At 50.2% G+C, this 249,060-nt stretch overlaps 9 protein-coding genes across 19 annotated transcripts in view; 4 read left to right on the forward strand and 5 right to left on the reverse strand.

The window, feature by feature from the left end:
- Window positions 1-3,695: 3,695 nt before the first annotated feature.
- On the forward strand, window positions 3,696-21,909 carry CNNM3 (cyclin and CBS domain divalent metal cation transport mediator 3). Of its 2 annotated transcripts, XR_006792569.3 has the most exons (9): window positions 3,696-5,079; window positions 12,785-12,928; window positions 13,902-14,051; window positions 14,439-14,608; window positions 14,812-14,908; window positions 15,267-15,400; window positions 15,846-15,984; window positions 18,846-18,945; window positions 19,496-21,909. XR_006792569.3 is itself a non-coding variant. In XM_045885125.3 (8 exons), the coding sequence occupies exons 1-8, from the start codon at window positions 3,723-3,725 to the stop codon at window positions 19,558-19,560; spliced, it is 2,256 nt and encodes a 751-aa protein (XP_045741081.1). In that variant the 5' UTR covers window positions 3,696-3,722; the 3' UTR covers window positions 19,561-21,909. The 2 variants fall into 2 exon arrangements, 1 of the variants encoding a protein (XP_045741081.1); XM_045885125.3 differs by lacking the exon at window positions 18,846-18,945.
- A 744-nt stretch (window positions 21,910-22,653) lies between these two features.
- On the reverse strand, window positions 22,654-29,256 carry ANKRD23 (ankyrin repeat domain 23). The gene is given in 10 exon segments (XM_064573534.1): window positions 22,654-25,644; window positions 25,723-25,974; window positions 26,091-26,189; window positions 26,274-26,369; window positions 26,608-26,736; window positions 27,483-27,519; window positions 27,521-27,571; window positions 27,573-27,607; window positions 27,795-27,938; window positions 29,230-29,256. Coding segments are annotated over 10 exon segments (1,146 nt in total). The 3' UTR covers window positions 22,654-25,368.
- A 2,283-nt stretch (window positions 29,257-31,539) lies between these two features.
- Window positions 31,540-42,137, reverse strand: ANKRD39 (ankyrin repeat domain 39). Of its 3 annotated transcripts, XM_064572571.1 has the most exons (5): window positions 41,982-42,137; window positions 37,064-37,167; window positions 36,433-36,636; window positions 35,577-35,754; window positions 31,790-31,933 (listed from the first exon to the last, which is right to left on the reverse strand). In XM_064572571.1, exons 1-5 carry the CDS (start codon window positions 42,079-42,081, stop codon window positions 31,926-31,928), a joined length of 594 nt encoding a protein of 197 aa, XP_064428641.1. In that variant the 5' UTR covers window positions 42,082-42,137; the 3' UTR covers window positions 31,790-31,925. The 3 variants fall into 3 exon arrangements, with proteins under 3 accessions (XP_045741083.1, XP_064428641.1, XP_064428642.1); XM_045885127.3 differs by lacking the exon at window positions 35,577-35,754 and having other exon boundaries at window positions 31,540-31,933; XM_064572572.1 differs by lacking the exon at window positions 31,790-31,933 and having other exon boundaries at window positions 35,662-35,808.
- A 1,344-nt stretch (window positions 42,138-43,481) lies between these two features.
- Window positions 43,482-53,743, reverse strand: SEMA4C (semaphorin 4C). 6 transcript variants are annotated; one of them, XM_054509914.2, is made up of 15 exons: window positions 53,553-53,743; window positions 50,871-51,016; window positions 49,256-49,404; window positions 48,839-48,901; window positions 48,555-48,653; window positions 48,362-48,458; window positions 48,119-48,235; window positions 47,872-48,023; window positions 47,609-47,784; window positions 47,148-47,292; window positions 46,825-47,047; window positions 46,577-46,689; window positions 45,492-45,649; window positions 45,344-45,414; window positions 43,482-45,215 (listed from the first exon to the last, which is right to left on the reverse strand). In XM_054509914.2, the coding sequence occupies exons 2-15, from the start codon at window positions 50,977-50,979 to the stop codon at window positions 44,386-44,388; spliced, it is 2,502 nt and encodes an 833-aa protein (XP_054365889.1). In that variant the 5' UTR covers window positions 50,980-51,016; window positions 53,553-53,743; the 3' UTR covers window positions 43,482-44,385. The 6 variants fall into 6 exon arrangements, with proteins under 6 accessions (XP_054365889.1, XP_045741086.1, XP_045741085.1 ...); XM_045885130.3 differs by lacking the exon at window positions 53,553-53,743 and adding an exon at window positions 53,069-53,521; XM_045885129.3 differs by lacking the exon at window positions 53,553-53,743 and adding an exon at window positions 53,069-53,521 and having other exon boundaries at window positions 50,871-51,019.
- A 672-nt stretch (window positions 53,744-54,415) lies between these two features.
- FAM178B (family with sequence similarity 178 member B) lies at window positions 54,416-175,613 on the reverse strand. Its single transcript, XM_045885133.3, has 17 exons — window positions 175,441-175,613; window positions 146,248-146,317; window positions 145,605-146,044; window positions 144,270-144,331; window positions 141,854-141,958; window positions 136,155-136,307; window positions 129,506-129,611; window positions 125,668-125,752; window positions 102,941-103,055; window positions 96,309-96,402; window positions 95,842-96,018; window positions 95,439-95,536; window positions 81,355-81,442; window positions 74,649-74,774; window positions 60,424-60,501; window positions 59,963-60,115; window positions 54,416-58,650 (listed from the first exon to the last, which is right to left on the reverse strand). The coding sequence occupies exons 2-17, from the start codon at window positions 146,291-146,293 to the stop codon at window positions 58,621-58,623; spliced, it is 1,956 nt and encodes a 651-aa protein (XP_045741089.1). The 5' UTR covers window positions 146,294-146,317; window positions 175,441-175,613; the 3' UTR covers window positions 54,416-58,620.
- Window positions 175,611-177,448, forward strand: LOC123851387 (cytochrome c oxidase subunit 5B, mitochondrial). The gene is made up of 4 exons (XM_045885134.3): window positions 175,611-175,767; window positions 176,314-176,387; window positions 176,560-176,659; window positions 177,250-177,448. The coding sequence occupies exons 1-4, from the start codon at window positions 175,665-175,667 to the stop codon at window positions 177,360-177,362; spliced, it is 390 nt and encodes a 129-aa protein (XP_045741090.1). The 5' UTR covers window positions 175,611-175,664; the 3' UTR covers window positions 177,363-177,448.
- Window positions 177,449-184,233: 6,785 nt separating this feature from the next.
- Window positions 184,234-193,478, reverse strand: ACTR1B (actin related protein 1B). 2 transcript variants are annotated; one of them, XM_045885135.3, is made up of 11 exons: window positions 193,265-193,477; window positions 191,181-191,245; window positions 189,836-189,911; window positions 188,381-188,506; window positions 187,916-188,040; window positions 187,466-187,682; window positions 187,237-187,329; window positions 186,975-187,149; window positions 185,722-185,783; window positions 185,426-185,466; window positions 184,234-185,258 (listed from the first exon to the last, which is right to left on the reverse strand). In XM_045885135.3, the coding sequence occupies exons 1-11, from the start codon at window positions 193,310-193,312 to the stop codon at window positions 185,156-185,158; spliced, it is 1,131 nt and encodes a 376-aa protein (XP_045741091.1). In that variant the 5' UTR covers window positions 193,313-193,477; the 3' UTR covers window positions 184,234-185,155. The 2 variants fall into 2 exon arrangements, with proteins under 2 accessions (XP_045741091.1, XP_064428644.1); XM_064572574.1 differs by lacking the exon at window positions 189,836-189,911 and having other exon boundaries at window positions 193,265-193,478.
- Window positions 193,479-206,462: 12,984 nt separating this feature from the next.
- Window positions 206,463-239,499, forward strand: CUNH2orf92 (chromosome unknown C2orf92 homolog). Of its 2 annotated transcripts, XM_064572575.1 has the most exons (8): window positions 206,463-206,574; window positions 209,474-209,536; window positions 218,330-218,392; window positions 223,223-223,327; window positions 224,274-224,357; window positions 235,475-235,582; window positions 236,901-237,051; window positions 239,078-239,499. In XM_064572575.1, the coding sequence occupies exons 1-8, from the start codon at window positions 206,514-206,516 to the stop codon at window positions 239,211-239,213; spliced, it is 771 nt and encodes a 256-aa protein (XP_064428645.1). In that variant the 5' UTR covers window positions 206,463-206,513; the 3' UTR covers window positions 239,214-239,499. The 2 variants fall into 2 exon arrangements, with proteins under 2 accessions (XP_064428645.1, XP_064428646.1); XM_064572576.1 differs by lacking the exon at window positions 235,475-235,582.
- A 7,636-nt stretch (window positions 239,500-247,135) lies between these two features.
- Window positions 247,136-249,060, forward strand: part of LOC123851389 (tyrosine-protein kinase ZAP-70) — a 20,424-nt gene continuing 18,499 nt past the window's right edge. The window contains exon 1 of the mRNA XM_045885136.3: window positions 247,136-247,207. The gene's annotated coding sequence lies outside the window, so the exon portion shown is untranslated. The remainder of the gene's footprint in view (window positions 247,208-249,060) is intronic.

The following is a 249,060-nucleotide window of genomic DNA, read 5'->3' on the forward strand; positions in this document are numbered from 1 at the left end:
AGTCGCCCAACCAACTGAGCCACCCAGGCGCCCTGGGACTGTTTTAACAGTAAAAAGGAAGCAGAAATGAAATTTACAAAATATATATAATCAAGGCTATTGTCCCAGGAGCTAGAGAGTAGCAGCTGCTGTGAGATGGATGGGGCAAGTGTGCTCAGCTGCCACACTTAGGAATTTGTAAAAATGGACACCATAGTTTTCTGCCTGCAGGTACCAGACGGGGTGGTTAGAGGGGACAGATAGCCTCTCCTCTCCCCCCTGGGGGCTGAAGGAGAAAGGAGCCTGATCCAACAGGATGATCGCCTTGCTTCATAACATGCAGCTGCCTCTTTGTCCTTGCTCATGAGCTGGTGGTGGTCTCAAAGTTGGACAGCTCAACCCCTGAAGAGCCTACCTGAGAGTCACTTCACTGCGACACTCCTGAGGTTTCTGTGTGTGGACTCGTGCGGTGCCCATAGGTACTGTGGCTATGGTGTGTAACAGAGTGTGCTGGGGCCAGGGGCCCAAGCAAGCCAGGCTTACCAAAGCAGACAAACTGGGGCTAATGTTTATCTATTTTTTTTTTTTTTTTTTTTTTTTTTAAAGATTTTATTTATTTATTTGACAGAGAGAGAGACAGCTAGAGAGGGAACACAAGCAGGGGGAGGGGAGAGGGAGAAGCAGGCCTCCCGCCGAGCAGGAAGCCCGATGCGGGGCTCGATCCCAGGACCCTGGGATCATGACCTGAGCCGAAGGCAGACGCTCAACGACTGAGCCACCCAAGCGCCCCTGGGGCTAATGTTTAAAAAAAGGGATGCACTTAGGGAGAAAAAAGGACATTGTAGATAAAATAACAGATGCAAAAGCAGGTGGACACAAGAATAAATTTCATCTGACTGTATGTTCCACACATGGGTAAGCCCCTGCTACATGCCAGGTGCCATCAACCCCTCTGAGTGTAGTGAGGAAGAGTCTCTGAGGGAGACAGGCACACCACGACCTTTTGATTTCCTTTCTCCTCCACATGGAACACTTCTCCCAAGTCTTTGTGAGGCTCACCCCCTCACTTCATCTAAGCTTCCATTCAAATGTCACCTCCTTAGAGAAGACTTCCCTGGTCAGCGCATCTAAAACAGCATGGCCCCAATCCCTCTATCCATTTCCTTATCTTGCTTTGTTTTTCTCCATAGCGCTTATTGCCAGATATTAAAATGAGGATTTGTATATTGTCTGTTGTTCCCATGCTAGAACCTAAGCTCTGGCAGGGCAGGGCCTTTCTCATTCCCGCATAGTCCCAGCACTAGAATGGTACCTGGTACATTGCAGGAAATACTTGTTGAATGAATGAATGAACGGGTCTTACAAAAAGGTGAATACTGGATGCTATTAGGGAAGAGCACATAGCTCCCATAACCTTGACCCAACCTAGTCAAGATGGTCGAGGAAGACCAGCTGGAGTAAGTGACACTTGCAGACTTGAGAAATAAGCAAAAATTAGCCAGTGAAGTCACAATAGTTATGAGTTTAAAACTCACGAATAAGTATTTAGGTGAAACATGGAAATGTCTTGAACCAAATGAGCAGTAAGGAAAATCGCCAAGGGAGGGTCAATGAGGGACCTGAAGGTCAAGTGGCATGTGTCTCCATTGACGCAATGACAACCCAGGGGATGGGGTTAAAGAATGGTGCAGAGACATTGAAGAAAAAGAAGCTGGAGAAGTACTGTTGAGGCCTCTATTGTTTGTTTGTTTGTTTTTTTTTTTTGAGGCCTCTATTGTTAACAGAAAATCCCTCCTTGAGCAGCTTTGCCCTACTGGATTCTTTGGCTTTGGGTATCCACAGTTTAAATGACCATTTGTGTTTCCAAGTGCGATCCAGTTGTCCTACCCAAAGATTTTCTCCAAAATATGGATTACTGGTTGTTTTCCAAGGGCACCTGAGACCAGATCCATATGGAGTTTTTCCTGTCTTTGCTCTGGAACTGTTCTTTGCTAATTAATAACTTTTCCAGGCATATAACTTTCAAGGATGTCATCCATTCTATTTCTTTTTTTTTTTTAAGATTTTATTTATTTGACAGAGAGAGACACAGCGAGAGAGGGAACACAAGCAGGGGGAGTGGGAGAGGGAGAAGCAGGCTCCCCGCAGAGCAGGGAGCCCGATGCGGGACTCGATCCCAGGACCCTGGGATCATGACCGGAGCTGAAGGCAGTCGCTTAACCAACTGAGCCACCCAGGCGCCCCATCCATTCTATTTCAATGTCAGCATTTTATCTGGACTTGGAGACAAAAGAGTGAACTAAAGGGGCTGAATCCATAGTTTTTTTTTTTTCTTCAAAGGAGGCATGCTGATCCAGTGGAAAGGCTCAGTAGTGTCATTGCTTCTGCTGGTGGCTTATTCTGTAATCTGCAAGTGAGGTGTAGCACCCTCTAGATAATAAAAACTGCAAACATGGAGACGTGGTTGGCCTAGTCACAGCGCTGAATTTACAATGTTGAAGAGACATTCTTAGCATCCTTTGAAGAGTTTTTCCACAAAGTATTTTTTCTTTTGGTCATTTGCCATGGATTTGCTCATTTTTGCACATTGCGTTCCACACATTTTACTTAATTGTGGCCACAGTGCCTATACTTTTTATTATTTTCATGACCTAGCAAATGTATTTCCGTAGACTCTTTATGAAGATTTTAAATGACATGAATATGAACACCCTTATCAAAAGTCTACTTTTGTTAGGAAATTTGAAAATACATAAAAACGTAAAGAAAATACAAAAACAATCTGGATCCCTGTAGAAAAAAACCTTGTTAAGTTTGTTTCCTTCCAATCATACAGAGATCATACACAATGGGTGAAAAACATTCCATCCTGTCAAGACCGCCTCCCGGGCCGGTCTTGTCTTCTAAATAACTCTCTAGTAAGGATCCTCTTGAACAGTTCTTGTTGTTCCTGAGCAAGTATTTTCCCAAGGATTATCTGCTAGAAGTGGCGTGACCAGGTAACAGTAATTTCTGACAGCGCTGCCCTCTGCTAACGTGGCTAGGATGATGACCAGGCAGGTCGTGTTGGAATCCTGCATCCGTGCTAAGTCATGCCTCACTTTTCTCCTGTAAAAGTGGCTCTGAGGGTCCAATGAGGTAGTGATTTCGTGTGTTTACATAATTACCATCATTCTCCCTGACAGGAATGCAAGTTCCTTGAAGGCAAAGGGCTGTGTCTCACGTGCCCAGACCTATAGCACAGTCGGGCACAATCTCCAAGAAACTTGAGCTTCCCAACGTCCGGTCACCGGTTCTTTCAGCTCTCCTTGCCCCTAGGCCAGTGGTTCACGGGGCCCTTTCCAAAGAAACGGTACATCTGCCACACACTTGAAATCTCTGCCTGCAAGCCGCTCCGCTCCGCGCCCCGAGTCAGGGACTTCCCAGAGCACAAGTGCGGCATCGGGCGTGCCGGCACGGCCTGTGGGAACCGGACGCCCAGCTCGCCGCTCCGCGCGTCCGGGCGCGGGCCACCTCTCGCCCTGGGAGTCACGGCCGAGCCCCGCAGGGCCGAGAGCCCCACGCCCCCGGCCCGCCCCGGGATCGCGCCGCCGCTTGTTTACTCCCCGGCGCAGCCTAGTCCGACCCTGGGGCCCGCCCTCGTCCGCTGGCTATTGGCGGAGGAGGCGCCAAGGCTAGAGACGATTGGTCCAGGGGAGGCGGAGGGGTAGGCTGCGCGGGAGGCCGAGAGGGGGCAGCAGGCGATGGCGGCGGCAGCGGCGGCGGGTCGTCTAGGCTGGTTGCTCGCCGCGCTGTGCCTGGGAAACGCCGCCGGGGAGGCGGCGTCGGGCCCGCGAGTGTTGGGCGTCTGTCTGGAGAAGGACGGAGCCGCGGACGCGGGGTGGGAGCGCGGAGGAGAGGTGCGGGCCGCACCGGAGGCCACCTTCCGCCTGCGCCTCTTCGGCTCCGGCTTGGCCAACAGCTCCTGGTCCTGGGTGGCCCCCGAGGGGGCGGGCTGCCCCGAGGGCGGGCCGGCCGCGTCTCCTGAGGAGGCGGCGGCCCCCACAGGCGAGTGGCGCGCACTGCTGCGCCTGCGCGCCGAGGCCGCGCGCCCGCACTCGGCGCTGCTGGCGGTGCGCGGGGAGCCGGACGGCTCGGCGGCCCGGGAGGCGGCGGCCCCAGCGGGCGAGTGGAGCGCGCTGCTGCGCCTGCGCGCCGAGGCCGTGCGCCCGCATTCGGCGCTGCTGGCCTTGCGCGTGGAGCCAGGCGGCTCGGCAGCCGAGGAGGCGGCGCCGCCCTGGGCGCTGGGCCTGGGGGCGGCGGGGCTGCTGGCGCTGGCGGCGCTGGCGCGGGGCCTGCAGCTGAGCGCGCTGGCGCTGGCGCCCGCCGAGGTGCAGGTGCTGCGCGAGAGCGGCTCGGAGGCCGAGCGCGCGGCGGCGCGGCGCCTAGAGCCCGTGCGGCGCTGGGCCGGCTGCGCCCTGGGCGCGCTGTTGCTACTGGCCAGCCTGGCGCAGGCGGCGCTGGCGGTGCTGCTGTACCGCGCGGCCGGCCAGCGCGCCGTGCCCGCCGTGCTGGGCAGCGCGGGGCTCGTGTTCCTGGTGGGCGAGGTGGTGCCGGCTGCCGTGAGCGGGCGCTGGGCGTTGGCGCTGGCGCCGCGCGCGCTGCTGCTCAGCCGCCTGGCCGTGCTGCTGACCCTGCCGGTGGCGCTGCCCGTGGGCCAGTTGCTGGAGCTGGCGGCGCGGCCCGGGCGGCTGCGCGAGCGCGTGCTAGAGCTGGCCCGCGGTGGCGGCGACCCCTACAGCGATCTCAGCAAGGGCGTGCTGCGCTGCCGGACCGTGGAGGACGTGCTCACGCCGCTCGAGGACTGCTTCATGCTGGATGCCAGCGCCGTGCTGGACTTCGGCGTCCTGGCCAGCATCATGCAGAGCGGCCACACGCGCATCCCAGTGTACGAGGAGGAGCGCTCCAACATCGTGGACATGCTCTACCTCAAGGACTTGGCCTTCGTGGATCCCGAAGACTGCACGCCGCTCAGCACCATCACCCGCTTCTACAACCATCCGCTCCACTTCGTCTTCAACGACACCAAGCTGGACGCTGTCCTGGAGGAGTTCAAACGAGGTAACGGGACATCGGGGAGGGGACACGAATGCCAGCGCTGTCCGCTGGAAAAAGGGTGGGGGTTTATGGAAGCCTTGAGGAAAGGGTCCCATCCTTACGGAGGTCTCTCCGAGTACCCTTTTAGATGATGGCCTCACAGCTCTCAGTGACCTTTTGAAATACTCAAAGGCTGTCGTTCAGAGCGCTGTGGAAAGCAAAATCCCCCTTTTCCTGGTAGGCCTAATTTGGGGAGCTGTGTCCACTTGACTCTAATCCACCAGCTTTTTCCTTCATTTTTGTGGGCTTTGGTTTTGTAACAGGTCTAAATTCTTAAATAGAAACTAGAAGAACAGAAGAGGATAGTCTTCAGACACCTGGTGGCTTTCACCTGCACACATATCATCAAATTAGCAGGGCCTGTGAGGTTTCAAGGGATCATTGTTAAGGTCTTTCATGGGCTGCTGCCATGCTGATAACAGAAGAAGGAATGATACCTGATTTTCTGCAGGTGTGGGAGACACTTCCACTTAGATTTCATCAGAAGCAACTTTATGGATACTGATTTAATCTCCCCTTTTGTCTTGTCTTTTTTTTTTTTTTCTTAACTTCCCCTTTTCTGATCATGAATAAGGTCTGTCAGGGTCTCACTTAACTCCACAGTTCACCCTCTTCTTTTTTTTTTTTTTTTTTAAAGATTTTATTTATTTATTTGACAGAGGGAGACACAGCGAGAGGAGGAACTCAAGCAGGGGGAGTGGGAGAGGGAGAAGCAGGCCTCCCGCAGAGCAGGGAGCCCGATGTGGGGCTCGATCCCAGGACCCTGGGATCATGACCTGAGCTGAAGGCAGTCGCCTAACCAACTGAGCCACCCAGGCGCCCCACAGTTCACCCTCTTCTTTCACCTTGGTTTATCTGAGCAACTCCAAGGTTGCAGGTAAAAATGGAGCCCAGCCTCCAAGTGTGAAGGTGTGGGTTCCTCTGCAGTCCTCTCATTGTCAGGCTTGGATGTGCTCCCTAGAACTTGGCTGCTCCTTGTCCGCCAGCCATGCTTCTCACCCCTGAATTCCTGCAGGGAATTCCTCCAGGGGACACCCCAGGACTTTGGATGGGTTTGACCCGAAAGGCTGCATAATGTGAGGCTGGGAAGAGAGTGGAGCCCCCGATCTTCCTGGCAGCTGTGAAGTGTCCTGGCCCCAGGGCGCATGGATGTTGAGTAATTAGTCGTGGCTTGGGTGTTGAATAGTTAGGCAGTTACTGTCCTTACGGTACCTGAGGATTGGGTGGGAGACTTTGCTGTGCAGCTTTGACTGCTCTGCTGGAGCATCTCTTGGGTGCTCTTGGCTGTTTCCCCCAGAAAGTGGCTATGCAGTCCCTCTCAGGGGAGAGGAGCCCGGGGTGGGGGCCAGACCTCTGCTGGTGAGTACTCCATCTGGGCCTCTGTAGTTTTCGAGGCAGTGGAGGTTCTGGTGGCCTGGAGTGCGCCAAGGAGGGTTCCATCCTGCCCCTGCCACCTCCCAGCTTGAGACCCTGGGAAGGCTGGACTTGATCTCCGGGGCGTTGACTTTGAGCCCTGACTGGTACGGAGACCAGTGGGTAGGGGGTCCAGCTAAGAAACGGTGGTAGCTGAATAAAGGTGGGCAGCGGGCCTGGAGAGGACATCCAGAAGGGCATCGGGAGGTGGAATTGAGGGGGCTTTGTGGTTAGCTGAGGAGCTAAAGGTGAGGCCTGGGTTTCTGGCTTCGGAATGCTCTTGCCCTTCCCTGAGGCAGAGCACTTACAGAGAAGGGAGGTCATCGTGGTGGGGGTGGGGTGGGGGGGTGGCACAGGTGAATTTGTTCTGGACACTGGAATGTCTGTGCAGTGGCCCAAGAGGCCGACTCAACCAGTTGATGAGAAATACGAGTTAAAGACCCAAGCAGGAGATAAAGATTTGGTTGTTGGTAAAGAAGTGGTTGCTCCAGCCGTAGGTGTGGCACAGAAAGCCTAAACCCCTGAGGGCGCAAGCATATGAGGGGTGGAGGGTAGCAGAGGAGAGCTGCTGAGGAGACCCAGAAGTTCAGAATGCCCTAGAAGAGACCACTTACCGAGGGAAGGCGAATGATCAGGAGAGGCCAGCATCGTGTCATTTGGATCCAACAACCAGGATACTCGTGACCGCTGCAAGAGCAGATTTGGCGCTCCAGCCTGGGTGATGGGGAATGAATGGGACATGACAGCTGAGGTAGATGGGCCTGCCATGAGGTATGGCTGCAGAGCAGAAGCCAGAGCAGTGGCTGGGAGAGGGCTGGCACGGGAGGGGGCCCTCTGCTCTTCAGTCGAAGATGGGCAAGTTGAGTGGCTTTGGGTTGAAATGTTGACAGAAGGGAGCCAGTCGGGAGAGAAGGCCCACAGTCTAGGCTGCTGCTCTTCTGGGATGGTGGGTGGCCTTGGAGCAGCTCTGGGGAGCCCGGAGGTTGAATGGGGAGCTCCTCAGTTGTCCTCACCTTCCTCCTCCCCTGACAAGTGAGGGCCATTCTCAGGGGCAAATTGGCTTCGTCTTGCCTCTGACTCCTGGAGCCTTTCTCTGCTTCTCTTTGCAGGGCACTCCTTTGGCAGATATCCGTTTTTCCTCATTGAGATCCATTTTTAGCCTAACCCCTTTCTTCATTCTGCTTATGAACAAAGGGCATATTGCAGCCCTTGTGGCGCCTGAGGTTTTAGAAATCAATTCCCTTCCCGTCTCTCTGCCAAGTGTGTGAGGTGGTGGTGCCCTCTGAATTTCCTGAAGCTGGAGTCCTTGGCGTCTTGGCAGCTACCATTCCAGGCCCTGTTCCTTTCATCCCTCAGGGCACTGTCTGTTTGGGAACTTTATAGTCTGGGAGAGGCACCTTTTCTGGTGAGGCGGTCCTTAGTTAGTGTGCAGACTTAAGATGATACTGAGTATTTTGGGCAAACATTACCAGGAAGAGAGTGTACTCTGGACCTGCAGTAAAGTGTATTTTCTTTAAAGCTATTAATCCCACCATCTTTGTCAATCCTCCAGTGAGAATATTCAAGGACAGTCAACCAAAGGAGGAATTAGGATGCATGCTTTTCACAATCTCTGCTTTAAACCAACCGAGTTCTGGCTCATTGTCAGAAGCCAAAGGATCCCCAGGATTCTGAAAAGAGTCAGACCTGCTGTGAGGAATGTTAGCCTAGCACTTTTCTCCTAGGATATGTTCTGACAGTTGCTTTAAAAAATAAAGGAAGGGGTGCCTGGGTGGCTCAGTTGGTTGAGCGACTGCCTTCGGCTCAGGTCATGATCCTGGAGTCCCTGGATTGAGTCCCGCATCGGGCTCCCTGCTTGGCGGGGAGCCTGCTTCTCCCTCTGACCCTCCCCCATCTCATGTGCTCTCTCTCTCTCATTCTGTCTCAAATAAATAAATAAAATCTTTTAAAAATAAATAAATAAAAATAAAGGAAGTGGGGGGGGCGGCGCCTGGGTGGCTCAGTCAGTGAATATCTGCCTTCTGTTTAGGTCAGGATCTTGGGGTCCTGGGATCAAGCCCTGCATCAGGCTCCCTGCTCCGTGGGGAGTCTGCTTCTCCCTCTGCCCCTCCCCCTGCTTGTGCTCTCTCTCACTCACTCTTTTTAATAAATAAATATAAAAAAAATAAAACGGAGGCAGAGGAATTTAAACTCCATCTGCATTTTTACAGATATCCTAGAAATGAGGCATTATGGAAGAGTTCTCTAGCATCCATATAATTTATGAGTACATTTGGGCCTGCTAACTAAAATGAAAACTGTGTAGAGCTTTTTCAGGGCTTTTTGGTTGATTCTGGTAAATGCGTCATCTGCCCCTTACCTGAGGCTCTTTGCTCAGGGAGAACCTGTAGGCACTTGTCCTGGGGCCTGTTAGTGTTTCTAGTCAGCCAGCCAGGGGCCTGTGTGTTTTCAGAGCATTTTGTCCTATCAGATGAGAAATAAACTTTAATCCCTCCAGCTGCCTGTTCTCTCTGTACCCCTACTGCTTTTTCGTGGTTGCCGTCTGGACCCCTCAGACATTCTGTCTTGAGATGAAATCCCATGGCCACTGTGTCGGGGGATCTTTCAGGGGCTCTGCTTTCGTCTGTTTGTTATCCAGTCATGCCATGTGGTGGGTCACTGAGAAACTTGTGCCTGTTTTACAAAAGTTTGAAGGCAAGGGAGAGGCTAGTCCATTCTAAGGGTAACCTACCTATAGGGCTGGCATTCTGGAAGAATGCAGCTGAAATGGGTTCTCTCTGCTCTTACATGGTCATCTAGAACCTGGGCTTTGGTTCCTAGAATCTGACCAGAATTGTATGTCGAGCTTCGGCCTTCCTCATCTGGGCTGAGAGGTTAGTATCATATGGCGGGGTCGGCATGGCCCTCATGGAAATGATGCCCGTCTGCTGGTGTGAGCCATTCCCAGCACAGATACCCAGGGGTGGGCAGCATCTGGAAATGCTGCTATTCCTCATTCAGTACTTCTGTCTCAGCAGGAATGATCAGGTAGTTCTCGGGGACCCCTGGCCTTTTTCTCCTGGAAAGGGGGAAGACAGTGTAGTCATCCCTGCCTGTAATTTTTGTCTGAAGATATTAGAGCATCCTGAAGAACAACACTTTGTTTTCTTTAGAAGGACCCCTGTGCTGGAGACAGTACCTTGGCCCAGTGTAACTCACCCAGAGGGGAGGGTCTCTTAAGATTTGGTCTCCTGTTCTCCAGTGAAAACGAGATGAGTATGGTGGTTAAGAGAATGGATTCAGGGGTGCCTGCATGGCTCAGTCGATTAACGTCTGCCTTCGGCTCAGGTCATGATCCTGGGGTCCTGGGATCGAGTCCTGCATCGGGCTCCCTGCTCCACGGGGAGTCTGCTTCTCCCTCTCCCCTTGCCCCCCCCCCCCCCCCCGCTCATGGTCTCTCTCTCTCTCTGTGTCAAATAAATAAAATCTTAAAAGAAAAAGGAAAGGAAAAAAGAACAGATTAAGAAGCTAGCTGCCTGGGTTCACATCTCGGTTTTGCACTTGGGTGAGTCACTGAAGCTCTTTGAGCCTTGAGCCTGTTTTCTCTGCAGACTGTAAATGGGAATAATCCTCTGTTCCCAGTAACTTAATAAATGAATACGGCACTTAGTGGCCAGCACACAGTGAGCACTATGTGCCGCATTCCTTCAGTTCACAGGTGCATTGTTTTTTGTATTTCAACATCTTTGCAATCAGGATGTGTCTCAGAATTGATGGCGTCTTCAATTTGATGAAATACAGTAAATGTTTTCTTTTTCTTTTCTACAGCCTCATTCCCTTTTTTTGTTTAAAGATTTTATTTTTAAGGCATCCCTACACCCAACATGGGGCTCGAACTCCCAACCCTGAGATCAAGAGTTGTACGCTCCACCGACTGAGCCAGCCAGGTGCCCCTGCCTCATTCCTTTCTTGATCATTTGGCCAGTGGTCTACTAATAATAATAGCTTTTGGTTGACTAGACATTTTCTTTTTATCTAAATTTGGAGCAGGGGCGCCTGGGTGGCCCAGTCAATTAAGTGTCTGCCTTCGGCTTAGGTCATGATCCCAGGGTCCTGGGATCGAGCCCCACATCGGGCTCCCTGCTCGGCAGGAAGCCTGCTTCTCCCTCTCCCTCTGCCTCTCCCCCTGCTCATACTGTCTCTCTCTTTCTCAAATGAATAAATAAAATCTTTAAAAAAAATAAAATAAATTTGGAGCAGAGGTCTTCCTGCACCTGATGCGGGAGGGGGGGTGGGGGGACATGGATGCTGAAAGAATGAGGAGGCAGAGCATGCCAGATAGACTTCGAGAGAGTGTGTTTCTTTTTCTTTTTTTTTTTTTTTTAAGATTTTTTATTTTATTTTATTTTATTTGAGAGAGAATGAGAGAGAGCACATGAGAGGGGGGAGGGTCAGAGGGAGAAGCAGACTCCCTGCCGAGCAGGGAGCCCGATGCGGGACTCGATCCCGGGACTCCAGGATCATGACCTGAGCTGAAGGCAGTCGCTTAACCAACTGAGCCACCCAGGCGCCCGAGAGAGTGTGTTTCTGAACTCAAGTTCACTACACTGTAACTAAACCCAAGATATGTAAAGTATGATTGACACAAAGAAGTGAACTTGACTTTTTGCTTTACCAAAAGATTCTTGAAGCAAATACCCCCTTACATGGATCCAGGCTTGCTTTTACCCAAAACTTTTTTCACTAGTAATGAAGGGCATGGCTGAGATGAGTTTCTCTGAGTTCATATCCTAGACCTGCACAACCCCGTCCAGCAGCTAGTGCCCACATGTGGTCGAAAGACAGCTGGGCTGAACTGAGATGTGCTGGAAGTGCCTCACCCACACCAGACTTCACAGACAGTACAAAAAAGGAAAATACGTTTTAATTTAAAAATTTTTTTAGGGACGCCTGGGTGGCTCAGTCGGTTAAGCGTTTGCCTTTGGCTCAGGTCATGATCCCAGGGTCCTGGGATCAAGTCCCGCATTGGGCTCCCTGCTCCGTGGGGAGCCTGCTTCTCCCTCTGCCTCTGACTCTCTCTCTGTCTCTCATGAATAAATAAATAAAATCTTTAAAAAAAAATTTTAATAATTTTTTTTAAAGATTTTATTTTTAAGTAATCTCTACATCCAACATGGGGCTTGAACTTAAAACCCCAAGATCAAGAGTCCCATGCTTTACCGACTGAGCCAGCCAGGTGCTCCTGTTTTAATATTTTTTATTATTTTTTTAAATTTTATTTATTTATTTGAAAGTGAATGAGTGCTGGAGGGGGAGGGGTAGAGGGAGAGAGAATCTCAAGCAGACTCCACACTGAGTGCGGAGCCTGATGTGGGGCTCGATCTTGTGACCCTGAGATCATAACCTGAGCCGAAATCAAGAGTTGGATGCTTAACGACTAAGCCACCCAGGTGCCCCTGTTTTAATATTTTTATGTTGATTGCATGTCAAAGTGATACTGAGGGCTATATTGTGTTAATTACAATATGTTACCACTTAATTTCACCTGTGTTTTTTTCCTTAATGTGGCTACTCAGAAATTTAAAGTTACATATATGGTTTGCGTTCTGTTTCTTTTGGACAGGTTTCATAAAGTTTCATAGATGAAAAGCAGAGTCAGTTCTTGAAGTTTCCTCAACAGTCCCCAGCACTCTGAAGCTTGGGCTTTGTTCAAGCTTCCATTTCTTTATCAGACAAACAAACCAATAGGAAGCTCAGCTGAAGGAGGGGAAGGTGAACAGTTCCAGGCTGCTGCCCTTCCTCCCGCACAGTCTGGGCTCTGACTGGCCACTCACCGTGTATCTTCCCCCTGGATGACGTGCATAGACCTTGGCTTCTGGAAATAAAGGACAGCTTTCAGAATGGGGATGCTTCCCCAGGAGAGTCACTGGTGGCCCTTCTGTGCTCCCCCATGTAGACTGTCCCTGGGGAGCCCATGCTTCTGGAGTTGGTGCCCTTGTGTGTGCAGCCCTAGCATCTGTCCCGGCCTGACGCAGCCTTATCTAAACCACGTTTCTGTGGACCCGAGGCTGCCCGCTCTGCCCCTGCCTGGGTGGCCTTGTGCGGCTGACCATAGTGCCTGAGATTTAGGGTCCCGTGTGTAAAGGGAGGCTCGTCCTCACGAGCGTGTTGAGAGCCTTAAGTAAGAACTTAGGAAGAGTCTCACTGGTGCCCGGTACATTGTGGGAACACAGACGTCACCTCAGATGGGATGTAACCTGAGCGTCCCCTCCCCCAGGGAAGTCCCACCTGGCCATCGTGCAGAAGGTGAACAACGAGGGTGAAGGTGACCCCTTCTACGAGGTGCTGGGCCTGGTCACCCTGGAGGACGTCATTGAGGAGATCATCAAGTCTGAGATCCTGGACGAGTCTGAGGACTACCGTGAGTCTTGACTCCTGGCAGCGTTCCATCTCAGCCGGTCTTTCAAGCCTCCTGAGATGTGTGGTGTGCCTCAGAGGACAGCGGGTCTCTGTGCCGCTGAAACGAGGCTGGATCTCCAGTCAGAGCTGTTGGCTAGCTGGGCCCGCGGCTGTGCCTGGATGCGACGCCGCGGTGGCCCGGCGGGGCCTTTGCAGCCCCACTGCCTGCCTGGGGCTCTGGCTGCAGCAGCAGTTTGGTTTCTCCGGCACAGACAGGGGCTCTGCCCTTCAGGGGCCTTTCCCAGGCTCCCGTCTTCCATGGCCCTTTGGCTTTCTCGGGTTCTTTTCTACGTTACAGAAGCCTTGCCTCAGAGAATCCCGTTCTTTACAGCAGAGAGGGTCTTTCCAAAACCAAAGATCCGGGGGCCCGTGATCATGCCTTAGGGGTGTCTGGCTCTTAGGAAGATGGCTGAGGTCTGCAGGGCAGACACAGAGCCTGGACCTGATGGCCCAGGGCCTCACGTGCACGCTTGGGACACTGAGGCCCCCCCCCAGCTCCATTTGCTATCAAGTGAATCGCTTTGCCCCCGCGTCTGTCCCCAAAATGCAGCCTCTTTAGTTTGGTTCTTCAGGCCGCCATAGGCATGGGGACATCAGGTTAGCTGCTGCCATGTCGCGCCTGTAATCTGCAGACGTGCTTTCTGGTGAGGGGTCTCTGACCGTCCTGTCAGTATTCTGCCTTTCCAGCTCCGAGGACAGGAGCAGGCCCTGTCCGTGCTTCCTCAGGACATGGCTGGAGTACGGGACTAACCCCCTCCGCCCTGCCAGGTTTGCTGTGTGTGGGGAGCGGCCACCAGGCCCCAGCAGGGCTGTGTCCCCGGGGCTCTGGTGCTGCCTCCCCCACCTGAGAGCCCCCAGGCCGCGCAGTGGGCCTCGGTTTGCTCGTACTGACTGGAGGACTACTGTTGCCTCAGTGGGTCTTCTCGCCATCCTAGGAGATGCTGCTGTGCGGAAGAAGCCTGCTCCTCTGAGTGCCCCCCTCAGGCCGAAAGAGGAATTCTCCTTGTTCAAGGTGTCTGACGATGAACATAAAGTGAAAATCTCGCCTCAGCTGCTCTTGGCCACCCAGCGCTTCCTGTCCCGAGGTGAGGGTGAAGGGTGGGCCTTTGCTCTCTGGCCCACCGTCCGGTGGGTCACGCGGCCCCCAGGGCAGACACCGAGTGCCCTCAGTCCCGGGAAGGAGGAGCGTACCCAGGAGCCCTTCGGCGCTTCTCTCCAGCCCTGCCAGCACTTCAGGGCCCCTGAGGGACGGCTCCTCTCTGCCGACGGCTGAGAGCTGCAGCCAGGCAGGCGCCACCTCTGGCGAGCCACGGCGGGGGGCCTTGGCGGGGCGGGGTGGGGGGCTGTGCGGCCTGCCCAGTTCCCTCGTGTTGGGGAGGTGACTTGGCTCGGGGGGAAAGCAGAAGGCCTTGTGGTCGTGCAGGCCACTCTGGGCCCGGTGGACACTGTCCCTTTTTCCCACCACGGGGCAGAGGTGGATGTATTCAGCCCCCTGCGAGTCTCCGAGAAGGTCCTGATGCACCTGCTGAAGCATCCCAGCGTCAACCAGGAAGTGAGGTTTGACGAGAGCAACCGTCTGGCCGCACACCATTATCTGTACCAGCGCAGCCAGCCAGTGGACTATTTCATTCTCATCCTGCAGGTAACCGGGAGCCCGGGCTGGAGCCTCCCACTTGCTCAGAAAGGAGGGAAGGGCCTGAGAGAGGGAGGATCATGCACATCCACGCCCCCTCAATAATTGGGGTTGGTGCTTTCTCCTTGTGCTCTCGTCTGGCGGGGAAGGTAATCTGTCCACATCTCTTTCTCTCCCTGCCCCTCCTCCCTCCCTCTCCCTCCACCTCCCAGGGCAGGGTTGAGGTGGAGATCGGGAAAGAGGGCCTGAAGTTTGAGAATGGGGCCTTCACCTACTATGGAGTGTCTGCCCTGACAGCACCATCCTCAGGTAAGCGCCAGCCCCTCCTGGAGCGGAAGGCTGGGCTCAGCTGCTGGTTGTGCGGCTCTCCGGGGCCCAGGGTCTGGCCTCCCCTTCCTCCAGAGCCCACGCGTCCTGTCGGGTGCTCCACTTGAGGAGGGGCTGGCTTTCCTCTTCTCTGGGCTGTGTCGAGGGAGGGGCAGCGTTTCTCTGGGGCTCGTCACTGTTGCTCGCTCCTGCCCCCGCCAAGCCTTTCCCGCGAGGAAGTGTGCTTGCCGTTCTTCTCTGTTCGTAGCTGTGGTCACATCATAGAGTGGTCTGTGGGGTGGATCTCCGAGGCGGTGCAGTTGTCCCCACCAGAGACGTCACTGATTGTTCCTTCTGATAGTTCACCAGTCCCCGGTGTCCTCGCTCCAGTCCATCCGCCACGACCTGCAGCCCGAGCCAGCCGACGGTGCCCGCTTGTGTGCGTACTGTCCTGACTACACCGTGAGGGCCCTCTCGGACCTGCAGCTCATTAAGGTGACTGTCTGGGCTGCTCATTGGTACTGGCTGTTAGGCAGCTCTGTGTCCCCCAGGGGCTAAACCAGCTGGCCGCAAGTTTGTATGGATTAAGAGTAAATTCTTCTTGAGTCTCTCTCAGACTCGCTGGAACAGGACCGTGTTAATTGCTCTGAAGGACAGACGGCCTTGGCTCCTGGAGGTCCCTCTGACTGCCGGCAGTCTAGTCCCGTCGCTGGGACTGTGCGCCCAGTTTCCTTTTGAGATCTTAAAGACACTGCTTGACTGCTCTCCTCTGCCCTTAGCTGGCTTAAAGCTCTTCATTTTCTTGGTCCTGCTGAGTGTGACTCTCCCACCTAGTTCTGGTGCTTGTGGGCAGGAGGGAGACGTGCGACCTTCTTGGAACTTGCTTTCTCCGTCTGGCTTCACAAGTGGCACCTGCCTGGGGGTGCTTTCTGTCCTCCAGGTCACGCGGCTGCAGTACCTCAATGCACTCCTGGCTACTCGAGCCCAGAACCTGCCACAGTCCCCGGAGAACGCAGACCTCCAGGTCATCCCAGGCAGCCAGACCAGGCTCCTCGGTGACAAGACAGCCACGGCAGCAGGTGAGCCCCACAGGGCCACATCCCCCAGTGTGGCAGCCCGGAGGGCGTGCACGTCCTGTGCTGGTCCTTGCTGCTCCCACACACACTCACTCTCTCTGCCTCACTCTGCCTTGTATTCCTCTTCCCTTGTCCCCTTTTCTGCCCATTCTTTCCTTTTCCTCTTTTCACTGTCTGACTAGCTATGATGACATTGTGCTGCAGGCCAGGTCGCGTGCAAAGTACGTGCGGTCAGCATTTTCTCTGGACGACCTGTCCACATGGGTTGCCTTCATTAGAGAAGAGTTGCTAAATGGGAATAAGATCAAGTCCAGACACTCTTGGTCAGTTAGGATTAGGGTTAGGTCACCTGGAAAATGAAGACCCAGTCACCAGTGGGCCCAGCTCAGAAGGTGGCTGGCTGGTGGGCACCATGCCAGGAGCTGAGAAGGGCACCAGTTGAGATGTTTGGTCGGGTCAAGCTAATATTTAAGTCCTGCCCTTCACATCTAGGGTCCCACTGGGAGTCGCCGGAAGATCGCGTTGGATGAAATAGATGGGGCATGGGCTAGCAAACCCTGCCTTGTAGATAAAAAGGAGACTGTGGAGAGTGGGCTTTGGGTGGGAGTGCTTAAAAAGTTAGGGAACTTTCTTGGTTTGGTACTCAGGAAGGTACTTTCATTCTGATTGAGCTCCTATGTTGGGGTCAGAGATACACTCGGGGGCTGGGTGGTCCTGGGGGAGTGGGTGGGGCTTCCAGCGAGGCCGTGGCAGAAGCTGCGGGCTGCCGGACGCCCTGGGCACTCTAAGGTGGGGACACCAAGCGCTCTTGAACACTGGCTCTGCCTGGCACTGTGCTGGGAGCTTTGCTCATCCTTATTCATCTAAGAACATGTCTCCATTCTCAGAGGTAGCAGTCATTAGGCCCATTTTACAGATGAAGAATCAGAAGAGATTCTGAGAGAGAGAAGAGATTCTGAGAGAGAGGCCGAGGCGCTCTGGTCTGGAGCCTGTGCATGCCCTTGGCCTCTGGGCAGTGGTGTCCCACAGGGAACAGCTCTAGTTATTTAGACCCGCGCTTGCGAACACGAACGTGTTTTTATGATGGATACTTCCTGAGAGGTGATGTGCAGGTGCAAGGGACAGAAAGCCCCGGCCTGGGCCTGTGAGTGGCTCAGCCCCTGGGCGCTCCATCTCTGTGCGTTGGTAAAAAGGGTCCCAGCGTGAGGCGTGGTGCTCCAGCCCTGGATCCGGGCCTTCCGGGCCTTCCTTGGTGCGTGTGTACTGAGAAGTGGTGCTCTACCTGTTAGGGCTGGTCGCGGTTCTGTATTTACCCACTGTGATGTTCTCTGTTCTTTTGTGAGAGGCCGCTTGTTCACACCATCACCTTAGACTGGGGTCTCAAAAGCCAGTATGTTTTTGTTTTTTCAAAATGTGAGCGTTTGGTGTTGGTTTTTTCAATGTGAACCTTTTCTGGCCTCACCTGCTTACTGAGACGGCACATGTTCTATTCAAGGCATAGACTTAAATCTAAGAACCATGGTTTTTCCTTCATTTCATTCTTTATTATACATGCAGAGTTTTTTGGGTTTTTTTTTTTTAGATTTTATTTATTCATAAGAGACAGAGAGGCAGAGGGAGAAGCAGGCTTCCCGCCGAGCAGGGAGCCCGATGCGGGGCTCGATCCCAGGACTCTGAGATCATGACCTGAGCCGAAGGCAGACATTCAACCATCTGAGCCACCCAGGCACCCTATACATGTGGAGTTTTTTAAAGTCCTTTTGGGGCTTCAGCCGTTCATTGGGCCATCCTCTGAGGAAATACAGGTGTCCCCTGAAAGTTCGCTTCGCGCCACTTTGCTTTTACAAAGGACTTAGGTCGTGCCCGTTTTCATTAACTGAAAGAACTCCGAAGAGGGGTTTTGCTTCTTGGAATGGTAATTGTTTCTTGGCTTTATGCCACGCTGGCTTACAAAAGATTTCATGGGAGTGCTCTGCTTTCAGAAAGCGGGGAAGCCCGTGACCTGCCGTGGCTCTGTAGGTCCTTTGCCCCTCAGTGACTGCTTACCCGCTTTGCGCGGGGGCTGGGGCAGTGTCGTAGCCAGAGAGGTCTACCCGAGGCGCCACCGTGCTGATCGTAGTGGATTCCCCTCCTGTTCTATTGCCATGATGTGGGTTTTCCCTGAGACGTGGCCGGACGTTTGTCCACAGTGAGGCTCGCCTGCTGTCTTCCTGCTCCCTGCCTCAGCTCTCTGAGGTCGTACCGCGGCTCATCCCTGCTAGGTGGCCCTCCACTGCCCCCCAAGAGAGCTTAGTGAAGCTGCACACGTGGAGATGTCGCTGGGGACGTTGCTTAAATAGCACAGGTCAGAACCATCCCCCGATTGACTTTGGCACTGGATTCGCTGGCAGAAAAACGCCTTATTGAGATGCTTGGGAAATTAGTAACTGCCTGAGGCAGGATCGGCAGACTGGCTGGCTGCTGGGCTGGTAAATAAAGTCCTATTGGACTCTGCCTGCTTGTCTCTGGATTGTGAGTGAGTGCCTTTGGCTGCGACAGTGGAGCTGAGCTGTTGCCACAGGGTCTATGACCTGCAAAACCTAAAAATACTGGTCCTTTACAGAAAGTTTCCTGACCCCAGGCCCGTCACGTCAGACTCGGGGTAACCCCCGCACAGTGGCCGTTCCCAGAGCTGATTTCCAAGGGAGAGTCCACTCCAGACGCCGCGCTTCCTGCTCCCTCTGGTTCTGAGCCGCGGGCCGTCAGGGGCACCCCCCCCCCCCCCGCCCCGCAGCATGCCCGCAGGGTGGCCCAAGCCGAGCAGTCCTGCCGGCGCAGCTGCACAGCTGGTCTCCTCTTGTCTCTCTCCCCTCTGCTCTCTCCAGCCTTCCCCATAGACCTTTCCCTCTTTGGCACATTTGGAAACTGCAGTTGATAATTGACTGTGGACTAGTGAGCATTTTTTGTTTTCAGAAAACACCCAAGGTAAATATCTTCCCTTTCACTTTCTCTTTGCTTTCCTTCCCCAGCCCTCTAGCTGCCGGGAGGAGCCCTGGACACGGCCGCCCCCAGGCAGGGAGGTGTTTCTCCAGGGGTGGGTGGTGAGGGGGCCCTTCCTGTCCTTCGTTGCCACTTTTCATTTCATTATTCTGGAAGACTGGTGGGGTCACGAAATAGCCCACTCGGTGGTGGAAACTTAAAGCTTCCTTCCGGCGCAGGGGCTTTCGTGTCCAGGCAGGCTCCTCTCGCCCAGCCTTATGGCCTTGGCCTCCTGTGAGCAGAAACCCCCTGCCCTGCTTTCCTGCCTCTCAGTGACGCAGCCCTCCTCCCAGTGGTTTTCTCTTGGGCGGCAGAGTCAGCCTGACTGTTTTCCTGACTGCCCACTCCCGGCTCTGCCTTGACGCTGAGGTGTCCTGAGGCCCCTCTGCCTTGCCAGCCCTGTCCTGTCCTAAAGAGGACTTTGATACTTGGCTTTGATGGGACCTGCTTCCTTCACCAGCTTTGATGCTAACTCTCCTTTTCCTCTCTCCTCTAGGGCCCAACCACAGCAGACCCGGCCTCCCAGCGGAGGAGAGCCCTGGGCGGAACCCAGGGGTTTAACTGCTTGCCAGGCAGCCCCAGCTCTGGGGAATGGACAAGCACGTGGGGAACTGGAGAGCCGAGGAGTAGCTTGTCAGCCTGTCCCCATCCCCTGCAGGCCACGTTTTAGATGGCCCTTATAGATGTGGGTCCTGGGCTGTCCTCAGAACCAGACCTCAGTGCCGGGAGCCTTCAGCGGGTCCTGCCCCCCTTTAGGAAATGGGGGTCAGTTGGGGCACAGCCCTCCAGGCCTGCTTCTGAAGGGAATGAAAAGACACTGTCATCTGTGGTCCCCAGGACCCAGCCTTCTCCCTGTGACAGTGCAGTGTATTTATACCTCTTTGGGCCAAGCCATGATGTGAGTGCACGATTACTGCCTTTACGTGGCCGTGACCTGTACTCGCTTCGCTTTTAATTTGCCAACCTGCTGCTGCTGGCGGCACTTTGAGCAAACCGGGAGCACTAGTTGGGGCTGGGGGGTTCACATCCTTGGCCGTAGCCACAGTGAACGATTTGGCTTCCCTTACAGTGCCGTGTTTCAGAGCACGCGCCCCAGCCTGCCCCATGTGCCAGACCTCAAACTCGATGACCCACCGGTATGCGCCACTGTCCTGCTCCCTCCTGTGGAGGTCGCTTCTCTGAGCCCTGTGCTCAGAGCCCTGCGCGAGAGTTGGCCCCCAGTGGCACTGAGGAGGCCTGCTCCTTCTGCTTCTCTGCCTGTCTTGCCTAGGTGCTTCTAATGGTATCATCACTTAGTGTGTTTGAAGAAGAGAGGTCACCCGTGGGAGGAAGGGCTGTGCTGCCCCTAACCCTTTCTCAGTTGCTGGATCCCAGGGAGAGGATCCCCTCGTTAGATCTACTTTGTACCTTCTTCCTAGGCCTCCATGGAGAGCTGGCTGGCTGTCATTTGCACAGAGAGAGGCAGGGGAGGGAAGAGTTGGTTATGGAGCAGGTAGAACCTCATCCCCTTCCTTTAAAAAAACCAAAACCCGTCAGTTTTTCTTGTATCTCTGAAACATTTCAGCTCTTTGCTTTTTTGCTGTTCTTAGCTATGGGGTTTTAGAGAATTGGGAACAAGAAGGCATTTATGTTTTTCTTCTGACTTACCCATTTTTACCTTCTACAGTTCTTCAACTATGCAGAAACGGGCGTCCCAGACACGTAGGATTGCAGATTGGATAGGGAGGGAGGAGGATTTCTGGAACCTTTCTCAAAGGAATTTGGGTCCCTTACCTGGGACCGGTGGGGATGAAGGCCAAAGAACAATGGCATGCTTGCTTAGAAACTTCTCAAGGAATTCTAAGAGCAAACCCGGGTGGGAAGCATACTTTATAATCATCTCTCTCCAGAACAGTGGTTCTTAACCTTGGCTGCAGGTTAGAATCACCTGGCAAATTGAAAAATACTGATACCTGATACTTGGGGCCTCCTCTTCTGGGGAGCCTGATTTAATTGATCTGGGCATGAGGATTTTATTTTTTGAAACAATTTTAATTAAAAAAAAAAAAAATTTTTTTTTTTTTTTTTTTTTTTTAAGTAAGCTCCACACCCAACATGGGGCTTGAACTCCCGACCCTGAGATCAAGAGTCGCATGCTCTACTGAGTCAGGCAGGCTCCCCTTAAACAATTTTAGAGTTACGTAAGAGTGAAGGGTTATATCCATATACCCTTCACCCAGCTTCCCCTAATGTTACCATCTTACATATAACCTGGTACATCTATCAGAACTAAAAAAATTAACATTGGTACAAATCTGTTAAGTAAATTACTGACTTTATTTGGATCTTAACGGTTTCTCCAGTAATGACCTTTTTCTGTTGCAGGATCCAACTCTGGATACCAAGTTGCATTTAGAGTTACTGCTTTTTTCTAAGTCTTTATTTTGATCCATAGGAAGTTGCAAGCTAGAGGGACCCTTCACCCAGTTTTCCACAGTGGTTACTCGTACATAGTTAGAACACAGTATCAAAACCACGAAGCTGACACTGGCACAATGTGGGTGATCATTCTCTGCCCTCCCAAGTAGATCTGGGTGGCTGCCACTGCCCTCTCGACAGAGCCATCCCACCACCATGGGGACCTCCTTCCTGTTAGAGCCACCCCAGCCCCTCGGCCTCCATCCCTAATCCCTGGCAACCACTGATCTAAGATTTTGTCATTTCAAGAATCATACAGTACGTGACCATTTGGGATTGGCTTTTTTCACTCAGCAGAATATTCCGGAGATGCATCCAGGTTGTTGTGTGTGTCAGTAGTTCATTCCTTTTGATTGCTGTGTAGTATTCCTCGATATGTTCACTGTCCCGATGAAGGACATCTGGGTGGTTTCCAGTTTTCGGCTATTCCAAATAAAGCTGCTATGAACATTCCTTCCAGGTTTTTGTGTTAACGTTGGTTTTCTGAGGTAAATGTCCAGTAATACGGTTGCGAGGTTGTGTGGCCATTGCATGGTTGGTTTTTTTAAAGAAACTGCCACATGCCTTTAGAGTAGCTGTACAATTTTACGTTCCCACCCTTGACGTGTGAGTGATCCAGTTTCTCCAAATCCTCGCCAGCATTTGGTGGTGTCACCATTTTTTATTTTTAGCCATTCTGGTAGGTGTGTAGTGAGATCTCATTGTGGTTTCCAGTTGTATTAACATAATGGCTGATGTATAGCTTTTCATGTGCTGCTTTTGTGAAGTATCTGTTCTTGTTTTTCACCATTTCTAGTTGGATTGTTTGGTCTTTTACTGTTGTTTTGAGAGTTCTTTATTTTAAATACTAGTCCTTTGTTGGGTTTTTGGTTTGCAAATATTTTCTCCCAGTCTCTAGCTTATTTTTTCATCCTCTTAACAGGATCCTTTGTAGAGCAAAAGTTGTTAATTTTCATGAAGTGCAGTTTACCAGTTTTCTTTTACGGATTGTGCTTTTGGTATCATGTGTAAGAATTCTTTACCTAGTCCTAGATCCCAAAGATTGTCTCCTAGGTTTTTTTTCCTAAAATTTTTATAGTTTTATGCTTTACCTATGTGATCCATTTTGCGTTAACTTTTGTATAAGATTTAGGTCAAGGGTTTTTGTTTTTTGTTTTCTGTTTTTTAGCCTGTAGATGTCCAGTTGCTCCAGCACCATTTGTCGAAATGCTTTTTCCTCTATTGAATTTTTTTTTTTTTTAAGATTTTATTTGAGAGTGAGAGTGAGCAGGGGAAGGAGCAGAGGGAGAGGGAGAAGCAGACTCCCTGCTGAGCTGGGACCCCAGTGTGGGGCTTGATCCCCAGACTCTGGGATCATGACCTGAACCGAAGGCAGACGCTTAACCTACTGAGCCACCCAGGTGCCCCAGTTACTATAGCTTTATAGTAAGTCTTAAAATTGGGTAGACTGGCTCGTCCCACTTTATTTTTCAAAATTGTTTTAGCTATGTTTCTATTTTTTTATTTTTTTATTTATTTGAGGGGCCCCTGGGTGGCTCAGTCGTTAAGCATCTGCCTTCGGCTCAGGTCATGATCCCAGGGTCCTGGGATCGAGCCCCACGTCGGGCTCACTGCTCTGTGGGAAGCCTGCTTCTCCCTCTCCCACTCCCCCGCTTGTGTTCCTTCTCTCGCTATGTCTCTGTCAAATAAATATAATCTTTAAAAAATATGTATTTATTTGAGATAAGAGTGAGAGAGCACGGGGGGGGTGGGGGGGACAAAGGGAGAGGGAGAAGCAGACTCCCCACTGAGCAGGGAGCCCGATGTGGGGTTTGATCCCAAGACCCTGAGATCATGACCTGAGCCAAAATCAAGAGTTGGATGCTTAACCAACTGAGCTACTCCGGCGTCCCTTAGCTGAGTTTTTAAATCATCTTATTAACTATATCTACAAAAAAAATCTTGCTGGGATATTTGGTAGGAGCTGCATTAAAGCTGTGTATCAATTTGGGGAGAACTGACATCTTTACTAGATCTCATCTTCCAGTCCACGAACAAGGTATGTCTCTCATTTGTCGTCTTTGATTTCATTCATCAGTGTGTTGTAGTTTTCAACATACAAGTTCTTAAGTGTTAGATTTACATCTAAGTATTTTGTTTTTAAAGGCAACTTTAAGTGGTACTGTGCTTTTAATTTTTGTGTTCATGTAGTCATTGCTAATACGTAGAAATAACGTCTTTGTAGGTTTATCTTATATTCTGAGATCTTGCTGAACTCCCTTATTCTAGGTGTTTTTTGTAGATTCCTAAGGATTTCCTACATAGGTATGTCGTCTGCATGATGATGGGGATACCTGGGTCCCACCCCCAGAGACGCTGATTTAATTAGCTTGCACATCAGGTCTTTTAAAACCTTCCTTGTGATTGTGATAAGCAGCCAAGGCTGAGAACCACTGCTCTTTGAACTTGGCCATCAACGAGCGGAGAGATGCCTTGAGCACAAGAGCCAAGTGCCTGGATGCCCCACTCTGCACTTGGGGGCCTGTCTTGCTGTCAGGCCCATACAGTTAACAGGTTGAGCTTTTGCTGCTGAGGAAGACCAGGTCCTGGGCCTAATGAGCTGCCCCCACCCTCCAGCCCAGAACAACTAGGCTGTGATGGATAGTCAACAGTTTTAATGAACAAAAAACGAAGTGTATAAAAGGGTCCCCATCTTCTAGATGGGGAGAGTCGTCTTCTCCATGAACTTGAACACCTGCTTCTCCTATTGGCTCCAGCACCTGGTTGAACTGTCACCACAGTTCCCTGCAGGGCTGGAGCTGCCTGTGGCAAGAGAAGGTGCGTGAGGGCTGTAGTCACTTTTTCACATAGTGAGAATAGCCTTGTGCTTGGCCCAAGAAGGCCGCCGCGTTAGACTAGAGAGAACTGCAAAAGGGATGTCCATCCAGGTACTTTACGTACATAAGGGAGCCTGACTCTTCATCAGCCGGTCCCTCCGCCTGTGGTTCTCCATTTAGGGCAGAGTTCCTTAAAACTCACTTTGTGCCAGTTCAGGGCCCAGCCCCGCCAGCAGCATGGGTCTCCACCAGCGCGGCGTGAAAGAGAAAAGGCAGGGAGGGGAAGGAAGTGTGAGAACTTGTGTGCAGCTGGGTCCTGACCCTGCCCCCACGCAGAGATGGGGGAGCAGGAGGGGTGCTGCTCACTCTCTGCTTCCCCTTCAGGGCCGAGCAGGTGCGGCCACGCGGCCCAGGCCAGGGCTCAGGCTCTAGTGCTAGAGTGACGTTGCCTGGGGCAAAGGAGGGTTGCGGGCTGCCACCCCGAAAGTTGGGTGGGCCACGAGCAATCCCCAGCTCCCAGGCATGTCACCCCGGCACGGGGCGCCATCAGCTGGCCAGCTAGAGAGCAGCAGGCAGGTGGACCAAGGCCTGCAGATGTGGGCACGAGGTTTCCTGAAAATAAACGTGAGCTCTGGCTTGTGTGTCGGGGCTTCTGAGGCAACCAGGCTGGTACTGGGCGGGTGCGGCAGTGGGGTCTTGACCCCGTCAGGCACCCCCTCCAGCCTGCCACACCCAGCTCCAGGAGCCAGAAGGCCTGAGCTGGCTGGAGCTGGGGGCAGTGGAGTCCCCAGAGAAAGCCCTGCCCCAAGGGCCTTGGCCAGCTGCGTGGTGCCCCACAGCGGTGTGGCCTGGATGGTGGCTGGGCGGGACACTGGCCCTTGTGGAGGGAGGGGCCCAGGCGGAGGATGGGGGGACATCGAGCGCCCAGCCCTGGGCAGCTCGAGGCTTAGGACTCTTCAGTGTTGCTCCAACCTGGGCCACTGAGGACCCGCTTTGTGTCCGGCTTCCCCGGGGTTCCCCGTGTCCGCCCTTCCTGGCGACAGCGCAGCAGGGAGCAAGTCCTTGCCAACCCTTGGAGCCAGGGAAGCCGGCTCTGTCACCTGCTGGGCGGGGCTGGCCAGAGGGACGAAGACCACAGAGGGGTGCGGACGACTGTGAAGGGTGGAATGGTGGCTGAGAAGTGACCGTGCGGGGCTGTGGGCGGCAGGACCGGGTGCGAGGGTGCCCCGCGGGGGGCCTGCAGTGCTTCCCGGATGCCCCGCTGCCCATCTCGCGCCAGCTGCCCCGAGGTCACCGAAGCCTGGGAACAAGGGCCCAGGATCAGTCCTTTTCTCCTGCGAAGGAGCCCCCCACCCTCCTCAGACCAGGGGGCCTAGTACATTACGTAGCCTGGCCCCCCCAGAGCAGCGGCACCGATGTGGCTTTGTAGTGGCCGTGCCACGCAGCCTCATGCACAGCCATGTCCCCTTCCTTTGGGGAAAGGGGGCTCATCCTCCTGACACCCCCCCCCCGCAGTGTCCAGTGGGCATGAGCAGTCCCCGAACTCAGGCTCCCTGAGTCCCCATCCCCTGGTGGAGCAGACCCAAACCAAACAGCAAGCACCTGCCTTGTCCTGGGCATCAGTGTGGGTCCACATGCGACGATGCTCCAGGCAGTCACAGTGTCTCGTGTGCACGGCTACGTGCAGGGGGGTGCTCCAGATCTAAGGGGTGAGAATTCCTGTCACTGCCCCCCCAGGGGGAGGCTGCCTTATAACACCGAGGGGCTGTGCTTTCTCTTCCCTGGGAACAGGCCGCCCCGCAGCAGCGCACCCCTCACCCTGTCCCGGGCGTTGACCTGGACTCCCTGGCTAAGCAGCTGTTTGAGGATGTCCAGGTGTCCTCCACAGCAGGCCCAGAACACCGGCGTCCTGTCCAGCTACCAAACAAAAGCACCGATGCACAGACACGCTCTGGTGCGGGACGGGGTCTGCCGTGACGGTGGCCCCTCCCCAGTTCTCACCAAGTCGCGAGTGTCCACAGCACTTGCCTCCATCAGCTTGGTCGCGAGCTGGCCATGACCCTTCGGACAGGCCCAGTGCAAGGCGGCGTGGTGCAGCTGGGGGTGGAGACGGGACATCAGGCAGAGGGAGCACGGCCGCCCCCTAGAGGCCCGGCCCTGGGCCCTAGTCCCAGGACTAGGTTCCCCAGAAGGACGCACCAGCTCCTGCTCACACCGAGGGCCCCTCCCTCCCGGCTCCGGAAAGGCCCGCAGTTTCCCAGGCCAGGACTGGAACACACGGAGGATGGCACCCCTGCAGCTCTGACACTGTAGTCCGAGTTCCCCCACTTGCTACCTTGTCATGGGCACTGGGGTCCCCTCCATCTACCAGGTACTTGCCAGTCAGGGCCTCCCGGCTCTCGGCAGCTGCCTTCAGGAGCATCTCCAGGTCCTCCACAGACTCCGGCTGGGCCTGGGGCTGCGGCTGGGTAGGTTACAGGGCGAGACCAAATCACTTTGGCAAACCGCAGTCTTCACCAGTCTAGCCGAGCAGCTCCTGAGAGCCAGCTGAGGACTACATGTTGGTTGGTGGCTGGTACAAACCGTAATTCTTAACTCCCTTCCTCCCCCAGATTCGGACCGATGAGACCTATTACGCCCATTATCGGTTGCCATGCCCCCTGGCCCCAAGTTTGTATGTTGAAGTCCCAACCCCAGGACCTCAAAATGTGGCCTTATTTGGAAATAGGGTCATTGAGGCTGTAATTAAGATAAAGTCACACTGGACTAAAGTGGGCCCTAATCCAATGACTGGTGTCCTTAATGAAAGGGGACACGTGGGCACAGCGGGCACAGTGTGAGTGCCTTGTGAACTCAGGAGAGATTGGGGTGAGGCACCCACAAGCCGAGGAACACCAAAGCTAGCCACCAAGCACCAAAAGCTAGCAGACTGGCAGGGACAGATTCTCCCCCACAGCCTTCAGAAGGAACCAGCCCTGCCGGTACTTTGATCTCAGACTTCCAGCCTCCAGAACTGGGAGAATAAATCTCTGCTGCTGAAGCCACTGTGCGTGTGGCCCCAGCAAACAGACAGGAGGGCTGTGGGGCCTCCAGAACGGAGTCTGTCCAGCTCAGCAGGCCCTGGCGGTGTCCGCTCTTCCCCAAGCCCTCCCGCGGCGACAGGAAGTGCTTCCTCACAAACTCAAGCCCCCCCCCACCCCGACTTCTCACCTTAACCACGGGCTCACGTGCCCTAGGGGGGACTGCATTTCAGTCGCCTCTCTCCCCATCTTTGAACCAAGTTTTTCAAGTCAGCCAGTCTCCAGATTCCGTCTGGAGCTGTTAAATCTCTCAAGCTGGGGCACAAGAGCAGGCCAGCGGTCAGCCACAGGGCGCCAAGGCCTCGGGGGCAGGCTCCGGGTTGGTCTGGCCCTCGCCTCTCCCACCTGCAGGAGGGACCCCAGCCACCCGAGGTCCTCGGGGCTCAGAGCCTGCCCACCTTGGGGTTGGCACTCGCCACCCCCCATCCCCAGCACTGCTCACTTTCTTCTTCTCTTCTCCCAGTTTCCACCGCTCCCGGGCCACAGCCTCTTCAGCTCCCAGCCTCCAGGCCCCAGGCCCGCCTCCGGGATCAGGAACTCCATGTCCACATCCTGACACTTTCCTTCCAACTCTGTCTCCACGTACCTGTAGGAGCGGGATAAGGAGAAAGACTCAGAAAAATGAGGAAGCTTTAGGAAACAGCTGTGCAGTACAGGGATCCTGACAAGAGGTGACCTACAGAGAGAGCATTGTGGATGTCATAGTGGCCTGACCCTTGGCGAAGCTTCCTGGCGCTCTGCTGGCATGCTCCCTGATGCCCATGGCTCTTGGCTCTCACCCACTGTAGTGTTGCCCGGGGCCCAGGAGGATAACTACCGCCTACCATGTCCTGTCGCAGGACACAGGGTCAGGGGCATGACACCGTGTCTATTTATACTGCTGGGCTGGTGTCCAGGCACGCTTGGGACAGGTGACACCTCAGCTTCCCTCCTGGGCTGTCGTCCTTACATTCCTATCAGATCACGCCATACTGCCACCTGACCCTGAGCTCAGAGGAACAGAGATGCCTCCTGGGTAAAATTCTGAATTCCTGGGTTCAAATCTTGGCTCTTGTGAAACTCTGTTTCTTCATCACTAGAATGGGGTAAAAGTAGCACCCAGCTCAAGGGGCTGTGAGGAGGAAACCGGGCCAGAACCCACCGTACAGTGATCTGCTCTTCCTTCCTGCCCCCACCGGGCGTTCAGGAGCTGGGGAGCACTGAGGAATAAGCGTTCTAGGGGAGAGGGAAAAGGTTGGGATGATAGGATGGCAGAGCACAGGGCTTCCAGCCACAGAGAACAAACTGTATTCTCTTCCAAAGCCAACGCTGGTGGCAACCTAACACTCCTCTGGGCCTGCAAGCTGCACCGGGCAGGGTCGCAATGGGGCTTGCTGGGCAGCGTGACTCCTGGGCCTCCCGGGCCCACCTCACCAAAGCAGACACCCCAGAGCGTCACCAGTGTGACCGTTCCTCTCACCGCCCAGGGAACTCAGAGCACCCTTCTTCCTCCCCGACCAAGGCAGCCAGACCCCCTGGACCATTTCCAGAGCAATGGCTATGGCAGCAGCTGAGCTCAATCCCCGCAGCTATGCTCGTGTCTTCTGAGTAGCCTGCTGTTTCCTGTTTTGCCATCACAGTCCAGGGCAAGACTCCCTGAACTCGAGGGCTGCCATGTCTACACCATCACCGGGTATCTTCCCGTTGCTTCGTCTGTCACTGCCTCACAGAACTGGACAGACAGAAAACAACTGCGTGTTTCTGCTCCTACACCTCTCCTCCGACCACAGGAAGCAGCCGCCTGCCCCCCTCCAGCTGGGCCCCCTCGTTCTGCTGGGCAGGCCTGGGGACGTCTAGACCATGACCTGCCTCCTACCCCCACCGCTGTATGTCCGTACCAACTGCTGGATGCTGATGACGTCCATGGTCCCCCCCCTGCTCTTCACGCCCCCAGTGAGAGGAGCTGAGCTGCTCAGCCCTCTTACAGGAGAGCTGGCTCCTGGGGGCAGGGCAGGCCAGGGGCTTGTGCCCGGGCCAGAGAGCTCAGTGGTTCTGTGACGCTGACCAGAATACCAATGTGGGTGTGCAGCCCGCTGAAGGCAGGAGCCGCTCTGAGCTGCGTCGGGTGCAGCGTCAGGCACCCACTCTCCTGCACCTGTGCCATCCCCTACACCTGCTCAGGAGTAATTCGACCAATAAACGTGTGGCCGGGGGTGCCTGGGCCACTAGAAAAATGTTGAGCGTGAGCCTCCATGTTGCCACAGGTCTAGGTGCCTGAGACCCTGAAAGACCCCGTCAGCCTGTTCTGAGCAAAAGGAAGCCAGAATCCTAGAGAGGACCCCGGAAAGGAAAGGCCCAAGAGGCTGACGTCTGCGGCAGGAATCTGCATGGCACCTCCAGGAGATCAGACTTCAAGCAACTGCCCCACTCCCAGTTTCAAGGCTGCCCTCCATACTTCTGCTTTCCTTCCCCAGGCGCCCCCCGCTTCTCCCTCACCACTCCGAGAGCCAGCGTATTAAACTACACCACGGCCAGGAGCCAAGTCCAGTCTGTCATCAGCAGCCCCTGCCTCTTGAAAAGCCTTCCACGCCCCACACATGCAGGTCCCTTCCTGCTCTCCTGGGCAGGGAGCACGCCATCCCACAGGGAAGCTGGACTGAGATGTTAGCCATTAATCTAGTCACCAATCAACCTGTCTCAAGCCACCAAAGTCAAACTTCCTCATTTAAGATGCCCAGCATGCCCTTCACCCAGCTGGGCCTTGAATTCTGCCTTGACCTTTGAAAGGAAATCTGATCGTAAGTAAGACTCCAGAACTGGAGCTATATGAGCAGGGATGACCAGAACGAGAGGGAGAACTACAGGTCAAGGACAGCCCAAGGCCCCATAGGGCTGGGAATGGTTCCACCCATGGCTGGCTTCTCAGTAAATACATCCAAGTTCTGAGACTTAGGGAACCCAGAGCTTTTAAAAGAAACTCAGTCCCTATGCATCAGGGGTTTTTGTCAAAGGTGATTTCTTGCCTTTGGTTATGAAAAGGGAGAGCTGCCTAGACTAGAGTGAGGGTAAGACAAGACAGACTTTGGCTTTGGTCTCTACTATCTGCCGACTCTAAAACTCCTCTCCTTCAACATTCAAGGACAAGGGCATCTTACACCAACACCCTTCATCTGAAATTCTCACCAGAAAACTAGTTTCTTCCACAGGAAACTGACTGGTATTAATTCTTACAAAAAAGTTATTCCTTGTAAAAAACAAACAGAATAAAGCTCAAGACGCACTTGACAAACCACTTTCACCACAGCAGACCAGGAGACACCCCAGGTGCCAGTGTAATATATATCCTCGACTTTTTTCCTGTAATTTTGTGTACGTACATGCAGGTTTCCATAGACGGGTCTTAAGAGGCATCATACTGTGACTGCAGCTTAGCACACTTTCCCTGTTAGTCTTACACTGCACTCCAGTGACCCATGTACCAGAATTTAATCCTTTCCCTAGCAGGGAACACTGAGCTTACCTCCTTTCTTCCTTACATTATAGCACAACTCTGTAGATGTCTCTGTAAGTAAATTATCTTTGTATACGTGGGTATTTCTCTAGGTAGCTACAGAGAAATTATTGGCCCTCATCTAAATTTTAATAGATATTCCCAAACTCCCGTCTATGGTGGGTGTACCGAATTCCATGAACAGATACCAACAAAGTGATGGTTAAAAAAAAAAAATATATATATATATATATATATATAAAAAACAAGATTAATATCCAGAATACGTAACTCCTTATGAATCAATAAAAGGAAGAAAATCTTTAAACAGGCCGTAGTTATGGACAGGAAGTTCAGCGAAGACAGGCGGTCATTAGCAATGCACAACGAAGCAACAGCACTTGTTAGTCTATTCGGTTGTTAAAAGGAAAGGTGAGGAAGTGTGCGCTCGGACAGCGTGCAGCATGCCTGGCACACTCTGGTGCCCTCCACATATTCGCTCATTTGACCTCCGCAAGGCCACCGAAGCAGGCCCTGTTATAATCATCCTCACCTCACAGATGAGGAAGCAGGGACAGATGGGCAAAGTGACCTTTCCCAAGGACATTCAGCTAGAAAGCAGCTTTTGTCATATGTCCCAGTTTCTTCTAATACTTACGTAGTTCTGTTTTTATACTTAGGTCTTTAATCTACTTGAAATTTATTTTTGTGCATGGGATGAGGTAAGGATACAACTTTATTTTTTCCAAACGGATAGTGTTTCCACGTGAACTAATTTAGAATATGATCATCTGTCCAGGCTTAAGCACTTACAGCCCCGCATCTACTCCCTCGCTCCCCGAGTGGCCAGAATAGGGCTCTTCAGGCCTCAGGTTCCCACCCTGCAGCACGGATGCTGGCCAAGGCAGGGGCTAGGAGGGCTAGTCTGGGTCCTCTTGCACGGCAGCCTGAGACAGAAAGGTGGCGGCTCAGGTGGCCAGCAGGTCCCACAGGTCACTGTCGCAGGGCAGCAGGTCACATGCTAGTCGTGCCTTCCGATCCCGGACAGCCTTCAGGGCTGGGCTGTGTTCCAACAGCAGGGAGCAAATGTCCACATGACCCTTCTCAGCAGCCTGTGGAGAAAGATGCATGAATCAAAAGCCATATCCCCACTGGGCTCTACCCTTTCTTGCTCCACTTCGGGGAATCTCTTGGTCCTAAAACAGGTCTTATGGAAATGGGAGACACCGGCTATTTGAGTAGATTTACCCTACTTCCTACCAAATCCCAACGACTTGCATAAAGGTTGGTGGAATTCTCTAGTGCCATTCCTGGCAGTTAGCTTGAGTTTTTCTTTCTGGTGTCCTCTGCTCAGTAGCCATTCTTCTCTGTCCGGCCTGCACATTAAAAATAAATATAGACGGGCACCTGGCTGGCTCAGTTGATGGAGCATGCGACTCTTGGTCTCAGGATTGTGAGTTCAAGTCCCACGTTGGGTATAGAGATTACTTAAAAATAAAATCTTGAACAAACAAAAACAAATACAGAACCTTGGATCTCTAAGTGTCCCTTATAAATGTTCAGTCATCTATCAGCTGGGCACCGTAGGCACAAGATACACCAGACACGGCCTCCGCCCTCTGGGAACGTACAGATGAGCAGAGAAAAATGGGTCCAGGTTCCCGGCTTTCTCCTCTTCCTTTGAAATAGACGATCCCAACCTGGACATCAATTTTCAACCTACCTCCTCCAGAAAAGAGAGTTAAGGTGATTTACACAGATCAGCTTATATAACTTTCATAATAACCATCAGAGGTAGGAACTATCATCATTCCCATTTTACAGATGAAGAAACTGAGGCTCATACAAGGTAAGTGACTTGTCCAATGTCACAGTGCTGGTGTGGCAGCCTGGGGATCCTAAACCAGGTCTGTCTGACTGCCAAGTCTCAACTCTTTTAACAACCGTGTTATAGCACTCGATTCCCTGCTCCTCCCAATAGTCACTGATGTACCACGGAGCTTTTGAGAGGTGTCAAAATTAATATTAGTAGCAAATACCACCTCAAATTTGAATCCAGATCTTTATTTAGCAGGTCCTCTTGTTGAGTACAGACCTAAGGTTCTCAGTTTTGTTGCCTCAATTCAGGCAGTGGTATGTTGTGAGTAGTTCTGGGGTGCATTCTGGGGAGATGTGAGATGCATTCCAAAGAATTTTGTAGAAAAAAAAAAGTACCAGAGTTTGCAAGTAGCTTATTTGTTAAAAAAAGAAAGAACAATTCCACTCTTCCCATATCTGCATCCCCTGAATGAAAGGCCAGAGAGGCACTGAAAAGGCCTCAGGCCGTAAGACCAGCCAGCACCATGCGCGCGCTCGCGTGCAGTGTCTTGCCCGTACACACCCTCCAAGGGAGTTAGACCGTCCGAGCAACACCACTGTAGACCGTCAAGGAATAAGCAGTCTGCCTCTTCAACTGGCAAGGATCTTAAGAGAAAATAAAACGTCACCCAGGTGTTCACTCAGCAGATATTCACTGGGCACCTGTGCCAAGAGCTGGGGCTATGACAGTAAACAAGATCAAGTCTTCGCTGTCTCTGGGGACAGAGAGCTCAGACGGAATTTAAGAGGGAGAAAAGGTATGAGGAGTCAAGTGCAGGGTGCTTTTGCACACACAGTTGGGGGAACTACCCACGTCTGAGAACAGGAAAGCTCTCTGAGTGTGAGGTAGAAGCTAAGATCCAGAAGGAAGGACAGAAACAAGCCAGATGAAAACTGGGAGAGGAGAGGCATTGAGCCGGGGACAGCTTGACAGGTAAGGTCCTGGAGTGTCACCATGACGGGGTCAAGAGAGGGGGCCTGAGTGTAAGTGACAAGGGGATGAGAGCTCAAGATAGTGGCACCTGGCTGGTTCAATCGGGAGAGCATGACAGTCGTGATCTCGAGTGGTGAGTTTGAGCCTCACGCTGGGCATAGAGATGACTTAGATTAAAGAAAAAAAAAAGAAAGAAAGAAAAGAAAAAAGAAACTGGAGGAGGGAAATGTTGACATCTTCCCTTGAGTGGACGCAAGGGTAATATATCTGCAAATCCTTGGACAATGAAATACATCTGGCTTCCTAAAAATTAAGTTGGTCCTTGAAACAGACCCCCACCCAATTTTTTATTATGGTAAGAACACTTCACATGAGATCTGACTTCTTAACAAATCTATTTTTTTATAGTTTTTTGGTAATTGTTTTTTGTTTGTTTTGTTTTTGTTAAATGATAGCCACCACCCCCCTATCCACGCCCAACGTAGGGCTGAGATCACGAGTCCCACGCTCTACCGACTGAGCCAGTCAGGCGCGCCCCCTTCTTAACAAACTTAAAGCTTATTAAGCACGGTCACCTACTGACACAGCGCAGATCCGCTGCGCTTCATCAGCTCCCCTCAGTGATGCTGCGCCAGCTCAACAGCACCCCCCACCCCCCTCCCCACTGCCCCGGCAACCACCACCCCACTCTGCTTCTGTGTCTGACTGTCTTCTACACGGGCACACCTCATTTGGTTGCACTTTGCTTTACCGCGCTATGCAGATACTGTGTTTTTACCAAGTGAAGATCTGTGGCAACCCCGCACCGGGCAGGTCTTTTGGTGCCATTTTCCAACAGCATTTGCTCACTTCGTATCTCTGTGCCACATTTTTGTAATTCCTGAACTGCTTCAAACTTTTTTTTTTTTTTTTTTTTAAGATTTTATTTATTTGACAGAGAGAGACACAGCGAGAGAGGGAACACAAGCAGGGGGAGTGGGAGAGGGAGAAGCAGGCTTCCCGTGGAGCAGGGAGCCCGATGCGGGGCTCAGTCCCAGGACCCTGGGATCATGACCTGAGTCGAAGGCAGACGCTTAACGACTGAGCCACTCAGGCGCCCCTCAAACTTTTTCATGATTATTATATCTGTTATCTGTGATCACTGATCTCTGATGTTACTACTCTAGTCATTTTGGGATGCCTAAACCGCACCAATATAAGACAGAGGAGCTAATCTATAAATGTATGGGTTCTGACTGCTCCCCCAGTCTCTCTCTCTCTCTTCCTCGTGCCTCCCTACTCCCTGAACGACAATATTTAAAGTAAGCCAATTAATAGCCCTGCAATGGCCTCTCAGCGCTCCAGTGAAAGGAAGAGTCAGTCAATGTGGCAAAGTCCACTGCTGTCTTATTTCAAGAATCGGTGAGCCACAGCAGTTTCTTAAACCTTCAGCAACTCCTACCCTGACCTCCCTGATACGCTGAGCAGTTATCCACATCAAGCTAAGACCCTCTACCAGTTAAAAGATTACAACTTGCTGAAAGGTCAGATGATGGTTAGCATTTGTTAGCAATAAAGTATTTTTAAACTAACTTTCATACATGATTTTTTTTTGGACATAATGCTAGTGTACACTAAATAGACTACAGTGTAGTATAAACGTAACTTTTGTGTGTCCTGGGAAACCAAGACTCACCCGACTTGCTTTATTACGGAGGTCTGCATGTCTCTGAGGTGCGCCTGTGCCTCACGGAAGGTGTGTCATGAAGCATAAAAAACAAAAACAAAACTTGCTACGTGTATTTTTTTAATATATCTACTAGTGTCTCTACCAAAGTGTTACTCCATTCCCATCATACATTAAAAAATAATGGTAATAACGTGTTATTCAACAGCCAGGTGTACAAAATAAAAACAAGACCTCTATCTTTGTGGCCGTCACATTTCAAGGCTGCTGTCGCTAAGCAGGCACCTTTCTGTCCTACCATGTTTCTGAAGTCCAGGTTGCTTGCTGGGGATCTGCCAACCCCTAGGTGTCTCAGCTACGGGCTGGGGCGACGGAGTAGAGTGTGCGGAGTAGGAACACTGGCTCCTAAAAGCTCTCCTCCTGGAAAAAAAGCTCGTCGGTGCGTCTTGTCTTCTGGTGGCTGAGAACTCGCCACGCTAGGGAGCGGAACGTAGTCTGAGACTGTAGAGCCCCGTCTGAGGGACAGGTCTCTAATACGAAAGAGTGAGCACAAATTTTTGGTGGACAGCAAAAAGTGTCTGCCACAGGCTCTCATGGTAAGTCATGCAGTCAACTTACGTTTTTCTGTTTTAAAGTTCATAAGAGAATACGTTTACACACGCACACCATAAATTTGCACAAACCGCTTCTCTAAAATGCATAAGCAATCAGTAAAAGGGATGCCTTGAGCAGGGTGTCCCGGAAGACTGAGGGACCAGGGGTCAGGGTGGAAGGGAGACATTTTCACACTGCACTGTTTTGTACTCCTCAAACTCTTCACCACGTGCAGGTATTTCTGGTCAGCAGAAAGTTAATGAAGTGGTCACCCTGGCTACCGTACGGCGAGCAGGCTACAGGGGTAGGCGAGAGTAGATGTGAGCTTCGGAAAACTAACTTCACGGAAAAGCATTCATGACATATCATGAAAGCAAAGAAAAAAAAATGACGCCGTACGTGTAATTCTAATTTACACGCCCAAGGAAACTGCTGGCACATTGTACATTAACCCTCAAGGGATGACTGGTAAGCACGGACATTGCAAGTGCTTCTCTGCTTTCCCCGTGTTTTCTCCACTGAACAAAAGCCAAGATCATGAAGGGGGAAGGGCGGCATACCTTGTGCAGACTGGTCATGCCATCGTCGTCCACCAACCTAGGGTTGGACCCGTGAGACAGCAGGAGCCGTGCGATTTCGGTGTGCCCACAGTAGCTGGCCCGGTGCAGAGCGGTGGCGCCCCCGTGCGTTTGGGCATCACACTTAGCCCCGCTTTCCAGCAGGAGCTGGCACACGGCATAGTGCCCGTTGCGGCTGGCATAGTGCTGCAGGGGACGGAGAGCGAGGTCAGACAGCAGAGCCCAGGCAGGCGGCAGGACGGTGGGCGGGGGAGAGCACGGGCTCTGGAGCAGGCTACAGGGTAGGCGAGAGGACGGTAACGACCTCAGAGGCCACGTCCGCCAGCCATGTGACCCAGACAAGCCGCTTCATTTCTAGCATCAGCTTCCTCATCAGCAAAGTGGGGATAATAATCATTCCTACCTCACAGGATTGTTAGGTAAATGAAATTAAATAAATGATGTAAAGCACTTAACACTAAGGAAAAAAACAAACAAACCTAGAACAAGGTTCACACAATGCTTAAAACTCAAAACCTGCTGGGAGAGAAGAACAGGGGGCAGCACGGGCAACATCACCCCCTCCGCCAGAGAGGGCAGGTATCCCGAGTGCAGGTTTCCCTCCCCAGCTCACCAGAGCCGTGTAGCCAGCCGAGTCGGGCTGGCTAGGGTCTGCTGCCTTCTGGATGAAATATTTCACTCGGCCTAGGTCTCCATTCAGGGCTGCCGACCAGATTCCTGTGGAAAGACAGCCAAAGTGCTGAATAATGCTGAATGACTGGAGACTTTCAGTGCTTGACTTCTTGACCACCATTTTCTCATCTATAAAATGGGGGGATTTACGGGCGCCTGGGTGGCTCAGTTGGTTAAGCGACTGCCTTCGGCTCAGGTCATGATCCTGGAGTCCCGGGATCGAGTCCCGCATCGGGCTCCCTGCTCAGCAGGGAGTCTGCTTCTCCCTCTGACCCTCCCCCCTCATGTGCTCTCTCTCATTCTCTCTCTAATAAATAAATAAAATCTTTAAAAAAAAAGGGGGGGATTTACTCATTCAACAAACATTAACTGAGGGGCGCCTGGGTGGCTCAGTCAGTTGCGTGCCTGACCCTTGGTTTGGACGCAGATCATGATCTCAGGGTCCTGGGATCAAACCCCGAGTCAGACTCTGTGCTCAGTTTGAGATTCTCTCTCCCTCTGTCCCTCCAATCAATCAATCAATTAAACAAAAATCTTTTAAAAAATTTAACTGAAATCTCTGTGCTAAGGACTGTCCTAGGTGCTGGTGAGAGAGCTGTGAGCAAGACAGACAAGGAGCTTTATCTAATCAAGACAGTAGGGTTAGACAGGCGCAAATCCCTTCTTCCCACTTCAAACACATAAATATTAAATAAAGTAATGTATAAAATGTCTGAATACATAGGCAAATTCAAAAGCAAGATAAGGACAGGGCCAGTTGCCAGAGAAGATGAAAACCATAGCCAAAGTGGTGAGCAGGTACTCCATCTGCAGAATCCTAAAAGTCCTTGTAAACAGACACACATCCTAGAGGCTCCGGCTTGAACAACTAGGCAGGGTCTGGAGCAAAGGCCGCAGGGCACGTGCATGGCCAGGAACAGACACAACAAAGTTCCGTGCACAAAGCTGAGAGACAGGAAGTACCACCTCATGGGTGAACTGGGACTAGAAAATCTCTACTTTCCTGAACAGCAGCAGAAAGCAAGCTACCAGGCCCAGGCAGTTCACTCATTCAGCAAATATTTACTGAATACCTATCATGTATCTGGCACTGTTCTGAGCACTAGAGGCCAGCCAAGAATTAAAGGTCCCCAATCCCCAGGGCTGCCCCCAAAGCTTTGGTCTTATGGAGGTTACTTTCTAATTAAAGGAAGCAGATGAGAAAAAAAAAGAGAGAGAAATCAGGTGGTGCTAAGGACTATGAAGAAAAAGAAAACAGAAGGGATACAAGCGGTGGTCGGGGATGGCATCTCTGATAAGGTGACATCTGAAGAGAAAAAGGAAATGAGAAAGGCACCGTTTCAATAGGTGTGAGAAGACAGCAGGGGCAGAAGAAACCTAAAAAATCAGATACCATGACCCATTCAACTTGGAGGTGTTATATGTATACATATATATCTGTATATTTATTTACTTTTGCATTTTTCCCATCATGTAAACTTCATTAACTGTATGATCTCTTTTCCAGCTTTATAGAGAAATAGTTGACATACATCACTGTATAAGGGGACCTATATCTATTTATAGCCTTAGGGAGCAAAACCCCCACACTAAGGATCTGTCATAAAAATGGATCCAGACAAGTGAATGCTATAAGGGCTGCACAGAGGCAACTTTTAAAAAAATGTCCCATAAGGATACTCCCACAAGCCAACAAAGGTGTGGCTCTGTTGTGGATAACCTCTAACAAGAGAAGACACCCCCCCCCCCCCCCGCCACCAGTGAGCTCAAAAATTAAAAGCTGCAAAACAAGAAGTAATCCACTGCCACATGAGATAGTCAGCAAATACAACAAATGGAAAAATGCGTACTTCAAAAATGAGCCATAATAGCACAATCTAAAAGACTTTAAAACAACATTTAGTGTGTTCACAGAGATGAAGGAATACAATCCACAAATCAGCAGAACATTAGGGAGAAAAAAAAGAACAAGGAGATCTGAAACAAAGTCAGGGCTGCCTGGCTGGCTCAGCCAGTAGAGCATGTGACTCTTGATCTCAGGGTCATGAGTTCAAGCCCCAGGCTGGGTGTACAGATTGCTTTTAAAAAAAAGTCAGTAGGGGGACGCCTGGGTGGCTCAGTTGGTTAAGCGGCTGCCTTCGGCCCGGGTCATGATCCCAGGGTCCTGGGATCGAGTCCCGCATTGGGCTCCTTGCTTGGCAGGGAGCCTGCTTCTCCCTCTCTCTCCTTCTGCTTGTGCTCTCTCTGTCAAATAAATAAAATCTTTAAAAAAAAAAAATTAAAAAAAAAAAGTCAGTAGGGGCACCTGGGTCAGTCACTGAATGTCTGCCTTCAGCTCAGGTCGTGATCCCAGGGTCCTGGGATCGAGCCCCACATCGGGCTCCCTACTCGGTGGGAAGCCTGCTTCTCCCTCTCCCACTCCCCCTGCTTGTATTCCTGCTCTCATGGTCTCTCTCTCTCTCAAATAAATAAAATCTTTAAAAAATTAATTAATTAAAAGTCAGTAAATTAAAAAATAGAATCATTGAACTAAAACAACAACAGATGGCTGGACAGTACTGCAGACCCACCCGGGAGGGAATGAGTGACTTGGAAATCACCCAGAATGCAGAATGGTAAAGAGAAAAATATTAAAGAGAGGTAAGGAAACATGAAAGGCAGAATGTACCAACATATGTCTAACAGGAGTTTCAAACAAAAAAAAAGAGAAAAACTGGACAGAATGGGAGAGAGGAAATGCCTGAAGAGATAACGTCTGAGAATTATTCTGAAGTAAAGACAACAATGAGTTCTCAGATGAAAACCACATTAAATCCCAAGGAGAATTAATCAAAACATATCTACCCTGGTAAAATGACATCAAGAATAAAGAGAACATTTAAATTACCAAAAAGAAAAGATCATTAGTCACTGAAGAATTATAATCAGATTATCAGGACTTTTTTAAAGTTTATTTATTTATTTTTTAGTAATCTCTACACCCAACGTGGGGCTTGAACTAATGACCTCGAGATCACGAGTCACTCGCTCTTCTGACTGAACCACCCAGGTGCTCCCAGCAGAATTTTTAACAGCAGTAACAGAAAAAGAAGATAAATATATTTTCAAAGGTTTGAGGGGGGTAAAATAATTGTCAGTCTAGAATTTTATACCCGGCTAAGCTACCAGTCAAGACAGAGAAAGAGGGGGAGAGAGATGAAGAATCATACTCACTGAACAAACTTTTAAAAGCTATACTTCAGGAAAAGGGATAATGAACCCAGAGAGGAGATATGAAAAAAAAAACAACGACCCACACAAGGATCTTTCCCACGTGTGGGAAATAATGAGTAAGCAAACAAAATAATACCAGGTTGTAAAAACTGCTTTGATGAAAGCAAGGTGATATATCAGAGTAACCTGGAGGGGAAGGGACCCTACTTTGGACAGGGCAAGGTTTCTTTCTTAACAGCTGCACAACTCGGCCAGTTAATTCTTGGTTATGAGGAACAGTCCTGTGCATTGTGGGATGTAGACTAGCATCCTTGGCCTCTACCTACTAGATGACTGACTGTAGCATCCTCCCAGCTGTAACATCTGAAATTATTTCTAGACATTGCCAAACACCCTTAAGGGTCAGAACTGCAACTGCCCCCATCCAGTTGAGAACTACTAGAATGGGGTGTTGCCCAACCCCCCCAGTTGAAAACTACCAGAATGCAGTGTTCAGGGTGAGTCTCTCTGAGGAGGTGACATTTGAGCCAAGACCAGAAGAAAAGCATTAGCTAGCCTAATGCTGCAGAAAGTTCATTCCAAGGAGCTGGGACAGCAAGTACCACGGCTTTAAGTCAGAAAGAGATCTTGCATGTCTGTGAAACCAAAACGAGCCCAGTGTGGCTGAAGCATAGAGTGGGGAAAGAAAAGGATGAGAAATAAAGTGGGGGCGGAGAAGTAGTATAGGCAAGATCAGGTCACACAGTTTTGTAGGCCATGAAGGGAATTTGAACTTATTCTAAAAGCAATGAAATTATCTGATTTAATATATTCAAACGGTTACTCTGGCTTCTGTGTGGAGTAGAAAGCTTTGTAGGAGGGCAGGAGTGGAAGCAGGAAGGCCCATGAAGGAATTGCTTCAGAAGCCCAGAGGGTGGCGACGTGGAGGGAGGTAAGCAGGTGCAAGAGCCACTTAACAGTAAGTTAAATCAGAATGCATAAAAAGCCGTAGCATCCACCCAGCAGCTGATGAGAATGTTATCACCGCATAAGCTGCCTCTGCACTGACAGGTGATGCACGGCCTCCGAGTAGGAGCGGCCTTGTTTTTCAGCTTTACTCTGTTCCTTACAGACGATATAATCTCCTTACAGTGTGGGGTAAAAGAGTTACCCCTCTGGGCCCCAAAGGTGGGGATAACATCACCTGCGTCGAGGGCCATGTGTGCCGTATCTAAACCATACAGGGCCTGACACATCGGAGGTCAGAACGTCAGTTCCCTTCGCAGCGCAGCCCGCCCTCTGAAGCTGCCCTCAAGGTGGCTGCAATAATCCGACTGCAGATTCTGCTTCCCGACAACCCCCCCCCACACACTCACACCCCCGCCCGACCACCGAGAGGGCCCGAGCCTCCCGCGGGCACACCAGCTAAGGAGCCGGGCCGACCACTTGGGAAAGTTACCAAAACGAGGGCCTCCGTTTCCCAATCTGCGCGCGAGACGAAGTTTCTAGAGGCCGAGCTCGTGCCGGGTCCCTGGCGGGATCTCAGTGACGCGGGGGCTGTAAGCCCGCCGTCCGCCCATGCTCCCACCAGGCCCGCTGCGGCCCTCGGGGCCCCGCTTCTCGGCCATCTCCTTGTTCCGCGATCTGGAGAAAGCCGGGAGTCTCACCCCTGTCGAAGTCCATCTCGTCCAGCGTTTGCTGCACGCTGGACGCCGAACCTGGCCAGGAGCAGCAAGGGCCGTCCGCGCAGGGTCGCGGCGCCGCCATGTCGACCCCAGAGCCCGCTCCGCCCCCGCTGTTGTGCGCACGCGCGGCCGCGACGGGTGGGTGGGGCGGGCCGGGGCGGGGCGGACGCAGCAGCGCCAGTACCAGAGCCCAGCCGCGCCAGTAGCTCGGGAACCAATCGAGGCGGCGGGGCGGGGTTTGCGGCGCTGCACCGCGCTCCGAGGGGGCCGCGCGAGGGCGTCCCAGGCCAAGCAGAGTGCCGAGGGCGCCGCGCAGGATGCCCAGACCCGGACTGCCGGCGGATGGCGCCCGGGCCGCCGGCCGCGTAGGGCGTGTGGAGCCCTGTAGGGTGTGGGGACGCAGCGGGCGGCTTGGCCGCCCGCCAGAGCCCAGCCCTCCAAGGTTCCCTGCGTCCCACCGGTTTCCCTAAGGCAGGGAGTCGCCGGGCGCGCCCCAAGGTCCTCCGCCCCGCCTTTCCGCACCACCCCAGGCCCAGTGACCTCGCTTCCCCTTTCCTCCTCCAGCGCCTCCTGCCCATTTCCCGAAAACCCGTGGGAGGCAGGTGGCCACAACTTTTGCACTAGGAGCACATAAGCCCCAAGGGCAAGCATAGGGCCTTGGGTTGTGCGGAACTCCCCAACTCCAGTGGGAGCCTACTTCACCGGATCAATCTTCATATAGCAAGACATCCTAGGGCCTGAGGTTTACTGACCATGATGGAAGCTTAGCGTACCCAGAAGTCGGCAGATCACAGCCCTTTCCTACAGCTAAGGACACGCAGGGCAGCAGCCCCTTCCAGCCACCGCAGGCCCTCCAGACCAGTCAAATGTAGGGAGCCCATTTCACGACTGCCTCCGTCTGTGGACATGAATTACAGAATCCAGTCTGGGCCCTCCCTGTGCCCACTCCTCTAATAGGACAGTGGCTTGGTGCACACTGGGTGGGGGGGGGGGCAAGTTCCATGTTCCACATTGCTGAAGCATCCAAGACGAACATTCCTGGAGCGTAGGCAGAAGGCTGGAAGTAAACTTTCCTCCCTAGGCTAGTTGGGAACATCCTCACACAAGCCAGTCCATACAACCTGAAGCTTTCTAGGAAGTTCCCCTCCTTTAGCTCCTCACTCCCACTTCCCCTTCCCAGAGCTCTGGGAAGGCAGGCCCCTCCTCTCAGGCCTTCCTCCCAATGCCCTAACTTCTCCTTTTGGCCAGAACCCAAAGCTGCCAGCTGCCTCCCAAGAGCCTGTGGCCCTGGTCTGGTTCCCAGCCCCACAGCTACCACTGTGGGGAAACGCTGGAGCCTGGGCTATCCCCCCTCTGGAGAGGGGCACAAGCACGCAGGGATAACATTAGGGGCAGCTGCCCCAGAACTACGGGGAGGTGAGGCTAGTCCTGCCCAGAAGGTTTTAGCCCAAATGCCTTATCCCTAGCACAGTAACACTTAACTGTTTTCTTGATTTTTATTTGTCAATATAAAAATACTCAAATATTTACAACAAATAAATACGCGGGGACACAATAAGTTACACTGTTAGGAGCCCTCCTCCTAGGGCTGGGAGAGGATATGCAATATCCACAGCATGCCCACCCTCTCTCCTCCTCCCTCCCCCACCCCCACACAACCTTTCCCAGCCCCTAAGGGAGGACAAGTATAAAATACCACTGAACCCCAGGGCCAAGTGGGAGGCCCCTCCCACCCCTGCCCCAAACACACAGGAGAATCCATCTCCCTCCCCCCACCCTGAAAACATTCACAGCCCTAGGAGCAGGACCAGGCCCACCCCAGAGCCCCAGACTCCCCGAAAGGGGCACAGCACCCTGCCCAGCCCACCCCCATATGTACATTGCTGACCCACGCTGGGGACTGGCGGGGGGGTAGGAGAGGCCAAGTGATACGACCCCCTTCCCCTTCATAGCTCCAATGACTCACCAGGAGGACCCCAGGCCAAGGGAAGACTTGACAGAAACAGACAGACCTCTCTCTCTCTCACATTCACACACACACACATGACTAGGTCACACACATGCACACACAGACACATAGATACAAACACACCCACATCTCCAACTTCTGCCTTGGAAAGTTTTGGCTGCTGGGGTCCCACGTGTCCGTGATTCACAGCCCCTCACAGAGAGGAGGAAGAGGCCTTCCGGGAGGCTGGTGTCCTGGGGAGCAGTGCCCGTGCTGAGCAGAGCAGGTCCTCATGGCCGGGCGGGTGGCGGCCAGGCTCCGTCCCAGGCCGAGCCGGTGCCCGCGCCATGTCCCTGAGGTAGCTGGTGTGTGTGCAAAAGGAGGAGCGGCGCCTCGCACCCTGCCCCTGCGAGGCGGGGGCGCGGGGTGGGGGTCCCCTCATACGGAGGACTCCTCGGGATTGGAGTCCGGCAGCGGCTGGCGCTGCTGCAGCTTGCGCCTCAGTTCGTCGGCCAGCTCGGGCAGGGGGTGCCCGAGCCCGCCGCGGTCCTCCGCTCCCAGCTGTAGGCGCACGTAGCCGTTGGCGTTAGAGTTCCGCCCGCCCCCCAGGTGAAGCCGGGTCGGAGAAGGCAGGGGCTGGCCGGGGATGCCAGGAGCTGGGGAAGGGGGCCCGCCCCCGGGCTGGCACCGCGCGTGTCCAGGCACGATCTTGAGGGAGCCGTCCGAGTAGTAGTAGCCGACGGGGTCCCAGAGCTTCTCATCAGTCTCTGGGCCGGGCCTGAAGGGGGGACTGGTGGGCTCCTTGGGCAGCTCCAGGGGGTACACCAAGGTCCTCTCCGCCGCCTTGGCACCTTTCTCCAGCTCCTCCCGCAGCCGCCGGCGCAGTGACAGAACCAGCAGCAGCAGGACCAGGCACACGGCCCCCAGGGCCACCACAGCCAGCCACACCAGCCCCAGATTTTCCAAGGGCGCCCGAGCCTCCAGGGTCACCGACGGGCCCGCCACCACGGCCACCAGGTAGCCTTCGGCAGCCAGCCGCGCCCCCTGCTCCTCCGAAAAGCAGTGGTAGGCCCCGGCATGGCGGGGCTGGGCAGCCATCACGACCAGGGCCTGCAGGCGAGCGTCATAGAGGAAGGAGCCGGGCTGTTCCGCGGGCAGGTCCCGGCCGCCGAAGGTCCAGCGGGCGTGGGCCAAGTTGGAAGAGAGGCGGCAGGGCAGCACCAGGTCCGTGCCCGCCACCACGGTGATGTTTTTGGGTGTGAGCCTGACTGCAGCAGTAGAAAAACAGGAGAGCCGAGTTAGCATGGGAAACCCAGGGCCCCGCGGAGATGCAGCTAGTCCAGCTCTGGCCCAGGGCCCATCCTACCGGGGAAGAGGGAGAGAAAAGACAGCTCACCTTTTTTATTGCCACGGAGGTTACAAATGCCTGAGGTGTCTGAGACTGTCACGTGCTGGATCAGCGAGGACCTGGTTGGGGAAGCAGGGTCCATGGGCACTGGGCCTCCAAACACCCTGCCCTCACCCTTGTGCTGAGCCCCACTCACCCCGAGGAGCCATCCACGGCCACACAGCGGCTGGCGTTGACACTCCAGGCACAGTAGGGGTCCCGAGCGAGGACGCAGTCTGCACAGGAGCGGTACTTTGCGCAGTCGGCCAGGGGCAGCTGAACCAGCTGAGAGTGGGAGCCTGCAAAGAGCAGCTTCTGCAAGAGAAGCGGGGCACAGGAGGCTCAGCCAGACTGGGACACAGACTGCGGCATGGGCGCGCGAGGGCAAGGGTGCCAGAGGAGGAAGAGGGCAGTGCTCAACTCCAAGGAGGGAAATCGAAGGACCGAAGAACGCACAGAGGGCTTACTACAAGCCAGACGCAATCCTAAGCACCTTATAGATGTGACCTTCTCAGACAGGGAACAGTGCAACCAAGAGGCTGAGAAGTATAATCACACACACACACACACACACACACACTCCCGTAAATAGTGCAGGAAATGTGTTTTCCGCTAGGCCCGTCAGCCCTCACAATAGCACGAGCAGAGCATAAGGTGTTTTCCTCTGTTTGAATGGTGACTGCCAATCTGTGTTTCTTCGACCACGGACTGACTTTCTGCCATTATTCCATGTTCTGGGCAACAATCTGAGCCACAATAGTTGGTCAAGGGCCAGCACATGAAAGTTCAGGGGAGTCACAGACAGGCCAGAAGAAGGGTAGGATGCAAGCGGCACCTCAGGCAAACAGAAGGGAGTGCAGGCCAGGACTGGACTGCACTGGGCCGGACTAGGGGGCCGGTGGGAAAGCCGGCATCATGAGGGCAGCTGAGCAAACGTAGCCCGAGAGGCCTGGTCCACCGTGGCACCACCCGAGGGGCTGTACGTCACAGAGGAACAGCACAACCTCGAGGGGTCTGAAGGAAGTGTGGAGAGCGGCTGCCAAGGCCCAATTCTGGGAACACAGCCCCGTGGGGACCTGGCTATATATAACGCCTGCCGAGCACAGAGTCCGTCCGCACGCGTGTTTCCTGGAACGCTCCCCAAGCTAAGTGTGGTGTGTTCGAGTGCCTCCCCACCCGTCCTGGCCAAGCAAAAGACTGGGGAAGGTGTAGGGACAGCGGTGGGTGGGGCCTGACTACTACCTTGCTCCGGGATAGGACCAAGCTTTCCACAGGCTCCTGGTCAAACACCTGCAGCTCCTCGATCAGGTGGACCCAGGGGCCCAGGCTCACGGCCTTGAGCAGCCAGCCGTCTCCTGTGGGGGTTGGGGGAGGACAGGCATAAACGAGAGGGCACGGGGGCCCCTGGGGCATCTCTAGATCTCGCTGCCCCGGACACACAGGCCTTTACCCAGCTTCCGGCAGCCACACCCACCTCCCCAGGTGCCTACCTGTACCAATGAACAGCACTGTATAGGTGGCTCCATCAAGACCTGTGACCCGGTCAGCCACCAGGTGGGTGAAGTTGGTGTCCTTCTTCACAAGCAGGGGCCGGCCCCACCGGGGCCCTACCTGCTCCTCCATCAGTGGGTGCTTCTTGATGAAGTTGAGGGTGTTATCAGGCAGCTCCAGAGAACTGGTGTAGCCATGGCGTCGGTGCCAGTTGTTGATGCACTAGGGGCGAGGGGGGGGTGAAGACGGGGGAGAGCTGTCAGCACGTGGGAGAGCTACTGTGGCGGCGGGCAGGAGCCCATCCCCGCCCCGGAGGACTCACTGAGCCGGGCCGTGGGCTGGGTACGGGGTCGGTATAGCGGCCCCACTTCTGGGCTTGCTCACGGTACTCCTTGTAGGGCCCCTCGAATACCCTCTGGATCTCTTCCAGCTGGTACTCGCAGACCGCTGACAAGTCCACATCGCCCCTGTCACAGCAAAGGAGGGACCCCAAGGGTGAGGCACGTGCCCACTTTACCCCAGCTCGCGGCATGGACCGGGAAGGCGGGGCCCCCCACAAAGCAGTCCTGGGCGTGTGCGATGTCATGTTGGCTCTGAAGTACCACTGGGGGAAGGGCCCTGCACACCTCCCCTGGGGGGGCTTTGGAAAGGGGCAGATGCCCAACACCGTCCTTGCCTTCTGGTCTACCGACCACTTAAGACTTTACTCAGACGCCTGCACCCACCAACCATCCCTACCCCGCAAACCTCCTCCCTACCCCCAAGTATTCCTGGCCAACTCACCACCGCGCCCGGAAAACCCCGAAGAAGGTAGTGTTGTGCCAAGAGGCGTCGCGCAGGGTGTGCAGGGCCTGCAGCTGGTTGAAGTAGAGCTGCCGGTCGGGGGCCGAGCACACCAGCCTCGCCTTCAGGAACGTGGTCCACTTCCTCTGCAGGGTCCGCGCACCCCCCATGTCCCCCTGGCGGATGGCAAGGGGACACTGCCGGTCAGGCCTGCCGAGCCCCCAGGACTCCCAGGGCTCCCCACTCACTGTAGGACTCCATACCTTGCAGACACGGGCTACACGGGCCACCACCTGTTCCGCGTAGCAGTCATACTCCACTGCCCGCTCGCTGAAGAAGAAGTAGACCTTGTCATCGTCCCCTGTGAAGCTGCCCACGCTCTCTGGGATGTAGGCAGAGCCTACAAAATGAGGTTCTACAGGAAGGGGAGGAGGGTTAGCGGCGGGGGGTGCTGCAGGGCCCCTCACCCATGGCTCCCCCCGGGCTCCACACCAGCTCCTCGGGGCTCACCGTTGAGCCAGAAGGCCAGGTATTCTGTCTTCATGGAGTGGTGAGGCCCCATGTTACGCAGGATTACAGGCTCTGTTCCTAGGAAGTTGTTGAGCGTGGCCGAGTACAGCTCGCCGTCTGTGGGAGACAGAGGATCAGGCAGGCCAGAAGTGACATGAAGACACATTCAGGCCACGCAGACCCACAGTGAGAACAAGTTCTGGGGGCAGACTCCTCCAGCCTGCCACGGGGACAGCCACTCACCCACAAGGAGGCCAGTGTGGCCCTTGGCCGGGTCATAGGGACATTTCCCCTTCCCATCCTCAAATTCTCCACGCTCCAAAGTGAAGGTGAGCATGTCCTGGGGCAGGGAAGAGACAATGAGGAGGAGATGCAGAAAGGCCCGGGAGTCCAGAGAAGGAAGAGGAGGGGACTGAGTGGGGAAACCAGCACTCACGATGTAGGTGCACTTGGGCTGGAAGGCGTAGGTACCACAGACGTACAGGTGGGATGTGTTGTAGGGCTGCAGGAAGCGGATGAAGTTGAAACACTCCGTCTGGGGAGAGAAAGGCATTCACTTAAGAGTACGGGGACATGGGACACAAGGACCAAGAACGGGTCTGGGACAAAGAGAGAGGGTGGGGGTGGGGGGAGACAGCAGGTGCCATGAGGCCTGGCCAGCGGAAGTACAGGGTGGAGCGGGGGGGCTCTGGCTCTCCTGGCCGTATCCTGAGCACCCACCTGGTTGCTCTTCCCTTTCTGGATACACTCGGCTTTCTTCTCAGCTGGTGCCTCCCATGCGATCTGGGGGGAGGGGGGCATGTCAATCACAAGTACACACTGAGCATGTGCCCGGAGTATCTGCCACATGCATGGCCTGTGGCAGCCACGTGGGGACACCACAAGTGAGCACACATAGTCCCCATTCTCTGGGAGTTTAACAGAGGACGGAAGCCCCAAACTGCCCCCAAGCTGCAGATGAGGGAAAGCAGCGTGTCCACTCTGCTAGGAGGATGGGCCTGGAGACTGCGCAAGATTTCCACAGGGAAGAACAGGGTGGGGGAGGCAGGGCTGAGGGGACAGTTTCGTCAAGCTAAGCCCCTCTGGGTCTTGCCACTCTCCCCACACCTGTGTGCCTCCCACTCCCCCACCTCTCACCGCTCCTTGCAGCTCCAGAGCCTCCACGCTGAAGGCAAACAGGGCCTCCCGGGCCCCCACGTATAGAAGCCCTGTCTGCTCAGTCAGGGTCAACGTCAGGAAGTCCTGGATGCCCGTTTGGGAGAACCGCCGCACCACTGTGGCCAACTCTGCAGGGACAAGGTGGGAGTGAGCAGGGTGGTGAATGGGCAGAGGGCTTCCTGGGGCTCCAGGTATCCTCCTCCCCCCAGAATCAGCCTTCCTCTATACAGTGGTCTTCGGGGCCTAAGCACCCCTGCTGCCGGCCAGCACCCCACAAGCAGATGCCAGCTAAGCACCCTGACTGGCAATAAAGGGCCTTCTCTAATAGCCTTTTGGCTCTGACAGCTCCCCTCAAGCCTCCCTGGCCTTTCCCAGCCTGGGAGGCGGCGAATCTGGGCTGGTGAGGAGGAAGGAAGGATATCTCAGCCACAGCTTCCGGCCAGAGGAAGCCATCAGACTGATGGCCCTCACTCTCAGGGTCAACAGCGCCTCTGGCTGCAGAGCTGGGCTCTTCCCCCTCCCAGCTTCCTCCGCTGCTTCCTTCTTTGCTGCCTGCTACCCACATCAGGCTCTGGCCAGGCCCCAGCCCGTGATCCGGCAAAGCAGTTATGTACTGAAGTTGTAAGCTCTGCTTGCCTGAGGAAACTCTTCACTGCAGCGGGACCCAAATCCAGGCGGCCAGAGATCCAAGCACGGCCGGCCACTGGGACAGTCGGGGACATGGGAGACTGCGTTGGGGCTGGGAGGCCAGGCCAGCGTGGTCAGGGGGAACCAGGGGCTAGGGACCAGAGAAGGCACTGAAGCCTCGGAGCTGGGAAGCCTTGTTGCTGTTCACCATGCAAGGTACAACGACACTGATGTAGTCACAGAATTCTTAAGTCAGCCCCCAAAATAGCTGCTGACCTATCCTCAGAGTCCCCCTAAACCAGCCTTAGTCTTTGGCGCCACACACAGGCGGGCAAGGGAGGGCTTCATTAGCACCCGAGTGGAATCTGCGGGAGGTGAGCTCATCCTAGGTCCCCAGGGTGCACTGATGAGACAAACACCTGACATCACCTCTTAATACAGGTGTGCGCGCACAGAGGGCTGTCGGGTCTGCTGTCCCCCGACAGGAGCACGTGTGTAAACACATCCAGGGCCAACAGAGGGCACAAGGGTAGCAGAGGGGGCCTATTACGGTTGATAAAGGGGCTCCTGGGGGCAAAGAGCTAGAAAGACTTTGGGGAGGGGGGTGATAACACTCTGCCTTATGCCTACCCGGGCTCCATTTTCTCTCTGTGGGCTCTCAGTGCAGGTGCTAGTTCCAGAAGTAAGGCATGGGGAGAATGATACAGAACGGTCTCTCTTCCTTACATTACAGTGGCAGACAGGTCCTAACCATCTAAAGAAGGGCCATCCCAAGACTATGAGCTCTGGGTCCCTGGGGCCACTCTGGGGCCACTCATTCTCATTTCTTAGAAAGCTGTCATATACATCGGTGGGCTTTGAGCCCGAGAGCAGGATAAAGCCGGCACGATCTAGGGGCAATCGCTCCTCTCCCCCTACCTCCCCATAGTCCCTCCTGGCCTCCCCCCTTGGGACTTCAGGCACTCACCCCCAGAAGATACGGTCTTCCGGGGCACCAGGTTCCACCACATCTCAGCCCCAATGCCCAGGCCCCACAGCCCCACTACCAGCAGCCAGACAGCCCAGTGTGGGGCCATGGCAAATGCCCCAGCTCGAAGCTCCAGGCCAGCTGCCCTGCTGGGGGAAAAGAAAGGGTCAGAATCACAGCCAGAGAAAACAGACCGGAAGGGGGCCCACACAAGCCCATGCCGAGAGGCACTGACAGAACATATGACCTGATCAGCCTCCCCAGGAGCCTCCTGGATTCCCCCCCACTTACCCAGTCCTTGGAGCAGAACCAGGTGTCCCCCCCACACACACACACCTGGCCTCGGCCCCCACAGATTCCAAAGGAGGTGGGGACCCCAGAGGAGAGGGGAGGAGCTGAGTCAGCTGGAGGGGTGGACACTCCAAGAAACCTTCTCTGGCCTCCAGGCCCTCACCCACTCCCTCTCAACAGGAAGTTGTTTAAGAAATTAAAAGGGGACCCCTTCCCCCCACACTCAAGCCTGACAGATTTGAGGATTTCTTAAAATAACCTCTGGAAGCAGGACCTGCCCCCACTGGGGCTCCAGCCAGCCCCAAGATATACTTCTGGCACGCAAACCCCTTGGCAGGGTGAAGGGGCATACGGTGGGTGGGCGGTTCCAGAAGCCCCTCCACCCCCCGGAAGGGGACTTGATGGAGCCAGCCGTGCGGGGGTCCTGGCCCCAGCCTCTCCCCTCCCCCAGCGCAGACAATAGCCAGGCAAAGCCCCAAACCCCGGTTCCACATCAGCAGGGCTGAAGTGGGGCCGGGAGCCGAAGGGGCCCAGCTTCCCGAGGCCCCTTTGTTGCCCAAGACGGGAGGCAGGAAGTGGGTGGGATGGGCGTGGAAATGACCAGGGCCTCATCCTGTTCCTCGCACAGCCTCCTAGGAGACACTAGCTTTCGGGCTTTGGGGCGGCGGGACAACAGGGCTGGCTCCGGTCTAATCAGGGATCTCCCGGCGAGCAGCTCTCAGGCGGGGGCGGGGGGAGCTGAGGGGCGGGTGGGGAGCGCGAGAGGGATTCCTCTCGGACCGCGGGGGACGCCCTGTGCAGGGCCGGCGCCTGCTGCGCTCCCCCCGGGTCTGACGAATCTTCCCAACTCAGGGATTGCGCCCCGGGACCCCGGCCTGGGCAAGCCATCTGGATTAATTGCACTGCCCCAGAACTCCAGTGCCGGGTACGGAGACACAGAAGCTGGGGACCTGCTCACCCCAAAACAAAGGGTCCCCGCCAAGACCGTCCTTGGTCACCCCCCCAATTCTCCCCTCCCCCCAGCTCCCGGGATTTGAATGCAAACAAAGCGGCGGCGCTGGGAGCGTGGCGAGCCCGGCCGGCGGACGCCCCCTGTCGGCCCAATACCCCAGCACTGGAAGGGCGGGGGGGGCGCTGGGGATACGTTCACCCCTCCCTCCCCCACAACACACCCCCAGCCCTCCCTCTGCCCCTTACCCTAGACCCCGGCCGGACCCCGCGGCGCGCTCCGAGAATCGGCCAGCACGGCGATGCCCCCACCCCCAGCTCCTCCCAGGGCGGGGAAGCAGGGGCAGCCGGAGGGGTGGGGGCTGGAGGAGCGCGGGGCCCCGGAGGTGCGCCCCCCACCCTCGCCCACCGCGAGCGGCGGGGCGCGAACGGCGCTTCCGCGGCTGCAGGGCGGGCGCTCCCGCCAGGGACTGCGCGGCCAGGCTCGGGTCGGGAGCCTGGCTTTCCAGGACAACCCGCCTCCCCGGCGGAGCGGGCGGGCGGGGGCCCGCGGCAGGGAAATCCGATCCCACAACATCGGCCTCAGTCCAAGCCCGCCCCAAACTTTCCGTCGGGGGTGGGGGAGCCGGGGGCAGTTCGGGGGCCTGGAGAGGATCCTGGCCGCCGACCCGACAGCACGGGGGACCCCCCGCCCCCCTCGGCCCCGCTCTTCCAGACCAGTCCGCGCCTCCGGACGCTATGGCTGCGGGCACTGCTTGCCCGGCTCAGGAGCCCCCGCCAGGCAGCCCGCGGGGGGCGCAGGAAGGATCTCGGACGAACTGCTGTCCCCGCCGCTAGCCCTCCCTGCACCCCCAGACCCTGTCCCTCGAGCGTGCGGCGGCCCCTGCCCGGGTCGGGGGACAAAGCGGCGGCCCCGGAGCCCTGGTGCTCCCGCCCCGCGCAACCCTGGCCTCACTCACCTCTTCTTCGCGGCTTGAATCCCTGGGCGCCGCCCTCGCGTTCGGCTCGGATCACGGTCCGCCCCTACCCGCGCGCCGCCGACGGCCTGCGCGCGCCCGCCCGCCCTCCTTCGCTGTCCCCTCTGCCACCGCCCCTCGGTCCCGGCTCGGCTCGGCGCCCCTGGGCTCGGGCTCCCCGCGCCACCGCGCCGGGTGCCGGCTCTTTCTCCAGCGCTGCCGCCGCTCTCCGCCCCCTCCCCCCTGACGTCAGGCGGGGGGGGGGTCGAGCGGAGGCCGGGGGCGGGACGCGAAGGCCGGCCCAGGAGGGGGCTGCGACCCGCCGCGACCCGCCGGCCCCCCAGCTCCCCGCCGGCGGGCTCGGACCCCCGCCCCTCCCCGCGCCCTGCCGCCCCGTGCCTCTGAGTCGCGGTCTGCGCCACAGCGCCGGGAGGTGGGGCGGGGGAGGGACTCCGGGCATTGCCTTGGCGGGGGGGATCGGACTCACCCGGTCTTTCCGAAATGTCCCCCAAGGCCAACCTCGGGCTGGGCGGCTGGGCTCGGGAATGGGGCTGAGGAGCTCCCCACGCTGCAATTACTGGAACCAACGCGGGCAAACCACCTCGGGGCGAGTGTCCGAGGGAGGGGTGCCGGGGAAACCGAGGCTCCTTTTCGGGGCGGACCAGAGTGGGTCTATCTTTTGGCCCGAAATTCTGCTTCGTTTCTTGGCCGCAACGCCCACTGCCCCCCCCCACCCCCCCCCCGCCCCGCAGTCATACTGGAACGGGTCTTACCAGCCAGGAAGACCCACTAATCTCCGGAGAGTCTGCTCCTTGTTTTTCATGCTCCACACGGAGGAACAGCAGCGCCCTTGCCCAACTCCCGGTGAAGACAACCCTCCGGGAGACTCCTGTTGCACAGAGCCTGCCCCCAAGAAATGACTCCTTCTGATGCCACTGGAAGGCTGAATAACAAGTGACATGAGCCCTAATGTTCAGATGAAAGCGGCTGAGGGGAAGCCTCGGTGGAGAACTACCACCTTTTAGAACCGCCTGCCTCCGCCCACAGCAGCTCCTAGAAGTCAAGTGTAGCTCTGGCCTCCTGCGCTGGGGCCGTGCTGGGGTGGACCTTGCCAGCTGGTCCTTGGAGCTGGGGCAGGTGGACAAACCCCAGGGAAGCCGCCCCATCAGCACCCAGATACGGATGCCTCCTCTTGGCTAGGGGCAAATGACAGAGATAAAGAGACTGGAGCCCCGAGGCTTTGGTGGTAACTTTAAGCGGGTGCAGTCCTGGAGGGGAGGAACAGTGGAGGGCCCCCATCAGCAGATCTGGATTATAAATCAGTCCCGACAGGAGCTTTTGTTCTGAGTTAAAACTTGGCATCTGAAAATGGAGACCAGAAGAGTAGTGGAGATAATTGGGAAAAGCAGCCCAGTTTGGATTCAGTAACAATTGGGTCTTTGCTGGTACACATAAAGGCCCCTTCTCCCGCACTGGCCAAAGCCACATTTCCCAGCTCCTTTCCACCAGAGGGGGGGAAAAAAAAAAGCTGTGGTCTTGGAGATGCTGGAGATAGAGGGCAAGACAGTTAACAGCATGGGGTGGGCAGGGAAGGCTCTGTGCTTCAGCGGGCTGGGAGGGAGATGGGTGTAACCCCCCTCCTCCAGGTTAGACCCTGCGTCTTTTTAAGTGGAGGTAAACGGATGCTCAATATTTGTTCTTTGCTTTAGACTTTGCAACCTGCCTTCACATACATTTCCTCACATATTCCTCATGACGACTGTTCAAAAGGCAGGTATGGGGTGCCTGAGTGGCTCAGTGGGTTAAGCATCTGCCTTTGGCTCAGGTCATAATCCCAGGGTCCTGGGATCAGCGGGAAGCCTGCTTCTCCCTCTCCCTCTGAGGCTCCCTCTGCCTGTGCTCTCTGTCAAATAAATAAATAAAACCTTAAAAAAAAAAAAAAAGGGCAGGTATTGTGTCTCTGATTTTAGAGATAAAATGCGTCTCAGAAGGATGAAGCAACCTGCTCAAAGGCACGTAGATAATTAGCAAGGTCAGAATGTTAAATCAGGTCTTGGGACTCCCAATTCTGTCTTTGCACCAAGTCAGAGTGCATCTGGACAACCTTTAAGCCCTAAACAGCTCGTTTCCTGCTGTTTTTCCTCACCTCCGCTCCCACCCCCACCAGGCAGAGACTTGAGCTCCTGGCTCCACCTGCAAGATGGCCCCAGTGGAAAGTTTCAAAAGGTGGTTTGGTTTCACTGGCAGGGACAGTCTTCTGTACGTTATGGCAGGCTTCTCTGTTCCTGCTAACAGACTCCGGGAGCCCTTCCCTCTCAAATGCTCCTCCAAGATAAGGCTGCAGCTCCCCCCACCCCTCCTCCCCTTTTCTACCTTCACTCATTTCCTGCTGTGTTCTGTTCATTTCCAGCACTGGCCTTTTCCATGGGTGGGTGGGCAGAGGATAAAGTTTCCTGCATGACTACTTGCTCATGATTCATACTTTTTAATAAAAGCACAACCGGTCAAAAATGAGGATTCCTGGGTTTTAAATTAAGAAAAAAAAAAAAGAAGAAGAAGAAGAAGAAGAAAAGTCTCCTGTACCTGTCATGTCTCTCTAGGGCCTGTCTGGCATATTCTATTTAAGGTACCCATGCTTCAGGCCTTAGGCCCTAACAGGCCCTCCTGCTCACCTGCTTGTGGCCAAGTCAAGGAAAGACCCAGATATGCTAAATGCCTTCTGAGGTTCTCCAAGAGTCCACTGGCAGCTCAGCTCAGGCCAGTCCCTACAGATGGGCCCAGGAGTCTTATTTGAAAGGCAAGCCCCCGCTCCCTCCCCCATGACATTGGTCATGTGCCATGGTGTCCCTGATTTGAGCTCCTCACCCCTAGTTCTTGCAAGGCAGCTTTCGGACCAGAGTGGAGCCCAGGGTTCACCCTGGGATTCTCCAGCTAGCACTGCCTGGCCAACTTCCCAAAGGATCCGGGAGCTGTTGTCAGCCCACAGCGGGGGAAATGAGAAAGCCTGGGTCAGCCACCCTTCAGGGATCTTTCTGAGGGCCTGGGGACCGAGGTGAGCGGGGCATAGGAAAAGGACTTCCTCTACTTCCTCCTAAAGGAGAGTTATCAAAGCTGTCCACCTGGGAAGCCTTTCCCTTCCCAGCCCCTCCCTGCCACCATCACCAAAAGGAAGCAGGAAAACATCCGTCATCCCAGCCCCGGATGCTGCGTTTCCAGTGGCTTCAGTGAGGATAGCCCTCAGCCTTTTCCCAGGAGCTTAAGGATCTGGAAAGGGCAAGTGGTGCAGCTGCCAGGACCATTGTGGAATTCGTGGCCTAGAGGAGACTGAGTCTTTAACTGGTCCCAGACCAGTTTGCCATCTGGTCAGCTCCCAGCCAGTTCCAGAGAGGGCCCATTACATGTCCCAGGGGATAGGGGACGCCCTTGGGTGACCTCGAAGCGCACCCCTCTGCTCAGGTTACAGCTAGGTCTCTGGAGGGACTGAGAGTCACCAACACCTCCTTTCTCCTTGGTATCGATTTCCCTCTTGGGGATGAGTGTGTTTGGGGCACAGGGGAGGAGGGGTCAGTGCACAAGGACCAGGACTGGGGAGAAGGGCCCCAGATGTCTATGGTGATAGACCGCATGGATCTCTTTCTCAGAGCCATGAAGGGGCAGCTTCGAGAACTGGAAACTCCCCAGTTTGGCCTCTTAGGCCTCCCTACTCCCTCTCTGCCCTTGGCAGTGAGAACAAAGAGGGGAAATTTCAAAGGTGATTTCCAGGTTTCCAGAGCAAACTGAAGAGCTGAGGATTAACTGTCAGGATGTGCAGTGTCAGAAGCAGGAGCTGCCTGGAGGGAGGTGAAGAAGGCTGGCTCACCAGAGCCTTCGCTCTTTTATCAGACGATCTCAGGCCTACCTGATGCCACTGGGGCCTCAGTGGTGCCCCAGCCAGGAGGCCCTGTGATGTGGCCAGGAACAGAAACCAGAACTCTCGGTCAAGTCACCTGGGCATCCAAGTCACCCTGGCCTAGGACTTCTTCCACCTCTCACTTGGCAAAGGGAGCACGGCAGGGCAAAAACCCGTATGGCACCCAGCACTCTGCCGTGTGCTCATGCCCTCTGAATTATAGATGCCCTCAGCTCCCAGACTTCTGGGCGAGGGAGGCAGCTGTGTCTAAAACAGCTCCAGGGGGCACCTGGGTGGCTCAATCGATTAAGCGTCCAACTCTTGATCTCGGCTCGGGTCTTGATCTCAGGGTCATGAGTTCAAGCCCTGCGTTGGGCTCCATGTGTGGAGCCTACTTAAATAAAACAAAACAAACAAACAAACAAATAAATAAGACAGGCCCAGGAAGTGATGGGCTAACCTTCAGTTCTGCAAATTGAGCCACTTGTCCTGAAGGTCCTTTATTTGGGGGGAGTCTCTCTCCTAGTTAGCCTGCCTTACCCTACCCCTGTGGCATGAGAGCAAAGGAGAGGGGCACGTAAACACAGAAAGTCGTAAGCACCAGCCATGGTGAAGCTCCGTCGGCAGACACGGCTTGAGCTGAGGAGTGGGCCCGGGCCAAGGGTGTAGGGTCATCCTCTGCTACTTCCACCTCTTACGGCCCCTGCAAAACCCTCTTCCAACCCAGAGTTAGGAGAAGCCTGACGCTAAAATGGATTCTTGGGATTGGAGAAGTAGACAGAGAATGGGGATACCCAGGGATCTCCCCAGTGATGCACAGGGCCCACACGCTTCTCAAGGGGGGGCAGGTCAAAGATACCCAGCACTTCATTAAGGATCAGGGCCCACCAAACCAATCCTGAGCAAGGCTGAGGGAAAGCATCCAGAACTGTCTTTTGGCACCCCACCCCACTTCTAAGTCTGGGGAGTTGATTTCAGAACTCAGTGATACACCGAACTAAGTGTAATTACAGCCCTAACCCACCAGCTCACTCTGGATCCTCCCCAGTGAGGGCAGTGAGTGGCGGGGGCGTAGTTCCAGACCGGGTCCAAACAAATGCTCCCTATTGGTGCTCCCCGGTTTCTGACAGCTCTCAGGCCACAGGAGTAACTACTCCTCCCTCAGGATTTACAAACAGCCTTCTGGGGCAGGGGGTGGGGCCTAAGAGGCCCAGGTCACATGACTGTCCGAGGTGGGAACTCAGCCCAGCACCAGCAGAGATGTCAGGAAACTGGACGCTGGGCAGGAGCCCTCAGGATAGGCATTGAAGGAAATCTTCTAAACCACCGATGCTGAAATAAGACTTTAGTGTGCACAAAGAAAGCTCGCATTAGCGCCAGAGAGGAAGGAGGGTTGGGAGGGCCCAGGAGGCCCCGGGAAAACAGAGAGTGGGTACAAAGGCCTTGGGGCAGAGGAGACGACTGGGAGGACTGGGAGGGAAGGAGGGCTGAGGGGTGGGCCAGGGAGACACATCTGTTGCCTGGTGGGGGTCAGGGGGAGGCAGGCTCTTGCTTCATCACACCAGTCCTCCTCTGGCCTCTGTTCTTCGCTCCCTCCTGTTCCTTGAAGCCTGTTTGCTTCCTGCCAGAGCCAAGAGCTGGGGACCAGCAGCCGTGCCCTGCTCCTTTAGTCTTTCCAGGGGCTGAAGTACTGGGCCTGTGGCAAGGAGAAAAACAGGGCGATGGCCCCGGGCCGGGTGGTGCCCACTGTCCTGATGGTGACTCTCCAGCGTCAACATCCACTACAGGCCTCCTCGTGCCCGGTGCTGAGCTGCAAGAGTCCTGTGGCTTCCCGTCCAGGAGAGGACACGGCAGGTCAACAGGCCACTTGAGCACAGCGCAGGAGTGCTCTGTCCGGGTTCCCTCTACTCGCGGCTCGAAGGCCCAGGGCAGTGTGACAGGAAGGTGGGGCCTGCCCCCTGACTTGGCCAGGCCACAGATCACTTTTCCTGACAAACACGCTGTTTCCCACCAGAGACTAGTGCGATCTAGTTCCTGGGGGATTGAGGGTGAGGTCTGCTCTCCAGCTTTCTCAGAGACTTGCGAAATCTGAGACCCAAGCCACAGCCTGTGGCCAATGTGTCAGCCCCAAGTCAGAGGTTACAGGAGGAAGGACGAGCAGAGAGAAGGCCGAGGCTAGACACGTTGGGAGCCGAGGGGCACTGGGAGGATGGGAGGAGAAATGCTCACCAGACCCAGCCTATGTCCATCAAGGGTTCTGGACTAGGGGAGGGAAGAGCCCCCAAGGCAGCTGGTGCTGTTTGTCAGAGGGACAGAGACCAGAAAAGAGGCTGCCAGAGCAGGGGTTAGGAGTCAGCCTGGATCTCTGCCCTGGTTCTGACATTTACACGCTGCCTTCATGATGGGGCAAGCTATTTAACCTCTCAGCAACTCTGGTTAGCTTGCTCATCTGTAGAATGGGGTGGTAACAGGACCTGTCTCATGAGGATAGCTATCTGGATTCGTGAAGAAAGGTGGTCTCTGTTCAATACGTATTAGCTATGACTATTATTCCCTAAGAGAGCTTGAGAGAATCAGGGGCGTGGAGGTTGTCGCTCCAGACATTGCAGGGACCAGGGCAGGCTGAGAGGGTCCCTCCCAACAGAGTAGGAAGCCAGCCTCAGACCTGCAGGACAAGTGGGCAGAGGGGAGACAGCTGGTCCCTCTGGTACCCCTTCCTGGCACTGCTCACTGCTCCTCCTCTCTAGGGCGAAGTTTTTCTTTGCATTTGGCCAGGAGTTGGCCTCTCTGTCTCCCCCTTATGACACCCCCGCACCGGGCATCGGATTCTTGGCGAGCATGATGTGAAGGTCCTGCGTGGCACTCCACCCCCCCACACTGCCTTCTCCACCCATGGGCCAGTCAGGAGCTCAGTAGCTGCAGTCGGAGCGGACGTGCTGCCGGCTCTGGTCAGCCCACCTGACCGCTTCCCTCCCCTGCCAAGTCTCGGGCCCAGAGGGAGGCACCACCTGGGGCTGGCAATGGGCCAGCAGCTCCTGCCAACGGATGTAGGTCTGGGCAGCTAGGTCCTTGAGTCTGGTCCGGTGCATGGCCTGCGGGCTCTCCCGGATATGGGTGCTGATGTGACGGTCCAACTGCACACAGAGCAGCTGCAGTTCTCCCTGGGGGGTGTGGGTGTGGGGGGAGGTGTGGCGTGGGCCAGGCCCCTCCGCAGAAGGGGAGGAGGGGGAAAGAAATCAGAGCAAGAGAGGGATGGATTTGAATGACTGCTCAGAAGTCGGGCAGGAAAGGGAGGAGAGGAACAGGGCAGCCGCTGGGAGGTCGGGTCAGGATCCCTTGGGAATGCCTCGCGGGACACTGGGAGAAGGAGGGAGCCTGGCTCCCCTAGGCCCACGTCTTTCAGAGCCTCCCACTCTTTGCAGCTCCTGACAGCAGGCTGGCCTCCATCTCTGCCTCTTGGGAGACTCACCCACTGGTCTGGAGTAATGTCCTGGCAGCTGACCACCACCCCGGCCAGCGTCAGCAAGCTGTGGCACAGGTAGCAGGCCTGGAGGGAACACGGAGAGACAGGCTCCCCTAAGTCCGTCACCTCCAGCCTCCGTGCTCACAGGCCCGGCGGCCCGGGACAGGGACTCAGCCCACCGCTGGGCTTCCAGGCACAGTTTCTAGGGAGGTGTCCTAATGGAGGGCTGTGGACCCCCTCACTCAGAACCCTCCCTCTGATGGATGACTGTCCTCTCTTCGTTCAGAAAAAGAAGAAAACTCTGCCATCCAGAAACCCATCCTGTCACTTAGGCCTGTCCCGGAGGCCCAGCAGAGAAAGCCTGCTGCGGAGAAGGGCCTGTCCACTCTCACCTCTGCATGGTGTCTGTGGTCCCGCTCTGTTCCCTGAGGCACCCGTAGCAGGTGCCACGATTCTCGGGGGGGGGGGGGGGGCGGGTGGGACATGGCCCCCGGGTGCCCAGCTTGCTCCTCGGCAGGAAACCCCTTGCACAGACAGATGTGCAGCCCTGTGTGGACAGTCAAACCGTGTTGACGCAAGGAGGCCAGTGAAGAGAGGAGAGGCTTCGGTTAAGCATCTGCACGCTTACCCTCCAACTCATACCCTTGCTCTGCCGCCTTGACATTCTGAGGGGTACAGACAGGACAAAGGCCAATTCCATCTGCTCAGGGAATGGTTGGATCCCAGGGTGCCCTGGAACTCTGTTGGCACCCATTCTTTTTTTTTTTTTTGGCACCCATTCTTTGATGGGACTATCCAGACAAAGCGAGGCACGGGGAGGGGAGCACCCTCAAAGACAGGCGTGGCGTCTGCCGTGAAAGGCAGCCTGCTCCCGGCACTCTGAACTCCTCCACTTAGACGTGCCTGCCGCCTTGTCCCCTTCAGACTCCTACGTCTAAGATAGGGAGGGTGGCAGGAAACACCCCACCGCTGTGCCCGTTGCAGATAACTAGCTCTGAGGCCGCGCTGGGATGGGAGAGGCGAGCTCCAGAGAAGGCCAGCAGGGCTGATGCATGGTAGTAACAGGGCTGGAGCTCAGAACCGGCCCAGGACTCCCCCGTGCCCCTACCATCCAGAAACAGCAGCAGCCCCTCTGCACAGACCCAGGAGCCTCCTGAGGGCAGAAGCCAGAACCGTTTTTGAGGGCATCAGACATGCTACTCTGGAATACGATCTTCCTGAACTCAAAATACCTCGGTGCAAAATCCTGAGACGGGAAGAACCGCACCCCCCCGCCCCCGCCCCCGGCAGCACCTGTCTTGCCCAGGACCCAGCCTGCTCTTCAGCACCACAGCCGAGGCCACAGGCGGCCTGACCCCATAGTCTGGCCAGGATGGGCTGGCGGAAGACGCAGGGCAGGAAGCCTAGGGGACCACCGGCGTGCCTCCAAGCAGTGCCGCCCCAGGTTGGGCAAGAGCCTGTTCCTGAGCCAGCAGCACCTGTCGGATCCTGCAGCTGCCTAGGCCTGAGTCCCCCAGCTGGGCTGGCTTGTCAGTGAGCTGGCTTGCTGGCAACCTGCTGCTTCCCCCAGGCTCCCCTTCCCCAGCCTGGCCTTGCCTTAAGGAGGTCCACAGCACTCAGAACCCCTTCTCACTCTGCAGTCCTGGCAAAAAGCTGCTACCGCCCAGCCCGCCCCCGCCCCCCCCCGCCCCCCGCCCTCATAAAGCAGGCACAGGCCTGTGAGCCAGACGCCGTTCTGTCCTAAGACACAGCCACAAACACTTAGACGTTCGAAGATACTTCAGAAAGGCAGTCATTTGGTCAACGAGTACTGAATCTCAACTTCCCCATGGACCAAAAAGAGAAAGGGTCCTTCTAGGGTTTTTTTTTTTTTTGGTGGGGGAGGGGGTGAAGTGCAGCTCTGAAGGCTTCAGGGAGGAAGTGACTAAGCCCAGCCCGGCCTCAAAGGAACAGCAGGATCTGAGGTGAAGATGGCCCTGTGGGGGTGGGGGCAGGGCCAAGATTACACCATCAGACAGATCCTAGGGCTGATGCAAGAAACAGGCAGGGCACCTTGGGGGATTGACCACCAGGTAGCTGGCTAAGCTGGGGCAGGGGGGAGGGAGGGGGCCCCCTGAGGACCGGGCTGGCCCCAGAGGGCCTGGACAGTGGGCTGTGGAGATCGTTCAGGGCTCTTGAGCAGAGAGACTGGGGTGTGGGGGACAGACCTCCCCCCACCCCCCCGGAAGGAGGCCCCTAGAATCAGTTGGGATGGAATACCACCAGAATGAAAATGTGGCTGTCTCTGACAGAAGGGACTATAGGACATCCTTCATCTTTTCTAAGCTTATTTTTCTACAACGTGTGTGCTTTACTCGTATAATCTGAATACAATTAAAGTTTTTTAAAAAGTTAATTTAAAGCGGGACAATACTAGTTATAATTGACTGAACCTCTTGGGTTTGGGGTGGGTGCGGGAGCAAGGGAGAGAGACGTGACCCTGAAAAGGAGCGGCACTCTTAGGACCCAGGCCCCTGTTTGAGAGGGCCCTGAGCAAGCCGCTATCAAGAGGTGATGGTGGCAAGAGACGCCCAAGAACATATCTAGGGGCCATAGAGCGGGTGGGTCAGAGGAAGGCCCGGAGAGGCACCTGAGAGATTTCTGCATTTCAGAGACCCCTGTGCTGTGTACAAAGCCAGGGGCTAAAAGGGACTTCGGAGCCACCCTGGGATTGGTACAGAGGCCAATCTCTGTCCCTGGGGGTCTCAGGCACCACCGCCCCTTCGCCCCCCACCCCCACCCCGGGGCAGAATCTATCTTCCTAAATGGGAGGCGTGGGGAAGATGCGCCCAGGATCTGAGGAATGCCCTGGAGGAAAATTTGTGCAGTGGGGATTTACTGAGAAAAAAAGCAGCAGGCCCAGGGACTACGGGACTGCGGGTTTCACAACTTCATTCTTAACGCTGATTCCCATCATTGAGTCCAGGGGGAAAATCCCAGGGAAACTATTCTGAATGTGTGTTTTGGGGGGCAGGGGGGCGGGAATAGCAAGAAGGAAATGATCGTTCTGAAGAAAATCCCTGTGAACCGCGTTACCAGCTGTATTTCCCCAAGGGGGAAGAAAACCTTGCCCACTACCTACAAGGAAGGCTGAGGGCACTTTTTTTCCTTGCCCTCAAGGGTGATCCCTGGAGTTGGGCCTAAGTGAGGGGAGGCCCTTAGTAGGCCTCCCAGAGAGGCCTAATGATTCTCTCTTTAAGGAAGACTTTGATCCAACTTAGGGGGATATAGTTCCATCTGTGCACAGAAATCCCCACAAAAACAGCAGTCTTTACAGTAGTACTTTTGGGGGGGAAAAAAAGGTTCCGTACTACATGGGAAGCGCCCAGCCCATGTGGTCCTCTCGCATCCGTCCCCTAGACCCATGGCCCCAGCACTGAGGAGAGGTAAGAGAGCATCCGATCTCATCCAGACAACCGGACAGACGGTGGCACTGGGTGCCCGCAAGTCTTCTTGTGAACCCCACCCTCCCTCAGACTCCTCTCCCTTGCCCTGTTTTGTGAAGGTCCGAGAAGCAGACATTTAGCAGAACCTGGGGCTCTGGCTAGGAGGGGGCTGCACCCGAGCCTCCTTCCTCTGAGAGGCAGGCCCAGAGCACCAGGGAGAGCGGGCCACTCCCGGGGGACACAAAGTAAACAGCCAGGTTGTGGGAGCTGCGTTTCCTGCTCCAGTCGCGCTGTGGCCGGCTCCTGAGCTCAGCAAGCCCGTTCCTGTCCCAGCTGGCACCACAGAGACACGGGGCTCTGTCTTCCCTTTCAAGACGGGGAAGGGAAGCCGGGCAGAGGCCATGCAGCAGCTGGGCTGGTAGACGGAGAGGCCCAAGCCCCCTGCCTGCTCCCATTTCCTCCACAGAGGGAAGTGCAAGGTGGCCCTCTCCTCAGCCTGAGGCACCTTCCAAGTCCCCAGGGTCATGGGTGTCGGGAGGGGGTAGAAGTCAGTGTGGCTTCAGGGTTAAAGGGTAGCGCAGAGACACTCCTTGGGGTTGGGGTGCGGGGGTGCTATGCTTCTCAGGCCTTCCGGATCTTGTCTGAGAAATGGGCCCCCACCAGTGCAGGCTGCCCAACTTTTTTTTTTTTTTTAAGATTTTATTTATTTATTTAACAGAGAGAGACACAGTGAGAAAGGGAACACAAGCAGGGGGAATGGGAGAGGGAGAAGCAGGCTTCCCACTGAGCAGGGAGCCCGATGCGGGGCTCGACCCCAGGACCCTGGGATCATGACCTGAGCCGAAGGCAGATGCTTAACGACTGAGCCACCCAGGCGCCCCAGGCTGCCCAACTCTTCTCCCACTGGGTGTCAGCGGGGGCTTGGGAAGCCCCTGTGGAAAAGGGAGCCCCGGAAACCTCAGGCAGCAACTTGGGGAAAGGCAGAGTCCGAGGGTGAGGGCGAGGAGTGGGACAAGCCTGCACCCAATGCTGACAAGACGAAACCGTCCCCTGCCAGCGAGGCCTGCAGCTTTCATTTTCTGGGTCTCTCCCCAGAGTGTGGCAGGCCAACTTTTCTGGGAAGTTCTGTGCTGGATGCCTCCCTCCCGGCTCTGGAGCCTTAAAGCCCTGCCCTCCCCCTGGGGAAGGACGACGAGGATGAGAGATAGGGCTTGTCACCCTGTGAGGCGGGAGGAGGAGGGGAAGGTCAGTGTCTCCTTTTCCTGGCCCAGCTAGTTCTGACCCCAGGAACCACCAGCCAAGGCTCTGTATGCAGCACTTTCGTCATAAGAAAAAGGGAAAAAGGGTGAACATTTCCCAGACACTTCATCCTTTAGAAAATTCCCCTCTAGCTAATGCCAAGGGAGCAGGCTGTGGCCTGGGTTATTTACGCGAAAATAGGGCAGAAAGAAGGAGGCAGAGGATCTCCCAGGAAGTCACTTGCTCTGGCCGGAACACGATGGTTTCTCCCACCTCAGGTCATGACCAAGAATCCAGGCTTGCCCCAGGCAAGTCTCCAAACCAAGCCCTTTCCCTGGAAGCTGCCAGGCTGGGTGGGCATCCTGTGGGAGCAGGTTCAGCCAGGCTCTGGGGCAGCTGCTGGGGTGGGGGCTATGGGGGGTGGGGTGGGCAAAGGCTGACTCAGGAACACCTGCTGGGGAAAACCAAGACTCACCCAAAGGACATGGCCTTCCCGGCCTGGCTGCTGGACCCAAGGGGCTTCTGCTCAGGATGCTGGCCCTGCAGGCCTATAGGTGCCCACTCCCCGCCTGGGACGCCAGGACCCAAAGCAGCCGCCTTTGCTTTCACCTTTCCATGCTCACAGGCCCTGGGGGAGTGACTGCCTGGGGTTGGGGGGGGCCCTGCCTTCAATCACAATCTGGCTGGGCTGCTCTTAGCCCTGTCCAGAGGGCCTGCCGATGGACTCCAGGGGGAGAATTCTGCACGTGGGTCCGCTCAAGGGTTTTGTTTCTGTCCGACACAGATGCACGCACACATGCTGAGGGTCAGCTCTAGAGCCAGTCCGGGCCGGGGGAGACTGGAGCAGCACTGGTCTGTCTGCCTTGGCACATTTCAGACCCAAGGCTAGAGCGAGGCCTCCATGAATTCTTTTTCTTTTCTTTTTTTTTGTTAAAAATCAAATTTAAACCTACAGTACCACTTCACAGTGCGCCGACCCAGCAGGGCTCCCAGAGAGGCCTAATGATTCTCATTTAGAGCAGATGTGGAAGCTGAGCTTGGAGAGATCCCGACTGCATGACCATCTCCAATAAGGGTTAGGTCTGAAGCAGATGTCTGTACTCTCTCCCTAAGGCTTAACAAGTTCCGTGTGTGTGTGTGTGTGTGTGTATGTATTTTCCATAAAGGGCATTTAACTGGAGACACCCTCTTTCAGAAGGAACAAGCTCCGTTTGCACTGCCCAGCAGAGGCCCAAGGGCCTATCAGTGGCAGGATAGAGAGGATGAGGCTGCGCCCCTAGGAGGGCGAGTGGGGCCCCAAGCCTGAGCTCCAAGGGCATGGTACTCTGCCACAGGATGGGCAAATAACAACAACAATAATTAGTAATGAGTAATCCTGAGGTAGGGCTACTTGGAGGCCCCAGGCCAAGAGCCTCAGGCTGGTGGAGAGAGCCAGACCTCGTCCCACTGGTTATGGCCACAGAACACAAGATGAGAGGAGACCCGTCCTGGAGTGTGGCACCTGCCATCATCTCTAGGACGCTATTTCTTCCCTGTGCCCATAAAGGAGACTCTGACCAGGACGGGTCATCGGCCGGAAGTCCTTGCAAGAAGATGACAAGGATGCACGACCGATAATTAGGAAATGAGATGGTGACACAAGGCCTCTCCCTAGCCCAGGCTCCCTGAAGGCACAGAGCACAGAGGTCAGGGAGCAGATGTCACAGGCAGGGCCTGCCACACTTACCCTCCGGCTCACAAGGCCAGACACTTAATTCTGTAAATGAAAGTGCCTGTTTGGGCACGGGGGTGGGTAGAGCCCTCAACATGGACTAGGGATGAGGCCAATCGAGGGTGATGGGAGACAGGCTGGCAGAGTCTGCAAAGGAACAGGACTTCTGGCTCAGCCGCTGGCGAGGAAGTTGGTTCTTGGGTCCCATCTGGGTGGCCAGGTAGGTAGCATCCATGCAGCCTGCTGAGGGACCTCGAAGGCCCAGCACGGGCCCGCCGGCTCCCATCCTGCAGAAGGTGCGCCCTGTACCTGCACTTCCAGATGCCTGGACAAAGTGAGTTCAGAGACTCCAGACCCTGAACTCCAGACAGACAAAGAGATTTTCTTTTAAGCTTTATCTCAAACTTGGGAATGACCCCTGCGCAGCCGTGGCCCCTGCTCTTGGTACTGAGGATGAGGAGGGAACGAGGAGGCCCTGGCACAGTGGGGCGAGGATGGGAAAGAGATGGAGCTGGGACAAAGGCAGGAAGGCTGAGGGGTTTTAGTTCTGTGGATCTGCTGCAGGGAGGTTATCTCAGAGCATCTGATCCATTCCTGTGTCTGCTGGTGGGAGGAACGAGGGGTCGCAGGCAAACCTTTGCTAGAGTGCTCCCACCCAGCCCACCCTTCCTTTCTGGCTTCCTGTTGGCCGTGGGGGGTAGGGGAGATGACAAATCAGCACTCGCTGCCTCTTCCTGCTCCTCCAGCTGGGACTAGAGACCCTGACCACAGGGGGATCTGGACCGGAAGCCCAGCTTTGCCGACTACCCAGAGAGGGACCAGATTCTCAGTGCAAATGTTTGAGAATTTAGGACTGGCTGTGCATGAACACATCAGTATGTGGGTGCTGGTGCTGGACGGACCCATTGAAACTAGCCAGGGTGTGGGCATGGGCACCCTCCCGGGGCTGGAGAGCCTATGGAGAGTACTGGCTTCCTCAAAAGCCATTTCCTCAATAGCAATGGCTTCTTCTCTTTCTTATCTTTCTCACTCCCTGAACGGTCTCCTGGTGTGCTGGCATGGGAGGACCCCGGAAAGCACTGAGTCCTTATAATTCCTATAGATATCACAGCATAGGGCCATTGCCCATGGCTACAGACCAGGCTATGGGCATCCAAGGTTTCTGGGTACCCAGGATCCTGCCCCCTCCTTTGTCAAGAGTCTTGCAGCCCCCGATTCCCTATACTCCATGGTGGTGACTTCAGCCCTGACTCTGGGGGAAGACATGTGACCCGGGCCGGCCACTGTATGCCTGTCGATTTGATTGGCTTACAGATGAGCATATGATCCAAGCCAAGCCAATGAGACTCAACTCTGGGATTCTGGTTAGGACTCTAGGATAAAAGATCTTTCTTTTCCCCACTTCCCTAGGGCTGCTGAGGGAAGGACATAGCCTGGAGTTTCTCAGGACCAGCAGGGAAAGCCTGCCTGGGAATACACCAAAGGGCAGAGCTGAGAGATGCAGAGAGAGGTTTCACGCCACTGCTCAGCTCCTGGTCCAGCTGAGGCTGATGGGCTGTTCCAGGACCTTCCAGGATATGTGTCTGTGTTTCTGTTACTACAAAGTCCTGCCAAAAATGGGAGAAGGGACCAAAAAGGCAGTGAACAGAAGAGCAGTTGAGAAGGCCATGGCTTGCCTGGCAACTGCTCCTCCATCTGGGGAAGTGAGTGAGGGACCTCACACACCCTTCCTGGTCCTCCTTAGGTGCGTGGTGGGAGCTTAGCCCAAGCTGCTTAGACGCAGCATTTAGAAGGCACTGTCCCTGAGAAGGTATAGCCCGGGAAAAGAGACAAGGTGGGGCAGGGCTGGGTGCAGGACAGGTGGGCAAGGGTCCCTCCCAAAGGCTGCACCTGCCAGGGCACCCATTTCAGTGGGAGCCGTGGGACACTGCTGAGCTAGACTCTGGACCCGATCCTCAGAGACAACTCTGTTTAGGTGTGTGAAGCAACGTGTGGACAGGCCATGGGTTAAGTGAACAGACTGTAATGACCACGGGAATCCAAGGACAGGGGAGACAGGCCAGGTATTGCCAGGAAGAAGGAACAGCAGGAGCAAAGAGAATGGAGGCTTGACATCTCACATTTCCCATGACATCTGGGAAAGATGTCCGCTGCCTGGAATCAAATGGTGCCAAATGGTGTGGTTTGATGTGCGGGAGAGAAGCTGTGGGGATGAAGTAGGGCCCTCTGACAGAGGGGCTGAACGTGGATGTGATGGGCACTTAGGACTGCCTTTCCCTAAGTAAGAATGGGAGAAGACAATCACAGGGTTGTCCAGGAGGGCTCAAAGATGAAGAGAAGGACTGTCAGGCCAGCCAGTGTCAGTGTTAGGTGAGTTACCTGGCATGGAGCAAGGGCTGTGCCTGGGGGAGGTACCCCCAAGAGTCCCAGGACGACTGGGCCTGGAGCAGAGAGCTCAGAAGCTGCCTAAAGAATCCAAGCCTGCTCTCTTTGGCTCCACTCTGTCACTTCAAGCCCTGCTTGCAAAGAAGCCAGGGTTCCTGGGACCCAAACACAGCTAGTCTGGGCCTGGGCCCCATGTGGCCTTCAGCTGCTCACAAGTACCCATTCTGAAGAGGCTCGGCGGCCTACGAGGTGGGTGTGACCCGGGGCTGGTGCGTGGATCTCCCCTTGGGGTCAGCTTCCCAGAGGCCATCTCTTTGAGGTTTATTTCAAAAGATGTTTCATGTTCCTCCTTTTGGAGGAAGGAAGAAGGAACCCACCACAGACCAGGCGAGAAGGAACGCAGGATTCCTGAATATCTATTTTCTGTTTCTTCAAGCCAGTTCCTTTCTTCCCAACCCACCTAATCTTGCCCTAAGGTCTCCGGCCCTGAGGGCAGGACCCCCCTCAGGTGCAGGGAAGGGGCAGGATATAAGGATAGGCACTTGCAGGTGAGATGGCGGAGGGTACGGGGAGAGGGAGAGGCCCCCGCTCCAGCTGGGCTTCTAGCTGACACGGGGCGAGGGGCCTGTTCTCCAGCCAAGCCTGAGGGAGTATGTCCCTTGGCTGGTGTTGAGTGCCAGCGGGAGAGGGCAGAGCCAGGCACGGAGCTGCCAGGGCCTCAAGCCACCCTCCCTGCCCACTCCCCACAACCTCCCAAACCACACCCCAGTGGCTCCAGCGGCTCCTGGCAGGGTCACCAGACGCAGGAGCAGGCCAGTCCCAGCCACAGCAGGAGCAAAAGCCATCAGACTTGTCTGTCAACTCTATTAACACAAGGGCACGCCACAAACACATATAGAGATACACACAACACATGCACGCAGACACACACGCACTCATGCAGACATGTGCGCACGTGCACACACACACACACGTGCGTGCGGCGGGCCCGCAGCCTCTGCAGAAGATGTGCAGAGATCCAGGAGTGAGGGGCAAAGGAGTTTGTTCAGTGGGGCAGAGTTTGTTTACCCCAGAGCATCACCCAAGTGTGGAGTACTCACCCGCCCCCGCATAAAAATCAACTCTTTACACACGTACTTCTCCAACACACAAGCCATCCCCAAGCCTCGGAAGCACAGAGCTGGACAGCACGCGGTGTGCACAGTGAGGAAGCTGATGGGAGCCACCTGCGGTCCCCAGGCTCAGTCTGGGTGGTGGGGCCTGGAGGACCATCACAGATGCAGAGCCCTCAGTGGGTCCCACGCTGCCTGTCCCATGAGGACACTCATCAGGTTGTGTGGAGAACATGCCCTGGAAGACGGCGAGACAGGAACCCAGCTCCTGGTGCCTCAATGCAGCCCCAGCTCTGGGACATCCCCCTTTGTGGACCTCCATTTTCTTCCCACACGACACTTAACTTCCTCAAACTTCCCAGATTTAACCAAACTGGGGAAAAACGCCCCATCCCACCATAACGATCCTGGTTCTGTAGACCTTCCGAATCCCCAGGGGGAAAAAACATGGAACAAAAAAGTTCCTTCATTATAGCAAAAGGCCTGAGGAAAAGCAAGAAACAACAGGAAGGTGAGCACATAGAAACAGAACATACAATGGCGGGTCTAACAAGACCAAAACATCAAGAATCTCAATTAAGGTGAATAGGCCAAGACTCTGAGATTGGGCAGAATACAATTAGACAAAATCTGGCCCAAGACGGTTCACGCAAGCCACCGAAAAGGAGACTCCTGGTTCTGGGTTGGAAGGCTGAGGAGACAGTAGCAAACCACATCCAGTTACACGTTTGTCTGCAGAGCGGTTGAAGGACAGGCTCACACGGGGCCTGGGACAGCCCTGGTCTCTTACAGAATGGGATCCAAGGACCCAAGGAAGCACTGGGAAGCCAGCTCTGCAGCGGCCTCCTGCATTAAAACAACCTCTCCACCTCTCTCAGCTGAATGGGCACCTGCCTCCCGACAGGCTGTCTCAGACCCTGGTGCTTACTCTGACTTAGATGTTTATTCTCCTCTGGGAGAGCCCCTGCTCAAACCAGGCGAGCACAGGGCCCCCGATAACCACCAAGGGGGCTGAGCCACCATTTCTTTATCAAAAGCGCTTGAAAATGCTGAAAGTGTTCTCCTCGTCTCGCCAGGAAGCAGTCTTAGACTACATAAGCTCTGCCGTGATCTGCTAGGACACTTTGTGCTCTGACCCAGCTCGGGCGAACAGCCGGTCCAGCCCCCCTGCAGGGCTGCAGCGGGACCAGCTTGCTGCTTTTGTTGCTCTTGGTGGTTAGCTTTCCCAGGCAGGAATCTCACCAGCTTATAATTACAAACAATGTGCTGTGATTGGTTCTCTCAGGAGCAGGTAAGGCTTCTGAAGTCAAGGACCTCCAACACAAGAAGTGCAGGCCATAAACCCTCATGGCCTTCGTGAAACAAGGACTTTCAGAGACAAGGGGGCTGACACATAGAGGCTGGTCAGAGGGCATGCAGAGGGAGAGGGTTCTGGAGACGGGGTAGGAGAGTGGACGGCCCGAATGCGGTGGAAGAAGAGACTTCGGAGAGGGAGAGAGGAACTCAAATCGTATTCATTCCTTTGTTCATTCATTAACTTATCCAGCGCCCAATATACCAGGGCTGTGGAGAGGCCCCCATGCTGTGCCCACGGTCTAGCTGGGGAGACCCACCAGTAAAGGGTCAACTGCAAAGCCACAGGATCCGTGCAGAAAGAGAGTCAAGCCCTGGGCACCAGACAGCAGCTCACCCAGCCCCAAGGGAGGGCAGGCCAGGGAGGGGAAGAAGGCTGGGAGCTTCCTAGGAGAGGGAGGAGACTGGGCAAAGGAGGAGGTGGGGAGAACAGGGGGAGGGGAGCCTGGCAGAAGTGTTTATCTGCAGGGCTGGAGGAGGGCTATCACCCAGCTTCTCACAGGAAGTCTCCCAGACAGGGGTGAGCAGGGCCTGGCGGATGGGGCTCAGCACGGCCGCCCTAAGGGCTGGGAAAGCCCTATTTCCTCCAGGCCGGGCTGCCTCGGGCCAAGCTCACTCTGGCCTTAGTTTCCCCACTGCCCCTGGAGGGAAGGAAGGCAAAGACTTTGAGTCCTAGGGATGAAAGGCTCAGCCCAGGCCCAGACCACCACTCCCTGTAAAACAGGGCGGGTGACGCCGCTGCTCTTTTTGGCTGGCGAGTAGCCTGATCACCTTTGAAGATGAAACATGCTCGGGCCTAATGAGGAGTCAGTTGGCCAAGGTGGGAGCAGGGCTGGGCTGTGGGAGCCCGGCACCTGCCTCACCTGGCCCCAGCACCCGCCCAGGGGGACAGAACGCTTCCCATTTCTGTGCAGACCCCCATGCCCGCACCAGCCCCACCTCCTCCCCTTCCCCAGACCAGGGCCCTTTCCCTCCTCTTCTCCTGGCTACCTCCCTGTCAGGCTGGAACCGATCCTAGGTGGGCAAGAGGGGCAGCCAAGGCCTTGGAGAACTGCCTTGGCCTCACGTGCCCCCTTCACTGCCCTGGGCGGGGCCCACACCCTGCGCTTTTGGGGCACCCTGCCGAGACACACCGAACCCTCCATGTTTCCAGGCCACATGGGTCATTTCCAATATGGTAGCCGACCGGGGGGACACAGCTTCCTTTACATGCATGAGAACAGTGCTCAGAATAAAGGACACCCTCAGGCCACTTATTCCTCTTCTTCCTGGGCTTCCAGATGGGCTCCAAAGGCAAGGAGCCAAGCGGAAGCCTCCGGCCTGGCGGTCACCGCTCTGCTGGGTGAGGGCACAGGAATAGCCTCCAGAGTGTTTGAAGCGCACACTCTTCACTGGGCAGATCAGATGCACGCCTCTTTTCTGCCACCGCTCCCCTTCTTTCTCTTTCCGTTTTCCTTCCCTCAGTCCAGCCTGGGGCCTGCCCACTTGTGTCCTGCTCAGACAGACGCTTCCCGCCCATGGGCCAACCCCACCTCCTTTTAGAGGCCCTGGAACATCCAAACATAGCCTCTGAGACCAGCTCATTTCCCAGGAAGTCATTGGGAGAACAGAACGGGGCATGCACACAGCTCAGGCTCTCCCGGGAGGCAGGCCGGCAGTCTCGTAAATGCACTAATTTTAGGCACAACTCAGAGATAACCTTACCTACATGCTCCAGAAGAGGTGCGTCCACCTGGGATTATCATATCTTCTTAATGGTTCATTTGTGTTCATTAAGTAAATTAATTCATTTATCTGATTTGCAGAGCAATGCCCAAAGGGTGGACTTTTGGATCGTCAACATCCAACCTCCAAGTGAGCTTTTGGAATTACTACTTTCCTAAATTAGAAAGATGTCTATCTCCATTCCTCATCCTCGAGGCTCCAGGGAGAGAGGAGCTCACTGAGATCTACACCCCTCCCCCGGTCTTCCCCACCTCCCAGAGCCAAGCTTGGGGCTCCCACTTTGAAGTCCCTACATCCTACACCACTGCCCCTGCTTGACCTTCACCCCCAGGGTCCACAGGTCTCCCCATTCCAAACTGCACAACCTGCAGGCTCAGGGATACCTCTTTGTCCTTGACTCCCACCAAAGCTGGGCTTTCGGAAGAGCTGGGCAATGTCTGGAAAGTCCATTAGGAGGAACTGGGGAGGGGTGCCTGGGTGGCTCAGTCGGTTAAGTGTCTGGCTTCAGCTCAGGTCATGATCCTGGGGTCCTGGGATCAAGCCCCACGTTGGGCTCCCTGCTCAGAGGGAGTCTGCTTCTCCCTCTCCCTCTGCTCCTCCCCCCGCTTGTGTTCTCTTTCTCAAGTAAATAAATAAAATCTTTAAAAAAAAAGGGGGGGGGCGCCTGGGTGGCTCAGATGGTTAAACGTCTGCCTTCGGCTCAGGTCATGATCTCAGGGTCCTGGGATCGAGTCCCACATCGGGCTCCCTGCTCCTTGGGAGCCTGCTTCTCCCTCTGCCTTTCTCTCTCACTCTGTCTCTCACGAATAAATAAATAAAACCTTAAAAAAAAAAAAAAAAGGAAGAACTGGGGGAAAGGCCAAGGACTCGGCCTCAGTGGCAACCACGGCGAGGAACAGGGAGGAGGCGCCCAGCTCCACTCCCCTCACCAGGATTTCAGCTCCTGCATCCTCTCCAAACTGTGCTGTACGACTCCGGGAGAACTCCACGCTAACACATCCGTACCGGACCATCGAGAATGCAGCAAAACCCCGGAGCAGGGCCAGGGGGACGTGCATGTCCGTGCACACAGCGCCCCAGTGCGCCTCCGTGAGGGGCATGGGCAAGGGCACTGATTACAGGCTCTGCAGGGAGGCAGCTTGCTGGAATTTTAAGGCCCTGGGGTTTTAGGAGGACTGGCGGCAATAAGGCCCTCCCGGCTGGGCAGCGTGGCCGGCCCTGCCTTCCCCGCTAGCTGGTGGTGCTGCACCCTGGCTGGGCGGGCAGGCGCGGGGGGCTCACCTTGTGGTCGAGCTCAGCACTGGCCTTTGGCTGTTGCCCTTGGCACGGTGGCAAGGTCTCAGAGCCCAGGTGCTGCCTGAGGGATGATGGCCTCATGAGGCTCAGCAGCTGGCTGAGTGAAGACAGCTGGGGAGGAGAAGAGAGGCTGTCATACAGAGGGGCCTCGGGACACCTGGGGACTCGGCCGGCACCGGCAAGTCAGAGCATGGGCTCTGGAGCCAGACCACCAGCTTCCGTGACCTGGATCCACCTCTCCCCAGCATGCTGTGTGGCCTCTTGGGGCCCGAGTGTCCTGTAGCTGCAAGATGGAGACAGCCACACACCCTGTTCCCAGGACAGGAGAGTCGCGCGTGCACACGGGGCCTGGCACAGGCCGAGCCTTCCTTCAAAGGCGTGAACTCAGATCTCTGTAGGCCGGGGATTTGATCCACTTCCCTGGAGGGAGCACTCAGGCCTGGAAGAACCAAGGCCACCCGAGCCGCTGCTCAAGTCCCTCTCCCCGCTGAACTTGCTGTGGGCTTGGAGGGGCTCACGGGGGAGCAGAGGCTCTGTGCCCCCCGCCCCCTCTCATGCCTGCTCCCCATCACTCTGCCTGCCCCCATTTCTCCGCCCCGCCCTTTCCCTTCCAGGGGATTTTAAAGCAAATCCAAACACTGTATGATTTTACCCATAAAGAGCTTCTCACCCAAAAGGATAAGGATTTCTTTCCCCAGCATGGTCACAGTATCATTCTCTTGCCCAGCAAAATTACCAAGAATTCCTTATATGATCTAACACTGTGTTCGGGTTTCTCTGACGGGCTCAAAAAATGTCCTTACCAGTTGTGTTTTTGGAACGGGGATTCCCCACAAGGTCCGCACACTGCATATGGTTGCTATGTCCCTTAATCTGCTAGCTGCCCGCCTCCTCCATGTAAACTGCTTACCCTCTCTGAACAAATGGGAGTGCCCCCACCCCTCCCAGGAACAGGGCCTGCAGGAGTCCAGGTGTCAGCAGTGAGCCACTCCTTCGGGCCCAGCCCCTGCACCTGGTTTGGGCCGCCTGGGTTCAGCCCCAACAAGGACCATTCAGCTGCCCTGGAGCTAACTTGTGGTCAGGACAGAGGCAGGCAGTATGTGGGTCCCTGGCGCCTCTGGGCCCACCTGCAACCCTGGGAAAGGGGCAGATGCAGATTGAAGGAGCAGAGCCAGCCGAGTTCACAGAGGCACCATCTTTTTAGATGTAGCAGGTGTAGGCTGCCCTAAAGGGCTTAGGCCCGAGCCCCCAGCCCAGCATCCTGCTCGAGCCCAGCCTTGCCCGGCACACCTGGCTTCCTCTCCCTGACTCACCCGCAGACACCTGCTCAGCATCTCAGCCGGCCACAGGCTCAGACAGCCCACAAGAGCAGCTGGGCTGAGGGCTAGGAGACAGGCCTAGGGCCTCGGCTCCTGGAAGGGGGCCAGGGCTTCTCGGCCTCGTGTCTGATCCCTTTAGGAACGGAGAGGAGGCAGGAAGAGAGAGAAGGTTCTAGGCAAAGAGAGGCACCATCTGGAGCTTCCCCCAAACCAGAGCTGGGCCGTCTTGCTCAGGCCTTGCGAGGCTGGGGATGGTTTCCAAAGCGGCCCTGCCTGCTTGGGGATCACAGCTGTGCGAGCACAGGGGCCAGGCTCTGCAGCCCACGCCCCCAGAAGCCGTCCTCAGGCAGGCAGCCTCGCCCCAGCCAGCCCCTCCCGGCTCCAGGAGGCCCGGGCAGGGCCGGGCGGGGGAGTACACAGCAGCGGCTCAGCGGCTTGCCGGCTCCCATGTTTTTCCTCTCCACGAAAACGGCTTCGCCCTGCTCAGCGCAGCAAGCTGCCGCCTTCTGATTGCTTACCCTCCTTTGTTTCCAGTTCTGGCAGCCACACCCCTCTCCGGGATAAGGGCTTTTTTGGACCACGCATCCCCGCAGGGAGGGCCAGGACCTGACATCACACCTCCCCACCTCACCCGCCGCTGGGAGCTGTCTCTACAAACACTCAGCCCATTAGGACAGACACCTCCAGGCAAGAGGCAAATGATCACCCAAGCAGGCAGGCCTCCACTGGTCTTGTCCGCCCGGTGGGCAGCAGGAGGCAGGCAAGTTCCAGCCGGGCAACTGGCCACACGGCCGGGCACTCCTGTGCTCAGGCCCCGGTGGTGCTTCTATCTGCCCAGTGGAGAAGGCCAGGATCTTAAGTGTCAGTGAGGCTCGGGCAGCCCTGCTGTCCCCTGGAGCCGGCACCCTCACCGGGCCTTGCGACCAGACACGTGCAGCTGCCCCTATCCGCCTTCCAGCCCCAGCCCCCCTCCCTTGACCACTGCCGCCCACACCACCCACATCTGCCAATCCTCTCGCCCGGAACGACTTTTGCGTCCACCACATTTACCACCTCCTAACGCGTTCTGTAATTTACTTGTTTACCATGCTTCTTACCTGTCCCCCTCTCCCTCGCTAGAACATAGGGCCCACAAGGGCAATTTTGTTCCCCGCAGTGTCCCCCCGGGGTCGAGCACAGCCCCTGGCACATGTTATATGTTTCCTAAGTCTTCGTTCCCTGAAGGAATGCAGGGCAGGGCAGAACTGCCGTCAGCCTCTCCCTAGGAGATGCAGACCCTCGAACTCCTGCATTTGGGCCATTTACAGCCTGTGTCTTCCCGACTCCAAACTGGACGACGTGGCTTGACGAAAGAGGCTTGCTGTGTTGCAAGAGGTGGCCTGGGAGAAGCAGCAAACTCCCGACTGGTCTCCAAACCTGTTCCACCTGTGTCTTGCCGATCTCGGTAAAGAGCCTCTCCATCCTGCCAGTTGCATAGGTCTGGGAGCCCTCCTTGTCTCCTTCCTCTCACATCTCCTGTCCCACTGGCTGTGCTTGGGAAACACACCTAGAGTCGGACCACTTCTCACCACCTACGCCGCTATCTCCCCAGGCCAAACCATCTTCATCTCTTACCAGGATTACTGCAATTGCCTAAGCTCAACATAGCAGCCAGAGTAATTTAAAAAGATTTTATAAATTAGATTCTGTTTCTCTTATCAAAACCTTCCAATGGCTCTCCAGCCAGAGTGGCTTCTGTTTTTCCTCTAACCTAAGAGAACTCTGGCTGCCCCAGGGCCTTTGCACTGGCTGTTTCCTGTGTGGAATGCTCTTCCCCGAGAAACCTGCCTGACCTTTTCAGTTCTATGCACAAATGTCCCCATCTCCCAACATTCCCTCTTCTCTTTATCTGGCTTTATTTTTCTCCAGGGCCCTTATGACCATCTGGTATGGCAAATATTTACTTTTTTCTTGGTGCCTGTGTCCGTCTCCCTCTAGACTGTGAGTTTCACAAGGGAGGGACTGAGTTCTCTTCAGGGTTGTATCTTTAGTGTCCCGAGCAGGGTCTGGAGCACACTGTGCACGAAGCCAAAACCCTGCTGTTTCTGGGATATTCCCAAGATTCCCAAGGACAACAGGAAGCAGCCTGACCCCAAGGCTCTCCTGGAAAATGAGGCCTTGGGGGAGGGCAGGGGTGCATCCTGACCACCTACAGAAGTCCCATTCCTCAAATTCTAGTTCTTCAGCTCCTACTCCTAGGGCCTCAGACTGCAGCCTGAGACAGAGAGTCAAGCCATCCAGGGGTCAGGGACTCCTCCTGCCCAGCAGGGCCCTGAGAGCCTCTGCCCAGGCACTCACCCCAGAACTTCTCCTAGAGGAGTCAATTCTCTATCCCCCGGCTCCCCTTCAGAGTCAATCAACTGATAAGGTTTATCAAGCATTTGTACCTCAATGAAGGAAGTAGAAGCCACAGCCCTTGTTCTCCTAGCTGCCACTTAGGGATAAAGCTCAAGGGACCAGCAGGGCACCTTCAGCATGAAATGGCAGGCCTGGTCTGGGCTGTCACCACGATGACAGCCAAGGAAGGGGCTGGAGAAGCAGAGACGGCATGTTGCAGTGGTCAAGGGCAAGGACCCTGTGGCTGAATCCTAGCTCCACGGCTTTCCCCGCTGTATGGCCCTGAGAACCTTCCTAACTGCACCTGCCTCAGTTGCCCCATCTGTGAAAAATGTCTGATGGTAACAGTCCTTACAGCCGGGGGCTGCTATGAGAGGTAAGCTCTGAGAACAGACCCTGGGACACGGCCTGTGCTATGCAGAGTGTTGGCTACGGCCGTTTCAGTTGGGATGTGATGATGGAAAGGAAGGAGGGTCAGGGCACAGAGCTGTGTGCAGAGAGAGCGGGGCTGGCCCGCGAGGAGGGCTGGGAAGAACAGGTGGCGCGGTCAGGCCGCATGGAGAATCTGGGAAAGGGGGCGTTGCGGGGTTCGATGCGTGGAGGCTGTGGGGCCAAGGTGGTGACCCTTTGAAGGCAAGGATCCGTCTGACAGGCCAGACTGGAAAGGGGAGCGCCTACAGCCTGGAGACCTGGGAGGCGCCTGCAGTGGAGATGGGGGAAACAGGCAGGGGGGCCGCAGGCAGGCCCCAGCTGGTCCCTCCTCTCTGCGAGCCGCCCGGAGGCTGCGCAGCCCGCACCAGCCGCCGGCAGACTCTCCTCTCTGCAACATGAGCACTGACTCAGCCTCCTGGCCCTGGCTCAGGACACCTTCTCTGGAAGCCACTTCACGGCCCTTGGGCAGTGTTAGTCACTGCACCCTCAGCCCACCTTGCTCACACCCTGTCTTCAGAGGCTGGTTCCTGGTGCGGAGCCTGGCACGGAGCCTGGCACACAGGCGGTGCTTAGCTGGGGTCTCTGGAAGAGATGGGCACGCGGTGGGCATGCGGGTGACTGGTATGGCTGGAGAGCCCTGGAGCTGGGCGGGCCTGGGCCGGGCTTGGCCCCTGGCAGGCCCTGGGGAGCAGCTGGGGGCTCCCGGGCCCGAATGCTTGAGCCACTCTTTGGCCACTGCCAAACACTGCAGGTGGGCGACCACCCCCCACCCCCCCACAGCTGGTCCTGCCTTTCCTGAGCTGGACGCTCTGGCTTTTCCCCTCTGTTCTGCTGACACCGTGCTCTGTTCTCCTTGGGGCTCACGGACCCCCACCTGCCCTCCAGAGCCCTCTGGGTTCAGGCGGTCTTGTTTGCCTGCTGCATCTCCGCCGGCCCCCACTCCTAACCGCCTGCACCCCCGAGACACCGTTTGGTCTCTCCTCCCTCACGGAGATGCTCTGTCATCAGGCAGTCATCTGTGTGAAGGCACCCCAGTGCGGGCCACTCCCTCCCCCACCCCTCCCCAGGTCTCTGGGGAAAGGGAACTTCCGCTTGCACACTCCAGGGGCTCCACTCCAGGCTCGTTCACTCCACAAGTACACGTGGAGTCCCCGTGTGTGCCAGGCACTGTGCTGGGTGCTGACGGGCAGAAAGATTTGGTCCCTGCACTCAAGGAGCTGCTGCTGGGATGTGTGTGTGTGTGTGTGTGTGTATGTGCACGCCCGTGCGCGTACACAGACCGTGACCCAATAAATAAGAAAACGTCAGGAGGTAAATAATTTAAAACAGGGGGATGTGCCAGGGGACTTTGCATTGGGTGGTCAGGAAAGGCCTCTGAGTGGAGGTGTCATTTCAGCAGGAACTGGAATGACAATAAGCTCCAGCCAGGCTAAGTCCTCGGGAGAAAGTATTTACAGCAAAGGGGGCAGCCGGGGCAAAAGCCAGGCCAAGCCCAATCAGACAAACCAACACAACCAGTCAGCTTTCTGCGCTCCCGCCCTGCAATCCCGGCATTGCAGACTCAGCGATATTGTCCACCCTGCCCCGGGATGTGCCGGAACGTTCTCTCAGCACTCTGGGCAAGGGGTTACGCAGGCTTCCCGAGGACGCCTCTACGAACAGAGTCGCACAGCCCTTCACAGGGACTGCCTGGACCCTCTGGTGTTGCTGGGCTAGAGAGCTCAGTTGTACCCAGCAACTATTCTTGGATCCCAGGAGCTTCCAGGGGGTAAGGGTAAGGGTGTGCTCAACCTCTCGGCCACCCATCCGTGGGCTGGCTGGGACCCACGCTGCCCCCACGGCCCCGAGCTGCGGAGGCCGTGGTCAGAGCTTTCTGGGGAGAAGGGGAATGGGGAAAGAAGACAAAGCTCTACTTTTCTTTCGGCCCCAAGAATGCCTAACATTGGAAAAGGAGAGGCACTAGGCGTGAGTAGTTTTAAGGGCATAGTGTTTGTTTTCGTTTGCACTGTTTTTCTTTCCGCCTATAAAAAGTAATATAAGCAGGGGCTGGGGAAGGAGAGAATGGAAATTAGCATTGAACGGGTATGGCGTTTTTATTTGGGAGGATGAAAAAAGTTCTGGAGGTGGACGGTGGTGATGGTGCACCACTTTGTGAATGTACTCAGAGCCGCTGAATTGTACGCTTCGAAATGGCTGAACTCTGCACTTAAAATTGTCATGATGGTAAAAAAAAAAAACAAAAAAACCCAACAAAAACGTTAAAGCGGTAAATGTTATGTCATGCGTATTTTACCACGGCTAAAAAAACCCCAAACCAACAAGTAACACATGCTCCCAGCTCACTGCTCTAGCCTCAGTGCCTAGCACATAGTGGGCATACAAAACAGTCATTGCTGAATGCAAGGATATGAGGGAAAAATTCACACTCGACTTGCCTCTCCTGGCCTGAGGCTCCCAACCTTTGGGAAAAGCCACAGGAACAGGCAGGCCTCGGGGGGAGCCCTCTGCTCACCCACAGGCTTCCTGGGCCCAGGGGATGCTGCCCAGCAGAGGCCAAGACTCACCTGGGCCTTCTCTTGCCAGAGAGGGAGCGTCTCTTGCTGGTCCAGCATCTGGGCAATGACCACGAGGCTGAGCTGGCTTCGAAGTTGCCTGTGGGGAAGGAGCAAGAGGGACTGAGGGGTGGGACACTCTGAGAGCAAGTGGGCTGGAGGCACATGTCGGGGCAGCATGGGAGAGGCGTGCTGCCTGGAGTACTCTGTCCTGCTCTTCTGGTTTATAGTATTTATCATTTATTTTAGAAGCAATAAAACATGATGGCAGGGTTAAAAAATAAGCAAAAGGAAAAAAAAATTAAAGTCGGTAATTTCAGAGGCTGGCTCAGCAGTTTTTCTTCTCAGTTCGTCTTTCTGAGTATCTGTACTTACCTGCGGATACACAGTGATAAGGAACGTTCAACTGCTTTGGCACAGACCTTTGCCTTTTTTGTCCTTGGTGGCATTAGAATCTTTCATGGGGCTAAACTTTGTTTTTCTTTCACCTAGCATCAACTTTCCTTTGGAGAAGCTGCTCACCCAGAGTGGGCACATGAGCCAGGCCCGGCCCATCAGAGTCTGACTGACTGAGCCTCTTAGAGGTCGCCCCGGTGCCCTGGTTGGAATTATCAACCAGGGCATGTGCCTTGGTTGGAATTATCAAGCAGAACATGTGCCGTTCCAGCAGGGCCACTGGTCGGGCAGGAGGTGATCCTACACCTGCTGGTGACCATCATGCCTCCTTGTGGGAGAGCCTGGAGGATGAAGCAAGCAGAGACAGAGGACAGGGACAGAGCTCTGACAACACCCAGAGCCTGCTGTGCCTGAAGCCCCCAGCCCCTGGACCATTCAGTAGGTCAGTTGGTCATGTGGGCCAATAAAGTGTCTTTGGCTTCAGTCAGTTTGGGCTGGGCTTCTGAGTCAAGCACTAACTAGTCTTAACTGATGAACTCAGGGGGCTAGTATCTCTTCTCTTTGGGACTGAAGACCTCTGATGGGGATTTCAGAAGCTCATGTTCAGGGCTCTGATTTCCATGGGTCCTTGAGAACTAAAGGGAGCAGAAAGAGAAGAGAGGAGGGGCGTGGAGACCAGAGGATGAGGCTGGGGTGACAGGGGCTGAGGAGGCTGTGGGGGGGTCGAGGGCCCCTCCTCTGTCCATGCTCCTTGCCATAGCTCGTCTCCACCAAGAGGGTCACATCTCTCTTGCACCTCCATACACTCTAGGAGCAGATGTCAGCCCCTGGCACGGACCTTGATGTGGCCACAGTCCCTAGTTTCTGCAGAGAGCCACCATCAGAGGAAGCAAAGGAGAGGTCCCGAAGCTAGAGGAAACATAAGGCACATGAAAGAAGACGCTTGGGCTGGAACCAGCTCCTTAAAGGGGAAATGCCCTCAGGTCATGGCACTGCTGGGGGGACCCACACAGCCGCCCTCACCCGTATTCCTGGAATGACACCACAAGGAACTGAAGGACTGGACATCTGGAACAGCCTGCCACAGGCAGCACGGGGAAATGCAAGTACTCTGGGGAGGCAGGATCCAGTCTGGCCACTTCCGGGCTTGGTGGTCCACTCTCCGCTGCAACTTCCCCAGGGTCGGGCCTGCTGCCGCCCAGGCCTCACATGACGGAGGGAACTGGGGTAGGAATGGGGAACTGGGGTAGGAACTGGGGTAGGAATGGCTCCTCGAAGTTCCTGTGGGGCTGGGCAGGCTGGAACCGCAACCAGGGGCCTTGCTGATTTTCTTAGCACTTTGTCAAGAAAGTCAGAGGGATCGGGGCGCCTGGGTGGCTCAGTCGTTAAGCGTCTGCCTTCGGCTCAGGTCATGATTCCAGGTCCTGGAATCGAGCCCCGCATCGGGCTCCCTGCTCCGCGGGGAGCCTGCTTCTCCCTCTCCCACTCCCCCTGCATTCCCTCTCTCGCTGTGTCTCTCTCTCTGTCAAATAAGTAAATAAAATCTTTAAAAAAAAAAAAAAAAGAAAAGAAAGTCAGAGGGATCAACAAGGCAACAGGTTCTTGATGAAACGGAGAAAAAAAGCAGCCGCAAAGCAGTACCAAGATCAGTACCAGTACCACATCAGAAAGGAGAACATGAAAAAGGGGGAAATGCACAGTGCAGGGGAGGGTGCGGGCCGGCAGAGTCGCTCACACACAGCAGGTGGGAATTCAAATTGCACATCCACTTTGAGAAACTGCTTGGCAAGATCCACTAAAGATGAACACGTGCTCACCCATGACCTAGCAATCCTACGCCTAGGTACCTACGCGCGCGCACACAACGCGGAAGTGCACTTTAGGTACACCATTAGTACGCATACCCAGACTGGGCCCTATCGATCCAACTCAATCCTACTCGTAATGACAGTGAGCTGAAATGCTATCCAAAGTCCCGGATGGTCTTCACTGTGCCACGCGAAAGAAGCCAGATTCAAAAGAATACATGTGCATGATTCAGTTCCTTATAGAGTACAAAAATGGCCAAATAGCAGCTGTTGGAAGCCTGGGTAGTGGTGATGGCTGGGGGGACGGGCAGGTTCTGCTCATGTTGCATTTCTTGCTCTGAGTGCAGGTTTCCCACGGGTTCCACTTGTGGCCACTGAGCCATGCGCCTACGGTCTGTGTTCTGTTCTGTTTGTATGTTGCAGTTCAATAAAACTATTACTTAAAGAAGCAATTCAGGTGGAGGGAGAGACAGGATTGCCAGATTTAGCCAGTAAAAATAGAGGATGCCCAGTTAAATTTGAATTTCTTATTGACAAAGAGTCATTTTCTTGGCGTACGGTTCTCCTGCGCAATGTTTGTATTTTATCTGGCAACCCAGGGAGGGGCCAGCCATCCCTGGTCCATTCTGGATCAGGAAGACCTGACATTAACCAGCACGGGGCCCTCCCACACCCTGTCTCCCTTTAGCCTTGACCCCTCTCTGCGGAGCACCTCAGCGTCCCCACCTGACCTTCTGAGAGCTGTTGGAGAGGCAGCCTCTTTTAGCCGCATGGGATAGAAAACAGGAGTCCCTCATCATCCCCCACACTGGACTCCTGTGAGCGCAGCCAGACCATCGCCCCTCACTCAGCGCCCTACCCTCCCATTTTCTCCCGGAGCCCGGGCCACACGGCACACCCTGCATGGCTTCCATCTCATTGGCAGCCAGGACCTGCTCTCCGGCTGTTGCCCGGGAGCCCCAGCAGCAGCTGGCCGGGAACACAGTGGGAGGTAAATGGCCCCTCTGTGCCTTGCTCCAAAGTTAACTCGCAGCCAGAGTCAGAAGTTCTGCATCTGGGCTTCGTTAATCCAAAACCCAGGCCTCGGAGGGCGGGGAGGGGCCAACCTGGGGGCAGGCCAGTGGAGCAGAGCCGGGGTGGTTCCAGAAGGGAAGAAGCAGGCTGGGTGGGTCAGGACAGGGCTGTTGTCCAGAAAAGAAAAAAAGCACCAGAAAAAGCACCGGGTGAATGGATGAAAAGGAACCCACATCTGAGGGTGGCATGCTCCCCCTCGCTGTCCCCGCCTGCCCACTGCCTTTCATTCTGACGGCCCCCCTGCCTTTTAAACACAGTCTCCTGTGCTCTCAGTTCCCACTGGGACACAGGGAAAGGGGACAGGACCGCTTTTTAATTTTAGACTGAGACCTTATTATACGGAGGAGAAAACACAAAGACTCACCCCAAATAACACCCAAACTGTGCAGGGGGCAAGCAAAGGGGCCCCGTAGGCCCAGCCAAGGTCGGCCAGGGGCTCTTCCTCTCTCTCCTAGAAGCTGCCTGACCCCACCCGGCAAGGACTCCCCGGGACTCAAACCGGACGGATAAAGGAGGATGCAGAAGGCACTGGAGGCATCCCAGCCACTGTCATATAAGGAAACAAGCCCCAGCTCTCTGTGCTCACACCAGGCCAGGCCTCTGCCTCAGCCCTGCCCCCACCCCTGCTCCCCCCACGGGCCTCTGTAAGATCAGGACACTGGATCGGCACTCAGAGGAGCCTAAGGCACTGCAAAATCTGGAATCCACAGCAGAGCTGGGAAGTGGAATGCAGGCACTCTGCTTCCCAGCCTCCGGCCTTCCCTCCAGCTCCTGCAAGGGGCGGCCCAGCCAGGCACCGGGCACCATGCTCGAACTCGGAGGAAGGCAAAGGCGCTAACCAGTGTGGGCCGCTAGGATGTTGGGACAACCACCCTGGTCAGTGCAGCCCCCTCTGGCGCCCCTCCTCTTCACTTGTTCGGAGGGGAACGAGGCCCTGCCAAGGCTGAACTACCCTAAAAGGCCATCAGGCATCTGGCCAAAGGCGTGAGCTGCCTTTTCCATGTCTTTAGGGCAGTTCAGGAAGCAACAATAGTGGCCTGTTCCGCTGTGGAAATGCTGCCCAACACCCTGCCTCAGGGCATCTGCCCGCCTTGCCTCTCGGGGGCTGTCCATGCTGCCTCTCAGGCATCACGGCCACCCCTCATGCCACCGCCTCCGCCCACCACCCCCCCGCCTGCAGTCCTTCACTTGGAGCCTACCCTGCACGTGAGCACATACCACCCAGGCGGGAAGAACCAGGGCCTGGGCTCAGAGCTTAGGGCAACCTCCTTGGGAGTCTGCCCTGTCATCCACACACATGTTGGGACACTCGTGAGTGTGGGCATGCACAGTGCAGACAGGAAGAGACGGCCACAGATCCGTACAGGGGACCGCCACATGGCAACATGAAGGGTCCATCCACAACAGCTCACTGCTACATGGACGAATCCCACAAAGTGTTCACACTATGCCAAGATAGCCAGACACAAGAGAGAACACTGAGCACGGTCCCATTTATGCACAGGTTTAAAACCAGGCAAAAGGAAGCTATGGGATAGAAGTCGGGGAAGTGGTTTTCTTTGTAGAGGGAATGCCTAGGAGGGGCTTGAGAGGGCTTCTGGGGGGTGGGTGACGGTCTGCCCTATGATATAGCGGTAGTTACACAGACAGCTCCCTTTGCAAAGTGCACTGAGTAGCCACCTCTGATGTGTCCTTTCCTGCATGGATATTATATGAATAAAAAGGTTACTACTCTTGGGCGCCTGGGTGGCTCAGCTGGTTAAGCGACTGCCTTCGGCTCAGGTCATGATCCTGGAGTCCCTGGATCGAGTCCCGCATCGGGCTTCCTGCTCGGCGGGGAGACTGCTTCGTCCTCTGACCCTATCCCCTCTCAGGTGTTCTCTCTCTCTCAAATAAATAAATAAAATCTTTAAAAAACAAAAACAAAAACAAAAAGGTTACTACTCTTTAGTAGATAAAGTTCATATGGACAATTACAACTCAATTCCCACCCTCTTTATCATCCTACTTCCCTCTTTCTTTCTTTTCCTTTATTGTGATGAAATCCGTAGAACAGTCAGGCTTAGAACACTTCTTAAAAGTCACCCAATCTAGGCGGCGCCTGACCGGCTCAGTTGGTAGAGCATGTGACTCTTGATTTCAGGGTTGTAAGTCATGAGTTCAAGGCCCATGTTGGGCCGAGAGCTTACTTAAAACCAACCAACAAAAAATAGTCACGCCATCTAATATCCGCGTATTTGTCCATCTAATTAGGCTCTCCACATACCTGAGGGAAGTGGCCATTATTTTCCACAACTCTTTCTTCTCTGTGTATACAACATCCATACTTTTCTTTCAGAATCTTTTTGCTACTGTGGGTTGGGTCCTCTGAAGGCCCTGGGGGTTGTCAACATTCTCGTCAGTGAGGTGCTCAGAGCTGGCCCTGACGCTCCTTTTCCTGGCTGCCCCGCGATGCGATGCAGATCGCAGATTGAGCCCAAAGTCTTTCTCACATGTCTTGCTGTCAAATCCCATTTCCCAGATCCTGTTGTTAATTGTGCAGCTGGGTCTCTCTTTTCCTCTCAGACAGTCATTATGGTTTGTTGAGATCTTCTGGGATCTTCCATTCCCTGTCAGTTGTATTCAGGTCATGTGTGAGTCTGACTATTGTTCCATTAATGGCCTCATCTGAGACACCGGGTCTGCCCTGACCAACCTGTCAGTGAAGACAAGACATCAGGGGCCCCGGGGGCCTGCCCTCCAGGCGGACTCTGCTGGCCAGCAGCACCTTGTGATGAGGAGCCCCAGCTACTTGGACATCAATCGCTCAGCCCACATTTCTTACGTTGTCCTCAGGATAGGACGGTAGTCTCTACCAAGTGCCTTACAGAAACCCAGACAGTCCTCTCCAGAGTACTATTCTGGCTGGCCTGTCAAAACATAAATGAGGCTAGTCTGGTATGATTTATTCTTAGGAATCCTAGAAAGCAGAGCTTCCTTTTCTGTGTATGTGCTCACAAACCGTCCCTGGGGAATGATGTGGGGGGCGCCTCAAGCCTGCCGTGCTCCTTCTGCACCCTCCCTCCCCACCTCCGGAGGTCTCCGTGGACTCAGGGGACCCCCATCTGCTCCTCTCCCAGGACTGACCGGGGACGTCCTTGTACCACGGGGGACTTAAACCCATTCCGCACAGCGGGATGCTGCCACCCTCTCTTCTCCCGTGCTGTCTTAGGCTTCAATTCCCTTTGATCAATAGTGGAGTCCAGATGAAAAATTATGCTCCTCGACAGAGAAGAGAAGCAAAATAGGAATTATATAGTGTCGTTCTCTCTTCATCGGTGTCAATATTTCATTGCAGCCCAAAACAGCATTCCTTGCTTCAAAAACAACTACACGGAAGCCCCTCCTATGGGCCTTAGTTTTCCCCAGCGGCGCTAACATTGGTGCGTGCTGTTTATCCATCTGCCTTGTTTTTGCGTCCTACTTTCCATCTTCCATATCTTTCAAAATCCGAGATCATGCTCGAGCTCTGGGTGCAGCCCCTGCAGCCTTTAGATACTTCCTACTTTTTCCTTACTGGGTTCATTCACAGTCCACATCCGAAGTGTTACTGCACCCTGTCTCCGAGCCTGCCTGAGCCATCCTTGAGTTTGGAATTGGCTACTAAAAAACAACTCTATGTTCTTTGGGCTCTGCCCTCCAGAAGCCACCGCTCTACAAGCATGCATGCACATGAGTCCCTCCTCCATGCCAGGCTCCGAGGGCCTAGAAAGCAAAGTCATAGCTCCTCCCTCAAGATGCTCACAGCCCAAGGGATTAGCCAAAGGCACTGACGATCAGGGCCCTGTGTCAGGAGGTTTCTTGGGAGAGTTGCCTTGGTCTGAGCCTAGTCTTGAGGGTGAGGAAATGTTAACCAGGCAAAGAGGAGGAGAGGGATAAGGGAAGCTGGAACTGATGCCGAAAGGCTCCGAGACAAATCCTGAGTTGGGGTGGCTGGAGCATGGGAGCCTGCCGGGGACGCTGGGCAGGGGAAGAAGGTAGGATTGGAAAAGAAGGCACAAAGGCCTAGTATGCCACTGTTTGAATTTCATCCTGGGGACAGAAGCCCGAGAGATTTTAATGGAGCAAAGGAGTGACGCAGCCAGCTGTGCATCCAAAGGGAGGTGATGCTGCTGGACAGTGCAAGCATGGGTCAGAAGGGGGACAGCCTGGAAGGAGGCAGCATTCCAGGGGCACTGTGGTAAGAGCTGGAACTGTGTGAGGGTGATGGAAGAGGTGGCTATTGTTGGGGAGGAGGAGCTGGAGGGGACAGGAGGTGACCCTGGACTCTCAGGCTTTGGGCAGTGGGCAGGTGCTGATACCGTCATGGGGCCATGGAGGACAGGAGAAGGTGGTCCTCCTTGGAAGGTGGTGACTTCTGTTCTGCACATGCTAACCCTGAAATTCTTTTCCATGCAGATCTGGTGCTTAGCAGAAAAGTCTGGCCAAAGGTATTGACTTGTGAGCCCCTGGCATGAGCCTGGAGCTGTGGCCATGGATGAGGATGAGATGGGGTCTCAGGTCGAGTTCCCCAGGAGGTGGACTCTGAAGCGGAAGTGAGCATGCAGGGAGAAGGGGAGATGGGTGCTCTTGGGACAACCTCCTGTAGGGATGAAGGAAGCAGGTCTGGGCCAAAGGGGAAAGCCAGGCTGGAATGCAGTCACAGCAAAGCCCTTGGCTGACCCTGCAAGGACCTCTGGGGCTGGCAAGGTCCTTCAGAGAATCCCGGATCGAGGCAAAGAGGCAGGCCTTTGTGCCCCCAGCACTGGGCTGCTCCCAAGGAAGGCACCTAACCTCAGGTAAGGTAACCATGTTCAGCAAAGGCAATTCCTGGGATTTGGGCTAGCAGGGCGACACTCAGCAGCTGGGGAGGGGGTGCCAGAATCCTGAAGTGGGACCATATGGACAGAGCACCGCAGGGCCCAGCCTGGAAAGCTCCCCCAGACTGCACAGAGTGACCACAGGAGAGGGACTGGGGCAGAATCCCCAGGCAAACTGAGGCTTGAGGAGCAGCGGAGGAAGGAACTGGATGATGGCGACTGAGAAGGATGGGCCAAAGAAGGGGAGGGGAGTCGGGAGAATGATATTGTGAAGCCAAGGAAGAAAATGATAAGCTTATTCCTGAGGAAGGGCCATTAGGTCAGGGGTAATAAGGCAGTTTGGCTAGAGTGCCAGATGAGGTAGGTCTCCTCTACTCCTAGCTCTTTAGGTCTCTCCTACCACCCCTTACGTGCGCACCCACTCGTAAAGGTGAACCAGATCCTCTTCAGCCACAACCCTCACACTCCTGGCTTCACGGTGACCCACTTTTTCTCTGCTGCCCTCTTGGCTCCAGCATGGCCCCTCGACCCCTAGACATGATCTTCATCTTGCCTCCTATCCCTCCGGATTTTGAGGCCTTCTAAAATTTTGAGGGTTTTTGGACTGTGGCTGCCCCCTTCTAGAATGTTCTGGCCTTGCCCACCCCCAGAGCCTGAAATGTCTGTTTTCTCAGGTGAGAACTCCCTCCCACACTCTGAGCTCTGAAGAATCCACCATGTGTCCAGGGTGGGCAGGGTTCAGAAAGCCTGTTTCGGGTGAATGGAGTAAGGGAGAGCAGGGAAAGGGAAGCTTAGAGGTGCAGCAGTAGCTGGAGGAGGGGGGTGGCGGCAGAATTGCTGTTCTAAGGTAGGAGACACACGAGCGCAGGGACGACTGCAGAAGGTCTGGAAGGGCAGGCCCGTTGGGGTCCTGAGCATGGGAGGTGGGGTCGGGAGAAAGGCAAGGAGGTGAGATGTGGGTCCACTAGGTGTGTGGGTGGCTGGCAGTCAGACAGTAGAGAAAGAAGGGGCAGAGCTGTTTGCTGGGGTAGAGATTTCAGCAGCAGGAAGCACGGTGATGTCTGGAATCTTCTGAGGGCCCCAAGGAGGCTGGCCAGGCATTCAGAGTGGGTCCTGGTCAGCCAGAAGGGATCAGGGGCCCATGTAGGGACAGGCCATGTGTGGGGGCACACAGGAAGGGAGTGATGGTGGAGCGAGGAGCCAGGACATGAAGGCAGCAAGGCAAAAGGACTGGGAGAGAATGAACTGGATGGTCTCGGGCCTGCATCGGGCTGGGGGAGGGAGAGGGTGGGGTGCAGGGGGTGCGAGGGTGGGGCCATGACACCCCACTAAGGTGCAGCCCTTGGCCCCGCCCGGAGGGGATGAGCAGCCCCACCCCAGCAGCGTGGAACACGAAGGAAAACAAGGAGACTTGGGGAACGCTATGGGCGCCTGCATGTGCTGTGACTCTTATCCCCAGTGTGCAAAGACCTGAAGCCTCTGAAGGCCACCTTCTCCTAGGGCTCCTGCACTTGGACTTGAGCAGCCAGCTTTTCCTTGTGGGTCAGAACCTGGCGGATCCGGCAGCCTGCTCAAGCCGGTTTTATCTGCCCCTCTACTTTGGAGGCCGCAGTTAAATGGGATATTTAATAAACATTCACGGGTGGTGAAGGAGACGGGCCCTGGAGCCTGCGCACATCAGCTTTCAGTGGAGTGAAAGCAGCCCTCAGCCTCTGTCCTCCCCCTAAAAGGGCTCCTGGGAGTGGCTGCAGAGGTTCACTCAGAACATACACTGGAGACCCTGCACAGAAGCTGGAAGGGCAAGTCCCCCCCCGCCCCAGTCCCCTCGCCCCCAGCTCCCTGGAGCTAACTGAGAGGGGCCAGAGTCCCAAGACAGACTCTCCTCCAAGGGAAAGTCTTCCCATTGGCCCCATTTCAAATGGTTTGCTCTTGTATTTACTTTCATTTATCCGGGTTGAGCCCAACTGTGCCTTAAATTTACAGTGCATCCCTGAAGTCTTGGTCAACGAGGTCGGGGGCAGGGGGGGACGTGCCTCGCACAAATGTTGGTGGAAGTTCTCACTTTGTGCTTAACCAGTCAGTAGACGAAGAATGTGAGAGAATGGGCAACAGCACGCCCTCCTTCCTGGGGTCAGTCTGGGCACTGAGCCCAGTGGGGCAGCCACCAGCGAGGGCAGAACAGGCCGCCGGCAAGCTCCTCCAACCTCGCCACCACAGGGAGCGGGGGGCAGGGTCGGGGGGTGGCCGGCTAAAGACTGCAGTGAATACAGTGAAGCTGTAAGGAAGAATTAGAAGCTCTTTCTGATCCAATTTGGAATGACTGCCAACACATAACTTGAAGTGAAAAGGGCGGAGAGAATATGCACAGAAGTCCCAAAAAGAAATGGAGGCAGCCTAAGTGGCTGGTAGGGGGAGGGGCACATTTTCAAATAGGTGTTCCTGGTGCCTTTTGAATTTTGTTCTTTTTGAATGCTTTATCTATTTAGAAGAGTAAGATAAAATTTCTAAATAAATAAATAGATAATACCCATCCCACTTTCTTAGCAAAGCTTGTGGCAGGAATTATCACCCTAGTTGATGTGTCTGTTTGAAAGTGAGGGGAGGGGGCGCCTGGGTGGCTCAGGGTCAGGGAGGGGGCGCCAGGGTCCTGGGATCAGGGCCTGCGTCTGGTTCTTTGCTCAGCGGCGAGTCTGCTTCTCTCACTTTTGCTCGCTCTCTCAGATAAATAAATAAAATCTTAAAAAAAAAAAAAAAAAAGTGAGGCAAGGCTCTTCCATTATATTCACTCCTGGCATTTAAGGAACACTTAGTAAGGGTTCTGCAGTTACAAAGACACCCTGTAAAAGACACAGATCCCTGAAATCAATTTGACTCAATTAACAGATGAATATCATCATAAATTTAGGCTATGTTGAAGGTAGTCTCAAATCTGCTGGGAAAGGTGGATTATGAAGAAAGAAAGAAAGTGGGTGTTGGCCCCATTGGCTCTTCAGAGGTGGAAAATAATCCAGTTAGATCCCTGTCTCTTATCTTTGAATAAGAGATTCCAGATGGGATTAAAAACCAATAGTAACAAAGTTAATATAAGTACTGAGATAAAGAGAACATTCTATTTTTGTGATCTTGGGGTGGGGAAGGCTTTTCTTTTCAAGATAGATTCAGTAAGAATCAACTCTCTATACCATCCACATAACTTTTCTGAAAAGCTAAATCTATTCTAAAACAAAATTTCAAAAAACCCAAAACCTCAGTTCGCCAGAAGATATCATTCACAAAGGTTTAAAAAGGACGATGTGCAAAAAAAGAGAAAAAAAACGATATATAGAACTTAGGAGAAAATACAGTGCTGAAACATATATAATAAGCAATTTATCAATACGTTAATAAGATTAATTGCCCCATAGAAAAATGGGCAAGAAGCGTCAAGATGTCATTTACAATAAGAGAAACACAAAAGGCCAATAAACATATGAAAAGATTCTCAATTTCACTGGCAGTCAGAGAAAAATCAGAACCACAGGATCACACTTCTCACTTACCAGGTTGACTAATAAAGCTTAAAAACAAAACTGAGAATACACAGTGGAGAAACAGACATTTTCAGGTCCATTGGGGGTATTATTAATTGATACAGCTTTTGTTGGAGGCCAAATTTTAAATGTATATACCTTAGGACTGCAATTTCACTTCAAAGAGTTTATCCTATAGAAATATTTACATAGATGTGCAAAGCCTGTACCCTGATTGTGTGTATACCAGGGAACACTACACAGCTATGAAAATGAATGAGGTTCATCATACACATACATATACATATATATACATACACACACATGAAAGTGAGACAAACTGGGGCACCTGGCTGGCTCAGTTGGTAGAGCATGCAACTCTTTTTTTTTTTTTTTTTAAAGATTTTATTTATTTATTTGAGAGAGAGCACATGAGAGGGGGGAGGGTCGGAGGGAGAAGCAGACTCCCTGCAGAGCAGGGAGCCCGATGCGGGACTCGATCCAGGGACTCCAGGATCATGACCTGAGCCGAAGGCAGTCGCTTAACCAACTGAGCCACCCAGGCGCCCGAGCATGCAACTCTTAATCTTAGGGTCGTGAGTTCAAGCCCCACATTAGGCATGGAGCCTACTTTAAAAAAAAAAAAAGAAAGAAAAAAAGAAAAACAAGTACCAATAATGGGGCCTGTTGGGAGCAAATGGGAAATTGGGGCTGGACAACATGGGCCCTGGAGGTTTGGACTTGGCATGCGAGGTAAGGCAGAGACAAGATAATCCCATGTAGCCATAGAGCGGACAGACTTTGAGGGAGGAGGAGATGGACCATCCATCCAGGTGAGAGACAGGACATGAAAGCAGAAGCAGGTGGGACAGAGGTGGCTGAGACCCAGACAGGTACCTGTTTGCACAGAGCTGACATGACGGCAACCACAAACAAGGATTTGGGATTTGGAAGTCAGAACGGACAGGATGTAGGATGAACAGGCATAATGGGCTGGGGATGGGAGAGACCTCTAAGACTACAATTTCTGACTCTGCGACACAGAGGACTAACTGTTTGGGGCTGAGCAGGGAGCCTGGAGGCAGAGGTCAGCCTCTTCAGATCATATGCAAAGAAGTCCCATGCGTCTGGGCTTAATGCAGATGGCGCCCACTGAGGCCCTGGTTTAGCGTTCACACTTAAAGTCCTCAGACAGAGCTTCTAGAAGCCCATTCTTTTTTTTTTTAAGATTTTTTAAAAAATTTATTTATTTGACAGAGAGACACAGCGAGAGAAGGAACACAAGCAGGGGGAGTGGGAGAGAGAGAAGCAGGCTTCCCGCCAAGCAGGGAGCCCGATGCGGGGCTCAATCCCAGGACCCTGGGATCATGACCTGAGCTGAAGACAGACGCTTAACGACTGAGACACCCAGGCACCCCGAAGCCCAGTTCTTTCAAAGAAAGAGCAACAACTCTCCTTCCAGGACTGTGGAGAGGCCTTCTCTCTTTATTCACAGACAAGAGCTGAAGCTGAGCTCAGGATGACTGCACCCAGTGGGCCCTGGGATATGGGTCTGCATGGAATGCCAAGCCTGCTTCCAGAAGCTGCCTCTGGGGAGGGAGTTGCAGAGGAATGGCCCCAGTTAAGGGTTACCGCGGAGGTGCCTGTGAAGGCTGGGGGTCTTCCTGAAGGGCCCCAGGACAGGCCTGGTTGGAAGGGTGGGGAGGGCCATCATTCTAGATGGGAGGAGAGGAGAGATGAGGAATGGTCTGCTCCGGGAAGGCAAGGAATTCCCTATAGCTGTGGCCTAAAGTGGGGGAAGGAAGGAGGAGAGGAGAGACTGGGTGGGGCCAGGTCCAGTGAATGGGTCTCATCTCCCAGTGGGCTGAGTTTGGTCACCTCGTTCATTCAGTCGAAAAGAATTAACAGAGTGCAAACAGCATGTCAGGCACTGTTCTAGATGCTGGGGGATATGGCAGTGACTACTGAGGGACCTGCTCTCCTGGAGGGAACATGGAGGAGAGGCACCAAAAATAAGGAACCAACAGTAAGATAAAATTCTGGCAGAAAGCCATGCTGTGCAGAAAATAAAGCAGAATGATGAGTTGAGAGTTTGGGAGAGGGGTCCGGGAGGAGTGATTAGAGGACATAATGCCGCTGAGGTCTGAGGACAAGAAGGAACCCGCTACCAAGGACTGGGAAGCAGCAGGCAGGGGGTTGGGGAAGGGGGGTGGGTGCTGCAGTCAGAAGCTAATTGTATAAGGCAATTGTTTTGCTAATAAGACCATGTTAAGAAAATTAGGCTCTTTTCCTTTCGGAATGAACTCATTAGTGAACTGTATTTTTAGTTCTTTCTCCTGGGTTTTAGAGACTGGGCAGGAGGGGGAGGTTTGTTGGGACTGATGGGGAGGACTCTGGACCCCCACACCCCACCGTGTCCCAGGGGAAGGGATGCGTGTCAGAGGGAGGAGGCAGGGGGGAGGGGCACCCACCTGCTCCGAGAGGTCACGTCCAAGAAGCACTGCACGAGGGCCAGCAGGTTGTGGTGGTGACCTGACACCTTGCTCAGGGTGCGGCACAGCTGCTGGAGCTGTGGGGGCGGTGGGCGGCAAGGGGGGCTGCAGGAGGGCCCGTCGTCACCCTGACCTCCCCACCAGTCCACTTAGGGGGAAGCCAGAGAGTAAGAGGAGGGGGCGGTCGCAGAGCCCAGGGACTGGCGGGCATGTTCCCCAGCATCCTGGTGACCTCCAAGCCTGCCATTCCCATTGAGTGCGCTCAAGGTGCAACTTCAGTCCCAGCAACAAGGTCAAGTGGAGGAGGATCAGGACCTTACAGAGGAGGCTAGGGCTAGGGCTTGGGCTTGGGCTTGGGCTTGGGCTTCAGAGCTCATGATACCTTCCCGGGCCACTCGCGGATGTTCTCAAGGAGCAGGAGCAGAAGCTGCTGAAGATCCGTCTTGGGCAGCAGGCGGAGCCCCACGTCTAGGCCGGCTCGGCACAGCAGCTCGATCAGGTTCAAGAGCTCCCTGTCGGTGTAGGCCGTTGGCTGGGCCAGGGCACACAGTGCCAGGAACTGGAGAGCAGAGAGAGTGCTAGGGCAGGGAGGGATGGCACCCGGAGCCCTGTGGCCGGGCTGGGCAGCGGCTGAGAAAGACAAGCGGCAAGGCCTAGAGTCAAGCCCCCCATGGGGTGCTCTGGTGGCAGGCCTGGCCGCGGGGACTGTGAGCTTTCTGCAGCACCAGTCCCGGCAGCCGGCGTGGTGCCTACAGCGGCGCCGAGCCCACGGGGGGTGCTCAGTGGTACCTACCGCGTGCAACTGCTCAGCAGGTCTGGATGGTGGGCAGAAGTGGGCGTCTGACTCACCTTATAGATGTAGCTCAAGCTACTGTCCAAGGCAGTCTCTGGGGGGCTGTCCTGCCACTGACTGCAGCTCAGGCTGATGTCGTTTTTAAGCACTCTAAGGTAAGACAAAAGCAAAGGGAAGGAAATGAGAGGAGGTGGATGCAAGGGGATAACTGAGGCAGGGAGGGGGGCCTGCCGTTGCTCAAGAGCAGAGAGCCCGTGGATGGTCCATGCAGCCTGGGACACTCATGCCCTATGTGTGTTGGTCATCTACTGCTGCGTAACAAATCCCCCAACATACAGAGGCTTAAAAACAACAAATATTTATTATGTCATGCAGTTTCTGAGAGTCAAGAATCCAGGAGCTGCTTAGCTGGGTGGTTCAGGCTCAGGGTTTCTGGGGAGGTTGCCTCCAAAATATTGAGGGTGGGGCTGCTGTCACGTCAGGCCAGAATGGGCTGGAGGAACTACTTCCAAGCTCACTCGTGTGCCCACCAGCAGGCCTCCAAGTCCTTACCCCATGGCCAGCTTCCCCCAAAGTGAGCGATTCGAGAGAGGGGAGAATGCCAGAGACTGAAGCCACAGCCTTTATAACCTGGTCTTGGAAGTGACTTCATCCCATCACTTCTGCTAATGCACACAGACCATCCAGACTCCGAGTGGGGGTGAGAGCCACACAAGGGGAAGAACGCCGGGAGATGGGGATTCCTGGGGGCTGGCTCCCAACGGCTGCCATTCCAGCCAGGCCTCAGGCTTTACTTTTCTGGGACTCGAAGACCAGAAAATCATACTCCATTATCCCAAAAGAGTCTTCCTCAAGAAAGTTCTTTGTCCATACAGGTATGGTGGCTCTTTGCATGCACGGAAAAGTACACCACATGGTAGCTTACGTGGGGGCTAGTTTCCAAAGTCAGCAAGTAATATGGGGTAATTCAGAGTAAAAATGATCTTTGAGAACCCCCCCAAAGGTCACGCTAACACGCTGTCTACCGACGAAGTTAGAGCTTAGGGTCACATGAAAAAAAACCCCAAAAGACAAAACACCTCTTTAAAGACTAGAGTCGTACTCAGGGTGGCAAGATCCCTACAGTGAGGGGGGCATCAGTGGACTGCAGAGCTGTACCAGCCTTGCACAAACTTTCCAGGTGCATGCTCACTGGATAGAAAACAGAGCAGGATCGGTCTCACTAAATCATTCTCTCTCTCCGGTCACATGTATACTGTGGGTTGTCAGCTACTGTTGAGGTGAGCTTATGCCAAGGCTCCATGTGCTGTCTCATCCACTTCTCCATGCTTATTAACTCGTTTGGCGTTCCCGAGAGCAGTGGGCTCTCCATAAATGAAGGTATGGAGGACAGCAACACTGTTGCCCGCAGCATCTCCAGGGTAGCCGCCTGACCGCTGACCAAGGGGGAGCCCTCGTTCCTGCATGCTCCAGGGAAGAGTCTCTGCTCTTCTTTACTTGACCCTGGTGCTGCTTCTCAGACAGGAAGAGGGAGAAATCCATCTCTAGGCACCGGAGAATTGGTGCCCACACACTGACGTCAGGGGAAGGGGCGGGGGTTAGGACAGGGCTTGGTCATTCTTCCAGAGTTCAGCATTTATTAGGGCCAGGGAATGGGGGAGGCTGTGTGTGCACATCTGGGCACCTGCTGGGCCCGTGTCCGTACAGGAGGGCTGTTCTGGTCGGCTCCAGCCTGTGAGCAGGCACAGGGGCCGGAAGCACGAGTGGCAATGTGTTCAGACTTCCCCAAGATGGGGGCAGGCACAGAACTGTGACTCTGCTGAAGAGGAATGGGCTTTCAGACAGTTCGGTGCTGCCAGAGGCGGAGTGTGGAAAACGTGAGCTGGGGAGGGAAGCGTGTCTGTGACAAGTGGAGAGGGCCAACAGCCTCCCTGTTGTGAGCATCTCCCTGAGCCGCCTCTCCTTGGGAAGAGCGGGCAGTATGGTGGCGTCCTCTATCCCCTGCCTTTCCGAGGCTCTGAGGAACCACTTGACCGGACCGTCGGCCTCTGTGACTGCTATTCTGGGATGTGGCATCCACTGACGCCCAGGCCTCCATCTCCATGCTCCAAGCAGGAGGCCACGGAACACAGGCATCCACAGCCCAGCAACCCGGCTCCCCTCCTGGACTCAGCAGGTTAAGAGCGAGGTGACGGTCCCACCACCGGACTCCATGAACAAAGCGCTTCATCTGTCCACCCCCTGCCCCTCAGCCCTGACCCCCAGCTGGCTGGGTTAGGGCTCAGCCTGTGGCCAGCACCCAGGAGCTGGAGTTGGGTTACAACGACACTGTTCTATACTTACAAGTAATCTTTTTTTTTCTTTTTAGATTATTTATTTATTTATTTATTTATTTGACAGAGGGAGACACAGCGAGAGAGGGAACACAAGCAGGGGGAGTGGGAGAGGGAGAAGCAGGCTTCCCGCAGAGCAGGGAGCCCGATGCGGGGCTCAATCCCAGGACCCCGGGATCATGACCTGAGCCGAAGGCAGACGCTTAACGACTGAGCCACCCAGGCGCCCTACTTACATCTTTTTTTTTTTAAGTGTTTTATTTATTTATTCAAGAGAGTCAGAGAGAGAGAGGCAGAGGCAGAGGGAGAAGCAGGCTCCCCACCTAGCAGGGAGCCCGATGCAGGGCTCGATGCAGGACCCTGGGATCATGACCTGAGCCGAAGGCAGACGCTTAACCATCTGAGCCACCCAGGCGCCCCTCTTTCAAGTAATCTTAAGAGGGGCATGTCACTGACCCCTATCCCAGTTTCTAGATTTGTTTTCCCCAAGAGTTGAAAATAATACTAAAGTTACTGTCTGTACAGTGCGCAGACATTCTCAGCAGGAGGACGGTCAGAGAGGCGTATGAGCACGGCACCTCCACAACCGTGGGCCATCCTCAAGGCTCCCAGGGGTCGGGGCCCCACCATGCAGGCTACGAGGGGGGTGCTCTCCCCTAGGCTTGTACTGCTAAACCAGACGGGACCTGTTCAGGCTCTACGAGCCAAGGTCAATGAAGTAAAGGGAAACTGATGCAGAGCTGATGGGAAGGGAGAGAGAAGTACATTTTACCTGGGTCGGATTACATTGTCCTGAGATGGCCAGTGACCAGCCTCCCCTACACTGGACAGGATACCCTTTCAATGGATTAACTGTCATTTAGTTGCCCCTTTGGCCTCTGCACCAGGCTGCCCTTTCAGAGAACCAAGGGCATGAAGGTTTCTGGCACTAGGCTACGGCAGTTTGGCTGCCAGTCCTGTCTGTCTGACTGGGACTTTCCACTGGGCTTTGTAACCTGGGAGCAGCCTTGGAAGACCTGCCGTTGGGGGCCAAGGACCTGCCCTGCCTTGGCAGGTGAGACTGGGGCCCGTGATGGAGAGTATCTGCATAGTGTGGTACACTATGTGGTACAAGCCCCCTCAAGCTCTCGCTTCTGCTTCCTGGTCAGTGTTCACGCTCTGGTCCCTCTTCTGCCCTTTTGCTCCCACACATCCTCCCAATTCCTCTGTCCCAGCCTCGTCAATGGGCAGAGGGCTACTGTGTTTGCCACAAGGTGGACATGGCATGGTCCAGCGGCAGAAGGGCTACGTCTTTCTGAAAGGAGATCTTGAAGCATTCGATGAGATGGTGATGGGTTTCAACAAAATCTGAGATTAAGAACAAAACGGTGAGGGCGCCTGGGTGGCTCAGATGGTTAAGCATCTGCCTTCGGCTCAGGTCATGATCCCAGGGTCCTGGGATCGAGTCCCGCATCGGGCTCCCTGCTCCTTGGAAGTCTGTTTCTCCCTCTGCTTCTCTCTCTCTCTCTCTGTCTCTCATGAATAAATAAATAAAATCTTAAAAAAAAAAAAAAAAAGAACAAAACGGTGAAAGAAAGACCAGTCTTTCTCATAGACACTAAAAAGATAGTCCAGTTGTGGGGCCATGTGCAGAGACATCTCAACCCCTCATTTTCAACCTTGGCCAATATGAGGGCTCTGTGGGTGCCCTGGAGGAGCCCCAGAGCATCTGTTCTGTCGAGGAGCCCTAGATCAGACATCCCTGGAAGTCAACAGAGCAGTGGGTGACATGGAGCCAATTGGCATGGGATGAACTTGAGCTAGGTCAGGAACAGGACAAGGAAGACAGTGGGGAGAAGGCAGCCTGCCCCGATGTTCCTCTTGTGGTCCATGTGTCTATGAAGGATGCCATACCCCCAGTGGAGGAGATGCCAGAACCTTCACAGTGCTTCCTGAATAGTCTAGAAGAGCTCTCTTCCAACCCTATGACTCCCAGAGCCTCCCCAACTGCAGCAGCCAGCCAGCAACCCAGGTAACCCACCCAAACATCTTTGCTACCCCACAACTTGGGGAGGCCACTGGAGGGGTCTCCAGGTTGTGTTTGTTTTTCCAAAAAGAGGCTGTGTTCAGGCAGAAAAACCTCTGCAGGCTAAGTGGCTGGGCAGGTGGCCCCAGACTGTCCTTAGAGGGCCACAATAAGAAAATCAGCCCTGAAGCCATCGGCCAGCTCCTCTGGGCCAGGTCTGAGTCCTCCGTGGGGAAACGGTGCCAGCAGCATGAGGCCCAAGGGAAGAAGCAGGGTGTCCAAGCAGCACGTCTGGTGGTGTGACTACGCAGCTCTGACAACACTCTGCGACCACGTGGATTGGCCTTCCTCTTACACAGGACGACCTGCCCGGTCAGGCTGGAAGTCTGCAAGTCTGCATGCTGGGCTTGGTGTTCCCAAGTAGTCGAGGTGGCAGACTTACGCAGCCATGGTTCTAATGCCCACCTGCCCCCCTCCCCCTCGTGCCTCCAGAGAGGATGGATTTGTCCTGACGCACAAGGAGCAGGAAGCCATCAAATCTTGGGGGAAGGGAGAAGGGCGGGGGAGAAAAGTGGCGCTTTGCAGAGCACGGAATAAATGAGGTGGTTATACGCCTCTCCCTGCGGTGGTACCTCTCACTTTCCAGGTGGACACCCAGTGCTCATCGGAACAGCTAGAAATAGCTCCTCTGACCCCATAGGCCCCCCAGCCCCCCCTCCCACCTGCATTTGTTTTTCTAAGTGTAATTCTTCCCCCAACTCATTCTAGAAGGTGGTGTGATTGAAGCTCTGTGTTGGGGACGAGGCAAGTGGCTTACGACACCAGATGTGGAGTTCCGCGGGAAGGGAGAGGGGCAGGAGCGAGGCAGGCTGGCACATGCGTAGGGTATTTATAGCAGAGTGAGTGTGGTTTGGTCTGGTTTGGTTTGGCAGACAATTACTAAACACAGTCGTGGAACAGGTTCTTAAGAAAGCTTTGGCCTTCCCTGTGTAGGAACACCCGCCTGCCTACCACAGCAAGGGAAAGGGTCCCTGCACCTCCTGGAGCCAAAAGATTGTTACCGATGCAGGGGGTGGGGGAGGGGGGAGTCAGGCTCCCACATAACGGCCTGTCCAGGGCTCTAAACACTCTGTTACATCTTCTCAAAGAATTGTCAAGAAAGAGTTTGAATGTAATATAATTTGCAGAACAAGTTTATAATATGTAACACTTTTACAACCCAGACCTAATCACTGTCCACCCAACAACAGTCATTTATGTATTGTATGGCTCTGTTCCTACAGGGCAGGGACAATGGCTACGCAAATTAGTACCCCCCCACACAACCCAGCCCAGTGCACAAAGGGGACACCCACAAAACAAAACTGGCCACTGTGCAAATTACATGCAAAATTGTGCCTTGCTGGCCATGAGTTGATATTAGGAAATGGGCCAAAACTGAGGCTTGGAGGTAGACCAGAGAGATTGGGACATGTCCTGGAAGAGGAGGAGCAGTGAGGGCTCTGAGTCACCGAAGGGCAGGAACAGATGTCAGCCAAAGCAGCCAGACTCACCCGTGCCTGGTTCTTCCGTCCCCCTGAAGCTGGGAGCACGGTCATTTACCAGAACATTTGCCTTCGTGGTGTGATGCCCATAATCCATGGGTACTTGTGTGTGGTTGTTCTAGAATCCCTCAGACACTGCTTCCCCATGGGGGCTAGAGGCCGAGTTTGGGAAATCCACCCCCCCCCCCCGCCAAATGCACATAATTCCATATAATAATCAGAGAAAATCTTTCCTTTTTCTAACTTACAAATGCTTATGGAGCTGAGGATGTGGACCACAAACAATAATGGATAGTTTTGTACAATAAATGGCCCGTCACGTTGTATTACCTTTACAGAATAGGAGATACTTGATTTTTTTCTTCCCTTCCATTCCCCCTAAAATAGGAAACACTTTAATACTTTTTTTTTTTTAAGATTTTATTTATTTATTTGACAGAGAGAGACACGAGAGAGGGAACACAAGCAGGGGGAGTGGCAGGCAGAGGGAGAAGCAGGCCTCCTGCGGAGCAGGGAGCCCAACACAGGACTCGATCCCAGGACCCTGGGATCATGACCTGAGCCGAAGGCAGACGCTCAACGACCGAGCCACCCAGCTTTAATATTTCTTAGCATGAATATACGTTGAGAAGAATACATCTCTCTTTTTCAGGTAATATTTTGTCTTTTTAAAAATATTTTGACGGAGGTATAACCGATATGGAAAAACCCGCGCATACCTAAATGTATACAAGTTGACGGGCTTGAGGTGAGATCCACAGTGTTGAATGAATGAGAGAGGACAATGAGGAAGGGGAAGGACTCACCTCTCACTGGGCTGACAGGGCCCCTCTGGGCCCAGAGCAGGGCTGCAGGCTCCCAGGCTGTGAAATGTTTCCATGACCTCTTGCAGCGAGGGGCACCACCAACGCTTGTCTCCATCTGTCAAGCCAAGGGAGGGCAGAGTGTCAGCGAGGGCAGAGGGGGACAGGTGCACTACTCTCATGGGAGGGCTGGGCGTGACAGCCCCTGGCCCAAGGGGACCCGTTTCTGCCTTCTCTAGCGCCGCAGGTGTTTTCTGGAGGAATCGAGCAACCAGTGGTTTTGAGACATCTGCTGGAGCTTTGGGAACCTGGTCCTTCATTCTCTTGTCTTCAAGCTCTGGCCACCTTGAAGTGTGAGGGCCCAGGGGTGATGGCACCTTGACTGGCTCCAGCAGGCAGCCGTCGGGGTGCTGAGCTGCCCAGAGCCGAGCCAGATGAAGAGACTTAAACCAGAGGCCTCAGAACTGCAAGACGTGGAAGACATGAGTCTCAGCAGCCCCGGGCCCTTGCTGAGGGCAGCCCTGAGCCTCCTGCTGACTCGGCGCTGCCCTTGCAGCAACAGCTGGGCGGTCCCAGGTCCACCATATCCCAGCCCAGGGCACTCCCTGCAGCCTGGGACACGTCTCCACAGCCAGCTTGAGCTCAAAGTACCATTGTCTCTTGACTAGTTTGAAAAACCATGAACAGTAATCTGACCTCACCAACGATGATGGAAAACCTTATGTACTCGGGGCTTTTCCTAAGGACATTTTTCAGAACCAGGAAACTAGAAAAACAAAAACCAATGTGCAGGATCCTATTTCCCAGAGATGGCTGCAATCCAGTCAGCCTCCCACACGCTCTTTGCATTGTGACCTCTCCACACCCCACCAAGAGGTGGAGTCCATGTCTCCCCGCGGTCCTTCCTCTACAGCATCTTATTGATTGATTTACTGGCTTCTTGTCTCGGTCTCCCCATTAGAATGTAAATTCCATGAGGGCAGGGCCCACTCTGCACACCCAGGGCCTGGAGGAATGGCTGGTGTGGGGGTGGGGGAAGCTGAATAAATGAATGAATGACTGGAGAGAATCCTAACAAACCTGACTGAGTAGTACTGGAACAAGAGGGAAACTGCAGACCAGCCATAAGATAAGCTGGTAATATCAGGAATGTGGACAGACGTTGACTTTGACAGATGCGTCAGAATCATGAACTCGAAACAGGGCTAGAAGCACATTAGCAGCACGTGCTTGACCCTTTGCCGTTCTGTGGGTCAGAGTTCTCTCCGAAAGGCCCACCTCAGTGGATCCCCCCATGTGCTGGAACCATGCCAGGTGTCCAAGATAAAAAGGTGGCTGGGGGTGGGGGGGACCTTGACCTCAGGGAGCTCACAGTCTAGGAGGGAGGGGAGCCAGGCAGATAAATACAGGAGAGTGTATTCAAAAAGCAAAGCAGGTGAGGGCGCCTGGGTGGCTCAGTTGGTTAAGCGACTGCCTTCGGCTCAGGTCATGATCCTGGAGTCCCGGGATCGAGTCCCGCATCGGCTCCCTGCTCAGCGGGGAGTCTACTTCTCCCTCTGACCCTCCTCCCTCTCATGCTCTCTGTCTCTCATTCTCTCTCTCTCAAATAAATAAATACTTAAAAAAAAAAAAAAAGCAAAGCAGGTGAAAGGTGCAGAGCCTGCTCAGAGGAGGGGAAGTTCACTGGGGCGGGGTGGGGGTGGGGGCACGGCACAGGTAACGGGAAAGGTAGCACGCACCCAGCAAAGGGACAGAAATGACCGAGGCAGAGAAGCATGAAAGAGCACGGAATGCCCAGCGACTCAAGGCAAGAAACACAGCATCCTCAACTCTTTGAGAAGTTTCGGCTACAGTCTGGTATGGCTGCAGAGCCAGCCACCGATGGAATGGCCCGCAGAGGGTCTCTGAATCCCGTCCAAGGACATCTCTTCTGCTGGCATCGGGTGTCTCTCTCTTTAGAAATGTATACGGGTCGGGGCTCACCCAACAAGTAATTAGACTCTTGGAGGAGGAAAAACTTTGTTTTTTTCCCTCTCGGGCAACTTAACAAGTAAGAGTAATGATACCCCTTGCCTGCTTCACAAACGAGCGGAGAAGAATGAAGTATGCAAAACACGAGATTCCACTACAGAGAGCGAGCTGTTTACCGGGGCCCTTGGGGGACTGCGCACGTACTCACACGCATGTGTGGGCGGGCCGACGAACTTTCCAGGGAGGGAGGATGCGTGTGCAGAGAGAATCGGCCTAGGGTGAGGCCCTGGAGGCCCAGCTTGGGTGGGGGCGGGGGGGGGGGGGCAGACAGCCTGCCTGCAGTGTAGGACCCCAAAGGGTGCTGTGCACATCCACCCTCACACCCCCTCCTCAGTCCATGCAGGTGCATCAGTTGCTTTAAAACCCCTTGGGAACAGCAGCTGCAGGTGCCGCCAGCTTCCAAACCTGGAGCCCAGCATTGTCCCTCTTCGCCAACCCGCCCCGTAATGACTCCGCACCACAGCTTGACCCAGGCTGATGGGTCAGGAGAGGTTCCAGAGCAAGGGGCCTGGGCTGCCTCAGGATAAATCGGGCCCAATCAACAGCGCAGGAAATTGGTTAAGTGACGACAGGCGCCCGAAAGCCCGTAATTAACACTGCCTAGAACTAGGCCACGCACTCAGCTTTTCCTGAGCACTGTGTCCCGAGTGGGGGTTTTCCGGAGCGCTGACACAGAACCAACCTCCGATGCGAGGCTGCCAGGTCCAACACCCTCGCTCCGTTTCTCCACAGCCACACGGCAGTCGTTGGAGGCGATGCCCCCGGGCGCATCGGGGCCCGTGCCCTTCTAAACGCCAGTGCTAACAGCCCTGAGCTCCTGGGCTCTGTTTAGAGGCTAAAGTCTAGAAGCGTCCCTCTGGGTGGTTCTCCTGGGATGGAACTGATGCTTTGGGGGAAGGCAGGGGAGGAAAAGCACTGGGCCTAAAATAAAAGTGACTTTTCCATCTGTGCCTCAGAAGCAGCGTTACTTCACGTACCACCACCGCCTCCACGCTCCTGGCACCACCGTCAGGGAATGGGAAAACCACACACTTCCCCAAACCTCCTCGGCTCGACGTGCCAGTCCCAGCAGCTCCCCTCCGCAGGCCTGTGTCATCCCTTCCCACCCACCAGGTCCCATCTGGGGCCTTAGCAGTTAGATGACAGGGCACAGGGTCCACAGGACTCTAGTCTCTTTCTCCCCCTCCCCGACCCCCAAATCGAATTGCTAAAGAGTACTCTGGGGTGGCTGCCTTGGGAGGGCCAAACATCTGCCTGGGTCCTGATTCTTGACGCCATCTTAGAGACCCCACAATTCTCCAGGAGGGGGTTCCCAATCATCCTTAATGGGGGGGTGCTTGGTTCCTAAAGAAAAGTTAAGCAACCACTCCATCAGACTGAGCCCAGATCCCACTTGGGAGCGTGGGACTCAAGACATTTAGGGGAGGCTTACAATCTGTTGAACACAATCTAACCGAGTAAATACAAGGATCTAATTAGCTCTATTAAGCAATTCACCCATCAGACAGCACCTCACCTAGCAAGCAGAGGGGAGTTCCAAGGAGTTGGACAAAATGGAAGGTTTTTATAGGAAGGAGGGTGGGGCAAGAAAGTTATTATGGAAAGAAGAGAAAGGACTGTTCCATGCAAGGTCACCTTCCCTTAGGGGGAAGGGCAGGGGGTCTTATTATACACATAGATTACCTCATTGATGCCTATCAGAAAATTCCTGACAGACTTAACACTCCTGGAGGGAGGTTGAAACTGCAGTTAAGTATTAAGCCCTGGTTTAGTGACCTGGCCTAAGTGATGCCATTTTGGGCCTGTGGTTTTCTTTTCAACAAATCTTACATTTTTATTCTTTAATTTTTTTTAAAGATTGTGTTTATTTGACAGAGAGAGAGACAACGAGAGAGGGAACACAAGCAGGGAGAGAGGGAGAAGCAGGCTTCCCGCGGAGCAGGGAGCCTGATGCGGGGCTCTGTCCCAGGACCCTGGGATCATGACCTGAGCCGAAGGCAGACGCCTAACGACAGCCATCCAGGTGCCCTAAATCTTACATTTTTAAAAAAAGATTTATTGATTTATTTGAGAGAGAGAACAAGAGTGAGTGTACATGCTTGGGGGGAGGGAAGGGCAGGGAGAGACTATCCAAGCAGACTCCCCCCTGAGCGTGGAGCCAGATGGGGCTCCATCCCATAAGCTGTGAGATCAGGACCTGAGCCGAAAAAAGAGTCAGACGCTTAACCGACTGAGCCCCCCAGGCGCCCCGCTTACCATTTCTTATCCTCCCAATTGTGATTACTCAACTTCCCTCAGCACTTCTGTATTTAAATTTACTTGTCTCAATATCACTGGCTTTAGTCAACAGCTTTAGCCTGTCATTTAAACTTTTCATTCGCTCAATAAACAGTAACTGAACACCAGACATTGTTCTAAACACTGGGGGCCCAGCACTGAACAAAAGAGACAAAATCCTGGTCTCATGGAGCTGATGGTTTAGCAGGGAAACTGACAGAACACATGAAAAATAAACAGTTTACACCGAATGAAGCCAGGTGGTATAAATGGCCCGGAAGAAAGGTGGTTGGTCGGGGTGCTGTGGGGGGGCAGTTAGACACAGAAGGAGGAGCCCTGGGTGCACCCTGAGCCCAGGCTGCCATTCCTTGTCTTTTAGGCCCAGCCAGGAGCCAGGGTGCTAGAGGGGTGTGAGGCCCAGGGGTGAGAATATAGGACAGAAAGAGGGAGGGGAACCCACCTGAGACAGGGAAACGGAAGGGACCCCATGGGAAACTGCTTTTGCTCCTCTCCCTGCTTCTGTTCTTGCTGGGACCTGCAGCCCCACCTTGCACACGCCTTAGAGTACAAATAACGTATGTCCTAACTGTAAAGGTCAAGGAGTGCATGATTTCTTTGGAGTTTTCCGGCACAGTTGGTAACATCCAAGGAGGGACTGGGTGGGGTCCTCGGGTACGTATTCCAGACCCCTGACCTTAGACATCTTGACCCCAAGACCCCCTGGCTCCTGGGCATAAGTGACTTGTGGAGGATACCTGGACCCTTGTCCTTGTTCTGACCAGTTAGGACATGTGCACCATCCTCAACAAAAAGCCCAGACCCCAAGCAAAGGAGACACTCACTCTCCTCTCCTTTCTGAGTACCCCCACACACCCTGTCTGCTACACTCTATCACTGATGCTCTTCGATAAACTCTGCTTTCACTTCCTCCTGGCTCACTTTGATTTCTATCCTGTGTGAAACCAACAACCCTCTTGGCTGGTCCTGTGGGGACCCCCTCTGGGTCCTCGGGCCTCGCCTGCCCACACCACACAGACCCTGCAGCCTGGGGCAAGGAAGCAACTGGTCTCAGGAGGATGGAGTGATGTGATCAAAGGGATCCATGTATGTGGTAAAAACACAAAATTACATCAAGTGCGTATTTTAAAAACATGTACATCTCATTGCCCCAACTATAGTGTGAGCACGGGAAGGAGTCTGGAATTCTCCTGAGCCTGATGCTGCCTCTCACCATGGACAACTACATGCCCGGGACCTGGATAAGCTCTGACCCACACGCTCTTCTTGCCTCTCATCCCCATGGGTTTCTTCTCCAGACCGCTCTACCCACATTTTTTTTTTTTTTTAAAGATTTTATTTATTTTTTTGACAGAGAGAGACACAGTGAGAGAGGGAACACAAGCAGGGGGAGTGGGAGAGGGAGAAGCAGGCTTCCCGCGGAGCAAGGAGCCCGATGCGGGACTCGATCCCAGGACCCCGGGATCATGACCTGAGCCGAAGGCAGACGCTTAACCGACTGAGCCACTCAGGCGCCCTCTACCCACATTTTTTCCAGGCTTCCTTTTGTTCCTTCTCTGCCATGCAACCCATCCCACTGACCCTTCATTTTCCCTTTCCTACCTGCTCACCCTGAGCTAAGGCCCTCCCTCTGGCACCTCCACAGCCTCCTGCCTGCCTTGCTGTAATCCAGCCTATACCCCCCCACACCCTCACACACACATATGCACCCCCATACCCACCCACCACACACACATACACAGCTATACATGCACACCATATACTATAAACACATACTTCTGCACCAACACCACACCCACACTACGCACATACCACCCATCTGTACACACACCGCAGACGCAGAACCCACTCGTTCAACACAAACACACCCACACACCACACACCTACACACTGCACATACCATGACACACACAACACTCATCCACACACACTCACATATCACACACACGCATCCCATCCATACTTACCACACACAGCACCCATCCGCACCACCCCCCCCGCATAGCCCCCCCACCCCTGACACAGAGTCCTTGTCAGCCCCTGATCCTTTTATTCATGGGAGTGAGGGTATGTATAGGCTAGGTGATGCAGTCCCCAGGCCACCTCTCCTCTCTCCTGCCCTCTGTAACTGACACCACTGCCTGGTGTCACCTAATACCATTGAGCATTCCTGGCCCCCAGTGTGTAGGACAGACTTGCATTGTGCCAAACCATTGAACCACCATAGCTCCTAGAACTAGGTTTTGCTGCAAATAACAAAAAGACCAAAAACAAAACAAAAAAACCTACCTGGGCTTAGATAAGCTAGAATTTTATTTCTCTCTGATGAAAAAGTCTGGAAGCAGGTGGGCCACACTGGTGCAGGGACCTGACTGATTTGTAGGATCTTGGGTGCCCGTCTTCTGCTCTGCCCTTCTCGGCATGTGCCTCTCCTTCTCAAGATCACCTCACAGTTCAGGATGGCTGCCAGAGGCCCAGCTGTCATGTCTCGACTCCAGGCAACCACTTCCTCACTTTCCTATCTCAGGATGCACACTATTGGATTATTTTTAATAATGCAAGGCCCCCTCAGTATGACTCAGGAAGGTAGGAGCAAACCGCCCTCTCACATTTAAAAAGCAAGAATCTGAGACTGATTTAGACTCAACCAAGAGCTTCCCAGTAACGTCCCTGAATACAAGGCCCACCAGGATTTCTCTCACTTTGGATTTCTGAACCTGAGATTTCTGGAATATTCCTGATCTCTACCTAAAATGAAACAAAAGATACCAAATGCTGACAAGGATGTGGAGCAACAGGAACTCTCATTCATCGCTGGTGGGAACGCGAAAGAGCCCTTTCGGAAGACTGTGGTGGTTTGTTACAAAACTAAACATACTCTTACCACACAATCCAGCAATTGTGTTCCTTGGTATTTACCCAATGAACTGAAAATGTATGCCCACACAAAAAGCCACACATGAATGTTTACGGCAGCTTTACTTGTGATTGTCAAAAACTGGAAGCTACAGGGGCGCCTGGGTGGCTCAGCCGTTTAGCGTCTGCCTTCGGCTCAGGTCATGATCCCAGGGTCCTGGGATTGAGCCCCGCATCGGGCTCCTTGCTCAGCAGGGAAGCCTGCTTCTCCCTCTCCCTCTCCCACTCCCCCTGCTTGTGTTCCCTCTCTCACTGTCTCTGTCAAAAAATAAATAAAAATTAAAAAAAAAACCCAAAAAACTGGAAGCTACAAAATGTCCTTCAGGAGGTGAATGGCTAAACAAACTGTGGTACATCTAGGCAATGGATTACTACGGAGTGGCAAAAAGAAAGAAGCTATGAAGCCATGAAAAGGCATAGAGAAACCTCCAATACCTATTGCTAAGTGAAAGGAGCTAGCCTGAAAAGGCTACATACTGTATGATTCCAGCTAGATGACATTCTGGAAAAGGCAAACTCTAAAGACCATAAAGAGATCAGGGGTTACCAGGGGTTTGGACGGAGACGGGGAAGAATGAACAAGGGGAGCAGAGAGGATGTTCAGGGCAGCGAGACTATTCTGTACGATACAGCAATGATGGACACACGTCATACATTTACCAAAACAGAATGTACAACACAAAGAGGGAACACTACTGGGGCTGCCTTCCATGGGTTCCTCCCCACACCCATCCCACCCCAATCATGGGTCCCTGTGTGCTGTTCTTGGAGCGAGGGCCGTGGCTTTCATTAGCTCGGTGGTTTCCCAATGTGGCTGCATCTTAGAATCACTTGGGATTTCTTTTTAATTCTAGAGCCCAAGCCAGGCTAATTAAACCATAGTAGTGGGGGGATGGGGGGACAGGTGACAGTAAAGCTGCTCCCTAAGAGATTCCAGAATCTCTTGTTTTAGATTTATTTACTTATTTGAGAGAGAGAGAGCATGGGGAGGGGCAGAGGGACAAGCAGGCTCTCCGCTGAGCAGAGCCCAAAGTGCCTAGGGCTTGATCTGAGGACCCTGAGATCATGACCTAAGACGAAATGGAGAGTTAGACACTTAACCAACTGAGCCACCCAGGTACTCCAGAGTGAACCCTAATTTACACAATAGCTTTTAGTTAATGATAATGTATCAGTAGTGCTTCATCAATCCTAACAAATACACTATACAAATGCAAGATGTCAGTAGAAGAAACTAGTGTGTGTTGCGGTGGGGAGAGGGGGGGTGGCACGCCGGGGAGTAACAGGGGAACTGCTTTCTTTTTTAAGATTCTATTTATTTATTTGAGAGAGAGAATGAGATAGAGAGAGAGCATGAGAGGGGGGAGGGTCAGAGGGAGAAGCAGACTCCCCGCCGAGCAGGGAGCCCGATGCGGGACTCGATCCCGGGACTCCAGGATCATGACCTGAGCCGAAGGCAGTGGCTTAACCAACTGAGCCACCCAGGCGCCCCCAGGGGAACTGCTTTCTGATCAAATATTCTGTAAGCCTAAAACTGTTCTAAAACAACAACAACTGGGGCACCTGGGTGGTGCAGTAGGTTGAGCATCTGACTCATGGTTTCAGCTCAGGTCTGATCTCTGGGCTGTGGGATCGAACCCCGTGTTGGGCTCTGTGTTCGGCACGGAGTCTACTTGGGATTCTCCCTCTCCCTCTACTCCTCCCGCTCGTGCTCTCTCTCTTTCTCTTAAATAAATCTTTAAACAACAACAAAAAAACAAAGAACTCTGAAGAAAAGGAAACAGAGGAAAAGGTCTCCCTCCCCACACAGCAGCATGGGCAGCACATCCCAGCAGTCTAAGGGATTTGGTGTTTGCTGCATTCTGCATCAAGGACCCAGCTGAGAACCAAATGCGGTGGTTCTCAGACCTGTCTGCACATTCTGGAATCTCTTAGGGAGCAGCTTCACAAGTTACTGTCATCCTCCCATCCCCCCACTACTATGGTTTAATTAGCCTGGCTTGGGCTCTAGAATTAAAAAGAAATCCCAAGTGATTCTAAGATGCAGCCACATTGGGAAACCACCGAGCTAATGAAAGCCACGGCCCTCGCTCCAAGAACAGCACACAGGGACGCATGATTGGGGTGAGATGGGCGTGGGGAGGAACCCATGGAAGGCAGCCCCAGCTCCCCACGCACCCAACAGCTCTCAGCCTTGCTCCCGAGGTGCAGGAGCCCAGAGGCCCTCAGCCCCACTGTTTACTGGAATCATCTGGGGAGGTTTTTAAAATGCCCCTGTCGGGGCTGTACTCCAGACCAGTCTCTGGAGTCCTCAGTCCTGTTTAAAGCTCAGACACAACTGAAAACTGGTGGCTAGAGGCTGAGCTCTAGGGGAGCCACGGAGATTTCTGATCAGGGTCTGAAAGACAAACATGAAGAAGTGCTCGCCCTATGACTGCGTGAGGTTTACGCACTTGGCCAAAGCAGCAGCCACGGAGCAGCGCCACACGACCCGGCCGGGACACGAGGGGGATGCCCGCTGGGCTGGGGTATCACACACACGCCTGTCCCCCCAGGGCCAGCGGATCCCACCTTCTGACCTCGGACGGCCGCACAGCACGTCTGGAGTCTGGCCCACGCACGCAGCTCCCCAGTCGACACACTGCACAGGATCAGAGGGGCTGGTGAGAAAAGATGCTGATGTCTTGTTGCAGGCAAAGCACACATTCCCCGACACTCAGCGGCACACTGAACAAATACCGCCTGAGTCCTACTGTGTACCGGCTCCTGTAGCCGCCAGGAACTCAAGAGGGAGGTAAAACGAAGACCAGTGAAGCCACAGTCCCTGCGCTCTGGAGCACAGAGAGCGAGACAGAGAAGAAAATAAAGTGAGCTGGAACCGGGGGTCCAGCCCCCCACCTCGGAGACTGTGGGTCATACAAATCGTGTGAAGCTTGGGCTTTCCAGCCCCCTGATTATCTGCGGAAAGGGAAAATCACAGTATCTACTTGGAGGATTTTGTTGTGGTGATTAAATGAGATAGGCCTGGCCCTGTGCTCAGGGCCTGGCACCAGCTCTCTAGAAATGTGAGCTATTATTTTCAAGGAAACGACTTTTATTATCACAACAGACAATAATATGCTTTTAAAATGAGAATCAGGGCGCCTGGGTGGCTCAGTTGGTTAAGCGACTGCCTTCGGCTCAGGTTATGATCCTGGAGTCCCGGGATCGAGTCCCGCATCGGGCTCCCTGCTCGGCAGGGAGTCTGCTTCTCCCTCTGACCCTCTTCCCTCTCATGCTCTCTGTCTCTCATTCTCTCTCAAATAAATAAATAAAATCTTTAAAAAAAAAATTAAAAAAAAAATGAGAATCAATTCTGAAGTTGAATTACTGTTATTGTCGCGTTCCAACTGGAGACTTTGAAGGGGCCGGGCCTAGCAAATGACAGCTCTGAGGCGGCCAGGGGGGCTGGGCTCTCCAGGGTGGTCCTCACGGGGCTTGCCTGCTCCTTTGGGTCTGCACTGTGTTCTCACAGTACCAGTGTGAGGATTAAGAGTGCAGCTGGATGGGGCACCTGGGTGGCTCAGTTGGTTGAGCGACTGCCTTCAGCTCAGGTCATGATCCTGGAGTCCCGGGATCGAGTCCCACATCGGGCTCCCTGCTCAGCAGGGAGTCTGCTTCTCCCTCTGACCCTCCCCGCTCTCATGTGCTCTCTCTCATTCTCTCTCTCAAATAAATAAATAAAATCTTAAAAAAAAAAAAAAATTAAAAAAAAAAAAAAAAAGAGTGCAGCTGGATCCCAGCTTGCCTCCTTGGCCCGGGCAGAGAAGCACCTGCCCTGTGAAGTTGGGAGTGAAGGTCACCCCCACGTGAACAGAGGGCTGGGCTCTGGGCCCCGCACAGAAGTGCTCCTTGTATGTGGATGGCCGCCGCTACCATGGGACATGGGATCCCAGGCTGTGTGGAGCCCCCAGGGGCAGCTGTTCTCAGGCAGGGCCTCTACCCCGGGAGGCTGCAGGAGGCTCTGGACGGGTTGCTCTGACCACCCCCGCGGGAGACTCTCCCGAGCACCATGAAAGGCAGGTCAGGGGAAGTGAGGACAACTCCTAATAAGACAGTGAAGGGCAGAAAGTGTCAACTGAACAGACAGACTAAGGGATTTTTGACTGCTTAAAAGCCATCTGAGAAAAGAAAAAGAAAACCAAAAACCAATCATCTGGGTGCCTGGGTGGCTCAGTTGGTTGAGTGACTGCCTTTGGCTCAGGTCATGATCCTGGAGTCCCTGGATCGAGTCCCGTATCGGGCTCCCTGCTCGGCAGGGAGTCTGCTTCTCCCTCTGACCCTCCCCCTCTCATGTGCGTGCTCTCTCTCTCTCATTCTGTCTGTCTCAAATAAATAAATAAAATCTTTAAAAAAAAAACCAAAAACCAATCATCTGAGAATAGAGAGACACAGGAATGGCCAAAACAGAACTAGAGGAATTAAGAAGAGGGAGCAGAGTATTTGTGCTGCTTAGATCCTTTAGTTTATCTAACGATCTCTAAGTCATAAAGAAATATGTTTTTGCTTTGATAATAGCTATCGTATTTTGAGCGTCCACTCTACACCCAGTGCTTCACCGATGTTATTACTGCCAACTCTGGAAATGAACCTGAGTGCTCAGTGCTGGCCCCTCGGAGGACGCTGATAGTCGGACTGCCAAGCTCCATCTGTGCCCTGATGCTGCTCCATGCTGCTGTAGGGTTCTTCCCAAGGGAGCGACTGTCAGACATCCTGTCTCCACTCCATCCACCCCATCCTATGCTCTGTCACCCGTCACGCATCCCCATGTTCCCACAATATGTCAAAATTCCTAGGAAGGCATCAGCCTGCAGCTCCAATCAAAGACTGCTTCTGCTGCTCCCTAAAACTTTTCTGATGGTGCACATCCATCATTAAAAATTTTTAAATTTGTACCTCCAACAAATATACATTTATAAGCTCTAAAAATGTACCTTGATGCTAATATGCCATGTATGTGTTAAAAGGTGAATTTAAAAAAGATGAGCTTTGGAGTGCCTGGCTGGCTCAATTGGTGGAGCATGTAACTCTTGATCTCATGGTTGTGAGTTCGAGCCCCATGTTGGGTGTGGAGATTACTTAAAAATAAAATCTAAAAAAAAAAAAGATGATGATGATGAGCTAGTTTTGACAACAAATAAAAAAAGATGAGATACTATGATTTAAGTTTCTATCTTAAAATACTGGGAGAAAATAGAGCAGATCAAACTCCAAACAAGTAAAATTTGAAAGGAAATAAAGGTAAGAGCAGAAATCAGTAAAACAGAAAACAGAAAAACTTTAAGGAAAATCAACGAAACCAAAAGGTGGTTCTTTGGGATCAATAAAGTTGATAAACCTGAAACCCAACTGATCTGACTGAAGAAAGAAACACAAATTACCAGTATCAGAATGAGAGGTCATCATCACTGATCCAACAGACATTAAAAAGATAATAAGGGAATATTATGAACAAACCTATGCTGATAAATTAGACAATTCAGGTGAAATGGACACAAACTAACAGAGCTCACTCAAGAAGAAACAGATAACATATATAGCCATATATCTATTTTTAACAATTGGATTTGTAATTAAAAATCTTCTCATAAAGAAAACTCAAGGCACAGATGGCTCAACTGGCTAATTTTACCAAACATTTAAGGAAGAAATAATACCAGTTCTATACAAACTGAATATTGAAGAAGAGGAAATACTTCCTAACACGTTCTATGAAGCCAGTATTACTCTGATATCAAAACCAGAAAAAGAAAACTACAGACTAATATCCTTTGTGAACATAAATGTTAAGAGTTCTCAACAAAAAGTTACCAGATTGAATCCAAAAATACATACAAAATTAATACATCATGACCAAGTAGGATTTATTCCAGAATGCAAGGATGAATAAACAAACATTCAAAAATCAGTCAATGTAATTCACCATATTAAGGGACTGAAGAAGAAAAACCACATAATCCATCTCAAAAGCTAACATCCATTCCTGATAAAAATTCTCAACAAAGGAGGGGTTTATCAAGGTTATAGCATACAAGATCAATATGCTTTTGCTCCTGGAAATCATCACAAGAAATAATGACTCTTAATAATGACTATCTGGGGAGAAGTGGCCATGGGGAGTGGTTAGGCAGGGAGGCTTTCACTTTTCATTTTGCACCTGTCTCTAATATTTGACTTTTCTGCACTTGATACATAGAATACTTTAAGATAACAACAGGGGTTACCTAGCTAGTGAGGTTATTTTTTTTTTTTAGATTTTTTTTTTTTTTTATTTTTTTATTCATGAGAGATAGAGAGAGAGAGGCAGAGGTAGAGGGAGAAGCAGGCTCCCCGCGGAACAAGGAGCCCGATGCGGGACTCGATCCCAGGACCCTAGGATCATGACCTGAGCCGAAGGCAGACGCTTAACCGACTGAGCCACCCAGGCGTCCCGCTAGTGAGGTTATTGGTCTTTGTTTTGTTTTGTTTTATTCTTTTTACAAGCAGCAATCTTATAAATATTATCTGAGAGGAAATAAGGAAGGAGGGTAGAGAAGAGAAGGAGGGAGACAGAATACAAGCAAGAAAAGAAAGTGACCCACAAAACAGGGGCCTGTCCCAGAGAGCCCCAAAGCCCCGATGACTGTAATACTGGAGCCCCAGGGACAAAGGGAAAAAGCATGGTGACCATGTGAGGAAGAACAAAGTGTCCAAAGACACTGCTCATGAAAATGAAACTAATTCGTTCTGAGAACTAAATTTCTCACTCACTTAAAAAATGTCCAAAGAAGGGGGGCACCTGGGTGGCTCAGTCGTTAAGCGTCTGCCTTCAGCTCAGGTCATGATCCCAGGGTCCTGGGATCGAGCCCCCGCATCAGGCTCCCTGCTTAGCGGAAAGCCTGCTTCTCCCTCTCCCACTCCCCCTGCTTGTGTTCCCTCTCTCACTGTCTCTCTCTCTGTCAAATAAATAAAATCTTTAAAAAAAAAAAATCCAAAGAATGTACTGGCCAGGGTCATTTTATTTTGTTATATTCTTCCCCTCCTACACAAATATCATAGAAGCTGGTAGGGAATGGAATGGGTAGGTAAGAATGAACAACATTGTCTTGGAAGCTAACAGGACAGAACCTACGCGTGTTTTCCTCCTTCTCTCAAGTGTTTCGATCTCATTGATGGAGCTCCTTTTTTCCAGGCACTGCTGCCTACTCAGTGCTTGGCAGACTTACTGGCCAGTCCTACACTGGCACGGCCAAAGCATGTTTGTTAAAGAAACATGAGGTCATTTCTTTTAAGCAATTAGTTGCACAAGAACATGTTTGCTTTCAAAACCAAATTCTGCCATTAAAAAAATGATTAGGGCTAATAAACGAGTTCAGCAAGGTTGAAGAATATAAGGTCTGTATACAAAAATCTGTTCTCTTTCTACACACCAGCAAGGAACAATCTGAAAAGAAAATGAGGAAAATAATTCCATTTATAATAGCATCAAAAATAGTAAGGGGTGCCTGGGTGGCCCAGTTGGTTAAGCATCTGCCTTCCGCTCAGGTCATAATCCCAGGGTTCTGGGATAGAGCCCCACATGGGGCTTTCTGCTCAGCGGGGAGTCTGCTTCTCCATCTCCCTTGCTCCTCCCCTCCCCCTCCTGTGCTCTATCTCTCAAATAAATAAAAAATCTCATAAAAAAATAAAATACTTAGGAATAAATTTAACAAAATAAATATAAGACTTACACACTGAGAACCACAAAACAGTACTGGAAGAAATGAAAGATCTAAGTACATGGAAATATATCTCATATTCATGGATTGGAAGACTCAATATTATTAAGATGGCAGTAATACTCAAAGTTACCTACAGATTCAACACAATCACTATCAAAACCCCAGCTGTCATTTTTGCAGAGGTTGATAAACCATCCTAAATTAATAAATTAATTTAAAATAAATTTTTTATTTTTTTAAATAAATTAATTAATAAAATAATTTAAAATAAATCCATACATTAATATGGAAATACAAGAGACCCAGAATAGCCAAAATAATTTTGAAAAGAGCAAAGCTGGAAGACTCACACTCCCAATTTCAATACTGCAAGCTGCAATGATCAAGAATTTGGGTTACTGGGCGCCTGGGTGGCTCAGTTGGTTAAGCGACTGCCTTCGGCTCAGGTCATGATCCTGGAGTCCCGGGATCGAGTCCCGCATCGGGCTCCCTGCTCAGCAGGGAGTCTGCTTCTCCCTCTGACCTTCCTCCTTCTCATGCTCTCTGTCTCTCATTCTCTCTCTCTCAAATAAATAAATAAAATCTTTAAAAAAAAAAAAAAAAGAATTTGGGTTACTGGGCACCTGGGTGGCTCAGTGGGTTAAGTGCCCCACTTGATTTTGGCTCAGGTCATGATCTCAGGGTAGTGAGATTGAGCTCCATGTTGGGCTCCATACTGAGTGCAGAGCCTGCTTAACATTCTCTCTTTCTGGAGAGGGGGATGGGGTAATTGGGTGATGGGCATTGAGGAGGGCATGTGATGTGATGATCACTGAGTGTTATACACAACTAATGAATCACTGAACACTACAACAAAAACTAATGATGTACTATATGTTGGCTAATTGAATTTAAATTAGAAAAAAAGAAAGTTGCATTCTAAATAGAAAAAAAAAAGATTCTCTCTCTCCCTCTGCCCCTCCCACCCCAGCTCATGCTCTATCCAAAAAAAAAAAAAAAATTGGGGGTACTGGCATAGAGATATATGAATCAATGGAATAAGGGCTCCTGGGTGGCTCAGTCAGTTAAGCATCTGCCTTCAGCTCCGGTCATGATCTCAGGCTCCTGAGATCGAGCCTCACATAGGGCTTTCTGCTCAGCGGGGAGTCTGCTTCTCTCTCTCCCTCTGTGTTCACGCTCTCTTGCTCTCTCTCTCAAATAAATAAATAAAATCTTTTTAAAAAAATCAATGGAATAGAAATGAGAATCCAGAAATAAACTCATATATCTATGGTCAATTGATTTTCAACAAGAATGCCAACTCAATGGAGAAAGAATAGTCTTTTCAACAAACAGTGCTTTTCAGCAAGTGGATATCCACATGCAAAAGAATAAAGCTGGACCCTTATCTCACACCACATAAAAAAACCAACTCAAAATGGACTAAAGAGCTAAAAGCAAGAGCGTTTTAAAACTATAAAACTTTCATAAGGAAACATAAGGGAAAAATATTCATGACCTTGGACTAGGAAATGGTGCTTTGACACCAAAAGCATAGCCAACAGTAGAAAAAAATACATAAATTAGGCTTTATCAAAATTTAAAACTTGTGCATCAGGGGCACCCAGTGTGGAGCCTACTTCAAAGCAAAACAAAGCAAAACTAAACTAAAAAAAAACCTTGTGCATCAAAGTCCACCATCAAGACAGTGAAAAGATAAACCACAGAATGGGAGAAAATATCTGCAAATCATATATCTGATAAGGGTCTAGTATCCAGAGTCCATGAAGAACTCCTGCAACTCAACAAAAAAAGAACCCAACCACCCAATAAAAAAATGGGCAAAGCACTTGAATAGATGTTTCCCCAGAGAAGATATACAAATGGCCACTAAGTACATGAACAAATGCTGAACATCCTTATTAGTCATTAGAGAAATGTAAATCCAAACCACAAGATACCACTTAACACCCACTAGCTTGGCTATTAAAAGATGGACAATAACAAATGTTGGCAAGGGTGTAAAGAAACTGGAAGCCTCATACATGGCTGGTAGGAATGTAAAAGGATGCAGCCACTTCAGAAAATAGTTTGGCAGTCCTTCAAAAAATCAACCATACAGTCACCACATGATCCAGCAATTTCACTCTTAAGTGTATACCCAAGAGAACTGAAACTTATGTCCCCATAAACACTTGTGTGCAAATGTTTATAGTAGCATTATTTGCAATAGCCAAAATGTGGAAACAACCCAAGTGTCCTTTAACGGATGAATGGATAAAATATGGTATATCTACACAATGGAATATTATTCAGCTGTAAAAAAGAATGGAGTACTAATACATGAACCTTGCAAACATGATGCTAAGTGAAAGAAGCCAGACATAAAAGGTTGCATATTGGGGCACGTGGGTGGCTCAGTTGGTTGGGTGTCTGCCTTCGGCTTAGGTCATGATCCCAGGGTGCTGGGATCGAGTCCCACGTCAGGCTCCCTGCACGGAGGGGAGTCTGTTTCTCCCTCTACCTCTGCCCCTCTGCACCCCCCCCCACTCGTTCTCTTTTGCTCGCTCTCTCTCATTTGAGAGAGAGCGAGAGCGAGTGCACGCAGGGGGAGAAGGAGAAGCAAGCTCCCTGCTGAGCAGGGAGCCTGAAGCGGGGTTTGATCCCAGGACCCTGGGATCATGACCTGAGCTGAAGGCACATGCTTAACTGACTGAGCCACCCAGGAGTGCTCAAATGAATAACATCTTAAAAAAACCCCAAAAGGTTGCATATTGTATAATTCCAGTTATATGAAATGTCCAGAATAAGCAAGTTCATGGAGATAGAATGTAGATTAGGGGTTTCCAGGTGCTGGGAGGAGGGGGGTGGGAAGTGACCACTGATGGGTATGAGTTTTTTTTTCTAGGGTGATGAAAATGTTCTGGAATTATTAGATAGTGATTTTAGTTGAGCAACTCTATGAATCATATTGAATCATACACTTTAGAAGGGTGAATTACATGGTGTGTGAATTACATCTAAACAACTCCAATTCTGTACCGATCTTAATAAATATTAATAAAGGGCGCCTGGGTGGCTCAGTTGGTTGAGCGACTGCCTTCGGCTCAGGTCATGATCCTGGAGTCCTGGGATCGAGTCCCGCATCGGGCTCCCTGCTCGGTGAGGAGCCTGTTTCTCCCTCTAACCCTCCCCCCTCTCATGTACTCTCTCTCTCTCTCATTCTCGCTCTCTCAAATAAATAAACAAATCTTTAAAAAAATAAAAATAAATAAATAAATAAATATTAATAAAGCTTCACTGTGTCTACAACGGCCCCCACTGTCCTCTAAGATCTGGCTCCAAACATCCAGTTTTATCCCCTACTCTGCCCCCTTTAAGGAAGTCCTACTCTCCCCTCCTCCTTGTCTTTGTTCCCACTGCTTCCTGCTTCCCTTGCATCGCTCCACACCTGAATCCTACCCCCAGGGCTGCAAACCAGTGGAGCTCTATTCCATCTACAGTCGAATAGAGCCTGCAGATGGGTTCACAGTGGGGGTTTGGGGGTTTGGTCTTTTAACTGAATTAGTTTCCAAGAGGAGATGTCACATAAATGTGGGTATTCTGGCTAAGACAGATTCTGCTGGCTCCTGATCCAACAACCATGCTCCCCTTCCTCCCTGTTAAGGGAACCCAGTCCACCTCTGTGGATGAACCATGTCATCCCACTTATCTCTGCAGGAATTGGTCTGGGGTGCTACTGGAGCAATCAGAGCTCCGAGCCACAGGCAACGGAGAAAAGCTCTAGCTGTTTGAACAGAAAACAGTTTATTACGCGTCATAAGCCAACTGACTGTAAAGTTAATGAAGCTTAAGCTTTGGGGCCCTCCCTTGCACGGCCCCCCTATGAATTTCTAGGTTAGGTAGGGAAGGCAGGCTATAACCAGTGGGCATTTCTACATGAACATTTCTGGAAAATACCCTAAAGATATCCAGGAGAATGGGACCTGAACTTCCCAAGGTACAGTATTTAGTATGATTTCTCTACTCATTTTAAATAAATGTTCACTTTCATACTTAATTTTCCATGTTAATGAATTAGATGATCCAGATGTTATAATTAAAGACATGGATTTTAAAGCAGTTATTATAGCTATGCTCAAAGTGGTAAATGAAAATATGCTCATATTGAATGAACAAAAAAAATCCCAGTAGAGAAATAGAAACTATTTAAAAAATTATATAGAACTAACTGGAAATTCCAAAACTAAAAATTCAAATATTTGAAAGGAGGCTGGAAGAGTGCGTCTCCAGGATTCTACCCTGGAGGGGTAGGATCATGAGGCTAAAAATTCTTCAAACATAGCCAGGGTGTTCAAGGGCACCAGACAGTCAGAAAACATGGCAAGTGTCCTCTAAAACCTGTGACCCAGTTCTGTCTAATGAAACAAAATGGAGTGTCCTGATAAAAAGAAAAGTACGAGAAGGAATGATCTCATCTCCTCCACTCTTCTTTCTGCCTTGAACTGCTGTGTCATGAGAACATGATGATGCTTGGCGTTATGGCAGCCATTTTGCAACCTTGAGGAGTAGTAGTGAGAAAGGAGACATAAAAGCTAAGCCAGAGCCCTGATACTACAGATCTGCTGAATATACTACAGAAGCCCTCACCTCTGGATTTCTTGTCATGTGAGATAAGAAACTTCTCTTAATTGGGTATTTAATTCTCTTAATTGTTACTTATAGCCAAAGTACACTAACTAAAACACAGCTTCTCTTGAAAACAGAGAGATCTGGCAAGACCAGACCTACTAGCCTCTTAGACAAGGCAAGAGCTCTCTAGTCATGGACCTGCTTGGTCCCCACAGGCAAGTGAGTTTGCAATCCCTGCCTTATACATCTTTGAGAGATGAATCAACTGCCCTCTCTCCTACAAAGCCCTCCCTGTCTCCGGCCTCCCTGCAACCCCCACCCCACCTGGCTAGAAGTAATCTTCCTCTCTTTGGAATTCCCACAGTTTTGTGGCTGTGCCATCTCCTGTTGTAATTGTGCGTTTCATCCCCTCCCACTTGGCTGTCAGCCTTCTGAGGGCAGGAACTGCGCCTTATTCATCCCTGTATCTCCTTCTGCCGTCTAGCAAGGTACCGAATACAGGACACACTCAATGCATGTTTTCTAAATAAATGCATAAACACCCCCTGCAGTGAAAAATGTCAGTGTTCTGCAACACCCCATTCTCCAAGCTCACCAAGGAACTTTTAACTGGTGACCTGGGCTTCTTCTCAATCTAGGAAAACAGTATCCACCATACCCCAAAACTCCAGCGACCCCTGAACCTGAACTCTGTTCAGCCCTCAGCCCCAGTGACCCAGAGTGCACCTGTGACAGTCCACTCTGAAGCTTGGGCCTGCCTTAGCTCCCCCTTTACTCGGGAGGCATGTTGGGATAAAGGTGATATTCCCAGGATAGTCTGGGAAAAGCAGCCAATCACCACAGACTCCAGCAAAGGATGAAAATGTACACACATGCAAATCTCTGAAAGGCCAGGCAACCTGAAAACACGTACAGCAATTATAGTTCCAAATGGGAGGGAAGGCAGCTCAAGGTTCTGCCTCAGGGGGCTGTGTCCCACAGAGGACAGGGACCTGCGGAGCACCTCAAGTTGCTAACAAATCCTGAGCAGCATGACTTCCTTTTATATCAATCCTGGATCTAACTTAACCTTGCACATGCTTCTTGAACTGGTGGTTGATTTGTAGTTCCAGCTTTTGGTAGGTTCTCTGCTGGTCCCTAGTTCTTGTCTCTAAACTTGTTTGTTTTTAATTTTGGTAAAAAAACACATAACATGAAGTTTTCCACCTTAACCATTTTGAAGTGCACAGTTCAATGGTGTTAAGTACACCCCCACTGTTGGACAACCGTCACCACTGTCCATCTCCAGAACTTTCTCATCCTCCCAAACTGAAACTTCGTACCCATTAAACGCTAACTCTCCATTGTCTCTTCCCCTGGGTCCTGACAACCACCATTCTACCTTCTGTCTCTATGAATTTGACACCTGTAGGTATTTCCCATAAGTGGAAAGTATTTGTCTTTTTGTGTCTGGCTTATTCACTTAGCGTAAGGTCCCCAAAGTTCATCCATGTTGTAACATGTGTCAGAATTTCCCTTCTTTTTAACACTGAATAGTATTCCACTACATGTGTATACCATGTTTTGTTTATCCACTCATCTTTCAGTGACATTTGGGTTACTTCCACCTTTTGGCTATCATGACTAACGCTACTCTGAATGTGGGTGTACAAATATGTTTAAGTCCTGCTTCCGGTTCTTTTGTGGACCTGGCCTCTGACTTTCCCCAAATCAGTCAAGATCCCGACCTTGGGCATGGAATTCTCTAGGCCAGTCTCTATTCCAATGGGAGAGAAAGAGAAGCCTGGGCTGGGCTCTCAGGTGATGCCATGAGAAATGTTCTGGAGCCAGAGCTGAACTGGCCGAGAACTCCAGAGCAGGTTCCTGGCCCCTCCTGATGGGAGGGCAAATCAGGCACAACATGGCAAGAAGCAGAGAAGAGTGGGACGTCCCCTCTGCCCCTGCGGGAGGAGACACATACCAGTGCATGGAGGAGAAGAGCAGGACAAGGAAGGCCTCTGTTCCCCAAAAGGGCAGGCATGCAGCAGAGGAGGCCCCAGATGGTCAAGAAAGGGCAGCCCAGGCTGCAGGGGCAGAGGTTATGAAAAGGATGGGGATGCCAGGACTAGTGCTATTCAGAAGACCTCAGTTACAAGGGTCCCGGCGTGCAGATGGGGGGGGGGGGTGAAGGGTGGGGGAGGGGGAGCAGGAGGAGGCTGGAATATTCTCATTTGACAGATGGGCCTCAGCTCAGCCAACTCCTGAAGTCCAAGAGGCACAAAAGCAGAAATCTAAAGGGCTGGTGAGGCAGGGGCTTGAGGGTGCATCGTGGGTCCATGACTGGCCTTCCGAGCTACGTGTTTTTGAGTTTTAGTAGGAGGGTGGGCAGACTACAGCTGTGGGCAAAGGTGGAGTCTGGACACTTGTGAATCCCTCTCCTTGTCTGCCGTAAGCACCTTTCCACTGGCTACATGATATTTTTCAGTGCCCAAGTGTCTAGGTTCAGGTACCAAATGAGGACAGCCTGGTAAGGGCACAGCCACTGAAAGGAAAATTGATTGCTCTGTGGAACTCTGAACATCCTCAACTATAAAGATGACTTAAATCACCCCTTCAATGCCAGGACCAAGGTATAGACTCAAGGCTCTCACTTTTGCCCGGACCAAATTTAGGGGCTTCTCTGATGTCCCAGGAGCCAAGAGGGACTGCTGGTGGGGGCACAGCTTCAAGACCTTCCCCTTTTGTGACTCCAACACAAGGAGATTCCCTGATTTGATGCAGATGTTCCTGAAACCCACTCAAGCAAACCGGGGCTCTCAGGAAGAACTCAGAGGCAAGGCTGTCCCCTTAAATCCAGAAAACTCACCTTCCAGACTGTTCTGGGATCCCAGGAGTCTGTGAGGTCAGCCTGGACTTGGCCACAGTGACATGGATCTGAAGCCAGATCAAGGTGCCAAGGAGCCTGTTGGCTCAGCTTTTTACTAATGCTGGAGCCAGAGCCAAAGATGGCCTGATGTCTCCATGTTGTGGTGACGCAATGTCCCTACCAGCACCTCTCCTGCATGCTGGGCTCCACAGCTGCTGAGAGCTGTGTACTATGTAGGCTCCCGAGCTTGGGAACTCAGGGCTCAGGTCTCCACCCTGCTCCCTAGTACTGACCAGACTGATGGAAGAGCCCATCCATGCTGAGATCCCATAGGAGACTAAAGGCTCCTGAAGAAGTTTCTGGAGGCCATGTCAACAGCTAGGAGAAGAGGAAAAAAAAAAAGCAGTTTAGGTTAGCTGGCATAACAGTAGTAAACCTTAATTACTCCATATTAAATCAATCCCATTTAACCCTCACAAGTCCACGTGGTAGAAGGATATTGCCCTTACTGACATTTTACAGATGAGGAAATCATGCTCAGAGGGGTCAAGGAACTTCCCCAGGGTCATACAGCCAGTAAGCAGCAAAGCCAGGATTCAATCCCAGGCCTATGTGACTTGAAACTCTGTCCATCTCCCTGCATGAGAGTCTTGGTCCTTCTGCCCCTCACTCCCTGTGGCCACAGCCATGCCCCTCCAGGACAGGGGCCAGTGTGAGGAAGAGACATCGCTCGAGAGCACTAAGCACACTCAGCTGGACAATGACAAGTCAGCTACTCTCCATGATTCTTACATCCTTTCCAGGTCACTGCCTTAACTTACAGTCATTTTAGGCCACTGGCTCTGGGAAGGACTTGGTACTGAGTACGGATCCTCAAATAACCTGGTGGGGGGTGCAGGTCACCCATCTGACTCAAACTCACAGGGATCTTTACCTGAATGCTCCTTGAGTCTGAAGGTCATCAGGCTGGGGATTTGCAATGTGGAGAGAACATGACATGGAGATGAACAATGGGACAGCACCCTCCCCCCGCAGGGCCATCCAGCCTGGGGACACACAGAGGAGGCCAGGCCTTAGAGGTGGGGCAGTGCCTTGGCAGCCCTGTTCCTGCCCGTGGTCAGCCGTGCTGCACATTATACCATCCTTCTGAGAGTGCTGAGCAAAGCCTGTTGCGTGGACACTCTGGGCACATCCCCTCTTCAGGCCTGAAGCTCTCATCCCCAGGGGCTGTTGCTTGCTGAGAGCTCTGAGCCAAGGCCCTCTCTGGCATTGACCTTGCAGGGAGGGAGCGCCTCAGTCAAGGTCACACCCCCTCTCCTTAGTCTACTATCTGGCCTGGCCAATACCGGAGTCCGAAGGCCTGGACCCCTTGCCTCAATTGGGACAACTCTAAAAGGTCACCCCGTTTCCAGAGTATCTGCAGAACTGGCTGTGGCCTGTTGAATTTGCTCTGCCACTCAGCTTCTCCTTCTCCCAGGGGCTCTCCCTCGGCCGGAGATATGGCTCTTGGGAGCCCTCCCCAGGGAACCTCCGGGAAACCACGTCTCAGAGTCCTCCTCCAAAGGACCAGGCCTATGATACCAGAACTCTGCCTTCCTCTTCCTCTCATAGCTTCTTGTAACTTCTTCATACTTATCATTTTCCAACAAGAGCATACATTCACTGACAGCATATGCTACCCGCTTTTGTCTACCCTCCCCAGCAAGGCTCACCTTGCTCCAGGTACACACTAGGGCTCCAGTGATGAGCTTAGTAATTCGTGAGCACTAAGGCCAAAGCCCATCCACCCAGGGTCCACCATACACTCCACTAGGGAGAGGGAGGGTGGTGGACAGCAGGATCTAGTTTTCATGGGAACTCAGGATGTCCTTCCCCAAAAAAGTTGAATGAGTGGGGCTGGGGAAATCTGCCTAGCTCACCTATCCCCTAGCTCTCAGATCAACCCCAGGCATATATATGAGCCTCCAGCTGCCTGTGACCCTACTCACTTAGCTACTTTTGATTGGACCTGGGAGGGGGGTTGTCACTTAACCTTTGTTGATCCAATAAGACTCTCCTTCCTGGGAATTACCTTGGCCACGGAGCCTGGTGAATAGAGAGAAACTAAGGCCTGTCCTGGGACCCTAAACCTTCCCCATCCTGGTTCCAGCTTTTCCTGAGGCCCAGCCATATCCCTGCCCTTGGATCCCAGGAACCGCCCCTGCACCTTGAGGAGAATCCCACCAACAGCTTCAGGCAGCCCCCGTGGATTTCTGCCTTCTCCCAACCATACTCCCCACTAACAATGTGAGGTTCTGAAGTGGGTTGAGCACCACGGCCACATTCTGTGGCCACATTTACCTGGACACCATTTCCAAGATCTTTCTATCCCTAGAGCTTACTATGTAGCAGGGGTTTGACCCATGCCTAAGAATGAATGAATGAATGAATGCTACTGTTACTATAGGAAGATATGTTCCAAGTGGCAAAACCTCCAAAGTGAAATAGAAAGAGTCCATCCTGCTAAGGCCTATAAGACCTCAGCTGCCCTGCTCCTCCTTCCCCCTCCAGAGACAAAGATGTTGGGTAGAGTCTTGCCCAGAAGGCTCCCAAGGCCAAGTGCACCCTTTTCACTTATCTGGCTTCAGCCGTGGGGGGAGGAGGAGCTTTCATTTCTCCTTCCTGAAGGGGGAGAGCCAGAGCCTTTGCGCTAACATCATCCCTTTCCCATGATGTCCAGGCCCTGGGCCTTATGGACAAGGCAGGTCACAGGAATTCCTCACTTAGTCTTCACCTGGGACTGTCGGTCCCAGTTTACAAAGTAGGAAACTGAGGCAGAGAGCTGACATTAAACAACTCGTCCAAGGTCGCAGGGTAGTACGGGGCAGAGCTGGAACTCCCACCTAGCATCTGTCTGGCCTCGGGGCTGGGTCCTCTGTTCTACGGCCCCCTGCTGAGGTGACTGGAGGTGGGAGAAGAGCCAGCAGAGCCGGGCAGGGCTCACCCCCTGCTCCCGGGCTGACTGACAGGGAAGGCACTCCATGCTGTGTCAGGGTCACACAAGGACCCTCTGTGGGCAACGTCTCAGATGGGCCCTTTGTGCCTCCCAATGCCTGATTGTGCATTTGGCCATATACTGTGCAAGGAGCCGAGAGAAGCTGCGCTGACTAGGGGTAGAGAAGAATGGTAGCACTGTTCGAGGCCTGCCAGTCCCATCGAGCTTGGGGGAGGGGTGAGGGGAGCAGCCACACTCTGGGCCCCAGGAGCTGAGCGGGACTTTTTCCTCTGGGGCAGGGAGGGGCACCATGGGAAGGATCCCAGAAGGGAGAGGAGAGAGCTGGAGGGCCTTTTCTGGAAGGCAGCCAGTCCGCCTAGCCTGAGGAGTTCCTAGAACAATCCACCCTGCATGGTGGCTCTAATTTACAGCTGGGGTCCAGGCCCCAACTGGCAGGAATGAGACCAGCTGGAACTTGTGACCTGCCCATCCCCAGGCAGGGGTGGCTCTGGGTGGGGGCCAAGGCCAGCATCTTCATGCCTTGCGTTCAGATGGTAACAGTTGGTCCCTGGGTTATGCAGGCTGCTCTTCCTCAGGGTGGAAGTTTTAAGCCCGGGGCAGAATGTATGTTGCCCCAAGGCAAAACGTTCCAGCAGCCCGGGCAAGAGAAGAAAGGGGAATACGGAGCAGCTGTTCTAGACTTTTCCAGGCACGCTACGACTCCACGGAGAGAGGCAAACGCTCAAACACCTGGGACACACCCAGCTGTAAATTCACGAGGGCCCTTCACACTTCCAAGGGCGCTGCAGGGCCCGGACCTGTGACTTGGCAGTAGCGAGCGAGGAGCAGTGCTGACACAAGGGAAGCACCTGCTGAGTAGCGGGGAGTCAGAGAGGGGGCTTCTGGTGACACAGGCCACACGGCGTGAGGCACACGCTCTGGTGGGGAGTGGAGCGAGACCACGGGCTGGTGCCTGAACTCCGAGACGACAGGGGCATCCTAGGCTGCCTCCCTCCCTCCTCTTGCCCCGGGCTGGGACACACCCCGCAGCACCCAAAGTCAGAAAAGGGACGTGCCCATCCTCCCCCTCAGCGGCCCTGCCGGTGCTGTCCGGCCGGCGTGCTCCCGCCACCTAGTGGCGGGTCCGTGCTCCTCACCTGGAAGAGCCACTGGAGCAGGGCCACAGGGCAGTCGGGGGCGTGCAGGTAGAGGTTGCTCAGGAGGCCCGTGCGCAGGAAGGAGAGCTGCTGGGCCAGTGGGCAGCTGCGGAGGCAGAGGAGTGAGGTCGGGGTGGGTGGGGGGCCCTCCACGCAGGCGGCCCAGCAGCCTTTCCTCAACACGCCTGTCTCAGTAAAGCGGCGGTGGGGGGGGCGGGGGTGTTCCATATTTGCAGCCTCACCGGACGCCGGAATCACGACAGCACCTGCTAGGGACACAAACGCTTAGAGCCCCTGATGCCAGAAGCTGTCAGAAGGAAAAACAGCCCACGCCATCGCCAGAATCACTGGATCTCCATGAACATCTCTCAGTGTTTTAAGCACACGACTGGACAGTACGTTTTGTCCTTTCCCCGTGGCGGAGGGGGACACGAAGGGATTTACTGAGGTCGCAGGAGGAACCTGTGGGGAGGTGAGGAGAGAACCCGGGAGTCACGGCTCTCAGCCCAGGGTCCCGGGCTGCCATGGACAGGCGGAATTACCCGCGGGACCCATGTGGGGCCCGAGTCTGGGGTCTGGTTACACAGAGCGTTTCTGCCCCGTCTTGTGTTTTTCCGACACAAAGGACACCTGAGAAGACGGGAAAATAACAGAAAGGGGCCCAAGCCGGAGCCGTTCTGGGAAGGAAAGAACAAACAAGGGTGCCGCAGAGGATTCTTCAGAAACCGCGGGAGGGGCAGAGTTGGGGGACGGGGGGGGGGTGTCACTGAGACTCGCCTCCTGCCTGGGCTCCTACCCTGCGGTTCCCCTCACGACGGGACCCTGCTGGGCCTCTCCCTGCTGCCCTGAGCTCTCAGAATCAAAGGGCCAGCGTGCAGAGGAGCCTAGCTTTGAGTCCTCGGCCGCCCGCCCCCTAGACCGTGGGGACAGGCAGGATCCCAGGTCCCTGTAAAAGGAGTTGAAATGATTCATGTGGTCGTAGGGCCTGTGGTGGAAGGTGCTGCAGAAGTCACTTCAGAGTGGCTGGCTGGACTTCATCACCCTTCCTGGTTACCCCCAGGGAGGGTGGGTTTGGGGAAGGCGGCTCCTACTCTCTCTGCATTTTGTGAATGTTCCTCTGCTCTCTTGTTCTAGATGATGTTCCTAAGGCAATGAATAGGGATTCTAGGAAATGAAAAAAGTAATTTCAGGTCTGTTCTTTTTTTTTTTTTTAATGGCCAAATCCACACAAAGAACATTTCAGACACCGTTTAAAGTCATCACTAGATAGAAATTTCTTCAGTCAGCCCAACCTCTTCTCCTTTTTAAAAAGGACGTATTTTAATCTGCCAGGAACAGAATGCTCCAAAACAAAGATTCTCCTCTGAGCCAAGTTGCTGTCTCCTTGAGTATGTCCAGGCAGTTTACAAATTGTATATTTTTTTCCAAATTATTTAAGTTCAGAGGAGAAAGCAGCTTTGTTCCTAGGTCTGTGAAGCTGACCGCTCTAAAATAGACCTTTATTTGTGCATACGAACCCGTGTGCACCCCAGGGCTGCTGGCGCACTCTGCTCTAATTCACGTGCTCCGCCACACGGACACTTCATGGGCTGACCCTGCAATGCATGCGCGGTTCAAGCACAGCACCCCGAGTGCAGACAATACCCCAGTGAACAATGCCTGGAAGACCTCACGGACTGGCAGGTCTTGGCCAGAGGCCATGTGGCAAGGAGGCTGGTGCTCCAGGGACTCTAAGGAGACTCCAGCTCTGGCATTCCGCTCAGGGGGGGCACCCCACCACTTTCTCAGTAGGAGAACTGATTGTACAAGCCCCTGTGGGCTCAGATCAACACATTTCCAACTGCTGCTCTGAGGGAGAGCTACCCTTCGGTTGCAAGGTCTCCTTTTGGCTACCCCAGCCTCGCAGCTCAGTTTCTGCCAGAGAAAAGATCAGTCTGCCTTCAAGTTCATTGCTGCCCAGGGAGGTTTGGCCTGTAAGGCAAAGAGCAGGAGATAGGCAGGAGGGGTCCAGCTAAGCCTTGAAGCGAATGGCTTTCAAGGAATTCTGTGCTTAGAGCTCCATGAGATGCAAGGAATCTCTGCAGGCTGCTGGATCCCAAGCTGAGTGCTGCTTCACCTCAGGGGAACCACGAGCCTTCTCACCTTCAATGCAAGGGACAAGGCTGATTGCACAGACCTTGCCCTGATCTGCGGCAGGAGGGGAAGCCGGGAGGAAAAGGGTGGGCAAAGTAGGTGTGTGCACTGAAAGCTCAAAGACCTTGGGTTACAGAATCACTTGTTAAGTTTGCAAAAACCCACTTCATGTGCACAAGCCAAGAATGCGGACATGGGGCCCAACTGGGTGCTTTGCCTTTTGCAAAGCCAATGCTAAGTCAGAAGCCATCCTGAGAATGTCAGAGGACCCGGGGGTGAGAAGGGGAGGGACAGAGCCTTCTGGGCAGCAGATGCCACGCAGGCCTGGCTGGGCGAGAAGCCCCAGCTGTCCACTCTGAGGATCCCAGTAAGAGAGGTTCCCACCTGGGATGAGAGACCGTCACGGTCAGAATACTGCTAACCCCCCAGCCCCCGTGGTGAGGAGAGGGGGATCAGCCCCAAAGGGGAATCAAACAAAACACAGGCCAGCTTGGGTCAGCAGGTTGGGCTCTTGGGCAGAGCTGTGACCTTCTACTTGGACTGTGTGTTCCCGATGATGCCCAAGTCAACATTCCTCTAGGCTCTCTATCTTCATCTATTTTTTGGGCAGCAGTCCTGGAGGGTAAAGGATCCAAATGCCTTGGGAATCCCAAGTGATGGCAGAGGGATAAGCACCAAGTGTAGTTATTTATACGGTATCAGTTTCTGTGTCTTTGCCAAGTTCCTCAAATGCAAGTTTAGGGAGAACAGAAAGGAATAACGGTCAGAGCTTTCATCCATGTTCCTCTTTTTCTCTCTTTCCTTTGTTTAAAGATGAGTGAGCACCCTTCGGGTCAAGAGTCCAGGGATCCCAGCAACACCCCGGCTGGCTGCATCCGCTGGCTCTTTATTTTGGGGGGCAGGTGGAGCCAGTTGGGCCCTCAGCTCTGTCCACACTCTAACTGCTGGATTTATTTCACCCGGGCCTCAACCCCGGCCTGCCAGTGAGACGGGGAGACAGAAGGGACCCCATGAGAAAAAAAAGCGTTTTTTTTTCCCTTTTGCTTCTTATCCTGTTTCTGTTCTTGCTAGGACCTGCACCCCCACCTCACTTTACACATGCCTGGTAATGCAAATAGCCTATGTCTTCCTTGTAAGGGACAAGGAGTTAATGATCTCTAGAATAGATACCACCTAAGGAGGAACCAGGTGAGGAGGGGAGGAAGCCATCATATGCGTATTTCAGACCGCGGACTGGACATCTGGACACGAAGACCCCCTGGCTCCAAGGAATAACACCTGGGCCCTCGTCTTTGTTTTAACTGGTTCCTGGATGTCTGAGGAGACACATACATGAGGCCACCATCCTCAGTAAAAAACTCAGACCCCAAACAAAGATGAGACTTCCTGTTCTTTTCCTTTCCCACTGGTCTGGATGCTCCATCTGTGTCTCTCTCTATAGATTTTCACTAAACTCTGTTTTTACCTTCTGCTGGCTCACATCTGATTTCCGTCCTGTGTGAAGCCAGGGACTGTTTGGCTGGTCCTGAGGGAACCCCCCACTCCCCCCACCCCCCAGGTCCTCGGACCCGCCTGCCAGCAACACCAGGAAGAGGAAGAGGTCCTGGCAAAACCGGAGCCCGAGCTCAGCCTCAGGGAGACCCAGCGCACAAGCACACGGACATCCACATGGCTCAGACCCACCCGCCGCCTCCTGCCCTCAGACGTGTTCCTGGAGGAAGGGCTCTCTGAGCACACACGGTGAACACCTCTCCAGAACAGCGGCGGACAACCCCCCCCGCCCCCAGCGCACTCTGTGGGGGCCCAGAGAGGACCATGAATCATTCAGCAGGCAATCTCCACCCTTCCCAGGGAGATCACTCTGGCCTCTGAGCTGCATGTGGGCATAGGTCCCAACGCTTCTCCACTCAGGGGGATCGGATTTCCTTTTGAACGGCTGTCAAGGGAGGAAAAAGTTCAGCCCTTGGTACCAGCTTCTGTCATAAAGGCATGTGACTTTGGTTCCAGGAAACTGACCTGAGGTCACACATCCAGCTGGGTGATGAATGAGGGCAGACCAGCCAGGCCATCTCGGATCCCGGGGCTGTGGGGTCCAGGAGACGTGTTCTTGCACAGAAACCTGTGTAGGTGTGGCCCGGGAGGACGAGGCCCAGAGCCCAGGCGCTGAGGTCTCCCGCACCTGCCCTGCGCCCCATGCCAAGAGCACCCACTTTGGACTGCGGGAAGATGACACCCCTCCTCCCAGACGGGCAAGGAGACCTGATCTATTTCCAGAGGGGGTTCTTAAAACTCGCATTCACATTTCCCCCTAAAACCTCTGTTAAAAATGAGACGGAGTCATAAAATACAGAAGAGTGTAATAAGGAAAATAAAAGTTACCTGTAATCTCACAAAGTGTTAACTTTTTGTACGGCAAAACACTGAACCCTATTGCCTCTTGAGAGATCAAGTAACCTTTTATTTTCCCTTCGTCTTCATGCTTCCGGCCGAACACAACGGGGTAATTATTGAACCGCTATTTCCCTCTCTTGTGTCTGGGCTTGAGGTCCTTGGCACAAACAGGAAATAAGAGTGACCCCAAGGCTAAATGGTGACCTTCAGGAAGTGGCCCCTACCCACTGCGTAGCAGGGGCCCCCCGACCGGACCATGTGGAAGGCAGCGGGCATTCCTCCAGAAAGGCCCTGGGCTCCGGGCGAGGCCGCCTCTCCGGTGCCTCATTAGCATACTCGAGGGAGGAGGGTCTGAATTCCTCACCCCGGGGGAGCTGGCCGGCCACCTGGCCCCATTTGGCAGGGCTGCTCGGCCCCCAGGTCACCACTGCGGGGGCCCTGTCGTCTGTCAAACACTTCCTGCCGGCCGTCCAGTCTGGGACAGGAACCCTGCTGTCACACAGACCGCGGCCTGCGAGGCAGCTCTGCGAGACGCCTTCCTCTCTCCTCTCCTCTCTCCTGTTCCTTCCCCGCCCCTCCCTTTTCTCCAGCGCCGCTATCCTTTTCTCTTCAACCCTGGTTTCTTTTTTCCCCTTTTCATCATCCCTTTATGAGACACCTTCTCAGCGTGGCGACGGCAGCCTTTACCAATATGCAGACGCTCAGGTCCAGTCCCCGCACGTCGCTTCCAGGGCTACGCTCCAGACAAGTATCTGCGTATGAAGATGTTCTCTACCACATTGCTTATAAAAAAGCTCAAAGTAACATATATGCTGAAGAAAATGGTTAAATATGTTGAGGCATCAATGCTATGCAATGTTCTCTCACCATTCACATTACGACTAATGGTGATGTTAGGGCCTTGTTCAGATCCTGATTTGAACAACATAGAATACACATTTAGAGGATGATTGGGGAAATCTGAACACCGACTGATAGCAATGGTATGAAGGATTTGTAGTTTTTAGGTGGAATAATGGCATTTAAGTTATATCTAAGGATAGAGTCCTATCTTTTAGAGACAGACACTGAAGTACTTACAGATTCAATTAAATGTGTCTGGGATTTGCTTTAAAATAATACTGAGGGGATAATGTTAGTGGGCAGGGGTAGAGATGGAACAGGATTGGCTTTGAGCTGATGGTTGCCGAAGCTGAGTGATGACTATATGGGGAATCATTATACTGTGCTCTCTATCTATACTTGAAACTTCCCGTGATATGAGATGGCTTTAGAATTAGTGAAACAGACCTAAGGAAGCCCTGAATAGCTGGAAACCACCACAAGACTCCTGCTTTCAAGAGACCAGAGATAGTTCAACCTCTGTGCTCCCCATGGGCTGGTGCGGGCCCGGCGGCCTCCTCCCCATCCCCCTTGGCCACCAAGGCCCAGCAGGGCGTCGGCCTCATGAGCACAAGTGGTCAGCTGCACTGAGTCCTGCGGGCTTTCTCTCTTAATCTCAGATAGATGAACTCACAACTCCAAGTGTTGGATGTGATTGTGGTCAAGCTTTTAAAATCCCCTTAAAAAGCAACATAGCCCATGGCTGCGTGATGACGTAAATTTCCTTCCACGGAGTCGAGCCACGGGGCAGATGTCCTAATGTTACACAGTGTGCACTTAGGGCCGGGGACAAACTTTTCAGTGTTAGTATCACATGGACAGAAGAAGGGTGGTGTCTCCAATGAGCAGATGGAAGTGACGATGACGTGCCTTGGAAAACTGCTGGATGGCCCAGAAAGCGGCTCCAGTGTTGAGGGAGACATCACCCCAAAGGCATGTAATGGTGAGTCTGACTACAGTTGTTCCATGAAACTGGGGTGCGGGGGAGGAAAAAGCAGTATGAATACATAAATATACAACCGACCTAATATTTACGACAATGTAGGGCTTTTTAAAAGTATGTGCATCCAAATCAGCAAATTAAATATCATAAGCAGACATGTGGGACTATTTCATCCCACAGTCCTGAAAGCTGACATGTCCAAACTGGCTCAAGTACAGCTTTGAATTTCCTCATTTGGGCCAGTCCTTATCATTGGGCTCCATGAGGGACCAGGCCTGGCCATCCCATGCCGACATTTACCTGACGAACAGTTCTTCCAGGTGGCTCCGTGGCTTCAGCTGTGAACGGTCCAGGAGGCAGTGCAGGGGCTGATGCCTGGGTAGAAACACAGTCTCCCCGGGATGTACTGGTGGGATGACCTGCAGTGACACGGAGAACCTCTCCACCAGCATCCTGGCAAAGCAAGGAGCCGGAGAGGCGCGTGTCAGCAGGCGCACCTGGTCTGTAGCCTGGAGGGAGGCCAGGGAAAGCCAGATGGTGCCCCTGCCTTGCGACGGTGGCCTGGTGGGGAAAAGACTGGGGGGAGGACAGCGCCACCTGCTGGTAAAGGAGGAGCCTATGAGATGCAGACTCAGGAGCGCTTCCCCATCCCACTCTGCGTCCTGCATCCCAGCCCCTTCCTCAGGGCTTCAGGAGCCAGAAGTCCTGCTCCCAAACCCAGCACCGCCCATTGCCTTTGTTCAGCTCAAACTTTCACTGAGCACCCACAATATGTGGGTGCCAGGTGCTGAAGGATGAGTCAGGCGTGGGCTGCCATTGCATGTCTAGGAGAAGGATAAATAAATCACCACAGTAGCCTTCAGCAAATGGGCTGACCACAAAACTGCCTACACGGTCTGCCAGGGGCGGAGGAGAGAAGCTCTGGGTGTGGCCAGGGTCAGGGAGGGCATCCGCCCAAGGAAGGAGCCTGGATGTTTCTTCTGGGACACCAGTCCTCAAGCTCTTGTGATCAGGAGGACTCCCCAGGGATGCCCAGATGCCCAGGCCCTGCCTTGTGAGTCTGATTAGTAGATCAGAGCTGGGTCCCCTGGACAGGGAAGGAACAGAGAGAAGAAGGGATACATTCTAACTCTACTGGGAGGGGTAAAAATTGTCAGGATTGAATGACCCATTTAAGAGGGAGTGGGGAAAAGGGAGGCAGTTAAGACAATTCCTAAGAACGGAAGTGTGTGTGTGTGTGTGCGTGTGTGTGTGTGTAGAGGTATACACACAGACGTATACACACACACGTTCTTAGAAACATGGAACAACCCCCCCCCACACACCTGACGTGCCCAGCTATGAGCTGGAGTCATCCCTAGGGGATAGGATTTGGGGGAGGGGCAGAAGAGACATTTCCTGTTTACTTCCTACAACTGTGTTCTGCTTGATTTTGTGGAGACAGAACACACATTTGACAATAAAAACAGCAAAAGAGAACAAGCTACAAGCACTGCATCCCTTCCTGTCACCGGAGGACGGTGAACTCGGAGCGGGAGCAGCACTCAGGGCTCCTGTCCGGGTCTGGGACGCAAGCAGCGGCTGCTGGAGGCGGGGCAGCTGGCAGCCCACCACTGGCCCTATGAGATTTGCTCGCTTTCTGGCCACCGGCCCGAGAACAGGTGCCGATGCTCATCACAGGGCCGTCCGGAGGCTGAAATGGCACATGGTATGGAAATGACATGAAAACACCAGGGAGCTTCTGCTCCTGTGGGTTTTTTGCAAGCGGCCTGTGCAAACCACCACACAGACGGGAAAACATTCTTCTGTTTTGTTCATTGCTTTGCCATTTCAGCTTTTGAGGATCTATGGCTTATGTTGCTCGTATATTAAGGAAAAGGTGCAAATTATTAAAAGTCTGTAGGAATTAGGCTCATCTGTAAAAGGGTCTTAGTCTTGTCCCCCAAACCATCACACAAAGGGACTTTTGTGATACTAAATATAACGTATGTGCATTATTAAGAGTTCTGAGATGACTCTTCCACGTCTAATTGGGGATTTCCTGTGCAGCCCCAAAGTGAGGATAAAGGATGATGTTAGGGTTGAAATATTCCCCCCTCCCCTGCCCCAGCACACACACACAGTCTTTTAACTTTAAGAAATACAGAACGTAGGATGGCATCCATTCAAGATGCAAGCCAGTCCTTAGAGCATGAGGGGATGCTGGGCTCTGGGTACTTGTGGGTCTCTTCCACGGCGGGCATCCACGGCAGGCGTGTGACTCCTGGTCACAGACAACTGCTCTGGCAGATGGTGGCTGGCCCCCAGCCGCAGCCTCACCCCTTCCAGACCCACGTCCGTCCTTGGCCCCATTCAGGGATAGAAGAGGCTGCTGGCTTTGTGTATCAGTGAGTAATTTTCTTTGAGGCAGAGAGTCGAACTGTCCCATCAAAATGATCCCACATCAAAACCACCACCTCAAAGTGGCTGTTGTCAAAAAGGCTTTCTCAAAGTACTACTTGAAAATGTCAAGTGCCCAGAAAATCATCGGCGATTTCAGAGCCTGGGACACCTGGCTTAAGCCGGTTCCCTAGATAACTCCCTTTCTGTGGGAAATTTCAAAACACCCAAGCCATGACTTCCAGAAGCCTGGATGCACTCAGTAGAAACGTCAAGAGCTAAAATCGCTATTCTTGCTACTGAGATTTTATTTTTTATTTTTTTAAGAGTTTTTATTTATTCCTTTGAGAGAGACAGAGAGAGTACAAGCAGGGGGAGAGGCAGAAGCAGGCTCCCCACTGAGCTGGGAGTCCGATGTGGGGCTCGCTCTCAGGACCTGGAGATCATGACCTGAGCCCAAGGCAGACACCTAACCATCTGAGTCATCCAGGCTCCCCGCTACTGAGATTTTAAAGAGGGTTTAAAAGGTTTCATTCCAAGGTTACGTATCCATTGAGTAGGAAACCTGGAAACAAATCCATGAGCCCCGACTTAGAGAGACAACTGTTTTTATCACTTATGATGCCACCAAGGCACTCTTGTCCAAAGAGGCCTTTAGCCCAAACCCAGTGCTTCCACTCAGTCTCCACATCCGCCCTTCTGGGTTCGCTGTGCACCCTGCATGGCACCCCTTCTCTGGGCCTCTAGGCAGCATGTTAGTAGCTCTCCCCCCATGTGGGATGGCTGTTCCAATCTGAACACTCACAGGTGTTCACAGTGGAAAGTATCAGTGAGGAGGCTGGGGTCCTCCCTAACCAAGGCCACGGGTCAGCAAACTGCCGTCTGCGGCCAACCCCTGCCCATTGCTGTAAACAAGGTTTTATTGCAACATAGGCATGTTTATTCACTTATGTATTGTCTATGGGAGCTTCCCTGTTACAACAGCAGAGTTGAATGGTTGCTGCCACAGAGACTGCATGGCCCTCAAAGCCTAAAATATTCACTATTTACAAATACAGAGTTTGCTAATCCCTGATCGAGTCCAGAGATGGTTATCAGAAAAACTTGAGGGAAAAAAAGCAAACAGCCAGCCACAGTGATGTTCATAACCATCTCTGGGCAATAAAAACAATGTAAACCATTTGGGGGTCCTAAAATGGAAGCCCCAAAGAAGTCTGTAGGTTGTCACTCAACATTCCCTTAGTAAGTGGAAGCAGAATGCTAACTTAGAGTGTGCACAAAAACTTGAGCTATCACTGCTTAGACCAATGCTTAATAGCCTAACTCAGGCTGACAGAAAAAAAAGGCAAGCCTGGACAGGCAGATGATCTAGGGCATGTTCACCAACCTGCCCTCAGCCACATGGCTGAGGTGACCTCATCCCCTGCAGTCCACCCCAGCCCCTCTGGCGCACTGGGTTCCTGAGGGAGGGAGGGAAGGAAAGAGGGAAGGAAGCAAGGGAGGAACCAATTAAAAGAAAAAAAAGGAAGGGAGACATACAGAAAGATCTATCCTGACTCTACTTCCCCCTTCAGCTACTGCACATTTTTCTCTTTCGACCTCTCCTCCTGTTCTCCTATGGGCCTGTTCCAGTCATGTTCACCCCCAGCACTCCACCAGAGCTGCTCTTGTCAAGGTCACCGTGACCTCTACATTGCCCCCTTGAGCCTGTTTTCTCTCTAAACTTGCTCTCCAGGTGAGCTCATCCAGTTTGTGGCTTTAAACGTCACCTTGGTGACTCCTGCGCCTGCCTTTCCGGAAGAGGGGATCCAAGACGTCTCCTTGGTCTCGCCTCGGGATCCCCCAAATGAACTCTTGACCTCACAAGTGCCCCCACTACAGCCTTCGTCACTTAAGTCTTCCCCAGTTTAATTAGACAACTCCAACCTTCCAGGTGCTCAGGCCCAAATCCTGGGGGGTCCCCTCTGATTCCCCTCTTTCTCCCATACACTCCATCCAGTTCATCAACAAATCATGTCAGTTCTACCCTAAAAATATATCCAGACTGTGCCTACTCCTCACCACCCACCCTCCCTCCCAGCCTCTTACTTCTCAGAGGATGACTGCCATGGCTCATTTGCCCCGTCTCCTTTCTTCTGCCCTTGCACGCCACCCCCCTCCGCCCCAGGCTCCCCAGTTTATCCTTGACATGGCGGCAGAGGATCCTGTTCAGAGCGGTGGCGGCTAGCTCACAGAGAGGAGAAGCTCAGGCATCGAGCCCACTCTTGGCCTCCCTGACCTCCTCTCCCCAGCCCTCCCCTCCATGGCTGCCGCTCTGCTCTCCCTGCAGGGCCCCCAGAGCTGCCTCTCATCTCCTTCACAGTGCCCTGCTAGAAGCCAGCCACCTGCTCATCGAGGTCTTCCCTGATCCTTATGCACAATCTCACAGGCCTTCCACGCTCCTCACGCTCCTTCCTCTCTTCGCTCAGGAGGACAGAGATTTCTGTCTGGTTTTGCTTTTGCTGTATCCCCAGAGTCTGTAACCGAGCCTGGTACAAAGTTGGACTCGGTGGATGTTTGCTGGTTGGCTGGCTGGACAGACAGTTGGATAGATGGATGGCTAACCGGGTACCCTGATGATGGATTCAACTACGGTCTCTCGGCGTCTCTGAGACCCTGTAGTACAGATGAGACCAGCCCTCCCTCCAGCCAATGGCCCACTTAGATCATGGCCAGCAGACACTCCCCTCCCCTCATGACAGCACTGACAAAAGCCACCTTCTTTTCCCCGGGTGGCGGGGGGTGGGAGATGAAAAATGTCACATGGCCACATTCTCCCCTTTAAAGACAGTTTTCTCTTAGACTGTGGTTTTGTAGAGTTACTTCCCCCAAGAGACCTGGTTCCATAAATTTGGGTGGACAGTTGGGGCCGAGTAGGCTGTGTTTTCCTTTCTCTGCACCCTCAAAGGCCCACACTGAACCCTGACACACAGTAGATGATCCAGTATTTCTGGAATCAATGAATGAATGTAGGGGTTTTCTTGAATGTTGGTTTAAGAAAAGGAGGCAGCTTGGGCGCCTGGGTGGCTCAGTTGGTTAAGCGACTGCCTTCGGCTTGGGTCATGATCCTGGAGTCCCGGGATCGAGTCCCGCATCGGGCTCCCTGCTCAGCGGGGAGTCTGCTTCTCCCTCTGACCCTCTCCCCTCTCATGTGCTTGCTCTCTCTCATTCTCTCTCTCAAATAAATAAATAAAATCTTTAGGGCGCCTGGGTGGTTCAGTTGGTTAAGCGACTGCCTTCGGCTCAGGTCATGATCCTGGAGTCCCTGGATCGAGTCCTGCATCGGGCTTCCTGCTCGGCAGGGAGTCTGCTTCTCCCTCTGACCCTCCCCCCTCTCATGTGCTCTCTCTCTCCTCTCATCCTCTCTCTCAAATAAATAAATAAAATCTTTAAAAAAAAAAAAAAAGGAGGCAGCTTGAGAACTTATAAATACACACAGATTGCTGGTTGAAATTCTGTCTGAAAATGAGAGCCAGTCAACACTTAAATCCTTTGCCTTGAGAGGCAGGTGCGTGGACTAGCCCCCCCACCGCCCCCACAAGTGGCCAGGCCCTTGCACCTCTTGTGCCCACGTCTCCCACCTGTGCTCAGGTGTGAGCGGCGCTTCATCCTCATCCAGATCCAGGGAGCTGAGGTGGGGGCGGCCGCACTGCAGAAGCACCTGCTCTCGCTCCAGGGCCTGGTCCCTGCGGGGAGCAGAAAGCCAGTAACAGAGGTCAGCACTGTCCCCAGTCAAGCGACCCAGGCACTGGGCTGCAGACCCTGTGAACATGTCAAGGCCTAGGAATAGGGACACTTCCCTGCACTCCTGTGTAAAGGCCCTCAACATGAGACCTGGATGGGGCGGGGGAGAGGCATCACATCACATCAACTGTGCTGTCTGGTTAAGCGGACAGGAGCAGACAGGCCTGAAGGAAAATTTTCACCACACAACTTCAAACTCGCCTTTGTGTACCTTGTTTAGGATGTGCCCACTTTTTTTTTTTTTTTTAAAGATTTTATTTATTTATTTGACAGAGAGAGACATAGCGAGGGAGGGAACACAAGCAGGGGGAGAAGGAGGGGAGAAGCAGGCTTCCCCGCGGAGCAGGGAGCCCGATGTGGGGCTCGATCCCAGGACCCTGGGATCACGACCTGAGCTGAAGGCAGACGCTTAACGACTGAGCCACCCAGGCGCCCCAGGATGTGCCCACTTTTTTTTTTTTAAATTATTTTTATTTATTCATGAGAGACAGAGAGAGAGAGAGAGAGAGAGAGGCAGAGGGAGAAGTAGGCTCTCAAGGAGCAGGTAGCCCGATGCGGGACTCGATCCCAGGACCCTGGGATCATGACCTGAGCCGAAGGCAGACGCTTAACGACTGAGCCACCCAGGCGCCCCAGGATGTGCCCACTTTTTGACACATCCGGGCCTGTGCTTAGCCCCTTCTCCTCCTCCCAGGGTCTGGCCACACTGACCTGGAGAGGCCCCCTAGGCTCATGGCTCCCGGAGCCCCTGACACACAGCCTGCCTTTCCGGCCCCAAGGGCAGCCCTTCCAGGTCCTGCGCATTTCCTTTTCTCCCTACACTTTGTTCTCCAGCCTCAGAGGCCTGTCCCCACCACAGCCCTGCATGCCAACCATTATCTTGCTGGAATCCTGACTCCCTCACCTCCCTCCCGCCCGAAACACACAAACCCCTGAGCAGGCACTGTCCACCTTCAGCCTTCTTGATCCTTGGTTCCTCAACAGCCTGGGAGCCTCCCCAGCTGTTGCCCTGCCCCTCCAGGTGCTTGCCCTAGCTTTGCCCAAAGGTCCTCAGTTCTTAAAGACTTTGCCTCCAGTCCAGGCTGCCATCAGGAGTTTGGATCCTCCCAGCCAGTGACAACTGAATGATTTCCAGCTGAGTGTGCCCGGACCTCTCCAAAGCCACATGTCTGGGTCTGAATTCCCTTCCACACAGGCTCCAGAGTCCTAGCCACCCAGGTCAGCAGACTTATCATAGCCCCAACTGCCTTCCTCCCAGGGCCCCACCCCATCACCGTTCACCCTACTTCCTCTCTCCCCATTCCCATCCATTCTCCATAATGCAGCCTAAGTGATCTCTGAAACACAGCGGGAAACACATCACTACCCACTTAAAATTCTCCCAACTCAACCCTGTGTTCAAGAGGTCTCTCGTGACCCAACTCCGGTTCACATCTTGGCTGCACCTCCTGCTATGTCGACCCCCAACCCCCACTCCCCAGTGCCGAGAATTCCAGTTCTAGTCGGCCACCAGAATATCTGTCATACCCACCTTCACATGTGTGGTCACCCATGACGCCCCCCCCCAAATCTCCTAATTCTCCTAGGTTCAAAGATAAGGATACCTGTGGGGAGCCTTTCCTGACCCCCAGGTTAAATGAGGTGCCAGTATTCCAGGCCCCTCCACAGCCACTTCACAGCATGGGAAATACTAGAAGCCATGAGGATACATGTCCAGGTGAGCAGCGCTGCCCCATCACCTCCACGTATCCAGTGTCTGGCGAGGGCCCGGTAGAGCAAGAATCTCCCAGTGCTGGGTGCCCTGATGAGCTTTACTTGCCCACACCACCGGCGTGGCAGTGCTCAGGCTATACACCTCTGTCAAGGCCACCTGCCTTTTCCCCTTCTCGCCCATGGAACGCTTGAACGGGAGCCAAGAGGCCCCCACACGGGCATGAATTGGGCAGAAGAGAGCAAGGGATTCCCCCTGCATCCCACCCACACCAACCCAAGATTCACGAGCCCCCCTGAACGAGGGTTCTGTATGTGGCAGAGGTCTGGGGCTTTCTGCCTTCCAGATGACCCCCTTTGACCTGACTACCGTTCCCCGTGCTCACTATTAATCAGAGCACACAGGGTGCTCCAGGAGACACGCTGTGATGGAGTGTGCTCGATCCTGATGGGAATGTGCTAAAGTCTTAGAGGACAACCCCCCAAAATTGCTGCCAACCCCACAGAATGAAGACCCCACGATGGACCTCTTCCCACACTCACCGCTTCTCCTGTAGTAAGTAATCCAAGCTATTGACGTAGCTCTCTGAGGCCCCAAAGGTGAACTGGAGAAACAGGACGTGAGAATGGGGGACAGAGAGAAAGACAGATAGAGGGGGGGAGAAGAATAAAATTAATCTAAATTAAGCCCTTTATTTATCTAGTTTATGTTTCTGAATAGGCAATACCCTCACATGATTAAAAACTCCGGAAGTATAAAGGCATGCGGTAAGCTGTCTCCCCGCACCTGCATCCCCAGCCACCCAGGGCCCTCCTCACAGGTGTTCACTCCTCTGTGTGCTTTCGGAGACATTTTATCCACAGACAAGCAAACAGTCATACATCACAGACTCCCCCCCAACCATAACGCATATGGTAGCAAACTATGAACCCTATTCTACCCTTGGCTCTGTTCAATTAATAGTGTGTCTTGAGGGTCATTCCATATCAATACTAAAAAGATAAGTTAAAAAAAAAAACACTTTCAGGGTACTCTAATGTAGGACTAGAACATAATGTATTAATTCCCTAGTGGTAGGCATTTAGATTATTGACAATCTTGGGCTATTATAAATAATTAAGACCAGGGATGCCTGGGTGGCTCAGTTGGTTAAGCGTCTGCCTTCGGCTCAGGTCATGATCCTAGGGTCCTGGGATTGAGTCCCACATTGGGCTCCTTGCTCAGCAGGAAGCCTGCTTCTCCCCCTGCTTGTGTGCTGTCTCTCTGACGAATAAATAAGGTCTTAAAAAAAAAAAAAAAGACTTCCCACAAGAAGAAAAAACTTCTACTTAAAAAGGAAACCAAACAAAACAAATAATTAAGCCCTATTCTCAAAATAAATTTCCTGGATCCATGGGCCCCTAAGTGTTCCCAGTCTACCTAGCAAGAGCTGTTTATTCCCACCCAGCTTAAAGTTCATCATTGACGTTTCCATTTAGACATTCCGATCCACTGGACCAGAGTCAGCCCGAGTCTTAGTGCCTGGCCTAACTTAGACCCAGGCACCAAGGTCCCCCTTTCCCCAAGGGGATAACCTCAACCAAGGCACAAAAGCCTTGAAGGCTCCCATGCAGAAGCAGCATCAAATTTGGCACCACCCAAGCCATCTGTTAGCAGAGGTTAGCAGCAGAAATAAGGGGAGAGATGCACCCCAGCCACAAGGGTCCAAGGGCTGGGGAGAGGTGGGGGGTATGCGGTTGAGGAGGGATAGTTAGGGGGAGGCGGCCAATGAAGGGCAGTTGGGGTACGGCCAAGGAAGAGTGGCCAAAAAGGGAGTGGCCAGGGGGTGACTGAGGAGGGGCAGCAAGGAGAGGAGGCTGGGGGCGCCGCTGGCTTACCAAGCTGTGGCTGTCCACCACTGGAGCTGCAGCCTTCTGGCTCGGGCCTGCCATGTTCCAGAACGGCTCCTCCAGTGAGGCCAGACTCCCCTGGGGGTCTGAGTCCTGGGGCTCCTGCTCTAACTCCTCAGGCAGCTGGTGGGCCCATGTCCTCAGGGCCTGTGGCCCTGCCACACCCACCCACCTCGGGGCTCGGGCCCCCCTGCCGGCCGGCGGTACCCTCAGGTTCAGGAACTCAACAGGTGGCGGGCTCCAGTCAGTGGGGAACAGGTCCCTGGCTGCATGCACCTTGGGCTTCTTTGACAATGTAGGAGTTGGAGCTGAGGCAGGACTGCGGCAGCGCCGGGTGGGGTGGAGGAGCCCCTCGTGCAGGGGATGGTCGAAGCAGCTGCCCTTCAGGCTGGGCGACAGGAGGGGCGCCACTTCCGCTTCCTGGGCCCCTATGGATAGGACAGAGTATTGTGGTACCCCCACTCACCCACCACCATCCCGGCCACTGTGCCATGCTGGGTGAGGAGAGGGGACAACTCCAGATTGATGTGGGCAGGGGAATGCGAGGGGAATCCCTCAACCGTGGGTTGTCCGCTCCCTCATGGCCTCAGGCCTCAGAACAGCTCTACCTGTGCAGGTGAGAGACACCTACCTTCGTTCTGAGGAAGGGCTGACGCAGTCTTCTCAGGCCCGGCCATCTGCAAACCGCTGGACTTTCTGTCCTGGAAGGAACTGTCTGTCAGGTGACATGAGCCGCCAGAAGAAAGCTAAATGCTCTGAAGTTCTAGGTTCCCTATGGAAGAGGGCCTGGGCCCACTGGTGCCCAGGAGGGAAATCCCCCTCCAGCTCTACCTTAAGGACCAAGCACGTGCACCATGAAGACCAAGTTGCTGAGGTGAAAGGGGCTCAATGTGACCTCTCATTTCAAGGATGTGATAGGCAAGTGTATGGACATCAACTTTTTTTTTTTTTAAACTTTTATAAAATCAAAACTAGCACAGCTCAACAGAAAAGATGTGTTCTGAGATGACATTCTGCATGTCTCGCTTGCTCGGTGTCACCCCTATAAAGACTGTTTGCTCACAAGGGGTAGGCCAGGGCTCTCTAGTCCCTGTCATTTTCCCAGAATCAGCACAGACCTGGCACACAGTAGGGTTTGATGCATTTCTGTTGAATGAATGAATGATTTAAAGAGATACCCAGGGCTGACCCAAGAAGCTTTCTCCAGCGTTAGGAACTGTCCGTCTACACCTGAGATGGATCATGCCTCACACACAGACATCTCTCATCATTGCAGGCTTAGGATCAGATAAACTGAAACGTACGTGAAAGGCTGATATCTGAATGAGCTACTTTCCAAAGGAAACAACCATTTACAAAAAACACAAACACTAACTCAACAAGTGTTCAAACCCAACCAAAATGGAAGACATTCAAATCAATATGCCTATGAAGTATTCTTTAATCATAATGAAATCATTAAAAAATTAAAAATTTATGATAAATGTTGATATGGCTGTGAGGAAATACATTTCTGCTGGTACTCTAAAATGGCTTATTCTTGGGGCACCTGGGTGGCTCAATCATTAAGCGTCTGCCTTCAGCTCAGGTCATGATCCCAGGGTCCTGGGATCGAGCCCCGCATCGGGCTCCCTGCTCGGCGGAAGCCTACTTCTCCCTCTCCCATTCCCCCTGCTTGTGTTCCTTCTCTCACTGTCTCTGTCAAATAAATAAATAAAATCTTTAAAAAAAAATAAAATGGCTTATTCTTTTTAGAGAGCACGCTATCAATATACAAATAACTGCAAAATGTTCATACCTGGGATTAGGGAATCCCAGAAACCTGTCCCTCCACAAAAGCAATAATTAAGCTAACAAAACCTGTCAGAACCAACATTTACAGAACTCTGAAATTTAACAAGAAAGTAACAACAAGCAGGGAAAGGCTTAATGAAGAAAGAAGCTGCTAAATTTCAGTACAGTTGTGTTCTGGATTTTGAACTTACCCGACTTCATCCCCCACCCCCAGTTAAGAGGCAGCTGGTGGGAGGCTGTGTTCCTGGTGTGGCTTTGCTAGTGACGGGGAGGGTAATATAAACTCTGTTCTCAAAGAATTGTGGTTGTATGTTTTGATCTCTATCCTGGCTCCCTGAGGGATCAACTCAGGGTCTTACCTTTGTTTTCTCTCACTTGGAACTTTCTCAGGGCTGAAGTGGCCTCCTGGGCAGCATTTGCTGAAAGCATTTAAAGGCAAGTCTATCAGCCACAACCACCCGGGGCAAGGGATAACAGGTGAGGCAAGCAGCAGGGCGTCTGAACGGCCTGAAAAGGAAGAGGCTGAGGAAGGAGATACACGGAGGAATAAAGATTTTAAAAACTCCCACATAAACCAGAGTCCAGAAGGCCACATGCATGCCCAGGGCTAATGCATGTTTAGGAAAGACCCCAGAAGATGGTAAATGTTAACCTCTGGCTGATCATTAGGCTCCACATAAGCAGGAAATGAAGGCGAAGGCAGAGTTGCCTAAGAAAGACCTGCCTAAGCTTTGAGGGAGTACTCCATCACAGAACCAATCTGCAAAGACCAGAAGAGTTTTATTGTGGTGGTGGTGGTGGTGGCATTTAAGGAATTTTCTAACTACTTACCAGTTAACCACTAAGCTTAAGGAACAGTGACTTCAGTGACCACACACAACAAATTAGTAATGTCTTTATAAAAATAGTTTAGAAAAGTCATTAAACAATCAACTACAACTCACAACCAGCAACAGCAATTCATATTGGCGGGGGGGTAGTCCTATTTCCAGGGTTACTGCATTATAATATTCAAGATGAACAATTTTCAACAAAAACTACAAGGCATGCAAAGAAACAACAAAGTATGGTCCATTCATAGACCAAAAAAGAATGAAAGAAACGGTCCCTGAGGAAGCACAGGCATTGGACTTACTAAACAAAAACTTTACATCAACTGTCTCAAATATGCTCTAAGAACCAAAGAAATGGTGAACAAAGAACTAAAAGAAACCAGAAGAGAATGAGGTCTCATCAAACAGGGACTATCAATAAAGATTTTAAAAATTATAAAAAGGAACCAGACAGAAATTCTGGAGTTGAAATACATTGAATTTCTGTCTCACTGGTTTTTAACAGTTTGAGTATGATGTTTTTCATTTCACTAAGCAGAAGGCTTCAACACCAGATGCAGGCTAGCAGAAGAGAGAATCAGTGAACTTTTATAGAGGTTAATTGAGACAGTCAATTCTGAGGCACAAAATGAAAAAAGAATAAGATGAACAGAGCCTCAGAAACCAGTGTGACACCATTAAGTACACCAATATATGCATAATAGGAGTTCCAGGAGTTGAGAGAGAGATGGAGATAGAGATGGCAGGGGTGGAGGGGGACAGAAAGAATACTGCACGTCCAAGAAGCTCAGAAAACTCCAAGTAGGATAAATTCAAGGAAATCCACACCTAAATACATCATACTCAAACTGTTAAAAACCAGTGAGAAAATCTTAAAAGCACGAAGAGAGAAATGATTTATCACCTACAAGGAAGTCTCAATAAGATTAACAGGTGATTTCTCATCAACCCCAGAGATCAGCAGGCAGTGAGATGAAATATTCAAAGTGCACAAAGAAAAGACTGGGAACCAAGAATGCTGTACCCAGTAAAACTATCCTCCAAAAAATGAGAAGATGAGATATTCCCAGATAAACAAAAACTGAGAAAATTTGTTTCTAACAAATCTGTTCTGCCAGAAATACTAAAGTAAATTCTTTAGGCTGAAGTGAAAGGACATTAGAAAGTAACTTGAATCCATACGAAGAAAAAAGAACAGTGATAAAGGTAACAACATGGATATACTTAAAAGATAGTATAAATGTTGTTTTTACTTGTAACTCTTTTTCTCCTGATTTAAAAGACAACTGTAAAGCAATAATTACAAACCTGTCTTTGATGGGTGCCCAATGTCTAAAGATAAAATTTGTATGACAACAGCAGCACAAAGGAGGGGTGGGAATAGAGCTATATAGGTGTGAAGTTTTGTATCTTATTGAAATTAAGTTGGTATTAATCTGAACTAGACTGTGAACTATGTGATATTTATACATAAATAAAAAAGGCAAGTACTACTATATTTTTGGTTTATAACTCTTTTTCCCCCACGGGATTTAAAAGACAAATGCATAAAACAACAATTATACATCTATGTTAATGAACACACAATGTTCAAAGATGTAATTTGTGACAATAAAAACATAAAGGGGAAGGATAGAATTGTATAGGAGCAGAGTTTTTTTTATACTATTGAAGCTAATTTAAACTAGATTGTTATAAATTTAAAATATAAATTATAATCTCCAGGATAACCACTAATAAAATAACTTGCAAATATAGAGAAAAGGAAATGAAGAAGGAATCAAAACAATACAGTACAAAAAACCCCCAATTAAACACAAAAGAAGGCAGCAATAGAGAAACTAAGGAACAAAAAAGATATAAGGTATATAGGAAACAAAATAGCAAAATGGCAGAAATATTTTCTTATCAGTAACTACTGTAAATGTAAGTGGATTGAACTCTCAAATCAAAAGGTAGATCCTGGCAAAATAGATGAAAAAACATCTGACTATACGCTATCTGCAAGAAACTCACTTTATAAACAGATAGGTTGAAAGTGAAAGGATGGAAAAGATACTCCATGAACACAGAAATCCAAAGAGAGCTGAAATAGCTATCCTAATACCAGACAAAACAGATTTTAAGTCAAAAATTACAATGGGACAAAGAAAGCCATGACATATTGATATAAGACTCATTCACCAAGAAGGCATAATAATTATAAACATTCATGTACCTCAAAAGAGAGCTTTGGCAGAGTTGAAGGGGGAAATAGTTATAAACTGATAGTTGAAGAATTCATTATCATACTTTCAATAATGTAACCAGACAGAAGATCAAAAGAAAACAGAGGACTTCAACAACACCATGAACCAACTAGACATAAAAGGCATCTACAGAACTCTTCACTCTTCACTCTTCACAGAGCAAAGAGTATACATTCTTTGAAAGTACACACAGAATTTTCTTCAGGATAGATCATATGTTAGGCCACAAAACAAGTCTCAATAAGTTTAAGAAGATGGAAATCCTTTATAAAGTATCTTTCCTGATCATAATAGAAACTAGACATAAAAAAAAAAAAGGAAAACTGGGAATTTCACAAATATGTAGAAATAAGACAACAAACTCTTAAACAACCAGATCAAGGAAGAAATCATAAGAGAAATTAAAAAATACTTGGGACACCTGGATGGCTCAGTTCATGATCCCAGAGTCCTGGTATCGAGTCTTGCAGTGGGCTCCTTGCTCAGAGGGGAGCCTGCTTGTTCCTCTGCCTGCTGCTCCCCCTGCTTGTGCTCGGTCTCTCTCTCTGACAAATAAAAAAAATCTTAAAAAAAATACTTAGAGGAAAGTGCAAACAAACACAACATACCAAAACATATGGGATGCAATGAAAGCAGTGCTCCCAGGAAAATTTATAGCTCACAAATGTCCATCAACTACTGAGTGGATAAATAAAATGTAACAAAGCCACAAAATGGAGTATTATTGAGCCTACGTTAAAAAGAGAAATTGAATCAGTAACCTAACTTTATACTGTAAGGAACTAGAAAAAGAAAAGCAAACTAAACTCGAGGCTTGCAAAAGGAAGGAAATAATAAAGATCAGAGGGGAAACAAAAGAAGAAGAGAATAGAAAAAATAATAGTCAACAAAGCCAAAAGTTGGTTCTTTGAAAAGACCAACAAAGTTGACAAACCAAACTAGACTGACCAAGAAAAAGAGGAACTCATATCACTAAAATCAGAAATGAAAGTGCAGACATTACTATCAACCTCAGAAATAAAAATGATTAAAAGGGAGAATACTATGAATAACCGTACACAAACAAATTAGGCAACATAGATGAAATGGATGAATAATACGCTTAGGAATAAATTTAGCAAAGTTTAAACTCTGAAAATGACAGAACATTGTGGAAAGAAATTAAAGAAGACATAAATTAATGGAAAGACATCTTGAATTTATGGATTAGAAGGCTCAAGATCACTAAGACTGTAAAACTCCCTGAAGTGGTCTACAGAATCAATGCATCCCTGTCAAAATCCCAAAGGCCTTTTTTGACAGAAATGGAAAAAGCGATCCTAAAATGCATATAAAATCACAGGGGACCCTGAAACAATTTTGAAAAGGAAAAATAAAGTTGGAGGACTCAAAGTTCCTGATTTCTAAACTTACTACAAAGGCACAGTAATCAAAACAGTGTGGTACTAGCATAAGGGTAGACATATCATGTCTAGGTCATATATCAATGAACTAGAACTGAGATTCCAGAAATAAACACATACATCTATGGTCATTTGATTTTTAACAAAGATGCTAACATCATTTGATGGAGAAAGAAGAGTCCAGCAAAAGTGCTAGGACAACTGGACATCCACATGCAGAAGAATGACGCTGGATCCTTGTCTCACCTGACACCACACACAACAATTAACTCAAAATAAATGGAAAACCTAGGGGCACCTGGGTGGCTCCGTCAGTCGAGTGTCCGACTCTTGGTTTCGGCTCAGGTCATGATCTCGGGGTTGTGGGATCGAGCGCCATGTGGGGGTTCTGTTCTCAGCATGGAGTCTGCTTGAGATTCTTTCCCCTTTCCTCACCCCCCACCCCCGCTCCTCCCCCCATTCATACTCTCTATCTCAAAGAAATAAATAAGTAAAATCTTTTTTAAAAATGGAAAACCTAAATATAAGCATTAAAACTATACAACTCTGAGAAGAAAACACAGGAGTAAATCTTCATGACTCTAGGTTGGGCAATGGTTTCCTAGATATGATACCAACATCACAGCAACAAAAACAAAAGAATAGATACATCGGATTTCATCAGAATTTAAAGCTTTTGTGCTTCAAAGACTAGGTCAAGAAAATGAAAAGACAATCTACAGAGTGGGACAAAATATTTGCAAATCATATAAATCTGATAAGGGTCTAGTATCCAGAATATATGAAAAACTTACAACTCAACAACAAAAAGACCAAAAAAAACCTGTTAAAGAGTAAGCAAGAGATTTAAATGGGCATTTTCAAAAGAATCTATACAAATGGCCAAGGCACATGAAAAGATGCTCAGTGTCATTGGCCACTTTATTAGGGAAGTGCAAATCAAAACTATAATGAGACGCCACTTCACACCCACTAGGATGGCAATCAACCAACCAGCCAACCAATCAATAACTAGTATTGGTGAGGATCAGAGAAACTGAAGCCCTCACCCACTGCTGGTATGAATGTAAAATTGTACAGCCACTGTGGAGAAGAGTCTGGCAGTTCCTGAGCAAGTTAAATATAGAGTTACCGTTTGACCAGCAATTCCTAGGTACATACCCAAAAGAAATGAAAATAGGTACTCAGACTAAATCCTTGCATGTGAATGTTCATACAGCCAAAAGGTGGAAACAGTGCAAATGTCCATCAACTACTGAATGGATAAATAAAATGTAAGACAGCCATAAAATGGAGTATTATTGAGCCACAAAAAGGAATGAAGCACTGATACATGCTGTAACAATGGATAAACCTTAAAATCATTATGCTTAGTGAAAGAAGCCAGACACAAAAGGTCTCATATTGCATATGATTCTCTCTATCTGAAATGCCCAGAATAGGAAAATCCATAGAGAGGGAAAGTAGATTAGTGGTTGCCAGGTGCTGAGTGCTGGGGTGTGAGGGGGAGGGGAGGAGTAATGGGGAGCAGCTGTACCAGGGGTACAAGGTCTCCTTTTTGGGTGATGAAGACATTCTGGAACCCGACAGTGCTAACGGTTGCATGACACTGTGAATTTACTAAATGCCCCTGAATTTTAAAATGATTAAATCGTAAATTTTATGCTATGTGTATTTTACCACGAGAAAGGATAAATAGATATATAAATTATCCATGGGGGGAAAAAGTACATGTAAACTAATGTCAAGTAAGTAGAGGACAACACAACTTGGCAGAAATCATGGATTAAAAAGAGAAAAGTACTGGGGCGCCTGGGTGGCTCAGTCGTTAAGCGTCTGCCTTCAGCTCAGGTCATGATCCCAGGGTCCTGGGATCGAGCCCCGCATCAGGCTCCCTGCTCCGCGGGAAGCCTGCTTCTTCCTCTCCCACTCCCTCTGCTTGTGTTCCCTCTCTTGCTGTGTCTCTCTGTCAAATAAATAAATAAAATCTTTAAAAAAAAAAAAGAGAGAAAAGTACTTAGAGATATAGGAAATAACCATATTAAGTAAAGGATTTATGGTTTGTAATTTTTGTACAATGGCTAAAATAATAAAATATTCTAAAGTTGTGCCTATATCAGTACTGAAGGGCAGCATCAGATGCTTCTAGTGGACCAGCAAGATAAGGATGATGCTGAAAATTATCCTCTGCCCTGGTTCTGGCAACTTGTCCTCCTTTGAGCCTTCAGGGAGGTGTTGCCCATGACTGCCCATCCTCCCATTCACCAGTGGAATTTGTTTCTGGTTTTTCTACCTTAAGAAATAACCAGTTTCGGGCGTCTGGGTGGCTCAGTCGGTTAAGCGACTGCCTTCGGCTCAGGTCATGATCCCAGGGCCCTGGGATCGAGTCCCACATCGGGCTCCCGGCTCAGCGGGGAGCCTGCTTCTCCCTCTGACCCTCTCCTCTCTCATGCTGTTTCTCTCTCGCTCGCTCTCTAATAAATAAATAAATAAAATCTTTAAAAAAAAAAAAAAGAAATAACCAGTTTCTTTTCCTTCTACCCCTTTTTCCTTCCAGTCCTTCCTGAACATTGCTTCTGATTCAACCTTCCCAGACCTAGGGCATCAACTCAGTTGTGTAACTTCCTGGCTCAGAAGCCATGGCCAGGCAAAGGTGTATGAGGGTTCTTCAGAGGGTGATGAAAATATTCCCTATCTTAACTGTGGCAGTTGTTACTCAACCTATTACATTTGTCTTATTGTATTAGGGTCCATCCCCAATGACCTCATTTAGCCCTAGTTACCTCTATAAAGGCCTATTTACAAATACAGTCACATTCTGGGGTGGTTAGGACTTCAAAATATGAATTTTAGGGGGTCAACTGAGCCCATAATAGTGTACCTGGTGGCAACAGCCCTGCATTCCATAGAAGGTGGAGGCTGGTGGTGAGGGCCTCTGAAAACATTAAAAATCCTTTGTGTGTATCACAAAGGGTGACACTGAAAGTCCAAGGGCTTTTCCCATGTTCCTGATTTGGACGCCATTTTGTGGCCAACATAGTCATGACATGAGCATGATCACAGAGTCATTAGCTCAAGCACCCAAAACTTGTGTGTGACATTCTACCCAAACTCTCTCTTTTTTTTTTAAAGATTTTATTTATTTATTTGAGACAGAGAGAATGAGAGACAGAGAGCATGAGAGGGAGGAGGGTCAGAGGGAGAAGCAGACTCCCTGCCGAGCAGGGAGCCCGATGCGGGACTCGATCCCGGGACTCCAGGATCATGACCTGAGCCGAAGGCAGTCGCTTAACCAACTGAGCCACCCAGGCGCCCTACCCAAACTCTCAATATGTAAGTGGAATCTCAGGTAAAGATTGGCAAAAGAAATTGCTCTTATAACCAGAAGTATCTGAAAAGCTATTTGGTCCATAAATAACAATGCCTGTGGTAGGAAAAGTCTCTGTTCCTAAGGGCGTTAGAAGACTAAGGCCTGGATCCATCAGACTTATAGAGGATGAGAAATATGTAGAGAGAAGGAGTGTAAGCATGGTGATCACACCTCCAGCTTTTTTATGAAAGCATTTTAACAGATAAACTGCAAAGGTGGTCAGTAGCAAAATTTGCAAAATCCTACGGAAGTTAAAGAGCAGTAAAATATTTCTTTGGCTTACTGATCATACAAGGAAAAGGGCTTTGGGAAACAGCCTGGCAGTTCCTCCAATGGTTAAACACACAGGTACCATATGACCCACCAATTCCATTCCTAGGTATAAACAAGAGAGAAATGAAAACATATGTCCACACAAAATCTTATCCATGAATAATGCAGCAGTATTATTCATAATAGCCAAAAAGGGAAAACAACCCAAATGTCCATTGGTTGTTGAGAGGATGAGCAAATGTGATATATCCATATAATGGAGTATTATTCAACTATAAAAAGGAATGAAGTACTGACTCACGCCACAACATGGATGGACCTTGGAAACCTTACGCTAAGTGAAAGAAGCCCAACTCATAAAACCACATTCTGTGTGATTCCATCTACATAAAATGTCCAGAACACGCAAATCCAGCAAATTAAGGGCTTGGGAGAGAGGAGGGAAGTTGTGGGGGGCGACAGCTAAGGGATGCAGGGTTTATTTCTGGGGTGATGAAAATGTTCTAAAATTGACTGTAGGGATGGTGGCACAATTCTATCAACTGTACACGTTAAGTGGGTGAATTGTATGGTATGGAGTTATATCTCGATAAAACTGTTTTCTTAAAAAAGAAAGTACAAGGGAAGCAAAACTGAAGGTCCATGCTGCTGCTGCTAATCTTCCAAAGGACAAAGGACTACGGCATCAGGAAGCTGGAAAACCTGCTAAAAGCTGTTCACATTGTTGATGCTAACCAAGAAGCAAGAAGGAAAAGAAAAAAACAAACAAAAAGTATCACTAAAATCTCTCAGTAATATTCTCTGTGATAGTGCCTTTTGAGAATACAAGGTACAGGGATTAAGGCTGCTTTTTTTTTTTTTTAAAGATTTTATTGATTTATTTGACACAGAGAGAGAGACAGCGAGAGAGGGAACACAAGCAGGGGGAGTGGGAGAGGGAGAAGCAGGCTTCCCACTGAGCAGGGAGCCCCAGGACCATGACCTGAGCCAAAGGCAGACGCTTAACGACTGAGCCACCCAGGCGCCTCTTAAGGCTGCTTTTTTAAAAAACCCTTTTCTTTGGGGGAACTTAAAGTATACCAAGTCGAGTCTGGAACATTTGCCAAAGACAAGAAAACCGCCCTAACCCAGGCAAACGTTGCAGTGTTGAGAAGTCCATAAAGATGATAAAATATAAAAAGAATCAGAAACTGCTGATGCGTTGAGACCAAGTCCATGCAGTAAAAGCTGCGTGCAACTGGGGAGGGTGGGAGGGAAGGATATTTACTCTTTTTCAATCGGTTTCTTTTCTGAGCACAAGTGCTTTTATGTCCTCCTGAAAATGCAGAACCCACTGAGTGTGGAAACACAACCCCGGTCTTTGTTCCGCTCCGGAGTGGACGGGTTTTGCCATTCCAGTTTTGGCTGTTCCTCAAGATCGTGAAAAGCAGCGCACTCTGGTTTCTGAAAGTTCAGCAGGTCACCACTCCAGATGGAGCACAAGACGGAGGAGCACTTTCAAGCACAAAAGAGGAGTAAATGTGTCACTGCTGCCTGAGGAAACTTACCATTTCTCGGCCCCTCCTCTTCACCCGCACAACACTTCGTGTATTTTTACCACACTGATGACTTGGTCCCTCTTGAGTCACTTAAGTGCACAGACGAAGCCTTGTCTCTGTATCCCAGTGCCCAGCCCAGGGTCCAGCGCAGAATGGATTCTCAGAAAATTAGGTGGTTGATGCTACTATACATGTCTGTGTACTTCAGTCTGCCTGGGCTGCCATAGCAAAATGCAGGCCTACCTCAGAGATATTGCGGGTTCCGTTCCAGACCACTGCAATACAGTGTATATTGCAATAAAGTGAATCCAACGGGTTTTTTGGTTTCCCAGGGCATAAAAAAGTCATGTTTACACTATAGTCTATTCAATGTGCAATAGCAGTGTCTGAAAAAACAACGTACATACTTTGGTTAAAAAATAATTTACTGGGCGCCTGGGTGGCTCAGTTGGTTGGGCGACTGCCTTCGGCTCGGGTCACGATCCTGGAGTCCGGGGATCGAGTCCCGCATCGGGCTCCCTGCTCGGCGGGGAGCCTGCTTCTCCCTCTGACCCTCCCCCCTCTCATGTGCTCTCTCTTATTCTCTCTCAAATAAATAAATAAAATCTTTAAAAAAAAATAATTTACTGCTAAAAACTGGTAACCATCATCTGAGCTTCCAGCAAGTCCACTGTTTTGCTGGTGGAGGGTCTTGCGTTAATGTTGACGGCTGCTGACTGATCAGAGTGGTGGTTGCTGAAGCCTGGAGAGGTTGTGGCAGTTTCTTTTTTTTTTTTTTTTTTTAAAGATTTTATTTATTTATTTGAGAGAGAGAGTGAGAGAGAGAAAGAGCACAAGAGGGGGGAGCGGGAGAGGGAGAAGCAGACTCCCTGCTGAGCAGGTAGCCCGACGCCGGGACTCGATCCCGGGACTCCAGGATCATGACCTGAGCCGAAGGCAGTCACTTAACCAACTGAGCCACCCAGGCGCCTGGTTGTGGCAATTTCTTAACATAAGATAACAGCGAAGTCTGCCGCATCAATTGACTCTTCCATTCGTAGGCTATTTCTCTGCAGCACGCAATGCTGTTTCACAGCATTTTATCCAAAGTAGAACTTCTTTCAAAATTGGAGTCAGTCCTCTCAAACCCTACCATTGCTTAGCTGATGGTAATATCCTAAATCCTCTGGGGGCGCCTGGGCGGCTCCGTTGGTTAAGCGGCTGCCTTCGGCTCAGGTCATGATCCCGGGGTCCTGGGATCGAGCCCTGGCGTCGGGCTCCCTGCTCAGTGGGGAGTCTGCTTCTCCCTCTCCCTCTGCCTGCCTCTCTGCCTACTTGTGCTCTCTCTCTATCTCTCTGTCAAATAAATAAATAAAATCTTTAAAAAAAATATTCTAAATCCTCTGTTGATATATATATATTTATTATTTATTCATGAAAGTCAGAGAGAGAGAGAGAGGCAGAGGCAGAGGGAGAGAAGCAGACTCCCCGCCTAGCAGGGAGCCCGATGCGGGACTCGATCCCAGGACCCTGGAATCATGACCTGAGCCGAAGGCAGACGCTTAACCATCTGAGCCACCCAGGCGCCCCTCTCTGTTGATATTTTTAAAATCTTCACATCGTCTTTGCCAGGAGTAGATGCCACCTTAAGAAACTACTTTCTTTGCTCATCAATAAGAAGGAACTTCTCATCCTTTCAAGTTTTTAAGACTCAAAGTAATCTATCACATCTTCAGGCTCCATTTCTAATTCTGGTTTTCTTGCCATTTCCACCTCATCTGCTGAAGTCCTCAGCCCCTAAAAGTCATCCGTGGGGGTTGGAACTGACTTCTTCCAAGCTCTTGGTAAAGCTGATATTTTGACCTCTTCCCATGCATCATGAATGTTCTTATGGCATGTAGAATGATGGATCCTTTCCAGAAGGTCTTCAATTTACTTTGCCCAGATCCATCAGAGGAATCACTGTCTATTCATGGCAATGATAACCTTACAAAACGTATTTCTTATGCAATAAGACTTGAAAGTCAAAATTACTCCTTGATCCATGGGCTGCAAAACGGATGTTAAGTAGGAAAACATTAATCTCATTGAACATCTCCATCAGAACTCTGGGGTGACCAGGTGCACTGTCCATGAGCAGTAATATTTTTAAAGGAATCTTTCTTTCTGAGCAGCAGGTGTCAACACTGGGGGTTTTAAAGTATTTAGTACACCGTGTTGTAAACAGATGTGTTGTCACGCAGGCTTTGTTGTTCCATTTCTAGAGCACAGGCAGAGTAGATTTAGCATAATTCTTAAGGGTCCTAGGATTTGGAGAATGGTAAATGAGCATTGGCTTCAACTTAAAACCACCAGCTGCATTAGCCTCTTACAAGAGTGTCAGCCTGTCTTTTGAAGCTTTGAAGCCAGGCATTGACTTCTCCTCTCTAGCTATTAAAGATAGAATCTTCAATGGAAGGCTGTTTTGTCTACATTGGAAATCTCTTGTTTAGTGTAGCCACCTTCATTAATGATCCGAGCTAGATCTTCTGGATGACTTCCTGCAGTTTCTACATCAGCACTAGCCGCTTCATCTTGCACTTTGACGTCATGGAGACAGCTTATTTCCTTAAACCTTGTGAACCCACCTCTGCCAGCTTCAGACTTATCTTCTGCAGCTTCCTCACCTCTCTCAGCCTTCACAGAATTGAAGAGAGTTAGGGCTTTGCTCTGGATTAGGCTTTGTTTTAAGCAAATGTTGCAGATGGTTTGATCTTGTATCCAGACCACTCAAACTTTTTCCAGATCAGCGATAAGGCTCTTTCACTTTCTTTCTGGAGTAGTGATTTTAAATTCCTTCAAGAACTCTTCCTTTGCATTCACGACTTGGCTGTTTGGAGCTTTTGGCCTTCTTCACTAGGCTTAAACATTCCTAGCTTTGATTTAAAGTGAGGGACGTGCAACTATGCCTTTCACTTGAAAACTTAGAGGCCATTATAAGGTTATTAATTGGCCTAATTTCAATATTTCTGTGTCTCAGGGAATAGGGAGGCCTTACGAAGAGAGAGGGAGAGAGATGAGGGAATGACTGGTTCATGGAACAGTTAGAACACACATAACATTTATTGTTTGCTGTCTTATGTGGGTGAGATTCATGGCGCCCAAAACAATTACAATAGTTAACATCTAAGATCACTGATCACCATAACAAATATAATAATAATAATGAAAAAGTTCGAAATATTATGAGAATTACCAGAATGTGACACAGAGGCATAAAATGAGTAAATGCTATTGGGAAAATGGCCCCAACAGAGTTGCCAAAGGCAGGGTTGCCACATACCTTTAATTTGTTTAAAAAAAAAAAAAGCATTATTTCTGAAGCACAATAAAGTGCGATAGAACAAAGTATGCCTGTACCATGGGCTAGGTGGCTCAAACAACAGATTTATTTTTCATAGTTCTGGAGGCTGAAAGTCCCAAATCAAGGTGCTGGCAAGACAGGTCTCTTTCTGAGGCCTTTTCTCCTGGTTTGTGGGAGACTACTTGCCTGCTGGTTCACAGGACCTCTCTTTGGTGTGCTTGTGGGAAAGAGAGAATCATGTGCCGGCTTCTTCCTCTTCTACAGATACTAATCCCATCATGGGGTCCCACTCTCAAGACCTCATCTAACCCTAATTACCTCCCATAAGGCCCCATCTCTGAATACAATCCTATTGTGGGTTATGGCTTCAATGTATGAATTTGGGGGAAGACACAATTCTGTTCCATGAATATAGGCTTAACTCTTTTGTTGGAAGACATTTTCATTGTTTCTAGTTTTTGACAATTATGAATAATGCTTCTAAAAACATTGTTATACTTGCCTTTTGTACACACACCCAATCACACACATTTCTGATGGGAGTGCACCTAGGTGTCAAATTGATGGGTCACAGGAATAGGTATGTTCATTTATGGTAGATAAGGTCAAACAGTTTCGAAGTGGTAGCATGAACTTACCCTTTGTATGCCATTTGCCAGTTCTCCTCATCCTATCCTTGCCAACACCTGAGACCATCAGTCTTTCAAACATTTACCATTCTAGTAGGTATGTACTGGTTTCTCATTGGATTTTTTTTTTTAAAGATTTTATTTATTTATTTGACAGAGACAAAGCAAAAGAAGGAACAGACGCAGGGGGAGTGGGAGAGGGAGAAGCAGGTTTTCCGCCAAGCAGGGAGCCCGATGCGGGGCTCGATCCCAGGACCCTGGGATCATGACCTGAGCCGAAGGCAGACACTTAACGACTGAGCCACCCAGGTGCCCCTCATTGCATTTTTTATTATAAATTTTCATTTTCCTGATTCTAATGGGATTTGACATTTTTTTCATATTGTGCTGTCCACCTGGATATCTTCTTTTATAAAGTACCTGCTGCCCAATTTCTACTGAGTTGTCCTTAACATTTCTTGATCTGTGGGCATTCTTATATATGCTCAAGATGAACCCTGTCAGTTTTGTGTGTTATAAATATTTTCTCCCACTGTATGGCTTGTCTTTTTACTCTCTTAATGGTGTGTCTTTATAAAGAAAAAAGTCTTAAGTTCAATGTAGTCTAATTTATCAACTTTTTTTTCTATGATTAGTGTGTTCTGTGTCCCGTTTAAGAAATCTTCCCCATCTCAAAGTCATGAACATATTCTCATGTCAACTTTTAGAATTTTTATTATTTTACAATTCACATTTGGATCTATAGCCCTCACAAGACACATTTTAATTTTTATTGATGTGTAACTTAGAGAAAGTGCACAAATCTTAACCATTCAGCTTGATGAATTTATACACATGTATACAATGCTTTTTAAACAACATGGGCTTGAATTACGTGGGTCCACTTAGATGTGGGTTTTTTCTATAAATACAGTACAGTACTATAAATTTTCTCTTCCTTGTGATTTTCTTAATAACATTTTCTTTTTTCTAGCTTACTTCATTGTAAGAAAACAGTATATGATAGAGATAACATACAAAATATATATTAATCAATTGTCTATGTCAACGGTAAGGCTTCCAGTCAACAAAAGGCTATTAGTAGTGAAGTTTTTAGGAAGCCAAAAGTTATACGCAGGTTTTCGACTGTGCAGGAAGTTGATGACTGAACCCTCATGTTGTTTAAGGGTCAACTTGTGTGTGTGTATACTACCTAGATCAAGATAGTGAACATCTCTCACACCCTTGAGGGATCTCTCATATCTTTTTCAGTCAATAACCCCCAAAGGTAACAATACTGTGCCTGTAACACCATCAATTATTTTGCCTGTTTTTGAACTTTATATGCATGAAAGCATATATTTGGTGCTCTTTTGTGTCTGATTATAATTTGCTCAACATCACGCATGTGAGATTCATCCACGTTGTTGCATGTTGCAGCTCTTCGTTCATTTTCATTACTGTATTCCATCATATGACTACATCACAACTTATTTATCCACTCTCCTTCTGATGGACATGTGGATTGTTTCTTATTTCAGGGTATTATGAATAAAGTTCCTATGAATATTCTTGTACACATCTTTTGAAGGATATAAATACTCATTTCTTTTGGCTGTCTACCAGGATACACAAAATTTTGATGTTACCATACTACAAAAACTATTCAGATTTGTCAAGCTCTCCCTGTCAAGTACATATAACATATTTTAGTTGTTCCCACATCCATAATTCTTATTAGAAAAAAAGTGAAAACCTTTTCTACTTCTTTGAAATAATTTCAGACATACCCCAAATTGCAAAAACAACACAAAAAAAGTCCATATGCTCTGTATCAAAATTCCCCCATGTCAACATTTCACTATATTTGGTTTATCATTAATTATCCCATGTGCATGTTGGGGTGCGTGTGTGTGTGTGTGTGTGTGTGTGTATGTATGGTCTTGACAGTGTTGAAGAGTATAGGCCAGTTACTTTGTAGACTCTATGCATTTGGGTTTATGTGACATTTCCTCATGATCAGATTCAGGTTATGTGTTTGGAGCAAGAATACACAGATGTGATGCTGAGTTCTCAGTACATCATATCAGAAGGCACATGATGGTGATTTGTCTCTACTGCTGTTGCTAATTTTAATCACTTGGTTAAGGCAGTATCTGCCAGGTTTCTCCACTGTAATATCACTGTTTTTCCCTTTGTTATTAATCAGTGTCTTACGGGAAGATGCTTTGAGATTATGTAAATATCCTGTTTCTCGTCCTACTTTCATTTCCTAGTTTTACCATCCATTGATGATTCTTTTTAAAAATTTTAATTCCAGGATAGTTAACATACAGTGTTATTCTGTTCATGATTCTTGCCTGAAATAATTTTTATGGAAGTGATGAAAACTGGTTTTTGTTTTTAATACCTTCAAATTTTTCCAAAAAATCTTACAGTGATAATCAGGATTTCTCACAAATCCAACTGAAATCTAGAAGATCACCAGACATTTATCCGTAAAAATACCCCCAGAGTCACCTTGAAAGATTAAAAAAAATAAAACTGGCAAACTGGTGGTGGTGGCATTCTCAAGCAAAGTGCAGCCACCCCCTGGGAGCCTGAGAGTCAGCCAAAGAAGACAGAAAAGGAACTCTCCTACAAGTCTCCACTTCTGTGCAAACCACCCCCAGACCATCTTGGTGCAGGCTGAGAAAAGATGTTTTGCATGCTCAAAGCATCTCATTCTAGAAGGAGCACCTAGAATGGGGAGCAGGGGTCAAGTCCTGCAGATCCTGAGGGCCCCTGGGGTTCAGCCTGTGTCTTCTCTGGAGACAAAGCAGAAGGTGAACTTTGCCCTTTTCTTTCCAGGAGATTCTCACTCACCTTTCTAGCTTTCTGGAGGCTGGGACCTGCTCACCTGCTTAAGCAGCAGACCCAGCACAATCAATCCATAGAGATCCTAATATCCTGTGGGTTAACTAGTGAGGCTCTCTGGAAGCAAAGTCACCAAGTGAGTTGACATATAAGCAGATTCCAATTTATAAGTGGACGGAGTCCCAAAAGCTCATCCTTCAAGCCAAGGGTGAGAAATGCAGACTCTGCAGGTTAGCTCACAAAACCAATAACTCACAGGGCAGCTGCACAGATGACTGAAGACTGAGATGGGAACCTTCACCTAGAACATGATCCCTGCAAGATGAAGACTTTGACTGAAGCACCAGGAAGACAACCTGCCTCAACTTGTCCACCACAGTTTTACTCAGCAAGACCCACCTTAGCATGTCTGATGCATCAGGCCCATTGTGCTGAGCACTGGGGAACCAAGGATGGGTAAGATATGGCCTCTGCCCTTGAGAGCTTACAGCAATGGGAGGTTTCTGCCACGGGTAGACCCAGGGTCACCAAGACTCCAATGGATGGTGGAGCATGGGCCCCACAGTCCCAACAGCTGTATTCAGACTGGCTGGACATGAGCAGTCTCAAGGGGGAGGGCTGCCTGCCCATTGGGCGGCTAAGCCTGGCTGTGGCAAAGCACATTTCACTCAAAGGTATCCATCTACCAGTGGTTATATGGTGGTCCAATTTTACCAGGAAAGGAGACACATCCACCAGCTACTTCTTCTCTCTCCAACCCACAAAGTAATACATTTTTCATACTTGTATCTGTTGTTCTTGTTTTTATCAACCCCCTCTGTCATGTTCCTTGAAAACGTTAATATTTTCAAAGAAGAAATGAACGACAGTAGAAGGGTACCGTCTGATAAAAGGTCATCTTTTCTGCCTGAGTCCCCAACTCTGAAACCTGCAATTGCTGGACCAAGGCCACAGCTGGCTATAGTACTTCATTACTATATGTGGGATGCCACAATTTTAAGAGCATCATGACTTCCCCCCCCCCAAAGATTTTATTTTTATTTTTAAGTCATCTCTACACCCAACGTGGGGTTTGAACTTACAACCCTGAGATCAACAGTTGCATCCTTTAATGACTGAGCCAGCCAGGTGCCCCAAGCATCATGACTTTCTATGCCACCAAGAAAGACAAAAAGCTGCCAGGTGAACAACGACACAAAGGAAGACAACACAGCCCAACTTCAATAGCTGTTAACATGTCAACAAAGATGCACCCAGGAATCAATCAAAAATGATCATTCTGGTTAATCTGACCTGCTCCAAGTGCTGTGTGCTAGGTGTTGAGACAGGAACACAGGAGGAGACAAAAGGCCATCCCAGTCAAATGGGGAAACACACTCAACATCTAAACTTTACTTCTTCTGTCCTCCCCCCCCCACCAAGCCCCCAACACCAACCAGCCAGGACCTATTCCTCCTCCATCGCACTCATATTCTTTCCAGGCTAAGATGTGAAGCCATCTGGTTTCACCATGCTCCCTCCTCTCCCATTCAGCCCAGGGACTGCAACTCCATCTGCCCACCTCATCCCACTGCAAACCCCGAAATCCTGCAAACCCAAGCCCAAAGCCTGGAACGTTCAGTCTCCCTCCGCAACCCTCCCACTCTCCATCGCTGTCCCACGGTATGATTTCAACATGTTGCCCCACTTTTTGTTCTTTTGCTTTCCTCCCTACCAGAAAAATAAAATAACCTGTCTTAAAGTGTGGCCATGAGGTCAGATAATTATAGAATCCAAAATGCTTCGAGCCTTGATTTTAAAAAAAAAAAAAGGATCCAAGATTAACTGAGACTATGACAACAGCCCTGTTTTTATGAATATCGCTTTTTTCAAGATGCCTTACTCCTAACACCATGCTTTATGTCCATCCTTTTAAACAAATATTTAATAGCTTAGGAATGTTAGTGAGGGCAGAGGCTCTGGTTAGCACGGCCTCAGCTCGCAATCTGAAAGATGAAACGAGTTTTATCCACAAAGAAAAGTCAAACAGTCTCCAGTATTATAAACTGCACATCCATCAAACTAGGCATGGGCTGGGAACAGAGCCTTTCTGGAAAGAAAATAGCAGCTACCCTTTGTGCCCTAGGGAAACCCTGGAAAAACACGCACACACAAAACCACCAAATCAACCAAAACGTAAACTAATTCTCAAGTTAGTTTGAAGACAGTTCCGTCCCAACAAAGCAAACGATGCTTTGGCGACACTTCCACCCAGGAGAGTAGGGCCAGCCCTGGGTCCAGCAAGGCGCCCGGGGTTGGAGTAACACGCAAGCACACGGTTGAACCGGGAAATCCAGGAGAGCGCAAACAAGGAGGCGGGCGGCTGTGCCAGGTCTGACCTACAGCGACCTTGGGACGGTCGGCAGTCCTAGCTGGGCGGGCAGGGCAGGGCTAAGAGGGCTGGGGAGGGTGCGGAAGCCCGGGCACAGGCCTGGAGGAGGACGGTGGGGCTGGAACGACGGAAGACCGGGCTGGGGAGAGGAGCGGGTTCCTACCTTCAAGGCCGCAGGGGCCTTCCCGCGTCCCCAACGTTGCGCCGGCAGGTCGCACCTGGGCAGGCAACAGCCGTCCAGCATCCGAGAGTGCGCGCCGCCGCCGGCGCCCCCCCAACCCCGCCACGTGCGCCCCCACGTGCACGCCATGCCGCGCGCACTTCCGGCCGCGCGCCGGAAGCCCACGGGTGGGCGGTGCTCCCCGCCGCAGAGGCCCTAGGGCCACGCCCAGCACCCGCTCACCTCTCTGAGCTTTGGATCTGCGCCGCCCATTTTACGCGCAGTAGAGTCGCGGGATCCTCCCGTGGGGACCAGGGCTTCCGGACCGATGAGGACAGGGAGGCCCAGAGGGAAAGGGCCGCTTGCCAAGGCACACCGACAGAAGGGGGCGACGCCAAGATTTGAACCCTGGCCCACGGAGGCCTCTCCACCATCAGACCACTTGAGATCTTTGCCAAGTAAAGACGCTGACCGTGTTGTGTGTTGAGAGCGCTCCTCTTATAACCACCGTCCGGATAATTATTCACCCCGTTTTGCTTTGAGAACAGATGGGTCTGTCCTAGGCATGTGTAGCTGAGTGTGTGTGAGTGTGTGCGGCTGTGTGCGCGCGCTTTGGAGGATGTCGGCCCCGGCAGATTCACACTCGACACAAACTGGTCGAGCCCCCACCCTGTGCCTGGCCCCGAGCTAGGCCATTTACACACACTGTTTCTCGTCATCCTCAGCCCGTCCTGTCATCAATTAAAACTCATATCCTACTCTTCTGGGGCACTGATTTTTAATTAGGCATCCTGAATAGCTAATTAATCGTCCTCCTGCGTGGTTTTCCAGGCAGGAGGGCGGTAGAGCTGTGCTGAGCTGGCCAAAGCTACCGCGGGCACTCTAGCTAAGCCCACATACCCTGAGGGAGCCCCTCTTCCGGGGCCAGGACATGAGGGAGAGAAGGCAGAGGCCTTGGTGTGTTGGAAGGCCTTCCTAGCAACACTGCTAACTTGACCTTTACTTCCTTTGATCAGCTCCGCTAGGAGTTTGGGCTCATGTATTCATCTGACTTCCATTTGTTAAAAGGGATATTGAAGAGGTTGAAAGCCCATCTGAACTTCCTGTTCTTTGGAGAATGCCTGCCATTTTATTTTTTATTTAAAATTTTTTTTTTTACTCCTGCCATTTTAAATGTTTTAAACATACATAGGTAGATTCATTTTAATGAGCGTCATTTAAAAGTTTAATATGAAGAGACCGAGTGAGCCAGCCCCAGGCAAAGTTGAAAATATTAACCTATACAAGAATAATTCTTTTTCTTTTTTAAGATTTTATTTATTTGAGAGAGAGAGGGGGATGGAAGGAGAGGGGAGAGCACAGAGAGAGAGTGAGAGGGAGAACAGACTCCCCAATGAGCAGAGAGCCCGATGTGGGGCTCCATCCCAAGACCCTGAGATCCCAGGACCCTAAGATTGTGACCTGAGCCGAAGGCAGACACTTAACCGACTGAGCCACCCAGGCGCCTGCAGAACAATAATCCTTCTTCAGGATACAAACGCTTCCACCAACATTAGCTCATTCCATCTTCACTGTGAGCTGGAGGGCACTTTGACTATCATTTTCCAGGGAAGAAATTGAGGCTTAAAGGCCACCTGCCTGGCCCAGGGCCATGCACTGGGCTATGAGAGCCCACATTTAAGCCCAGGGCTCTCATTGCTACTGGCCTGTCTTTCCCCACGTCTCCCAGAGTTTTGCTCTCATTTTAGTACCTGTTGTTCTCACTTCTTTGTGTTGAGGCCCTGTGTCCTTGAGGCCCTCCACATTTCTCCACATTTCAATAACCAGAGGACTTTGGAAGGAGAGAAAAGGAGGTTTGGCCAACAGGGCTGCCTCAGGTGGCTCAGGGACTCCAACAGAGGCCCTCCTCTGGGCCTGGTCATGCCAACTGAGCTCAGTCTCCTCCTCCTCCTAGGATCTCTTGTTTCTTCAACCCCTGCTCTGCAGAACCACATGCTATGTGGTGACTTGATATCTTAGCCCGGTTAAAAAGCTGTGTTCCCAAGAGCCCTCTGAATAGTGACCCTAGAGCTGGGATTGACTCAGGGGAGAGGGGCTTTAGGCAAGTTGGCCTTGCTCCTTCCCAGGACCCCGACTTCCATCGGCCAGCCTGGAGGGACACTTTCAATTATTTTATTCATTTATTCTCCTTCATGTAATTATCTTTTATTGATCATCTAGCAAGTGCTACATGCACTATATACATTGTAATTCAATCCTTTTTAATGACCCTACAAAAGGGAAATTGGAGGTTCAGAGAGGTTAAGTTGCCCAAGTTATAGAGCTGCTAGTTGCAAGACCTTCTGAACCCATGTTTCTCTGACACCTCAGTGTATACCTTTTCTTCCATACTCCACTGTTTGATTTCAAAAGAGGTATTGGAGAAAAGATTAAAAAAAGAATCAAAACCACAAAGAGAAGGAAGAGCCACATTTTGGCCAGAGGGGCTAATGTGATTATGTGAATGAATATTAAGCCTGTCTCTGAGCTTCTTGGAAGCAAGAAATAAAAGTGTGGGGGCGCCTGGGTGGCTCAGTTGGTTAAGCAACTGCCTTCAGCTCAGGTCATGATTCTGGAGTCCCGGGATCGAGTCCCACATCGGGCTCCCTGCTTAGCAGGGGGTCTGCTTCTCCCTCTGACCCTTCCCCTCTCATGCTCTCTGTCTCCCATTCTTTCAGATAAATAAATAAAATCTTTAAAAAAAAAAAGAAAGAAAAGTGTGTGTGTGGGAGGGGCATGGACACAAGGGTCTACATGCTTCTCTAATACAGAGTCTCTATGGTAGAAGGAAATAAAAGTTTTTCCTTATTTTCAATTACAAAAGTAACTTCTCATATAGGATCTTATACAAGGACATTATGTAACAAAATTAAGAAAAATTTCAATAACCAGGTACAGCAAAACACAGATAAACAATTGTCCTGTGTAATGCATCCATCCATTCAGTAGTCATTCAACAAACACCAAGCAGCTATCACGCATTGGCTGCCCAGATGCAAAACACACAAAAAAAGGTAATTACGCTGTGTAATCAATCTCCTAATGGAAGCGGGCCCAGTACTCTAGGAGCACACACAAGTGGGATAACAACCCCGTGGGTGGAAGTCTGATGACCTCACAGACGAGATAACATTTGCCCACAGTCCTGGAGTTGGAGTTGGAATACCAACTCGTTTCCAAAAGAAGCATTCAAGGAAAAGGGAATAGAATGTGCGAAGGCATGAATGTAAATGGTGTGTTTGAAGACTGGATTGTCAGTGATCAGTGGGGAAGGACAGAACACGTAGGTGACAGCCAGCCTGAGGAGAACCTTGAGGGCCATACAAAGGGTTTTCTTGGCAGTATATGTGATTGAGTACTGAAGGGACAGAGAAAGGTAGAGATGGGGGTAGGCAGTTTAGCTGGGGAGGGCGGGCTGGGAGTGGAACGAGGGCTCTGGTAAGGCCTGAATGACAGAAATGGTCCCTGGAGATCAACCTCTAGTGGAGGAAGAAGAGCCAAGAGACTGAAAGGCAAGGTAGAGGAAGCTTAGTTTGAGTGAAGGCAAGGACAAGGCAGCTAACAACAGGAAGATGTCTAAAAGAATGAGGTTATAAACAGAGTCTGGGGGTTGGCAAATGGGGGGCCAAGGGTGAACTTAGCAACAGAATTTCAGGGCACAGTGGGGTCAAACAGTAGGTTGGGTGACATCGTAAGTGGCCACTGAAGAGGTAGACAAACACAGGGAGAGAGCTGTTCTTCCAGAAGTCTGGAAGTGGATGGAAGAGGCACTGACCTGAGAAAAGACTAGGGTCTCAGCATCCTTGAAGCCAAGGGAAGGGGCCTGATGCAGGGAGAGGGTGAAGAGCCCAGCAGGTGAAGGGGCAGCCTTGGGGAGGAGAGACCCTGTTCCTCCAAGACCAGGGGGGAGGGGACGAAGGAAACGGAGGAGGAGGGTGAAGAAGAGGAGGGAAGGGAGGCTGACTCTCAGTGAAATACAAGATGGGCAGGGCACAGTGAAGGAAAGAACCACCAAGCTCCCAACATGGAGGGTTCAGCCAAGAGTGACAGTCACAAGCCTCTCGTGGTGTACACTTTTCTCTGACAGTGCTTGCCAACTTGGAAGAAGGAACCCAGAAAACAGATGGTTGGGCATATTTAGCATTGGGTACCATGGACAACCTGGGAATGACAGTGTAGTTGAACCATTGAGCAGGACATCATCCCAGGCAGAGAACCATGCTGATCACTCTCTGTGTGCCCCTCTGGATCCCCCTCCACCCCTGCTCTTCGCCTGGGGGGCTGTCATCCATGGGTGGCATCGAGGGACTCCCTTGCCCTCTGGTTGCCGGTTAGGGTCACTTTGCTCCTCACCTCCACCCTACCCTCTCTGCCAAGGCTCTAGCAGCTCCTCCTGCTGTTCAGCACTCCCCAGGTGCAAATACCATTGGGCCCAGGGTGGCCGTCCCTGGTCCTCAAGATCCCTGGGGGCTGCCTAAACCCCGCCACCCGTCTGCAAACAGCCCTTTACTCACCTCTTCTGTGCGGGTCAGTGGGGCCTGACTGACCCAGGAAGAACAGATCCCATGGGCCTGCCCAGCAGGCTGATGGAGGGAGATGAAGGGAAGAGGGGAAAGGAAGAGATGGCATGGGGGGAGAGAGGAAGATTAGGATTTCCCAGGTGGAGCTTATGTTCCTCTCTGGAAGGGTAAAGGGGGCTCCGTGGGATGGGGAAGAGGGTTATGGGGTGAGAGAAGGGTTCTGGGAGAGGAAGGGTGGCAATTCACATTTGCTCCTGTATGGCCCCACTGGTTGACCACAACCAGTGCTTTTGTTTCTTACACACACACCCGTCCCCCCCCACACCCACCCACCCACCCACGTGCGCATGCGCACACACACACACACACACACAGAAGAATCCTCCTTTGATCCCTCTGAGCCCCAGCGCATGAGCTCAGGCCTCATGCTGACCACAGTTCCAGGTGACCCATTTCAGATTTGTGGCATCTGCACAAAAACATTTCATTTGTTCTGACCTGGCTTTGCTGCCAGAAGAGTCCTAGCTCCCAGCAGGCTGCAGGACATTCAGCCACTTTATCACACTTTCCTCAGGCCTCCTTAGGTAGCCCTTGAGGTCCGGGCTGTCCCTGGCTGAAGCAGGATCCCAGCAGGCCTGCACACAGCAACTGTCTCCCCCTTACCCGACTCGTTATAATTAAAAATTGGCCCTACACATGCCTTTGTAAGTGGTCAGGGTCTCTGTGGCCCAGCCAGAGCAACAGAAATGCAGATTAAGTCCCTTTTATGACCCCATTCTTTCAAGCTTGTGAGAACTCTGCCCAAACTAAGAACAAGTTCTCACCCCTTCCACTTTCTTGTGATCTATTTGAGGAAGAAGCCACATTTTATTCCCTTTGAATAGGGACTAGCCTTGGCCCATGGGAAGGACTCAATACAACCTCCTTAACATTCAGAGTCTCTGCAAGTCAATAAGATAAAGGACCTCCCCTAGTAAGAATATGAATAGCCAATTAAAAAATGTTTTCTTCATTTCTGGATAGGTAATACATTTTCTGGTAATATATATTTTTGTAATTGATATTCACTTATATATCTGTATATTTTAAGAAAAATCCCTTAGGGGGCACCTGGGTGGCTCAGTTGGTTAAGCGTCTGCCTTCGGCTCAGGTCATGATCCTAGGGTCCTGGGATTGAGCCCCACATCGGGCTCCCTGCTGAGCTAGGACTCTTCTGGCAGCCTGCTTCTCCCTCTGCCCCTTCCCCCTGCTCATGCTCTTGCTTGCTCTCTCTCTCAAATGAGTAAATAAAAAATCTTAAAAAAAAAAAGAAACATCCCTTATATGTGCATTTGTTTGAATATGTCTATATGAGCATGGAGCAGTGATTCTCAATCAGGGTGATTTTGCCCTCCAAGGGACACATGGCAATGGCTGAAGACATTTTTGGTTGTCACCACTGGGGAATGCGAATGGCAGAAATGCTAAAAATCCTACAATGCACACAGGACTGCACCCTACCCTGGAAAGAATTATCCTATCCAAAATACCAATGGTGTTGAAGTTGAGAAACCCTGGCATAGAGAAAGGAAAATAAATGGAAAACCATAAAACTGTTAATATTGAACCTTTTCCTCACTCACCATATATGTTTGACTTATTACAATATGTATTTTGACCACTAAAAATTATCCTATAAAAGTAAAAATATAATACTCAGTGAAAGTTTCTTATTTTGGCAAAGACAATGATGGAGCTGGAGTAGGGGAGACTGTTTCCCAAGGAGACATTAGGGGGTAGGGGTGTGAGCAGAGGGTAGTGGGAGCTGGAAGCAGCAGGGCGTGGGTGGGGATGCTTAGAGACTGGTCCTGACATAGGAGCTCACCTGCAAAGTCTGAAGAATCCCAGGTCTTTTGTGAGCTGAATAAGGACTTGCAAAAATGTCCTATGATTAGGCATAAACCTTATTTCCATTTCATAGACTGGAGTGAACCAGTCTTGTGGTCAGGCAGCAGGGAATCATAACTCCTCACAACTGCATTTCTCACTGGCCTGCTGAGAGTTGGGTTAGGTGCTTCTTGGCAAAGAGGGGTCAATGAAGATGGAAAAACTCTGGCTTAAACCACAGGTGAATTAAACAGGATTCTTCACTGCAGGCCTAATCAGAGCCTTTAATGTGCTAGAATGTGCATCTCCAAGAGGGAATTCAGTAAATGCAGGACTTCCCAAGTCCTTTTTACTGACAGCATCTCTTAAGACTAGGATTCTGGGAAATACTAATCTAGTCTAATCAATTTTACTGATGAGGAAATGGGTGGCCAAAAGAAAAGTAACTGGCTAGGCTAACTGGTGCAGTTCCATCCCAGGACACCTGTATTTCAGACCAATGCTTTTTCCCTAGCATTAAACATTTAACCACAGGTACAAATCAACCCTAGATTCTTGGGGAACGTTCCTAAGATTTATGGAAATTTTTCCCCCCAATTTAATTTGGAGCAGTTGCACTGGAGATTAAGAGAGAAAGGAGTAACACTGGAAGCCATTCAAAGCAAAACCCACCTTTCAAGAGGATCGAGACATTCTTTGCCTCAGAAGAGAGACCATTTTTTGCTTGGTGGAGGGGGCACCCATGAAGACCAAATATGCTCCCATGAAGGAATGCTCCACCAGGTCCTTTTGAAAATATAACCTGCATGGGACAGATGGAGACACCTGCGACTTCAATCCTCCCCAGTGTACCTCAAATTGACCTCACTGGGCCAGGAGAAGCCCTAGAAAACTTATTCTGTATAATCTCTCCAAGAAGTAAAGTGACTAAAATTTACTTGCTCCTGTTACATGCCGGGCCTCTAGAAGGCACTTGAGGATTCAAAGATGAATAGAGCATAATTCTTGCTCTGAAGGGAATCTCCATCTGGTAGGGAAACATATTCCATGGAGTCAGACTGAGATAGGGCTATACTGACAATGTGAACAAAGTCCTAGCAGCCAATGAGGGGCAGTGTTTACACTTTTGAATGCTGACCCTTCTAAGAAGCTTGCACACCTCAGCTTGCGGGCATCGGGAGCTATGGAAGATGTTTTCAGTTTTAACCAGAGAACTCTGGCCCAGGTACCTTCGGTGACTCCACTTCCCATTATCAACTTCCCTTCTTGCTCCCCTATTTTATTTGGGGCAAATTATGCTCAGAGACTGAGACTGTCTTTACTAACGATTTATTTAATACAGGTTCACTGAGGGAATTAAAATTTATAATATTTCACAAGTCAATAGCATAAGGATGTCTCTTTATAAGCTAATAAAGAAATAACAGACTTCAAACCAGTGACAGGTTAATTACGCTATTGTTCCAGGCAAGGGGAGATGAAAGTCCAAATTTAGTTGAGGTATACCTTTCCACACTGGGTAGAGTCAATCCTTCCAACTAAAAGCTGGATAAAGCTTCCAGCTTAGGATCCGCACTCCCAGGGCACCAGTGTTGGCAGGAAGGTATGCTGCTTCGACGAGACCACTAAACGGATTGTGCCACTGCCTACGAGTGCCAAGGCCGGGACAGATGCCCCTTCTCTAAGACTGCTGCAGGGTTTAACACCACTGCTGACCAAAAGTAGCCTCACTAGGGCAGGAGAAAGTGTCTCAAGATCTTCAGAGAACTATTTAGATCAAGAAAGAGTAGCCTTGCCCAGACTGAACACTCTCGAGGTGTTGGTCAAACCTCTTGGTTTTTAATGTTTAAAAGTCTTTTACACGATGGACCCACTGCTGCTACAGCGGTGTCAAGGACCTAACAGTCCTCTCCACGCCAGGGGCGAGAGTTCATTAAGTCCTAATACCCAACTTCAAAACGAGTTCAAACCACAAACAACTTTGTCCAAAACAAGCTTTCAAAACATGGATTTGAAATGATAACAAGTCAGGACACAACAGCGTCCCTTAACTTGTTCCTTGGTTAATAACCTCCGGGTAGAGCCCACCCCCTCACTCCACATCACCAAAGGTCTTGGTCCTGGGAGGGGCCCTAAATCTGGCCCAATCCTCCTTCCCCTCCCCGGTCCCACCTGAAGCCTGGACCTCATCCCCACAACGACTTCATCATCTCAGCGCCACTGTAACAGGAAACATGCTAGGACTGCGGGCAGGTCCTGCCCAAGTTCTTACAGACTGGGCCAATGCAACAAGTTCGCGATGCCTCACACTGCCTGGCGAACCCGCATAACAGTTAACACAGTGGCCTTCAGGAGCTAGCTCCTAAATTTAAGTCATTTGGGGAAAAAGAATAAAATAAATTTAAATCATTTGGGGGTCCAGCAAGTCTCTTGACAGACTCGGGCTTAACAAGTTCCATCAAGAAGCCTCCTCGTTTACAGAGCACAACTAGCAGGCAACACGCACAGGAACTCCACTGTGGTCGCCTCATTCTACGGAGGAGGCCACGGAGTCCCAAGGGCGCAAAACGAGCTGCCTCTGCGTTAGTAAAGGGCAAAGCCCCAGAAGCCTACGTTTCATACCGAGACGGCCCGGGTGCCTCCGGGACCGAGCAGCGGAGGACGGCAGTGAGAACCAGGCACGCGCTGACTCTCCCGGCCTCCAGCCAGAGTCACGTGACGGGGGGCGGGCTCCAGGCCTGGAGGAAGCGGAAGTCCGACAGGCGGTTGGGGGGAAGCCCTCCCCCGGAAATCACGCCTCTTTCCGGAGCCTGCTCCCGGAAGTGCTGGTGTTTGTGGCGGGCGTGATGGCTTCAAGGTTACTTCGCGGAGTTGGAGCGCTGGCCGCGCAGGCCCTTAGGGCCCGCGGTCCCAGTGGAGTCGCCGCGGTGCGCACCATGGCATCTGGAGGTACTCGGCCCGCCCGGCGCGTCAGGGACCGGCACCGTTGCCCTCCCGAGGTGGTGCCAGGGCAGCGAAGCGGGGCGGGCCGTTCAGCTCCTCGGGGCCCCAGTGACTGCTCCGGGGCCCTGAATGCCTCAGGCTCGGCGGGCTTCTCCCTGTTATTCCTGGCCGCTTGTGCTGCCGCGCACCGAACTGACCCCCGCTCCGGAAGAATCCTAAACTGAGGCGCCGGGTGACCTTGGGGGACAGGGGTTGCAACCGGGATGCGGAGAGGCTAAGCTGCGCTTCAGAGCCGCGCTCACCTCAAGTTGGACGAACCCCAGTAGGACTCTGACTTACTTTTAGAAAAAATGTGTAGAAATATTGGTCTCCGTGGTTGAAGGAAGAAAAGATTACCCTGTGCTGCCGCTTTTGGGGATCGTGACAGTGGTTCTTAGGAGACAGTGTGTTTGAGTAGCCCTTAGGAGCTTGTAAATTATACGTGAACGTTCGTGTATAATGCATTTTTCGTCTTGATAATTCAGACATCATAATTCACGTTTTTTCCCTTAGGTGGTGTTCCTACTGATGATGACCAGGCGACTGGGCTGGAGAGGGAGGTCATGATGGCTGCACGGAAAGGACTGGTGAGAAGCTCCTTTCTGAGCCTTCTCTGGAGTTCATGGTCTTGGGTGATGGGATCAGAACGGTCTCCTCTCTGGTAGCATTTGAGATAGGGAACCTGATTTGTGTGGGAACAGTACCACTAGCCTTTGGAGGGCAGGGATCATTTGGCATAATGGCTTAATTCTTTTTCAGGACCCATACAATATGCTAGCCCCAAAGGCAGCTGCAGGCACTAAGGAAGACCCTAATTTAGTCCCATCTATCACCAACAAGCGAATAGTGGGCTGCATCTGTAAGTACCTCACCACTATTTTTTTGTCCATTTGTTTAATGTATTCTATACAGGATGTCAGTAAGATGTTTCAAATCTTTTGTGTGTATGGTGTGTGTGTGTGTGTGTGCATGTGTGTAAAGGGGATATGTGTGTAAATGAGTTATTCTAAGGGTCCCCTGGCCCTTTCAAACTTCATTAACCTTCATTAATTAAGTAGGTTGTCCTTACTCTAAAGAGGCATAGAACATCAGTAATACCAGCTCATTGGGGATGCAGCATGAAGGAGTATTCATCCAGAAAATATTTATTCTACTTCTTCTTTGCCAGATACCATTTTAGGCACTAGGGCTATATATCAGAATGGACTATGCTTTGGGATTCTACATAGGCAGAACTACTCTTAGAACCTAATAGTGACTCTGATGTGAGCCCATAAGTAAACTCAGGGCCTCATTTCTTCATCTGAAAAGTGGGGAAGGAGAGAGCTTGAATTGATCTCTTAAGATGTCAGCCATAACTTTGTGTCTTAGAGGTGTCTGAGGAGGAGGTTAATATTGAAAGTCTCCACTTCTAGGTTGGATGGACTTCAACCACCTTTTCCCTTTCAGGTGAAGAGGACAATAGTACCGTCATCTGGTTCTGGCTGCACAAAGGCGAGGCCCAGCGATGCCCTAGCTGTGGAACCCATTACAAGCTGGTGCCTCACCAGCTGGCCCACTGAGCCTTTGCACTAACTTACTCAAAATGTGCTGTGAAGTTTATTCTTTCCAATAAAGACTAGCCATTGTGTTGGCTCCTTCTCCCATAGTTGGCTGGTCTTATTTCTATCCTTTATTTTTTGGGAGGCATGGATTCTTACATTGGGAATAGCTATCTGTTAATATTATTTTGCCATCCATGTGCTTGTGTATGCCGAGATTGACAATCCCATAATACAATGATTGGGACCATCTGCTATGGGGAAAGCATGGGCTATGGCATCAGGCCGACTGGACTTGTAATACTGGCTCCATCATTTAGCTTTGTCACTGGGAGCATGCCCTCTGAGGGTAGGTTACATCTTCAAAACAAACAAACCAACCTTGTGAGGTGTTAGAAGTAATAACGTAATATAAAGAGCCTGGCAGATGGCTTACAGTATTGTTATAAAATAGGGTGACCTTGTGACCAGAGTTTTGGGAGCTTTGAAGACTTGGGGTTCAAGGCATAGTTCATGGGGATACCATCAGCAAAATCCAGAATATGAGACAATTCCAGAAACCAATGACCAGTTTCTTCAAATAAATTGCTGTGAGGAGGGGCACCTGGCTGGCTCAGCTGGTAGAGCATGCTACTCTTGAACTCAGGGTCATGAGTTCAAGTTCCACAGTGGGTGTGGAGCCTGCTTTAAAAAAATAGTTTAAAATTAAAAAATTGCAATGAGGAAAAGAGTAGAGAGAACCTATCAAGTGAAATGGAAGTGAGGGAGATAACAACCAAGAGCAAAGCGTGGACCTTGTTTGGATCTTTATTTGAAGAAATGCAACTGTAAAGAAAACAAATTGAATAATTTGAACTTTGGGTATTTGACATTTAGGGATTTATTAAATTTTAGATGTGTTAATGGAGTTAACTTATGCGTTAGAGATTCTTGGTGAGGTACTTAGGGGTGAAGTATGTCTGGGATTAGCTTTAAAACAGTGGGAAGAAAAGGAAGAGGAGTTTCGGGCAGGAATGATACATTGTAGCCAGGTAGAAGAAGGGTCATAGTTCTACTCTTGTGTATGTTTGAACTTTATTATAATAAAAATAAGAGTTGAAAGAAATTTTAAAAAGTCCATTTCAGCTACGTTATATTTGTGACATCCTGGACAATTAAGTTCTCAAAAGCTGTTTGTAAAATGGAACTGGTACCTGGTACCTTTCTGTTTTTGTTGGGATTAGCCACAGAGCTGGCTTTAGTTACTTTCTCCACAAAATTGGTTTGGACTAGGTCTTTTTTTTTTTTTTTAAGATTTTATTTATTCATGAGAGACAGAGAGAGAAGCAGAGGGAGAAGCAGGCTTCCTGCCGAGCAGGGAGCCCGATGCGGGACTCGATCCCAGGACCCTGGGATCATGACCTGAGCCGAAGGCAGACGCTTAACCATCTGAGTCACCCAGGCGGCCCAGACTAGGTCTTTGAGCTGAGCTGATGATGGGGAGCTTTAGGGAGAAAAGTCATTTCCCCCAATGTTGCCTTACTTCCTCTTCAAGGTATAGTCAGAGCTGCTGTTTCTATTCTTTGCTGTCATTATCTTTGGTTTCCAGGAAATGCTAGAGCATTTGTCTGCCATTCAAGGCCATTCCCTTTGGGAAGGGGAATACCTAGCTATCTATTAAACCTACCCATACTGGGGCGCCTGGGTTGCTCAGTCGTTAAGCGTCTTGTCTTCGGCTCAGGTCATGGTCCCAGGGTGCTGGGATCGAGCCCCACGTCGGGCTCTCTGCTCAGCGGGAAGCCTGCTTCTTCCTCTCCCACTCCCCCTGCTTGTGTTCCCTCTCTCGCTGTGTCTCTCTCTCAAATAAAATCTTTAAATAAATTAATTAATTAAAAAAAAATCTACCCATACCACTCCCACCTCAAATGCTGTTCTAAACAAGAGTTTACTCCGGTACTGCCACCCAGCCCTTCTGTCTGGCCTACCTCCTGCATTCCCCCTTCCTTTTCCACTGTCTTCTTTTCCACCCTTCTTAGGGTGCGCTTTTGACTCCATATGTCATTAATTGGGTTTATCTTCTCCCTCCCTCAATTTCAAGACCCTCTTTGCTTTTTAAAACTGTACCCAGGGGCGCCTGGGTGGCTTAGTCGTTGGGCATCTGCCTTCGGCTCAGGTCATGATCCCAGGGTGCTGGGATCGAGCCCCACATCTGGCTCCCTGCTCAGTGGAAGGCCTGCTTCTCCCTCCCACTCCCCCTGCTTGTGTTCCCTCTCTCGCTGTGTCTCTATCTGTCAAATAAATAAAATCTAAAAAAAATAAAAATAAATAAAGCTGTACCCAATTCTCAGGGCGCTTAGCTGGCTCAGTCTGTGGAACATGCGACCTGATCTCAGGGTTGTAAGTTTGAGCCCCACGCTGGATGTTGAGATTGCTTAAAAAAAAAAAAACAACACATTCTCCCCTAAAGAAAGAAAAATCCCCAGTACATGTCCAGATTGTGGTAGGCAGGATAATGGCCCCCAAAGATGTCTATAATCTAGTCCCAGAATCTGTGAATACATTAGGTAATGTAGTAAAAAGTTATTAAGGCTGCAAATCAACTGACCTTAAAATAGGGAGATTATCCTGGATTATCCAGGTGGGCTCAATAATTCAAGGGCAGCAGCAGAAGAGAGTCCAAGGGAGATGTGACTGTGGGAGAATGGCCAGAGAGATGCAGCATTGTTGTTTTGAAGATGGAAGAAGGAGGCTAGAAGCGAAGGAATACCAGGCAAGGAATGTAGCCTGTAGAAGCGAGGGAAGAAGATAAGCCTCACTCTGACGGTATTAAACAATCTGCAAATACAGAATAAAAAACTTGTTTCCTGGAACGATTTGAGTGTAAGCTGCTGATCTGATGCCCCATCGCACTTCAGTGTATGTTTTTTACAAAGATGTTCTTTTATATACCTATAATATGACCATCAAAAATCAGGAAGTTAAAATTTATACAGTTCTGCCATTTAATCCTCAGACCCTATTCAAGGTTTGCTAAGTGTGCCTATAATATCCTTTATAGAGCCAGTTCAGAATCCTATGTTGCCTTTAGTTGTCATGTCCCTTTAGTCGTCTCCACTCTGGAACAGTTCCTCGGTCTTTCCAGACCTCTGAAAATTACACCAACTCGGGTTGGTCTGATGTTCCCCCAGGACTGGGTTCAGCATTATGTGTCTTGGGCACGAGCACTGCAGAGGTGATGCTGCACTCTTCCTGCTAGGCGTGTGATGTCGCCTTGTCCCACTGCTGACAGGGTTCACTTTGGTCACCTGATTAAACTAACGTCTGTCAGACTTCACTGTGCAGTTGCTCCTTAGTAAGTATCTTATGCGGGCAACACTGAAATGCTCCTCACCAAGACTTTGATTTATATCAGAATGGACTCATGCTTTATTATATTCAGTGGGTTATAATTCGTAACTATTATTTAGCTTCTGATGTTTAATTTGTTCCAAATTTGGCTGGTAGGAGCTTCTTCAAGTTGGCACCTGTGGCCTTTTGACATGTCCCTATCATTCTTTGAGCACTTTTTAAATTTTCCGGCACAGAATGTTCTAGGCTCACCCTTCCAGGCTGTTTATAAACTCATGAGGTAGGTACTATTATTATCACCCCCATTTTATTTTTATTTATTTATTTATTTATTTTTAAAGATTTTATTTATTTGAGAGAGAGAGAGAAAGCATGAGGTGGGGAGGGTCAGAGGGAGAAGCAGATTCCTCGCTGAGCAAGGAGCCCGATGCGGGACTCGATCCTGGGACTCCAGGATCATGACCTGAGCCGAAGGCAGTCGCTTAACCGACTGAGCCACCCAGGCGCCCTATCACCCCCATTTTAGAGATGGGGACTCCTAGGAACAGCTCAGGATTATGCAGCTAGCTAGTTGTGGTGACAGGATTGTGAATGCAGAACACAGCTTGAGCCTGAGCTCTCCCCGCCCGCCACCCTTTTGAGGTAATTTTAGAATTGCAGAGACTGCACAGAGTTCCTGTTTACCCTCCACCCGGTCTCCCTTAATGTTAACAGCACATTGACTGAAACCAGGAAATTCACACTCACACGGGGCTATTCACTGATTTTGCCGGCTTTCCCAGTAAGGTCCTTGTCCGGTCCCGGACCTCACATTGCATTTCGCTGTCATGCCTTAGTCTTCTCCAATCTGTGACAGTTGCTGTCTTTACCTTCATAACCTGTCACTTTTGAGTAAGAGAACTGGTCCGTTAATTTGCAGGATGCCCTGAGTTTGGGTTTGCCTGTTTGTCCCTGGCCAGACTGAGGTGATGGGAATAGCACGGGTGACGCTGCAGCCTTACTTAGTACAGCACCTCAAGAGACCGTGACTAATGACTGCGGAGGCACACTTTGGTCATTGGTTTGAGGTGCTATCCACTAGGTTTCTGCGCCATAAAGTTACTATTTTTCCTTTTTGTAGTTACTAGTTATCTTGTGGGGAGATACTCTGAAGCAATGCAAATGTCCTTGCTTTTGCTCACTAATGTTTGCATCCATTTTTGTCTACAACAGTTAGTACTGTGGTGTTTGCCTGCCTGTGGTGATTTCCATTTTCCATTGCTCCTTCCACAGGAATTAAACTACTGTAAGGAAGAACTGTCCCTCCTCCCCCTATGTTTACATCTATTCAGTTTATTTATATCAGAGTGGACTCATAAGTATTTTAAATTATGGCTTATCATCCACCACAGATTTGATCACTGGTGCTCCTTCAAGTTGGTTTCTGTGTCCTTCTGCCTCCTTTTGGGGGCACTTCTTTACTCTATGGTACCACAAGATATACCAGGCTTATTTTATACTTTCTCTGCTCTAGATCTGGAATTCCTCTAGATCTGATTCCTTCTACTGAAGAGTGGTATTTAGAAGCACTGTATGTGCCTGTTACTGGGGTGTCACTGTGTCTAGGTCCTCTAAGCAGACACGGCTGGGAAATACGTACATACATTGTAACCCCAGCGTTCACACACTGAAGCCTATTTATTTCAGCATCTATCTGTATGTGTATTAAAAACCATGAGTCCATACCTCCAATCCCAATCCAATACCACAAAGTTCGTTCTAGCCTTACCACCTTTTTGTCTGTAGCTTTTCTCCAACAGTGGGAAACCTGGCATGACCAGAGATCTGTAACCGTACTGTCCCTGCTGGAAGAGGGAGTGGGGAGGATGCTGCATTGTGCTTGGCCTTAGAGGATGGGATTTTGACAGACATGAGGCAAAGTCATTCCTGGCAGAGAGTAGAAGCTGGCGGGCAAAGCATGATGATGTGTGAACCTACAACAGGAAAGGAACAGATCCCAACGGGCCTGAATTTAATGCAGCATGTAGATCATGAAGGGGATTTTACCTGCGGTGCATCAATTCAGTTCTTTTCTGCCAGGCAGTGGAGAACTGCCTGACATTTTGGATTAGGAAGTGGCAGAACCAAGGCTATGTGGGCTTGAGATCCAAGAGCAAATGGACTGGGTAGGGGGGAGAATGAAGCTAGCATCATAAGACAGGGTGGTAGAGGCCAGCACAGTAAAGGAGCGGCGGGTAGGAAAGGCATTATAGAAGAACCAACAGAACTTGGTAAATGGCAGAAAGTGGAGAAGGTAAGGAAAAGGAGTCAAAGTAATAATGCTCCAAACCTGTGTAGTTTGGAGAAAGTGGTATCATGAACCCAACCCCAAAAAGCGTTCTCTGTAAATTGTTTTCCCCTTGAGGGCACATACAGGCTTAACTACCTTGTGACCACAAAGCCTGGTAAAATGCCCTGTGATGATAGGCCTCAGTCAGCTCTCCCTTACTACCTGATCTCAGCTCTCGGACCTCCTTCAACCCCACCAAATCCAAATGCCTACAACACACGGCTATGACAACCATCCTCCCATGGCCGGCTGCCCATCACCTAGGACACAGCTAAAAACCCGCTCAAGGCCCTCCACGAGCTGGCCCCAACCTCCCTTTTGGGTTTATCTTGCATTATAACCAGAGGAGGCCACTTACCCTTCCCTGCTAACTTGGCATCACTTGGGTCCATGCCCTTCTCTCAAGCCCCACTGGTCCCCGGCATCCCTTTGAGTTCTTACCTCAACCAGGAACACCCTCCCCTACCTGCCTGACCCCTCCTGAACCTGTGCAAGTCAGCCCACCACTTGCTGGGTTGGATGCCCCTCTTCCCAGCCCCACAATGCTACCAAAATGGCCAGTCCCATCTTCTTCCCCTAACCCATACGTTTTTGGGGGCAAAGACATGTCTTGTTTACCACTGGGCCCAAACCTGTGGCACCTCCCTGGACATACTGCAGGTGTCCAAATCCCTGATGAAGGAAGGAAAGGGCAGACAGTCACCAATCTCTCTCATGCCTCACCGTACCCTCCCATCCCCCACCACTCAGCTTCTTCCTTCAGAGCTTAGCTCATCAACACAGCCTTCTCCACCTCCCCCAGCAGTCTCCTTCCAGCTGGCCTGACCCCTGAGCCCACATCACTGTTGGGTCTGTCAGCCTCGGCCATGTCTGAGCAGGCCAGCAGAGGTGCCCAGACAGAATGGGCGGGTGCAGATGCCCCGAGCCCAAGCCCTGCCTGCCACGAGGTCCTGTCCAGGAATAAGGCTGGGGAAGGCAGCCTTGTTCTCTGCTCCTCCTGGTGGATTGCAGCAAGTGGGTAATGAGGCAGGGGAATTCTACCACCAGGTTGAGAGCCCAACCCCCTGGGGCCTCCCAGGTTGTGCCACGTTGCCCCGCCAACCACTGAAACCCTCAGGCTTCTGAGCTAGAGCCAGTACCATGCTGCCTTCTTGCTGGTCCTTTCTCAAAGTCCCCAGGGATGGATGAGTGAAGAACAACACAAAGAACCACAAGGAAACAGAGCCACGCACCAGGCCTTGTCCATAATTATTACTATAATGATTTACAAAAAAAGTTTTCAGGCAACTGTGTTAAATTATTGTACACATCTGGGAGAGGGAAGTAGGGGTCCTGGCCACAGGGTCAATGAAAACCTCCTTCATGGGAGAGGTGGGAAAAGGAAATGTGCCCCCCTTACTCCCTCTAGGTCTGACTCCAGATTAAGTGGCTTCCTCTCAACAAATGGAAGACCGTTAACCCTTTCCTATCCCGGGCACTAAGGTAAAGGAGAGGGAGCAGTGTCAATGAAGTGCTTTGAAGGGAGACCGCAATAAACTGTGGCCACCCGGACCCAGTGATCCTCTGCCCTGGCTCAAAGGGTCTGTACCTGGGCCAGACCCTTGGCTGGGGATGGAAGACTGCCCAGTCCTCAGCCTACACCAAGGCATCTACCTAGGAAGACAGGAGGACTGAATGCGATAGGGTAAGGGATGCCTAGGTGTGGCACAGGAAGCGGTGACACACCAGTGGGGAGCCGCTGGCCACCCCTCCACCCACGCCTCAAGGCTAGCTACGCAGGCATCCAGGCACTCTGGCTCTGGCAGGGATCCTGGCCTTGGAGCCTAGGGAAGCAGCCCCAAGGGTCAGAACAAGACCCTGCCAGGGGAGACTCCTGGAACAATCCAAAGCTGGGCTCCTCAATTCCTAAGTTCCAGCTCATGACTCCATCCATGCAGCTAAATGTTACTGTGTGTGTGCGCGCAGGTTTGTGTGCGTGTGTGTGTGTGTGTACGCGTGCGCAGGGGAGGGCTGCAGGGAAGCATGGCTGCCCCATCTGCCCAGGGTTCAGGGCATGCAGGGGACTCTAGGCCTAGGATGTGAGCCCAGACCAGAAAGGGGTAAGGGCTCTGACTCCCCTTTGCTCCCACTCTCCCACCACGCTACACCTCTTCGGGCACTAGAAGGTTTTACGATGAATAGCACGGGAGCCATCCTCTTCATACTCCTTTCTGGATACCCACATCTTCTTAAAAGTATCGAGCGAGGCCAGGATGGAGCCACTGTGAGAAGGGAGGGATAGACTCTTGTGGACCCAAGCGTTCGGCCATCGGCCATTTCTGGGCACTCAGAGCTCCATCTCCTTTACCTGGGAGGGAAATCCACCCACTTCCACCTGGCCTGGGCCAATGGTCTCCTCCCAGAGCCCTCCCCGTGAGCCCCGCCTCACCCGATCCACGTGGAGTACAGCCGCTCCTGAGGGGCCGAGATCTAGAGGGAACAAGCAGCAATGTAATTGTCCACCCCACACGGCAGCCCCCACCCCAGCCTTGGGAACCTTTCCCTCAGGGCCCGAGGCCAGGTAGCAAGTGCATCAGCTGGGAGCAGTGGGAGCAGCCAGACATGGAGGAGGCGGCCGAGCTGAGCTGGGAGTGAGAGGATGTCGAGGTGGCATTTGCCCTTTCCTCCCCCACAGTCAAGGTTGCCCAGCACCCCCATGCCCCATGGGGCTCCCTGTAACCTCACCTTGATTTTGACATCCTTTGGGGCAAGCTTCTTCACTTCACTTAGCAATCGGTCACCGAAGCCTGTGAACACAAGGCTGGCTGAGCCCAGAGCCCATTATCTGAACCCCTTTACCACTAGCAGCCCCATCTCTACCCTCTGGTGTCCCCAGCTGCTGCCAGCCTTCTTTTACTAGTTCTTTCCAGGATCAAGAAGGGGGGCGAGCCACCCCAAGGGCAGGAAAGAGCACCATGCCTGAAGTGGGCCCAGCTTCCTCAGAGAGGCAGCGTGAGAGGGAACCCTGAGTCACACACCTCGGTCTGGCTCCTGCACTCTTCCATCCAAAGCAAAGTCACAGGTAAATGACAAATCAGGGGAAAATACCTACCATTTCTGCCCATCACAGAGGCAAAGATCACATGCAGTGCTGGGAGGGCCCTGGGGGACTCACTTTGGCGGTATCTACCAGATAACAAGAACCTATGCCCACCCTCTGACTCAGCAAGTCTCCTGGGATTTCCCCTTTAGGGATATTCTTACTGTGTGAGGTTATCCAATGCAGCACACGTCTGTGATTAGAGATGGCTGCAACAACCTCGCATCCATTCAGTGAAACACCACATGGCCGTATGAAAGAGCTCACATGGATGGGGAAAGACCTTCCAGATATGGGGCTACGTGACAAATACACGGTGTGCAGCGTGGGGAGCGTGTTATGAGGGTGTAAAAGCGGGAGCAAGGGGCAACACACTTTTGCTTTCACCTGCACAGTGCTGCTGAGCGCACAGCTGAGGAACCCGTACCTGCCAGGGGAGGGGGCGGGGCGACCAAGACAGTGGGGAAAGGGAGACGTCATCTCACACATTTCAGATCTTATGTGAACCAATCACCTACTTACAAAGTCAGTAAAATTTAATTTTAAGCCTTTCTCTTAAAAAAATAAATGCTGGGCGCCTGGGTGGCTCAGTCGGTTAAGCGACTGCCTTCGGCTCAGGTCATGATCCCGGGGTCCCGGGATCGAGTCCCGCATCGGGCTCCCTGCTCGGCAGGGAGTCTGCTTCTCCCTCTGACCCTCCCCCCTCTCATGCTCTATCTCATTCTCTCTCTCAAATAAATAAATAAAATCTTTAAAATAAATAAATAAATAAATAAATAAATGCTGAGTACCAAAAAGCCAATAGAAAATGGGCCACGTCCTAGGCTCCAGGGAGGGGGTTGTGGTCTAAGTCCTGATGGTACCTTAGTCTTGATCGCCACCTCCCAAATGGGGCTACCTTTGAAAAGCGTGGAGCCACCCGAAAGCACGATGTTGGCAAACAGCGTCCGGCGAAGGTCCATGTCGGACTTGTGGATGGCGAAGGCCAGCACCTCGTGGAGCCCCTCACTCTCATCACCTACCAGGTCTGGCTGGAACAGCAGCTCAGGGGCCCGGAACCGCGCTGGCCCCACCTTTGGAACACAAGATTGAGGGGGCCTCTTCTTCCTCCAGATACCAGTATCACCGCCACCCGCCCAGTGCCAGGCCGGGCAACTTACGTCGAGCATGCTGCCATCTGGCAAGGTGTACTGCGCCTTCTCCGTCTCCAGAGCCTCGTCCTTCTGTGGGTTGATGGAGAGGTAGCAGGCTCGCTGCGGTAGGCAGGGACACAACGCTCAGAAGGCTGCAACCGGGAAACCCACACCCGGGGCTCAACCTCACGCCTTGGTGCCGCCATGTCCCGTTGCCGCACCCAGCCTGCCTCCACACCCTCCTGCCGTCTGTCACCTCTTTGATGGTCCGGACAACCTCAAACTCGGCTGAGGTGTGAAAGTCAACTCCTTCCTTGCGCAGCAGTAGCCGGAGGTAGCGGGAGATGTCACGGCCAGCAATGTCCACGCGCATGATGGAGTGCGGCATGGCAAAGCCCTCGTAGATGGGGACAGCATGAGTGACCCCGTCCCCCGAGTCTAAAACCACTCCCGTCGTGCGTCCTGTTGCATACCTGTCACCAGGTCAGCATCCCTTCATCTCAGCCACTGAGGCACAGGGCCCTCCTCACCCCTGGAAGGGACCCTGGGACATGTGCATTATCGGATCTGAAAAAGGGACCTGAGGAACTCCCCAAAGGAACAGTTACCAGAGGGCTGTTTCTATGGGGAAGTGAGACACGAGCAGGAGGACGGCCGCAGGGAGGACGGGGTCCCAGGAGACCCCCAGGGCTTGGGGAGCACTCACAGGCTGAGCACGGCCTGCATGGAGATAAACAGGGCTGGCACATTGAAGGTCTCAAAGAACACCTCTGCTGCCTTCTCCCGGTTCTTACTTGGGTTGAGTGGAGCCTCCGTTAGGAGAACAGGATGCTACAAGAGATGGCAGGGTTTAGGCATGCGCAGACAACGTGCTAGGTCCTAGAAGGATCTTCCCAGCCGGTCAACCCCCCGCTGCGAGCACAGGCCACTGCAGTCTGCCGTCCTGCCCGAGGGCAACAGCGCACTGTCAGCAGTTCCCCTTCCAAAGATCCCGCTTTCTCTGGAGAGCTCGACTTGGCAGCCACCGACTGTGCGGACCCGCATCCACGCCACGAAGAGGCAGCAGGCGCTAATAAAATGCAGAGGAAGCGGGGCAGCACAACCAGGAAGGAAAGAGCAGCGAGACGGCAGAGCGAGGGCAGAGCGGGGAATTCGGGGCCGCCTGTCACACCTCCTCGGAGAAAGTCTGCAGCTGGTCCTTGGAGTAGACGTACTGCCAGATGCGCTCCATGTCGTTCCAGTCCCGCACCACGCCGTGCTCCATGGGGTAGCGGATGGCCAGCAGCCCCCGGTGCTCCTGCGGGGTAAGGTGGGAAGGTCAGCCGGAGCGCCGGGCCCCTCTCCAGCAACCGCTTTCCGCCCTCCTGGAAGCCGCCCCTTCATCTGCCCTGAATAGAACCACCACTGCTTCCTGGGTGTCCCCAAGCCTGGTGGCAGGTCCTACACTCAGCACAGGCTCCTCTGTCCAGCAGCAGCTTCTCAGGCCCTCAGGGCCCAGTCAGCTTCAACTGGCAGGGGACAGCAAGGGTGGTGATGTGCTCCCTCCCATGCTAGTCCTCCCCTTCCTCCCCTGGCTGTGCTTCGGGGGCTTCTCTACTTGCCGCCAACACATTCTCCCCTCTTCTCCCCTCACACTGCCCAGTTTCCTTCCCCACCACTCTGCGGTGACTGCTCCCGTGCCAGGAGCCGCCTTGTGGCCCATCCCACGCTGTTCTCTCCTGTGGTCACCTGTTGCTCACTGCTCCTTCCAGCTTTTCAGCCACTGCTCACACGTCCTGCATGGACCTGCCCTTCGGTGGCCCCCCAGAACGTGCCCCCTTTCACCAAACACCACAGGACCCCTCTCACCCACAGCCATGGCTCCTACTGACCCCACCTCCTGAGAGGCCCGCATCTCTGCACCCCTGGCTCAGGCCCCCTCCCACTGTGTCCCCCAGGTGCCTAAACTGCACTTGCTGCTGCCCCCCTACACCTCCGCTCCTCCCCCCGGGGCCTCCTCTGGCCGTGCAGCACTTAGACAAGCCACCCCACCTGGAGTGTAAGAGGTGGCCCCACGACACTCATTTCTATCAGTCATCAAGTCTGAGGGATCCAGACTCTTAAGTCACTTTTTTTTGTTTTCTTTTTTTTTTTTAATTTTTTTAATTTTTTTTATTCTTATGTTAATCCCCATACATTACATCATTAGTTTTAGATGAAGTGTTCCATGATTCATTGTTTGTGCATAACACCCAGTGCTCCATGCAGAATGTGCCCTCCTCAATACCCACCACCAGGCCAACCCATCCTCCCACCCCCCTCCCCTCTAGAACCCTTAGTTTGTTTTTAAGAGTCCATCGTCTCTCATGGTTCGTCTACTTAAGTCACTTTTTAATCAACTCTTTCCTCTGTAGCTTCCAAATCGCTCTACAAGACAGGGCCTGAAGTAGTCTGTTCCCCCATACAGGAACCCTCGTGCCATCTCAGGGCGTTTCCGAGCTGGAGCCTTGAGAGCCCAGGAAGATACCAGACAGATGGCCCCAGAAAACAGATTCCCTCTCGGGAGGTATAGCTCTGACCACGAGCCCATGTTCCCGGGACTATGAAGACCCCAAGCCCAGGCAAAGGCAGGCCCCACAGGTGTTACCTCTGCTTTTGGTCCAATGAAGAGGTCCCCCTCCAGGGCTCCAGCCATCACTCGCATGTGCTTAGGGCGCCCGACACTGCAAGGACAGGTCGAGGCAGCAAGGTGGGTGGGGGGCGTGGGTGAGCCCACGTCCAGGAAAACCAGTCTAACTCTGTGGTCAAAGGGTAACTGCTCCAAAGCATCTGGACGTGGCCACGTGGCAAAGGCCAGAACCCAGGCCTAGGGGATATGGGCCTACAGAGCAGGCCTTGGCAGGATGGCATGCTCAGGGTCAGAAGAAAAGGTATCCTTTCCATTCCCCACCCTCCCTCCCAGAGAAGGCGGAGAGCTCTGGAATCTCGGGCCCTTCATGGTCCAACCCTGGCAGAGGGTCAGCTTCTGTAGCCACAATGACTCAGCCCACGCTCTCGATTTCAGGAGGGCAGGGCTGCCGCCACTGTCTACAGACCAAGGTCCCAAAGTTGGGTCATGGCTCCCTTGTGCACCCCTCTCTCATTCATTTGATCCTGCCCCTGCCCACTGCCAGGGCTTTCAGAATACAGATTCAGTTCTTGGAAGACTGGACGACCTACCATTCCAAAATTTGCCCCAAGTTCCCTGCACATCAATAGGAACTTTTAATTGTACCGAAGTGGGGTTCAGAAAAGAAAGCTGAAGCCCTACTGAGTGCTTGGTGCTCCAAACTGGCCCTGTCCCCAGACCAGGCCTGGGGTTCTTGGTATAGCCAGCCACTTTGGGACCCCCCCAGTGCCCCTGCTTAGGCCAATCCCTCTAAAACCTCCAGGATTTGAGAAGAAGCACCACCTAGGAAAAACTTCCCGATGGGCTACAGTAGCCGAAGGAGCACTCCAGGTTTATTTCGTGCTTTCCCCCCTCTTACCCCTACTGTCACTGGCTCTATTCAGGGGAAACACTCCCCTTGACCGAAACCCATTATTTTCTAGAGTTGGAAAATAAACAAGCTCTGAAAGAAACATTTCCTGGGAGGAAAGGATGGCTGTGCATTAATGCTCCACTCTTTCTCCTCTGGGTTTAGGTTTTGCTCCCAGAGCTGTCTCCCTTCCATTCTTGCTGCTGCTATGCCACCCTGTTCCCAACAGAATGCTGGTGGCTTCTCCTTCCTCCCTGGCTCAAGGGGGGACCAAAATGAGACTTCAAAGAGGAGGAAGCCCACAGCACTTGTCTTGTCCTTCCAGAGCCGGTAACAGCATTAGCCTCACAAGTCTGGTGTTTTCCCTTATAGGTGGCGGGCAAGAGTTGGCTTCAAAGAGAGCTGTGACAGAGAGCCAATGTTCTTCTAGGAATCCAACAAAAAGGTTCGGGCTGCTGCCTGAGCAACACTTACTAGTTTGGGAAACAGTATTTGGGAATCTGGTCTCCTGCAAAGCCAGCCTTGATCACCCCCGAACCCTGCAAGGAAAAACAATGTTTAGCTCCTGACATACACCTCCAGATGAAGGCAGTGCCCTGCAGTAGAGAGAACTGGCTGCTCCATCATGGCAGCCCGCGGGGGAAGTCTGAGATCCTGCCAAGAGGGCAAGATCATTTACAAGGACACCAGGGATTCACAACTAGGGGGTGATTTTACACCCCTCCTCCCAAATCTGACAATGTCTGGAGACTGGGGAGGGGAGAGCAGGGGGAGAGGGCTACTGGCACCTAGGGGGTAGATGCCAGGGATCCTACTAAATATCCTACAATACACAGGCCAGCCCCTCACACACCAAGAATTATCGAGAACTATCTATCTATGTCAATATTGTGGAGATTGAGAAAACATGAAGTACATCCTCCTCTGCACACTCTAGGGTCAGTTCCAGGCAGGAAGAATCCATAGCAGCATAAGCTACTCCCCAAAGTCAGCTAGAAGCAACGTCCAAGCATAGTTTTTTTTTTTCAATAGCCCCTGGCCACCCCCACCTCCCATCCCAGCAGACATTGACTTCATACAGGACCCACCCGGGGAAGATCACTGTGTACAGTGACAACCGGCACCTCTCTTCAAGTGGCTTCTCCAAAGACTACAGGTAAAGAACTTGGTCCCGCCACTGCTCCAGCATGGAAACTAGACTTAGGATCTTAAAGGGAACCTGATCTAGAAACCTCCCACTAATGAAGGAATCAGCCTCTCAACCTCACTTCCCACAGATCACCGTCACAACCTTTTGGTGCAGTGCAGAAATAAACATCCTCTCGTTAGAGAGGAGGGGCTGGAAGCCCACGGGGACCAGGAAGGTTGTCCTCTGAACTCCTAAGCCTGTTGGTTAGCCTAAGTGAATGATCTGCCCACCAAGAAAGGAAGTGTCCTAGTCCTTCCTGTAGCCTGTTGGAGAGGACCTCTGAGCCCAGTTCTAGCCTTCTTATTAAACATCCCCTGCTGTGATTCAAGGAGCCCACGTGGATACTCCGGGGGGGGGGGGGGGGGAGAAAGCCATTCAGGATTACATGGGGGTCATGTGGGAGGGAGACACATCCCAGAAAGAGGAGTGAGTCATAATCAAAAACTCCAAGGCACACACAGCTCAGGCAGGTACCCAGCTAGGGGCAGATCTCCTGCCCTTCATTTTCCTCCCATGGACCGGAAAGTTCTGAGGTCAGAAATCCTCAGAGGCCAGCTGAAAACATGCTGAGCCTCAGTGCTGAAGGACAAGGCCACAAGGAAGCCAGGCAACTTTTCTCTGAAGCTTCCAAACCATTATCCGAACTCTCCCCACTGTCCTGCTAGCTGTGGAATTTCTGCTCAGCTCGGGCAAGGAGTACTTAAGGAGAGGGTCAAAGTAGCCAAGTGGCCAACCAGGTGATGGTGGATATGTGGTTGGCAGACCAGTCAAAGAGCCCAGTAGGGCCTGTCCACTCTGGGCGTCCTGCTAAGAGTTGCAGCCTCTTGGGAAGTGCTGTTGTAGAGGTCACCAAGCGAATTCTCTCTGAAAGATCAGACCAGCACTGTGCAAAAGGACAAATGCTATCTCTCCTCTTCCACGAGGAGGGGCACCCAGAGCCCGAGAAGGGGGTAAAGGGGCTGGGGCCGAAACCTAACCAGTGACCCCCCTTCCAACCAAGAAGTGCTCAGAGTGCATCCCCAGGCCTGACACACGGGTGCATGGCTGGGCCGTCGGGCTGTCACTCCAGCACTCCGGATGCTGATCAAGTGTCGCCAGACAGATGGATCCCCTGCCTCTCCAGTACGCCCCCGCCGGGCTCGGGGTCGGGGGTGGGGGGGCGCTTCGGGCAGGAGCTCCGCTGCACCGGTGGAGGGGCTGGCCCCAAGACCCGGGCGACAGAGCCAGCTGAGCAGGAGAGCCCTAGGCGGACGTGGCGGGCGGGCAGTGCATGGAGGACTAGTGGAGACTGGCGGGGGTCCCTCCCGGCGCCGCCGCGTGCGCCCCCGGGGGCAGGGCGCCCGTCCTCCCCCCGACTGCCGGGCCTCACGTTGTCGATGACCACGGGCTGGTTGGCGATAATGTCGTAGGACTCCATGGCCCGGCCGGGCCGGCCCTGCCCAGCGGGGGGCTGCGGGAGCGACCGGCGGCGTGCGGACCTAGAGCGCGGCCGCTCTAGCCACGGTGCCGCGCCCCTCCCATCCCGCGCGCGCAGCCTACGCTAGCCCCGCGGGCCTTGCTGGAGAGCGCCCCCCCGCCCCGGCCAATCACCGCTCCCACTCGTGCGGATTGACGGCGGGCGCCCCGGGCCTGCTGCGTGCGGGCAAAGGGGCGGGGCCTCCGGGTCCTGACCAGCCAATTGAGGCCTCCCGGAAGTATTGCAGGAGCGCTTCCAAGGTAGGCTGCGCAGTGTTTTGGGGGGGCGGGGGTGACGTCATGGCTCGGCTCTTAAAGGGGACCCGGGCAGAGTCTAGGGGGTTCTGAGAGTCACCTGTCCTGGAAGACTTCGTTCCCGAGCGGCAGCACCTGCGACCACGCTACTTCGTGAGCTCGTAGTCCCCGAGGAGGCCGGGGCTGGGTATTTTACCCAAAGCATTTCTTTACCGAGCCCTGGGGAGAATCCTTTTCCGTGTAAAAATTACAGTTCTGTGGTAACTTGGTAGCTGGCCTTAATCGAACACATGCTATGTGTTTGCGGAGCACTTCTACCCATTTTACATAGATTATATTAATCCTTGCAATAACTGTCAGGTAGCTGTATTCTTATTCCCATTTCGCAGATGTGGGGACCGAGGGGCCTCGCAACTCTGTAACTAGTCCGGGGCTGTCCAGCTAGAACAGCTGAGGTCAGCATGCCCGCAGCCTCCAGCCCCGCGGGGATCTGTTGCCTCAAGGGTGCAAGGGATCGAGTCCTAAAGTCATTTACCAAACTGAGCCATGGTTATTTGCTTCTACTTACACCTTTCCCACTAAACTGTGAGATTAAATTTGGTAAAAGTGAAGCACAACATTACACAGAAAAGTGCAGAAATCACATTTCAATGAATTATTACAATGTGGGCACACTTGTATAACCATAACTGAGTTTAAGAAACCGAGCATGAGCAGCACCCCAGAAGCTACCCGCTCCTCTCAGTCGCTGCCCGGCCTCTCCTCCGAGGTGACTGCTTTCCTGAATTAACACCAAAGGTTAGTTTTGCCTATTTAGGAACTTTATGCAAATGGAATAATAAGTATGCATTCATAAAATGGGCTAGTGTACAACCATTAAAAATAATGAAGTTTTATATAATCTCATATGAAACACATCAGGACATAGGGCTAAGTCAAAGCAAAGAAAGCCAGACCTAGTGTCCAAAATGTTATATGTGTGAGAGTCTCCAAAGAGTTTATGAGGCAACTTCAGGGCTCACATGGGAAAGGGCCCACTGGTAAATGTGGGTGAATGAAGGGAGAATTCTTTTTTTTACAATATACTTTTTTTTTTTTTTTGCTATTGAATTGTTTATAACTTGTTCTGTATATATATTTTTCCCCTCATTTTTTTTTATTGTGGCAGAATACACACAACATAAAATTTACCATCTTAACCATTTTTTTTCCATCTTAACCATTTTTAAGTGTACAGTTGAGTGGTATTAAATACATTCGTAATGTGCAACCATTACCATCATCCATCTCCAGAACTCTTTTCATCTTGTAAAACTGCAACTTTGTACTTATTAAACAGTAACTCCCCATTCCCTCTCCCCTCAGGCCAGGGCAACCACTGTTCTACTTTGTTTCTATGCATTTAGATACCTCATAGTTACCCTTTTGTGACTAGCTTATTCTACTTGGCATATCCTCAAGGTTCATCCATGTTGTAGCATGTGACAGGATTTCCTTTCAAGGCTGAATAACATTCTGTTGTATGAATATACCACATTTTGCTTATTCATTCATCTCTTGAGGGACCTTGGGTTGCTTCCACATCTTAGCTACTGGGAATAACACTACCTAATGAACATGGGTGTATAAATGCCTCTTTGAAGCCCTGTTTTCAATTCTTTGGCATATATAGCCATATATAGGGTTGCTGGATCATATGGTAGTTCTATTTTTAATTTTTTGAGGAACGGCCATGCTGTTTTCCATAGCAGCTGCACAATTTTACATTCCAAACAACAGCCCAAGAGGGTTCCAGTTTCTCCACATTCTCATCAACACTTGTTATTTTCTGGTTTTGGTTTTGGTTTTGTTTTAGTAGCCAACATAATGGGTATATGGTGGTATCTCATCATCGTTTTGATTTGCATTGCTTTAATGATTTGTGAGGTTGAGCATTTTTCATGTGCTTATTGGCCATTTGTATATCTTCTTTGGGACAATGTCTATTCAAATATTTTGTCCATTTCTGAATTGATTATTTGTTGTTGAGTTTTAGGAGCTCTCTACACATTCTGGATATTAATCCTTTATCAGATATTTGCAAATATTTCCCCCATTCTGTGGATTGCCTTTTTACTCTGTTAATAGTGTCTTCTGATGCACAAATTTTTTGCATTTTCAGGAAGTCTAATTTGTCTATTTTTGTTGTTGTTGCCTGTGTCTTTGGTTTCATATCTGAGAAATTATCACCAAATCCAATGTCCTGAAGCTTTTGTCCTGTTTTATTTAAAAACATTTTTTTTAAGATTATTTATTTATTTATTTTAGAGAGAGAGAGAGAGCATGCACACGTGCCGGGGAGGGGCAGAGGGAGAGGGACAAGCAGACTCCCTGCTGAGGAGAGCCCCATGGAGGGCTGGATCCCAGGACCCTGAGATCATGACCTGAGTCGAAGTCAGACGCTTAACCAACTGAGCCACCCTGGCAACCCCTTGCCCTGTTTTATTTTAAGGATTTTATAGTTTTAGTTCTTATATTTAGGACTTTGACCCATTTTGGGTTTTTTGTATATAATGTTGGGTAAGGGTCCAACTTTATTCTTTTGCATGTGGATATCCAGTTTCCCAGCACCTTTTGTTGAAAAGACTGTCCTTTCCCCATTGAATGGTTTTGGCATTTGTCAAAATCGTTTGACCACATATGTGAGGGCATATTTCTGGGCTCTCTGTTCTAGTTCATTGGTCTGTATGTCTGCCTTTCAGATATATTACTTTTTAAATGAAATAAAAAAACTGAAGTGGAAAAGTATCTGCATGACAAACAGCCAAGCATTTATGAAAGAAGTGCTAGGGTTCTGCTTGCGAAGAAACTCCATGAACCCTGGGCAGCAGGGGCAACAGTGCTGGGGGAGGAGTGGCTGAAAAGGGCCCCCAAAGTACATGTTATTGAAGGCTATAGAGCGAACCTGGCTACAGAGGCAGGAGGGCAGGCTCATCAATTATCCTCTAAGACAACCATGAAGAGGAGGAGCTCAGAAACCTTACTTTGGAGGGAGAAAGGGACAAAGAGAAAGAAAAACTGGGAGGGGCAGGAGAGAGTGACAAGGTGAGAGAATCCCCCAAACCTGTAAGGCCAGCCACTCCTTCCTTGCTCCTTCTAGCTTCTCTCAGCATCTCCCCCATTTCTTTTTTTTTTATTTTAATTTTATTTTTTTAATTTTTAAAAATATTTTATTTATTCATTTGACAGAGAAAGACACAGCGAGAGAGGGAACACAAGCAGGGGGAGTGGGAGAGGGAGAAGCAGGCTTCCCACGGAGCAGGGAGCCCGACGTGGGGCTCGATCCCGGGACCCTGGGATCATGACCTGAGCCCCTGGGATCATGACCTGAGCAGAAGGCAGACGCTTAACGACTGAGCCACCCAGGCGCCCTTCCCCCATTTCTTATCTGGATGGCTCCCTAGCTCTTAGAGTCCTTTGATCTTCTCAATTTCAGTAACTATTCCTTATACCCACGTTACCAATAAAGACAAAAGTTACCAATGCAGGTCAGTTCTTAGCATGCCTGGAAGAACCATCGGATAGGGTCTTTGGGGATTTCCCCGAGAGACCCCAAAAGAAAGACAGAGAGGATGGAATGCTCTGCCTGATGCTACCTCCTCATTCTTTCTACTACAGATACCCAGCTGTGGCCACCAATGATTTGAGAAAAATTAGTGACCAAGCAAAACTATTGAGGAAATACTGTCAACTAAATTACCTGAAAATTGGATGAGTTCTTGCTGTAGCCTGAGTGCTTCCCCTTTGATTTCTGTTGGATTTCCTTTTAAGATCTTATCTTATTATTTCCTTGGGCACTTAGGATGGAAGATTGGGGTGAACTGAAGAGTCAGATGCCTGGGTGTAATTTGCTATCTTCAAATCAGAACCCTATCATTCTGTTTCATTTTTGTGTATCTCACAGGTGAAAACATAGGGTCACCTTGTTGTACATTGCATTTTCTTATGCTCTGTGAAATAGAAATGACATACAGTAAACTGCATATATATAAATAGTACAGTTTGGTGAATTTTGACATATGAATACACCGTGAAACCATTTTCCCCAATCAGGATAATGAAGATATACATTGCCCTGCAGTTCATCATGCACCTTGGTTAAGCCCTTCCTTTCCTCCCCCTTTCGCCCCTTTATCCTTAGACAAGCACTAGCCAGGACTTTCTGTACTATAGATTAGTTGTCATTTTCTAGAATTCTCTATTGTATATGATTACATGGTTATACATAATACAGTATTTATATATTTAAATATATAGAATAAATTGTAATATAGTGGGATTTTAAATTGTATATAAATGGACTACATAAATGGACTCATCTGTATGTATCTTTTGTTGTCTGACTTCTTTCACTCAGCACATGTATTTTGAGATTGCTTCATGTTATTGCATGGAACATGTTTGTTACTTTTAATTGTTTAGTAATTTTATCTAATTTTATTTTTTTAAATTTTATCTTATTTAAAAAAAAATATTTTATTTTATTTATTTGACAGAGAGGGAGAGAAAGGGAGAGAGAACACAAGCAGAGGGAGCGGCAGGCAGACGGAGAGGGAGAAGCAGGCCTCCCGCGGAGCAGGGAGCCCGCTGTGGGGCTTGATCCCAAGACCTGGGATCATGACCTGAGCCAGGCAGACTGTGAGATCACAACCTGAGCTGAAGGCAGATGCTTAACTGACTGAGCCACTCAGGCACCCCCACATAATGTCTTCTGATCCATAAGCATAGTATGTCTCTCTCCATATTAGGTCTTTAAAATTTTCTGATTATTATCATTAATTGATAAAGCATACTCTTTAATCCCCATCACCTATTTCATCCATCCCCCAACCGTCTGGTAATCATCGGTTTGTTCTCTATAGTTAAGAGTCTGATTCTTGGTTTCTCCCTCTTTCTCTTTTTTAACCTTTGCTCATTTTTTGTTTGTTTCTTAAATTCCACATATGAGTGAAATCATATGGTATTCATCTTTCTCTGACTGGCTTATTTCTGCTAGCATTCTGTTAGCATTATAGTCTCTTGCTCTATCCATGTTGTTGCAAATGGCAAGATTTCAGTCTTTTCTTATGGCATATATCTATCATCTATCTATCTATCTATCTATCTATCTATCTATCTATCTCACATCTTCTTTATCCATTCATCTGTCGATGGACACTTGGGCTGCTTCCATAATTTGGCTATTGTAAATAATTGTAATATTGTAAATAATTCTGCAATAAACACAGGGGTGCATGTATCCCTTTGAATTAGTGTTTTTGTATTTTGGGGGTAAATACCCAGTAGTGTGATTCCTGGGTAATAGGATAATAGGATAGTTCTATTTTTAACTTTCTGAGGAACTTCCATACTGTTTTCCACAGTGGCGGCACAAGTTTGCACAAGTGTTCCTATTTTTCCACATCCTCACCAACGCTTTGTTGTTTTTTAAATTTAATTAATTAATTAATTTTTAATTTTTTAATTTATATTTTTATTTTTTTGTTGTTCTTTGATATTATTATTTTAAGAATTTTTTGGTGTATAGGTTTTATACTCTTTCATCAAGTTTATTGCTAAATGTTTTATATTTCTGATGCTATTATCAATAGTATTTTTAAAATTTCAATTTCTAATTGTTTAATGTCAGTAGATAGAAATACAATTGATTTTTAAAAATAGATTTTATTTTTTAGAGCAATTTTAGGTTTATAGAAAAATGATGCAGAAAGTAACAGTTCCCATATACCTCCACCCCTTACCCTCTTTCCCCTATTATTTTTTTAAAGATTTATTTATTTGAGAGAGAAAGAGTACGTGTGCCCATGCACAAGTGGGGGGAGGGACAGATGGAGAGAATCTTCAAGCAGACTCCCTGGTAATCAGGGAGACTGACTCAACTTGAGGCTAAATCCCACGAGCCATGAGATCATGACCTGAGCCAAAATCACTAAAGGGACACTTAACCAACTGAGCCATCCAGGAGCCCCTTCCCCTATTATTAACATTTTGTTTTAGTGTGGTACATTTGTTATAATTTATGAACCAATATTGATACATTGTTATTAACTAAGGTCTGTAGCTTATACCAGGGTTCACTGTTTTGTACATCCTGTGGGTTTTGATAAATACATAATGTCATATAATCACCATTACTGTATCATACAGAATAGTTTAATGGCCCTAAAAAATCACATATGTTCCACCTATTCATTCCTCCCTCCTCCTGAATCCCTGGCAACCTGATCTTTTTACTGTTTGGTTTTGCCTTTTACAGATAATGTCATATAGTTGGAACCATAGAGCATGTAGCCTTTTCAGACTGGCTTCTCTCACTTAGTGTTAGGCATTTAAGTTTCCTCTATGTGTTTCTGTGGCTTGATAGCTCATTTCTTCTTATTGTTAAATGATATTCCATTGTTTCAATGTACCACAGTTTGTTTATCCGTTCATCTATTGAAGGGTATTTTAGTTGCTTTCAATTTTTGGCAATTATGAACAAAGCTGGTATAAACATTCATATGCAGCTTTTTGTGTAAATGTGATTTCAACTCATTTGGGTAAATACCTAGGAGTGTGATTGGTGGATGGTGAACCTATGCTTTTTTGTTAAAAACCACCAAACTTCATTCCAAAGTGGCTGTACTATTTTTTTTAAAGATTTTATTTATTTATTTGAGAGAGAGAACGAGAGAGAGGGAAAGCATGAGAGGGGGAGGGTCAGAGGGAGAAGCAGACTCCCTGCCGAGCAGGGAGCCCGATGCGGGACTCGATCCCTGGACTCCAGGATCATGACCTGAGCCAAAGGCAGTCGCTTAACCAACTGAGCCACCCAGGCGCCCCTATTTTTTTTTTTTTTAAAGATTTTATTTATTTGAGAGAGAGAGAGCACAAGCGGGGGGAGTGGCAGGCAGAGCGAGAAGCAGGCTCCCTGCTGAGCAAGCAGCTGATGTGGGGCTCGATCCGAGGACCCTGGGATCATGACCTGAGCCAAAGGCAGACGCTTAACCTACTGAGCCACCCAGGTGTCCTGTGGCTGTACTATTTTACATTCCCACCAGTAATGAATGAGAATTCCTGTTGCTGCGCATACTCACCAGCATTTGTTGTCAGTGTTTTGGACTTTAGCTGTTTTAATAGCTGTATATGGCATCTCATTACTGTTTTAATTTGCAATTCCCTAATGACACGTGATGTTGAGCATCTTTTCACATGCTTATTTGCTACTTGTATATCTTCTTGGTGAGGTGTTTGTTCAGATCTTTTGCCCATTTTTAATTTTTTTTTTTAGTTTTAAGAATTCTTTGTATATTTTAATTAATTAATTAATTTTTAAAGATTTATTTATTTATTATTTTAGAGAGACAGTGAGCAGGGGGAGGCGCAGAGAGAGAGGGAGAGAATCCTGAAGCAGACTTCCCACTGAGCATAGAGCCCAACACGGGGCTCAATCCCAGGACCCCAAGATCATGACCTGAGCTGAAATCCAGAGTTGGCTGCCTAACCGACTGACCCACCCAGGCACCCCTATTTATTTATTTTTTAAGTAGGCTCTATGCCCAGTGTGGGGCCCAAGATGGGGCCCGAACTCACCACTCCAAGATCAAGACCTGAGCTGAGATCAAGAGTCAGATGCTTAACCCACTGAGACATCCAGGTGTCCCAAGAATTCTTTGTATATTGTAGATACAAGCTCTTTATTACATACGTATTTCAAAAATATCTTCTCCTAGTCTGTGGCTTGTCTTTCCATTCTGTTAATACAATTGATTTTTCAGTATTGACCTTGTATCCTGCCACCTTACTAAACTCATTTTTTCTTAGGATTTCTTAGAATTTTCTATGTAGATGATCAAGTCAACTGAGAATAAAGACAGTTCTACTTCTTCCTTTCTCTTTTTTTTTTAAGAGGGGGGAGGGGCAGAGGGAGAGAGAGATTTTTTTTTTTTTTTTTTGAGAGAGAGAATATTAAGCGGACTCCACACCCAGCCTGGAGCCCCATGTGGGGCTCTATGTCACTACCCTGAGATCATGACCTGAGCTGAAATCAAGCTAATGCTTAACCAATTGAGCCACCCAGGTGCCCCTCCTTCTTCCCTTCTAATTCATATGCCTTTCATTTCTCTTTATTGCCTTATTGCATGGGTAGACCTTTAGAACAATGTTGAATGAAAGGGGTGAGAATGACATTTTTGCACTGATCTCGAGATTAGGGAGAAAGCATTTTGCTATGATATATGTTACTGTAGATTTTTTATAGATGCCCTTTATCAAACTGAGAAAGTTCCCTTTATTTTACATCAATGGGGGTTTTATCCTAAATGGATGGTAGATTTTGTCAAGTACTTTTTCTGCATCTAATGTGATGATCATATGATTTTTCTATTAATGTGATGAATTACAGTTATCTATTTTTGAATGTTCAAGCAGCCTTGCATTCTTGGAATAAGCCGCACTTAGTTGTGGTATGTTAGTCTTTAAAAAATAATGTTGGATTCAATTTGCTAAAATTTTGTTAAGAATTCTTACATCTTTGGGGCGCCTGCATGGTTCAGTTGGTTAAGTGTCTGCCTTTGGCTCAGGTCATGATCCCAGGGTCCCAGGATTGAGCCCCACATCGGGCTCCCTGCTCAGTGGGGAGTCTACTTCTCCTTCCTCTGCCCCTTCCCCTGCTTGTGCTCTCTCTCTCTCAAATAAATAAATACAATCTTTAGAAAAAAAGAATTCTTGCATCTTTTATGAAAGATATTGGCCTATAGTTTTCTTTTATTATAATATCTTTGTCTGGTTTGGTATTAGGATAATGCTGGTCTCGTAGAATGAGTTAGGAAGTATTTCTTCGGTTTCAACTTTTCAGAAGAGTTTGTATAGAGTTGATGATGTTTATTCCTTAAATATTGGTAGAGTTAACCAGTGAAGCCATCTGGACTTTGAGTTTTCTTTGTGGGAAAGTTTGTATCCACAAATTCAGTTTCTTTAACATAGAGCTTTTTCTTTTTTTCTTTTTTTAAAGGTCTTATTTATTTATGTGACAGAGAGAGACAGTGAGAGAGGGAACACAAGCAGGGGGAGTGGGAGAGGGAGAAGCAGGCCTCCTGCTGAGCAGGGAGCCCAGTATGGGGCTCAATCCCAGGACCCTGAGATCATGACGCGAGCCGAAGGCAGTCACTCAACCGACTGAGCCACCCAGGTGTCCCGAGCTTTTTCTTTTTTAAAAAGAAAAACAATTTCTTTTTTGTAGAGCTATTTAGGTTATTTTTTTTCTTGAGCAAGTTCTGTTTATATCTTTCAAGGAATCTGTGCATTTTATCTGACTTGTAGAATCTATTGACAAAAAGTTGTTCATTATGTAATGTCATTTTCCTTTTAACATCTGTAGTATCTGTAGTGATGTCTACTCTCACATTCTTGATACTGGTAATGGGTGTCTTCTCTCTTTTTCCCTCATCCGTCTGGCTAGAGGTTTATCTATTTTACTGATTTTCTCAAAGAACCAGTTTTTGGTTTCATTGATTTTTTTTTATTATGTTATGTTGAATCACCATACATTACATCATTAGTTTTTGATGTAGTGTTCCATGATTCATTGTTTGCGTATAACACCCAGTGCTCCATGCAGTACGTGCCCTCCTTAATACCCATCCCCAGGCTAACCCATCCCCCAACCCCCCTCCCCTCTAGAACCCTCAGTTTGTTTCTCAGAGCCCATAGTCTCTCATGGTTCATCTCCCCCTCTGATTTCCGCCCCCCCCTTCACTTTTCCCTTCCTACTATCTTCTTCTTCTTCTTCTTCTTTTTTTTTTTTTAACATATAATATATTATTTGTTTCAGAGGTACAGGTCTGAGATTCATCAGTCTTACACAATTCACAGTGCTCACCATAGCACATCTCCTCCCCAATGTCTATCACCCAGCCACCCCATCCCTCCCACCCCCACCACTCCAGCAACCCTCAGTTTGTTTCATTGACTTTTTTCAGTGGTTTTTACATTATTAAAAGATAACAAAAGGGCACCTGCGTGGCTCAGTCAGTTAAACTTCTGCCTTCAGCTCTGGTCATGATCTTGGGGTCCTAGGATTGAGCCCCACCCATATCGGGCTCCCTGCTCAGCAGGGAGTCTGCTTCTCCATCTCCCTCTCCCTCTGCTCCTCCCCCCTGCTCATGCTCTCTCTCTGTCTCTCAAATAAATAAATAAATAAATCTTTAAAAAAAAAAGGTAACAACAACAACAAACAAAGAAGAATATGTGACAGAGACATATGTGGTCTCTGAAGCCTAAAATATTTTCTATTTGGCTTTTTATAGAAAAAGTTTATTGACTCCTGCTCTCGACCTGGATGACTGCATAATTATAGATGTTTTCCCTTCATGCCTAGATACTCAACAAATCTGCCTGGAAATAAGAGAAATGAGGCAGAAAAAGGCTAATGATCACTTAAATGTAAGTGCCATAGGGTGCACTTAGGTTGCAAAGCAGCCTGAATTCTGTTCCTCTGGTGATGTGAGCAGATGGGAGGGTAGGGAAGGGGTAAATGGGAGAGGAGGTGGTAAGTATTCTGGGAATAGGACTCACTAGGATTCAGTAGTGGCCTGAAGAATGTTAAGGGGACTTACCTGGCCTCTTATTTCATCAGCAGTAAAATGAAGGTGATGCTGGTGTAGTCCCCATAGGGGCAATGGAGGTGGGGAAGGTGGCCAGACTTGGGGAGGTGTGGGAAAATCGAACAGAGAGGATTTGTTCATGGACTGGATGTGTGGTGAGAGAGAGAGAAAGGAGTCTAGGATGAACCCTGGATTTTGGCCTGAGTGCGTGGAAGGATGGAGTTGTTGCTGAGATGGGGAGAGTAGCAGGAGTGGGCAGTGAGGATCAAGAGTTAGGTGGTTGTGCCTCTTGAGTTTGAAGTTAGCCTATTTTTTCCATTGCCTTGGTTTCTACTAACCCTCAGCACTGTGTGACATCTCTCTGGTAAAAGGCCCCCAGTGGACTCCATTCCCACCTCACACCTAGCCCACACTCAGCCCTTTCCAAGGTTTTGCTCCACTGAAGTTTCACCCATCTCTTTTCTCATGTCTTTTCCTCCCCTGGGTATTTTTTTCCCATCTACCAGGACACATTTTTGGTATTTCCACACATAGGGTAGGTTTACTCTTTCTGCAGGAGATTTTAGACCATCTTGGGCTGCTGTGTTTTCTCACAACAAAGGCAAGTGGCAGAAATGAGGGAGTCAGTGCCTGGAGTTAGTGTTTATTTTTCTATTTACTGATAATTTGAAGTTGGACATTTTCTGTCTTTTGGGTATGCTGAGGGTGTGAGTCTTGTGTTGTTTTATATGTTGCTTTTGTTGTTCTATTTTTTGTTTTTGTGAAGATATTTTAGAGAAGTAGGTTTTATGGGGCTGCCATTACCTAATGTTATGGGTTGAATTGTATCCCCCTTCCTAAATTTATATGTTGATGCCCTCACGCACAGTACCTCAGAATGTGGCTCTGTTTGGCCTGTCTTTACAGAGGCAATCAAGTTACAGCGAAGTTCTTAGGGTGGGTCCCAAGCCCGTATGACTTGTATCCTCATAAGAAGAGGAGATTTGGACACAGATACACATGGAGGAAAGATAATGTGAAGATGTAGGGAGAAGACAATCATTTATAAGCCAAGAAGAGAGGCCTTAGTAAGAACCAACCCTGCTGACACCTTGATCTTGGACTTCTAGCCTCCAGAACTATAAAATAATAGATTTCTATTATTTAAGCACACCTCCCCTTATTTTGTGGTGCTTTTTATGGCAGTCCCAGTAAGCTAAGATGCCTGAGTCACTCAGAATTCTAATATATAACTTTTTGTGTAACTTTTTGTCCCCTAAAGGTCTCTTCAGTCCCTGACTGCATACAGTGCATGAGCCTAAGGGCTAAAGGCAGGGCTGGCTACATAATTTGTGGGATTCAGTGCAAAATAAAAATGTGGGGAAGAATGTACAGTTAAATGTGCTATAATAAAAAGATTTTACCTTTAAAAATAGTTATGTTTATAAAACATAATAGGGGAAACAGTGATATACATGTGACAACATCAACTTTTGTTATATGTTATAATCATATATATATATATATTTTAGATTTTAGATATTTTAGATATGTTATAATCATATATATATATATATTTTAGATTTCATTTATTTATTTGAGAGAGAGAGAGAGAGAGCATGAGTGGGGGTTAGGGAGAGGGAGAAGCAGACTCCCCACTGAGCAGGGAGCCTGAGGCGGGGCTCAATCCCAGAACCCTGGGATCATGACCTGAGCTGCAGACGCTTAACCGACTGAGCCTCCCAGGTGCCCCAGAGTTATAATCATATATAATACAATAAATAACAATACTTTCCTAATGCAATATCTTGATTTAGCGTAAGATTTTTCTGACTACCCTAGCTACTTCCAATTCACTTAAGCTGATGTGTGTGTGTGTGTGTGTGTGTATAATTTTTAAGTAATCTCCACATCCAACATGGGGCTCAAACTCACAGCCCCAAGATCAAGAGTCACATACTCCACCGACTGAGCCAGCCAGGTGCCGCTCACTTAAGTTGATTTAGTTGATTTTTCTGTCATGCACAACTTAAGAGTCCTGGTTAATATCCTACCATCTTCAGGCTGCAGTGCACACAAGATGGAGGAGGGTACTGCAGAGCCGAAGGGGTGGGTGGAAAGCCTGTTTCCTCCGGGTGGCCAGTGGCCCCTTCTCGTCCCTCTCCACAGACACCAGGCCCTGCCCCCTCCCCCTGTAGAACTGCCCTCCATCTTGCTTCCTGGTGTGACTTCATAGACCTTCTGGTTCCGCAGTATCCTGGAGCTCGAGGCAGTTATGGCTGAAGGATTTCAGGAGAGATACAGACTATGGCAAAGAAGAGAGGAGCAGAGACCCTCTTCTTTGTTCTCTTCCTGGACTGTTGGCAAGGTACAGAGCTCTACCCTCTCAAAGGTCCTATCACAAGTGTAGTGTGGCAGATACCGAAGTAAGAGACTCCCTGTGAACCTAAATCAGGAGGGAGATGGTGTTCTCCTCCCGCAGGTGGAATGGTGAATGCGGGATTTCTCCCCACCTCCACCTTCCTTACCTCCCTGAATCCACTGTAGGGACTTCTTGCTCGGAAGTGGGTAACTTTAACATTTTTCCTGACTGAAGCTTTCTCAGAGGACCTCTGTAGGAGGGTAGCCCACAGGCACACTGAGCTTTTTGTTACAAAATTTTTCAAACATATACAAAAGTAGAAAGTAGTATGAACCTCTATGCACTAATTAGGCCAATCTTGTTTCATCTATCCCCTCATACACACACACACACACACACACACACATTTTAAATAACAGCTTTGTTGAGATATAATTCACATAACATAAAATTCACCCTTTTAAGTATATAATTCAGTGGTTTTTAGTATATTCACAGAGTTGTGAATCAGCACTGCTTAATTTAATTTAACTTAATTTTTTAAAGATTTTATTTATTTATTTGTCAGAGAGAGAGAGAGCACAAGCAGGGGGAGCGGCGGGCAGAAAGAGAAGCAGACTCCCCGCTGAGCAAGGAGCCCGATGCGGGGCTCCATCCCAGGACTCTGGAATCATGACCTGAGCTGAAGGCAGATGCTCAACTGACTGAGCCACCCAGGCGCCCCAACACTGCTTAATTCTAGAACATTTTCACCACTCCATAAAGCACTATCACACTCACCAGCTGTCACGCCCCATTCCCTCTTTCCCACAGTCCCTGGCAACCACTAATGTACTGACTGCTCTCCGGAGTTGTCTCTTCTGGATATTTCCCATATGGAATCATACAACGTGTGATCTTTTGTGACTGGCTTCTTTTTTTTTTTTTTTTTAAAGATTTTATTTATTTATTTGAGAGAGAGAATGAGAGACAGAAAGCACGAGAGGGAAGAGGGTCAGAGGGAGAGGCAGACCCCTGCTGAGCAGGGAGCCCGATGCGGGACTGGATCCCGGGACTCCAGGATCATGACCTGAGCCGAAGGCAGTCGCTTAACCGACTGAACCACCCAGGCGCCCTTGTGACTGGCTTCTTTCATGTAACAGGTTTCATGTTCAGCCACCCTGTAGCCTGTATCAGTACTTCAGTCCTTTCTGTGGCCCAACAGTATTCCCTTGTATGCATAATGCCACAGTTCGTCAATCCATTTATCAGTTGGCGGACATTTGGGTTGTTCCCACTTTTTAGCTATCTGAATCATGCCGTTATGAACATTTTAGGAATGTAGATTTTTCAAAGTGAACATTAGATTTACATCCTCTATTTTTAGGGTTTTACTGCATTTGGAACCACTTTTGCTATTGACTAAACCAGTTGGCCGACAGCATTCTGGCACATTGTCTCAGTGTAAAGATACTGGGCCTGTGGAGCAAAGCAAAAAGGACGGGAGGTACATTATACAAACCATACAAATCAAAACATTATATAAATGTCAGGGGTGACATCAGGACAAGGGGAGAATGTGACTATTCTTTGTCAGGGCACTTTAAAAACCAAAGCATTTTTGTGAACAAACGTTCTACTGCCTGGGCTTACTTCCACTTCCACTGTATGGATTCTTAATGATTCACTAATGTCTCAGCAAAAGAGAAATTTTATTTCTTTCATTTACCAAAAAGCCGTCAGAACTGGAAGCATTGTCTGTGTACTATTAACTACCTGATTACCAGTTTTCCTGTAGAGTGGAAAGCTGCCATGAGCACACATTACTCACGTTTACGCAGATTTTCTGTCAGGAAACCGAGTGAGACTCGGCATTGCCACTGCTTGTAAGTTCAAATTCTTGCCCATACTTTATGAATGCGGTGGCACTCAGTAGGTGGGTGTTATGGCCCTAACAACCCTTCATGAGGAGATAGGTATCTCTTCCTTGGTGGTTTGCCCACTCCCCTGGGGCTGGAGAAAGGGCTGGCCTTGACCTAGAATCAAGACATCACAACATCCGTAAAGAGAAAAGCCTGAAATATAGTTCAAAATTCCACAAGTTGCTACAGTTTTTTTTTTTTTTCGTTTAGCACAGTCAATCCATATCCTTGACGTGGCCACATGAGTGTCAGCAGAAGGCTTGAAGTCAGTCCATGGCTGACTAGGGGAGTCCTAGGGGAGACTGTTGACCCAGTGCTTTTCCATTTATACCTTCATTTTTGTATTCGTCAGTGACAACATCAGGAATTCCTTGTGCTTATCAAACAGATCAGGTAGGGGTGGCCTGAGGCCCTCCAAGCCCCCTCCAAACGTAGACCCTAGTGTGGATTAGTGCAGAGTATGCAGCAGTTTTGTTCTCTGCCCTCCAAAACAAGAAGGCATCCCATTTCCAAGATGGTCAAAGTCGTGGCTTGTTGGCATCATTTCTTATGGAGGGGAAAGTGTTTGTTGAGAAGACACTGAGATGTGTGTCCACCTGTCTTTTTGCTCCCCTCCAACACTGATCACTGAGCATAACCATCCAGTGTTCCTTCTTGCCATTCATAGTAGATACTAACACTGGGATGTGATAAGGGGAGACACTTTTCCATCTACAGATGACGTCAACACATTTCATCTCAGCCCCTCCTCACAGGCCTCTTGTGGTTGGCACCTTTCCCACCAGTGTCAGGTGGGAAAACCAAATCCCTCAGAACTTTACTGCCCAAGATCACAAGGCACTCAGAAGGTGGACTAGAACCCAAGTCCAGTGCTCTTCCTCCTAGAGCAGGTGAGGTGCGTGATGCTCCTCTCAAAACACCATGTAAAAAAGTATTGATTTAAAAAGATTTCATGTAGATCCAATGAATGATTTAATCACAGCTAAGGTTTATTTTCCCCACAGGTTCGAATACTGGATTTTCATCAAGTTCAAAAAATTGGGATGAAGGTTTGTCTAAACTATTCGGTAAGTAATCTCCTCATGTGAAGCGTCCATGCTGTTTTGAAGAATCTCACGCTTTTCCAGGGTTGTCTCTCAGATAATCCGATGCTTTGGTGGGAGGGAAAGTGCTTGTCTTGAGGCTAGAACCAGTTCTTTGAAGTGTCAGAGTCCCAGGAATTTAGGCAAAGTATAGAAGATAGATACTTGGAAAGGATTCTGCTCCTCAGAGAGGGGTCCATGCAGCAGAACAGGGCCACCATGTGGGAGTTATTGCAAGTGCTGAGTCAGACCCCACCTTAGACCAGCTGCATCACAACTGCCTGACAAGGTGCCCGGGAGATTTCTGCAGTGGTGGGATGGTGAGGCCCTGAGGCTGAGATAAACCTTCTCCCCAGGTCCTTAGTCCTAGTTGAGCATGAGAATCCCCTGGGAAGATTGTTAAAAAGAGACAGATCTTCTTCCCCTCTCTCCACCACCCCAGTGATCAGATTCCTTAGTGTGGGATGATTCTGCCCTGAGACTTTTTGCCCAGAGAAATCTCTCCTCTCTGGTGTTGTTATGTGGGTTAGGAGTAGACACTGAGGGTTACATCTTGTCTGAGAAAGAGCTCTCAGGAGTGTGAACACTGATGCTTCCCTCTGGGTTAGGACGTGTTGGATGTTCTGATCACAGAGCTATGCCTGCCAATCCTGCTTGGAAGGGGGATATCTCTCTACACAGGACATGGACCTTTTTTCCAGGAGCTGCCCATGTTGGGAATTCTGGGTTTGCCCTTCCTCCACGTGTGCTATTAAAGAGGCTCCAGTAAATCTGCACTGAGTGTCTGGCTGATTGAATGATGGGTAGGTTACCATGATTGAATGAGTGAAGGGATGCAGATAGCTCTTGCAGCCCCCTTACTGTGCTTCCAGGAATTCTTACCCGGGAATCAGAAGACTTTTGTCCTTCTTGCAGGAGCCCCATGTCTCTGAATCCCATTCCACATGTGTGGAAGGGGAGTGAGTGAGTGTGAAGATGGGTGTCTGCTTTGGGGTTTGGGAGGATCCCATCATCCCCCAAAGGCCTACTGACCTGCCCAGCGCCATGTCCGTGTTGGCCTTGGCATTGGTGGGCCACCAATAAACTTTCCAGGTTCTCTCTGAGCAACAATTCAGGATCCTGTAGATCAACACATCTATCAGGGAAGCGGCTAGTAATGAGAACTCATCATCTTACTTGTAATTCTGATAGCTGATTTTTTGGTGTTGCTATCATAAGCACCTATTTATCCAAGTGAGTAGACCACCCACCAATGTACCAACAGCCCTTGAAAAAGGAGTCTGAATAAATACTGTATTAATGGAATTCATGATGATTTTCTGTGGCTTAGCAAAGTAAACCTAGAAGGAGAAAATGAAACTGTTGTCCCCCAGGGACAGATAGACACTGTCTTTAAAAAAGAAAGAAGGGTGCCTGGGTGGCTCTGTCGGTTAGGTGTCCAACTCTTGGTTTCAGCTCAGGTCATGATCTCAGGGTCATGAGATCGAGCCCCACCTCGGGCTCCATGGTCAGTAGGGAGTCTGCTTGAGATTCTCTCTCTCCCTCTCCCCCCCCATGCTCTCTCTCTCTCTAAATAAATAGATAAAATCTTAAAAAAAATAAAATATAAATAGAGAAAATGATAGATTTCAAAAAATATAACTATGAAAAAGTACTAATAGTTTTATAAAGGAAGAGTTTTCTGAACTTGTAGAATCTGTTATCTATAAGTGCTGAGTCTTTTACCCCTCCCCCAGCCTCCACCCAATTTTTGTAGGTACAGTTTTCACATATAACATTTGTAAATGAATTTTGAAACTCTCTGAGGATAGCCTTGCCCTTTGGGTTTGTCATGTCTTGGCAGTCCTGATGTGACATGGAATTCTCTGGGTCAGTCCCTTTCTCACTCCTGGTTCTTCTCTGAAGCACAGGGAATGTCATGTGGGATCTCGGTGGGGGCTGTCACCTGGCTGCAGCAGCCCTCCCAGGACTACCTCAAAGACTTTTCATAATGCTTGCAGCTCGCTGAGTTAGTGTCCCCAAGAGGCTAGTCCCAGGTTTACTGCATGTCACGTACTAACCCATCAGGGCTGCTGAGATCACGGTGAGCACCAGAGTGTAGGCGAAGGGAGTCTACTGACAGTTAACATCTACATACAGGAGTGACTTTTGAGGTCTCAGTATCATGGTCAGCTGGATCCAGAACTCAGCCTTACCTGGCAGGACCCACTCCTTCTTCTCAGTCTGTTCAGCCTAGTGCCTACCTTCTGGCTTTCTTGGGCTGAGTTAGTTTTCCTCTCCTGTCTGCTCCTGTCCCTTGCCATATTGCTCTGTGCAGCTGTGTCAGTGTGTTTGCTTGTGTCTGTGTGTACTTCTACCTCTCCCACGTGTCTGGATGCCTCAGGGATGCAGACCAGGCAGTGGGTCTCAGTCTGCTTTGTTTTTGTCTTCTTTAAAATATTTAACCATTCAGCGCTGATGATGTATGTCAACCATTATACAGAGTTTCTTTGTACAATTTGGGTTCCAAATGTTTATTTTGGTCCTGTTATTTTGAAGTTGGACCACATTTTACCCCCAAACAGTGCTATATGATTCACAGTGATATCACCTTATGTACCCCTCCCCACATTTATTGATGCACAATTGACATATAACACTGTAAGTTCAGGGTGTAAACATGGTGATTGATACACATATATAATGCAAAATAAAGAACACATAGTGTACCTAATTTCCTCCATCATGTCCCATAATTATTTTTTCTTTATGCTGTGAACATATAAAATCTACTCTCTTAGCAACTTTCAAGTACATAATACAGTATCATTGACTATAATCACAATGTTACACATTGTATCCCCAAAACTTACTCATCTTATAACTGGACCTTTGTAACTTTTGATCAGTATCTCCCCATTTCCCCCACCCCTGACCCCTGGCAATCCACTGTTCTACTTTCTGTTTCTATGAGTTCAGCTTTTTTAGATTCTACATAGAAGTGAGATCATATAGTATTTGTGTTTCTCTGTCTGACTTATTTCATTTAGCATAATGCCCTCAAGGTCTATTTATGTTGTTGCAAAAAACAGGATTTCCTTCTTTCTCATGGATGAATAGTATTATGTAATATATTTTGTAATATTAGGTAATATATATCATCACCTTTTCTTTCCGTTCCTTCACTGATGGACACTTAAATTGTTTCTACATCTTGGCTATTGTGACTAATGCTGCAGTGAACATAGGAATGCAGATAATCTCCTTGAGATCCTGTGTGCATCTCCTTTGGATATATACCCATAGTTGGGACTGCTGGACATATGGTAATTCTATTTTTAATTTTTGGGGGACCTTCCATTCTGTTCCCTTGGGGCCCATACCAGTTTACATTCCCACCAACAGTGCATAAGGGTTCCCTTTCCTCCACATCCCATGAACACTTATTTCTTGTCTTTTTGATGATAGCCATTCTCACAGGTGTAAGAATGTGGTTTTGATTTGCATTTCCTTGATGATAAGTGATGTTGACACCATTTCAAGTATCTGTTGGCCATTTTTATGTCTTCTCTGGAATAATGTCTATCTAATTCTTCTGCCCATTTAAAAGTCATATTGTTTGTTTTTTTGCTATTGGGTTGTATGAGTTCTTTATGTATTTTGGATATTAACCACCTATTAGAGATATGATTTGCAAATACTTTCTTCCATTCTGTAGGTTGCTTTTCATTTTGTTGATTGTTTCTTTTGCTGTATAAAAAAAGCTTTGTAGTTTGATGTCGTTCCACTTGTTTATTTTTGCTTTTGTTTCCTGTGCTTTTGATATTATATCCAAAAAAATTGTTGCCAAGAACTATAGGAAACAAACTGAGCGTTGCTGGAGGGGAGGAGGGTAGGGGGATGGGGTAATTGGGTGTTGGGCATTAAGGAGGGCATTTGAAGTAATGAGCACTAGGTGTTGTATGCAACTGATGAATCACTAAATTCTACCTCTGAAACTAATAATACAGTATATGTTAATTAAATTGAATTTATGTATTTATTTATTTAAAAAGATTTTATTTATTTATTTATTTGAGCAAGAGTGGGAGAGAGAGCAAGCGAGCACATGAGTGGGGGGAGGGGCAGAAGGAGAAGAGAGAATCTCAAGCAGACTCCACATTGAGTCGGTGCTCGATCTCATGACCCTGAGATCATGACCTGAGTGGAAGGGTCGGATGCTCAACCAACTGAGCCATCTAGACTCCTCTTAAATTGAATTTAAATAACAAATTAAAAAAAAGACCAATGTCAAGGAACTTTTCTCTTATGATATCATCTAGGAGTTTTGTGGTTTCAGTTATTCAGTTTTCTCAACACCATTTATTTTTTTTTTATTTTTAAATTTTTTAAATTTATTTATTCATGAACATCAGAGAGAGAGAGAGAGGCAGAGGCAGAGGGAGAGAAGCAGGCTCCCCGCCTAGCAGGGAACCCGATGCGGGACTCGATCCCAGGACCCTGGGATCATGACCTGAGCCGAAGGCAGACACTTAACCATCTGAGCCACCCAGGCACCCCATCAACACCATTTATTAAAGAGACTATCTTTTCCCCATTGAGTATTTTTGGCTCCCTTGTCAAATATGAGTTGACTGTATATGCAAGGTTTATTTTTGGGCTCTCAATTTTGTTCCATTAGTCTATGTGTCTTTTTGTGCCATACAATTTGTATGCTGTGATTGCTATAGCTTTATAGTATAGTTTGAAATCAGGAAGTGTGGTGCCTCCAGCTTTGTTCCTTTCTCAGGATTCCTTTAGCTATTCAGGGTCTTCTGTGGTTCCAAATGAATTTTAGGATTGTTTTTTCTATTTCTGTGAAAAATACCATTGGGATTTTATTTATTTATTTATTTATTTGGAGCGAGAGCGTGTGCGCAGGGGGTAGGGGCAGAGGGAGAGGGAGAGACAGAATCTTTTTTTTTAAATTTTTTATTATTATGTTAATCACCATACATTACATCATTAGTTTTTGATGTAGTGTTCCATGATTCATTGTTTGTGCATAACACCCAGTGCTCCATGCAGAATGTGCCCTCCTCAATACCCATCACCAGGCTAACCCATCCTCCCACCCCCCCCAGAACCCTCAGTTTGTTTTTCAGAGTCCATCGTCTCTCATGGTTCGTCTACCCCTCCGATTTCCCCCCTTTCATTCTTCCCCTCCTGCTATCTTCTTCTTTTTTTTTCTTAACATATATTGCATTATTTGTTTCAGAGGTACAGATCTGAGATTCAACAGTCTTGCACAATTCACAGCGCTTACCATAGCACATACCCTCCCCAATGTCTATCACCCAGCCACCCCATCCCTCCCACCTCACCCCCTACTCCAGCAACCCTCAGTTTGTTTCCTGCGATTAAGAATTCCTCATATCAGTGAGGTCATATGATACATGTCTTTCTCTGATTGACTTATTTCGCTCAGCATAACACCCTCCAGTTCCATCCACGTCATTGTAAATGGCAAGCTCTCATTCCTTTTGATGGCTACATAATATTCCATTGTATATATATACCACCTCTTCTTTATCCATTCATCTGTTGATGGACATCTTGGCTCTTTCCACAGTTTGGCTATTGTGGACATTGCTGCTATAAACATTGGGGTGCACGTACCCCTTCGGATCCCTACTTTTGTCTCTTTGGGGTAAATACCCAGTAGTGCAATTGCTGGATCATATGGTAGCTCTATTTTCAACTTTTTGAGGAACCTCCATACTGTTTTCCAGAGTGGTTGCACCAGTTTACATTCCCACCAACAGTGTAGGAGGGCTCCCCTTGGGAGAGACAGAATCTTAAGCAGCCTCCACCCCCAGCACAGAGCCCGATGGCAGGCTCAATCTCACAACCTTGAGATCATGACCTGAGCCAAAATCAAGACTTGGACGCTTATGGGCGCCTGGGTGGCTCAGTTGGTTAAGCGACTGCCTTCGGCTCAAGTCATGATCCTGGAGTCCCTGGATCGAGTCCCGCATCGGGCTCCCTGCTCGGTGGGGAGTCTGCTTCTCCCTCTGACCCTCCCCCCTCTCATGTGCTTGCTCTCTCTCATTCTCTCTCTCTCAAATAAATAAATAAAATCTTTAGGGCACCTGGGTGGCTCAGTTGGTCAAGTGACTGCCTTCGGCTCAGGTCATGATCCTGGAGTCCCGGGATCGAGTCCCGCATCGGGCTCCCTGCTCGACAGGGAGTCTGCTTCTCCCTCTCCTACTCCCCCCTCTTGTGCTCTTTCTCTCTCTCACTCTCTCTCTCTCAAATAAATAAATAAAATCTTTTTTTAAAAAAAAAAGACTTGGACGCTTAACTGACTGAACCACCCAGGTGCCCCCAAATCTCAATTTTTCAGAAATGATTTAGATAGACCAAAATCTCCTTCCCCAGACAAGGCATTTTAGAGCATAACATTATATATTCATTGCATTTGTATCATTTATTCACTGAATTCATAGACTAATTCTGGTACATACAGAGTAGATATATTAATCACGGACTGCTGATATTAATATGCCTTTCTTGCTTCACTTGAGATGAAATTCTACTGCAAGTGTTTTCCAAAGTTCCATCTGATGAAACAAGAACAGCAGGAAAGTCAATTACAAAGAGAGAAGTGAAAGCAAGCAAGTATACGTCTTTAAAATTATAAGTGCACATGTTTTTAAAGGCCTATGTATTGTATCGTTTGTACTACCCTATCATTTTAACATTCTTAACCCAGGTATATAGGGGCAAAACGAAATTGAGATGTGGAAGAAAAAATTATCTGATATACTCTCTATAACCTTCTACTGACTATGGGAGTCTGTGGTCTAAAGTCTAAATAGCACTGTATTGTGGGATGATCTCTGAAGTTCATGTGTCAGGCAGGTTCTCTCACTCTGGAGGCTGTTCAGAGGGTAGGAACCAGATTTGCAAGTGGTGCTCACTGTCCTTGGTAACACTGGCTGTGAGTCGTGTAATGACTTTCTAGTCAACAACACTCTACAGTTCAATGTGCATGCGTGCCCTGTTCACTGGCTTGGGATAGTAAAGCCTTCCCATCCCTCCCCATTATCTCCCCACCCCACACTCTAGCCTCTGGAAAATATTTGCACTAAGAGACAGAGCCTATTTCTGCCTTTGGACTGATGCTCCAATGCCAAAGCTGAGGGAAAGAAGCTGGTCACATATGCAGAAAACAGGGGAATTAGCATAAATCACACAAGTGACAGACAAACCTTTTAAGGTGGACACTGTGTGCATTGGGAAAATATTTAGATTGAGTAATTATTTATCAGGACAATCCAGGCAGGTATGCTGTGTTGAAATTATAAAACTATTAGCAAACCATTTTTGTGACCAATGGTGCATTTTATAAACCACAGATAAAGTAAATATTTTACTGCGTAATGATGATGGTGTATCCTGCATAATGTTTTTATTATGTTCCCTTGGTTGACGCAATGGGAAGAACACATTTTTGACAAAGTTGAGTGACTGAGTGTATCTATTCCTAATGATTCACCCATGTTTCATCTCTAGAACTGTGCATTTGTCACTAGTTGGATCAAAGTAGTCATACTGGAAATCATTTGGCATCCACCATGCAGACTTCCCTACCCATTTTTTTGTAGAGTTGAAAGCTGCAATGTGTATAAGTTAATGTGCACAGATTACTCAGTGGCTGTGTAGATTATTTGTGAGAAAACCATGTGAAAACTGGTGTTACCAGTTTTGTGTTAGAAGTTCAGATTCCGCAGACACTTCATGAATGCTCTGTCACTTACGACAGGAGGTTGCTGCTGGGACCCTGAAAATTCTTCATTAGGGGATAAGTTTCTCCTCCCTGCTGGTTTTGCCCACTCCCCTGGGGACGGAAAAAAGGGCTGGCCTTTACCTAGAATCAAGAAAATTTGTGCAGCAACTAAGACATCACAACATCCATAAAGAACATCCTGAAAATATAGTTCAAAATTCCATGAGTTGCTACAGCTTTTTAGCACAGTCAATCCATATCCTTGACGTGGCCACATGAGTGTCAGCAGAAGGCTTGAAGTCAGTCCGTGGCATCCTAGGGGAGACTGTTGACCCAGTGCTTTTCCATTTATACCTTCATTTTTGTATTCGTCAGTGACAACATCAGGAATTCCTTGTGCTTATCAAACAGATCAGGTAGGGGTGGCCTGAGGCCCTCCAAGCCCCCTCCAAACGTAGACCCTAGTGTGGATTAGTGCAGAGTATGCAGCAGTTTTGTTCTCTGCCCTCCAAAACAAGAAGGCATCCCATTTCCAAGATGGTCAAAGTCGTGGCTTGTTGGCATCATTTCTTATGGAGGGGAAAGTGTTTGTTGAGAAGACACTGAGATGTGTGTCCACCTGTCTTTTTGCTCCGCTCCAACACTGATCACTGAGCATAACCATCCAGTGTCCCTTCTTGCCATTCATAGTAGATACTAACACTGGGATGTGATAAGGGGAGGACACTTTTCCATCTACAGATGACGTCAACACATTTCATCTCAGCCCCTCCTCACAGGCCTCTTGTGGTTGGCACCTTTCCCACCAGTGTCAGGTGGGAAAACCAAATCCCTCAGAACTTTACTGCCCAAGATCACAAGGCACTCAGAAGGTGGACTAGAACCCAAGTCCAGTGCTCTTCCTCCTAGAGCAGGTGAAGTGCGTGATGCTCCTCTCAAAACACCATGTAAAAAAGTATTGATTTAAAAAGATTTCATGTAGATCCAATGAATGATTTAATCACAGCTAAGGTTTATTTTCCCCACAGGTTCAAATACTGGATTTTCATCAAGTTCAAAAAATTGGGATGAAGGTTTGTCTAAACTATTCGGTAAGTAATCTCCTCATGTGAAGCGTCCATGCTGTTTTGAAGAATCTCACGCTTTTCCAGGGTTGTCTCTCAGATAATCCGATGCTTTGGTGGGAGGGAAAGTGCTTGTCTTGAGGCTAGAACCAGTTCTTTGAAGTGTCAGAGTCCCAGGAAATTAGGCAAAGTATAGAAGATAGATACTTGGAAAGGATTCTGCTCCTCAGAGAGGGGTCCATGCAGCAGAACAGGGCCACCATGTGGGAGTTATTGCAAGTGCTGAGTCAGACCCCACCTTAGACCAGCTGCATCACAACTGCCTGACAAGGTGCCCGGGAGATTTCTGCAGTGGTGGGATGGTGAGGCCCTGAGGCTGAGATAAACCTTCTCCCCAGGTCCTTAGTCCTAGTTGAGCATGAGAATCCCCTGGAGAGATTGTTAAAAAGACCCCTGATCAGATTCCCTGGCATAGGATGAGATATTTGCACCAGTAGTTTTTAAAGCTCTCCAGGTGATTCTAGGCTGGGACTCATTGATCTATTCCAAGTCTCTCATGTAACATTTGAGAAAAACAAGGCCTGGAAAGAAGATGGTAGGAAGCTCCAAGACTATGTTACAACTGAACTGCCAAGAATTATCTTAAGCAACTATTTTGGACTGTTGGATTCTAGTTGAAAACTTGCATCATCCAGAGGAATGCTTAATGAAGAGACTGGTAAATTTTAGTAATTCATGTAGATCCTACCATTCTCCTTCCCCCAGCCCCACAGCAGGTAGCCAAGTAGTCGGCAGCCTGCATTCCCAGTGTAGCTTGCTGGTACCAGAATGGGCAATAGGAACCCATCTTCAGTGTGTTTACTGTCTTTGATGACTTAAGGAAATGAGAGATAAAGAACTTAAGGAAATCAGGAAAACAATGTTTGAACAAAATGAGAATGTCAATAAAGAAATTATAGAAAGGAAACTGAGATTCTAGAGTTGAAAAGTACGGTGGCTAAAATGAAAAACTTACCAGCGGGATTTGACAGCACATTTCAGCAGACAGAAGTAAGGATCATTTTGAACTTGGACAATTGAAATTTTCCAGTCTGCGGAGCAGAAAGAACAAAAAATGAGCAGAGGATGAGGGACCTGTAAGGTCACATCAAGTGTACCAACATATACATTACAGAAATGCTAGCAGGAGAAATGAGAGAAAGGGGCAGAGAAAATATATGAGGAAATAATGGCCAAAACCTTCTCAAATTAGATGATTTTACACATCCCAGAAGCTCTAGAAACTCCAGGCATAAATGCAAGAGAGTCACACTGAAACACATTATAGTCAAATTGTTGAAACCCAAAGACAAAGAGACAGTCTTGAAAGCAGCAAAGGAAAAACTACTCATTATTTACAAGGGATCCTCAATAAGATTAATGGCTGATTCCTCCTCAAAAATCATGGAGACCAGAAGTGATGACATATTTAAAGTCCTGAAAGAAAAGTACTGTCAACCAATAGTTTTATATTTGACAAAACTATTCTTTGAGCATAAAAGATAAACTAAGACATTTCTAGATAAACAAAAGCTAAGAGATCTGCCCCTTAAGAAACGCTAAAGAGAGTACTTCGGGCTGAAATGAAAGGACAGTAGACAGTCAAAAGTTTGAGAATAAAATGAACACTGGTAAAGGTGACTACATAGGTAAATGTAAAAACCAGTATTATTGTAATTTTGGTTTGTTACTTCATTCTTTTTTACAATGTGATTTAAAAGGTGATGAATGAAACAGTGATTGTAAATTTATGTTCATGGACATACAGTGTGTAAAGATGTAATTTGTGGCAATATAGGGGAAGGTAGAGATATATATGAGCAGAGTGTTCATATACTAAGTTGGTACCATTCAAACTAGGTTGTTATTAGTTTAAAATGTTAGTTGTAATTCCCAAAGTAGTCATGAAGAAAAGAACTAAAACATATACAGAACAGTAACAAAGAAGGCAATTGAAATATAACATTACAAAAAATTGGGGTGCCTGGCTGACTTAGTCTGTTACGCATTTGCCTTCAGCTCGGGTCATGATTCCAGGGTCCTGGGATCAAGCCCCACATTGGGCTCCCTGCTCAACAGGGAGTCTGCTTCTCCCTCTCCCTCTGCTGCTCCCCCTGCTTGTGTGCATGCTCTTGCTCTCTCTGTGTCAAATAAATAAATAAATAAAATCTTAAAAAAAAAAAAACTCCCACAGGAAAGCAGTAATAAAGGAACTGAGGAACAAAAAATTTATAGGACACAGAAAACAAATAGTTAAATAGCAGAAGTAAATTCTTTTTATCAGTAATCACATTAAGTGTAAATGGATTAAACTCTTATCAAAGGGCAGCGATTAGCATATTGACTAGAAAATCCAATTTTCTTTTTGGGAATTAAAATGGTGCATCTGCTATGGAGAACAGTATGGCTGTTCCTCAATTAAAACTAGAATTACCATATGACCCAGCAATCCCATATTTGGTTATGTATCCCAAAGAATTGGAAGTCTCAAAGAGGTATTTGCCATGCTTATAGCAGCATTCTTCACAATAGCCAAAAGGTAGAAGCAACCCAAGTGTCCATGGATGAATAGACTAACAAAATGTGGTATATACACACAATGGAATATTATTCAGCCTTAAAAAGGAAGGAAATTCCGTTGCATGTACAACATGAATGTTGTAGCATAACCCAATGCTTTCTTTGCCAAATTTAATAAGCCAGTCACAGGAAAACAAATACTGTTTGGTTCTACTTATAAGAGATATCTAAAGTCAAATTCATAGAAAGAAAGTAGCATGGTAGTTGCCAGGGGCTGGGGTAGGGGAGGTGGAAACAGGGAGTTGCTGTTTAATGAGTATGGAGTTTCAGTTTTGCATGATGAAAAAGTTCGGATATCTGTTATACAACAAGGAGAATAAACAATACTACTGAACTATGCTTAAAAATGATTAGGATAGGGTGCCTGGGTGGCTCAGTTGGTTAAGCGACTGCCTTCGGCTCAGGTCATGATCCTGGAGTCCCAGGATCGAGTCCTGCATCGGGCTCCCTGCTCAGCAGGGAGTCTGCTTCTCCCTCTGACCCTCCCCCCTCTCATGTGCTCTCTCTCTCTCATTCTCTCTCTCAAATAAATAAATAAAATCTTAAAAAAAAACTTATTTAAAAATTTAACATCCTTTTGTGATAAAAACACTCAATAAACTAGGAATATAAGGGCACTTCCTCACTGTGATAAAGTCCATATATGAAAAATACCCAGCTAACATCATAATGATGAAAGAATGGAAGTTTTCCCCCTAATATCAGCCATGAGACATTCTTGCCAATTCCTTCAACATAGACTGTGAGTCCTAGCAGAGAAATTAGGCAAGAAAAAGAAATGAAAGGATCTAAAATAAATCCATAAAAAGTTCACAAAAATTGTTAGAGCTAAAAAATTAATTCAGATAACCATTAGTTTGTTCTCTATAGTTAAGTCTCTTTCCTTTTTTTTTAAAAAAAGATTTTTATTTATTTATTTTTGAGAGCGAGCGAGCGAGTGTGAGCACAAGCAGGGGAGAGGGGCAGAGGGAGAAGGAGACTCCCCCCTGAGCAGGGAGCCCAATGCGGGACTTGATTCCAGGACCCTGGGATCATGACCTGAGCCAAAGGCAGATGCTTAACTGACTGAGCCACCCAGGCGCCCATGTCTGTTTCTTGGTTTGCCTCTCTCTCTTTTTTCCCTTCTCTCCTTTGTTTTGTTTCTTAAATTCCACATATGAGTGAAATCATATGGTATTTGTCTTTCTCTGAATGACTTATTTTGCTTAGTATGATAGTCTCTAGCTCCATTTGAAAGTTTGCAGGATATAAAAACAACACAGAAAAATAATTTGTATTTCTATATTCTGATATGAATAGTCCAAAAAAGGAAAAGAAATCAAGAAAACAATTTTATTTACAATGGCATCAAAAAGATTAAAATACTTAGGAATACATTTAGTGAAGGAGGCAAAAAACTTGTACACAGAAAGGGACAAAACATTGCTGGAAGAAATGAAAGAAGACCTAAATAAATGGAAAGATATCCTATGTTAATAAATTGAAAGACTTACTGTTGTAAAGATGACAGTAATCCCCAAAGTGACCTACAGATTCAATGCAAACCCTATCAAAATTCTAATTGCATTTTTTGGAAAATAGAAGAACTCATTCTGAAATTCCTATAGAATCTCAGTAGACCCAAAGTAGTCAAAATCATCTTGAAACAGAAGAACAACTTTGGGGGACTCCTGGGGGGCTCAGTCGATTAAGCCTCCCACTCTTGGTTTCAGCTCAGGTCATGATTTCATGGGTTGTGGGATTGAGCCCTGCATCAGGCTCTGTGCTCAGTGGGGAGTCTGCTGGAGAGTCTGTCTCTCTCCCTCTTCCTCTGTCTTTACGCCCTCTTCTCTCTCTAAAATAAATAATCTTAAAAAAAAAAAAAGAACAAAAAATTTGGAAGAATCCAACTTCTTCATCTCAAAACTTACTACAAAGTGGGTCAGAATGACAACTGGAGCAAGAAGGAAGATAATGACACTAAATGTCATGAGATTTGGGGCAAAGTTTCTAGCTGCATATCTTTCAGTGGGAAATATCTACTGCTCAAGACATCTAGTGCAATCACACTTTTTCAGAAATGATTGTAGGAGTTAGGATTTCCCTTCCCAAGGCAAGGTATTTCAGAGTATAATATCATATGTCCACTGAGCTTATATCATTGATTTACTGTATTTGTAGACTGTTTTAGGTACTTGCAGAGAAAAATGTCAATCCCCCACAGCTGGTATTAACATGCCTTTTTTTACTTCATTTGAGATGAAATTCTACAGCAAGTGTTTTACAAGGTTCCATATGGGACACCATTTGATGAAGCAAGAACAGCAAGCAAATCAATTACAAAGAGAGACATGAATTCAGAAAGTAAGTATATGTCTTTAAAACTATAGGTACATCTATTCCTATAGGGGTCTATGTATCGTATTATATATACAATGCTATCATTTCAGCATTTGTTAGAACAGCTCCCTGCGTGGCAAAGACAAATTGAGAAATGAAGGGCAAAATTGTCTGAAAACCTCTCTATAACCTTCAAATCTATGGTCTAAAATGGTCAAATCTATGGTCTATTTTGCCGGGGGAGGGGGGGTGGAGATCCTTGGAGTTCATGTGTCAAGTAGGTTCTCACTTTCTGGAGGATGTTCAGAAGACAGGAACTGGAATTGCAAGTGGTGTTTACCTTTCCTGACAACAGGAACCCTGAGTAATGTAATAACCTTGTCTTGCACACGCTTTATACTTCCTATACTTCCCGGTGCATAGTTTGATACTTTGCTTAGCCCCTGGGGAAAGCTGGTGCAGTCATTAGTACCCCCATTCAATGGGATAAGACCCAGGCCAAAAAAATCACTTGCCCTAGGCACACCAGTAGAAATAACAAAAATGAAAAATACTTTCTGATACTTCCCAAAAGCAGCTTCAGATTATTTTTTTTAAGTAGCAGTTTGAGAATTAAGACAGTTGTTTGATCATAGGTTCTAAGGATAGAATTGTGCATCAGAAACTTCCAGCAGTACAGGAAAGTGCCCTGGGCAACCGAGTAATGGGCACTGTGTTAGAATTTTACATACAGATGTGAATTTCAGTTCCCGAGGTTGGTTTCCCACAGCATCTGCCTGGGTTCCAGTCTCTGTAGTCAGCAGCTAGCTGGTGCCTCGCTCTACATTGACATGTAAACTTTCAAATATACATCCCCAATACAAGTTGAATTCTGTATTAACATTGTAACACTTAAAACAAAATATGGACCCAAAGTACTCAGAAGTGTGTACTGATACAAATTTTTCTCTTTCATTTATTTCCCCCATAGTTTTCATCAAAGGAACCAGTGTTCCTGGGTATTCTACTGCACCAAGGTTTCTCCTTGGCAGCATGGACAGAATTTCTATTAATGGTAAATGCAAATGGATATAATTGGAGTTGGGGGCCAATAAGTAATACCTTATCTTCCTGTGCCTGAGTTTAGAGCCAAATGTAAGACTGAGCTAAGGATCCGGCAGATGGAGCTCAGACTATCTTCTCTAGAAAACTTGGCTGGATAATGTGGGTGCTTCACTTCGAATTAGGAAGAGTGCCTAATCCTGTATGAGTTCTAGCAGTTTTGGGGTGGAGTCTTTGGGGTTTTCCACATAAAGTATCATATCATCTGCAAAGAGTGAGAGTTTGACTTCTTTGCCGATTTGGATGCCTTTAGGGTACCTGTGGTTTCCCCAAACCCCCACCATGAGAGAGTTTGCTTCTGTAAAATTCACAGCATAGAGGAGCAGTTCAGAATGTGTGCTCTCTGGAGGCAAATGGATGCGAGAGAGAGAGAGAGAGAGAGAGAGAGCGAGAGAGAGAGAGAGAGGAGCTGGCCATAGGTACCTGAATCCTCTTCCCAAACTTACCTGTGAAGTCCCTTTCTCCCCCTGGGGACAGGGACTGATGAGGGGCAGAGCACATTCTTTATTTTAAATTTTTAAATTCTTATGTTAATCCCCATACATTACATCATTAGTTTTAGATGTATTGTTCCATGATTCATTGTTTGTGCATAACACCCAGTGCTCCATGCAGAATGTGCCCTCCTCAATACCCATCACCAGGCTAACCCATCCTCCCACCCCCCTCCCCTCTAGAACCCTCAGGTTGTTTTTCAGAGTCCATCGTCTCTCATGGTTCATCTACCCCTCCGATTTCCCCTCCTTCATTCTTCCCCTCCTGCTACCTTCTTCTTCTTCTTCTTTTTTTTCTTAACATATATTGCATTATTTGTTTCAGAGGTACAGATCTGAGATTCAACAGTCTTGCACAATTCACAGTGCTTACTAGAGCACATACCCTCCCCAGTGTCTATCACCCAGTCACCCCATCCCTCCCACCCCACCCCCCACTCCAGCAACCCTCAGTTTGTTTCCTGATATTAAGAATTCCTCGTATCAGTGAGGTCATATGATACATGTCTTTCTCTGTTTGATTTATTTCGCTCAACATAATACCCTCCAGTTCCATCCACGTCGTTGCAAATGGCAAGCTCTCATTCCTTTTGATGGCTGCATAATATTCCATTGTATATATATACCACCTCTTCTTTATCCATTCATCTGTCGATGGACATCTTGGCTCTTTCCACAGTTTGGCTATTGTGGACATTGCTGCTATAAAGATCGGGGTGCACGTACCCTTTCGGATCCCTACTTTTGTCTCTTTGGGGTAAATACCCAGTAGTGCAATTGCTGGATCATATGGTAGCTCTATTTTCAACCTGTTGAGGAACCTCCATACTGTTTTCCAGAGTGGCTGCACCAGCTTGCATTCCCACCAACAGTGTAGGAGGGTTCCCCTTTCTCCACAACCCTGCCAACATCTGTCGTTTCCTGACTTGTTAATTTTAGCCATTCTGACTGGTGTGAGGTGGTATCTCATTGAGGTTTTGATTTGGATTTCCCTGATGCCGAGCGATATTGAGCTCTTTTTCATGTGTCTGTTGGCCATTTGGATGTCTTCTTTGGAAGAATGTCTGTTCATGTCTTCTGCCCATTTCTTGATTGGATTCTTTGTTCTTTGGGTGTTGAGTTTGATAAGTTCCTTATAGATTTTGGATACTAGCCCTTTATCTGATATGTCATTTGCAAATATCTTCTCCCATTCTGTCGGTTGTCTTTTGGTTTTGTTGACTGTTTCCTTTGCTTTGCAAAAGCTTTTTATCTTGATGAAGTCCCAATAGTTCATTTTTGCCCTTGCTTCCCTTGCCTTTGGTGATGTTTCTAGGAAGAAGTTGCTTTGGCTGAGGTCGAAGAGGTTGCTGCCTGTGTTCTCCTTTAGGATTTTGATGGACTCCTGTCTCACATTGAGGTCTTTCAACCATTTGGAGTCTATTTTTGTGTGTGGTGTAAGGAAATGGTCCAGTTTCATTCTTCTGCATGTGGCTATCCAATTTTCCCAGCACCATTTGTTGAAGAGACTGTCTTTGTTCCATTGGACATTCTTTCCTGCTTTGTCAAAGATGAGTTGACCATAGAGTTGAGGGTCCATTTCTGGGCTCTCTATTCTGTTCCATCGATCCATGTGCCTGTTTTTGTGCCAGTACCATACTGTTTTGATGATGACAGCTTTGTAATAGAGCTGGGAGTCCGGAATTGTGATGCCGCCAGCTTTGCTTTTCTTTTTCAACATTCCTCTGGCTATGCGGGGTCTTTTCTGGTTCCATACAAATTTTAGGATTATTTGTTCCATTTCTTTGAAAAAAGTGGATGATATTTTGATGGAGATTGCATTGAATATGTAGATTGCTCTAGGTAGCATTGACATCTTCACAATATTTGTTCTTCCAATCCATGAGCATGGAACGTTTTTCCATTTCTTTGTGTCTTCCTCAATTTCTTTCATGAGTATTTTATAGTTTTCTGAGTACAGATCCTTTGCCTCTTTGGTTAGATTTATTCCTAGGTATCTTATGGTTTTGGGTGCAATTGTAAATGGGATCGACTCCTTAATTTCTCTTTCTTCTGTCTTGTTGTTGGTGTATAGGAATGCCACTGACTTCTGTGCATTGATTTTATATCCTGCCACTTTACTGAATTCCTATATGAGTTCTAGCAGTTTTGGGGTGGAGTCTTTGGGGTTTTCCACATAAAGTATCATATCATCTGCAAAGAGTGAGAGTTTGACTCCTTCTTTGACGATTTGGATGCCTTTTATTTCTATTTGTTGTCTGATTGCTGTGGCTAGGACTTCCAATACTATGTTGAATAGCAGTGGTGATAGTGGACATCCCTGCCACGTTCCTGACCTTAGGGGGAAAGCTCTCAGTTTTTCCCCATTGAGAATGATATTCGCTGTAGGTTTTTCATAGATGGCTTTTATGATATTGAGGTATGTACCCTCTATGCCTATACTCTGAAGAGTTTTGATCAAGAAAGGATGCTGTACTTTGTCAAATGCTTTTTCTGCATCTATTGAGAGGATCATATGATTCTTGTTCTTTCTTTTGTTAATGTATTGTATCACGTTGATTGATTTGCAGATGTTGAACCAACCTTGCAGCCCAGGGATAAATCCCACTTGGTCGTGGTGAATAATCCTTTTAATGTACTGTTGGATCCTATTGGCTAGTATTTTGGTGAGAATTTTTGCATCCATGTTCATCAGGGATATTGGTCTGTAGTTCTCCTTTTTGATGGGGTCTTTATCTGGTTTTGGGATCAAGGTAATGGTGGCTTCATAAAATGAGTTTGGAAGTTTTCCTTCCATTTCTATTTTTTGGAACAGTTTCAAAAGAATAGGTATTAATTCTTCTTGAAATGTTTGGTAGAATTCCCCTGGGAAGCCATCTGGCCCTGGGCTTTTGTTTTTTGGGAGATTTTTGATGACTGCTTCAATTTCCTTAGTGGTTATAGGTCTGTTCAGGTTTTCTATTTCTTCCTGGTTCAGTTTTGGTAGTTGATACATCTCTAGGAATGCCTCCATTTCTTCCAGGTTATCTAATTTGCTGGCATAGAGTTGCTCATAATATGTTCTTATAATTGTTTGTATTTCTTTGGTGTTGGTTGTGATCTCTCCTCTTTCATTCATGATTTTGTTGATTTGGGTCATTTCTCTTTTCTTTGTGATAAGTCTGGCCAGGGGTTTATCAATCTTCTTAATTCTTTCAAAGAACCAACTCCTAGTTTCGTTGATCTGTTCTACTGTTCTTTTAGTTTCTATTTCATTGATTTCTGCTCTGATCTTTATTATTTCTCTTCTCCTGCTGGGCTTAGGCTTTATTTGCTGTTCTTTCTCCAGCTCCTTTGGGTGTAGGGTTAGGTTGTGTACTTGAGACCTTTCTTGTTTCTTGAGAAAGGCTTGTATTGCTATATACTTTCCTCTTAGGACTGCCTTTGCTGCATCCCAAAGATTTTGAATAGTTGTGTTTTCATTTTCATTGGTTTCCATGAATTTTTTAAATTCTTCTTTAATTTCCTGGTTGACCCATTCATTCTTCAGTAGGATGCTCTTTAGCCTCCATGTATTTGAGTTCTTTCCGACTTTCCTCTTGTGATTGAGTTCTAGTTTCAAAGCATTGTGGTCTGAAAATAGGCAAGGAATGATCCCAGTCTTTTGGTACTAGTTGAGACCTGATTTATGGCCTAGGGTGTGATCTATTCTGGAGAATGTTCCATGGACACTAGAGAAGAATGTGTATGCTGTTGCTTTGGGATGGAATGTTCTGAATATGTCTGTGAAATCCATTTGGTCCAGTGTGTCATTTAAAGTCTTTATTTCCTTGTTGATCTTTTGCTTAGACAATCTGTCCATTTCAGTGAGGGGGGTGTTAAAGTCTCCCGCTATTATTGTATTGTTGTCGATGTGTTTCTTTGCTTTTGTTATTAATTGCCTTATATAATTGGCTGCTCCCATGTTAGGGGCATAGATATTTACAATTGTTAGATCTTCTTGTTGGATAGACCCTTAAAGTAGGATATAGTGTCCTTCCTCATGTCTTATTACAGTCTTTGGTTTAAAATCTAATTTGTCTGATAGAAGGATTGCCACCCCAGCTTTCTTTTGGTTTCCATTAGCATGGTAAATGGTTTTCCACCCCCTCACTTTCAATCTGGGGGTGTCTTTGGGTCTAAAATGAGTTTCTTGCAGACAGCATATCAACGGGTCTTGTTTTTTAATCCAATCTGATAGCCTGTGTCTTTTGATTGGGGCATTTAGCCCATTTACATTCAGGGTAACTATTGAAAGATAGGAATTTAGTGCCATTGTATTGCCTGTAAGGTGACTGTTACTGTATATTGTCTGTGTTCCTTTCTGGCCTATGTTGCTTTTAGGGTCTCTCTTTGCTTAGAGGACCCCTTTCAAGATTTCTTGTAGGGCTGGTTTTGTTTTTGCAAATTCCTTTAGGGGCAGAGCACATTCTTGAAGTGATACCCCAGAGGAGTTCTCTCCCTCCCCACCATGAGGAGTGTGGGAAAGTGCTTCCCTTTAGCTGATGAGCAAAGGCTCATCTCACAGACCCAATTATGGTGGAGGCAGATTGGTTCTGAAGACAGGTTGAAGAACTAGCATCCCATGAAGCATTTCTTCCCTAGGCAGATAGAAAGATTTAAAAGGGAAAATAGGCTAATTATGTCACTGTCCAAGCTTGCAAATATGTGGGCTTTCCTGGGAGTAAGGGTGGTTCCCAACCCTGAACCATGGAGTAGAGGATCAGAAATGGGAAGAGATTATAAACCCTTATTTCTGGAACCCACCAAGAGTTTCTAAAAGTGGAGTCCAGGGTTCCAAACAATTATGCCTATTTTCCAAGTGATTTGCCTACAGGTAACATTTGGAACCATTGACCTAGATGGTTTTTGGAGATTAATTTACCACAGAATTCTCTTCAAAATGAATACCTCTAATATTCCTGAATTTGTCCTATACATTTCCTTCTGTGAATTTCATGATAATCATAAATTCAATGTAGTTGAGCATCTCTTTGATACCTAGGTCTACACCAGGAGACGTGAAAGGATGATTTTATACTGAGAACCACACACGGGTTCGAATGATTTCATCAGCACAGTCCAGGTCATGCCATTTTTCTCTGAAATGCTACGCCATTTATTAAAAAGTCCATCTGTGCTCTAATGATCTGAGATACCTCCTTTATCTTATACTAAATTCCCATATGTCCTGGGTCTCTTCCTGGGCTTTTTTTTTTTTTTTAAGATTTTATTTATTTATTTGACAGAGAGAGACACAGTGAGAGAGGGAACACAAGCACGGGGAGTGGGAGAGGGAGAAGCAGACTTCCTGCAGAGCAGGGAGCCTGATGCGGGGCTCGATCCCAGGACCCTGGGATCACGACCTGAACCGAAGGCAGATGCTTAATGACTGAGCCACCAGGCACCCCTCTTCTTGGGCTTTCTATCCTAACCACTGGCCTACTGGTTTCTGTATACAACAGTACCACACTGTTTTGTTTTGTTTTTTTAAATTTTTTTTTTTTTAAGATTTTATTTATTTGCGAGAGAGAGAATGAGAGACAGAGAGCATGAGAGGGAGGAGGGTCAGAGGGAGAAGCAGACTCCCCGCCGAGCAGGGAGCCCGTTGCGGGACTCGATCCCGGGACTCCAGGATCATGACCTGAGCCGAAGGCAGTCGCTTAACCAACTGAGCCACCCAGGCGCCCAGTACCACACTATTTTAATTACAGAGGCTGAAATAGTATGTTTCATACTATTCAGCCTATGAGACTAGGCCCTTCTTTGCAGTTTTTGTTTGTTCAGCGTTTTCCTGGCTATTTTTGCATGTTTGTTTTTGCACATGTATCAACTTGTGTAACTTCATTAGAAGCCTGTTGATATTTTTATTAGCATCACATGAAATTTATAACACAATATTCACTTTGGGAAAACTGATGGTAAATCATTCTGTGCTGGAAATGGGGATGTCTTTCCATTTCTTCAAGTTTACTTTTGGCTTTTTCAGTGTGTGATTTTTCTCCCTTATAGGAGCTTGACTCAGTGCTTGGAGTATAAAATGGGTTTATTTTCCTCTACCTCCCCAGACCCCCAAGGTGTACAGTGGCCAATTTAAACTAGGTTTGGAGGCCACTCCTTTTTTTTTTTTTTAATTACACAAAGCATCACATTACATATTAATCATTACACTCATCTTGATAATCCATGATGTTGAGTTTCTAGGAGTCTCACAATTAGAAGATTAGAAAACTTCCCTTGGAACTATAATGTCAGGTTGAATCATTTGAACTTACTGTTTTTTTGTAGGTCATAAGTGGTCAAGGGGCGCCTGGGTGGCTCAGTCAGTTAAGTGTCCAACCCTTAATTTCAGCTCAGGTCATGAGCTCAGGGTCATGGGATTGAGCCCTGCATCAGGCTCCGAGCTCAGCAGGGAGTGTGCTTGAGATTCTCTCTCCCTCTCCCTCTGCCCCTCCCTCCTGCTCTCTCTCTCTAAAATAAATAAATAAAAATTTAAAAAAACTGGTCAAATAGCTCTATTTTCATATGGTTCAACCTCAACACTTGATTCAATCATTCAGGCGTCTCTGCTTAATGGGATGGGTCACATACCCAATTCCAGGCTTCCGGTAGAGTGTAGATCCCTTTGTAATGGTGTTACTTCTCTCCATCCACAAAACCTGAGGTAGCTGATTCAAATCCTTATGTTTATATGGACATAAGCAAATATTTCCTTTCTTCAGCTGTCTTCCTTGGAATTTCATTTCTACTGTGGTTTTAAAATAGGTCCACAAATTCTTTGATACCCCTCCCCTTGAGTGTGGGCTGGACTGAGTGACTTGCTTCGAATGAATAGAATGTGACAGAAGTGATGGTGTGCTACTTCATAGATTAGGTCATCAAAGACATTGTGGTTTCTGCCCAGCTATCTCTTGAATTGCTCACTCTGGGGAAAGTCAGTTGCCATGTTGTGACGACATTCCAGCAGTGTCCACTGACTTAAGGAAAGGCCCTTGTGGTGAGCAACTGGGCCCTCCTGCCTCCAGCCAGTGGGGAGATGAGGCCTTCTGCCAACAGCTGTATGAGTGAGTCATTTTGGAAGCAGACCCTCTGGTGCCAGTCAGCCTTCAAAGGACTGCAGCCTTGGCCAATGAATCAGGCTTAGCTGGGTGGTTCTGGCTCAGAGTTTCTCATGAGGTTGCAGTCAAGAGTCTTCAAGTTTCCTTCTCTCACTCAAGACCTAGCTATTGATCTCCTACTCGGTGAGAGGTGCTGTGCCAGGAGTAGAGAGCTGAACAAGGCACTTGTGTCCTCCAAGGGCTCACTGCTAATAGGAAAGTCGGTGTCATCCGTAATTATTAGCTATAAATCTGCTAAAATGGAAGGTGCTTAAAAAGTGCTTCAGGGGCACCTGGGTGGCTCAGTTGGTTAAGCGACTGCCTTCGGCTCAGGTCATGATCCTGGAGTCCCAGGATCGACTTCCACATGGGGTTCTCTGCTCAGTGGAGAGTCTGCTTCTCCCTCTGACCCTCCCCCTCTCTCGTGCTCTCTCTCTCTCATTCTCTCTCTCAAATAAATGAATAAAATCTTAAAAAAAAATGTGCTTCAGGTTGTATTTGCATGGAGCTTTGAGAGGACAAAAGAGAGGCAGTTCTGCTGACTAAGGTTTTTTGAGTAGGGAGAGTGAATTAAGAAGAGACCTCCCCGCAGACAGTAGTAGAGGTCACACTACACAAGAAAAGGAGGCTGACCAGGCCCCTCTTCAGAGGCCAGGAGCTGCTCTGAAGCTATTCTGCTGCACTAGGAAATCCACAAATCTTCATTAGCAGCCGTGACCATTCCCCCCCAAAATTAATGGTAAAAAGGGCTGGGTAGGAAGAGGGCTGAGGAAATGATTTTTTTTTTTTTTTGAGAAGTGACGTGTCTTGTTAAAGTGTGCACAGGTGTGCAGCGAGCTCCAGCTATTATTGATTTAGCTCCACTGAAGGGAACCTAGGTCTTAGTTAATAGGGCCGCAGTAGGGTGCTCTGAGTAGAAGCAATCAAAGTCTTATTTCAGTGCTAGTCTCCTAAGAGGAAAAAGAGAGAGAAATGATGACATAAGACTTCGACTTTTCCTTGAACACAAAGCCAAAATTTCTTGGTTCTGGGCTCATTTGACACATTTTTACCAGCCCAGGATGTGACTGATTGGCACTTGAATTGAGTTTGCCTCATGGATGTGGGGCTTAGCTTGTTGTCCTTGCTCCTGTAACTGCTTCTCTCATAGTTAATGGTTTTCTGTAGTTGAAACGAGGTTTGGAAACTGACTATATTTGGCAAAACTCGGTAACTGTGCTTATTTTGTCTCACCAAAAAAAATCCAACAAATGATCAAAATCACAACCCATATTGATGGTAAATGTAGACAGTGGCTTCTAATTCTGGTTTTGTGTTTGTGGTACAGAGACAAGGAGGGTAAAAATTTGTGTTCAAGTGATGAGTCTATCTTTTCCACACCTCTATGAAAGAGCAAGGCCAATGTAACCCCTTAGTGGACTAACTCTGCACTGTCCAGAGTTTTCTGTGTATCTGTGGTTGTTAATCTCTTGACTGATTTGACAAGCTGGCGTTTCTGAAGTCATGTAATTATGACTCATGTTAAGTTGGAAGTTTTCTCTCTTTTCTAAGTCAAATTGAATAAGGAACACATTTTTCTCCTTCCTCAGAAGTAATTAAGACCTCAAGAGGCTGTTGTTTCATACCATAGCTGTGTTAACCGCATTGTCTCATTCCCACCTCTTTGAGAACTAGGCCAAGGCAGATTCACCAAACTCACGCCAAAGCTGCCGCTCAGCTCAAAGGCATCTGGGCCTGGGGGGGTCCAGCCTTGAAGTGTTCTAGGGACACAGGGTTCATTACTTCTCACTCTTCCTCATTCCATTATTTATTTATTTTTTGAAGATTTTATTTATTTATTTGACAGAGAGACATAGTGAGAGAGGGAACACAAGCAGGGGAAGTGGGAGAGGGAGAAGCAGGCTTCCCGCTGAGCAGGGAGCCCGACTCGGGGCTCGATCCCAGGACCCCGGGATCATGACCTGAGCCGAAGGCAGACGCTTAATGACTGAGCCACCCAGGTGCCCTCCTCATTCCCTTTTTAATAGCCTTACTTTCTAACTGCTAACCTCTTAGTCCACACATCTCGCTGGATCTCCTACCCATTGGTTCTGGTTTGCTCCTGGAACTTCTCAGAACATCTCCCAGGCCCTTTCCAAGGCCATTCTTGTGTTGGACAAAGATCTCCTGGCTTCCCAGTCTTCTTCACGCTAAACTCACTCAGGCCCTTTGACAAGGTCTCGTATACAAACGAGTCAAAGATAGCCAGTGGAAGAGTTAGGATGCTAATATTTCTGATTTTCAGCCCTGCCTGTTTCTACTAGGCCATTCTATAGCCCCTCTCCCAATAAATGCATATGTCAGTGTAGTTCACTCTGTCTTGCCCTTGCAATTTAAGAAAAATTTTTATAGTACTTCGTGATTTATAAATTGTTTCCATGAATATTATGCTATCTGTGAGGTAGGTCTTATTATTTCTATCTTACGCTTGTGGAGACTGGGGTCAGAGAGGCTCAACAACTGACTGAAAGATTCTCTCGAGGTCCTCTAAGGTGGTCCCTGACCAGCTCATTTGGCGGGGGGTGTGGGGGGGTGGGGTAGTCTGTGAGAAATACACATTCTCAAGCCTCCTCAGACCTACTGAATCAGAAACTCTTGGGTGGGGCCCAGCGGTCTGTCTTTTAAGGCCTCCTGGTGATTTGGATGCACACTCACGTGTGAAAACCACCGTCTCAATCTATGGGTGGGTCACCCAGGAATTTGTTAGATTAAAAGAATAATAACAAAACATTGATGTACATTTGGACTTTTCTCCAAAATCCTCCCTAACTCCTCACTTTGATTCTAGACGAGGTTATTTTTTATTAAGATTTTATTTATTTATTTATTTGAGAGAGAGAGCGTGAGCAAGGGAGGAGCAGAGGGAGAGGGACAAGCAGACTCCGCTGAGTGTGGAGCCCACCTCAGGGCTCGATCGCATGGCCCCGAGATCATGACCCGAGGGGAAATCGAGAGTTGGACGTTTCACTGACTGAGCCATTCAGGCGCCCCTGGGGGAAGTTACTTTTATCATGAAAATGGAACTAATCAGGGGCGCCTGGCTGGCTCTGTCATTAGAGCAGGTGACTCTTGATCTCGGGTTGTAAGTTTGAGCCCCACAGTAAGTGTAGAGATTACTTAAAAATAAAATCTTTTTTTTTTTTTTTAAGATTTTATTTATTTATTTGACAGAGAGAGACACAGCGAGAGAGGGAACACAAGCAGGGGGAGTGGAAGAGGGAGAAGCAGGCTTCCCGCTGAGCAGGGAGCCCGATGTGGGACTCGATCCCAGGACTCTGGGATCATGACCTGAGACGGAGGCAGCTGCTTAATGACTGAACCACCCAGGCACCCCTAAAAATAAAATCTTAAAAAAAAATAGAACTAATCACAGACCAATGGTTGTTTTTAGATGAACTCATTTTGTCTTTTGTCTTCTGTAGGTCACAATTCAGAGAAGAGGGATAAAGAATCCTCTCTCTCCAACAGGGATATAAATGAGCCATTTTCTGCTATAGATAAAGAAACACTTGCAGAAGCAGTTAGGACAGGTAATAAGCTATATAGTGTAAGCTAAATAAGACACTTAAGTATAGATAACTTCAGAGTGCATCTGTGCCTTTCATGGTATTTTTACAAAGGAGATGTCAGCATGCCTTTAATTTACCCACAAAAGCATACAATCTGCCAGTAAAATGATGAATTAAACTAACTCTGGGAATTTGACCACCCTTTTGAAAAGATGCTACTTTTAGTCATTTCTACCCAACCAGGGTCATTCCTAACATAGGCATCATCTTCTGAGCCTCTCCATTACTGCACGCTGAGACTTTCAAACAAGTAGGAGGAGTAAATCCAAATATTAACTAGTCCTGGATCTTCAGCCTTGGATGACCTGAGCCTGGGCCCATTCAGAATGGGTAGAAACTTGCCCATCATGGCAATGTGCTGACTTTTTCCAACAGGGCCCTTAGAGTTGCTTGGTGCTGTGGCCTCTTCCTGTAGCTTAGATCGAGTCCCACATCGGGCTCCCTGCTCAGCGGGAAGCCTGCTTCTCCCTCTTCCACTCCCCCTGCTTGGACATTTCTAAATTTCTCCCCATAACCCAAGATGGCCCTTGGCCAGCATCCCCCTGCCTGCATTGCTAGGTGCCCCCTCAGTGGTTTTCCACACCAAACCATCCATTTCCTGTTATGGAACGTCTGTGCCCCATGTCCTTGATTCCTGCTTTTGTCACATTACAAATGGAGTGACAGAAGCTCTAGGAGTCCCTGATATCAGCTGGGGTCTCCAGCTAAGATTGCCTTGCGCTCTAAAGCCCACACCCGGTGGCATTCCGAATCTACCCTCAAGATGTCTGCAAGTCCCTACAGGCTGTAAGAGCTCAAGATCATCTGGTGGCATGTTTACCCTTGTGCATGAAATTCCCCCAAACTTACAGACTTGAGGCAGATTATATATATGTGGCAGAACTTCCCGAAGCTGGGAGGGTGGGGTGATGGGGGCCAGCTTCAAACTGAATATTTGACTCCATTGTTTTTAGTAGCCATTGCAGAACTTTCCACTGCCTCTGTGGCCCCTGACTCCTCTTTCCATCTGACCTCTCCCCTGTTATTCTCCTCCTGCAAACTGTGCCTTGTTGTCTCTACTTTTTGGTTGCTTTGCTGCTTGCTGGCTCATACCCTCAGCTTCTCACCTCCACCGCCAAACAGCTTACGAGTGTATTTTCCTAGACAAAGCCTGTTTTGTCCCCAAGAGGACTTTTGGAGCCAGCAGCTAAGTTGCTACAGTCTTCAGTTCTGGTTGTCCCTGCAGATCTGTATGGGGCTGTCTCTTTCTGTTTACTTTGCCATGTGCCTTTTCATTTAGATGTTCAAAATAAGAACGTACCGTGTGCGCAGCTTCTGCAGTTCCTCCAGAGGAACATCATCATTGCCGCCGCCTCAGTGGCGGGAATCCTTGTGGTCACAGTGTTGTTGGTGCTGGCCTTGACCACATGCATCAGGAGGAAACAACTATCGTGAGTGGCTCATAGCTCCCGCCTTCCTTCGAAGGACTCGTGGGTATTTGTGCCAATGTTGCCCCAGAGCTTCCTGCTGATCCTGGAGTTAGGTTGTATATTCATAGAGTATGGATGGCCCAGGCTAGGAGTTTTTAAGCCCTGCCTTGGTGGTGATGCACAGCTAGGTATGGATTTCCTGGCTTGGACCATGCTTGCCTCTAAAGAATCCCTTAGGTTCGACCACACCTGTTTTCACACCGAGGGCCACTTAAAAGAGGAGATGGTACAGCCTCGGGCTGAAAGATTGGAAAATAGGAAGATGAGGGCAGGGAGGGATGAGGCCGTGGAGGAGATGAGCACAGGGCTGATGTTTGGCTTGTTCACCCTGGGTCAGTAGCCCTGATTGTTAGAATATTGAAAGATCCCCCTACTGGTTGGTGAAGATCACCTTCCCAGGACCTCCCACAGACTTTCCAGTCTTCCCCAGAGTCCTGCAAATGAAGGGTTCATGCCTGGCCCAGGAGTGGCCCTCCAGGGCTGTGCTCTGACAGTGGCCACGTTGACTAGTCAGGGGCTGTCTGTACCACTTGCTAAATATGTCTGCTATCCCCCCGATGAGAGGGCTCCGACACAGTGGCTGTAATCATGAAAGGCACTAGAAAGTAAATGGCTTACAAGACTATGCATTTGCAATAACTGCATCTCGAAATTATGTGCCTCCATCTGCATTCCTTGAGACACACTTCTTTTTTTTTTTTTTTTTTAAGATTTATTTATTTGACAGAGAGAGACAGCAAGAGAGGGAACACAAGCAGGGGGAGTGGGAGAGGGAGAAGCAGGCTTCCCGCCAAGCAGAAGCCCGATGCAGGGCTCAATCCCAGGACCCCGGGATCATGACCTGAGCCGAAGGCAGACGCTTAACGACTGAGCCACCCAGGCGCCCCGAGACACACTTCTTAATCACAGGGAAAAGCAGCTTCCCAAGGTCCCTCGGGTCTTGCCTAACTCAGCTTGTCCACAGAGAAAGGGGGCTGTGGTGTGCCATGGGGGGTGAAGTGTCCCTCCCCCCACCCCCAACTCGGAGGCTGCAGTACTTAAGTTTGCCCACAAGAGTGGCATTGCTTTCCCTAAAGGAGTTCTTTAAAACACTAAGACTCCTGAGACTGATAACCCGTTCAGGCCGGCCACCACTGCCTCACACCCAGCTTCCTCCTCTGAGACAGGACTGGGTTCCCTGAAGTGAAAGGGGAGCCTGGAATGTGGCAGAAGTTAAAAAGGGAAGATTTAAAGAGCTTATTCTGGAAATAAGCTTGACCCACTTCACAGTTCTGACTGGGGCTTATCCATTGGATTTGTCATTGCCCTTCTGTGCCTCTTAGAGGTGTCAGAAGAAGTGGTCAAGACTGTGGCTCCGGGCGCCTGGGTGGCTCAGTTGGTTGGGTGACTGCCTTCGGCTCAGGTCATGATCCTGGAGACCCAGGATCGAGTCCTGCATTGGGCTCCCTGCTCAGCGGGGAGTCTGCTTCTCCCTCTGACCCTCCCCCCTCTCATGTGCTCTCTCTCGCTCATTAAAAAAAAAAAAAGGGGGGCGCCTGGGTGGCTCAGTTGGTTGAGCGACTGACTGCCTTCAGCTCAGGTCATGATCCTGGAGTCCCGGGATCGAGTCCCGCGTCGGGCTCCCTGCTCGGCGGGGAGTCTGCTTCTCCCTCTGACCCTCCCCACTCTCATGTGCTCTCTCTCATTCTCTCTCTCAAATAAATAAATAAAATCTTTAAAAAAAAAAAAAAAGACTGTGGCTCCATCCCATAGAGGCGAATCGAAGCTGTGGAGAGCCTGTGTCATCAGAAGGTGGGGGGAAAGGAGTTTCCCAGAGGCTCTCTGGTGCCCAGAGGCAAAATGAGTTTCACACATGACAGACCTTCCTGATGCGCAGTAGAATGCTCACCCCTCAGAAACATCAGCCTCTGTCACTCCCCAATGAGTAGACGGTAGGAATTCCTATACACAGCATTGTGCAATATGGTTTTGTTGTATTTTATTTTAGACATCCTCCAGCGAACATGACCTATAATATTTTTATTCTGAATGGGAAGACCTGGTGGCAAAAGATTCAAGAAAAGAACCCCGGAAAACACAGCGATAAACAGGAACAGTTGTTGAAGAGCAAGTCCCGTGTCTAAGCCAGCTGGTGGGGCCAGCCAAACCAGGACTGGAAGCTGTGAGGCCAGGCAGCTCTCCACCGGGACACCACGGAGAGGCACTTGGATTTCTGGCTGTGAGGTGTGGTCTACAAAATGTTGACCTTCTCCTGTCAATCTCGAATGGACCAAGACACAAATGCTGTACCACAGGATGCTTATGGTGTGGTATGGTTCTAATGGCTAGTGCAGGAGACACACACATTTGCCCAAAGACAAACCCGACCAACTACCGATTTATTTATTTATTAAAGCATCGGTTCTCTGATTCAGCCATTCAGGGAGCAGGTATTAATTGAACACCTAATATGTAGACAATCTCACACATGAGGCCACCAAAAGTATTGGAAGCAGGCCTGGTCCTCGCAGGTCCTCATTTCTGAGGAGAGGGCAGACAGCGGGCTGAAGCTCTTTGGTGGTGTTCTGAGGTCTCTGAGCTCCCATCTGCAGGGGTCCAGAGGGGGGAGCGGTGGGGGACGCCCAGCAGCCCTGTCCCTGCGCTGGAAGGTGGTGTCTGGGGACGCCCGCTGTCCTGGGACGGGGACACAGAGGTTGCGCCCTGGGCTGGCGCAGGGGCCCCTGGAGGCTGCAGCCGCCCCTGGGTCCGCGCGCTCCAGCGCCCACCCTCTGCGGCTGCACACCCACTGCCGTCCCGGCGGGGGCCGCGGTGGGGGCGGCGGTCGCGACGGCAGGGCGAGGACGCGAGCGAGGCCCGAGGTCGGGCGACAGCGACAGTGGCGGAGGTCGGGGAGGGCTGTGGCCTCGGCATAGGGTCCCTGTCCAGGCGGCCGAGGACGCGCGCGGGGCCCGGCTGGAAGGCGTCTGGGGGTGGGTGGGTTCGCTAGGGAGTGAAGTGGGATCTAGGGAGGCAGGTGGCCTCAGGAGGGCGGGGGGCACATCACGCCCGGAGGGACCCGCAGACCAAGGGCAACCAGTGCCGACAGAGAACCCCGGGTGTGTCGGAGGCCGGTGTGGACTAAAAGCTGGAGGCGCATCAGAAGTTCACCGCCGCGGAAGGAGAAGGTCCCCCGGTCTGCTGGGGGCCGAGCACCGCGGGCTCTTGCTCAGCCGCTTAGAGTCTCCGCAGGTGCAGGCCCAGGCTAATCTTCCCTCCGGCTGGAGAGGACCCCGGCCTCCTCCTCGCTGCTGGCCTCGGCGCTCCTTTCCTGGGTCCAAGTCTCTTGGGTCACCTTCAGCCTAGGACCCTCCTCCACCTTAATAAGCTGCACTTACTGAGAACCTATTGTGCGTGTAAATTCCTTTAGGCATGATTTTTTTTAAAAAAGATTTTCATTTATTTATTTGTCAGAGAGAGAGAGAGAGAGCGCACAAGCAGGGGGAGCAGCAGAGGGAGAGGGAGAAGCAGGTTCCCCACTGAGCCAAGGAGCCTGATTCAGGACTCGATCCCAGGACCCTGGGATCATGACCTGAGCTGAAGGCAGACGCTTAATGACTGAGCCACCCAGTCGTCCCCCTTTAGGCATGATTATTGTCATTTTATTTCGAGAAAAGGAAGGCTCAGACACCTAAGATCACCTGATAGAGGCCCCAAGCTAAGGGGGCAGCCTGGATTCTAATCCAGACCCAGGGTCTGTGCTGTAACCTTTGAGTAGCCTGGCCCCTGTCACCCTTGGGACCTGCTGAGGAGGAATGAGTGGGAAGGACTTCTGGTCTCCTTTTTTTGGGAGGTGGAGTGAGTGAAGCATTCCCCCCAGGGATAGAAGTGGTTCTGGAAAACCAGGTCTGGTGGGTGGCTTATATTAAGGGCACCCTCTCTGGTTTTCCCGGCCATGTGGTTTTCCTTGTCTGCTCTCCCAAAGTGGGGAAGCCCTCAAAGCTTTAAGCCATGGGGAATTGGGGGACAGGTCAAGGCCAGGCTGGGTCTGAGTGAGACATTCCTCTGCACCCCTCTCTCCCCAGTGAATAATCAGCCCACTTTCTTCTTGTTTGAGTCCTACTAGGGATGGTCCAAGCCTTGACCTGGAGGATGGACCAGCACCAGGGAGTCACTGTGACTCTTTAAGTCCAGGTTAATACCCCTGACAAGCCCTACTGGTTTCAGTCTGGGCAAACTCCATGGACCCTCTGGCATACATCCCACTCCAATTTCAAGGGTCTTCCCTTGAGAAGTGGGATCTTCTGTCCTCTTTTTTTTTTTTTTTTTAAAGATTTTATTTATTCATTTGAGACACAGAGATACAGAGACAGAGAGAGAGCATGAGCAGGGAGAAAGGCAGAGGGAGAGGGAGAAGCAGGCTCCTCGCTGAGCCAGGAGCCCGATGTGGGGCTCGATCCCAGGACTCTGGGATCATGACCTGAGCCGAAGGCAGACGCTTAACCGACTGAGCCACCCAGGCGCCCTTCTGTCCTCTTTTTAAAAAACAAAACCTCCCCCCCCAAAATATGTTCTCTCTTTGAACCAAATCCTTCTAAGCTCTGAGAACCTAGATTTGGATCAATGGCTGTAGGAAGGGACCCTTCCAAAGACAGACTGTGAGAGGTACCTGCTCATGGCAGGTTTTGTGGGCTTTCCTGGGGGGCAACTTATAGCGCTGTCTGAGGGCAAGGGAGCTCATATACCCAAAGGTGGCTGGCGGTCTCATGTGGGCAAGGAGTCCTGGAGCCCTGGGAGCCCTGGGCCCGTCTTGTGCTGGCCTAGGCATCATCTTCCCAAGCCCCCAACAGTGTTGCTACTGAGCAGGGAGGGAGGAAAGAAGGGAGGGCATATCCCACGAACGGTCCCCTGGGATGCTGGGCTCAGCTGGACTCCAGTACCAGTCCTGCCTTGACCATCTCTGAGGCTCAGTGTCCTTATTTTTGCCATAGGGGTAAGCATTTACCTCCTTCCCAGGGTTCATTCAGCAAGAACCATTTATTAAGCACCTGCTGTATGCCAGGCACTGTGCGGGGCTGGGGACACCATGGAGAGTAGGTAGAACAGCCTTCCTGTCAGTGGGTTGCTGGTATCCCCTTGGAAGCTTGGGAGGACATGAGGCTGTCAGGGCTTAGGTATACAGCAGGCACACCATAAATACCAGACTCTTCCTTGAGCTACTGATAGGTTGCACCCCCACCCTCATCCCATCCTCATCCCAACCTCTTGGAACCCTAGAACTGAGAAGCAGCCCATCCTCCTGTTGGCCTCCCACCCCTACCTCAGGCTTCCATTTGAAGAACAAGTTAGGGTCAATGACCTCTAGCCTCTGCCAGTGGTCTCCCCATTGCCTATGGGCCCACTGTGAGCCTCCGCTTGGGTTTACCTCTTCCTCTATCCAGGAGATGTCTCCCTGCGTTCTTAGTCTGCTCTCATGCTGGGGGCTTCCACCTTCAGCTCAGTGGTTGGTCTAGCTAACCTGACCCTGGCTGGGTGAGGGGCAGACACCAAACAGCACAGGGGATTTCAGGATGGAGCCCTGTGGAGGCTCTGGGCTCCCAGCCTCTGCCTCTCACTAGCTGTGAAATCTCAAGCCTCAGTTTCTTCTTGGCCTCAATTTCTCTATCTGTAAAATGGGGGCTAACCTACCTTGTGGGGTTGTTGTGAGCATTGCACCTTTGCTGGGGCCAACATACAGTAGCGTTCAATATAAAGGAATAAATAAATCTTAGCTATTATGATTATTTTGCAACACTTTGGCTCTTTGCCTGCCCAGCATCCTTTCTCCCTCCTTCCAGCCATAGCTTCTGACTTCCCTTGGGTTCTTCTCCTCTGTCTCAATGTGGTGTGCGTGAGGCATGTGACCTAGTCCTAAGCCACTCTCACATCCCATCCACTGGCTTCAGGGACTGGTTGGGGGATGGACATGTGATCCACTCAGCCAATGAACTGTGTTAGAGTTTCTGCTGGGAAAATGGAGAGATAGGTTCTTTTCTCTTTCCCCTCCTTCTTTTTTAAATAAATGATAACTCTCTCTATATGTATTTTGCAACATTTTCCAAATATAAAATATGTCAGTGAATCATATCCCATTCTCAGAGTTTTAAAGATCTCGTAGATTTTACTCAAGATTCTTGCTTTTTGAGTAAGATCTGCTGAGTCACTATGTCAGACCACAGAAAGAAAAGTTGTCTGAGAATGAAGTCTTCAAGTGGAGGAGGTAACAACCTGGAAGCATCATTTGAGCCCTGAGCAAGCTTTTCCTAAAGGCGATACCTGGGATTTTCATCCATCCATGCTATATTTACTGACCACTATTATGTGCTAAGTGTCACTCCAGTTGCTGGCGACACAACCAGGAACAAGATGATCCCCACTTCGCAGTGGTCACCGTCCTGCCCCAGGGCCTTTTCACTTGCTGTTCCCTCTCCCCAGAATGCTTTTCCCCTCATCTCTGCATGGCTCCCTCCTTCAGCTCCCTCAAGTCTTAATTCACAGGTTAGCGCCTCAGCGAGGCCTCTCCTGACCTGTCTATTAAAAATCACACACCCACCTACCTCTTCTACCCTCTCCTGATTTATTTTACTCCTTAGCACTTGAAATCACCTGCTACCCTCGATAGAATACTTATTTGTTACTTCTCTGTCTCCCCCCGTTGAACGTCACTTCCACAAAGGGAAGGGATTTTCATCGGTGTTGTTCGCAGCAGATCTGTAGTGACCTAGAGCAGGTGCTCAGTGTTAAATAAATAGGGAGCCCCAAAGGACTATCTGAAGACGTTAACACTGTCATTGTGGTTTGAGTGTTTAAGAAGGAGCCAGCCAGTTGATGGCCCCCAGGGAAGGGCACCGCATATGGCTGGAGTGGCAAATCAATTTTCTTTTGACTTAAACTATGCTGGATTTTTAAGGGGTGTCACTTTCTACCTTTAGGATCCTGAGTGGTGCTTGGTAGGATATAGTACTCAAGAGCTGCCTCTGGAGGGTGCAAGGGAACCCCGTTGCTGCCCTTGGGCGTGCACGCCATCACCAGCACACTCTAGATATTGGGAAACTCGGTAGTCAGTGGTGTCGCTGGCAATAGTGATGCATTTGCTTTGAGGCTTGCTTTAATTTTCACAATAGCCCTATGAGGTAGGTCCCATTATCATCCCCATATCCTACATGAGAAAAGGCACGGAGAGCCCAGGTAGCTTGCTCAAGGCCCCTGAGGTATAAGCAGCAGAACCAGAAAGAGCAAGGAGATTAAAGTCACCATGGTCTGGTCAGCCAGGTGATTCCCCAGGTGGGAGGAAATTCAGGAGGGACCCGGGGAGGGGGGGTGTTTGTCCTCCCTTTGGGGATCATTGTGCTGAGGTGTGATCCCTCTCTGGCAGGCTGGAACCTCCCCCGCCTCCCAACCTCGAACCCTATCCAAATGCCAGAGGTTTCCCCAGCAGCGGTCTGGTGCCGAGTGTGGCCTGCTCGAAAATCAGGTGAAACTGACACAGGGCCCTGCTCAGTTTGAGGATTGGAAGGCTTCCTGGAGGAAGCCACCTTTCATCATTGACCTGGAGGAGGAGTCGGTGTCAGGCAGTTGAGGAGGTGGGGGAAGCGAGTTCAGGCTGGGACACTGCGTGGGAAAAGGCCTGGAGGCGTGACAGCAAGCCACCAATTTCTTCCAAGCCTCTTTACCTGTGTGGACCCAGCCGGGACAAATGCACTGCAATTCTCCCAGCCCACATTTCCATCCGTCATCCGTTTGCTCTTTCCTCTGAATGTTCAAAAGACCCATCTACCTCCCTCCACTTTGGCAAAACACACGGCCTTATCTGCAAGCCAATCTCAAACTGTCTGCCTCTGAGCACCGGCCTGGCCTCTGTAGATTCAGAAAGCAACCTCTGGGACCGCAAGGGGGCTGGAGGGCCGCCGAACCAGTGCCTCACAGGAGGCCAGGAGTTCCCTTCTCAGGCCTGATGTCCCCAGAGATTGGAGGCCGCCCTCAGGCCCTCCCCATGCAGCCTGCTCACCTTCCAGGTCTTTCCCTTCTCCTGTGTCCACCAGTGGGTGGGCTCTTTTGCCAGACTGCCTGGGCTTCAGTCCCGCCTGGCCATTTGGTATCTGTTATTCAACCTCTCTGGGCTTCTCTTTCCTTATCTGGAAAATGAATTAAGTGGGTTATATATGGATTAAATTGTCAACTGCCTACATTGTTGTCTTGCATGTAGTAAAGTGCTCAGTAAAAGCTACTCCAACGCCTGTACATGATGTGATTCTGGCGCTATGATTTCTACTCTCTTCACTCTGCTGGCACCCTCTCCTCTCCCTCCAGAAAGGGTTATCCAGTGTGGAAACAGGTTTTTTTTTTTTTTTTTTTTTTTCCTGCATCCTGAGTTTCACGATGCCTGTGGAGAAAGGGAAGGTTTCTAGCAAAAACAGTTTGGGGGAAACTGATGTAGGAGAAAAGTATCCCAGGCAGGAACTCAGAAAAAAAAAGATTTCTTGAAGGGGGGAGAGGGGGACTTAGGGAACTGGGGGACAGTAGAGACTGGAGAGAGGTCCCCAGGACAGAAGGCCTGGGGTGGAGCATGGAGGAAACCTCAGGCAGGTTGTGGAGGGCTGAGCCCACGTCCCCCAGAGTGGCAGAACCCAGAGAAGAAATGTTCTTGGGGTTTCAACAGTGGGTCTAGGATGGCCGCACCCTTCCACCCCTGAGGCTGCATGCGTGGGCAAGCCACTGAAGACGTCCCCATATGTTCAAGAGGGCAAGGAAGTGGTGGAGGAGAGCCTCCTGAGGCCTTGGGGCACCAGAGGGAGAGGAGACCAAGCACAGGCAGTGGCCATGCAGCAGGGAGTGGATGTGATGGGTGGCCCCTTTGTCATCATGGGTGTGGGTGAGTGTGAGGGAAGGGAGGAAATGAAGATGAGGAGGAGGCTGTGGCCAGAGCAGGAGGTGGGGATCAGCCAGGTACAGCCTGTGGGGAAGGTCCGAGGTGGGGCAGGCTGGGAGCAGGTGGGCACTGGGGGACACACTGTCTCTGTGTCTTGACGAAATGGCTGATCCCTCTCAGAATCCTTCTCTGGTTACCCCTCTCCCCCCACCCCCGCCACGTGCACTGGGGCTCCTTTGAACACACATGGTGCCCAGGCTCTTACCATCCCAGCCCTGATCTCCCTGTTGACTCAGCTGCCGCCGCCTCTAGCCTGTGACCCATGTTGGGGCAGGGACAGGGGTGTCATTGCTCTCCCAGTGCCTGGCACACAGTAGGTGCTCTGAACCTTTGGGGTATGGCCCTACTGAGCAAATTTCTCCTCTCTCCAGCTTTGACCTGCCTGTGGAATAAATAAATCACTCTTAGGAGCAGTTCGGCCAGGCAGGCCTTGGGTCCATGTCCCTCCCCCTAGGAGAGGGAGTGGGGCCATTCCTGTTTCCACTGAGTCCTGGGGATCAGCCTCCCACTGCCACTGCTCCACCCCCCATTCTGGTACACATCGCTCCTTTCCTTCTCCTCCCGGGCTTTGGGGATGCTGTTGGAATTGCCACTTTGCATAACCCCCCCACCTGCAGCTAACCTTGGTTTCCCCCAGCACAGGGCAGGCCCTGCTTGGCACGCGAAATGCCCTCTGCCCTCCCCGGAACACATGACTTTCGATTTTCCTTGAACACAGCACTTTGTGACTTTGGCGTAAACTTCAGACGCAGCCCCCTTTCCTGTCTTCACAGCAAGGAAGTAAGTTGAGTTTCAGAGAAACCAGCTGCTGAGAGTACACCAGGCCTTCCGGCCCTGGTCCCTGCTTGGCTTGGGCCTTTGTGCGGCTGCCGGTGGGCCCAGGTGAGTGGCCGCCCTCCGGCTTTCTGCCCCTGTCCCGTCACCACAGCCACACCCCAGGGGACTTGGGGCAGCTGGTGGAGGGTGAAGATTCTGTCGGTATGGCCTACTTACCCTTTGCTTGGGCATGTGAGGGGGCGGTGAGCCGCAGGGCCTCAGGCGGGGGGCTTGGGCTCCAGAGATAGCCAAGTTAGTTTCTTGGGTCCAATTCTTCATCCAGAACCAGCTGTGTATTGACGTTGGGGACCAGAGACCTGTAGCCCATTTGCCTCGATATCATCTGCACATCTCCAGGTAAGTCATCCTGGATGGAACAGCACCTGGCTGCCAGTTCCATGGGTAGCCTGGGTCTGGTGGAGGGAGATGGAGTTAGGAGGCCACTGGGAAGGACCAGGAGGGGCTGTAGGATTGGGATGGGTGGTGTCCAGGTGGAAGAGGAAGCAGACACCCCTTGTGGCCACCCTGAGGGAAGCAGATTCCCTGCCAGAGTGTCAGCTGAGTGGTCATGTCCGGGGGACACAGCGATGTCTGCTCAGTCCCTCGCTTCCTGCTGGGCCCCGTCAGGGTGACACCCTTGGCTCCAGGAAGCAGAGAATCTTCCAGAGAGAGCAAACATGTGCTCTGTCCCCTGCCCCCACCAGCCCCATAAATATGAGGGTGGCTCAACAGGGCTGTGAACTTGAACAACCACGTGCAGATGATTCCTATCGGGGGCCCAGGAGGCTTGAGCCACTTATAAGAGAGCTCAGGTTCAAGGGGGACTCAGAGAGGTGAAGGAGAAAACAATCTGCATCCTGCTTAACTGCTGTGTGTCCTTGGCAGGTTGCTTGGAGTCTCTGAGCCTCAGTTTGTGCATCTGTTAAATGCAGAGGCAAATATTGGCACCTTGCAGGTGCCTGGCTCTTAACTCTTGGGTAAGAGGTTGGGAAAAATGTCCCAGGCAGGAAAGAGTCTCAGCAGGAAGGAACGGGGTTCCTGTGGTGAACAACTCAAGATGCGCATCATTACTTCTGTCTCAGCCTGGGTAGTGAGCGCACAGTGGGTGCTTAGTAAAGCTTTGCTGAGAGCTTAGGGGCAGGGACTCCTGGCATGAAAAATCTTTGGGTGCCACCTCAGAAGGCTCTTCTCGGTGCGGTGCTTCCTTTACCTTTTTGTGCCTGTCCTCCTGCCTCCCACATGCAGCCCCGGCAGGGACACGGGGCTGGCAGGGACACAGCCTGGACGGTGGTAAGCGTACACTGTAGAGCCAGGCGGCCTCGATTTGAGTCCTGGCTCAGCTACCTGCTGTGTGTGCTGTGGGACCTTAGGCAGGTCACTGTACCTCTGTGTGTGTCAGGTCCCGGGTCCATAAATCCTTCACTCATGGGGTGTGAACAAATAGACTTGACCCTTGAGGAACACAGGGCTTAGGGGTGCTAAAACCCCACGCAGTTGAAAACCTGCATATAACTTTTGACTCCCCCCAAACGTAACTGCTAAGAGCCTAGTATTGACCGGAAACCTTCTGATAACAGGGAGTCTAATACATACTTTGTAGGTTATATGTGTTATGTCCTATATTCTTTTTTTTTTTTTTAAAGATTTTATTTATTTATTTGACAGAGAGAGACAGCGAGAGAGGGAACACAAGCAGGGGGAGTGGGAGAGGGAGAAGCAGGCTTCCTGCAGAGCAGGGAGCCCTATGTGGGACTCGATCCCAGGACCCTGGGATCATGACCTGAGCTGAAGGCAGACGCTTAACGACTGAGCCACCCAGGTGCCCCATGTCCTGTATTCTTACAATAAAGTAATCTAGACGAAATAAAATAGTATGAAGAAAATCCTAAGAGAAAGACATTTATTGTACTGTTAAAAATCTGCGTGTAACTGGACCTGAGCAGTTCAAACCCGTGTTGTTCTGGGGTCAGCTGCAGATCTAGATGCCCGGCACATAGTAGGTGTTATCTGAGCACGTGGCTGTAATTCTAACTGTCACTACTAGCTCTGGGAGGTCAGGCTCTGGACTTCGTTGCTTCTGGAGACTCTCCTGGGGGCTGCAGCAGCCAGACCTCACCGTGTCGACCCCTCCCTGCACATCCGCCCACCCAAAGCATAGGCTGTGGTTCTCAACTGGAGCCAATTTTGGCACCCCCTATACCTCCCCCCCA

This window comes from Mirounga angustirostris, unplaced genomic scaffold (genome assembly GCF_029215605.1).
Source record: "Mirounga angustirostris isolate CCGP_5_RB_7025 unplaced genomic scaffold, mMirAng1.0.hap1 SCAF_10, whole genome shotgun sequence".
NCBI lineage: Eukaryota > Metazoa > Chordata > Mammalia > Carnivora > Phocidae > Mirounga > Mirounga angustirostris.

Coding starts and splice junctions, on each gene's coding strand:
- CNNM3 (XM_045885125.3), top strand. CDS start 3,723: ATGGCGGCGGCAGCGGCGGCGGGTCGTCTAGGCTGGTTGCTCGCCGCG. Junction 12,929..13,901: donor GGACGAGTCTGAGGACTACC/GTGAGTCTTGAC, acceptor TCGCCATCCTAG/GAGATGCTGCTGTGCGGAAG. Junction 14,609..14,811: donor ATTTCATTCTCATCCTGCAG/GTAACCGGGAGC, acceptor TCCACCTCCCAG/GGCAGGGTTGAGGTGGAGAT.
- ANKRD39 (XM_064572571.1), bottom strand. CDS start 42,081: ATGGCGGCGCCGCGACCCTGCGCGGACGGCCCTTGCTGCTCCTGGCCA. Junction 37,168..41,981: donor CGAGATGGACTTCGACAGGG/GTGAGACTCCCG, acceptor GTCTTTCCACAG/GAATCTGGTCGGCAGCCCTG. Junction 36,637..37,063: donor CGGCTGGCTACACGGCTCTG/GTGAGCTGGGGA, acceptor CGTCCCCTGCAG/CACTATGCCAGCCGCAACGG.
- SEMA4C (XM_054509914.2), bottom strand. CDS start 50,979: ATGGCCCCACACTGGGCTGTCTGGCTGCTGGTAGTGGGGCTGTGGGGC. Junction 48,902..49,255: donor CTCTGGAGCTGCAAGGAGCG/GTGAGAGGTGGG, acceptor CCCTCCCCCCAG/ATCGCATGGGAGGCACCAGC. Junction 48,459..48,554: donor AGCCCAAGTGCACCTACATC/GTGAGTGCTGGT, acceptor TCCCTGCCCCAG/GACATGCTCACCTTCACTTT.
- FAM178B (XM_045885133.3), bottom strand. CDS start 146,293: ATGGCCGGGCCTGAGAAGACTGCGTCAGCCCTTCCTCAGAACGAAG. Junction 146,045..146,247: donor AGCCCTTCCTCAGAACGAAG/GTAGGTGTCTCT, acceptor TCCTATCCATAG/GGGCCCAGGAAGCGGAAGTG. Junction 74,775..81,354: donor TCTGGCAAGAGAAGGCCCAG/GTGAGTCTTGGC, acceptor TCTCCTCCCCAG/CTGTCTTCACTCAGCCAGCT.
- LOC123851387 (XM_045885134.3), top strand. CDS start 175,665: ATGGCTTCAAGGTTACTTCGCGGAGTTGGAGCGCTGGCCGCGCAGGCC. Junction 175,768..176,313: donor GCGCACCATGGCATCTGGAG/GTACTCGGCCCG, acceptor TTTTTCCCTTAG/GTGGTGTTCCTACTGATGAT. Junction 176,388..176,559: donor TGGCTGCACGGAAAGGACTG/GTGAGAAGCTCC, acceptor ATTCTTTTTCAG/GACCCATACAATATGCTAGC.
- ACTR1B (XM_045885135.3), bottom strand. CDS start 193,312: ATGGAGTCCTACGACATTATCGCCAACCAGCCCGTGGTCATCGACAAC. Junction 189,912..191,180: donor AAATACTGTTTCCCAAACTA/GTAAGTGTTGCT, acceptor CTGTCCTTGCAG/TGTCGGGCGCCCTAAGCACA. Junction 187,683..187,915: donor ATGCAGGCCGTGCTCAGCCT/GTGAGTGCTCCC, acceptor ACCTGGTGACAG/GTATGCAACAGGACGCACGA.
- CUNH2orf92 (XM_064572575.1), top strand. CDS start 206,514: ATGGCAAAGAAGAGAGGAGCAGAGACCCTCTTCTTTGTTCTCTTCCTG. Junction 218,393..223,222: donor AGGTTTGTCTAAACTATTCG/GTAAGTAATCTC, acceptor ACTTCATTTGAG/ATGAAATTCTACAGCAAGTG. Junction 237,052..239,077: donor ATCAGGAGGAAACAACTATC/GTGAGTGGCTCA, acceptor ATTTTATTTTAG/ACATCCTCCAGCGAACATGA.